The sequence below is a fragment of the Euprymna scolopes genome, chromosome 6 (assembly GCF_053919585.1).
Source record: "Euprymna scolopes isolate OS-2025 chromosome 6, ASM5391958v1, whole genome shotgun sequence".
NCBI lineage: Eukaryota > Metazoa > Mollusca > Cephalopoda > Sepiida > Sepiolidae > Euprymna > Euprymna scolopes.
In genome coordinates, this window is record NC_136487.1 from 100,911,619 (window position 1) to 101,174,817 (window position 263,199).

Here is a 263,199-nt window from a genome sequence, read left to right on the forward strand (position 1 = left end):
CCGCGCGCTTCAAGACTTCTGTGTCAGGAATTCTGTCTTGCCAGCGGATGTTGAGAAGATTACGGAAGCATCTGAGGTGGAAGCCATTCAACTGTTTTTCATGTCTTTTATATGGCGTCCAAGTTTCGCAGGTGTAGAGTAGGGTTGTCAGGACGACCGCTCGGTATACTTTCAGTTTGGTTGCGAGTGTAATGCCTCTCCTCTTCCACACATTGTCTCTAAGTCTTCCAAATGCACTGCTCGCTGTGGAGATCCTATGGTTAACCTCAATGTCAATGTTGGCGGTGCGGGAGAGGGTGCTGCCAAGGTAGGTGAATTGTTCACAGCATGGATCTTCTGTCCTTTGACAGTGATGCATATATATATATATATATACATATATATATATACACGTACATATATATATATATATATATATATATATATATATATATATTCATATATATATATATACATATATATATACTAGCATTTCGGCCCGGCGTTGCCTGAGTGTTTGGATGTGTATGTTGATCAAAAAAAAATGTGGTAGTAGGAAGGCAGGCTTGAACCCGTACCATGAAGGGGGAAAAGTACAGCGAAAAAACGTGACGTCTTTGCTGTTATGACCACCATCAAAGCGGAAGTGACGTCGGTTTAGTCAAGGCTAGACAATCGAAAGGAGTCGATGACTTTGAAAAATATCGGCAAAAAAAGCGACCATCTCCCATAGAAAATTACCTTGTTGCAGGTGAAGCAGGTTTAAGGCTTCTTTTAGCCAATTTTTCGATATTTTTCGTATGAAAGGTCGGACTTCAAAACGACTCTGATCTGGTAAAAATCCGTCGTCTCTATCAAAAGTTTTAGGCAGACATGCAAACATACATACATACGTTTATATATTGGTAACAAAAATTTTCGACCCAAACCGATTAAAAAGTTTGCCCTATCATAAATACCCTTTATGTAAAATTTCAAATGTTTAGACCAGAAATTGTCTGAGTAATTTGGGAGAGACCGCAGCGGTCAATTTTTTAAAAACTTTGACCCTTATTATAACCCCTTAACATCTATTGTTTTTGTCTCAAATCAAGTTATTAAGTTAGATCCATGCCCAAGGAACCTATATCTAAAACTCCAAGTATTTAGATCCAAAATTGTCAGAGGAGTTTGATAGAGTTCTCAAAGGTCAAATTGTTGAACTTTGATCCCTTAACAGCCAAATTTCTGGTCCAAAATCGATCACAAAGATTTTTCCAAATCTCAGTACGCTGTATATCAAATTTTGAGTCAGTAGACCTAAAATTGACAGAGTTATTGCATAGGGAAATGTACACAGACACACACCGACACATACACAGACACATTCACTTTAATATATATACTAGTAGTTTCGCTTGGCTTTGCTCAGGCCCTATGTACTGCTTATAAGGTTATGTGCATATTGTACTGTTCATATGGTACTGTTCATATGGTACTGTTCATATGGTTGTGTGCATAAAAAGTGTGAATATGTAAAGTAATGCCTTTCTATATAATAGTCTTCCTTAACTACCATTGAGAAAAAACAGACAGAAATTTTCACTTTTATAGATATATAAATAGTTAGATAGATAGATAGATAGATAGATAGATAGATAGATTGGATGCAATAAATAGTAATGATTTAAAAAGTATAAAAAAGACTCATGCACCACCACCGAGAATCGAAACCAAAACGTTCAGCTCACGATTTATTTCGCCTCTGCCGTCAATGACTGGGCTATGAAAACATGTTTACTGCAAGGTTAAAAATTAAAACATGAACCAATAGCTACTATTATTATGTATTCGTAATGTCGGCGTTCGACCTTCAACTGGCAAATTTCATTTTTTTTTATTTTCACACTTTTGCACCGATTTTTCCAGGCTAAAACCCAAATATAAAGTTTTGCATGAATTCAAATACCTTATATATGAAGTTTCATGTCTGTAGACCAAAAACTTCCAGGAGGTAGGCAAATTTGTTAAACAAAAATATATACGTATACATAAGTATACATGGAAACAATTTTGTGTTTACTATAAACTTTTTATGCAAATATTATGCAAGTATAAATCATGTAGAATATCTGCATGAATATAATCACACGTAATAGTTAACTAAAGATGATTATCCCATTAGAAAACCGAATTAACTAATAGGGAATTAATTAAAATGAATGTTTAAAAGAATATGCAAATTAGCTAGATCTTTTGCTAGTGAATGCATTTCCACAACCCATATATAAGAACATTGTATTTTCTTTTTAAATAAATAGAAAAGAGGGTTTTTAATATGAATATCAATACACACAAAAGAAAAACGAATTTATAGGATTATATATATATATATATATATATATATATACATACATATATAATGGTTGGAACGATAAAATTGTCGCCATAGAAAAGACAGCATGACCATTTCTGTTTGATGAAAACTGGTTTTCTTTTTATATTGCAGACCATTTACTAATTGATCAGTTGTGTACAAATCCCAAGAGCGATAGGAACCTTCTATGATGTCTGAAAGTGACACAATGTTCAATGAGCAAGATCAGAGATCCACCACTGTACAACTCATACTCTCTATGTTATGACAACAGGACCATTGCCAGCATCCTCAAAATGCATCGCTAGATTGCCACAAATAACAGATATTCTCAGGGTGATGAATACAAAGTTTCTGGCCATGATTATGGCCTTTTATGTGGTTTCAAGTGAGGGTCATATCATGCTACCTCACATCTGTAATCAGGTGGTGGCTGGCTTGACTTTAGAAGGCATGTTACGACTTGGAACCCTTTTATCACTGGCCCTACCTGAACACGTTGGACTACTTCATTTGGTCATATGTCAAGAACATCACCAACAGGACCTCCCACAATACCAAAACCAGCCTAATCGCCACCATCCACTGTGTATTTGCCGAACTCCCGCCAGCACTTATGGAAAAGGCATGTTCTCAGCTCCGGGCCCGTATCGAGGCAGTGATTGAGGCTGAAGGCGGCTACATTGATTAGATGTCAGCTTTATTACATAATCAAGTTACCTGAATTGATTTTTTCAATAAAAGTTTTAAAATAAACTCTAGTGTTGTTTTCTTTAGGGCAATAAGTTTATTGCTCCACCCTGCAGATATATATATATATATATATATATATATATATATATATTTATATATATATATATATATATATATATATTTATATATATATATATATATATATATATTTATATATATATTTATATATATATATATATATATATATTTATATATATATATATATATATATATTTATATATATATATATATATATATATTTATATATATATATATATATATATATATATTTATATATATATATATATATATATATATATATATTTATATATATATATATATATATATATATTTATATATATATATATATATATATATATATATATATATATATTTATATATATATATATATATATATATATATATATATATATATATATATATATATATATATATATATATATATGATGAATTTCGTGTTTAGAAATTAGACAAAGCTTCAGCGGCGTTTGGTTGGCTGGAAGATAGAATCTTATCTAATGGTAATATAACTTTGACAATTAAAATGCTATCTCAAACATGCCTATTGTTATTCCTGTTCTATGCCTATAAAACATAACGGACCATAAAACAGCTTGAAAATGTCCATTAGCATCATCTATATATATTAGTGATGAGACGATTTTAATATTTTTCCTGATTCCGATGCAATTACCGATTCTGTTCGAAATTCCTAATTCTGATACAATTACTAATTCTAAATCTGATTCTTTATAAATTTCTAAGTATAGCTTATTTTTTTTGGGGGGGGGGGTCGGAAGTTGGATTACTGTAAAACGCATGCAACATGTGCATATATTTAAACAAATATAGATTTTAGTTTCACTGATATTTAAAATCAATAAATATTTATCATTTCATCATTAATATTAACCTCAGAAAATTATGTTCTAAACAAAAACAAATGTGAACAATTTAAAGTATTGTTTTTTAATCAGAAAAAAATGCACCGATACCTTTAAAAGTTCCAATTTTTTATTTTATTCTCTATCCTGATTCTGATTAATCGTCCCAACACTAATACACACACACACACACGTGTGTGTGTGTGTGTGTGTGTGTGTGTGTGTGTGTGTGTGTGTGTGTGTGTGTGTGTTGCCTGTCCATGGACGGCAATGGCTCTTTAGTCCCACCAACTAATTTTATAGTTTATATATAATTTTATTTGCACAAACTTAACACACATGTCAATTATTGATTTATAGCAAGCATCATTATGCACTTTCATGTGACGTTTAAGATCACCGGCTGATAAACATTTGTTAAACTAGCGTGTGTTTTTTAACAAAGTCGTCACCACTTATCAAGGTCTAAAAGCCACTCGAGGATAAGAGTTATACACCTCACACATCCACACATCTCCAGAATTGGTTGACAAGGTCTCATGTTTCCTACATGTTTTCTTGAGTTTTGCTTAAAAAATATTTAGCATTTTTATAAATCTGTGCAGTCCACTGCTTACAAGTAGAATTGTCAGCAGGAATACCGAATTATGCTAAACTTTCCTTAACACTATCTGGAATTCTTTTCTTTTTTTGTGGGAGGGGGGGGGCTTGTGTCGGGGTTCTTTGCCATAAAGAAGCTCACCATTAAACAATTGTTTTGGAAGTCTACAGTCATGAAGTCGGACAAGACATAACTGGTTCATAACTGATCACAATCGTAACAATACCGGTGGTTTTAGCTTTTGCTAATACACTGTCCGACTTCAAACAAAGAATATGTCTGAGATGATGCTAATGGACATTTTCAAGCTGTTTTATGGTCCGTTATGTTTTATAGGCATAGAACAGGAATAACAATAGGCATGTTTGAGATAGCATTTTAATTGTCAAAGTTATATTACCATTAGATAAGATTCTATCTTCCAGCCAACCAAACGCCGCTGAAGCTTTGTCTAATTTCTAAACACGAAATTCATCACTGTATAAAGTACTATCAAGTTAGACAAAATCCTTGATGACTTTAAGGCGCTTTCCATAAACACAGACATCAAGTTCAACATACAGATCACAAGAAGTGAGAAAGTACTTTATTTTTCTTAATGCTAACTGCCAGTTCAAAGCATTAGTAAAACCATCCATGATTGATTGCATATCCTCCGTGTGTCACTAGGTCAGCATCATCGGAATATAACGACTCCCTAACCTGTCCATCACTAACAAGGGTTAGTGCAGGTATATCACCCTGCTTCACTCTATCATCAACAAGAAATTCATTTGAGAGCAAGTGAGTCTAACTTTCTAATAAAAGCGGGTGTACAGCCAAATTTTTCAAGCAGTGAAAAATTATTGAACAAAAAGTAATACCTTAATCATTTCTACAAACAACTAACAAAGAGGAACATGCTGTTCAATACATTTTTCTATATTTTATATTTTTAGCAGAAATATCATGTCTTCGGTCCCTTGTCCGTCTCTAAAACCAGAGTGGGACTCAGGAAGGACATCCAGTTTAGCAAGAGTCGTGCAAATATTTTCCCAACTGCGGCAGTGAAATACTACGGTAATTTCCACAATCTGACTTTTTACCCTTTCCTTTGAACAACATCTTGGGGATCTTGTGCAGTCTTGGCCAACTGGGTACCCCTGTTATACTGAGTGCATCAAAAAGTGAACTGCACAATGAGCAATCATACCACCGTGATTCAACAGCATAACAGGAAGCCATCAAATATAGGAGATTTATTTGAGTTGATCGGTTTTATGAACCTGATTGTTTCTTTGAGAGTTTGTTCCATCCCAATTTTAGAACGAATGGTATACCAAAGCATCCATTGCAGCAACAATGCATAAAATGTCTTAACATTTATATGAGCATAAGCAGTCTTTATGTAGCTGAAGAGGTCAGACCACAATTTGTTTTTGTTTTTTTGATTTGTCGCAAACAACACTAAACCCTAACTCTTCACAGATGAAAAAAGCTCACCTGTTCAGAGATGAAGAGTTAAGAAGTTTCAAATGTCAATTTGAGAGTTGATTCCTGATTTCTGAGAACTTTCAACCCAAGAATCCTAACAGTTTTCATACATGGTAGTTCTTATTCTCTCTCAAGTGTAATTAGAAAAATTCACCTGATAAAAGGCAGATTTGAGGGAATCTCTAAGTACTGGACTTTTTAACTTTTGACATCAATACGTTTACGTACTTCGATTTGAAAACTTGTAGTTTGTAGAAAGTCAGTCCAACGCCAACGTGTTCCATGTATGAGTAGTTATTGAAAAGAAATTTATTTAAAATATTAACAACTCCATTTTATTTCAGTATTTAATTTGTGTATTTCTGTTTTATTAAATGCTAGCTTTTTTTCTAGCCCAATACCGGCTTCCATCTTATCTTGAAATTACTTATAACGGCACCAACTTACTTTCGGAAGAACCCCCCCCCATCAGCCTTTTCTTTTATATCGCAAGCTTCTTAAAACGTTACTAGCTTAAGTTCAGAATAAAATCACGATTTTCTTTTAACGGCTAATTTCCCAAAAAAAATGTTTTGAACGCTACTAACTGAATTTCTTTCAATGCAGTTTGCAATTTGGAGACGGAATTGTTTTTGTTGAGATAAGTGATTTCAATCATGCTTTTTATTTTAGATTTAAAATATTAACAACTCCATTTTATTTCAGTATTTAATTTGTGTATTTCTGTTTTATTAAATGCTAGCTTTTTTTCTAGCCCAATACCGGCTTCCATCTTATCTTGAAATTACTTATAACGGCACCAACTTACTTTCGGAAGAACCCCCCCCCCATCAGCCTTTTCTTTTATATCGTAAGCTTCTTAAAACGTTACTAGCTTAAGTTCAGAATAAAATCACGATTTTCTTTTAACGGCTAATTTCCAAAAAAAATGTTTTGAACGCTACTAACTGAATTTCTTTCAATGCAGTTTGCAATTTGGAGACGGAATTGTTTTTGTTGAGATAAGTGATTTCAATCATGCTTTTTATTTTAGATTTAAAATATTAACAACTCCATTTTATTTCAGTATTTAATTTGTGTATTTCTGTTTTATTAAATGCTAGCTTTTTTTCTAGCCCAATACCGGCTTCCATCTTATCTTGAAATTACTTATAACGGCACCAACTTACTTTCGGAAGAACCCCCCCCCATCAGCCTTTTCTTTTATATCGTAAGCTTCTTAAAACGTTACTAGCTTAAGTTCAGAATAAAATCACGATTTTCTTTTAACGGCTAATTTCCAAAAAAAATGTTTTGAACGCTACTAACTGAATTTCTTTCAATGCAGTTTGCAATTTGGAGACGGAATTGTTTTTGTTGAGATAAGTGATTTCAATCATGCTTTTTATTTTAGATTTAAAATATTAACAACTCCATTTTATTTCAGTATTTAATTTGTGTATTTCTGTTTTATTAAATGCTAGCTTTTTTTCTAGCCCAATACCGGCTTCCATCTTATCTTGAAATTACTTATAACGGCACCAACTTACTTTCGGAAGAACCCCCCCCCATCAGCCTTTTCTTTTATATCGTAAGCTTCTTAAAACGTTACTAGCTTAAGTTCAGAATAAAATCACGATTTTCTTTTAACGGCTAATTTCCAAAAAAAATGTTTTGAACGCTACTAACTGAATTTCTTTCAATGCAGTTTGCAATTTGGAGACGGAATTGTTTTTGTTGAGATAAGTGATTTCAATCATGCTTTTTATTTTAGATTTAAAATATTAACAACTCCATTTTATTTCAGTATTTAATTTGTGTATTTCTGTTTTATTAAATGCTAGCTTTTTTTTTTTTCTCGTACATATGTTTATTTATCTACCGAGTTGATAGCAAAAATTACGAATTGTACACATTTTTTTAGTTCGTGTGAGGGGAATCTATCACCATACTTTCCCTTAAACACGTCTGTTGGACTTTTATTAAGTACAATACTTAATAGTTTTTTTTTTTTTTTTTTTTTTTTTTTTTTTAATGGAGAGTAGAAAACGCATTGTGGATGCGTTATCGGCAGCTCCTGTTACTCTCGCTTCTTCTTATTTGTCCCTCAGTCCTCATTTTTTAAATGAGTGATTTTTTGGACAAAGGGAGAAGAAAAAGCTGTTTTCTAGGTTGGCAGTATTTTTGCGAACAGTTGGCTGAGATGGCGGAAATTTTCTGTTTCTATGTCTATCCTTGTAGCCATGTCACTAGTAAGGGTGCTGGAGGTAAACGTTTTGTCTGGGCTGACGTTATCCGCCTGATAGTCAGGGACCCGAACCTTGGATTAACCACTAAGGAGGCTGTCCTATCAGCAGGTGCAAAGTACTGGGGCTGCTGTATTGCCATTTGGTGAATGGATTCTGGACCATGCAGTAGCTTCTGGTGGGGCCTCTCGATGCCATACTAGTGGGTAATTGTTACGGCTTTACCTTATCTTAGCTACAAATAAAAAAAAAATTCTTCGTTTCTTTTTCTCTCTTAATTTCCCCTCTCTGTCCTGCTCTAAGTAAATCTGTCGACCTAGTCCACAAATTCCAAAATTTCATCATGACAAGTTTCAAGAAAAAATACACGATTAAACCCGGTTCTCCAACTTCCAACGTAGACCCCTACTACCATGTCTCCTTCTCCAACATCAGGGGTCTTCGTTCTAACCTTCCAGAGGTTGAAACCCAATTACAGGAGACTAAACCAGACCTTTTATTTTTAAGTGAAACTGGCATTGGACAGGCTATTTCCCTAGATGAGTTTGCAATTTCAGGATACTCTAACTTAACTTCTAAATCTGACCCCCAAGATCGCCATGGGCATGGAATATGTGCCTATATTAAAGATAGCTTTCCATGTGGGAGGGACATCTCCAGGGAAGATCCTAACGTACCCTATATGTGCTTCCGGGTTGCTTTAGCTCACACTACTGCATTTATATTTACTCTCTATCGCCCCCACAACAGCGGAGTTACTATCTTTCAAAGCATATCTGAGAAAATTGACCAAGTCCTTTCTACTTATCCTTCAGCTAACATTCACATATGTGGAGACTTCAATGTTCACAACGTCGAATGGTTGACCCACTCAAACAAGACCGATGATGAGGGGAGGTTCTGTCATGATTTCTCCATTGCCTATGACCTCACTCAGATTGTTCAGGAACCTACCCGTGTGCCCGATAATGACGGCCAGTATGCGAGCCTACTAGACCTTTTTCTCACAACTTGCCCTGAACTATGTTCAGTTTCTGTTCTGTCGCCTCTTGGATCTTCCGACCACTCTGTTGTATCAATTAAGATAAAAATGAAATGTAATAAGTCCCCAGACGTACCTCTTCATCGTACAGTATATCGATACACTAAGGCTGACTGGGATAGCTTCCGTTCATTTATATCTGATCTACCTCTGCATTCCATGTTTAAAAAGGATGTGTCCTCTATAGTATTAGACCTAACTGAATGGTTAATTGTAGGTATTGACCATTTCATACCCTCTAAAAAGTTTCAGCAAAAACCTAACAGCCAGCCATGGTTCTCTCCAGAATGTGCTGCTGCCATTGCACACAGAAATCACTTTTTCCACTGCTTCAAACGTAATAGATGTATGGAAACTAAAGCCGTTTTCAGGACTGCCAGCAACCATTGTAAGAAAGTAATAAGGAACGCAAGAGTGTTGTATGCTCAATCTGTTAAGTCCAAAGTAGCTGAGCAGCGGCTTGGTTCCCACCAGTTTTGGCAAATAGCAAACAGAATCCTGAACAGAAGCGTGTGCTCCATCCCAACTATTATCAATGGACCTGAGGTAATCTCGTCAGCATCAGACAAAGCCAAACTCTTTGTCAAGAACTTTGCAGCTAATTCTACCCTTTGCGACCAAGACCGCCAACCCCCAATATTTCCTCCTGTATCAGAAAACACGCTATGTGATATACGTATATCTGTACGTGATGTTGCGAAGCTAATCAAAAACCTTGATTCGAGTAAAGCAACTGGCCCTGATGGTATTCCAATTATAGTACTCAAAAAACTTCAACCTGAATTAGCGCCCATACTTACAAAACTGTTTAAACGTTGTATTAAGGAGAATAGTTTCCCATCTCCCTGGAAAATCTCATCAGTATGCCCTGTATTTAAGAATTCAGGTGATCGCTCATCCCCCTCTCAGTACAGGCCAATAAGTCTCCTGTGCGTCATGAGTAAGTTGCTAGAATCTGTGTTAAATATAGAAGTAATCAAACATCTCAACAAAAATAACCTTCTTAGTGACACTCAATATGGTTTCCGTTCTGCTAGATCTACAGCAGATGTCCTTACAGTTATATCGCATAGGATTAGCAAATCTCTCGACGGTGGCAATCTTTCTAGGGCAATTGCTCTTGACATATCTAAAGCCTTTGATAGGGTATGGCATAAAGGTTTACTTCATAAGATCGCTAGCTATGGTATAGCTAGAAAAGTCTTCTCAATTATTAAATCATTTCTTTCTGATAGGTTCATAAGAGTAGTAGTTGAGGGGCAAAAATCAGAAGCTCACAGTATTAATGCCGGTGTCCCTCAGGGATCCATCCTGGGCCCAACTCTTTTCCTGATCTACATTAATGATCTTCCAAATCATATCCTTACATCATTTGTAGACATTTATGCTGACGACACTACCATTTATGGTACCACATCTAAGACAGTAAACGACCAAGTTCTCTCCAATTCTCTCTCCTCTGATCTTGAGCACGTAGTACAATGGGGAAAGGAGTGGCTGGTTACTTTTAATGCATCTAAAACCAAGCTTCTCTCTTTACACCATCAACATTCTAATTCACATTTGTCATCAATTGAAATGAATGGCTCTCGTCTTCAGGAGGCCTCAAGTTTTGACAAGCTTCTGGGCTTGACCATTACTCCTGATCTTAAATGGAACACGTATATCAAATCTGTTGCCAAGGCCGCTGGAAAAATGGTGGGATCTTTCTATCGATCCAGTAGATATCTCACTGCTGATGCTATTCTCTACCTATATAAGAGCCAGGTACGTCCAAGGATGGAATACTGTTGCCACATCTGGGCAGGAGCTGCTAGAAAGGACTTGTCCTGCCTTGATAGAGTTCAAAATAGACTTCGTAGCCTCGTAGGAGATGTCCTTTTCTCCTCCTTGCAACCTCTATCTCACAGAAGAGATGTTGCGAGTTTGTCTCTGATGTATCGTTATTTTCATGGAAAGTGTTCGACTGAGCTTCAATCTATGGTCCCCCCTCGCCAAACTTTCACAAGAAACACTCGTCTAGCTGTAAACACTATCAATAATTTCCCCCACTCTTTATCTGTGCCTAAACCTAAACGTAGATTCCATGAACAAAGCTTCTTTCTTAGAACTGCACGCCTATGGAATTGTCTTCCGTTTTCCTGCTTTCCGGATGACTACAATATGGTTGTGTTCAAGTCTAAAGTAAATAAGTTCTTGATGAGCCGTTCCATATAAGTTATTAAATTTACCAAATTTTCATTACTAATGATTACTATATTGACCAATTTCTACTGTACACTCTTTAACCCTTATCCTTGAGTGGCCTCTGGGCCTTGATAATGTGGTGATGCCTTTGTAAAAAAAAAAAAAAAAAAAAATTCTTTTGTGAAAATTCTATTTGATTTCAGTTACATAGAATGTTTTTGCAAAGGTGCGGGACAAGAGATTGGAGCTCAGTCGAGTACCTACCATAGAAGTATCGATAGATTAGGCAAAGACTAGCATGTAATTAAGGAAATTTTCAACGTTTCGATTTTCCACTTTTCCCAATGCTTTCAGCTATTTCATTAGGCATTTTCAAGACTTATTTTGTTGCAGTTTGTTGTCAACAAGATAATTATCACTTGATCATTATTATATTTATATTTATTTATTTTACTTATGGTTTTATTTATTTTCCAGATATCCATGGTTCTGGTGTTTATTTTGTTACTTATGAGTTTTTACAACGATCGATGCTGTCAGAAGGTGACAGGTAAATATAAAAAAAATTGTGAAAAAAAATCTATATATATATTTCAGAATAAAATTATCTAACAATCAATTGGTATGGAAACCTGTGATTATAAGATTTACAAGATATTACTGGCAGTAATATCCTATAAGTACTATCCCACCTAAATAAGAATTGCTCGATATACAAGATAGAGCAAATAAATCAAATTTTAATCATTCAATGAATTTAAAAATTTATGACGTGAAATGTTTGAGTTTCAAATCAAAAGATTTTTATTATTCTATGTAAGACAAAGAATACATTTGAAATATCATAACTCCTTATCCTATAGGATTTCGATGTCTACCATCTCTTCAGAGGAGAAAATATTAGCAAATAGTTATAATGGTTTACACCTTATTTGCTAAAGTCAGCGATACATGAAAAATCACAATTAAAAGTTGTTTAAGTATTTAAATGTTATAGAGTAAGGGAAGTTAATGAAAAGGATATAAAAACTCACATCCAAATTGCATGGTAAAATCCGAGTGAATGTCTTTGATAACAGTGTGGTAAACTGATCCAAACTGTAATCCACATCACAATGTAATGGTCCGAAGTAGGCATTTTCCTGGAGCAATTTTCTTTGTTTATATAATTGGTCTCGTATTTTTTTTTATATATAGGTGCGGTGGATCTGTTTATTAATAAACATATAAATTGATATATTTAATATTTTTATAATTATAGAACATGTGCTTCAAATTCCACTCCAAAATAACTTCAAATTGTTAATAAATTAAAATTAAAAAATCAAATTAAAATTAAAACCGCTTTCAGTAGGCAGGCCATGCAAAATGAGAGAAACTGAACCGATAAGAAAAATGAAAAGAAAAGAAAATGCTTACGCATAATAAAACAGTGTGTATAAGAAAAGATAAAATAAAATAAAATAAAAGGGAAGAGAAGGAAATAAAGGGTGTCCACAAAGTCTGGCTACATTATGTAGCCAGACTTTGTGGAAGCATCCTGTAGATTATGTAGCCAGACTTTGTGGGCACATATGTATATATATATACAGGGTGCCCACGAAGTCTGGCTACATAATCTACAGGATGCTTCCACAAAGTCTGGCTACATAATGTAGCCAGACTTTGTGGACACCCCGTATATTAATGAATAGGGAGAAATAGAAAAAAGAAAAAAGAAAGAAAATAATAATGAAGAAATAGGGGGTAGAAAAAGAGGGAGAGAGAAGAAGATGAACTAAGAAGACGAAGTCAATAAACCTTTATAAAATAAAGTGACAGGTTGCGAAAATAGGTCAGAATGCGAAAGTAAGTCTATACACACGCAGGAAAGAAAAAAGAAGCAAATAAAAAATAACGCATGTCAAATAGAAATTCCTGCTTAAATTAATTTAAATCAATTTAAATCTAGGCAACTCCAAATAATCTTATCTAATACATAAAGTACTGTTCTTGCTAATTTTATATGTATTGATAATATCCTTTAAATGACCATATTAAACTGAAAATGTAGAACTATAATAATCTGTGTAAGTAGTTTGCAAAACTAATACTAATGATGATACAATTTGAAGTTATTTTGGAGTGGAATTTGAAGCACATGTTCTACAATTATAAAAAATATTAAATATATGAATTTATATTATGGATTTCGTTTTTCACTTCCTCATCTTCTGTGTTTTTTCCACTTCGTTTCAGCTGTATCATCCTTCGGCCTTCTTCAGGTGTATCTTGAACTCGGAAACTGTTTTTTTTAATTTCGAACCCAACCGTTTATTGTTACGGGGGTACCATGTTCTCGTTCTATTCAGGCCATCCCTGCTGCTACCGCTTAATGCTGTTGCTGCTGCGTCTATCACTGTCGCTGCCATTATGTTGTCACTGCCACTGCTTTCGCTCAGGATTGAACTCAGCACCTTGGAGAATTGCAATGTCTGTTCCAACATCTTACTCGCCTTGGCCATGTGTCACTAGGACGAAGATGTATCAGTTTTTGGGACTGTTAAACCTAAGTTGTTATTCTAGGTTCTCTCTTATGATTAGAGGTTTCCAAATTGTGTTCCGTTCTATACTCGGTTTGCTCAGAAGGTTGTTATGTCCTAGCATGTGTGCTGTTTCTTTGAGTTTTCGCTCTTTCCAGTGGGGCTCACTATTTATTATTTTAACTTCATCCCAGATGGTCACCTTTTTCCTTCTGTACATGGTAGGCTATACCCGACTTTTCCATCTACCCTCTAGTCACTGCTTTTCAATGTTCCTCCACTCTTCCTTTCAGAGGACGGCATGTTTCGCCCTTGTAAATCTTGCTGCAGTTGCATGGGATGAAATATATGCAGTTCTTTGTCTGGTTCTCCTCCAAAACGTAGTGGAAAAAACACCGAAGATGAGAGTTGCAGGTAGAAGCGGTTTTAGGCGAATTATACAGGGATACTTTAGATATGCCTCCCCCTTCATCCCCTGTATATTTATATGTGGGTTATCATTCCCATTCATGATACGAGGGGCGTGCAATAAGTAATGCCCTTGATCCACTTTCAGTTGTCTGATCTAGCTGAAATTTTGCATGTGCAATGATTTATATCTCTAGGGGTTATGTGGCAAATTACAGCTCTGAACTAATTGTGGTTTCTGTTTTACAGGTGTTTGAACTGAGTCAGGTGTGAAATGGAGCCTGTTGAATGTCGAGCAGTGATCCGGTTTTTGGAATTTGAAAGGACGCACACCACAGGAGACTTTTGATGAAATGAAAGAAACTTATGGTGATAACGCCCCATTATATGACCTTGTAAAACGCTGGCATCGTGAATTCAAACATGGCCGGAAGTCTGTGGAAACAGCTCCCTGACCTGGTCGCCCCCTTCTGCCATTGATGAGGCATCTGCCTGTCAAGTTGAGGCTGCCATTTTGGAAGATCGGCAAATTACTATTCGCCAAATAGCCCAAGATGTTAAGATTAGTACAGAATCTGTGCAAACTATCATTCATGACCATTTGCATATGCATAAGGTGTCTGCCAAATGGATTCTCAGGTTGCTCACACCATTCCAGAAGCAAAAACGCGTCGGTGCTCAAGGATGAATTTGGAGATGTGCCAAGAAGATGAGTCTAAGTTTTTCAAAAGACTGATTACATAGGATGAAACCTGAGTCCATCACTATGATCCAGAGACCAAAGCCCAGTCAATGCAGTGGAAGCACTTGGACTCACCACCTCCAAAGAAGGCAAGGGGGCAGCCCTCCGCTGGCAAGGTCATGCTCACAGTCTTCTGGGACCAGAACGGAGTAGTGATGACAGATTTCCTGTCAAAGGGTACCACAATTACAAGAGCCTATTATGCTTCACTTTTAAGGAAATTAAGGGAAGCTATCAAAATCAAGAGGCGGGGCAAGATCAGCAAAGGTACCCTCCTCCTGCAGGACAACGCTCCGGTCCACAACTGGCACGTCACCAGATCAGAAGCATGGGCGTGTGGTTATGAAATCCATCTCCATCCTTCCTACTCTCCTGATCTTGCACCCTCTGACTTTCACCTCTTCCCAGCCATGAAGTTGTTTTTGAAAGGAAAGCGTTTCCCAGATGATGCAGCCTTGATTTCTGAAGTCACGTCGTGGTTGGAGGACCAACCTGGGGTGTTTGTACAAAAACGGTCTCCAGAGCTGCATCAAACGATGGGAGAAATGCATAACTCTGGGTGGTTCTTATGTACCAAGTTTCGTTCCTCTACTGTTATGGGAAGTGGGTCAGGGACATTACTTATTGCACGCCTCTCGTAGTTTAAACTTTTTTTCTTTGAATAATATTCATTATATTTATATACATATATATACATACATTAATCCATTTTATTTTATCTTTTTCGCTTCCTTCATCCCTGTACATATTTTAATATTTTATATTAATTGTAAATAAATCGTTCTCATTTTCATCATTAATTTTAATTTCTTCCCCAGATTTTCTTTTTTAAAAAAGATAAAAAATGCCATCGTTTGCTCCTGACGAGAATGGCGAAAGACGTCTAGGGTCCAACAGAATTCTTTTTTCTGTCATATATATATATATATATATATATACACACACACACAATGCCACGCAAAAGTATTACATACATTACACTTTTTTTCATAATTCTAATTAGAGTTCAAGATTTTACCAAATATTTCGCCAGTATATTCCTATTACTATTCTAACTTATATTTAGAATAGTAATTACAAAATCATCCATTATCTAGAGCCTATTTTACAGCTATAAAATGCTTCAATTATAGTCATTTGTTTTACTGGTTTTGTATATGAATTACAAAATATCTGATATTTCTGCAAGACCTCTGGCTTTGTTGAAGGGGAGACTTGTTGCTATGTTTTCAAATGATCTTAAAGGAGAGACTTGATTCCAAATATTTCTCATATGTTATATCTCCTCGTCTTGGTTTTCATACATAAAGTAAATTTCACATTGTATAAGGATGATTTGATACTGGAGATATTCATAATCGTACCCTATTTCCAAAAGAGGGGAGATATAACATATAGGAAATATTTGGAATCAAGTCTCCCTTGCTTTTATTTCAGATCATTTGAAACCATAGCAGCAAATTTTGGTCTCCCTTCCATTGAGGCCAGAGGTTTTGGGGAAATATATATATATATTTCCCCAAAACCTCTGGCCTCAATGGAAGGGAGACTAAAATATATATAAGGGAGACTAATATATATATATATATATATATATATATATATATATATATATATATAAGGGAGACTAAAATATATATATATATATATATATATATATATATATATATATAAGGGAGACTAAAAAATATATATATATATATATATATATATATATATATATATATATATATATACACACTAACTAGAAGCTCTAGCGTTGCTCGATCGTACAATCTGATTAAACATGATATTTCAATTTATGCAGGTTACATACGTATTATTAGAGAATTAATCCTCTATTGATTATTATATTGCCCGGTGAACTAGTTTTCAAAAATATATAATTAAATAAATAAATAAAATAATAATGATAACGTCGTTAATCAAATGCCATCTGTGTTTGTTTAAAATATCACGTCAGTTGATATTTGGACTTGATGATGAATACCCTGGAAAAGTCACTTCTGATTAATGTTTAGTTTTAAAATATGCAAACGAAAAAAATGATTTGTGGCGATTTTAAATGGCATCTCTTTTTTATCATAAACTGAACTCATTAATAAAAAAAATAAAAATAAAAAAGTGAAATACAACCAGGCTTGAACAGGGGATCATTCGATCTGTAGTCAAATGCTCAGGCACTAAGCTGTATCTCCAGATTATAATAAATCTGGGGGGGGGGTATAAGAGGGAACGATTTACTGCAATTTTATTATTTTTCTTGGCCGGTTTAACATAAAATATTCCCTTGTAAAAATTATTCTTTTTTATCTATAAGAGAGGAAAGCTATTTTTAAGATTGTACTTTTTCAATTTTCGATAATTATTGGATGAATTTCTGCACAAAACATGTCTAAGAACGCTGCCAGACATATAAATAAGCTTTGTGTGAAATTTATAAAAGATAGATGTTTCGAAACCTGTGCAGAAGGAAACACACACACACACACATACACACACACACACACACAAAATGACTTTTATATAATATCATTGCAGCCGATACAATTTAAGCCCTTTGCGGACATTAGTGGCCGGTGGTTTGGCTGGATTAGCCAACTGGTTAGTGGCGATCCCTGCAGATGTTATCAAGACAAGAATACAAACAGGTAAGTTGAAATAATAATAATAATAACCTCAAAAAGAATATAAGAGTAGATATGAACGTACGGGAAGGCAGTACAATGGGAACTATGCAAACAACTGCATCTTGAACACACAGACTAATGGTACAAGCGCAAACCAACAGCATTTTTATTTTCTAGTAAGAAAACAAAAATTACGAAATCCTATGAAACGCAGGCATACAAACAGATTAACCGATCCAAGCATTACATCCTTGGCGTCATAATAATTAACAAGAAGGAAAAGTCTTGCCAGATCATAATTTTTACCATTCCAGCAGACCACAAGGTGAATATCAAAGAGACAGATTAAATACACAGAACTGACAGTGAGCCAAAAAAAAAAAAAATAGAGAAGATGAAGAAAGTCAAGATAACAGCAATGATAGTAGGAGAACTAGGGACAATATCGACACACTTCGAAAAAAGAATGGGGAAGATTGGAATCAAGAAAACTGAAACCATCTTAAGTTACCCCCCCCCCATATCCCACTAAAAAAAATGTAGTGTCGGCATAAACTGGCACCACATAAAATAGTCATGAGGAGTCACGAAAAATGAAAAGCCTGAGAAAGTATTAGCCAGATCTCCACTAGATGAGAGCGAGTAGGACTGGGACTATGGGGGGGGCTTATTGCCTCTCAAAATCCTAGTGAAAACCACTGGCCACTGCCAACGAAAAATCAATGGTAAACAGCTGTTGCGACATCGCAAATACATTTGCAGAAGTTGTCAAAAGAAGTGGAGAGTACTGGAAATTTGGGGACTCCATGGAAAATCACAGATTGTTGAAAAGTCTTTGACGAAGGCTGCTTAGTGAGTAATTTGTGATTCAATGGATCAATTGAAAGAACTAGCAGAAACAGAACCGAGGACAGGTATTCTGCCAGTTAGTAATAAAATGAAGTCACTGAACAGAGCAGTTGTGCAGCAATTTTATCAACTGATATGAAAAGTAAAATAATATATGTTTCACTTAAGGTCGAAAACCGTTGAAAATCCTTATTCTAATTTTGTTAAAAATTCATTATTTTGATTCTAGAAAAATGTTTATAATCTACAGCTTAAGTTCAAGGAGTCTTTAAAAATTGAAATTCAATAAATCTGGCTTAATTGATGTCTAATAATTGTGGATCACATGTGCTCCTAACAAAACTTGCAACACTTATACAACCTTAGAATACTAACAAATCAACTTTGGAGAACATGAAGAATTGATATCAAATCTATATGGTGAAACCTTCATCAAAATCGAGTGGAACTCAATTTTCAGAGAAACTAATTCTTATTTTTAACTGTTAAGAAAATGGAAATTTATTTCGCAACTAAATAAATGTTGTTGTTTTCTGCTTAACATTATCTGCCGATTTACTAGTGACTATAGAGAATACATAATCAAATATTTCACAGAATTTGATTGATTGATCCATTGTAGATATTTGAGTATTTTTGTTTTTCATTTAAAGTTGATTTTTTTAAAAATAAAGTAAGACATGACTACCAAAGTGACAGAAGTAATGCATTTCAAAAGAAAAATATGTGCAATCGTCTTTCATGTGACTTTTGTTGCTTTGTCCCATCATAATGTCTTCATTTTCTTTATTTAGCTCCTATGGAAGGCGAATCACAAAAAATCGCATCGGTTGTTCTACGTTTATTAAAGAATGAAGGGCACACAGCATTATACATCGGGTCAGCGCCAATTTTGATGAGGGCGTTCATTGGAAACGCGGTAAGTTTAGCATTATTTATTCAGGAAAAGTACTGGGTTGGTGGAATTATGGAAATCATTTCTCTGAATGTCAAACCAAGTCTTTCTGTAAGTTTGATGTGTAAGATATGTGATTGTTTCTTTTTCTATTTTGTTATTTTGTTTCTAAACTTTTTTTAAGGATATTTCAAATAATTAAAAAAAAATGGTAATGTGTATTGGGACTTACGCCTGGTTTTAGGTTTAGCAAAGCCACGTCTTCCCCTTTTGTAGTTTTAAAATATAATTTGTATATGAGAGAAATGGCCGCGATAAGACAAATTGTGAAGGAGTGTTCAGCAATGGAGAGAAGTTAAGAAGTTGTGCTAATCACATGAATATCGTGGGAGTACTGTCACTTTCTCTTTCTCTCTCTCAATTTAGATTACAGAAATTTTTATTTTAGTGTTTTATTTTCATACATATAAGAAGCAATGTTTTATTATCCTGCTATTTTCCCAGATAATTTGCAGGATTCGAATTATTGTTTTGAAGTATTTTCATGTCCTTCATGTAAGGAGATTTGAGCACGGTAATTTATTCAAATATAAGCACTTGCCAATGAAAACAAAGTAATGACTCAAAAACAATGAAGTATACAAACAAAATTTATTGTTTACAGACCCGACTGGTTTACTATGAAATGGTATCCATGAGAATGAATTCATGAGAGTCTGCAAATGGTGTGTGTGTGTGTGTGTGTGTGTGTGTGTGTGTGTGTGTGTGTGTGTGTGTGCGCGTGTGTACAGGAGAAAGTCTTGCATACTGAATAGCATGTATTGTGCAGAATGCACACATGCTGTTGGGAGTGTCTTCAGTGCTACCAGTTTGGATGAGCAAAAGAGAGCCTAGATGAAAAAGAGAAAAGGTGGGGTCTGGCGCAGTGTGATTGTCTTGCCAGATCAAGAAGATGTAAATTTGCGATACAGTACTTTTATACCATAAATGGTGGCACCATCTTGATGTTCAAAGTGGAGATAATACTAATCTAAAAAGGACCTCTGGTGAGTATCTGTGTAAATGCATTGGGAAATGGAGGTAATGCTACACGTTCGTCGTTGCTCTTCTTATAATGTCCCCATGTTTCTCAATATTATGAATCACTCCTGCAACGGTTGATACGAAAGTTTAATAATTTGTATCAAGAAATGTAGTAAAGCTGCATCAGCTAGAATGGAATTGTCAGAAATAAACTGATGCACCAATGACGAAATTGATAAAAATTAGGTATTCTATTATACTTCTCACTACTAAAAGAAGGTAGGCAGATCATGTGTACCTTCAAAAAGAAGAAAATGATTAGAAAATAATGCACCCGCTTTATTCTATCAATTGCAGCCAAGATAAATATCAGTACTTTTGTTTTAGTCTTTGAAAATATGTTCTTGTTTGAAAATATGTTCTTGTTTGAAAATATGTTCTTGTTTGAAAATATGTTCTTGTTTGAAAATATGTTCTTGTTTGAAAAAATGTTCTTGTTTGAAAATATGTTCTTGTTTGAAAATATGTTCTTGTTTGAAAAAATGTTCTTGTTTGAAAAAATGTTCTTGTTTGAAAAAATGTTCTTGTTTGAAAAAATGTTCTTGTTTGAAAATATGTTCTTGTTTGAAAATATGTTCTTGTTTGAAAAAATGTTCTTGTTTTAAAAAATGTTCTTGTTTGAAAATATGTTCTTGTTTGAAAATATGTTCTTGTTTGAAAATATGTTCTTGTTTGAAAATATGTTCTTGTTTGAAAATATGTTCTTGTTTGAAAATATGTTCTTGCTTGAAAATATGTTCTTGTTTGAAAATATGTTCTTGTTTGAAAAAATGTTCTTGTTTGAAAAAATGTTCTTGTTTGAAAATATGTTCTTGTTTGAAAATATGTTCTTGTTTGAAAATATGTTCTTGTTTGAAAATATGTTCTTGTTTGAAAATATGTTCTTGTTTGAAAATATGTTCTTGTTTGAAAATATGTTCTTGTTTGAAAATATGTTCTTGTTTGAAAATATGTTCTTGTTTGAAAATATGTTCTTGTTTGAAAATATGTTCTTGCTTGAAAATATGTTCTTGTTTGAAAAAATGTTCTTGTTTGAAAAAATGTTCTTGTTTGAAAAAATGTTCTTGTTTGAAAATATGTTCTTGTTTGAAAATATGTTCTTGTTTGAAAATATGTTCTTGTTTGAAAATATGTTCTTGTTTGAAAAAATGTTCTTGTTTGAAAATATGTTCTTGTTTGAAAATATGTTCTTGTTTGAAAATATGTTCTTGTTTGAAAAAATGTTCTTGTTTGAAAATATATTCTTGTTTGAAAATATGTTCTTGTTTGAAAATATGTTCTTGTTTGAAAATATGTTCTTGCTTGAAAATATGTTCTTGTTTGAAAAAATATTCTTGTTTGAAAAAATGTTCTTGTTTGAATAAAAACTTTTAAATTAATCGGACAATTGTTCTCATCTGCACGTTTCAGTCGATGTAACCTCCAACCTTTTTCAGGTGTATCCGCAAGAACTCATGGTACAGTGGTAAAAGTACTTGGAAAAATCAATTGTAAAAGTGATATTCTCTTGAAGTTCTCAGTGTGGGCGACGGAAAATACAATTGAAAATTACTTAGGACGTCTGTCCAGCCATAACTGACGGAACGAAAGTATGCTACTCCCATGAAGTAAATAAATGGTTCCATTCAGAATTTTTGTCCAAATTCCCGAAGTTAACAAAATACACCTGAAGAAGGTCGTAGGCTATATCAACCGAAACGCTGTGAAAACGACAACCAAGACGAAAATAGCAGTCCGAAGATCCAAACAATTCAAATAACTAATCCTCATTTCAAAAATTCAGAAACAAATAATAATTTTTTCAGAACATACTTCACACTTCAGTCGAATGAGCGATGGTTACAGAGACAAACTGTATTGTATAAATAGTATTTTCAACTGTTCTCATCCAGAGAGTATTTTTATAGTAAACCAGTCGGTTATATGAGGCACAATGCCTCAATCGATGCACACTCCGACCTTCGTCAGGTGTAAAGTCGCCATGTTTTGGCAGATAAAAAAGTGGTATAGCTCTGCATTCTAAGGTTTTGGATTTTTTGGATCTAGTTGAAAATAAGTTTACACGAATTATAAAGATTATTTAATTGTCAGGGATAATTTCTACCTTTTTAATTAAATCCATAAACCAATTGTAATTTCTTAGAAACATAATATTTACAAAACTAAAAGTTCGCTGGTTTCAGCATGGTTAATCGTGTGTTATCTGTTTTTAAACCAAATGTATTAAAAACAAGGCCAATAGCCATTAGTCACGCGCACACATGCTGAGGATCCGAACCGGGCCATCCGTCCAGCTGAAGGGCGCCAGGAGGTTGACATTGCCTCTCCAGGCGCCTAACCGCAGTCCTACCGACTTGCTGTGGTTTATCATGATCCCTGTAATTCTTTCGTACTGAGCGAGCACCTCCAAAACGATCTCGATATCTCTGAAGCTTGACACAAAGACTGTGCACACTTTGATCTAGGCCAAAAGGCCAAGAAAAGCGGTATTTATTTGCTCCCCCACCGAGCAAATTAGGCACAAGGCCGATTTTTAATGTGAGGAGTGAAGGGGAAAATGGGGACCAACTCCCCGGGGAGTAGGGGAGCTGGATAGTGACAATTTGTATGAAGGGTTGCCCCTACATTGACCAAGGTCTTATATGTGAGGTTTCCTCACATATGGTCTTTTTTGCAGTATCTGCCGGAACAGATGGTATTTATTTGCTCCCCCACCGAGCAAATTAGGCACAAGGCCAATTTTTAATGTGAGGAGTGAAGGGAGGGGGAAGGGAAAAGGGGACCAGCTACCGAGAGGTGGGAAATGGGAGCTGGTTAAAGGTCAGGCATGTGGGGTTGCCCCCACATCTGGTCTTTGCTAGTCATAGCCAGTCATAGCTTGCAGTATCTCCCGGAACAGATGGTATTTATTTGCTCCCCCACCGAGCAAATTAGGCACAAGGCCGATTTTTAATGTGAGGAGTGAAGGGGAAATGGGGACCAACTCCCCGGGGAGTAGGGGAGTTGGATAGTGATAATTGGTATGAAGGGTTGCCCCTACATTGACCAAGGTCTTATATGTGAGGTTGCCCACACATATGGTCTTTGCTTGCAGTATCTGCCGGAACAGATACTACACTTTGAGATATTAAATCTTTTATTCATGTTAAAAATACAGTCAAAATCAACGATGAACAAAAAACTTAGGCACATGGCCAACTCAAAAGGGGGGGATTGTGGGGGTCGTTGGTCATCCTTGTCACTCCAGGACTAAACAAAGTCAAAAGTTTCTCCCAGCTAGTATCTTCTTTCACCATAATACCGCATTCACCCTTTCATATTGGGGTACGTCCTACTTAACTCCCAATTTTTAAAACATTTTTTATTGACGTGTAAAAACAAAAAAGATAACAATAAAATGGTACAATAATTCATTTGTGTTGAGGGCGGGGGAAGAAAAAACAAAAGGTGATTAGTAGGACCCTCCCAACCCCGTCTAGTTGATAGACTGTCCGTTCCACTAGGTTTGTAAAAGGAACCTCACTTCTGCGGGTCAGTCTCTAGGTGGGGATGCCCTCTAGATGGGGGTGAATGGAGAAAAGAAATTTTTGTGGGTAAGGGATGGAGGTTAGTTTGTATTTCTTTTTCTCCAAGATGGGTAAAATTTAGAGGAAGGGGTGAAAACAAAAATTGCAGGTAAGAGGGGATGGGGATCTTGGAGGCTTCCTAATCGGGGAGGGATGGAACACACACTTAGCTAGCTGAGAGGCTACTTGTTTAATTTTACTTTACAGAACTGCGCGTTCCACACCTAGGCAAGGAACACGTATTCAAATTTGGCTCCTCTTCGTACACACAGACTTGCCACATGTATCCATCTTCTGTCAAATGCCGCGCGATGCAGCCTTCTTCTATCACATCTGATCTTCACCCGTAGTTGGTGTTTAAAGAAAGCGATCAGATCTTGATCAGAAAAAGACAACACCCCCCGGCAACCTTGCAGACGCGATGTCCAAATCACCATTCTCGCCACGCCCAGGATCGTAACGTAGACCATTTGTCTTTCCCGGTCCCATGGCGGCCTCACATTGTCCACAACATTGGATACAGTAATTGGGCGAGGATGCTCAGGATCGATGCGAGCCGTCACTCCGCTGACATACGACCAGTACTGGCGGAGTTCGCGGCAATCGAAGAAAGCGTGATCTGTAGTTTCTACGGCCATTGTCCCACAACGGGGACAATCAGGCGACTCCAAAAACCCGGAACTGCATTGTATGTTGTTGAGTGGAAGTGCATTTCGGGCCAATCGCCAGGTCAGAGAGAACTCCGAATTGTTCAGATGACTCGAACCTGGCGCCCAGCTCTACGCGGAGTGGATCTCACTCTGTGCCACCCCAAACGCGTGCATAGCGGGTCGTCAGCGGCCCCCTTCACTAGATCCCTGTGGAGTTCCCTACGGGTAGCAGTCACAAGGTCACTGGACCTTGGTAGTCGTTTTAGCGCGGCTCGGCACTCTTTCATGTAGGCAGATTCTCCCCGCGGCCTGCGACAGTTCTCGATGGAAGGGTCGAGAACGAGGTCGGGGAAGGCGGCAGTAACCACGGGGTGCCACGGTTGGTCATCCTGCATATAGTGGCTCAGGAAGGCCAGCCTCTCAGCATCTCGATGACACTTCAAGTCCGGCATTCCCAAGCCTCCCTCACACGGACGTTGAATACAGACCTGTCTGCTCACCCAGTGTCTTCCTCTGTCCCAAAGGAGCGAGGACAAGAGTTCGACAAGAGCTTTTAGGTGTTGTGCAGGCAGGGGAAGTACGGCCAGTCGGTAAAGGATGAAAGGAAAGACGTAAGTGGCGCACGCCTCAGCTCTACCATTTAAGGAAAGTTTCCTAGGAAGCCACGAATTGACTGCAGCCTCCACCTTTGACCGTACCTCCAACCAATTCTTGTCAAGCTGGAGACCCGGTCCGAACCATACGCCGAGGATCCGGACCGGGCCATCTGTCCAGCTGAAGGGCGCCGGGAGGTTTGCGTTGCCACTCCATGCGCCCAACCGCAGTCCTACCGACTTGTTGCGGTTTATCTTGGCCCCCGTGATTCTTTTGTACTGTGTGAATGCCTCCGACACGACCTCAATGTCTCTGAAACCCGACACGAAGACCGTGACATCATCGGCAAACGCGGATACCTTGGCAGCTGAGCCGCCAGGCAGAGCCATTCCGCGCAGGGCCGAATTTGCCTCCCCATGTCTCAGCTTGCGGAGAAGAGGCTCCAAAGCCAGGACATAAAGCAGGGGCGACAGCGGACAACCCTGACGAACCGACCGAGAGAGAACAAAGGGTTTCGAGCGCTTTCCGTTCACTTGCACGACAGCCATGGGCTGTCGATACATTATGGAGATCCACTTGCAACAGTCCGGTTTAAAACCGGCGGCCTCTAAGACAGATGCCAGGAAACGATGGTCGACCCTATCGAAAGCTTTGGACTGATCTAAGTTGATCAGCGCGGCTTCCGTGTCGTCATCTATTCCCCCCTCTAGGATCGTGCGGATCAGGTGCAAGTTGTTCTGAATCGATCTCCCCTTCACAGCGTAGTTCTGTTTCGGTTCAACCAACTCGTCGATAACAACCTGCAGCCGATTTAACAGGACCTTGGCCAAAATCTTCAACTCTGTGTTTAGCAGAGTTATGGGCCTGTAGTCGTCTAACTCTTCCCCTCCATGCCCGTCACCTTTCTTCAGCAATGTGATCACTCCCTTGGTCACCTGCCCTGGGATGGATCCCTGAGCAAACCATCCGTCAGAAGAGGCAGAAACATGGGCGACAGCCTCAAGTACAGTTCGTATGGCAGACCATCAAGTCCTGGCGATTTGTCACAGCTGACCTGCTTCAGCACAGTAAAGAACTCCCGCTCCGTCACCCGGCCCTCGCAACCAGCTGTTCTAGCTGCCTCGAGGCGGGGAGAGTCGGCCAAATAGTCGCTAAACTCAAGGACCGGAAGATCGGGCTGCTGCGTAAAACGCTCCTCGAAATGTTCTCGAAACCCCTCGCAGATCTCCTGAGTCGATTCCAGGGTGCGTCCATCCGGATGTTTGACTTTCGCAATGTATTTGTCCAAGCCACGCCTAGAAACCTCACGGCGCACGTCTGCATCAGAATTGACTGCTTCGTTGCCTATCTTTCTAAGCCTAGCTCTAACTACTTGGCCTTCGTAACGCTCGCTAGTCCCGCGTAGAAGGTTCTGCTTAGCTAGTTCCTGACTAACCCTATCACCCTCCCCCGTAGCCTGGGCTAGTTTCTGCTCTAGCTTCTTCTTCGTCTTGGCCTTATCTAGTGCGAGGCGCTGGGCATACTTGACGGAGAAGCTTCTGATCTTGGCTTTGAGACCTAACCACCACTTACTCCCGGTAACCGCCCCCACTAGTGCCTTTTTAATCAATTCTCTTAACTGATCTTGGAAGTCTTGTATCTCCAGAAGGGAGGTGTTTAACTTCCAGTACCCCGCTAACTTAGGCCTATTTCCTAGCTTCAGCCGGGCCATAACTAATTTATGGTCCGTCTGGCCTAGCCAAGTGAACGTGGGACAAGATAAGAAGTCTACTTCGCCTTTCCTAACTAACATCCTGTCCAAATAGGTATTTGGATAGGAGGAAACGCTATTGGTCCACGTCCACATCTCCCGCCCCGGATGCTCGAACCGAAACCTGTCGACCAGACCGCATCTAGCCATCAGATCAGCCAGGCTGGACTCGCACCTCTCCGATCCTCTAGCTCCGCCTCCTACCTTATCTATGTCGGGGTCTAAGATGGCATTCCAATCCCCCATTAGCACTATCCGCTTCCGACAATCTACAAACGCGTCAAGCTGACTGAAGAATGAGACCCTCTCACGAGCGGTGCTGGGCGCATGAACTGCAATCACCCGAAACACAGAATCTTTTACGGCAACATCGGCCACAACCAGCCTACCCACCGCATCTCTATGGACAACGTCGACCGTCGCCAACAGGGTACGTTTAACCAGCACGGAAACTCCCTTCCCCCGCAGGCTGCCATATGCTGAGAAAACCTCAAAGTCTCGGGCCAGCACCTGACAGTCCACAGAGGAAACAAAATGCGTCTCCTGAATTGCAGCAACATCCACTCCCAGGGACAAGAGGTCGTGCCGAAGGCGAGCCGCCCGGCCCGATGATCTCAAGCCCCTCGCATTCAGACTAGCCAAATTCAAAGCCATGGTACCTACCTTAAGGTGTGTTACACTCAGCTCCGAAGTGGTCAGGTTTTTCATGTCCCGACCTTCTCTCACAATGCCGCCGACATCCAAAGAGTAAGTCAATTTAAGGGCCCTATAGAGTGACGGATGGACCAACACTGGGACCCTTCCCTTGCATTGTTTTGCGAGTTCCTCAAGGGAAGGGTCATTTTTCCTAATGAGTTCAATTCCCGGACCAGCCCCTTCAGCGGCCTCCAGCATTGTCCACACGTTGGTTTTGCAGGCCTCAGGAAGACTGACGAAAGTTGTTAGCCGTGGGGCGTCCGGGAAATTAGAGGGGACATTAACGTCTTTTCCCCCTATCTGTTGGCAGTCCAGCAGAGGTTTTAAATTTTTTCTCTGCCGGTGTGGTAAGCCCATTGCCACAGACAGGGGGTCTACAAAACAAAGTTCCTCTCTCGTTTTGAGGGCGAGAGTCCCTGTTGGAGTGAGTCCGTAAGTGGGAGAATCTGAAGGGTCTCTCCCCCTCCCAGGTTCATTCTTTTCTTTCTGGGATGGCGGCTCAATTTGCATTGGTGTGGGGACGAGTGTCTGTGTGGTGTCTGGTGTTGGTGTGGTGTCTGGTGTTGGTGCGGTGTCTGGTGTTGGTGTTGGTGTTGGTGCGGTGTCTAGTATTGGTGCAGTATGTGGTATGGGGGTGGAAGTGGGTTGTGTTGTTGTTAGAGGTGGTGTATGCTCACAGGGAGTGGGGGCTGCCTTTTCTTCCCCTTTCCTTTTCTTTTTTATTCTTTTGAATGAACCGGGGAGTGGTGAGGTTGAGTTCCTCTCCCTCTCACTAGCAGATTCATCCTCAGAGGAGCAGTGTTTTCTTCGCTTGATCCCCGTCTCAATTGGTGTGGGGACCGTTGGTTGTTGCTGCTCCTCTAATTGCTGTTCCTCCGGTTGATGCTGTTGCTGTTCTGGTTGCTGCAGCCGTTTTTGTTGCTGCTGCTCCTGTTCTGGCTGTTGCTGCTGCTGCTGTTTTTGTTGTTGCCGCTGTTTTCGTGGCATTGGTTGTGGAATTGGCAGCGGCAGCTGATGTTGTTGCTGCGGCTGGTTCAACGGCTGGTTTGGCTGCTGCTGCTGTGTCTGCTGCCGTGGCTGTTGCTGTGGCTATTGTGGAAGTTGCTGTTGTTGTTGCTGCCTCGGTTGTTGGGTTGGTGGTGGGACGGTGGCAGATGGGATTGTGGGCTTCCGTTTCCGCCTCATTACCGTGATCCATTCCTCCCCCTTGGCCTCCTGCGTAGTTTTGGGTTTCCTCGGTGCTGGGGTTGGTGCTCCGGTTGCGGGAGTTGTGACAGCCTTTTTTTTTTTTTTTTTTTACACAGTGATCACCACTTATCAAGGCCCGGAAGCCACTCAGGGATAAGGGTTATTGCAAGTACATAAAGTTAGTGAGGAGATTTGCTGAAGTGTTTACTTAAGGGGGCGGTTCATTAGGAATTTGTTAACATTGGACTTGAAGACATCCAAATTGTAGTCCGGAGGGAAGCAGGCAGACGGAACAGAGTTCCACAGGCGTGCAGTTCTAAGAAAGAAGCTTTGTTCATGGAATACGCGTTTTGATTTAGGCACAGATATAGAGTGGGGGAAATTTTTCACAGTGGATTCAGCTAGACGGGTGTTTCTCGTGAAAGATTGGCGAGGGGGGACCAGAGATTGGAGTTCAGACGAGCATCTGCCATGGAAATAACGATAAAACAAAGATAGGCTCGCAACGTCTCTTCTGTGGAAGAGAGGTTGCAGGGTAGAGAAAAGGGCATCCCCCACTAAGCCACAAAGTCTATTTTGTACTCTGTCAAGGCAGGATAGGCTGTTTTTAGCCGCTCCTGCCCAGATATGGCAACAGTATTCCATCCTTGGGCGTACTTGGCTTTTATATAGATAGAGAATTGCATCCGTAGTGAGATATCTTCTGGGGCGGTAGAAGGATCCCACCATCTTTCCAGCGACCTTGGCAACAGACTTGATGTACGTGTTCCATTTCAGATCAGGAGTAAAGGTCAAACCCAGAAGCTTGTCAAAACACGGGGCCTCACCCAGACGAGAGCCATCCATCACAATTGATGCCAGATGGGGATCAGAGCATTGATGATGTAAGGATAGCAGTTTGGTTTTGGATGCATTAAAGGTAACCAGCCACATCTTCCCCCATTGAACCATGCGCTCGAGATCAGAGGAGAGAGAATCAGAGAGAACTTTGTCTACAGCCTTTGATGTGTTGCCGTAGATGGTCGTATCATCAGCATAGATGTCAACGAATGATTTAAGTATGTGTTTAGGGAGGTCATTGATGTAGATCAGGAAGAGAGTTGGGCCCAGGATTGACCCCTGAGGGACTCCAGCATTTATATTGCAGGCCTCCGATTTTTGTTCATCTACCACTACTCTTATGAGCCTATTGGAGAGAAATGATTTAATGATTGAGAAAACATTTCCAGTTATACCATAGCTGGAAATCTTGTTTGGATACTGGTGCTGGTGCTGTCTCAGAGGTTGGGACCGCCTTTAGTGTCACTTGAGTAGGAGTTGACCTTTGAGGGCAGCTCTTGGCCATGTGACCCTGCTTTTGGCAGAACCAGCAGTGCGGACGACGCCCCTCCACCACTACTGTCATAGTTGCCTCCTTAAAAGTCAGCTGTGCTGGTATCGCTTGGAAGCCTTCTTTCTTTAGCCTCATGGCCACAGTGTAGCTGCCCAAGTGCATGCCGGTTTTCGAATGCACTGGGGTTATTTTTTCCACTTCGCCAAACTGTGTGAAGAAGGATCCCAGGATTTCTGCTGATATTTGCATAGGTACATTGAATACCTGCACCCGGGTCCTTGTCCTGCCCTGGTATTTGGGCTTTAGTTTTATTCTCCCATACTTAATTTCCTGTAGGGAGAGTCTCTCCGCATCTTCCTTGGTTGGTAGGAGGATGTCCCACATGGCGTAGCTCCTCTGGTACAGGTATAGTACCGGGATGTTTAGCTTGTGTAGGAGCCCCGCCATGTCTTCCTTTTTCATTCCTAGGAGGCGGTTTTCCGGCATATCCGAGATGATGAGGGAGAGGACTCTGTCTTCGATTGCCTCCCAAGCGCCTGGCACTGGTTTAATTTCTGCCCCCTCTATGTATTGTCTGTACTTTGTCAAGTACAAGTCTCTATACTCTTGAGGGGACAGTTGCTTCTCTACAGTCTTCCCCCATGCCAACCCTCTTGTTGGTGTTGGATCTTTGGTGAGGTTGGACTGTTTTTGTTGTTCCTTTGTGGAAGGGTTGCTATTTTGAGGGGCATTTCCCTTTCCGCTTTCCGTTGGGACCGACTCTCCTTGCTCTATACTTCTTCCAGGAAATACCTCCCTTTTTGGGGAGTCGTCCTCCTGGGGAGCATTGTCCTCTTTATTGTCCTTGGGAGCTTTTGCCCCTTTTGTTTTGGGGAGGTCTAGGCTGTATGCCCCCTCGTTTTCTTGATTTGCTCCCCTTTTGGGGCAGTTGCCCTCCTGGGGAGCACTGTCTCCCTTATCGTCCTTTAGGGCTACTGCCTCTTGATTATTGTTGTCAGAGCGGGATGCCCCGTCCAACATTGTTTTTTCTCCCCTTTGTGGGGAGTCGCCCTCTTGGGGAGCACTGTCTCCCTTATCGTCCTTTGGGGCTACTGCCTCTTGATTTTTGTTGTCAGAGCGGGATGCCCCGTCCAACATTGTTTTTTCTCCCCTTTGTGGGGAGTCGCCCTCTTAGGGAGCTGCTGGTGAGTTTTCTCCCTTCTGGGGGGCGTCCTTCGGTTTAGTGTCCGGGCGGTATGCCCCGTTGCTTTTTGCTTCCCCTGTTGGGGAGTCGTCCTCTTGGGGAGCAGTTTTTCTGGTGGTAGCCCCCTGGCTGGGGGTATCTGTATTGGTTGTCCCCGGGCTGGGGGTGTCTATTTTTGAAAAAAGCTCTCTCTTCCCTGTATTAGAATTCACCAAAATGAGTGACGTGGAGTCGGCGTCCAAAGTGGGGAGCCGACTTTGGCGCCAAAGGCGGCAAGAGGGGAGATAGAACTGAGAGAGGGAGTGGGAAGTTAGTGGAGGGAAGAGAGAAAGTGTTTCCGACCCTCCCTCGCGGGAAGGTCGTAAATTATCAGCTCGGATCCCCCCGTGAGGGGGGAGAGCAGAGAAAGACAGACCAAGTGGGGGTGCGGACAGAACGCTACCCAACAAGCTCGTCAGGTGTTCCGGGCACGAGAGTGTGTCGCCAGAACAGCACTGCCTAGCGCTGTGTATGTATCAGAACAGATGGTATTTATTTGCTCCCCCACTGAGCAAATTAGGCACAAGGCCGTTTTTAATGTGAGGTAAAAACCAGCTCCCCTGAAAGGGGTCACTCTGGTTACCAAAAAATAATAATTGTCCCAGTATAGAGGGTTTCCCCTCCATTGACTGGTACAAATTATCTTAAGTGCAGTATCTGCCGGAACAGATACTACACTTTGATCTTGTCCCGAAGGCCAAGAAAAAAAAAACAAAAAAAAAACACTTTGATCTTGGCCAAAAGGCAAAGAAAAGCTTAAAAAGCTAAGAACAGCATCTATTAACAACAGACCTTTGATCTTAACCAAAAAGGCCATGCATAAAAGACAGACCGACCGACAGACGACGGAGTGACTTATAGAGTCGCTTGCATGCAACTAAAAATTGATATGATACTGATAAAAGATAAAAAAGAAGGAAAGCAAAAAAAAGGGGAGGAAAGGAAAGAGGGAAAAAAGGGGAAGAAAGGAAAAGAAAGAACAAAAGTCGAAGTTGTTTATATGTGAGAAGAAAAAAACAGATATAGCAAAGGGGGAACTCTGGAAAAAAAAATGAGGTAACTATTTCGGATTAATTAAGTATTTACGTATTTCTAATAAAAGAAAGGTGAAAAAGAAGACCGAAGTTATTTTTAAAGGTGGGGGGGGGTAAAATCTCTAAATATGTGATTTAGGTTGTTAATGTGATTAACCGTAAATTTATGATAAAGCTCCTATATGTTGTAGATTTTAAACTTTCTTTTTTAATTTATTTTTAATTTTTCTTATTGTACTTAAGTGAATTTGTAATTCACGGTTTTCATATACTATTAAGTTCAATAATAGGGCAACTTGAAAGATTTTAGAGTTTCTAAATTTACACGAAATCTCATACAAGCAGTTTTTTGTCATGCGTCTTTTGGTTGGTGTTTTTGGAGTGTAGTTGCTCCTGAATAATGTTCTGATATCATATGGGCTGCATATTTAAAAAGAAATTGGGATAGGTGTGTGGTGTGCAAACTGTGATGAGTTTTTGCATGGTGTTCTTTAGTGTTTAGTCTAGATTTTCTGGAGATGATGTCATGCTTTCTGGGTAATCATTTTAGTGGAGGGTTGTTCTTAAATTGGCTATCTCCTCTTGATATTTTTTATTATTATTGCATATTGCTTTTGCTTGATGTTGTAGGCATTGGGCGATTTCTTCCTTTATGTTATATGGGTGGTGAGAATTGAAGTTCAGGTATTGTCCCGTGAAGGTTGGTTTTCAATATACAAAATACATTGAACCCTGACTAGTGTGGGTTATTAATACATCTAGCAACGATAGTTTGTTGTTATGTTTCTTTTCCATGATGAACTGAATAGATAGGTGGACAGAGTTCACATGGTCCAGTAAAATTTGAATATCATCTGATGCAGCCAGAGTATGAATGTATCATCCACATATTTCAGCCACATTGTTGGTTTTAAGGGTTTGATCCTGCTACCAATTCCTTGAAATGCTCCATGTTGGCCAGTACTGAGAAAAATGGAGATCCCATTGCTAGACCTTCTTCCTGTTGGTATATGTCAGATCCCATCATAAAGTATGTAGTTTTTATGCAGAGTTAGAATGCAGGTCCTTCAATGTTTTTTTTTTATTATTGAATTTTCACAGAGCCACTTTGAAGTAGGGGACTACTATCGAGGACATAAGTTCCAGGGATATTATGAAGGTAGATGAGTAGCAAGATGTTTGTTCACATTACACTTGAATGCATGTCAGTACAGTTGGGAAAGCAGAATCCCGGAAGAGAGTTCCAAAGTCTAGCAGTTCTGGGGAAGAAACTATTGGAGTAGAAGCACCAGCCCAAATGTAACAACAATACTCCATACATGGGCGAATGGTGGCCTTATAAAGTACAGGATACTTTCACGTGTAAGTAATTTTCTGGCACAGTAGAGAGAGCCCACCTTTTTTGCAGCAGCCTTGGCAATGCTCTCAATGTATATATTCCAGTTCATGTTCCCTGTGAATGTTAGGCCAAGGAGTTTAAAGGAAGTACTTTCAGGTAATGTGTTTTGGCCATTGCTATTGGTGGTAGAAAAGGTTTCTTGTAATTATTGAAGGAAACAAGCTTAGTCTTGGCAGCATTGAATGTGACCATCCATTTTTGTCCCCATTCCACTACAGATTGGAGGTCATCCTCTAGTGTTTCTGCCATTTCCTTAGATATGTGTTCATTTGTTTTCCCCTCATGGTTGTTATAGAGAGTAGTGTCATCAGCAAATATACCCATCTCGGAAACAATTTTATCAGGAAGTCATTTATGAATATCAGGAATAATAAAGGTCCAAGGATAGACCCCTGAGGTACTCCCGAATTTATATCATTTTGTTTAGATGTACAACCACGAGGACAACCTGGATTCTTCTCTTACTTAAGAAGGATTTAATTACATTATGTATTCTTTCAGTGATACCATATAATGTAATTTTCCTTAGCAGACCATCGTGCCATACCCTGTCAAAAGCCTTAGATATATTGAGGGCTACCGCTCTACTCTCCTCTGCCCCCTTTTTTTCTTTTTTACTCATGTTCACCCCTTACAAAGCATATCACCACTTGGACATCAGGGGCTACTATTTGGGGCTACGTCTAGGAAAGATTAACAAGATATTTATGTTACATTTAAAATTCTACATATCAGTAAAGCCAGGGAAGCAGGCAGCAGGAAGAGAATTCCACAGTCTAGCTGTTAAAAGGAAGAAACTATTAGAATAGAAAGCTTTCTGGCATCAACAGTGAAAGAGTGAGATCTTATTGCTAAGCAAGTTTGTCAGGAATATGTACGTTGAAGGGGTACAAGTGCAACGAGTTCATCAGAACACATTCCATTAAAATATTTGTAAAATAGGCACAGAGATGCAACATTGTGGCTGGAGCTTAGTTGATAAAGTGGGACCGATTAGATTGACAACAGAGAGAGACTAGTGGTAGATGCAACAGCCCAGATGTGACAACAATACTCCATGCATGGGCGAATGGTGGCCTTGTAGAGGTACAGGACACTCTCAGGTGTGAGTAGTGTTCTAGCTCGATAGAGGGAACCCACCTTCTTTGCAGCAGTCTTTGCAATGTCCTCTATGTATTTGTTCCAGTTCATACTGCCCGCAAATGTTAAGCCAAGAAGCTTGAAGGTAGAATTCGCAGGTAGGGTGCTATAAGTGGTTGAAGAGGCGTCTTGTAATTGTTAAAGGAGAGCAGCTTAGTTTTACTAGCATTAAATGTTACCATCCATTTGGGGCCGCATTCCACTATAGTCTGGAGGTCATTTTCTAACGATTCTGACATTGTCTTAGATTTATGTACATCTGTTCTTCCCTAATACATGTTATAGAGCATTGTATCAGCAAACATACCCATCTCGGACACAATATTATCAGGGAAGTCGTTTATGAATATCAAGAATAATAATGATCCAAGGATCGGCCCCTGAGGCACTCGCGCATTAACGTTATGCTGCTTGGATATACGTCCGTCAATGACAACCTGTATACTTCTATTATCTAAGAAGGATCTAATTATATTTAGTATACGTTCGGTTATACTGTATAATTTAATTTTCATGAGCAGCTCTTTGTGCTTTTGCAAGGTGGTGAACTAGTGCTTGATTAATTAAGGTCTCAAAGATTTTAGCAAAGAGGGGGAGGAGACTAATGAGATGATAATTGAGAAGGGTTATTCTTTCACCAGAATTCTTGTACACTGGTACCACAGAGCCTGTCTTCCACCTATTAGGGAAGTAAGATTCAGCAAGGCATTTATTGTAGAGCATGGAAAGTATGGGGGCTAACTCGACTGAAAATTTCTTAATTAGTATAGCAGGGATGAGATCAGGTCCACACGCCTTTGAGATGTCCAAGTTTTTTATGATATTGCGGACATGAGAAGAATTGATTTTTACATTATCATGGCTTCAGTCTGCATAGGGAAATTTGGGAAGGAATTTTTTGTTGGTTCTAATGTGTAGTTGAAGGCAAATCGCCAGGCAAGCAGTTTCACCTTCTCCATTGCCGTGCATGCAACCTTCTGGTTGTTGTTTAGTGGAGGAATTACTGATTGCCCTTTATTCACTACATTAGTATAAATTACTGATTGCCTTTTATTATAGATTTTCCAGAAATCACGAGTTCCTATCTTTTGCGATTCAATGCGTTTTCTGATTATTTCAGTATGCTTTCTTTTGGCTGTTGCTATTTCACTCTTACAATGATTTCTAGCATCTATGAATTTTTGCCTATTTGTATTTGACTTATGACGTACGAACCAGTGGAATGCATGCTGTCTTTGTGCAATGGCAGCTGCACAATCTGCAGTGAACCATGGGGTGGGGGGCTTGCTATAATATTTCCGCGTGGGAACATGTGCTTCAATGCCCGCTTTGCACCATTCAGTTTTCTCATTCGCAAACTGTTCAGCAGGAAGAGAGAAGATATCGGTCCATGGGGCATCTCGGATGTGTTCTCTAATAGTTTCTCAGTCAGCCCTGTTGTAGTACCTTGTTGTTTTGAGCAATGGTTCCTCACCTTGAGGTTGGGATTTGAATGTGATGTCAACTGATACCACTACATACAAGTAGACTGTGCTTTGTCCAGTGAATGGTATACACATTCAAAGATTACAGTTAGGATATCTGCTGTAAAACGGGCTTGCCTAAATCCATGTTGATTGTCGGTCAGAAGTTTAGCAGTTGTAAGGTGATAGACTACAGCTTGGTTAATTATGGACTCAAATATTTCGGTGAAAATCAGTAGGAGGCTAATGGGGCAATAATTTGACAGGTCAGTTTTTTGACAGAATCCTTGAAAACTAGTACCACAGAAGCAGTTTTCTGAAGTCAGTTTTTTCCATACTACTGTTAGAGTCACATCAGTGGGAACTTTTGTGAACAGGCTCACTACATCTAAGCTCACCATCCGGTTGGGATGAATGGGAGCATCATTGATTATTTCAATGAATTGAATTCTGGACATATGAGGATTTGCCTATGATTGGGGTTATTATCTTCACTAGAAATCGACTCATGCTGAGTCTCGAGTGCTAATAATGCTATCTTTATGAATTTTAAGAAGACCTTATAGATGTTGCAGTTTGTTGTAGTAGTTTCCCTATAATTTACAGGAAGCAATAGGTGTTTGATCTTGCTGAAGTAATACCTTCCTTTCTGTTTTTAGGTCGTTTACACAGCGTTTTGGTTGATGTAGCGTCCAACCTTCTTCAGGTGTATTTTGTCGAATTCAGAAATATTTCTGTTGAACTTGAGAATTTGGATGGAATTTACTTCATGGTGTAGCATGCTCTCATTCCGTCAGCCATAACTGGATATAAGTCCTAAGTCGTAATTGTATTTTTCAGTCACCCACACTGAGAATCGAACCGTCAACATTCAGGAGAAAGTCATTTTATAATTGATTTTTCCAAGTACTCTAACTAATGCACCACAGGTCCTTGCGGATACATATGTAGAAGGTAGTAGGTTACATCAATCGAAACGTTGTGCAGATGACACTCAAGATGAAAGAAATTTTCTGATTAATCTAAACAATGCAAACATTCATACTCATCTCCAACATTCAGAACTGTACAAACTTTTAATTTTAAATATAAAAAGTTTAGATATTACATTTTTCGTTAATGCAAACAATTGTGTATATTTTTTTATTCTTTTATTCAATCTTCACCCCAAACAAGGCACACTGCCACTTTGAAGTAGGGGACTACTATTAGGGACTTAATTTGCAGGGGCATTATGAAGCGAGATGAGTAGAAAGATGTTTGTTCACATTACACCTGAACTTCTGCATTGTTAGTACAGTTGGGAAAGCAGAATCCCGGAAGGGAGTCCCAAAGACTTGCAGTTCTGGCGAAGAAACTATTGGAGTAAAAGGATTTCTTACACCTAGGGATCTCTACTGTAAAGGGATGAGACTTAGTTGCTTGTCGGGTTTGTCGGGGGTAGTTACATCGAGGAGGTACAAGTGCTTGCAGTTCGCCATAGCATTCACCATTAAAGTATTTGTAGAACAGGCAGAGGGATGCAACATTTCGTCGATGGGACAGAGGCTGCAGGCTAGATGACAGTTCAGGACCTATCAGGTTGGTGACTCTCTTATGAACTCTGTCCAGGTGTGAGAAACTAGTAGCAAATGCACCAGCCCAAATGTGACAGCAGTACTCCATACATAGGGGAATGGTGGCCTTATAGAGGTACAGGATACTTTCAGGCGTATGCAATTTTCTGGCACAGTAGAAAGAGCCCACCTTTTTTGCAGCAGCCTTGGCAATGCTCTTAATGTATATATTCCAGTTCATGTTCCATGTAAACGTTAGACCAAGGAGTTTAAAGGGAGTGCTTTCAGGCAGTGTGTTTTTGGTCATTGCTATTGGTGGTAGAAAAGGTTTCTTGTAGTTATTGAAGGAAACAAGCTTAGTCTTGGCAGCATTGAATGTGACCATCCATTTTTGTCCCCATTCCACTACAGATTGGAGGTCATCCTCTAGTGTTTCTGCCTGTTATAGAGGGTGGTGTCATCGGCAAATATAACAATCTCCGAAACAATTTTATCAGGGAGATCATTTATGAATATCAGGAATAATAAAGGTCCCAGGATAGACCCCTGGAGTATTCCCACATTTATATCATATTGTTTGGATGTACGACCGTCGAGGACAACTTGGATTTTTCTCTTACTTAAGAAGGATTTAATTACATTATGTATTCTTCCAGTGATACTATACGATCTAATTTTCCTTAGAAGACCATCGTGCCATACCCTGTCAAAAGCCTTAGATATATCTTGGGCTACCGCTCTACCCTCCCCTGTTTTGTCCAGTGAACGGTATATACGTTCAGAGACTACAGTTAAGATATCTGCTGTTGAACAGGCTTGACTGAATCCATATATTTTGTAGGTCAGGAGTTTAGCAGCTGGTAGGTGTTGGACTAGGGCTTGATTAACTAAGGACTCAAATATTTTGGCGAAAAGTGGGAGGAGGCTAATGGGGCGATGATTTAGTGGGTCAGTTCTCTCACCAGAATTCTTGAAGACTCGTACCACAGAAGCGGCCTTCCAGCAGTCGGGAAAGCAAGATTCGTTAAGGCATTTATTGTAAAGTTTGGAGAGAATTGGAGCGACCTCAGCAGAGCATTTTTTATTAGCACAGCCGGTATGAGATCTGGTCCACATGCTTTTGAGATGTCTAGTTTTTTTATGATGCCATGCACCTGAGACGGGGCGATTTTCAAATCGTCTAGTGTGGCGTCTGCCCACAAAGGAAAATCGTGGAGGGAATGGTGTGCCGGATCCAGTGTGGAGTTTGAGGCAAAACGACTGGCAAGCAGATTAACCTTGTCAGTTACCGTGCAAGCAACCTCATGATTGTTTGGTAGTGGGGGGGAATCGTTGACTGCTCATTATTTACTAAATTGTTGTAGATTTTCCAAAAATCACGGGTTCCTAATTTCTGTGCTTCAATGCGTTTCCTGGTGTAATCTGTCTTAGCTGTCGCCATTACTCTCTTACAATTATTTCTGGCTTCTATATACTTCTGTCTATTTGAACTGGACTTATTGGAATTGGATTTAAAATATTTTGATATAAACTCAATCATCAATGGCATCATTATAATTTATTTTCAAATTGGCAAAAGGATTAATGATGCTTTCAGCGTTCGCTTAAAATATATAAACATAAATTGTAATAATTTATGTGTGTGTGTGTGTGCATGTGTGTGTGTATATGTGTGTGCGTGTGTGTGCGCGTGTGTGCGCGTGTATGTGTGTGTTGTGACATAATCCTTAAATTGGATTATGTATTTTAAGAAAATTTTGAAATTAAATTTTTAGGCCCGACAAAAAATGTATCGTTTTTTTTTGTTGTTGTTTGATTGTCGCCAAAAGAAAAGAGAGAGAGAAAGAGAGGCTAAACCTATAAAGAGAGAAAGAGTATAGAAGAAAGAAAGAGAGAGGTGAGAAAGACGTTCAGTGGGTGAATAAGCAAGCGAGGTGACCGGGTCACCCAGTCAGCTACACGCTTTCTAAGCCCTGTTAGTTACTAAGCGAACAAGGAAAGAAAGAGAAGAATAAGGAAAGTACGGGAAAGAGAGAGAGAGAGAGAGAGAGAGAGAGAGAGATTTTGGTACAGGACACTCTGCCGAGCCGTTGTGCTGAGCGGACTTGGAAAAATTTCCACCCAACGACATAGAAAGGCGAACGAACCGATGTCGTCGAAACAGATAATGTCAACTCCTCCCCATCAGCAATGAAAGAAAAGATATAATGCCGGGGAGAACTCTATATCAGCAGCGAAAGGAGGTGATGTCGGCGGCGATAAACGGCGAACTTTGCAAATATATATTCGAATTATAGACTAACGAAAAGACGGATATTGAAGACCTTTATTTTAACTACCCGCCCGAAACAAAAGAAAAAAAAAAGAAAAAAGTAAAAACTGTGACTCTCTTCTCTCTACATACCTCTCTTGAACTAATATTTTTTTTTTTTTTGTATCGATATATTTCTTATCGGCATTCTCAGATAGTAGATTAAGATACCCCTTCCACATACTCGTAATTTTTTTATTTTTTTATTTTATTTAATCTCCCCCCCCCCCCATAGTTTAAATTTTCATAATAAAATTAACTTTGAAACGTTATCACTGGTGCCTTCGTTACTTTCACGCGTTGTTCGTTCAAACAAGAATGCATTGTTGGATGCTATTCTTCCAGTGACCTCATCACTTGTGGCGCCTCTACATAGCGGCAATTTGGTTTTCCTCTTTGTAGTTAAAAGAGGTCTTGAGATGAATGCATGAACGTTAAATATTCATAATATTAATTTATTCAATCATACAAATCATTGCCGAGTTAATTTGGTCACATCCTATGCTCCTAAGATCATTCAGGTTGCATTTCCTTCTCTAAGTCACATTGAAGATAAAAGCATCAGATTAGCACCAGCATACCATTGCTGACACCCACTGCCTTGACGTAATTGGTAACTATCTCAAAATGCTCCTCTTTCTCAACATGCGATTCCGCTTTCATCAAATTCCTAGGAGCGTTTATACTAATGCTAAGATATACAATGCAAAATACAAACATTCCTGATTTCAAATATCGAAATAAGATGGAGGGTAGAAAGTGGTCATAGGATTTACTTTCGGATGCTTCGTAACTTTTGCTTATTTTGTCTTGTAGTCTTCACATTTCAATCCTCACATTTCAATCCTCACATTTCAATCCTCACATTTCAAAGACGATGGTCCTGACAGGGGGGGGGGGGACTGCTATTTTATCGATCAGAATCTATGTGTCTAAAACTTATTGCTAGATACGTTTTTACTTTGAAGTAGTACTTTTATTTTTACTCTTTCTTTATTTTACTTTGAGCTCCTTACATTAAGTGGCTTCATACCATGCCTGTATCAATTTAAAGAATCTTCATTGAATTTTATCCATGATCCACCAATAAAGACTTTCTGAATTTTAATTTTTCCTCAAGAGTCCTTTTAATTTTCGTAAGAGGACATAAAAGTGGTGCAGAACTGTTCTATTTGAGGAAATAATTCTTCTAATTCTTTAGAAAAAGAGAAAAGAGATAAATAATTGGATGAAAGTAAATAAAACAATAAAAGACATTCTTGAATGCTTTTTACTACAAAATCGCTAATTTTTTTTATAAGAAAACCACAATTCACTTGCCCTGTATGTATAAACTTGTATCCAAATGAAAGCAGCTCTGCTTACGAGTTAATGTACCTTTTAAAAATAAATATTATTAGTAGTCTAACCAGACAACAGTCTGAAGCCAACCATTAAGAACATTACTTTTGCACATTCATATTTCCTACATCAGATATATGTATAGACCAGAACTTTCACACTAGAGAAGTTTATCATTCACACAGATATAATTCTTTGCTATAAATTATCATTCCTATTAAACTTTTCAATTTGTGTTAATTGTTTCACGTTTGTTTATTATAATGAAATATTTCAACACCCATGTGTTGCATATCTTATCACAACACTCAATCCACAGAAGGGGGAGAGACATACTTAGTCCTTTACAGATTGATGGGTTCACTTGCACAACTCTTCAGCATGGCTAGATGAGCAAGTGTTCCACGTTGGGATTCAAACTCGATTGTTTTGTTGACAATCGGTGATTTGAATTGCATATACAGTTTCTATTTGCAGATATAGTTTTTGTATTGAACTTTCTTTTCTATAATGCTTTATTGATCTCCTCTCTTCAATCATCCAATTAAATGCTTTGGATTCACTTCGTTTTTTATCATTTTTTATCTTTTCAGGCTTGTCTCCTGTGTTATGAAGCTACCATCCGGGTACTGAACTACATTTTGCCTAATCTTTGATGACCCATTAGGGTCTTTAGTTCATGTGAAAACAGAAGATAGAAATCTCAAAAAAGTAGGCGACTATTGCACAACATATTTCGACTGCCGATATTGCTTGTGAGAGCCAAAAGTAGAATTTATAAAGAATATATCATATTATAGATAGATCATCATAGATCTGTGTGTGAGTGTGTGTGTGTGTGTGTGTGTGTGTGTGTGTGTATGTAGGTGTTATTGCATAAAAGAGGAGAGAGTTTTGTGTTGTTGAAGCGTCGATTTGTAATCATTATCCTGATATTATATGCGCTCATCCCATGTCAATACACACCGTAACATGACTGATGGATCCTTTATCTTCAAAACTTTCAAAATGATCAGTAGGAAATGATTTGGTCATATTAACTACATAAATGGTGTATGCACTAAACACTTACTAATATAACAACCTTTGCCTTATGAATCCTTTGAATCTAATTTCTATTAAGAAATATATCTGTGTAAGCATACACTGATAAAGATTTTTTTTATTTGTAATCTTTAAAAAAACAATAAACAATTTTTAAATGATATTGTTTATTTTGGTTATTGTTAGAAATTTTCTTCAGTTAGTTATTTCTAATACTTTAAGGAAAGAAGAAACTTTTGTAACAGCAACCTCCGTTTTTTTTTGTTTTGTTTTGGGGCGAAGGCAATAAAAAATAAACAAGTTATTGCATTCAAAAAACAAATGATATTCAATTATAATTACAAATACAATAAAGAGTAATACTTATGTCAGCTTGAAGTTTAGTCGTTTCCAAAATGGTTGTTCTGAAGAATGTTCTTTTGTTGAAGAAAATTAGGTAGCAGAGGTGAGGAGAAGTGTTTTCATTCATTTCAGTACATTCTTTTTGACCTCTTCTCGTCCAAGCTTCTTTTTTTAGTGTTTATATATAGCCTTTCCTCAAGTAATAGTGGGTAATTTGCATAAAGTCACTTATGCAAATTGCCTTAAAAGGTATTGTTACGAATATTCCCAACAATTTGATACATGACATTATCATTATTATTTTTTTTTCTCCTTTGGGTGAAGAAAATTAGGTAGCAGTGGTGAGGATAAGTGTTTTCATTCACACACACACACACACACACACACATACACACACACATATTGATATATATATATATATATATATCTTTATATAGTCTGGATATATATATATATATATATATATATGTATAAATATGGATATATATATATATATGGATATATATAAACATGGATATATATATATATAGGGATGTTTATATTTATATCTATATATATATGTATATATATGAATATATATGTATATATATATATGTATGCATATATACATATATATGTATCTATATATATATGTGTATATATATACATATATATGTATCTATATATATGTGTATATACATATATATATATATGTATATATGCATATATATATATATACATATATATATATATATATGCATATATATATATACATATATATATATATGCATATATATATATATATATATATATGCATATATATACATATATATATATATATATGCATATATATATACATATATATATATGCATATATATATACATATATATATATATATATATGCATATATATATACATATATATATATATGCATATATATATACATATATATATATATATATATATATATATATATATATATATATATATATATATATGTATGTATATATTCCAAAATGGTTGTTCTGGAGAATGTTCTTCTTTTGTTGAAGAAAATTAGGTAGCAGAGGTTAGGAGAAGTGTTTTCATTCATATATATATATATATATATATATATATATATATATATATATATATATATATATATATATATATATGGATATATATATATATATATATATATATATAAATATGGATATATATATACATATATATGGATATATATAAATATGGATATATATATAAATATGGATATATACATATATAAATATGGATATATATATACATATATATGGATATATATATATAAATATGGATATATATATATATATATATATATATATATATAAAAATATGGATATATACATATATATATATATATATATATATATATATAAATATCGATGTATATATCTGCCTAAAGCCGTTTGGAACGTCCGAATAACATAGGATTGACCATGAAAGTTTATGCCTCGAGGAAAAAATAAGAATCCTGAAGTACGAACACAATAATCTCCTAAACAAACGAGATGAACTGATGGCCAGATGTAGACATAAATGTAAATTTAAAATAACCAATAACTCCAGATCCGACGAACAGATAATTCTATAATGGTAAAGACACCGAATTTAACACCACTAGATTATTTATGATAAACCCTCCCACCCCACCCCACTGGCAATTATAGTGCTGTCCGGTATATACTCGATAATAACTACTTGATGATTTGTTGTCCGAAATCTAAGTTGGGTGTACTTTTTCCCGAAGTACCTGTTTATCCAAATTACTTATAAATAAATGAGATAGCTTTAAGAAAATAATTTTTCTCTGCAGATAATACATTAGTTATTAAACTGAGTTAAGTAAAAAAAGATCAAATACTAAAACTAGACATTATTAGATTTAAGAAAAATCAACACAAAACTGTAAAATAATAATTATTTTATTTATTTCTTTATGCGTGCATGAAAGTACTTTTGTGTACGGAGTGAATAAAAGTATATATTAACCGAAACTAGATACGTCCTATCGAATTGGGGGCGCCTAATATTGCAATTTTCTACTTCTTAATCAATTAGGAAGTGAAATATTAGTGAGCAAAATTACAACGACCGCTATAATCACCAATAAAATTAATTACATGAAAATATAGAAAATATTAACTACATAAGATTCAATTTTTTTTAATTCATAGTAATATATTACAAATACAATATTTAAATAAGATAATATTTAAATGTATTATAAGACAATATTTAAATGTATTATAAGATAATATTTATTTCATACTAATTTTAACATAATAACATACAGATAGTTTTAAAACTTTGTATATAAAATTTTTTTTTATTTTTATTTTTTTATTTATCTTTTAATAGACTTACTTTTCATGACTCAATTAACTATAGGACGCGAGTATAATCTCCATTTCCTTTCCCTTATCTTTCTCAGAGATTCTAGGCTAATGTAACCATATGACAGGCAGCGGTTGATCGCTGTCTCCTCTTTTTTTCTTCCTCTCTTTTTTTCTTCTTTTTTTTCCATTACGCGCTGTTCTATTTCTTTCTCTCTATATCCGTATATTTTCTCCCCCTTCTTCCTAGGTTAGTAAACGCGTGTCAAGGCATTTACGTGTAAGAACGTACATATTTAGGTGTGTGTGTGTATGTGTGTGTGAGTGTGTGTATGTGTGTTGCGTGTGTGTGTGTGTGTGTATCTGTGGTTACATCGAGCTGCCGTTTATAAGTGTCATAATATTTTTTTTCTTTCTTTTTTTCTTTTTTTTTGTTGTTGTTTTCTTTTACAAAATCCCTCCCACCCTCTCTATAAAATGTATTAAGTGGATTGCTACTACCACCCCCTCTGGTTTTTTGAGGGTCGAGGTCCGATTTTTTCTTTCCTTCTTTCAGTATCAAAAATGTAATTGTCTGGTTTAGATGCTTGAAAATACCATAAGGTTGAAATAAATTATTGCATCGACAATTATATAATTTCCGTGTTATATTTTTATGTTATTTCTCTGTTTACCACATTGAGCTCTCATACCCGGATTTCCTCTGGAATTATTCCATTATAACACTATATATATATATATATATATATATATATATATATATATATATATATAAACATATATATATATGCATATATGGATATATACGCATATATATCCATATATATATCCATATATATATGAAAATATATATATATATTCATATATATATCCATATATATATCCATATATATTTATATACACATCTATGTATATATATACCCATTTCTCTCTCTCTCTCTCTCTCTCTCTCTATATATATATATATATATATATATATATATATATATATATATATATATATATATATGTATATCCATATATTTAGCCAGTTGAGTTTAGTTTCCTAGAAGTACATCCAATGAAACAATATGTGTCTACCAAAGAGTGCTCAAAGAGCAGGTATATGAAATTTATTTATACAAACATTGATGGCTACATATGTGCATACATGTTTCTGTAATCACCCAAGAATTATCGTCGAGAACCATGTATATATACATATATATATATATATATATATATATATATATATATATATATATATATATATATATATATATATATATAAAATGGGTTAAGAAATTCCAACGAAAGAAAGATGTATATTTAAATAAGGGAGTAGTCACCAACAATGTGTATTTTTTAACATTATTTTATTATTCCGTGTCTTGGTTTTTCATTGAGAATTATGTTTGGATCATTGTAATAATGTTTTGAAGTCATTGAAATCGTTTACGCGCGTTTCAGACGGTCTGTGATGCGTCCTCGTCAGAAATTATTTTCAAATGTCAAATAATTTCTGACGAGGACGCATCACAGACCGTCCGAAACGCGCGTAAACGATATCAATGACTTAAAAACATTATTACAATGATCCAAACATAATTCTTAATGAAAAACCAAGACACGGAATAATAAAATAATGTTAAAAAATACACATTGTTGGTGACTACTCCCTTATATACACACACATATATATATATATATATATATATATATATATATATATATATATACATATACATACATATATATATATACATATTTATGCATATATATATATATATATATATATATATATACATATACATACATATATATATATACATATTTATGCATATATATATATATATATATATATATATATATATATATATATATATATATATATATATACGACGATAATTCTTGGCCTAAAGACGCAATCCCCCAACACGGGTGATTACAGAAACATATAATTATACATATATATATATATATACATATATATATATATATATATATATGCATATATATCAATATATATATCCATATATATATATATATATATTCATATATATCCATATATATATATTCATATATCCATATATATATCCATATATATCAATATATATATCCATATATATCAATATATATATCCATATATATATATCCATATATATATATATATATCCATATATATATATCCATATATATATATCCATATCCATATAAATATATCCATATATATATACCCATATCCATATAAATATATCCATATATATATACCCATATCCATATAAATATATCCATATATATATATATCCATATCCATATAAATATATCCATATATATATACCCATATCCATATAAATATATCCATATATATATACCCATATCCATATAAATATATCCATATATATATATATCCATATCCATATAAATATATCCATATATATATATATCCATATCCATATAAATATATCCATATATATATATCCATATATATATATATATATATATATATATATATATATATATATATATATTTATCCATATATATATATCCATATATATATATATCCATATATGTATATATATCCATATATATATCCATATCCATATACATATATATATATCCATATATGTATATATATCCATATATATATATCCATATATATATATATATCCATCCATATATATATATCCATATATATATATCCATCCATATATATATATCCATATATATATCCATATATATATCCATCCCTATATATATATATATCCATCCATATATATATATATATCCATCCATATATATATATATATCCATCCATATATATATATATATCCATATATATATATATCCATCCATATATATATCCATATATATATATATCCATATATATATATCCATCCATATATATATATCCATCCATATATATATATATATATATCCATATATATATATCCATCCATATATATATATATATCCATATATATATATCCATCCATATATATATATATCCATCCATATATATATATATATCCATCCATATATATATATATCCATCCATATATATATATCCATCCATATATATATATCCATCCATATATATATATCCATCCATATATATATATCCATCCATATATATATATATATATATATATATATATATATATATATATATATATATATATATATATATATATATACTAGCTATTCCCGGACACGCGTTGCTGTTGCTCAGTTTGTTAAAATGGAACACATGTGAAAGTAGAGAAAAGTTTGATTCTTTTTTTCAAGAGAATGTACAAATTATTTTTTTAACAGATGTTAAGAAAATAAACAGAAAATACTTCCATCATTACTTATGCAAAAAAATAAATAAAATGTTTATTTAGTGTTTCAATATGCTAATAAATTACGATAAAACTTGCTGAGTATGTACTGTTTTACGTGTGTTGTAAAAATGGAAAGGAAACTTAAATTTCGCTTCGTTTTAATCTTTCTTAATTTTTTAATTGTGCCCCCCCCTTCAAACGAATATAATCAAAACAGTAACATTCAACAATTGTACTTTATGTATATAAAACACAAAATATTTATTAAAAAAAAAAATTTTTTTTTAAGTTAATAACGAAAGGGAAATAATTCCATTTTTAAACGAAAAAGGCAGTTTGGTATATCTTTTTGTTATTTTTTACATAAGTCCAGCTTACCATTCACATTGGAAATGTCGCCATTTATAGGTTGTCGGGTACGTTTACAATGAATAAACACTCCAATCTAGTAGATGTATCAGAATTTTTGTAGGAATTTTTTACACCTCCTATCACGAAATTGCGAATAAAATATAAAAATCTCGTAATTTCTCTGTTAAAAGTGGGTTGTTTATTTTCTTTATGGATTATACTTCCAAAATAAACTATTAAAGTCGTTTTAAAAGTAATAGAAATATTTTTTATGTTTTAAAAAACAGTAATGAATTTTACGAACTCAATATTTTTCAATTTTTAAACTTTAAAAATCTATCAAAATTTTTCTATTGATTCTATTTTTACGATATTTTCAGGGTCAATGTGAAATTAATCTCTTTCCAATAAACCGAATATAATATTTTAGACAAACGTTTTTTTTTTTAATTCACGCCCCCCCCCCATTTTCAAGTGTCTAGTAAAAAGTAAATAATTAATTTACACACCAAAGTTTTATATATCACAAATTGAAGAGAAAAGGTCAATAAGTAATATATTCAAATTTAAAACAAAAAAGTAGTGTTTTTTTAGAAATTTACCTGTAAAGTTCGAAGTGTAAAACCTGTTTTATTAAACCACGTTGTTTTTTTTTGTTTTTTTATGAAACCTTGGTCCTTGCTCCTTTAATTGAAAAGAAAATAGGGCTTGAATTACATTTTCCGAGTAGTTATAAGCTTGGAAAGACAGGGGGTAGAATAATTCACGCCTCCCATTTTGAAATGTCTATTAAAAAGTAAATAATTTATTCACCAAAGTGTTATATATCACAAATTGAAGAGAAAAGGTCAATAAATAATATATTCAAATTTAAAACAAAAAAAAGTAGTGTTTTTTAGAAATTTACCTGTAAAGTCCGAAGTTAAAACCTTTTTTTTTTTTTAAACATGTTTTTTTTTTGTTTTTTTTAATGAAACCCTGGTCCTTGCTCCTTTAATTGGAAAAAAAAATTAGGGCTTGAGTTACATTTTTCGAGTAGTTATAAGCTTGGAAAGACGGGGTGGAATTATTCACTATTGTTCACGAAATTTCTTACACACCTACCAATCTACCCATGTTAAGAACGGCTTTCGGAATAGACACCCTTAACCATGCCAGAATACCCGAAAAATTATAAAGTTGACATGTCGAATGTGAACGATGAGTTGGACGTAATGTAAAAATGTACCGAATTTAAAAGGGAACGAAATTCAAATTTCCGTTCCATTTTTACAACCGTAAAGCAGAGCATTCTATGCAAATTTTACCTAACTTACTGTATTAATGCTATTTTTTAAGCAAGAAAAAAAAGGTAAATATCCAGATACGCTACTACAGAACACCGACCACTCTAATTTGTTTTTTTACAGGTAATGAGGTCGCTGACAACGAATCTGATAGTCAAACTTGGGGCAAATTTACCGTTTGCATGGTATTTACCCCTGAACCCACGAACTTCTTTCCACCATTTTGCAGCTTCCGTTTATGCTACGCGCATGCACGCTGTAGCATAAACGACGGCTTCACCAAGCAAACTACGTTGGGGGGAGGGGGATTCTTTTTCCAGGACATAGAATTTTCTAATTTTCAAAAATACATTATAGCGCTTTTTGGGGGGAAAATTTAAAATTAGCTAAAAAAGAAATAAAATAAGAAAAGGAAAGCACACCAAGTTGGAGTAGGGGGGGGGTAATTTATCTGGGGGGTTTTTTGCGTTTTTTTTTTACCTGGAACATAGACTTTTCAAATTTTCCGTAAGTAACGCACCGCCATGTACCAATTAGAACACCATTTAACATTTTCCGAAGATTTTACTTTGTACATTGGGGGCGCGAGCGGGGGGGGGGATGGATGTGATGTTGGGGCGCCCCCCCAACATCACCCCCCCCCAAAAAAAAAACAAATTAGAGTGGTCGGTGTTCTGTATTAGAGTATCTGGATATTTACCAAAAAAATATTTAGGTTTGGCTATAAATTCCTAAACTCATTTCACCCTAAATAATTTAGATGACTGAAATAGGAATCTAATTGAATCTTTAATTTCCTAAATAGTATGCGAGAATTCATTTTTCTTCGAGTTATATCGAATTCATTAATACGGACTTTAGAGGCTTTTTTCGTAATGTTACTGTAAAAATTATTTTTTATTGTTACAAATTACGATGCTTTATTTATATAAAAAAGCAAAAATAAATTCTTGCGTTTTTTTATTTACTACTGAAAACCATAACTTTAGTAAAGGTATTTTTTGTTTAAACAAAATAAAACATTTTCACTAAGAGTTAAGTAAAAATAATTAGTTCATTATATTCTGCGATCATTATTTGAAAAATATTGCAATTTTCATTATAATTGGTTAATTTCCTGATTTTTGGTGAATTTTTAAGTAAAGGGAGGAGTCAAAATGTGTATACACTTTGAGCGTCGGCATTCATTTTGATAGCAAAGCTACCACGTGTGGTTAATTTAAATTAAATTTCAATCACATCGTTACATTATCAATAATCATGTGATTAAACCCATTGAAAATTTACCGATATTGTAAACACATTCTGTTTACCTTAAGCCTGTAGTGTTTTTTTAGTGATGCAATGTTGGCAATTGAGATTTAAAAACAACCGCGAGATCAGGAGAAAGAAATCTCCAGAAAATCGCTAGATTTTTAACTTTTATCGTCTGAAATTTTCAAAAATCGCTAATTCCCCCCCTAACTCCATATTTTAACTTCCTACCATAAAATATTATAAATATAGTATATTCAATTTATAAAATATTCCGTGTTTTCTCACTATATGTTTCTGGAATTATATTGAAGCAGTTAGCTCCCCAGAAGGCTTACATATTTTATCAGCTAGTTTTGCCTGTTTTTTTTTCAGAGAGGGTATTTTTTTTTGCAGGAAACAAATCATAAACTCAAACTTTTTATAATAAAAGTTAAATTGAAATATACTGCAAATTAAACATCACAATAATCGTGCAAAATTGAAATTAGAAAAATAAAAAACAAAAACACTTTGTTTTAGCATATTAAAAGTATTTAGGTTGATAGATAATTAAATTCTACTGTATTGGTATAAGTTTTATTTATTATTTATTTTTTTTTGCTGTTGTTTCTTGCTTTTTACAATTTTCGACTAAATACTTCTAAACAAAACAGAGTTGCTTAGATCGTATTTTAAACTAAACTTCGGAGGTTGGAATGCCCCCCCCACCTTAAATGTACTTGGAAAAATCGATTTTATAGCGAGATTTAAGAATGGTTAGCCGAAAAAAGGTGAAAAACAAAACAAATAATCAATAAATAATTGTTACCAAAGGCAATAAATGCTACTTTTTTTACTTACTTGAATGAGTTTATTTTATGTTTTAAAGTATTTTCAAGCGCTTTTCTTTATTTTTTAATCTAAAATTGCGGGTGTGTGGGTGCCAAATCTATCCAAATTTTCTAGAATTCCCCGCTAGATTACAAACAAAGTCTCCAGATCTAGCAGGAAACCCACTAAATTGTAACACTGGTCACGTGACAGGAAGCGGTAATAAATACTTGTCCCTAAATAAAAAAATGGCGTATCGGTACAACGAAAAACACCTATTTATCATAGAACAATAAAGTATAATGTTATAATTAAAAAGAAATATATAAAAACACACATGATATAGTAAAACTATTATACCAAAACGTGGAAGCCATCCGTCCAGTGGTTTTTTAGACTATTAATTGCGAACGAACAAACAGTTACATTTATATATATATATATATATATATATATATATATATATATATAGTAATTTATAAAATATATATGGTGATAAAGTTACACTGAATATTCTGCGTTTCATCCACTATAGGATTCGTCAGGCTTATGCGCGAATTCTGTGGTTGCTTTTTTTTTTTTTTTTTTTTTTTTTTTTTTACACAGTGATCACCACTTATCAAGGCCCGGAAGCCACTCAGGGATAAGGGTTATTGCAAGTACATCACGTTAGTGAGGAGATTTTATGAAGTGTTTAATTAGGGGGGTGGTTCATTAGGAATTTGTTAACATTAGACTTGAAGACATCCAAGTTGTAGTCCGGAGGGAAGCAGGCAGACGGAACAGAGTTCCACAGGCGTGCAGTTCTAAGAAAGAAGCTTTGCTCATGAAATCCGCGTTTTGATTTAGGCACAGATATAGAGTGGGGGAAATTTTTCACAGTGGATTCAGCTAGACGGGTGTTTTTCGTGAAAGTTTGGCGAGGGGGGACCAGGGATTGGAGTTCAGACGAGCATCTGCCATGAAAATAACGATAAAACAAGGATATGCTCGCAACGTCTCTTCTGTGGGAGAGAGGTTGCAGGGTAGAGAAAAGGGCATCCCCCACTAAACCACGAAATCTATTTTGTACTCTGTCAAGGCATGATAGGCTGTTTTTGGCAGCTCCTGCCCAGATATGGCAACAGTATTCCATCCTTGGCCGTACTTGGCTTTTATATAGATAGAGAATTGCATCAGTAGTGAGATATCTTCTGGAGCGGTAGAAGGATCCCACCATCTTTCCTGCGACCTTGGCAACAGACTTGATGTACGTGTTCCATTTCAGATCAGGAGTAAAGGTCAAACCCAAAAGCTTGTCAAAACACGGGGCCTCACCCAGACGAGAGCCATCCATCACAATTGATGCCAGCTGGGGATCAGAGCGTTGATGATGTAAGGATAGGAGTTTGGTTTTAGATGCATTAAAGGTAACTAGCCACATCTTCCCCCACTGAACCACGCGCTCGAGATCAGAGGAGAGAGAATCAGAGAGAACTTCGTCATTTACAGCCTTTGATGTGTTGCCGTAGATGGTCGTGTCATCAGCATAGATGTCAACGAATGATTTAAGTATGTGTTTAGGGAGGTCATTGATGTAGATCAGGAAGAGAGTTGGGCCGAGGATTGACCCCTGAGGGACTCCAGCATTTATATTGCAGGCCTCCGATTTTTGTCCATCTACCACTACTCTTATGAGCCTATCGGAGAGAAATGATTTAATGATTGAGAAAACATTTCCAGTTATACCGTAGCTGGAAATCTTGTGAAGTAGACCCTTATGCCATACTTTGTCAAAGGCCTTTGATATGTCAAGAGCAATTGCCCTAGAAAGGAAGCCTTTGTCAAGAGATTCACTAATCCTGTGGGATATAACCGTCAGCACATCTGCGGTAGATCTTGCAGAGCGGAAACCATATTGTGTGTCACTAAGAAGGTTGTTTCTGCTGAGGTGGTTGACTATTTCTCTATTTAATATTGATTCCAGTAACTTACTCATAACACAGAGAAGACTTATTGGTCTGTATTGAGAGGGAGATGACTTATCGCCTGAATTCTTAAATACAGGGCAAACTGATGAGGTCTTCCAGGGGGTCGGAAAGCACTTCTCCTTAAGGCAGCGCTTAAATAGTTTCGTAAGTATGGGAGCAAGTTCTGGTTGAAGCTTTTTTAACACTATAATTGGGATGCCATCAGGGCCAGTTGCTTTACTGGAATCTAGGTTTTTTATTAGCTTGGCGACCTCATGCACGGATATTTGTATATTACCTAGCTTGTTCTGTGTTATAGGAGGAAATATGGGGAGTTGATGGCCTTCGTCGCATAGGGTAGAATTAGCTGCAAAGTTCTTTGCAAATAGTTTGGCCTTGTCTGACGCTGACGAGATAACCTCTGGTCCATTGATAATGGTTGGGATAGAACGCACACTTCTGTTCAGGATCCTATTTGTTATTTGCCAAAACTGGTGGGAACCAAGCCGTTGATCAGCTACCTTGGATTTAACAGACTGGGCATATAGCTCTCTTGCATTTTTTATTACTCTTTTACAGTGGTTGCTGGCAGTCCTGAAAGCAGCTTTAGTCTCAGTGCATCTATTACGTTGGTAGTTATGGAAAAAGTGATTTCTGTGCGCGATAGCAGCAGCACATTCTGGGGAGAACCATGGCTGGCTGTTAGGTTTTTGTTGGAATTTTTTAGATGGTATGAATTGGTCTATGCCTACAATTAACCATTCGGTCAGATCTGATACTATAGAGGACACTTCCTTTTTAAACATGGAGTGCAGAGGTAAATCAGATATGAATGTACGGAAGCTATCCCAGTCAGCCATAGAGTATCGGTATACAGTACGGTGGAGGGGTACGTCTGATGGCTTCTTACATTTTGTTTTTATCTTAACTGATACGACGGAGTGGTCGGAGGATCCTAAAGGAGAATGAACGGTACATGAACATAGCTCAGGGGAAGTTGAAAGAAAAAGGTCTAAGAGGCTTGCATATTGATTGGGTGTATCGGGCACACGGGTGGGTTCGCGAACAATCTGAGTGAGGTCATAAGCAATGGCAAAATCATGACAAAACCTCCCCTCATCATCTGTCTTATTTGAATGGGTCAGCCATTCCACGTTATGGACGTTGAAGTCACCACAGATGTGGATGTTAGCCGAGGGATGTGAAGACAGTATGTGGTCTATTTTCTCAGATATGCTCTTAAAGATAGTAACTCCGCTGTTGTGGGGCCTATAGAGGGCAAATATAAATGCAGTGGTGTTAGCAAGTGCAACCCTGAAGCACATATAGGGTAAATTAGGATCTTCTCTAGAGATATCCCTGCCACATGGGAAGCCATCCTTAATGTAGGCACATATTCCATGCCCATGGCGATCTTGGGAGTCAGATTTAGCTGTTAAATTGGAGTATCCATGCATTATGAACTCATCTAGGGAAGTGGTCGGCCCTATTCCAGTTTCACATAGAAATAATATGTCCGGTTTCGTCTCCTGTAATTGGGTTTCAACCTCTGGAAGGTTGGAACGTAGACCCCTGATATTGGAGAAGGAGACCTGGTAGTAGGGGTCTACGCTGGAAGATGGGGTTCTAGGTTTAATCGAGTTAAAGTTATCTTACTGTTTTGTCGAGAATTTGGAGATGATAGTTAAAGCACATAATAACAAAATACTAAATGAAAATAATGTAAACAACAAGAAAATAAACAATAAAAAAACAATAAAAAAATTGTTTTTATATATGTTGAGGATTTTTAGTTAGCCAATCAGCTTTCTAGTATCCACCGCGCCCCTTCCTATCAGCCAATGATCATGCATTTAATCGAACAAAGGATCTGCTTTAGAACGAGGTTAGTGGTTTAAGGTAGACGTTTTCCTTTTTTTATATATATATGTACACACATACATGCACATATATACATATATATACATATATGTGTGATCGTTTATGTATATTCATGTTTATTTAATTTATTTATTTGTTTGTTTTCTATTGTTATTGTTAGTTTTAAAGCTATTTTGTATCGCTATCCTAGAGTAAGTTTTATTTTGTGAACACAGTTGTTTGCTATTTCTCGTCTACAGTTTAATAGATTTTGGGGTTCTTTAAAGTACAGGATAGCAAATTTTTCATGGAGGCATAATTTACATGGGTCGTCTAAATGTCTGCACGTGGTAGCTTGTCTCATTATTTTCCATTCGACTACCGGCGAATGTCTGCTTTCTTTGAGTTCCCAGTATTTATTCGCTAGTGTTTTTTTTATTTTTGAATGTACATTTGTGGTCATAGTATCGGGTTTTGAAATCTAAGGAAGTCATGCCTATGTAATATTTCTTGTTATTCGGGTTTTCTTTCGAAAATATTGTTGCTTGATAAACTACGCTTTTTGTTAGACATTTATTTTGGACTGGGCAAAGTCTGCGGTGTCTACAGTTGCATTTATCTTGTTCGTTATTAGTATTTTTATTTATGGTATGGTTGTTCTTGTCCGGGGTTGGTTTGTTATTATTATTATTATTATTATTATTATTATTATTAATATTATTATTATTATTATTATTTCTACTAGTGTTGGTTTTATTTTTGTCATGGTGTCTACTTTTTTATTGTTTATTTTCTTGTTGTTTACATTATTTTCATTTAGTATTTTGTTATTATGTGCTTTAACTATCATCTCCAAATTCTCGACAAAACAGTAAGATAACTTTAAGGTATTTTTACTGAAGATTTTGTGTAAGGGGTTGGTTGCGGGAAAGTGTTTTTAAATAAGATCTAGTAATTTCTTGCCAAGTTTTGTTTTTAACATTTGATTGTATAGGGTCGTATACCAATATATATATATATATATATATATATATATATATATATATATATATATATATATATGAATATATATATATATATATATATAAATATGAATATATATATATATATATGAAAATATATTTATATATATATGAATATATATTTATATATATATGAATATATATATATATATATATATATAAATATGAATATATATATATATATATGAAAATATATTTATATATATATGAATATATATTTATATATATATGAATATATATTTATATATATATGAATATATATATATATATATGAATATATATTTATAAATATGGATATATATTTATAAATATATGGATATAGATATGAAGATATATATATGTATATATATATGGATATATATATATGGGTATATATAATATATATATGGATATATATATGGATATATATACATATATATGGATATACACATGTATATATATATATATGTATATATACGGTTATACATATATATATGTATATATATGTATTTATATGGATATATATGTATAAATATGTGTATATATATATGGATATAAATATATATATGTATATATATGTATTTATATGGATATATATATATATGTGGATATATATGGATATATATAAATATGGGTATATATATATACATCTGTAAACATATATATATATTGATATATATATATGGATATATATATATTGATATATATATATATGGATAAATATATAGATATATATATATGGATATATATATGGAAATCTGTATATGGATATATATAGATATAGATATAGGTATATACGGATATATATATGGATATATATATATATGGATATATATATATACGACCATATATATGTATACATGGATATATATACATATTGATATATATATATATGGATATGGATATATATATGGATATGTATTTATATATGGATATGAATATATATATATATATATATATATATATATGGATATATGTGCATGAATATATATATATGGATATATATACATATATATATATATGGATATATATGTATCGATATATATATATATATGGATATATATATATGTATATATATATGTATGAATATATATATATATGGATATATATATACATATATATGGATATATATATGGATATATATATATACATATATATGGATATATATATATGTATATAGATATATATATACATATATATGGATATATATATATATATATATATATGGATTCATATATATACATATATATGGATATATATGTATCGATAAATATATATATGGATACATGTATACATATATATGGATATATATATATATACATGGATACATGTATACATATAAAAGGATATATATATATGGATATATATACGGATATACATATATGTATATATGAATATGTATATGGATATATATATATGTATATATACATGGATATATATATGTATGTGTATATGGATATATATATGGATATGTATATATATATATGTGTGGATATATATATGTGTATATATAGATATAAATATATATATCTATGGATATATAAATATGTATGTATATATATATGGATATATTGATATGTATATATATATATGGATATATTGATATGTATATATATATATGGATATATATATATGATATATTGATATATATATATAGATATATATATATGGATATATGCATATATATGGATATATATATATATATGGTAAAAATATATATGGATATATATATATATGGATAAATATATGTATATATATATGTATATATATATATATGGATATATATATATATAGATATATATATATATATATATATATAAATTATTGGATATGTATATATGGATATATATATATGGATATATATATATGGATATATATATATATATGGAGATATATATATATATATATATATATATATATATATGGATATATGGATATATATATGGATATATGGATATATATATGGATATATATATGGATATATACATATATATGGATATATATATATATGGATATATATATATAAATGGATACATATATATGGATATATATGGATATATATATATGGATATATATATATTGATATGTATATATATATATATATTGATATGTATATATATATATATTGATATGTATATATATATATATATATATATTGATATGTATATATATATATATTGATATGTATATATATATATATATATATATATATATATATATATATATAGATACATATATGGATATATATATGGATATATACATATATATACGTATATGGATATATATATATATATGGATATATATATATATGGATATATATATATGGATATATATATATGGATATATACATATATATACATATATGGATATATATATATGGATATATATATGGATATATATATATATGTGTGTGGATATATATATGTATATATATATGGATATATATATGTATATATATATATATGGATATATATATGGATATATACATATATATACATATATGGATATATATAGATGTTTATATATATGGATATATACATATATATGGATATATATATACATCTGTAAATATATATAGACAAAAGATTCTTAGACATCAGTTGGAGATATTCATTGATTTAAAACCACCTGAACAGTGAGATTTTTTTTTTTTTTTTTCTCTCCACTGTTCTTCCAACTGTAACCAAAATTCCCCTCTTCCCTCATTCGTTTTCTTAGTTTTTAATCTATCATTCTGACGTTTCCTCTTAGAGGGTCAGACGATAAGGCCTTAGGGAAAATTTTAATTTCACCTGCCCATTTCTTGTTTTTTTTTGTATTTAAATTAAATTATGTTTCCTCTGAAATTTCTCCTTCCATTCTACTGTACCAAAAATTTACTTGGATATATATATATATATGTGGATATATATATATGGATATATATAGTGATATATATATATATATGTCGATATATATATAGTGATATATATAGTGATATATATATGGATATATATATATATATGGGTATATATATGTATGGACATATATATATATATAGGGATATATATATCGATATATACATATGGATATATATATATATGTATATATATATTGATATATGTATATAAATATATATATATATGGATATATATATATGGATATATATATATATATATGGATATATATATGGATATATATGCATGAATATATATATGGATATATATATATATTGATATATATATGGATATATATATGGATATATATATATGGATATATATATGGAGAGAGATATATGGAGATATATATATGGTGATATATATATATATATATGGAGATATATATATATATTTATATTTATAGGGAGATATATATATATATACATATGGATATATATATGTGATATACATATATGGATATACATATATGGATATATATATATTGATATATATGGATGTATATATATATGTGGATATATATATATGGATATATATATATATATTGATATATATATATGGATATATATGGATATATATATTGATATATATATGGATATATATATGTGGATATGTATATGGATATATATATATATATATATGAATATATATATATGGATATATATATATATATGGATATATATATGGATATATATATATGGATATATATATAGATATATATATATATGGATATATATATGTGGATATATATATAGATATATATATATATGGATATATATATATGTGGATGTATATATATATATGTGGATGTATATATATATATATATATGGATATATATATAGATATATATATATGGATATATATATATATATATATAGATATATATATATGGATATATATATATATATATATATATAGATATATATATATATATATGGATATATATATATATGGATATATATATATATGGATATATATATATATGGATATATATATATATGGATATATATATGGATATATATATATGGATATATATATATGGATATATATATATATATGGATATATATTTATATATTGATATATATATATATATAGATATATATATGGATATATATATATAAATATATATATATATGGATACATGTATAGATATATATATATATGGATATATATATCTGGCTATATATATATATATATATATATATATATATATATGGATATATATACATATGGATATATAAATATATATATATATATATTGAGATATGGATATATATATGGATATATATATGGATATATATATATGGATATATTTGGATATATATATGTTTATTGATATATATATATGGATATATATATGGATATATATCTATGGATATATATATGGACATGTATATATATATATGGATCTATCTATATATATAAAAATGTAAATGTTGGTTCGTTCTAAACGAATAAAACCCTATTCCTACGTTACCAATGTATTTGAAATTTTCAGACAACCCATCTTTAGAGTCGAGGTATGTTTTTATGTTATTGAAATAAATTTACCTCGCGAATTATTAAAATATTAAATAAAATAATATATTTTTTAACCGTTACTGCGAATCTGTTCTGTTGTAAAACTGAACTTTTGGATCGATTCATTTCACAGCCACAAATTGACGAAAGATTTCATTTTCTGTTAACTCGATAAGTAAAAAAAAAACAAACTTAATCATGCAGAGAGTGATCCGTGCTGAAATAATAATGTTATTATTTAAAATGCCATTCTTAACATGGGGAAGGGAGGGTGTTTTATACCTATTCTGTACTTTAACCTTACAATTGAATAAAAACATGTCATAAAACTTTAATTAAACGTGGAAAACGATTTTAAAAAAATAGCGCGGATCACTTTCTGCATTAGCACACACACACACACACACACACACACACACACACACACACAAATAATAATCCCATATTTTAAAAATTTAAATTCATTTATGTACTTACCAATTTTTTAAATTTTATTTATGTTAAGGCTTTTCACTCATGAAACATTACGTTTTAATTGTTTATTTTATTTTCACGGCATTGTTTACATAAAAAAGTTTGTTTTAACTTTTTCTAAACTGTTTCATTTTTACAACATGCCTCAACGTATTATAAACACCCTAACCCCCCCATGTTAAAAAAACAAAAAAAAAAACGCCCTTCCATAAACCTCGAAAGCCGTTCTTAACATGGGAGAGTTAGGGTGTTTATAATATGCTGAGGCGAGTCGTAAAATTAACGAAGTTGCTATCTATTATTTATTGCAAAAATTGCTTGAAATGTATTTATTTGACAAAAAAATACATTTTGGTACTCTTTGGGAGTTGAGTTCCATGGCGACCAGTAGAAAAAAAGTAATAGTCGCTCCCTTAGTCTCCCACCTCACCCCGCACGTAACATATTTTATTTACTGACGTTGCCGTAACTAAACGATTATTTGTCACATTTAAAACATTTATTTATTTATTTATTTATTTTGAAAAAAGTTTTACTTTTTATGAATATTAAAAGAAAAATGGGTACTCATGCAGAGAGTGATCCATGCTGAAATAATAACGTTATTATTTAAAAAGCCATTCTTAACATGCGGAGGGGAGGGTGTTTTGTACCTATTCTGTACTTTAACCTTGCAATTGATTTAAAAAAAAAACACGATTTAAAAAATAGCGCGGGTCACTCTCTGCATTAGCACCGAAAAATGTTACTAAACATTTATTAATAGTTTCTCACTTTTACAAACATTTGATTTTAAATTTCTTTTTAAATGACGACTTTTATCGATTTTTTTTTAAATATCCCCCCCCCCCCAATGGTGTTTATTCCGAAATCCGTTGTTAACATGGAGAGGTTGGGAGTGTTTATTCTGAAAGCCGTTCTTAACATTTGTGGAGGTGGACCTAATGTAAAAAAATAAAAATAAATAAATAAATGTAAAAAAAACAACTAAATCCTTTACTAATAACTTCTCACTTTTACAAATATTTTTTAATTTACATGCGCGGATGAACAAATTGCTGAATAGTGCGAAAACGAAACATTTAGGTCCACCGCCACAATTTTCTTTTTTTAAATGACGACTTTTATTGATAAATAAATTTACTTCTCCGCAACTTTTATTGATAAATAAATCTACTTCTCTGCCACGGGCACTGAACCCCTCCTTTTTTTTTTAATAGTATTTTCGGGTGGGTATGCTGACAACAAATATCAGTTAAATTTTGCAAATAACTAGAGCACAACAAATAGTTCAGTAATAACTAGAGCACAACAAATAGTGCAGTAATAACTAGAGCACAACAAATAGTTCAGTAATAACTAGAGCACAACAAATAGTGCAGTAATAACTAGAGCACAACAAATAGTGCAGTAATAACTAGAGCACAACAAATAGTGCAGTAATAACTAGAGCAAAACAAATAGTGCAGTAATAACTAGAGCACAACGCATAGTGCAGTAATAACTAGAGCACAACAAATAGTGCAGTAATAACTAGAGCACAACAAATAGTGCAGTAATAACTAGAGCACAACGCATAGTGCAGTAATAACTAGAGCACAACAAATAGTTCAGTAATAACTAGAGCACAACAAATAGTTCAGTAATAACTAGAGCACAACAAATAGTGCAGTAATAACTAGAGCACAACGCATAGTGCAGTAATAACTAGAGCACAACGCATAGTGCAGTAATAACTAGAGCACAACAAATAGTGCAGTAATAACTAGAGCACAACGCATAGTGCAGTAATAACTAGAGCACAACAAATAGTGCAGTAATAACTAGAGCACAACAAATAGTGCAGTAATAACTAGAGCACAACAAATAGTGCAGTAATAACTAGAGCACAACAAATAGTGCAGTAATAACTAGAGCACAACAAATAGTGCAGTAATAACTAGAGCACAACAAATAGTGCAGTAATAACTAAAGCACAACAAATAGTGCAGTAATAACTAGAGCACAACAAATAGTGCAGTAATAACTAGAGCACAACAAATAGTGCAGTAATAACTAGAGCACAACAAATAGTGCAGTAATAACTAGAGCACAACAAATAGTGCAGTAATAACTAGAGCACAACAAATAGTTCAGTAATAACTAGAGCACAACAAATAGTGCAGTAATAACTAGAGCACAACAAATAGTGCAGTAATAACTAGAGCACAACGCATAGTGCAGTAATAACTAGAGCACAACAAATAGTGCAGTAATAACTAGAGCACAACAAATAGTGCAGTAATAACTAGAGCACAACGCATAGTGCAGTAATAACTAGAGCACAACAAATAGTGCAATAATAACTAGAGCACAACAAATAGTGCAATAATAACTAGAGCACAACAAATAGTGCAGTAATAACTAGAGCACAACAAATAGTGCAGTAATAACTAGAGCACAACAAATAGTGCAGTAATAACTAGAGCACAACAAATAGTGCAGTAATAACTAGAGCACAACAAATAGTGCAGTAATAACTAGAGCACAACACATAGTGCAGTAATAACTAGAGCACAACAAATAGTGCAGTAATAACTAGAGCACAACAAATAGTGCAGTAATAACTAGAGCACAACAAATAGTGCAGTAATAACTAGAGCACAACAAATAGTGCAGTAATAACTAGAGCACAACAAATAGTGCAGTAATAACTAGAGCACAAGAAATAGTGCAGTAATAACTAGAGCACAAGAAATAGTGCAGTAATAACTAGAGCACAACAAATAGTGCAGTAATAACTAGAGCACAACAAATAGTGCAGTAATAACTAGAGCACAACAAATAGTGCAGTAATAACTAGAGCACAACAAATAGTGCAGTAATAACTAGAGCACAACAAATAGTGCAGTAATAACTAGAGCACAACACATAGTGCAGTAATAACTAGAGCACAACACATAGTGCAGTAATAACTAGAGCACAACACATAGTGCAGTAATAACTAGAGCACAACACATAGTGCAGTAATAACTAGAGCACAACACATAGTGCAGTAATAACTAGAGCACAACAAATAGTGCAGTAATAACTAGAGCACAACGCATAGTGCAGTAATAACTAGAGCACAACAAATAGTACAGTTATAACTAGAACACAACAAATAGTGCAGTAATAACTAGAGCACAACAAATAGTGCAGTAATAACTAGAGCACAACAAATAGTGCAGTAATAACTAGAGCACAACAAATAGTGCAGTAATAACTAGAGCACAACAAATAGTGCAGTAATAACTAGAGCACAACAAATAGTGCAGTAATAACTAGAGCACAACAAATAGTGCAGTAATAACTAGAGCACAACGCATAGTGCAGTAATAACTAGAGCACAACAAATAGTGCAGTAATACCTAGAGCACAACGCATAGTGCAGTAATAACTAGAGCACAACAAATAGTGCAGTAATAACTAGAGCACAACAAATAGTGCAGTAATACCTAGAGAACAACAAATAGTGCAGTAATAACTAGAGCACAACAAATAGTGCAGTAATAACAAGAGCACAACAAATAGTGCAACAACAAATACTGCACAACAAATAGTTCAGTAATAAATAGTGCATAACAAATAGTACAACAACAAATAGTACAGTAATAAATACTGCAGTAACAAATAGTGCAACAACAAATAGTACAGTAATAAATAGTGCAGCAACAAATAGTGCAGCAACAAATAGAACAGTAAAAAATAGTGCAGTTATAATTAGAGCACAACAAATAGTGCAACAACAAATGCTGCAGCAAAAAATAGTGCAGTAATAAATAGTGCAGCAACAAATCGTGCAGTAATAACTAGAGCACAACAAATAGTGCAACAACAAATAGTACAGTAATAAATACTGCAGCAACAAATAGTGCAGTAACAAATAGTACAGTAAAAATAGTGCAGTAATAACTAGAGCACAACAAATAGTGCGACAACAAATGCTGCAGCAGAAATAGTGCAGTAATAAATAGTGCAACAACAAATACTGCAGCAACAAATAGTGCAGTAACAAATAGTGCAGTAATAACTATAGCACAACAAATAGTGCAACAACAAATACTGCAGCAACAAATAGTGCAGTAATAAATAGTGCACAACAAATAGTGCACAACAAAGTGTACAAAAAATAGTGCTGTAATAGTGTAGAAATAGTGCAACAAGATATAGTGCAACAACAAATAGTGCAATAATAAATAATGCAAAACAAATAGTGCACAACAAATAGTGCAGTTATAAATAATGCAGCAACAAATAATACAACAAATAGTGGACAACAAATAGCGCAACAATAGTGCAGTTATAAATAGTGCAGAACAAATAGTGCAGCAACAAATTGTGCAGCAACAAATTGTGCAGCAACAAATAGTGCAGTAACAAATTGTGCAGCAGCAAATAGTGCAGCAGCAAACTGTGCAGCAACAAATAGTGCAGCAACAAATAGTGCAGTAACAAATAGTGCAGCAACAAATTGTGCAGCAACAAATAGTGCCCATCTAGTCAAGTTGTTCACAATTGGTTGTGAAGCAAATATTAAAAAAATAAATAGTTTAGTAAAAATGAAATGAAGTCAACTTTCATTGATATCGAAGGCCAAATTAACGCATTGTGACAGCCTCTAAACCAAATATTTTTCTATAAAATCAGAACACTTCAGGTAAACTTCAACAACTGTTGTGATGTCATAATGCAGAGATGTATATAATCACAGTATACACACTATTTACTTGCCTCCTTATAAAAGGCAAAATAAGACAAAAGGTTCGTTTTGAATGTGGGGAAAATGCAACTCCCCAAAAAGGCACTCTGGATTCAAACAAAAATTAAAATTGCCTTAGTCTAGATATAATTTTTTTACACTGACTAAAGACAGGAAAGATGAAGTGTAGTATCAGAACAGATACTATACTTTTCTTCTAGTCAAAATGCTTGCCGATCGAAAAAATATCGTTTAAATCACATATTGTAATAAAATCTAGTATAACACATACATTTGAAGTTTATGTATTACAATATGTATGGATGTGTATGCATAAATGCGTAGCTCAGTGTGTGTGTGTGTGTGTGTGTGTGTGTGTGTGTGTGTGTGTGTGTGTGTGTGCAAGAACACAGGTGGATGCATTTGTGAATATAAATGCATCATATAGTTTAACCTTCATTTTACATGTTGGTTGGAGAGCTTTAAGAAAGTGAGTTCCAAAAGAATCTATCTCTGATCAGGTCTTTATTTATCCCTCTTCCCCTCAAATCCATTTTTATCACTTCCTATGTTTTCTTTATCAACTGAGCCTGCTACCTCAACTGTTCTACATCATCCATTCTTTTAATGTGGCCATACCATCGAAGTTTACTCTTCTGCATACATCTCCCTATGCTGTCCAGAATAAATTTTCCTCTGAGGTCATCATCGCTAAGCTTGTCATTTCGACTCACATATGCACTCATTGTTCTCATATTATTTAGTTCCATGCAACGCACGTCCTTAATCTTCACTGACCAGGTTTCACTTTCATACATTGTCGCACTGATAGACTCTTACATTATATATATATATATATATATATATATATATATATATATATATATATATATATAGAGAGAGAGAGAGAGAGAGAGAGAGAGAGAGAGAATGTTTTGTACATATGTGTATATGGGTGCATATATATATATATATATATATATATGAGTTAAATCACAGATTAGATACTCAAATGATTTATCGTCTTATTAAATACTAGCCTGGGTGCCCGGCGTTGCCCGAGTGTTTGAGGTGTGTGTTGAGCAAAAAATAAAATGTGGTAGTAGGCGGGCAGGCTCAAACTCATTCCGCGAAGGAGGAAAAGAATGTGAAAAAACGTGACGTCTTTGCTGTTGCGCCCATCGCCAAACCGGAAGTGACGAATGTTTAAATTAAGACTAGTCAATCAAAAAGAGGGGATGACTTTTGAAAATATCGGCGAAAAAAGCAACCCCTCCCTGTAGAAAAGTGATCAGTTGAGGGTTAAGGAATTAATGTTTTTAGTCAATTTTTCGATATTTGTCGTCCGAAGGGTCGAGCTACAAAATGATACCAATCTCGTGAAAATCCGTCGCCTTTGTCGAAAGTTATAGGCTTACATACATACATACATACATACATTTAAACAGACAAGAGAGATTTATATTATAGATTATAGATACAGTGAGATAATATTTTCAAGACGATCCTAGCCAAAAAGGTAAAGTTCATTAAAGTTACATTCTGTAATATATATATAAATATATTTAGAAGAATATGTTTGATGTATGTCTACAGATTTTAACTTTAATTCTTACACACACAAACTATCAATACTCATTCAGCCTTGCCTGTAGGAAAGTTTTTTTTAAGAAAAAAAAATGATTTTGATTATGTTTACAATTTTTGTCTTGAAAATAGGTTAAAAATGCTATTTATAATATGAGGTAAAGTAATAAAAAAAACTCTTAGTATTGTGGATGTTTCTTACAAACAGCAATAAAATTACAAATAGATTTAACGACTCAAAACAAATTCGAATTATTTAAAAGAAAATATTTGAAATCTTAAAAATTCCAATAAAACAATTATTTAAATATTTAAACTTTCTTTTCCTCAATACATTCTTTTATGGGATATTTTTGTTTAATCAAAGTAAATCTATTTTTAAAAATGAATTTCTCTTCTTTACATTCATTTTAACACTTATTTTATGGACCTAACCTTTAGTGAACCCAGATGAAATCGAAGGAAAATTCCAATAGTGTCTTGCAAAATCGAATCGTTTGTGAAAAATGTTTTTGCAATTTTATAACTGCTAACATATTGATTTCTATAACACAGAGACATATTAACACATGTATACATATACATACATGTGTGTGTGTGTGTATATATATATATATATATATATATATATATATATATGATGATGATGATTGCAACGTCTTGTCAGAGGAATGCCACTCCCTCAGACATTTAAAATTCATGAGCCCAAATGTCTGAGGTAGTATCTATACAAATATGATGTTACAGAGTCTTAGCTTTGTACGACAGCTAAGTCTCTCTCTCGGTTCAAAATGTTGAGATCCAGCAACAAGCAAGAGCAAGATAGCCAGCAACAAATTAAACTGCAGACCAGCTTAATGCGGGTACTGGTCTTCCGCTTTATGGTTGTTTAAATCAGAGATTTGCTTCTCCTAGAAAGGTTGCCTTCACCACGGCTTACGGGAGCCCTCTCTACCCCAATACACATATACACAAATATACACGGTGCTAGTTGGCCGTTGACCCAGAAAAAGAGTTCATTCGCCCTTTGGAAGGTCTTGTTTTTAATCCTTCAGGGAGACTAGCCACCCTCCTCACCAAACAAGTCTGGTGGGGGAACCAATTTAGTCGCCGGTGACTCGACCATGAGGCAGGTAGTACTGGGTTACATGGTACCAGTAGAATATGACATACCCTGACATGTATATATATATATATATATATATATATATATATATATATATATACATACAAGTATGAGTGCATGCATCTATAACACTATGCATGCGTTCATTTGACCGTGTTGATATCTTCTTTTGAAGGAAAGCATAAAGAAATTTATTTTTGTAAATCCAGTTTCTCATTGTCAATTTGTTCGGGGTTTTTTTTCTTCATATTTCTTTCCAAAAATTTTTTGGCTATTGCTAAGAAAGAAAAATATGGAAAAAATATAACCGTCTGAATAATTCGTTGTTATAGTTTTGTGTATAACCTTATATTTTCATACCGTGTGTAACATAGAATTTGAATATTAGAAAAATAATAAGAATAAGCAGAAGAGAGTAGAGTGGTAGCCTTAGATATAGCTAAGGCTTTTGACAGGGTATGACACATTGTCTTCTCAGGAATATCAAAGCATACGGTATCACTGGACGAATACTTAACATAATTAAATCTTTCTTAAATAAGAACTTAGATGAATATATTTGCTGATGACACCACGCTCTATAACAAGCACAAGGGGAAAACCAATGAACATATAATAAGGAAATAGCAGAAACACTAGATGAAAACGTCCAATCTGTAGTGGAATGGGGACAAAAATGGATGGTCACATTCAATGCTGCCAAGACTAAGCTTGTTTCCTTCAATAATTACAAGAAACTTTCTTAACCACTAATAGCTATGACTAAAGACACATTAGCTGAAAGTACGTTTTTCAAACTCCTCAGCTTAACGTTCACAAGGAACATGAGTTGGAATAGATACATTGAGAGCATTGCCAGGGCTGCTGTAAGGAAGGTGAGCTAGAAAGTTACTTACGCCTGAAAGTATCCTGTACCTCTATAAGGCTACAATTCATCCATGTATAGAGTATTGTTATCACATTTGGGCTGGTGCATCTGTTACTAGTCTCTTGCTCTTGGACAAGGTTCAAAAGAGAGTTGCCAACCTGATAGGTCCTGAACTGTCATCCAAATTTCAACCTCTGTCCTATCGACAAAAGGTTGCACCCCTCTGCCTGTTCTACAAGTATTTTAATGGTGAATGCTCTGAGGAACTACAAGCTAGGGAAATACATATTAATCGGCAGGTAATCAGTAATCAAACTAATCGCCACCTTTGCTGATTTATCGGTCGATTATTTACTTTTCTTTCCTATTAAATTTTAATCATTTCCATCACCCATCAGATAGCAGTTACTCTGTTAATGTGTCAAAGCTAATTTAACTTCACATTTGTCAAGTGTCTGACCACTATTATGGTTTTTTGTCTTTATTTAATAAAGTTACAAAATACATTTTCTAATTCTTAAATGAATGTAATTAAACAATTAGATAAAACAAAAGAAATTACAAACCAACTACAAATTGTAATTCTTCAAGTGAATAATTATAAGCTGATGTTCTGCACCTGCTGCTGCTGCTCTACTTCCTCTTTTATTTAAGCTACTTGCTTGTTCTGCTCTCATAGTTTTCTCAGTTGAATATTTTTAAGTAGTAATGTAGAAACATTAAACCTTTTCTATTCCTATGACTCAGCCTGTTCCTCAAAGGTTCATGCACATTATCACCTGTACTAAAGAGCCTCACACCCTCCAAGATGAACGAATCTGTTATTAAAAAATTCTGGTGCGTACGAATCATTCTGCTTCACATATATGCCACAAAACAGTCCTTTTTGATTAATGTTTACCAGATATATATACTGTTATTCTGAAAAACAGCCAAGTTCGTTTGCTTATTTTAAAATTGGTAAGCATTGATCAGAAGAGACTATTTCTGGGCATTCAACACAAAGCAGTACAATCTGCACAAATAAATCATTTGCAAACAATCATAGTACTAAATAAATCATTTGCAAACAATCATAGTACTAAATAAATCATTTGCAAACAATCATAGTACTAAATAAATCATTTGCAAACAATCATAGTACTAAATAAATCATTTGCAAACAATCATAGTACTAAATAAATCATTTGCAAACAATCATAGTACTAAATAAATCATTTGCAAACAATCATAGTACTAAATAAATCATTTGCAAACAAAACCAATACAAAAATAAAATAAAAATGTTAAAACAATAAAAAACAATAGTATTTATGCAGAGAACTTTTTGGAAACCCTTTTCTTAACATATGGAGGAGAGGATGTTTTTCTAACTAATCTGTACTTTCACCTAACAATTTAATAAACGATACAAGATAAGTGATTTGTGCCACAAGCATTGAAGAAGAACAACTGATGTTTTTTTTTCTCTATATGTGTTTGACTGGGAATGGGTTGAGGGAACCACCTCAAATGGATCAATGAGATCAGTGTCAAGCGAAGAATTTAACAGAATCGCAAAGAAACACCAATTGTATAAATAACTCTATCGTTGATAACATGCAGCTCTCACTTTTATTAAAATTAAATTGATGTTGAACATGTTCGTTTACTTAATGACATCGCCATGATAAACAAAGTGAAAAACACTACATAAAAGTATTACATTTCTTGAGGATACTATTCAAGAAGTATATAGTGTAAAGAGCTGACATTTGGATATAGCATTCTACGATATGTATTGATTAGGAATGCAACATTCCAGATCTTTTAATAGTTTTTGTGATTTTGAAATTAGTATATGTTTATGACATTTGATACTTTATTTCTGCCACCAAAATTGAACATATCAGCATTTTTATCGACTTATAATAAAGTAAGTTGAAGCGGGAATTGTTTAAAAAATAGGCATAATAATCATTATGAATAGAATTATATTGAAAGTGCATATTTACTGTCATTTTATTCAGTTTTATTTGATGATACTTTAAAAATTGTCCATCAGTGCAATTTTTCTATTATAAATGAAGCAATGTTCACTTTTCACACCTCAAAAATGAAGGGCAAAATTGAATTAGAAATAATTGTACCCTTACTTCCTACTATCTGCTTATATTAGGAGTGACGAAAGCATCTTTTGTGACATTTTTATTGGTTACTTTTTTGTCAGTTGGTTTCAAAGTTGCCATGTAGTAATTTACACATGTTTGTGCTTCTTCATCCTCAACAGGGTAGTGTATACTGCTGATCAGTGAAAAGTAGATGTAGAATCCAATTCTAAATATGTTTTTATGCCAATCTTAAAATTAATATTTGAATCATGAGTCTGGAAAGTAGACATACACAAGTTTTTATCATTTAGATAAGATGAAAATCTTATTTCCAATGGATAACTTGAATTGTTCAACAATGTTTAGAAGGATGCCACTAAAGTCAGAAATACTAGAATTAGATTGGACAACTTTCGACGAAAATAACCTCAGAGCTAAATTTGTATGCATTATCATTGAATCGGTTAATGTTCTGTAACTTGATTCTTTGGTGATTTCTTCAAATGGATTCAGTAACTGGATATTTTTTCAAAAAATCCCCATTGATATGGGGGACTTGTTGTTATGTAGGAATCTTAACAGCACACATTACAAGAGCTTTTCGTTCTTAATTTATTTTCAGCATATAATATGTTGAATTCCACCATGTTATCACATCTTGAATGAGTTTGTTTTTTCAAATTAAGCTGATCCTGTATTTCTGTTAATTTGTTAATTGCTAATAGAAAGCGATTAAAGTGAGAAACTGTATTTCTGTTAAATGATGTAATGGTTGTCTTCACAGCCTGAGTTACAATGTATGATAGTTATTCTAAATCACATTCTCTGACATTAGCAACTATATTTGTTCCTGAATCCCGCAAGAGTAAGAAAATTTTATTGAAGATTTTATACTCATCCAGAATATTGTGCAATTCTTCACTTATTATTGCACTTGTGTGCGCACGAGGGAATGGAACCACTCTAAGAACAGCTTTGCACTGTTGAAACTCATTTGAAAACCAATGACCTGTCAAACTCGAAAAAGGAGGATTATCTGTTGTAGCTGTCCAAATGTCTGTAGTTCATGAAATATTGTTAATTTCATCAAGAAACAGTTGAATTTTTGTTTTAATTTTGTAAATATATCGAAATTATTTTGCAGTGAAGTACGTTTTTGATAGAATGCTATAATTTTACAAAATTTTGCAACAAGCCTATTAAATCCAATGTCAGATGTTACAGAATATGGTTGCATATCAACAGCAATCATTTCTCTTATCAGATAATGAATCTCTTTTGACCAGTGATCATTAATATCCCTAATTTTCTTTTTGGCCAATATTGATTCTATAGTAGTTTGATGTTTCACTGGAGACCGGCAGTTGCTGTCATTTGTTCCTGGAATGTCTGTTCCTGAATATTTATTGTGTTTCCTTTCTTATTTGCAACTTTTGCGTCTTTTGAACGAACTTTTCTTAGAAAGTTTAACATATCAGTCATTGTAAAGGTTTTTGCTGATTTACCACCTTTTGATGTGATGGTTTGACATAAATTGCAAGCAGCTGCATTCTTATTCTTGGGATTGATAGCAGAAACTGCTTGCTATAATGGTTGAAAGTTGTTTATTTATAGAGAGAGAAAACCTTGAATAACAACATAGGTTTAACATTAACACAAAAACCAACTAAGAATTGTCCTAGTGACATATGGCCGAGTGGTCCTAGACATTGTATCAAAGTTTACAGATACCCAAAGGTGCTGAGTTCAAAAAAGAGAATCAGCAACTATGTCCCAGAGCCTAGCTGGAGTCCGAACATGGTACCCCCGTAATAATAATAAAGGGTTGGGTTCGAGACTCCTAACAAACGGTTCCCCAGTTCGATACAAAACACCTGATGAAGGCCGGAGGGCAAAACGGCTGAAACGTTGTGACTATAACAACCAAGATGAGGAAGTCAGTCTAACAATCTCAATAAATGAAAACACCTCATCTCAAAAATACAGACAATTACTATGTTTAAAGTTGTTGTTTTTAATATTTAGTTAATTTTTTACGTATTTAAATTACTCATGTCTAATATCTAATTAGTAATTTATCTTAATAAAATATACATCATCTAAACCACAAAATAAAAAATATGTATGCAATGGAAGCAAGAGTCCAAAAATGAGGAATGACTGATGAAGAATGCTTTATTTTTCTTTGCACATCATTGCAATTTACTGTACAATCCTTAACATGAAAACTGAAAGATGAAGTAATAATTTTCTTTGATAATGATTTGACGTAAAAATAATGTTGATTTGATAGGAAGAGAAAGGAGGGAAATTTTTCACATGCTTACATCGATTTGCCTCAAATTCAGTTGTAAAAGTTTACATGTTAACAGCACATTATTTGATAATATGCTACTCCATGGACCGCCACCTTGACGAGGTGGAGAGCCTTGTGTGTCCCAATGAACCTGAGAGCGATGCCGTCTAGAGCTTAATTCTCCTGGTAGGGCTACTCATGGCGGTAAGGTCGTGGGGGAGATTCCAGCCTAAGAGCGGTCCAAAAGACTTCAACGGCGGAGTGAGTGGATGATGGTAGCAGGTCAAGCTCCACAATAGTCACAAAGACAGAAGGCTGCAGCAAAGATGGGCCCCCAATTGTATTGGTCTCCATGCCATTGGATCCTGGTCTGGTCTTTTGCCAAGGACAGTGTGGTGGCTGTCTATGCACCAGTCATCCCACTCTAAAAGATCCCATGCACAGGCATTCCCCTGAAGGGCCCACTATTACCCCCCCCCCCAAAAAAAGAAAGTCTTATGGCGCCCAGGAGATGGTGATGGAAACAGGGCAGTGAGGCCTGGGAGCTTCAAGCCATGCGCTGGCACATAGGTGGTGAGTGTCAGATTCAGTCGCCCTGCTCTTGGGCCGAGACAGAAAGAGCATCTCAGCAGAAGCACCTACATCTGAGCAGTCCTATTTAGAATCCGCTCTGCTCACCCCACATGGAGAAGGGGCTAGAAAAGGTTCCCTAAAAATAGCCTGCCATATTTCACCCGACTGGAATACTGCACTCAGTGGGTTCACCTCTTAGCAGTCGAAAACGGAAAAAAATTAACTTTGGAGTATGGAATGTAAGGAGACTTAGGAACAGTGCATTCAGCAATTGTCCAGAAAGAAGAACTGTGATCATTGCTAGGGAGCTAAAACAGTTCAAAATCGACATCACCACCTTGTCAGAGAACCGCCTGGCAGAGGAGGGGCAACTAAAAGAAAAAGGTGGATACACTTTCTTCTGGAAAGGAAAAGCAGCTGTTGAACCCAGAACCCATGGTGTGGGGTTTGCCATCAAGAACCAACTCATTTCCCAACTTTCTGAATCTCCAGTAGGTATCAATGATCATCTCATACCTCTATGACTGAGTCTCTCAAACAACCAGATGGCCACAGTTGTGAGTGCCTATTTTTCAACTTTGGACTAATAGGATGAGGAAAAGCAACCCTTTTATGCAACCCTTGACAAGGTGCTATCAAACATTCCAAAGGAAGACAAGAATCTTCTACTCGGGGATTTCAATGCCAGGGTTGGCAGGGATCACAACTTCTGGACAGGCACTCTAGGCAGGGAGGGTGTGGGGAATGTCAATACCAACGGACTCCTCCTACTGTCTAAATGTGCAGAACATGAGCTTGTGATCACAAACACTTTATTCCATCAGAGAAACCGGCACCCCCCGGTCAAAGTGCTGGCATCTCATCGACTATGTGATTGTCAGGGCCCAAGATCGCAGAGATGTCAACATCACAAAGGCCATGTTCAGTGCAGATGAATTCTGGATTGACCACCGCCTCATCCGCTCTACCATGAACATCAAGCTGAGGTGGAGGAGGAGAACACAAAGGAAACAGCTCTGCCCCAAATTCAACATCGACAGTCTGGGAGACACAAACAGGGTGAAACAATTTGAAAACACCCTGCATGAGAAGCTCCCTGAAGAATATCCAGAGGGCATGGAGGAACACTGGAAAGCCCTTAAGACCATATTCTTGAGACCAGCAAAGACACCATTGGTTATAAGATCAGGAAACATCAAGACTGGTTCGATGACAATGACATCGAAATGCAACATCTTATTGACACCAAGAGAAAAGCCTTCTGTATGTGGCAAAATAACATCAACTGTATGGCCAAAAGGCAGGCACACTCCTAAGCAAAGGCACTCATCCAGATTAGAGTAAGAGAGCTGAAGAACAAATGGTAGATGGAGAAGGCCCTGGAAATCCAGAGGCTTGCTGACTCAGGAGACACGAGGGGTTTCTTTAACGCCACTAAAGTTGTGTATGGGCCCAGCCATCGGGCCCTAAACCCTCTCTGATCCAAGGACAGACAAACTTTGCTGAAGGACAGTGTGGGCATCGGTTGCAGATGGTAAGAACACTTTCATGAGCTCCTAAATCGAAACACCACAGTTGAGCTGGAAGCTATCAACCAGATCCCTCAGCGCCCTACCATGGAACACCTGGGTGACCCCCCAATGGAAAGGGAGGTCCAGGATGCCATCAAGAAACTGAGCAACAACAAAGTCTCTAGTCCAGATGAGATTCCTGGAGAAATCCTCAAGCAAGGCGGACCAAAACTCTATTGCCACATCAATAGCGTCCTGCGTAAAATATGGGATAAGGAGGAAATACCGGCAGAACTCAGGGATGCTTTGGTCATCACAATCTTCAAGAGGGGAGATAAAGCGGGCTGTGGAGCTTGCCCTGCTACCATCATCCACCCACTCCGTCTGTCCACAACAGGCAAAGTACTAACCTATATATTGGCCGACCGGTTGCTGTCGCTGTCAGAAAACATCCTACCAGAGTCGCAGTGTAGCTTTTGTCCTACCAGAGAAACCTCTGATATAATTTTTATAGCTCGTCAACTGCAGGAGAAATGTTGGGAGCAATGCCTTCCACTGTACATGGCGTTCATTGACCTCACAAAGGTTTTTGACTCTGTGAACAGAACAGCCCTCTGGTGTGTCCTCTCCAAGATTGGATGTCCAGACAAATACCTAAAAATCTTGACACGTCTTCATGATGACATGATGGCAGTTGTGTGGTCAGCAATGGTTACTTGGAAACATCTCCCTTCAAAGTTGACACCGGTGTCAAGCAGGGTTGCATCATTGCCCCAATCCTATTCGCAATCTACATCTCCACCATCCTTCACCTCACCAGCCAGAACCTACCTGAGGGAATCAAACTCATGTACAGGACAGATGGCGAACTCTTTAACATCAGCAAGTTTAGGGCAAAAAGCAAGGTCCTTACATAGTTCATCATCGAGCTTCAATATGCAGATGACAATGCGCTGGTTGCTCACTCAGAAGCGGACATCCAAAACATCTTGGATGCCTTTGGAAGAGGATACCGGCTCTTGGGACTTGACCGTAACATCATAAAATCCCCGATTCTACACCAACTAGCTTCTGCCACACACCCACATCCGCCCACAATCTTTGTATAAGGCAATACCTTAGAAAATGTGGATAACATTTTTCCTACCTTGGCAGTCTTCTCTCCACACGATGTATCATCGACGCAGAGATTCACCACTGCATCGGATGCACCAGTGCAGACTTTGCCAGGCTACGGAAATGGATGTTTGAGAATCGGGACATACAGAGCAGGGTAAAACTGCTTGTCTCTAAAGGAGTTGTCTTACCCACTCTTCTCTATGGACCCAACAGCTGGACCACTTACAGCAGACATCTGAAGGCTCTGGAGCAGTATCACCAGCGTTATCTCCGCAAGACCCTCAGAATTGGATGGAAGGATCGGCGAACAAACAAACAACATACCTTCCATCACCACAACCATCATCCAAAACCAGTTGCGATGGACAGGCTATGTTATGCGCATGCCTGATAACTGCCTTCCAAAGCAAATGCTCTATGGTCAGCTAAAAGAGGGAAAGCAGTCCCAAGGAGGACAGAAAAAGAGATATGACAACATAAAGACCCACCTGAAACAGTGTCACTTCAGCCTCACCAGTTGGGAGGATGCTGCTGTTCAGAGGAGCATGTGGAGCAAGATGGTCCATGAAGGCAACTCAGAAAAGGAACTCCACAGAGCTGCAGAAAACAAGAGGAAGCAAAGAAAGGAGAGATCTACTACCAACACAGCTCCTTCCACCTCTTCCCCTACCCAGACGACCACCCACACATGCCCCCACTACAATAAAGTCCGTGGGTCAAGGATCGGCCTCCACAGCCATCTGAGGACCCACAAATGACCAGACCCAATCTCACCGATGGGAGAACAATCATACTCATCATGAGTGATTGCCGATGATGATTATTTGATAATATGGTTTAGCGATGCATGTCGCTTTGATATATTTTCACTGGCAAGCAAAAGAGTGAGTTAATTCGTCTTCCTTTCCAATATAATTAATATTAGCATCATTTATGATAACAACATTTATTGATAAATCGGCATTAGAGAATCTATTAATCGACCGGTAATAGGACGATTATGAAATTGGCTGATTAATCAGTAATCAGCCAATTTCATAATTGGTACGTCCCTACTACAAGCCTTTGTACCCTCTTGATGTAAATACCCCCGACAAATCCGACAATCAAAAAAAGTAATGTAAGAAGGCCTTCTACTCTAATAGTTTCTCCCCCAGAACTGCTAAACTCAGGAAATCCCTTCCAGTTTCCTGTTTCCCCAACTGTACTGACATGCGGAAGTTCAAGTGTAATGTAAACAAACATTTTACTGCTAAACTTCCTACATAGTATTCCTGTAACTTATGTCCCCGATAGTAGCCCCTACATCAAAGCGGCACTGTGCCTTGTTTGGGGTGAAAAAAAAAAAAAATACAGTTTGATTCAATTGAATCACATAAACACCGATGGCTCAAAATTGTTTGAAATTTTTTGGTTCAAAATTTTCAAAAATCAATTTTGATCCCAAAATAATTTTAGGCAGTTTCAATCTTTTATTGAAGTTATTTATGATAGAAATTATCGTCTTCAGTTTTTATAGAAAAAATCACTACAATAAATAAATAGTTGCTACAATAAATAAAATCATCAATGAATAAGAACAAACACATAAATATTCAAAGAGTTTGCATATTAATATAATGACTTTTATTCTCAATGACAATCGATTAATTTGTTAATTTTTCTATTTCATCAACTTTAATTTCCAGTTGTTTCAATTGTTCTTTGGTTTATTTTGAACCTGAATTTCATCTTAACAATTGAGTATCGATGTTGGTTATCGCATTAGATATTTTCCTACAAACTTTTACAATTAAATAATGTACATTGTACATGAGAATAAGCACTGTTGTCCTATAGAAGTGCACACTTTATATTGAAATTGTAACTGACACCTTAATACTTCAACAAAGTAGCAATAGTTATTATTGCTATATAAATACTCCATTGACTTATTGCATGTTCTTGATATCTTCTTTTAAGCAGTCACACCTGCATCAATTAAGAACCATCTTTTGACTCATCAAGTAAATCGAGTCTCAACTGATATCCATTCCTTTACTTTAAAAATGGGTGTTTTCATGCATTTCATGATCCAATTTGGATACAAAATTTGCTCTGTTGAAAGAACTTTGCCTTGGACACTATTTTTAAAAAAAAGCATATTTATTACCACTGTCACTTAGCTTTGTAATAATGATAAGCTGAATTTGAATTAGGTGCACTTTCAGAAAATGTATTGTTATCATATGGTTATTTTAAATTTCTGGTCGAAGCTCGAAAATTAGCATTCAGTAAAGCACTTTTAAAGATTCAGTTTTTAACTAAAGAGATCATATATAGTTTTCAAATGTTTTCCATCATGTCAAGTAATACTGTATGAGTAATAATCACTTTGACGTTAAGTAGGAAAGCAAAAATTAAGTGAAAAATGCAAAAAATTGGGAGAGTAAAAATGCAAATCAAATTCACATGTTTGGACAAATTCTTTTCATTTAAATGTCTCTGTAGGAATGAAAGCAAAGTCGATTTAATTTAACCATTTCATAAAACATTGCATTTTGTATAACACTTTTAATTTTGTATGAAAAATTCACTATGGGCTTTAAAAAAATGATTCATTTAAGAAACACAGCTACCAATATCTTCCAAATCATAAAATATATATATCAGTTAAAATTTTATTCAAAATTAAATAGTTCATTTTTTGACAGATTTTTTTTTTTTTACAAGGTGGTCACCACTTATCAAGGCCTAGAAGCCACTCAGGGATAAGGGTTATTGCGTGTACAGTACGTTAGTGTTGAAATTTGATAAAGTGTCTTACTTAAGGGGGCGGTTCATCAGGAATTTGTTTATGTTGGACTTGAGGACATCCAGGTTGTAGTCAGGTGGGAAACTGTCAAACGGAACAGAGTGCCACAGGCGTGCACTTCTAAGAAACAAGCTTTGTTCATAGAATCTACATTTTGGTTTTGGCACAGATAAAGAGTGGGGAAAATTTTTGACAATGGTTTCAGCTAGATGGGTGTTTTTCGTGAAAGATTGGCGAGGGGGGACCAGAGATTGGAGCTCAGACGAGCACTTGCCATGGAAGTAACGATAAAACAAAGATAGGCTTGCAATGTCTCTCTTGTGGGAGAGAAATTGCAGGGAAGAGAAAAAGGCATTCCCCACTAAGCCACAAAGTCTATTTTGTACTCTGTCAAGGCAGGATAGGCTGTTTTTAGCATCTCCTGCCCAGATGTGGCAGCAGTACTCCATCCTTGGATGTACTTGGCTTTTATATAGATAGAGAATTGCATCAGCAGTGAGATATCTTCTGGAGCGGTAGAAGGATCCTACCATTTTTCCAGTGACTTGGCAACAGACTTGATGTACGTGTTCCATTTCAGGTCAGGAGTAAAGGTCAAGCTCAGAAGCTTATCAAAACATGGGGCTTCCCCTAGACGAGAGCCATCCATTTCAATTGATGTCAGATGGGGATCAGAGCGTTGGTGATGTAAAGATAGGAGCTTGGTTTAGATGCATTAAAAGTAACCAGCCACCCCTTCCCCCACTGTACCACGCACTCGAGATCAGAGGAGAGAGAATCAGAGAGAAATGATTTAATGATTGAGAAAACATTTCCAGTTATACTGTAACTAGAAATCTTGTGAAGTAGGCCTTTATACCATACCTTATCGAATGCTTTTGATATGTCAAGATCAATTTCCCTAGAGAGAAAGACTTTGTCAAGAGATTCACTAATCCTATGCTGTAGATCTGGCAGAACGGAAACCATATTGTATGTCACTAAGAAGGTTATTTCTGCTGAGGTGGTTGACTACTTCTCTATTTAATATGGATTCCAGCAACTTACTCATGATACACAGAAGGCTGTCTGTACTGAGAGGGAGACGACTTATCACCTGAATTCTTAAATACAGGGCATACTGATGAGGTTTTCCAGAGTGTTGGGAAGCACCTCTCTTTAAATAATTTTGTAAGTATGGGGGCAAGTTCTGGTTGAAGCTTTTTCAGCACAATGATTGGAATGCCATCAGGGCCAGTTACTTTACTGGAATCAAGATTCTTGATTAGCTGGGTATCCTCACACACAGATATTTGTATGTTGTATAGCGTGTTGTCTGTTATAGGGGGAAATACGAGGAGTTGATGGCCTTCGTCAGATAGGGTAAAATTAGCTGCAAAGTTCTTGGCAAATAGTTTGGCCTTGTCTGATGCTGACGAGATGACCTCAGGTCCATTGATAATGGTTGAGATAGAACGTACGTTTCTGTTCAGGATCCTGTTAGCTATTTGTCAGAACTGGTGGGAACCAAGCCGCTGCTCAGCTACTTTGAATTTAACGGACTGTCCATATAGCTTTCTTGCATGTTTTATTACTCTTTTACAGTGGTCGCTGGCAGTCCTGAAAACAGCTTTAGTCTCAGCACATCTATTACGTTGGTAGCTATGGAAAAAGTAATTTCTGCGCGCGATAGCAGCAGCACATTCTGGGGAGAACCGTGGCTGGCTGTTAGGTTTTTGTTGGAATTTTTTTGATGGAATGAATCAGTCTATGCCTACAATTAACAATTCAGGCAGGTATGATACTATGGAGGACACGTCCTTTTTAAACATGGAATGCAGGGGTAGATCAGATATGAATGTACGGAAGCTATCCTGTTTTGATAAAATTTAAAAAAAAAATGAATTTTTTGGCTGTTGGGTCATAAAAATAAACAAGAATTGCATCTTACATGATTCTATAATGAGAGATATTGATGGCAAAAGGCATATCTACTACAAATTTTATATACATAAATGATTCAGTACATTTGTTACAGTAGATCTTTATGCCTTTTATTGTGGATGATTTCTAAAAGTGATTTGAATGCCTCTTCTGTGGGAAAGAAATTGCGGGGAAGAGAAAAGGGCATCTCCCACTAGGCTAAAAAGTCTAGTTTGAACTCTTTAAAGGTAGGATAAGATACTTCTAGCAGCTCCTTCCCAGATGTGGACGTACTTGCCATTACATACGTAGAAAATTGCATCAGCAGTGAGATATCTACTGAAGCAGTAGAACGATCCCACTATTTTTCCTGTGACCTTGGCAATGGATTTGATGTATGCGTTCCATTTCAGATTAGGAGACCCAGAAGGTTGTCAAAACATGGAGCCTCCCCAAAACGAGAGCATTTATTTCAATTGATTCCTTAAAATTAAGCGCCCACCTCTTTCCCCATTGTACCATGTGCTCAAGATCAGAGGAGAGAAAATCAGAGAGAACTTGGTTGTTTACAGCCTCTGATGTGTTGCCATAGATGGTAATGTCATCAGCATAAATATCTGCAAATGATCTTAGGATTTGATTTGAGAGATCATTGACGTAGATTAGGAAAGAAATTGGGCCCAGGATGGACTCTTGAGGGACTCTAGCATTAATATTGTGAGCTTCTGAGTTTTGCCCATCAAACACTACTCTTATGAACCTATCAGAGAGAAAGGATTTAATAATTGAAAAGACATTTCCAGCTATACCATAGCTGGAGATCTTGTAGAGTAGAACCTATCAAAGGCCTGTGATATATTAAGAGCAATTACTACTCCATCGAGAGATTCACTAATCCTATGAGATATAACTGTTAGCACATCTGTTGTAAATCTAGCAGAACGGAAACCATATTGCATGTAGTGACAGAAGGTTAGTTTTGCTGAAGTGGTTGACTATTTCTCTACACAGATTCCAGCAATTTACTTACAATGCACAGAAGATGACTGATTACCTGAATTCTTAAATACAGGACATACTGATGAGGTTTCCCAGGCAATGCTTAAAGAGCTTTGTAAGTATGGGAGTTAGTTCTGGTTGAAGCTTTTTCAGCACTATAATTGGAATGTTACTGGAATCAAGGTTTTTGATTTGGCAACATCATGAACAGATATTTGTATGTCGCGTGTTTTCAGTTTAAATTCAATAAAGATTTGTCTTTAACTGCTTGAGTTATTAAAATTTATTTAATTTGCATATTATCATTCAAAATAAGAATAGTAGATTGGATAATATCAATAATTCAAATTATTTACTAGCATTTTTATACATTTATTGTGTGTGTGTGTGTGTTTATATATAAATGATTTCTTGAAATAAAAATAAATTTAGAAGTATTTTTTGGGTGCTTAGCAATTTGGATGTGTCTTTAGAGGCTTTATGGTCATATTTCATCATGCCTTCTATTTGTCTTGTCACACTTCCTACTTTGAAGATCACTCTGATTATGTATCATCACATGTTATCCTATGTTATCTTGTCATGTCAATTTTTACTATTCTTATCTAGATCAAACATGTATATACTTTTCTTTAAAATCAAAAACAGTAAAAATCCTTCGTAAAACAGTGTAAATGTTTTTTATATCAACCCCCAAAGTTTGTGCCATAGTTTTTCTCTTCTTATTATTCTGGCTGCATCGAAGTCATTAGCGATCAGCATGTACTGGTTGTATTCATGTGTAAAAGTAAAAAATGTAAACAAGTAAAAAAAAATAAAAAAGTAAAAAAGTAAAAAAAGTAAAAACAGTAAAAGAAAATATAAAAATAAAAAGTACAAAAGTAAAAAATAAAGAACATAAAATAAAGTAAAAAAAAGGAAAACAGTAAAAAAAGAAAAATAAATAAAAGAAAAAAGTAAAACAAGGTAAAAAAGGAATATTTAAAATTTAAAAAATTCAAGTAAAAAGTAGAATAAGCAAAAAAGTTTTAAAAAATAAAAAATAAAACGTGATAAAATAGTAAAAAAGTAAAATAAATTAAAAAAGTAAAATAAAGTATTTAAATGTAAAAAAGCGTAAAAGATTAAAAAAATAATAAGTAAAAAAGTTTTTAAAAAATAAAATAAAGTAAAATATAGTAAAAGTAAAAACATTTTCTATAATATAAAAAGTGAAAATGTGCGTTAGTGTGTGCACAATTTTTGTACGTCCGGCAAAGGTTTTTGGAGTAGGGGCGCTCGGGGGGGGGGGGTCACTAATGCTTACAATTTTTTATATACTACCTAGATTATGATATCTCCGATTTATGAAAGGAGGTCGCGTCTATCTTTTATTTGAGTGACTTTTACAGGCTGTTTTTTACTCTCTACGTGTTTGTTTGGCTTTTCCATATATAAGCAGTACTGAATCTGTGGCAAACGGAGCTCCCTGGCACTCGTGCCAGGGACGTCCAGAAAGCAATGAACTGTGATCAATGCGGGTAAAACCTGTCATATCAGACAATTGCTATTCATTTAGACACTCCCCTTTTTATGGGGAGCTGGTTTTCCCAAACATCTTGGGAGGAAACAAATACGCAGAAACTGGCTTGCAGTCAAAGTTAAGTGCATGATTTCATTCCTCTATCGCGTGATGTTTGACCTCATTAAATATACGCACCTGTCACTTAACTTTTTAATCGTTTAATTTCAACCATTCTCAATTCTGCTGCTTTCATGGCGTTGAGGTAAGTTATCATGATTTTTTCTGCCTTTGCCTCAAGGCTTCAGGTTCGAACTTACCTGCCTACCAAATTTTTTTCTTCTTTTACACCTCCAAACACCTGGGCAACGCCGAACACCCCTGCTAGTAAAAACTAAAACTAAAATGCTCTCACATAAAAACAAATATAGCAATATATTTTGAGTTTTGAGTATTTGACTTGTGTAGTGCTTTACATTTGCTTTCAAATTCTGAATGCTGCCATATCTTCTTGAACAACCCTATCTGCCTACTCGATCTAAACAATCTGCTTATCTCCTAAATATATCAACCGAAACTGGCTACATGTATGATTTTCACAGCTCATTCCATCAGCACCCTCTGGCCACCCTGATCACTATTCAATCTAGGAAAATGAAATCCATTGTCATCAACTTATTTTACTTTCTCCCCACTTTTCCTCTTTGTCAATCATTTCTTTCAGATTCTCTCGAGTCCTGGTTGTGAAAAGGGTACAGTCCATAGTATATTCTCAGTGTATCATGAAAATGTCCAATGATTAAAAATGATTTACAAAATTCAAGTGTGGCGATTTAGAAAATTCCATTCAAATTTGATCTTTTGAAGGTATTAGTCATGACGTGAAAAATTCTCTCGTTATTCTTAAGTTTATGTTAATTAAAAACATATGTATATAAACAAGAAATAAGTCTGAAATCAAATAGACAAATAGATTTAATTGTAATAAAATGAAACAAATAGAAAGGACACAAATACAAAATCCCTAATAAACATTTATTAACTATGTAAATTCAACAAACAAAATTTCAGTTTGAAAAACATTTCGAAATATTTCATCATAAAAAATACTTCATCAACAAAACAGAAAAATAGAACTTACTCTCCGTATTATGTAAGCAATGATCCTTTTTAACTGTCCGTCTGTATTTTCTTTTCAAAACATTTAATACTGACAAACTGTCCAACAGTTTCTGTGATTGTGAAGAAGACAAAACTATTTTTTTCTATTGTTTGTTTTGAAGCTCATTCCTCCTTTTTTTAAATTCTCACTAGTTTCAAAGCTGGTCTGATGAAATTAGTTTTGAAAGAGTTTCACACAACATTTTTTGACAAAACTCCTGGCTATTCTGAAGAGAAACTGTCCTTTCTGTTATCTGCAAACTGGCGATGCAGCAAAACTAAGACACAGAAAACAATCATGGCTGAACTACCATCTGTAGATTAGCTAATTCATAAATTGTTAAAAAAAAAAAAAAAAAAAAAAACGTACTGCTTATTGATAATTGGTGAAAATGATTAGAATTTGATAAATTTGTTTGATTTTCATCCTTCCAAAAGAACTTAAAACTTTCTGATTAATACAATAAAAAAAAAACTGTTACCGGTTTTGTCATCTTTTAAACGATTAAGTTGTAACTAGTGCAGCAGTATTTATAATTTCTTGTTTTTTTTTTATGAACATTAGAAATAGATTTCGATTTGGTTAACGTATTAAGTTGGTAAGAAAATAAAGTTTTGTATTATTCAAATTCCAAGATTTTAAAATAAATGCTGATTTGTTTGGAAATTTTACGAAATTTTTTTTTAATTGATTAACATGATTTGCTCATTACTTGTACTTTCGGTCGATTCATCTTTTTAGCAGTTGGTTGATTCCACTTGAGGTATTTTCTCTGAAAATAAAAAATAAAATAAATTTATATTCTATATAATAATTGCATTTACTTTTTGAACTTTATAATTCATCATTTTACCTTTAAACTTTATTACTGCTATTTACACTTTCTACAATTTTAAGATTTGTGTACTAATCTTAGAGCAAATAATTTTGTAGTTTTGTTCCTCTACATATTTGGACAATGTAGTAGCATTTCTATACTATCACTTTTGAATGTCATCATGTGATAATTATACTTACACTTAATTTTATTTTGGTCGCTCATGTGTATATTTTTCCTTCATTTTTAATATTATACCTTGCTGCTTTATATATATATATATATATATATATATATATATATATATATATATATATATATATATATAAGGGAGTCACCACTTATCAAGACCTATAGGCCACTCGAGGATGAAGGCTAATGAATGTAAGGTGGTAGCATGGTAATCGTTAATGTTATAAGTTGGATACAATTTGATTATTTAAGGGGACGGTTCAACAAGAACTTGTTTACATTAGACTTGAAGGCTACCATACTGTAGTTAGTCGGAAAGCATGTCAATGGAACAGTGTTCCACAAGCAGACAGTTCTAGGAAAGAAGCTGCATTCGTGGAATCTGCATTTAGATTTAGGCACAGTTGTTCATTAATGGCCAATTTTTTTAATTTTACGATTTCATAAATTGGTATTATTCATCTTTATTGTGTCATTTATTGCAAATTTTAAATTCAACAATAACTAAGTTTAATGTGATTTTCATTAATATTTTTAGAAAGAAAATGTTTAGTTAACATTCTAAAGAATACTTTTTGAATCTATATTTTAATTCGCTATTGAAATTCGATTGAATCAAATTATATTTTGTTTTCTGTTATTTTCATTTTATGATTATTCTTATAAAATGTTAATTACCAGAAAAAAAATTACTCTAGCATTATTATGATTATTATGATGAACAGTAATGCTGTGTAACTGCAGAAAAGTTTACAGATAATTACAATTTATTATAAGTATTAGCTTTAGTCATGCTACAGAATTCCAGTGTATATATTAGTTATCATCTATTACATTAAAAAAAAACGAATTTTATGAACTTGTTCGAAAGTGTTCATGAGGATTTATTATTATTTGATTGGATAATGCAATTAAACTAAAGTGTTTTTCTTCCATGAGTCACCATTATTAAGACTGAAAGCTACTTGAGGATAGGGGCTAATCACAGAGATAAATTGTCAGTTGAATGATGAATAATATTATGAGAGGATTAAACATAATGAACAAAAATAAAAACAAGTATCTTTTAATATTGAGTTTGAAAATGAGTATGCAGGGAAGTAATACTTCACTAATGTTTTCCATATATGAGTAATTCTTGGAAAGAAACTCTGTTTATGGAAATTGCATTTGATTTTAGGAGCAAGTACGAAGGTTTTGAAGTTATGGTAGAAAAACTATAAGGTTTAAATAAGTTTCCATATTTTTTTTGTATGGAAACTTTAATTGTTAGTACACATATAAATCTCTTGTACTCTTCAAAGTAATCTTCCCTGGATGCAGTGCACTTGTATTGTTTCAACAACTTTTGGAATGTCCCATGGAAATCCTCTTGAGTGAGCGTGTCACAGCCTCTTCAATCTCCTCAATTGTCTCACAATGGCACCTCTAAGGTTTTCCTTGAGCTTAGGGAATATCCAAAAGTCACAAATACCAAAGTGTAGAGGGTGGGGAACTGTGTTGATATCCATCTTGGTCATGACAACGTCTTTCTGATCCTCTCTGAGCACTCTTGGGACAAACTTCACGCAAATCTTCCGCATCTTTAGTTCCTCACGAATAATTTGTGTGTACACTGACATCAAACTATGCACTCATTGTCTCCATAGACACACAACTGTCCTTATCCATGAAATTCTTTATTTGGCCAATCAACTCTGATGTTCTGCCTTCTTTATTCCTCATACACCTCTCATTATCTCTCACAGACTCCCTGCCTTCCTTGAATATTTTACGCTACTCAGACTGATGCCCGATTCATGCAAGATGGTCCAAAGGCAGTCTGAAGCATTCTATATGTTTTGTGAAATTTCTCCAAGTTCAAAATAGAATTTTATTGCATATCATTCTTCTTAAGTCTCCAGATTGCATTTTTGAAATTCACCAGCTGTGACAATCAGGCTTTATTAGGGTGTATTTCAATTCCTGCTGTAGCTGTTCATTTGAACCTGAAATGATAAGATTGGTCAGTCATCTCATAAGCATTAGCATACTGAATTTTCAAGAGTCTATGGCAATTTTAAATGCCTGTACAAAAAGTCTGGAAACTTGTTGAAGGCTCCTCATAGTTTTGTTGTGAATGATTCACAAAGAACCAAAGATTGAAGTTGAGTTGTGCACCTTCCATGGAAATAATGATGGAGTAGAGAAAGACTAGCAATGTCTCTTTTAAGTAAAAGAGGTATTGCTAAGATAATCTCCTTCAATTTAGTATTTTGTCGAGGCAAGAAAAAGTAGACTGGGCTGCAAAACTCTTCAAATACTGCAACAATATTCTATTTTTGGATGAATTTTAAGGATTGAATCAGAAGTCACCTACTATCTGGAGCCATAGAATGATCCAAACATTTTAGCAAAAACTTCCATGCTATTGAGCAGTTTGCTCTGGAGGAAGTTTCATGGAAATATCGAATTCACAAGTTGATTGTATATCCTCATCATAGGAGAATTAGTGTGCCAACGTGATTATGTCATATATTAGATTTGTATATACACACACGCTAACGTACACACATGTACTCACATACACGTACGCATGGACAACGTCACTTCCCCTTTCAAAGGAAATCCACACATGTGCAAAAGACACACCAGAAACACCTATAAAAGGAAGAGACAAGCTGTTTCCAACCTTTCCTTTTCAGACCAGCTTCCTAGCTGGGCGGTCTACGGACCGACCGTGTGCCTCACACCACTTTCTACTATGTGGGAGAAAAAGCTAACAGACCGCACGTACATTTTATACACTTTCTCTCTCCATGGCCTGGATTGACTTTTTCTCATTCTCACTCTTTCTCTCTCTATTGACTAGTTGTGCCAGAGAACACCACCGCGTAGCTGACAGCTAACATGGCACACAGTTTAACTGATGTCAGCCCTCTATCCTTGGTCTTTGTCTACACGCTGGACTATCATTCTCATTTCTACTATGTTACTCACTTCTCTTCCCACGCATGAACAAACGATAGTGACCCAAACGTGAGATGAACACACATTTCCTTTTTCCTTCTATACTACCAATCCTGCAACAAACGATGGTTACACCCGCGCGGACATGAACACGTGTTATATCTAAAACATTCATTCTTTCAACAGTAAATAAACAACACGTTTATCTTATCCATCAATTGAGTTTTTGTTTCCTTCAATTCCATTCGTTTCATTATTTTTTCTTGTAGCGAGTTAGGGTATTTTATATCCTGGTCCGCAACAGATTTCAGATGAGGACTGAAATCAGTTCTAGCAGCTTAAGTTATCAAAACAAGGCGATTCTACAAAAGAAGAACGATTTATTTTGATTGAACCAAAAATAGGATCTGAGTGTTGAGAAAGGCGACAAGCTTGGTGTTAAAAACTTATTTGGCCAGATGAGATAGAGAATCAGCAAGATTTTGATCACCAATGCTCTTCAAAGTGCTGCTAGAAACAGTTGTGTTGCATATGATCTCAAAATGATTTGGGAGATAATTAATAAAAACAAAATAGGAAAAGAATTAAGCCCAGAATATATCCTTGAGGCATGCCAATATTAATATTATGTGCTTCAGAATTTAGCCCATCAGTAATTACTTTTATAGACCCATTTGAGAAGGGGATTTAATGTTTGAAAAGATATTGTTAGATATTCCATAGCTAACAAGTTTTTGAAGCAAACCTTTATACCAGACTTTTTGATATGTCAAGAATTATAGCCATTAAGATTCACTAATTATATATGATATTACAGGCAGCATATCAGCAGTTGATCTTGCAGGAAGCAATCAATATTTCTTGTCACTAAGTAGATAATTATTGCTGAGGTGACTGATGACTTCTTGTTAAGTTTATTTATCATTTATGAAGATAACTAATCTCATCAAACTGCAGTAAAGTATTAAAGTAGAATTTAAGCTAAATACAATTACTAACTATTTAATAAATGCCAATAGGTAAATATAACTTATGTTCTTCCCAACAATTCTTAATTCTATTGATTTCTGTTTTCTTCTATTTCAAACGGATTATTATTTGAACCAGTATTTAATAAAATTCCTTTCACACTAATCGTTTTGTAACTGCTGCACTTTTAAATACATTTCTTCCAAGTGTATTTTATCTCTTATTAATTTCATATTGGATCATTTTTTTATCATATAAATTTTTTTACTTTGTTTCTTAATATAAGATCCAAAAGCATCCCATCAATTTCTTAGAAGACACATTAGACAAAATGAAAAGAAAACAGACAAGAAAATATTACCTTGGAATTTCAAACACTCCCAATTTACCCTGTGCATTTTCTGTGCAGCTGCAATACATGCAATAGCACTGGAAAGAAAAAATCAAATTAAAATAAAAAATAAAATAGAAATACAAGTTGCATTTTGACATGAAATTGTTGTTCTTTTATGATTGTGAGATTAATCTATTCTGACAAATTTAACTTGAAACTATGCTTTATTCATGTAACTAAATGAAGATCCATTTCCTTAAAGCAGTTGTTGGAATAAGGCGTTTCAGTATCTCTTATTTCTCTACACCTAACATGATATCGAAAATTTTGTTAGCAGCTGAATTTAATAAAATTTTTCAGTTTCTCCTACATTACATAAGATAATCTATCATTCAGTTTTTATATGGGGTTAAAGCTGGCCCTAAGAACCCCCTTCCCCTTATGAATCGTTCTCGGTCTAATAATTGTACATAAAAAGCCATCTCTATATTTCACTTTAGGTATTACCAAGGAATATGCAACAATAAACTCCTGCAATAAAAATATGAAGAGTAATTTCTAGTAATGAAATAAAGAAGAAACTCGTGCATCATCTCAAATAAGTACCAACACATTTTCAATAGGATGAAGTCATGTGATGTATTTCAGGACGAACGACAACTATTTAACAGAATAGGAAACCAGATATATTAAACATTTACCAACTCAGTCTTCACTATGAATACAATTGAAAATTGGAACATGTGAGAAAGGTCAATTAAAGAAAAACGTCCTATGACTTTGAATTAATTGTAGCCTGAAATATAAAATATTGAAAAACTAACCGTGTTAAATTTGTGTTTCACTATTGAACAGGATTAAAACAAATTCCTCCAAAATCTCAGTTTTGTACCAATTTTGAAGATGTCAGAAAATATTTTTCTCTAGATTATTGACATAAGATTAAGACTTAATTTGGCAAAGGAAAATCGCAAAAAGATTTATTCAACTTAATTATTTTAAGTTCGAACGAAGACCACTTTGATTTCGATAAACTGACAAGATATCCTAGTATAAGAAATCACAAAGAAGTGTTTGGGAATATAATTGTGATTACAGACTGTCAGCGAAATTGTTGAGATTGATCTGAAATGGTCAAGTGATTTTTAAAAGAGGTGACACTTCACTGAATGATAAACATGTAGAAAGGAACTCATATGATATTGAACAATCGCCATTTCCCCATCATCAGGTCGCATATATGTCTACTACTACATCTGTGTGTTGTATATAGATAGAAATGCTTGGCACATCACAAGTCATTCCAGTCTGCAGTGTCAAACCAGGCACTGACATACAACAGCACAGCTAACAGGTTACCAGGAAGGACTGCTAACCTCTCACCAAACCGAGAATAAAAATATAAATTTAATCCCTTTCTTTGTATTTTTCTTGTGACCATACACTTATTTATAAGTTTTTAGTGTTTTTACTTATTTTAAAGCGTTTATTTGGTTAAAAAAGAAGTAATGTAGAGCGTTACATGAGAATAAGAAAAAAACTGTGGACATATGACACTCAAATCTTTAAATCGCTCATAAAATTAAAAAATTAAATAAAATACTGGTAGAAGCTTACCCAATAATTCTTGACCATAATTATTTATAAAATTAAAAAACTTGATTTGATTATTTGGTACTAGTGCACTTACTGATCTGTGCTGAAATAATAACGTTATTATTTAAAAAGCCATTCTTAACATGGGGAGGGGAGGGTGTTTTGTACCTATTCTGTACTTTAACCTTACAATTGAATAAAAAACATATAAAACTTTAATTAAACTTGGAAATACGATTTAAAAAATAGCACGGATCAGTAAATGCACGAGCACCGATTATTTGTGAACTGTTATCCTCATCGTCATAGTTGTTGCTGTTTCACAATTACTGATTTGATTAGCAAAATAATGTATTACTATAAAGAATAGGACAAAAATAGAATTTGTCAGCAATCTGAACTGATATAAAATCTCTATACCTGTCTTGTGTTTTACCCAATTTTAACGGTTCTAGAGTTCTGCCAAGTAAAGCAGAGACACCAGATGCAATACGATCATCCCATTTAGCATCAATATTCTTTCCATCCTGGAATACAAACAAAAGAATAAAATTTAGAAAGACTTTGAATTCAAAATTTTTCTTTAAAAAAGTCAGATTTTAATTTTCTTCACAGATATTTTAATGTAGTGACAATTAACACAAGTAAACAATAACAACCATACACAAGTGAGTGAAGGAGACACATAACTGATTCACATTATTTGAATTATTCAAACGACTATTCTTATATCGGTTGTTATTTTAACAATGCCAACTTTTAATTCAAAGAAAAACAATTATACATTAAATCTTGCAACTAAATAAACGGTTTTATTAAATTAAAACTTTAATACACATAAAAATAGATGTAATTTTACTTTTACTAAAGACAGGATTGACAATAGCGAAGTTGAAAGTTGACATTTTTGCCAGTCCTCAGATCTGGTAGCTCATCAGAGACCCAGAGTTTGAAAACTCAATGAACAAAGTGAGACTTAAAGCATGGAAGGCATTTATTCTGGCATTAAAGGACTTACTTGGCAACAATAATGTATTGATATTATTAACAACAATAAGGTATTGATATTATTAACAACAATAAGGTATTGATATTATTAACAACAATAAGGTATTGATATTATTAACAACAATAAGGGCACAAACTATGAAGAATTTGCCAACAACATGTTGACTGCTTTCAAAAAGCTATGCTGCAACACGAGCGTCAACATGTACTATTTTCACATATTGACCAGTTTGCTGAGAACCTGCGTTCGATGAGTGACATGAGCAGGGGGAAAGATTCCATCAAGATCTGAAAGAGATGGAGACCAGGTATCAGGATCTCTGGGACACAGTCATCATGGCTGACTACTGTTGGAATCTGAAGAGAGACCTCCTAGCCACTGAACACTTCGGCAGTTCAAAGAAATTTGACCAATGGTGAAGCAACATGCAATTTAAATGTACTTATCTTTATTAATGCCCACCATTCAGTTGATAGTAATCGATGGTTTTATCAGGTAATTAATATATGATGTTGGCAAAACATTTTTTCTCTTAAAACTATATGTGTTGACAAAAGTCAACTGATAATGCCACAAATATGTAATCGATTTTATCAGAAGATCTGATTCTTTTCAAATCAACTTAGCACAAAAATCTGACCTGATGGAGAGAAATGGATGGCATTTCCTGATTCAGCAAAATGCCCTCAATCAGTTGTAGGAATGTAGACAGCATTCAAAAAGTAAAAAATAATGTTGGCCAGTGTAATATTTTTCTGTTCATACACTTTCTTTTCAGTTTCTCATCAGTTCATCAATTCTCCAAAATGCTTAGTGTTTATATATATATATATATATATATATATATATTAAAATCAGTTGCTTTTAATGTTAATGTCTGCTATTGCACAAATTTTTAATTAAAAAAAAAGACAACGTTCTTCTTTGTCAAACTGTTGCGAGATTTTACGTGAACTATCCCAAACATTATAAAAAAAAGCAAGAAAACAAATCACAACTCAACACATTCACCTGTCTACCTTTATTACACAACATGTACTGCCTTTAGTATAAGCAAAATTACATTTCTTTTTATGTGTATTAAAGTTTTAATTTATTAAAACCGTTTAAGAATTGAAAATGAAAAACAAATGGTTGAATGATCTGAATTCTTCAACCATTTGTTTTTTTTTTGTCTTCAATTTTTCTCACAGTCGAGATTCATAATTTAATTTTTTAAATCTACTCTCATAAAATGTCCAACTGACGTCAACACTGCATGTATCATCAACTGAGATGCCGATATGAAAAGCGAACAATACTTTTCAATCTTAGAATTTTAGATTACTATTTGGAAAGCACATTTGCTGATTCTAACTTTTTGTAATTAAGTTTTGTTTTCACTCTCTAAAATATATATTTTATTGTGTTTTGGTTAATGTAGCCTGTGACTTTCCTAAGTTGTGTCTTGCTGGGCTTGGGAGTTTTTCTGTCGGATTCAAGGTAGGTCTATGAGGGATTTTGGGTGAAACCTTGATTTGATCCCCAGAACATGACATTCTCTTGGCTGGATGGAAGGCTGAAGTAAAATAATTAAGAGTTCCACATCAGAGTCCATATTGGTTCCTAGTTTCTGTGAGGAGTTCCCTAGTTTGGGGTTACATCTGTCAGGAAATTGTGGGAAAAGCGCTCAGAATGAAGACGGTGAATTGAAGAGTTCAAATGATAAAAATTATTACTCCTCAACTGTAAAACTTCTCCTTCTTCTTCTTCTTCTTATTATTATTATTATTCATTCTTAAAGTTAAAGATGTGAAGAAAATGATAATGTATGACAGTTTGCCTGAACAACACTGAGTCTTACAAGATAAACCATAACAGTATAAGAAAAGCCTGCTTAGAAAGCCAACAAATCACTCATAGACTCTTATAAAATAGTAAAAAAAGAAAAAAGAAAAATACATTCACAACTATCAAATTTAAAATTTACCTTAATACAATGATACCTTTATACAATATGGATTATTAATTCAGATGCTGATGTGAAAGCTGGATGAAACTTTTAAAGAACAAAACACATTTCGTTTAGATTGTTCATAATAAAGAAAGGAAAAAGAAAAGAATGAAAATAGTGTGCCTGGTCAGACTGAGTAGATATTTCTTCTGTCAAACTAACAAAGAAAGTAAAAAAAAAAAAAAAAAAAAGATGGAAATTAAATTAACGTTTCTTGCCGGGCTGTGTAGACTAAATCCTAATCAAACTGAATACATATTTAATGCAATGAATTTTAGAAAATCTAACCAGATTTTGACAAAACAAGAGAGTAAATCTTAATTCTTGCCATCGTCAATTTGTGTAAGAAAAGAAATTGAAAGAGGACAGAGGATAATAGACAATAGCACATGTGAATTATTTTTCTGTAGTTGCATATTTATCGACATGATGGCAGTAAAAATGTGTTACAATTATTTTTAAGCAGACATGCTTTGTAGTTGTCTTGCCATGTTTGCATTTTTTATGTTTTTGTACTTTTACTAGAGACAAAAGATTGTAATTATAAAAGAAAAGACTTTTGAAAAATTAACAAGAAATCTTTTTACACACCCACAAAATCAAATAGATTTTGATCATTTAAGATGTAAGTTTACAATTAAATCAAATGCTTCAAAAGAAAGTAATCTAAAGTGAGGTGAAACATAAATCTATTTATGAATGATGAGTGTAGGAAAAATATTTGAATAGTCACTTGCAATTTAAAATATTTGCAACAAACACAATTATTTTATTGGTTAATTGGCTTTTATTAGCTAGATGATGGTCCAATCGAAGTTACTGGTGTACATCTGGATCTGTACTTTACTGAAGACCGGATATATTATGTAATCAATAAAATCAATTGGAATTTCAACTTGCAATAATAAAGAATCGAATTGACATGGTAGTAAGAAACAAAAAATCAATGTGTTAGATGCATTACTATTAAGGAAAATCCAACAACTTTATCTTTTACCTATCCAGAATAAGTAAAATTAATAAACTGAACAGAAAAGTTTTTCTTCACTATTTTTTATGAAGACTAAAATCAAGATATAATGCTACTAAACCTTATGTCTAGAATCCGTATTCCTATTTTGATTAAAAGATATTGCATTCTAGAAAATATCTCAAATTTAAAGCTTAAGAAGTTTTAAGAAAAAAATTATATTCAGATAATTTTACTTAATTGATGTCTAATGACTATGGATCAAATCTGTACATTTATAAAAGTGAAATTGTCTGTGTGTCTGTCTGTATGTGTACATTTCCCTAACAAACTACTTTGTCAATTTTCAGTCTACAGACTTGAGATTTGACATAAGGGATATTGAGATTTGGAAAAATCTTTTTAATCGGTTTTTGGCCAGAAATTTGTCTGTCCAGGGGTCAAAGTTCAACGATTTGACCTTTGGAAACTCGATCAAACCCCTCTGTCAATTTTGGGTCTAAACAATTGAAATTTTAGATGTAGGTTCCTTGGACATAGATCAAACTTTTTAACTTGATTTGAGCTCAAAACATTAAATGCTAAGGGGGTCAAAATTGGGGTCAAAGTTTTTAAAAATCTGATATCTCAGCCAATTTTGGGTCTAAACATTTGAAATTTTACATAAAGTGTATTCAGACATGGGCAAACTTTTTAAATGGTTTTTGGCCGAAAATTTGGCTATCAAGGAGTCAAAGTTTAAAAGATCTGACCTTTGCGGTCTCTTACAAACTATTCAGCAAATTTTGGGTCTAAACATTTGAAATTTTACATAAAGGGTATTCAGACATGCAGCAAGATTTTTAACCAGTTTTTGGCCAAAAAAACGTTGAAAGAGTTGACCTTTGCAGATTCTACCAAATTCCTACGCCAATTTTGGGTCTAAACCAGTGGTGGCTCGTGCATGGAGCTGTGGGACTGCAGCACCCCCAAATTATTTCTACATAATATTAATGATAAAATTAAAAATAATACGTTTATTTTTTTATTATTATTATTTTATTTTTTTCTATATGTACATTATAAAATCATTAAGTTTAATGTCGGTATCTCCAAATTCATATAAAAACAAAAATAAAACTTGCTTAGAGCTGTGAAATTCACAGTTACACTTTCTTAATGAAATTCTCTTGTGCGCATGCGTGCTTTTAGACAACCGATAACGGCCGCTGGGGAACTCTCGCTTCTCGCAGTTCCGCATCTCAGACGCTCGTGAAATTCGGTGTTTGCTTAGAGTGTGCGCCTGTACTTATAAATATGATAACATTTTGTTATTGAAAAAAAAAAAGAAAAAAAAAGTGAGGCTTATTTACATTTTTTTTTTAATTATTAAAATGTGCATATAATGTGTTCTTGTACATAAAATATTGTGCTTTTTTTTTTAAATACGCACACTTTTAGCGTTGCGATTGTATTCAGTAGCAGATGGAAATATATAATATGCAGAACCTGTTTTGCTTTTTCTTTCTTGTTTATTTTTTAAGTATTCGGGGATTTAGCACTGATGCTAACACGCGACTAAGGGTAAAAATCAAATATACAATAAATAAATCTTACCATAAAAATAAAATTACTTTTCGATCTACCTGCCTTTTTGTTTGTTTGTTTTAAGTAGTTTTAAATGCTATTTATTTTGAAACAACTAAACTTTACAAAAAAAATTTAAAAAAAAACTGTTTACATTTTTTCCTAGAAGCAAACAAGCGAAGAAACAGTTTATGTTGAAAATACATTTTAGTTAGAAATCTTTTTAACTTGTATGTTTTAGAAATAAAAAAATTAGCATTTATTTGCCTCCAACGAGGACAATGTTAGAAGTTTTACACTTTGAAAAATGTTTTGTTTTTTTTGCACAAGGCTTTTTTAAATTAAAATGTGTTTTTAAGTAAAGAAACAGTTTTTATAATTATGCATTTTTAAACTTTACATTGAATTTATTAGTAGATGGGGCAGATAATACGCATTAAAAAAAGTAATTAGAAATCCTTCTGGACTGAGACAATTTTAATTTTTTGTTTTCTTTGGGGAGGAAGCTACATTAAAAAATCGATGTTTTATAATGCTTATATATGACACCCTATTTTCTTATAATAAATCTCCACTTTATGTCGATCTTTACCGGCATGGGAAGGTCAGCAAATAGCCAAGTTTGTTTGTTCTTTTTATATAAAAAGCAAGTTGTTAAAAGATTTGTAAAAATTTTGTATCTTTAAATATTTTTGTTTGTTTGCTTACTATATAAAAATGTAAACTTTTTTTATTTTGTATTATATTTACAAATACGTTTTGTTATAAATACATTTTTAAAAATAAATTTTGTAAATAAAACTTATTAAATAAAACGCTATTTTCAAAAAGTAAACTCCTAAATTAACCCTCGTAGGGAGGCAAGTAAATTTCAGTGTTTCTTTTTTGTTTTTATATAAAAAATAAGTTATTAAAAAATTGAAAATAAAATGTATTTTTAAAAATGTTTTTTGTTTGTTTACAAAAAGACAAACAAACAAAAACGCAAACTTTAATTTAATCTGAAAAGTTTAAAAGGAATAAATGTATATATTATTTTTATTATTCTGTAAAGTGTACACAATTTAAAAAATATTTTTAATAAAAAGTTTTTGCGTATTATCCATTTCTGATTGATTTGTTTATTATTTGATTAAATATTTACTTATATATTCGAATTTCTTTTACACGATATTAAAACAATACGTAAAATTTTTGAAGCAGCAGCACCCCCACTAATCTCAGGCACAAGCCGCCACTGGTTTAAACACTTGAAATTTTAGATATAGGTTACCTGGATATGAGTCAAACTTTTTAATATATATATATATATATATATATATATATATGATTGTTAAGCTGGATTAAATCCGACGATATAAAAATAGAATGGATGTGGAAGGACCTGAATACTCAACATTTCGCCCAATTTATGCCCATCCCTCTTGAAAAAGCCTGCATAAATCGGGCGAAAATTTGAATATTCAGGTCCTTCCACCTCCATTCTATTTTCATATATATATATGCACATAAAGTTATAAACAGTACATAGGTCCCCAGCAAAGTTGGGCTTAACTGCTAGTTCAATACAAATATGAAATATTTAAATTTTCAAATATGTTTTGCCCCTATTACACCTCTTAAAACAATTTAAATATTCCAAAGAAACTGAAATTTTGTGAATATTTATTAATTTATGTCTAAAAGTTCATAAAAATCGAAGGTATGTAAATTTTCAAAAAATTCTCGCATCATAAAATTAAATTAAACTAAATATAGGTCATATTTAGACTCCTTACACCTAGGAATTATTTATTAAAAAATTTATAATGATCAGTTATTTTAAGGCTGAATCCTTAGCATATAAATATGTAAATACACAAATATATCTTAATTCATGTGGATAGATATATATAGAACTTTCTGTATACGTTTCAAATATGTAAATACACATTTTTTTTCCTTGGTCTATTTTTGTAGTCCTTTCACCATTCTCTTTATGAGAATTTTAGTTTATCGCATGCTTACTTTCCCTTCATGCATACTACATCTATCTAAGCATTGTAAATAATACAAGCTACCCTCCCCCTTCAATTACTTATTAATATAGAAAAAACTACATAAATGCGTAGGAGGAATTAAAGAGATAAGAAAATTCAGACGGTTTCAGTTATTTTCTGTATCTTCTTATTTTTGCTTATCTCTCATTTACACCTGGGTGGTCAAATCCCTTTTTTTAAGAATATTTATGTTGGAATCTTGATAGCTTATGTTCTTTTCTCAGTTTTCTAAACTATGAAAAGTGAAAAATTCCCAAACCAATGTAAAAATCCAGAATCCATATAAAATAAAAGCAGAAAAGTTAAACATATAAATTGGAAAGTTATGTTTTTTTTATCAAACGAATTTGTGTTTTGAAAGCAAGTCTTCTATCTCTGTCAACATATTGGATAAGATCAACAACAGATGTTTCAGCAGTGAAGAACTGAGATTTCATAGCAGAAAAAGCCGATAACCATTATCTGCCTAAAGTTTTTATGTTTTCATTTTCCTTTTAATAATAATGTTTTTTGATTTTTCCTTTGACTCTCCTTGCTCGTTTCAATCCACACATATGCATGGTGTTATAAGACAAACGATTCCTAAATAAGGGATTTTCATAACTCCCACAAGTTGAGGAAAATATTTTAACAATCATCTAAAAAAGATCTTACATGACTAGAAAACCTCTAACATGTCTGAGAACTTCCAAAGCTTTACCAGCCCCCAAATATAACTCTCCACCCTTCCTCAGCTAGCCTAATTGCAACCTCATGCATAATGTGTGGGGTGCAGTCAAGAAAAACATTAACTTTATCGCCTGTAACACCAAAGATGAACTGATTACCAGAGTCAATTGGTGAGCATCTCTCAAACAACATCATGAAGCCCACATGCTCCAGATTCAGCCGTGATGAAAGCTCAGGCATGCTTCTTCAACTGAATAGTATTTTGATAAGTATTTTCTGAATTGTATTTTGATAAGTATTTTCTGAGATAAATTTTGATAAGTATTTTCTGAGATGAATTTTGATAAGTATTCTCTGAGATGAATTTTGATAAGTATTCTCTGAATTGTATTTTGATAAGTATTCTCTGAATTGTATTTTGATAAGTATTCTCTGAATTGTATTTTGATACGTATTCTCTGAATTGTATTTTGATAAGTATTCTCTGAATTGCATTTTGATAAGTATTCTCTGAATTGTATTTTGATAAGTATTCTCTGAATTAAATTTTGATAAGTACTCTCTGAGATGAATTTTGATAAGTATTCTCTAAATTGTATTTTGATAAGTATTCTCTTAATTGTATTTTGATAAGGATTCTTTGAATTGTATTTTAATAAGTATTCTCTGAATTGTATTTTGATAAGTATTCTCTGAATTGTATTTTAGTAAGTATTCTCTGAATTGTATTTTAGTAAGTATTCTCTGAATTGTATTTTGATAAGTATTCTCTGAATTGTATTTTGATAAGTATTCTCTTAATTGTATTTTGATAAGTATTCTCTTAATTGTATTTTGATAAGTATTCTCTTAATTGTATTTTGATAAGTATTCTCTGAATTGTATTTTGATAAGTATTCTCTGAATTGTATTTTGATAAGTATTCTCTGAATTGTATTTTGATAAGTATTCTCTGAATTGTATTTTGATAAGTATTCTCTGAATTGTATTTTGATAAGTATTCTCTTAATTGTATTTTGATAAGTATTCTCTGAATTGTAGTTTGATAAGTATTCTTTGAATTGTATTTTGATAAGTATTCTCCGAGATGATTTTTAATAAGCATTCTCTGAATTGTATTTTGATAAGTATTCTCTGAATTGTATTTTGATAAGTATTCTCTGAATTGAAATTTGATAAGTATTCTATAATTGTATTTTGATAAGTATTCTCTGAAATGAATTTTAATAAGTATTCTCTGAATTGTATTTTGATAAGTATTCTCTGAATTGTATTTTGATAAGTATTCTCTGAATTGTATTTTGATAAGTATTCTCTGAATTGTATTTTGATAAGTATTCTCTGAATTGTATTTTAATAAGTATTCTCTGAATTGTATTTACATAAGTATTCTCTGAATTGTATTTTGATAAGTATTCTTTGAATTGTATTTTGATAAGTATTCTCTGAGATGATTTCTAATAAGTATTCTCTGAATTGTATTCTGATAAGTATTCTCTTAATTGTATTTTGATAAGTATTCTCTTAATTGTATTTTGATAAGTATTCTCTTAATTGTATTTTGATAAGTATTCTCTTAATTGTATTATGATAAGTATTCTCTTAATTGTATTATGATAAGTATTCTCTGAATTGTATTTTGATAAGTATTCTCTTAATTGTATTTTGATAAGTATTCTCTGAAATGAATTTTGATAAGTATTCTCTGAATTGTATTTTGATAAGTATTCTCTGAATTGTATTTTGATAAGTATTCTCTGAATTGTATTGTGATAAGTATTCTCTGAATTGTATTTTGATAAGTATTCTCTTAATTGTATTTTTATAAGTATTCTCTGAATTGTATTTTGATAAGTATTCTCTGAATTGTATTTTGATAAGTATTCTCTGAATTGTATTTTGATAAGTATTCTCTGAATTGTATTTTGATAAGTATTCTCTGAATTGTATTTTGATAAGTATTCTCTGAAATGAATTTTGATAAGTCTGAATTGTATTTTGATAAGTATTCTCTGAATTGTATTTTGATAAGTATTCTCTGAATTGTATTTTGATAAGTATTCTCTGAATTGTATTTTGATAAGTATTCTCTGAATTGTATTTTGATAAGTATTCTCTTAATTGTATTTTGATAAGTATTCTCTTAATTGTATTTTGATGAGTATTCTCTGAGATGAATTTTAATAAGTATTCTCTGAATTGTATTTTGATAAGTATTCTCTGAATTGTATTTTGATAAGTATTCTCTGAATTGTATTTTGATAAGTATTCTCTGAATTGTATTTTGATAACTATTCTCTGAATTGTATTTTGATAAGTATTCTCTGAATTGTATTGTGATAAGTATTCTCTGAATTGTATTGTGATAAGTATTCTCTTAATTGTATTTTGATAAGTATTATCTTAATTGTATCTTGATAAGTATTCTCTTAATTGTATTTTGATAAGTATTCTCTGAAATGAATTTTGATAAGTATTCTCTTAATTGTATTATGATAAGTATTCTCTGAAACGAATTTTGATAAGTATTCTCTGAATTGTATTTTGATAAGTATTCTCTGAATTGTATTTTGATAAGTATTCTCTGAATTGTATTTTGATAAGTATTCTCTTAATCGTATTTTGATAATTATTCTCTGAATTGTAGTTTGATAAGTATTCTTTGAATTGTATTTTGATAAGTATTCTCCGAGATGATTTTTAATAAGTATTCTCTGAATTGTATTTTGATAAGTATTCTCTGAATTGTATTTTGATAAGTATTCTCTGAATTGAAATTTGATAAGTATTCTATAATTGTATTTTGATAAGTATTCTCTGAGATGATTTTTAATAAGTATTCTCTGAATTGTATTTTGATAAGTATTCTCTGAATTGTATTTTGATAAGTATTCTCTGAATTGTAATTTGATAAGTATTCTATAATTGTATTTTGATAAGTATTCTCTGAGATGATTTTTAATAAGTATTCTCTGAATTGTATTTTGATAAGTATTCTCTTAATTGTATTTTGATAAGTATTCTCTTAATTGTATTTTGATAAGTATTCTCTGAATTGTATTTTGATAAGTATTCTCTTAATTGTATTATGATAAGTATTCTCTTAATTGCATTATGATAAGTATTCTCTGAATTGTATTTTGATAAGTATTCTCTTAATTGTATTTTGATAAGTATTCTCTGAAATGAATTTTGATAAGTATTCTCTGAATTGTATTTTGATAAGTATTCTCTGAATTGTATTTTGATAAGTATTCTCTGAAATGAATTTTGATAAGTATTCTCTGAATTGTATTTTGATAAGTATTCTCTGAATTGTATTTTGATAAGTATTCTCTTAATTGTATTTTGATAAGTATTCTCTTAATTGTATTTTAATAAGTATTCTCTGAATTGTAGTTTGATAAGTATTCTCTGAATTGTAGTTTGATAAGTATTCTTTGAATTGTATTTTGATAAGTATTCTCTGAGATGATTTTTAATAAGTATTCTCTGAATTGTATTTTGATAAGTATTCTCTGAATTGTATTTTGATAAGTATTCTCTTAATTGTATTTTGATAAGTATTCTCTTAATTGTATTTTGATAAGTATTCTCTGAATTGTATATTATAAGTATTCTCTGAATTGTATTTTGATAAGTATTCTCTTAATTGTATTTTGATAAGTATTCTCTGAATTGTATTTTGATAAGTATTCTCTGAATTGTATTTTGATAAGTATTCTCTTAATTGTATTTTGATAAGTATTCTCTTAATTGTATTTTGATAAGTATTCTCTTAATTGTATTTTGATAAGTATTCTCTGAAATGAATTTTGATAAGTATTCTCTTAATTGTATTTTGATAAGTATTCTCTGAAATGAATTTTGATAAGTATTCTCTGAATTGTATTTTGATAAGTATTCTCTGAATTGTATTTTGATAAGTATTCTCTTAATTGTATTTTGATAAGTATTCTCTTAATTGTATTTTGATAAGTATTCTCTGAAATGAATTTTGATAAGTATTCTCTGAATTGTATTTTAATAAGTATTCTCTGAATTGTATTTTAATAAGTATTCTCTGAATTGTATTTTGATAAGTATTCTTTGAATTGTATTTTGATAAGTATTCTCTGAGATGATTTTAAATAAGTATTCTCTGAATTGTATTTTGATAAGCATTCTCTTAATTGTATTTTGATAAGTATTCTCTGAATTGTATTTTGATAAGTATTCTCTTAATTGTATTTTGATAAGTATTCTCTGAATTGTATTTTGATAAGTATTCTCTGAATTGTATTTTGATAAGTATTCTCTTAATTGTATTTTGATAAGTATTCTCTTAATTGTATTTTGATAAGTATTCTCTGAAATGAATTTTGATAAGTATTCTCTTAATTGTATTTTGATAAGTATTCTCTGAAATGAATTTTGATAAGTATTCTCTGAATTGTATTTTAATAAGTATTCTCTGAATTGTATTTTAATAAGTATTCTCTGAATTGTATTTTGATAAGTATTCTTTGAATTGTATTTTGATAAGTATTCTCTGAGATGATTTTAAATAAGTATTCTCTGAATTGTATTTTGATAAGCATTCTCTTAATTGTATTTTGATAAGTATTCTCTGAATTGTATTTTGATAAGTATTCTCTTAATTGTATTATGATAAGTATTCTCTTAATTGTATTTTGATAAGTATTCTCTGAATTGTATTTTGATAAGTATTCTCTGAAATGAATTTTGATAAGTATTCTCTTAATTGTATTTTGATAATTATTCTCTGAAATGAATTTTGATAAGTATTCTCTTAATTGTATTTTGATAAGTATTCTCTGAATTGTATTTTGATAAGTATTCTCTGAATTGTATTTTGATAAGTATTCTCTGAATTGTATTTTGATAAGTATTCTCTTAATCGTATTTTGATAAGTATTCTCTGAATTGTAGTTTGATAAGTATTCTTTGAATTGTATTTTGATAAGTATTCTCCGAGATGATTTTTAATAAGTATTCTCTGAATTGTATTTGGATAAGTATTCTCTGAATTGTATTTTGATAAGTATTCTCTGAATTGAAATTTAATAAGTATTCTATAATTGTATTTTGATAAGTATTCTCTGAGATGATTTTAATAAGTATTCTCTGAATTGTATTTTGATAAGTATTCTCTGAATTGTATTTTGATAAGTATTCTCTGAATTGTAATTTGATAAGTATTCTATAATTGTATTTTGATAGGTATTCTCTGAGATGATATTTAATAAGTATTCTCTGAATTGTATTTTGATAAGTATTCTCTGAATTGTATTTTGATAAGTATTCTCTGAATTGTATTTTGATAAGTATTCTCTGAATTGTATTTACATAAGTATTCTCTGAATTGTATTTTGATAAGTATTCTTTGAATTGTATTTTGATAAGTATTCTCTGAGATGATTTTTAATAAGTATTCTCTGAATTGTATTTTGATAAGTATTCTCTTAATTGTATTTTGATAAGTATTCTCTGAATTGTATTTTGATAAGTATTCTCTTAATTGTATTATGATAAGTATTCTCTTAATTGTATTATGATAAGTATTCTCTGAATTGTATTTTGATAAGTATTCTCTTAATTGTATTTTGATAAGTATTCTCTGAAATGAATTTTGATAAGTATTCTCTGAATTGTATTTTGATAAGTATTCTCTGAATTGTATTTTGATAAGTATTCTCTGAATTGTATTGTGATAAGTATTCTCTGAATTGTATTTTGATAAGTATTCTCTTAATTGTATTTTTATAAGTATTCTCTTAATTGTATTTTGATAAGTATTCTCTGAAATGAATTTTGATAAGTATTCTCTGAATTGTATTTTGATAAGTATTCTCTGAATTGTATTTTGATAAGTATTCTCTTAATTGTATTTTGATAAGTATTCTCTTAATTGTATTTTAATAAGTATTCTCTGAATTGTAGTTTGATAAGTATTCTCTGAATTGTAGTTTGATAAGTATTCTCTGAATTGTATTTTGATAAGTATTCTCTGAGATGATTTTTAATAAGTATTCTCTGAATTGTATTTTGATAAGTATTCTCTGAATAGTATTTTGATAAGTATTCTCTTAATTGTATTTTGATAAGTATTCTCTTAATTGTATTTTGATAAGTATTCTCTTAATTGTATTTTGATAAGTATTCTCTTAATTGTATTTTGATAAGTATTCTCTTAATTGTATTTTGATAAGTATTCTCTTAATTGTATTTTGATAAGTATTCTCTTAATTGTATTTTGATAAGTATTCTCTTAATTGTATTTTGATAAGTATTCTCTGAATTGTATATTATAAGTATTCTCTGAATTGTATTTTGATAAGTATTCTCTGAATTGTATTTTGATAAGTATTCTCTGAATTGTATTTTGATAAGTATTCTCTGAATTGTATTTTGATAAGTATTCTCTGAATTGTATTTTGATAAGTATTCTCTTAATTGTATTTTGATAAGTATTCTCTTAATTGTATTTTGATAAGTATTCTCTGAAATGAATTTTGATAAGTATTCTCTTAATTGTATTTTGATAAGTATTCTCTGAAATGAATTTTGATAAGTATTCTCTGAATTGTATTTTGATAAGTATTCTCTTAATTGTATTTTGATAAGTATTCTCTGAATTGTATTTTGATAAGTATTCTCTGAAATGAATTTTGATAAGTATTCTCTGAATTGTATTTTAATAAGTATTCTCTGAATTGTATTTTAATAAGTATTCTCTGAATTGTATTTTGATAACTATTCTCTGAATTGTATTTTGATAAGTATTCTCTGAGATGATTTTAAATAAGTATTCTCTGAATTGTATTTTGATAAGCATTCTCTTAATTGTATTTTGATAAGTATTCTCTGAATTGTATTTTGATAAGTATTCTCTTAATTGTATTATGATAAGTATTCTCTGAATTGTATTTTGATAAGTATTCTCTGAATTGTATTTTGATAAGTATTCTCTGAATTGTATTTTGATAAGTATTCTCTTAATTGTATTTTGATAAGTATTCTCTTAATTGTATTTTGATAAGTATTCTCTGAATTGTATTTTGATAAGTATTCTCTGAATTGTATTTTGATAAGTATTCTCTGAATTGTATTTTGATAAGTATTCTCTGAATTGTATTTTGATAAGTATTCTCTGAATTGTATTGTGATAAGTATTCTCTGAATTGTATTGTGATAAGTATTCTCTGAATTGTATTTTGATAAGTATTATCTTTATTGTATTTTGATAAGTATTCTCTTAATTGTATTTTGATAAGTATTCTCTGAAATGAATTTTGATAAGTATTCTCTTAATTGTATTTTGATAAGTATTCTCTGAAACGAATTTTGATAAGTATTCTCTGAATTGTATTTTGATAAGTATTCTCTGAATTGTATTTTGATAAGTATTCTCTGAATTGTATTTTGATAAGTATTCTCTTAATCGTATTTTGATAAGTATTCTCTTAATCGTATTTTGATAAGTATTCTCTGAATTGTATTTTGATAAGTATTCTCTGAATTGTATTTTGATAAGTATTCTCTTAATTGTATTTTGATAAGTATTCTCTTAATTGTATTTTGATGAGTATTCTCTGAGATGAATTTTAATAAGTATTCTCTGAATTGTATTTTGATAAGTATTCTCTGAATTGTATTTTGATAAGTATTCTCTGAATTGTATTTTGATAAGTATTCTCTGAATTGTATTTTGATAACTATTCTCTGAATTGTATTTTGATAAGTATTCTCTGAATTGTATTGTGATAAGTATTCTCTGAATTGTATTGTGATAAGTATTCTCTTAATTGTATTTTGATAAGTATTATCTTAATTGTATCTTGATAAGTATTCTCTTAATTGTATTTTGATAAGTATTCTCTGAAATGAATTTTGATAAGTATTCTCTTAATTGTATTATGATAAGTATTCTCTGAAACGAATTTTGATAAGTATTCTCTGAATTGTATTTTGATAAGTATTCTCTGAATTGTATTTTGATAAGTATTCTCTGAATTGTATTGTGATAAGTATTCTCTGAATTGTATTGTGATAAGTATTCTCTTAATTGTATTTTGATAAGTATTATCTTAATTGTATCTTGATAAGTATTCTCTTAATTGTATTTTGATAAGTATTCTCTGAAATGAATTTTGATAAGTATTCTCTTAATTGTATTATGATAAGTATTCTCTGAAACGAATTTTGATAAGTATTCTCTGAATTGTATTTTGATAAGTATTCTCTGAATTGTATTTTGATAAGTATTCTCTGAATTGTATTTTGATAAGTATTCTCTTAATCGTATTTTGATAATTATTCTCTGAATTGTAGTTTGATAAGTATTCTTTGAATTGTATTTTGATAAGTATTCTCCGAGATGATTTTTAATAAGTATTCTCTGAATTGTATTTTGATAAGTATTCTCTGAATTGTATTTTGATAAGTATTCTCTGAATTGAAATTTGATAAGTATTCTATAATTGTATTTTGATAAGTATTCTCTGAGATGATTTTTAATAAGTATTCTCTGAATTGTATTTTGATAAGTATTCTCTGAATTGTATTTTGATAAGTATTCTCTGAATTGTAATTTGATAAGTATTCTATAATTGTATTTTGATAAGTATTCTCTGAGATGATTTTTAATAAGTATTCTCTGAATTGTATTTTGATAAGTATTCTCTTAATTGTATTTTGATAAGTATTCTCTTAATTGTATTTTGATAAGTATTCTCTGAATTGTATTTTGATAAGTATTCTCTTAATTGTATTATGATAAGTATTCTCTTAATTGCATTATGATAAGTATTCTCTGAATTGTATTTTGATAAGTATTCTCTTAATTGTATTTTGATAAGTATTCTCTGAAATGAATTTTGATAAGTATTCTCTGAATTGTATTTTGATAAGTATTCTCTGAATTGTATTTTGATAAGTATTCTCTGAAATGAATTTTGATAAGTATTCTCTGAATTGTATTTTGATAAGTATTCTCTGAATTGTATTTTGATAAGTATTCTCTTAATTGTATTTTGATAAGTATTCTCTTAATTGTATTTTAATAAGTATTCTCTGAATTGTAGTTTGATAAGTATTCTCTGAATTGTAGTTTGATAAGTATTCTTTGAATTGTATTTTGATAAGTATTCTCTGAGATGATTTTTAATAAGTATTCTCTGAATTGTATTTTGATAAGTATTCTCTGAATTGTATTTTGATAAGTATTCTCTTAATTGTATTTTGATAAGTATTCTCTTAATTGTATTTTGATAAGTATTCTCTGAATTGTATATTATAAGTATTCTCTGAATTGTATTTTGATAAGTATTCTCTTAATTGTATTTTGATAAGTATTCTCTGAATTGTATTTTGATAAGTATTCTCTGAATTGTATTTTGATAAGTATTCTCTTAATTGTATTTTGATAAGTATTCTCTTAATTGTATTTTGATAAGTATTCTCTTAATTGTATTTTGATAAGTATTCTCTGAAATGAATTTTGATAAGTATTCTCTTAATTGTATTTTGATAAGTATTCTCTGAAATGAATTTTGATAAGTATTCTCTGAATTGTATTTTGATAAGTATTCTCTGAATTGTATTTTGATAAGTATTCTCTTAATTGTATTTTGATAAGTATTCTCTTAATTGTATTTTGATAAGTATTCTCTGAAATGAATTTTGATAAGTATTCTCTGAATTGTATTTTAATAAGTATTCTCTGAATTGTATTTTAATAAGTATTCTCTGAATTGTATTTTGATAAGTATTCTTTGAATTGTATTTTGATAAGTATTCTCTGAGATGATTTTAAATAAGTATTCTCTGAATTGTATTTTGATAAGCATTCTCTTAATTGTATTTTGATAAGTATTCTCTGAATTGTATTTTGATAAGTATTCTCTTAATTGTATTTTGATAAGTATTCTCTGAATTGTATTTTGATAAGTATTCTCTGAATTGTATTTTGATAAGTATTCTCTTAATTGTATTTTGATAAGTATTCTCTTAATTGTATTTTGATAAGTATTCTCTGAAATGAATTTTGATAAGTATTCTCTTAATTGTATTTTGATAAGTATTCTCTGAAATGAATTTTGATAAGTATTCTCTGAATTGTATTTTAATAAGTATTCTCTGAATTGTATTTTAATAAGTATTCTCTGAATTGTATTTTGATAAGTATTCTTTGAATTGTATTTTGATAAGTATTCTCTGAGATGATTTTAAATAAGTATTCTCTGAATTGTATTTTGATAAGCATTCTCTTAATTGTATTTTGATAAGTATTCTCTGAATTGTATTTTGATAAGTATTCTCTTAATTGTATTATGATAAGTATTCTCTTAATTGTATTTTGATAAGTATTCTCTGAATTGTATTTTGATAAGTATTCTCTGAAATGAATTTTGATAAGTATTCTCTTAATTGTATTTTGATAAGTATTCTCTGAAATGAATTTTGATAAGTATTCTCTTAATTGTATTTTGATAAGTATTCTCTGAATTGTATTTTGATAAGTATTCTCTGAATTGTATTTTGATAAGTATTCTCTGAATTGTATTTTGATAAGTATTCTCTTAATCGTATTTTGATAAGTATTCTCTGAATTGTAGTTTGATAAGTATTCTTTGAATTGTATTTTGATAAGTATTCTCCGAGATGATTTTTAATAAGTATTCTCTGAATTGTATTTGGATAAGTATTCTCTGAATTGTATTTTGATAAGTATTCTCTGAATTGAAATTTAATAAGTATTCTATAATTGTATTTTGATAAGTATTCTCTGAGATGATTTTAATAAGTATTCTCTGAATTGTATTTTGATAAGTATTCTCTGAATTGTATTTTGATAAGTATTCTCTGAATTGTAATTTGATAAGTATTCTATAATTGTATTTTGATAGGTATTCTCTGAGATGATATTTAATAAGTATTCTCTGAATTGTATTTTGATAAGTATTCTCTGAATTGTATTTTGATAAGTATTCTCTGAATTGTATTTTGATAAGTATTCTCTGAATTGTATTTACATAAGTATTCTCTGAATTGTATTTTGATAAGTATTCTTTGAATTGTATTTTGATAAGTATTCTCTGAGATGATTTTTAATAAGTATTCTCTGAATTGTATTTTGATAAGTATTCTCTTAATTGTATTTTGATAAGTATTCTCTGAATTGTATTTTGATAAGTATTCTCTTAATTGTATTATGATAAGTATTCTCTTAATTGTATTATGATAAGTATTCTCTGAATTGTATTTTGATAAGTATTCTCTTAATTGTATTTTGATAAGTATTCTCTGAAATGAATTTTGATAAGTATTCTCTGAATTGTATTTTGATAAGTATTCTCTGAATTGTATTTTGATAAGTATTCTCTGAATTGTATTGTGATAAGTATTCTCTGAATTGTATTTTGATAAGTATTCTCTTAATTGTATTTTTATAAGTATTCTCTTAATTGTATTTTGATAAGTATTCTCTGAAATGAATTTTGATAAGTATTCTCTGAATTGTATTTTGATAAGTATTCTCTGAATTGTATTTTGATAAGTATTCTCTTAATTGTATTTTGATAAGTATTCTCTTAATTGTATTTTAATAAGTATTCTCTGAATTGTAGTTTGATAAGTATTCTCTGAATTGTAGTTTGATAAGTATTCTCTGAATTGTATTTTGATAAGTATTCTCTGAGATGATTTTTAATAAGTATTCTCTGAATTGTATTTTGATAAGTATTCTCTGAATAGTATTTTGATAAGTATTCTCTTAATTGTATTTTGATAAGTATTCTCTTAATTGTATTTTGATAAGTATTCTCTTAATTGTATTTTGATAAGTATTCTCTTAATTGTATTTTGATAAGTATTCTCTTAATTGTATTTTGATAAGTATTCTCTTAATTGTATTTTGATAAGTATTCTCTTAATTGTATTTTGATAAGTATTCTCTGAATTGTATATTATAAGTATTCTCTGAATTGTATTTTGATAAGTATTCTCTGAATTGTATTTTGATAAGTATTCTCTGAATTGTATTTTGATAAGTATTCTCTGAATTGTATTTTGATAAGTATTCTCTGAATTGTATTTTGATAAGTATTCTCTTAATTGTATTTTGATAAGTATTCTCTTAATTGTATTTTGATAAGTATTCTCTGAAATGAATTTTGATAAGTATTCTCTTAATTGTATTTTGATAAGTATTCTCTGAAATGAATTTTGATAAGTATTCTCTGAATTGTATTTTGATAAGTATTCTCTTAATTGTATTTTGATAAGTATTCTCTTAATTGTATTTTGATAAGTATTCTCTGAAATGAATTTTGATAAGTATTCTCTGAATTGTATTTTAATAAGTATTCTCTGAATTGTATTTTAATAAGTATTCTCTGAATTGTATTTTGATAAGTATTCTTTTAATTGTATTTTGATAAGTATTCTCTGAGATGATTTTAAATAAGTATTCTCTGAATTGTATTTTGATAAGCATTCTCTTAATTGTATTTTGATAAGTATTCTCTGAATTGTATTTTGATAAGTATTCTCTTAATTGTATTATGATAAGTATTCTCTGAATTGTATTTTGATAAGTATTCTCTGAATTGTATTTTGATAAGTATTCTCTGAATTGTATTTTGATAAGTATTCTCTTAATTGTATTTTGATAAGTATTCTCTTAATTGTATTTTGATAAGTATTCTCTGAATTGTATTTTGATAAGTATTCTCTGAATTGTATTTTGATAAGTATTCTCTGAATTGTATTTTGATAAGTATTCTCTGAATTGTATTTTGATAAGTATTCTCTGAATTGTATTGTGATAAGTATTCTCTGAATTGTATTGTGATAAGTATTCTCTGAATTGTATTTTGATAAGTATTATCTTTATTGTATTTTGATAAGTATTCTCTTAATTGTATTTTGATAAGTATTCTCTGAAATGAATTTTGATAAGTATTCTCTTAATTGTATTTTGATAAGTATTCTCTGAAACGAATTTTGATAAGTATTCTCTGAATTGTATTTTGATAAGTATTCTCTGAATTGTATTTTGATAAGTATTCTCTGAATTGTATTTTGATAAGTATTCTCTTAATCGTATTTTGATAAGTATTCTCTTAATCGTATTTTGATAAGTATTCTCTTAATTGTATTTTTATAAGTATTCTCTTAATTTTATTTTGATAAGTATTCTCTTAATTGTATTTTGATAAGTATTCTCTTAATTGTATTTTGATAAGTATTCTCTTAATTGTATTTTGAAAAGTATTCTCTGAATTGTATTTTGATACGTATTCTCTGAATTGTATTTTGATAAGTATTCTCTTAATTGTATTTTGATAAGTATTCTTTGAATTGTATTTTGATAAGTATTCTCTGAAATGAATTTTGATAAGTCTGAATTGTATTTTGATAAGTATTCTCTTAATTGTATTTTGATAAGTATTCTCTTAATTGTATTTTGATAAGTATTCTCTTAATTGTATTTTGATAAGTATTCTCTGAAATGAATTTTGATAAGTCTGAATTGTATTTTGATAAGTATTCTCTGAATTGTATTTTGATAAGTATTCTCTGAATTGTATTTTGATAAGTATTCTCTTAATTGTATCATGATAAGTATTCTCTTAATTGTATTATGATAAGTATTCTCTGAATTGTATTTTGATAAGTATTCTCTTAATTGTATTTTGATAAGTATTCTCTTAATTGTATTTTGATAAGTATTCTCTTAATTGTATTTTGATAAGTATTCTCTGAAATGAATTTTGATAAGTATTCTCTGAATTGTATTTTGATAAGTATTCTCTGAATTGTATTTTGATAAGTATTCTCTGAATTGTATTTTGATAAGTATTCTCTGAATTGTATTTTGATAAGTATTCTCTTAATTGTATTTTTATAAGTATTCTCTGAATTGTATTTTGATAAGTATTCTCTGAATTGTATTTTGATAAGTATTCTCTGAATTGTATTTTGATAAGTATTCTCTTAATTGTATTTTGATAAGTATTCTCTTAATTGTATTTTAATAAGTATTCTCTGAATTGTAGTTTTATAAGTATTCTCTGAATTGTAGTTTGATAAGTATTCTTTGAATTGTATTTTGATAAGTATTCTCTGAGATGATTTTTAATAAGTATTCTCTGAATTGTATTTTGATAAGTATTCTCTGAATTGTATTTTGATAAGTATTCTCTTAATTGTATTTTGATAAGTATTCTCTTAATTGTATTTTGATAAGTATTCTCTGAATTGTATTTTGATAAGTATTCTCTTAATTGTATTTTTATAAGTATTCTCTTAATTGTATTTTGATAAGTATTCTCTTAATTGTATTTTGATAAGTATTCTGTGAATTGTATATTATAAGTATTCTCTGAATTGTATTTTGATAAGTATTCTCTGAATTGTATTTTGATAAGTATTCTCTGAATTGTATTTTGATAAGTATTCTCTGAATTGTATTTTGATAAGTATTCTCTGAATTGTATTTTGATAAGTATTCTCTTAATTGTATTTTGATAAGTATTCTCTGAAATGAATTTTGATAAGTATTCTCTTAATTGTATTTTGATAAGTATTCTCTGAAATGAATTTTGATAAGTATTCTCTGAATTGTATTTTGATAAGTATTCTCTGAATTGTATTTTGATAAGTATTCTCTTAATTGTATTTTGATAAGTATTCTCTTAATTGTATTTTGATAAGTATTCTCTTAATTGTATTTTGATAAGTATTCTCTGAATTGTATTTTAATAAGTATTCTCTGAATTGTATTTTGATAAGTATTCTTTGAATTGTATTTTGATAAGTATTCTCTGAATTGTATTGTGATAAGTATTCTCTGAATTGTATTTTGATAAGTATTCTCTGAATTGTATTTTGATAAGTATTCTCTGAATTGTATTGTGATAAGTATTCTCTGAATTGTATTTTGATAAGTATTCTCTTAATTGTATTTTGATAACTATTCTCTGAATTGTATTTTGATAAGTATTCTCTGAAATGAATTTTGATAAGTATTCTCTTAATTGTATTTTGATAAGTATTCTCTGAAATGAATTTTGATAAGTATTCTCTTAATTGTATTTTGATAAGTATTCTCTGAAATGAATTTTGATAAGTATTCTCTTAATTGTATTTTGATAAGTATTCTCTGAATTGTATTTTGATAAGTATTCTCTGAATTGTATTTTGATAAGTATTCTCTGAATTGTATTTTGATAAGTATTCTCTGAATTGTATTTTGATAAGTATTCTCTTAATTGTATTTTAATAAGTATTCTCTTAATTGTATTTTGATAAGTATTCTCTGAGATGAATTTTGATAAGTATTCTCTGAATTGTATTTTTATAAGTATTCTCTGAATTGTATTTTGATAAGTATTCTCTGAATTGTATTTTGATAAGTATTCTCTTAATTGTATTTTGATAAGTATTCTCTTAATTGTATTTTGATAAGTATTCTCTGAATTGTATTTTGATAAGTATTCTCTGAATTGTATTTTGATAAGTATTCTCTGAATTGTATTTTGATAAGTATTCTCTGAATTGTATTTTGATAACTATTCTCTGAATTGTATTGTGATAAGTATTCTCTGAATTGTATTGTGATAAGTATTCTCTGAATTGTATTTTGATAAGTATTATCTTTATTGTATTTTGATAAGTATTCTCTTAATTGTATTTTGATAAGTATTCTCTGAAATGAATTTTGATAAGTATTCTCTTAATTGTATTTTGATAAGTATTCTCTGAAACGAATTTTGATAAGTATTCTCTGAATTGTATTTTGATAAGTATTCTCTGAATTTTATTTTGATAAGTATTCTCTGAATTGTATTTTGATAAGTATTCTCTTAATCGTATTTTGATAAGTATTCTCTTAATTGTATTTTTATAAGTATTCTCTTAATTTTATTTTGATAAGTATTCTCTTAATTGTATTTTGATAAGTATTCTCTTAATTGTATTTTGATAAGTATTCTCTTAATTGTATTTTGATAAGTATTCTCTGAATTGTATTTTGATAAGTATTCTCTGAATTGTATTTTGATAAGTATTCTCTTAATTGTATTTTGATAAGTATTCTTTGAATTGTATTTTGATAAGTATTCTCTGAAATGAATTTTGATAAGTCTGAATTGTATTTTGATAAGTATTCTCTGAATTGTATTTTGATAAGTATTCTCTTAATTGTATTTTGATAAGTATTCTTTGAATTGTATTTTGATAAGTATTCTCTTAATTGTATTTTGATAAGTATTCTCTGAAATGAATTTTGATAAGTCTGAATTGTATTTTGATAAGTATTCTCTGAATTGTATTTTGATAAGTATTCTCTTAATTGTATTTTAATAAGTATTCTCTGAATTGTATTTTAATAAGTATTCTCTGAATTGTATTTTGATAAGTATTCTTTGAATTGTATTTTGATAAGTATTCTCTGAGATGATTTTAAATAAGTATTCTCTGAATTGTATTTTGATAAGCATTCACTTAATTGTATTTTGATAAGTATTCTCTGAATTGTATTTTGATAAGTATTCTCTTAATTGTATTATGATAAGTATTCTCTGAATTGTATTTTGATAAGTATTCTCTGAATTGTATTTTGATAAATATTCTCTGAAATGAATTTTGATAAGTATTCTCTGAATTGTATTTTGATAAGTATTCTCTGAATTGTATTTTGATAAGTATTCTCTGAATTGTATTGTGATAAGTATTCTCTGAATTGTATTTTGATAAGTATTCTCCTAATTGTATTTTGATAACTATTCTCTGAATTGTATTTTGATAAGTATTCTCTGAAATGAATTTTGATAAGTATTCTCTTAATTGTATTTTGATAAGTATTCTCTTAATTGTATTTTGATATGAATTCTCTTAATTGTATTTTGATAAGTATTCTCTTAATTGTATTTTGATAAGTATTCTCTGAATTGTATTTTGATAAGTATTCTCTGAATTGTATTTTGATAAGTATTCTCTGAATTGTATTTTGATAAGTATTCTCTGAATTGTATTTTGATAAGTATTCTCTGAATTGTATTTTGATAAGTATTCTCTTAATTGTATTTTAATAAGTATTCTCTTAATTGTATTTTGATAAGTATTCTCTGAGATGAATTTTGATAAGTATTCTCTGAATTGTATTTTGATAAGTATTCTCTGAATTGTATTTTGATAAGTATTCTCTTAATTGTATTTTGATAAGTATTCTCTTAATTGTATTTTGATAAGTATTCTCTTAATTGTATTTTGATAAGTATTCTCTGAATTGTATTTTGATAAGTATTCTCTGAATTGTATTTTGATAAGTATTCTCTGAATTGTATTTTGATAAGTATTCTCTGAATTGTATTTTGATAAGTATTCTCTGAATTGTATTTTGATAAGTATTCTCTGAATTGTATTGTGATAAGTATTCTCTGAATTGTATTGTGATAAGTATTCTCTGAATTGTATTTTGATAAGTATTATCTTTATTGTTATTTTGATAAGTATTCTCTTAATTGTATTTTGATAAGTATTCTCTGAAATGAATTTTGATAAGTATTCTCTTAATTGTATTTTGATAAGTATTCTCTGAAACGAATTTTGATAAGTATTCTCTTAATTGTATTTTGATAAGTATTCTCTGAATTGTATTTTGATAAGTATTCTCTGAATTGTATTTTGATAAGTATTCTCTTAATTGTATTTTGATAAGTATTCTTTGAATTGTATTTTGATAAGTATTCTCTGAAATGAATTTTAATAAGTCTGAATTGTATTTTGATAAGTATTCTCTGAATTGTATTTTGATAAGTATTCTCTTAATTGTATTTTGATAAGTATTCTTTGAATTGTATTTTGATAAGTATTCTCTTAATTGTATTTTGATAAGTATTCTCTGAAATGAATTTTGATAAGTCTGAATTGTATTTTGATAAGTATTCTCTGAATTGTATTTTGATAAGTATTCTCTTAATTGTATTTTGATAAGTATTCTCTGAAATGAATTTTGATAAGTCTGAATTGTATTTTGATAAGTATTCTCTGAAATGAATTTTGATAAGTATTCTCTTAATTGTATTTTGATAAGTATTCTCTGAAATGAATTTTGATAAGTCTGAATTGTATTTTGATAAGTATTCTCTGAATTGTATTTGGTTAAGTATTCTCTGAATTGTATTTTGATAAGTATTCTCTTAATTGTATTTTGATAAGTATTCTCTGAATTGTATTTTGATAAGTATTCTCTGAAATGAATTTTGATAAGTCTGAATTGTATTTTGATAAGTATTCTCTGAATTGTATTTTGATAAGTATTCTCTGAATTGTATTTTGATAAGTATTCTCTGAATTGTATTTTGATAAGTATTCTCTGAATTGTATTTTGATAAGTATTCTCTGAATTGTATTTTGATAAGTATTCTCTTAATTGTATTTTGATAAGTATTCTCTTAATTGTATTTTGATAAGTATTCTCTTAATTGTATTTTGATAAGTATTCTCTGAGATGAATTTTGATAAGTATTCTCTGAATTGTATTTTGATAAGTATTCTCTGAATTGTATTTTGATAAGTATTCTCTGAATTGTATTTTTATAAGTATTCTCTTAATTGTATTTTGATAAGTATTCTCTTAATTGTATTTTGATAAGTATTCTCTGAATTGTATTTTGATAAGTATTCTCTGAATTGTATTTTGATAAGTATTCTCTGAATTGTATTTTGATAAGTATTCTCTGAATTGTATTGTGATAAGTATTCTCTGAATTGTATTGTGATAAGTATTCTCTGAATTGTATTTTGATAAGTATTATCTTAATTGTATTTTGATAAGTATTCTCTTAATTGTATTTTGATAAGTATTCTCTGAAATGAATTTTGATAAGTATTCTCTTAATTGTATTATGATAAGTATTCTCTGAAACGAATTTTGATAAGTATTCTCTGAATTGTATTTTGATAAGTATTCTCTGAATTGTATTTTGATAAGTATTCTCTTAATTGTATTTTGATAAGTATTCTTTGAATTGTATTTTGATAAGTATTCTCTGAAATGAATTTTGATAAGTCTGAATTGTATTTTGATAAGTATTCTCTGAATTGTATTTTGATAAGTATTCTCTTAATTGTATTTTGATAAGTATTCTCTTAATTGTATTTTGATAAGTATTCTCTTAATTGTATTTTGATAAGTATTCTCTTAATTGTATTTTGATAAGTATTCTCTGAAATGAATTTTGATAAGTCTGAATTGTATTTTGATAAGTATTCTCTGAATTGTATTTTGATAAGTATTCTCTTAATTGTATTTTGATAAGTATTCTCTGAAATGAATTTTGATAAGTCTGAATTGTATTTTGATAAGTATTCTCTGAAATGAATTTTGATAAGTATTCTCTTAATTGTATTTTGATAAGTATTCTCTGAAATGAATTTTGATAAGTCTGAATTGTATTTTGATAAGTATTCTCTGAATTGTATTTGGATAAGTATTCTCTGAATTGTATTTTGATAAGTATTCTCTTAATTGTATTTTGATAAGTATTCTCTGAATTGTATTTTGATAAGTATTCTCTGAAATGAATTTTGATAAGTCTGAATTGTATTTTGATAAGTATTCTCTGAATTGTATTTTGATAAGTATTCTCTGAATTGTATTTTGATAAGTATTCTCTGAATTGTATTTTGATAAGTATTCTCTGAATTGTATTTTGATAAGTATTCTCTTAATTGTATTTTGATAAGTATTCTCTTAATTGTATTTTGATAAGTATTCTCTGAGATGAATTTTGATAAGTATTCTCTGAATTGTATTTTGATAAGTATTCTCTGAATTGTATTTTGATAAGTATCCTCTGAATTGCATTTTGATAAGTATTCTCTTAATTGTATTTTGATAAGTATTCTCTGAATTGTATTTTGATAAGTATTCTCTGAATTGTATTTTGATAAGTATTCTCTGAATTGTATTTTGATAAGTATTCTCTGAATTGTATTGTGATAAGTATTCTCTGAATTGTATTGTTATAAGTATTCTCTGAATTGTATTTTGATAAGTATTATCTTAATTGTATTTTGATAAGTATTCTCTTAATTGTATTATGATAAGTATTCTCTGAAACGAATTTTGATAAGTATTCTCTGAATTGTATTTTGATAAGTATTCTCTGAATTGTATTTTGATAAGTAATCTCTTAATTGTATTTTGATAAGTATTCTCTTAATTGTATTTTTATAAGTATTCTCTGAATTGTATTTTGATAAGTATTCTCTGAATTGTATTTTGATAAGTATTCTCTGAATTGTATTTTGATAAGTATTCTTTGAATTGTATTTTGATTAGTATTCTCTGAAATGAATTTTGATAAGTCTGAATTGTATTTTGATAAGTATTCTCTGAATTGTATTTTGATAAGTATTCTCTTAATTGTATTTTGATAAGTATTCTCTTAATTGTATTTTGATAAGTATTCTCTTAATTGTAATTTGATAAGTATTCTCTGAAATGAATTTTGATAAGTCTGAATTGTATTTTGATAAGTATTCTCTGAATTGTATTTTGATAAGTATTCTCTTAATTGTATTTTGATAAGTATTCTCTCAAATGAATTTTGATAAGTCTGAATTGTATTTTGATAAGTATTCTCTTAATTGTATTTTGATAAGTATTCTCTTAATTGTATTTTGATAAGTATTCTCTGAAATGAATTTTGATAAGTCTGAATTGTATTTTGATAAGTATTCTCTTAATTGTATTTTGATAAGTATTCTCTTAATTGTATTTTGATAAGTATTCTCTGAAATGAATTTTGATAAGTCTGAATTGTATTTTGATAAGTATTCTCTGAAATGAATTTTGATAAGTATTCTCTTAATTGTATTTTGATAAGTATTCTCTGAAATGAATTTTGATAAGTCTGAATTGTATTTTGATAAGTATTCTCTGAATTGTATTTGGATAAGTATTCTCTGAATTGTATTTTGATAAGTATTCTCTTAATTGTATTTTGATAAGTATTCTCTTAAATGAATTTTGATAAGTCTGAATTGTATTTGGATAAGTATTCTCTGAATTGTATTTTGATAATATTCTCTTAATTGTATTTTGATAAGTATTCTCTAAATTGTATTTTGATTAGTATTCTCTGAATTGTATTTTGATAACTATTCTCTTACTTGTATTTTGATAAGTATTCTCTGAAATGAATATCGGTAAGTCTGAATTGTATTTTGATAAGTATTCTCTGAATTGTATTTTGATAAGTATTCTCTTAATTGTATTTTGACAAGTATTCACTTAATTGTATTTTGATAAGTATTCTCTGAAATGAATTTTGATAAGTCTGAATTGTATTTTGATAAGTATTCTCTTAATTGTATTTTGATAAGTATTCTCTGAATTGTATTTTGATAAGTATTCTCTTAATTGTATTTTGATAAGTATTCTCTGAATTGTATTTTGATAAGTATTCTCTGAAATGAATTTTGATAAGTCTGAATTGTATTTTGATAAGTATTCTCTGAATTGTATTTTGATAAGTATTCTCTGAATTGTATTTTGATAAGTATTCTCTGAATTGTATTTTGATAAGTATTCTCTGAATTGTATTTTGATAAGTATTCTCTTAATTGTATTTTGATAAGTATTCTCTTAATTGTATTTTGATAAGTATTCTCTGAGATGAATTTTGATAAGTATTCTCTGAATTGTATTTTGATAAGTATTCTCTGAATTGTATTTTGATAAGTATTCTCTGAATTGCATTTTGATAAGTATTCTCTTAATTGTATTTTGATAAGTATTCTCTGAATTGTATTTTGATAAGTATTCTCTGAATTGTATTTTGATAAGTATTCTCTGAATTGTATTTTGATAAGTATTCTCTGAATTGTATTGTGATAAGTATTCTCTGAATTGTATTGTGATAAGTATTCTCTGAATTGTATTTTGATAAGTATTATCTTAATTGTATTTTGATAAGTATTCTCTTAATTGTATTATGATAAGTATTCTCTGAAATGAATTTTGATAAGTATTCTCTGAATTGTATTTTGATAAGTATTCTCTGAATTGTATTTTGATAAGTAATCTCTTAATTGTATTTTGATAAGTATTCTCTTAATTGTATTTTTATAAGTATTCCCTGAATTGTATTTTGATAAGTATTCTCTGAATTGTATTTTGATAAGTATTCTCTGAATTGTATTTTGATAAGTATTCTTTGAATTGTATTTTGATTAGTATTCTCTGAAATGAATTTTGATAAGTCTGAATTGTATTTTGATAAGTATTCTCTGAATTGTATTTTGATAAGTATTCTCTTAATTGTATTTTGATAAGTATTCTCTTAATTGTATTTTGATAAGTATTCTCTTAATTGTAATTTGATAAGTATTCTCTGAAATGAATTTTGATAAGTCTGAATTGTATTTTTATAAGTATTCTCTGAATTGTATTTTGATAAGTATTCTCTTAATTGTATTTTGATAAGTATTCTCTCAAATGAATTTTGATAAGTCTGAATTGTATTATGATAAGTATTCTCTTAATTGTATTTTGATAAGTATTCTCTTAATTGTATTTTGATAAGTATTCTCTGAAATGAATTTTGATAAGTCTGAATTGTATTTTGATAAGTATTCTCTTAATTGTATTTTGATAAGTATTCTCTTAATTGTATTTTGATAAGTATTCTCTGAAATGAATTTTGATAAGTCTGAATTGTATTTTGATAAGTATTCTCTGAAATGAATTTTGATAAGTATTCTCTTAATTGTATTTTGATAAGTATTCTCTGAAATGAATTTTGATAAGTCTGAATTGTATTTTGATAAGTATTCTCTGAATTGTATTTGGATAAGTATTCTCTGAATTGTATTTTGATAAGTATTCTCTTAATTGTATTTTGATAAGTATTCTCTTAAATGAATTTTGATAAGTCTGAATTGTATTTGGATAAGTATTCTCTGAATTGTATTTTGATAATATTCTCTTAATTGTGTTTTGATAAGTATTCTCTAAATTGTATTTTGATTAGTATTCTCTGAATTGTATTTTGATAACTATTCTCTTAATTGTATTTTGATAAGTATTCTCTGAAATGAATATCGGTAAGTCAGAATTGTATTTTGATAAGTATTCTCTGAATTGTATTTTGATAAGTATTCTCTTAATTGTATTTTGACAAGTATTCACTTAATTGTATTTTGATAAGTATTCTCTGAAATGAATTTTGATAAGTCTGAATTGTATTTTGATAAGTATTCTCTTAATTGTATTTTGATAAGTATTCTCTGAATTGTATTTTGATAAGTATTCTCTTAATTGTATTTTGATAAGTATTCTCTTAATTGTATTTTGATAAGTATTCTCTGAGATGAATTTTGATAAGTATTCTCTGAATTGTATTTTGATAAGTATTCTCTGAATTGTATTTTGATAAGTATTCTCTGAATTGCATTTTGATAAGTATTCTCTTAATTGTATTTTGATAAGTATTCTCTGAATTGTATTTTGATAAGTATTCTCTGAATTGTATTTTGATAAGTATTCTCTGAATTGTATTTTGATAAGTATTCTCTGAATTGTATTGTGATAAGTATTCTCTGAATTGTATTGTGATAAGTATTCTCTGAATTGTATTTTGATAAGTATTATCTTAATTGTATTTTGATAAGTATTCTCTTAATTGTATTATGATAAGTATTCTCTGAAACGAATTTTGATAAGTATTCTCTGAATTGTATTTTGATAAGTATTCTCTGAATTGTATTTTGATAAGTAATCCCTTAATTGTATTTTGATAAGTATTCTCTTAATTGTATTTTTATAAGTATTCCCTGAATTGTATTTTGATAAGTATTCTCTGAATTGTATTTTGCTAAGTATTCTCTGAATTGTATTTTGATAAGTATTCTTTGAATTGTATTTTGATTAGTATTCTCTGAAATGAATTTTGATAAGTCTGAATTGTATTTTGATAAGTATTCTCTGAATTGTATTTTGATAAGTATTCTCTTAATTGTATTTTGATAAGTATTCTCTTAATTGTATTTTGATAAGTATTCTCTTAATTGTAATTTGATAAGTATTCTCTGAAATGAATTTTGATAAGTCTGAATTGTATTTTGATAAGTATTCTCTGAATTGTATTTTGATAAGTATTCTCTTAATTGTATTTTGATAAGTATTCTCTCAAATGAATTTTGATAAGTCTGAATTGTATTTTGATAAGTATTCTCTTAATTGTATTTTGATAAGTATTCTCTTAATTGTATTTTGATAAGTATTCTCTGAAATGAATTTTGATAAGTCTGAATTGTATTTTGATAAGTATTCTCTTAATTGTATTTTGATAAGTATTCTCTTCATTGTATTTTGATAAGTATTCTCTGAAATGAATTTTGATAAGTCTGAATTGTATTTTGATAAGTATTCTCTGAAATGAATTTTGATAAGTATTCTCTTAATTGTATTTTGATAAGTATTCTCTGAAATGAATTTTGATAAGTCTGAATTGTATTTTGATAAGTATTCTCTGAATTGTATTTGGATAAGTATTCTCTGAATTGTATTTTGATAAGTATTCTCTTAATTGTATTTTGATAAGTATTCTCTTAAATGAATTTTGATAAGTCTGAATTGTATTTGGATAAGTATTCTCTGAATTGTATTTTGATAATATTCTCTTAATTGTATTTTGATAAGTATTCTCTAAATTGTATTTTGATTAGTATTCTCTGAATTGTATTTTGATAACTATTCTCTTAATTGTATTTTGATAAGTATTCTCTGAAATGAATATCGGTAAGTCTGAATTGTATTTTGATAAGTATTCTCTGAATTGTATTTTGATAAGTATTCTCTTAATTGTATTTTGACAAGTATTCACTTAATTGTATTTTGATAAGTATTCTCTGAAATGAATTTTGATAAGTCTGAATTGTATTTTGATAAGTATTCTCTTAATTGTATTTTGATAAGTATTCTCTGAATTGTATTTTGATAAGTATTCTCTTAATTGTATTTTGATAAGTATTCTCTTAATTGTATTTTGATAAGTATTCTCTGAAATGAATTTTGATAAGTCTGAATTGTATTCTGATAAGTATTCTCTGAATTGTATTTTGATAAGTATTCTCTGAATTGTATTTTGATAAGTATTCTCTTAATTGTATTTTGATAAGTATTCTCTGAAATGAATTTTGATAAGTCTGAATTGTATTTTGATAAGTATTCTCTTAATTGTATTTTGATAAGTATTCTCTCAATTGTATTTTGATAAGTATTCTCTGAAATGAATTTTGATAAGTATTCTCTGAAAGAAATTTTGATAAGTATTCTCTGAATTGTATTTTATAAGTATTCTCTGAATTGTATTTTGATAAGTATTCTCTTAATTGTATTTTTATAAGTATTCTCTTAATTGTATTTTGATAAGTATTCTCTGAATTGTATTTTGATAAGTATTTTCTTCATTGTATTTTGATAAGTATTCTCTGAAATGAATTTTGATAAGTCTGAATTGTATTTTGATAAGTATTCTCTTAATTGTATTTTGATAAGTATTCTCTTAATTGTATTTTGATAAGTATTCTCTGAAATTAATTTTGATAAGTCTGAATTGTATTTTGATAAGTATTCTCTTAATTGTATTTTGATAAGTATTCTCTTAATTGTATTTTGATAAGTATTCTCTGAAATGAATTTTGATAAGTCTGAATGGTATTTTGATAAGTATTCTCTGAATTGTATTTGGATAAGTATTCTCTGAATTGTATTTTGATAAGTATTCTCTTAATTGTATTTTGATAAGTATTCTCTGAAATGAATTTTGATAAGTCTGAATTGTATTTTGATAAGTATTCTCTGAATTGTATTTTGATAATATTCTCTTAATTGTATTTTGATAAGTATTCTCTAAATTGTATTTTGATTAGTATTCTCTGAATTGTATTTTGATAACTATTCTCTTAATTGTATTTTGATAAGTATTCTCTGAAATGAATTTTGGTAAGTCTGAATTGTATTTTGATAAGTATTCTCTGAATTGTATTTTGATAAGTATTCTCTTAATTGTATTATGATAAGTATTCTCTTAATTGTATTATGATAAGTATTCACTTAATTGTATTTTGATAAGTATTCTCTGAAATGAATTTTGATAAGTCTGAATTGTATTTTGATAAGTATTCTCTTAATTGTATTTTGATAAGTATTCTCTTAATTGTATTTTGATAAGTATTCTCTGAAATGAATTTTGATAAGTATTCTCTGAAAGAAATTTTGATAAGTATTCTCTGAATTGTATTTTGATAAGTATTCTCTGAATTGTATTTTGATAAGTATTCTCTTAATTGTATTTTTATAAGTATTCTCTTAATTGTATTTTGATAAGTATTCTCTGAATTGTATTTTATAAGTATTCTCTGAATTGTATTTTGATAAGTATTCTCTTAATTGTATTTTGATAAGTATTCTCTTAATTGTATTTTGATAAGTATTCTCTGAATTGTATTTTGATAAGTATTTTCTTAATTGTATTTTGATAAGTATTCTCTGAAATGAATTTTGATAAGTCTGAATTGTATTTTGATAAGTATTCTCTTAATTGTATTTTGATAAGTATTCTCTTAATTGTATTTTGATAAGTATTCTCTGAAATGAATTTTGATAAGTCTGAATTGTATTTTGATAAGTATTCTCTTAATTGTATTTTGAAAAGTATTCTCTTAATTGTATTTTGATAAGTATTCTCTGAAATGAATTTTGATAAGTCTGAATTGTATTTTGATAAGTATTCTCTTAATTGTATTTTGATAAGTATTCTCTTAATTGTATTTTGATAAGTATTCTCTGAAATGAATTTTGATAAGTCTGAATTGTATTTTGATAAGTATTCTCTGAAATGAATTTTGATAAGTATTCTCTTAATTGTATTTTGATAAGTATTCTCTGAAATGAATTTTGATAAGTCTGAATTGTATTTTGATAAGTATTCTTTGAATTGTATTTGGATAAGTATTCTCTGAATTGTATTTTGATAAGTATTCTCTTAATTGTATTTTGATAAGTATTCTCTGAAATGAATTTTGATAAGTATTCTCTTAATTGTATTTTGATAAGTATTCTCTGAAATGAATTTTGATAAGTCTGAATTGTATTTTGATAAGTATTCTCTTAATTGTATTTTGATAATATTCTCTTAATTGTATTTTGATAAGTATTCTCTAAATTGTATTTTGATTAGTATTCTCTGAATCGTATTTTGATAACTATTCTCTTAATTTTATTTTGATAAGTATTCTCTGAAATGAATTTTGGTAAGTCTGAATTGTATTTTGATAAGTATTCTCTGAATTGTATTTTGATAAGTATTCTCTTAATTGTATTTTGATAAGTATTCACTTAATTGTATTTTGATAAGTATTCACTTAATTGTATTTTGATAAGTATTCTCTGAAATGAATTTTGATAAGTCTGAATTGTATTTTGATAAGTATTCTCTTAATTGTATTTTGATAAGTATTCTCTGAATTGTATTTTGATAAGTATTCTCTTAATTGTATTTTGATAAGTATTCTCTTAATTGTATTTTGATAAGTATTCTCTGAAATGAATTTTGATAAGTCTGAATTGTATTCTGATAAGTATTCTCTGAATTGTATTTTGATAAGTATTCTCTGAATTGTATTTTGATAAGTATTCTCTTAATTGTATTTTGATAAGTATTCTCTGAAATGAATTTTGATAAGTCTGAATTGTATTTTGATAAGTATTCTCTTAATTTTATTTTGATAAGTATTCTCTTAATTGTATTTTGATAAGTATTCTCTGAAAGAAATTTTGATAAGTATTCTCTGAATTGTATTTTATAAGTATTCTCTGAATTGTATTTTGATAAGTATTCTCTTAATTGTATTTTTATAAGTATTCTCTTAATTGTATTTTGATAAGTATTCTCTGAATTGTATTTTGATAAGTATTTTCTTAATTGTATTTTGATAAGTATTCTCTGAAATGAATTTTGATAAGTCTGAATTGTATTTTGATAAGTATTCTCTTAATTGTATTTTGATAAGTATTCTCTTAATTGTATTTTGATAAGTATTCTCTGAAATGAATTTTGATAAGTCTGAATTGTATTTTGATAAGTATTCTCTGAAATGAATTTTCATAAGTATTCTCTTAATTGTATTTTGATAAGTATTCTCTGAAATGAATTTGGATAAGTCTGAATTGTATTTTGATAAGTATTCTCTGAATTGTATTTGGATAAGTATTCTCTTAATTGTATTTTGATAAGTATTCTCTTAATTGTATTTTGATAAATATTCTCTGAAATGAATTTTGATAAGTCTGAATTGTATTTTGATAAGTATTCTCTGAATTGTATTTTGATAAGTATTCTCTTAATTGTATTTTGATAAGTATTCTCTAAATTGTATTTTGATTAGTATTCTCTGAATTGTATGTTGATAACTATTCTCTTAATTGTATTTTGATAAGTATTCTCTGAAATGAATTTTGATAAGTCTGAATTGTATTTTGATAAGTATTCTCTGAATTGTATTTTGATAAGTATTCTCTTAATTGTATTTTGATAAGTATTCTCTTAATTGTATTTTGATAAGTATTCTCTTAATTGTATTTTGATAAGTATTCTCTGAAATGAATTTTGATAAGTCTGAATTGTATTTTGATAAGTATTCTCTTAATTGTATTTTGATAAGTATTCTCTGAATTGTATTTTGATAAGTATTCTCTTAATTGTATTTTGATAAGTATTCTCTTAATTGTATTTTGATAAGTATTCTCTGAAATGAATTTTGATAAGTCTGAATTGTATTTTGATAAGTATTCTCTTAATTGTATTTTGATAAGTATTCTCTGAATTGTATTTTGATAAGTATTCTCTTAATTATATTTTGATAAGTATTCTCTTAATTGTATTTTGATAAGTATTCTCTGAAATGAATTTTGATAAGTCTGAATTGTATTCTGATAAGTATTCTCTGAATTGTATTTTGATAAGTATTCTCTTAATTGTATTTTGATAAGTATTCTCTTAATTGTATTTTTATAAGTATTCTGTTAATTGTATTTTGATAAGTATTCTCTGAAATGAATTTTAATAAGTCTGAATTGTATTTTGATAAGTATTCTCTTAATTGTATTTTGATAAGTACTCTCTTAATTGTATTTTGATAAGTATTCTCTGAAATGAATTTTGATAAGTATTCTCTGAAATGAATTTTGATAAGTATTCTCTGAATTGTATTTTATAAGTATTCTCTGAATTGTATTTTGATAAGTATTCTCTGAATTGTATTTTGATAAGTATTCTCTGAATTGTATTTTGATAAGTATTCTTTTAATTGTATTTTGATAAGTATTCTCTGAATTGTATTTTGATAAGTATTCTCTTAATTGTATTTTGATAAGTATTCTCTGAAATGAATTTTGATAAGTATTCTCTGAAATGAATTTTGATAAGTATTCTCTAAAATGAATTTTGATAAGTATTCTCTAAAATGAATTTTGATAAGTATTCTCTTAATTGTATTTTGATAAGTATTCTCTTAAATCAATTTTTATAAGTATTCTCTGTAATGAATTTTTATAAGTATTCTCTGAATTGTATTTTGATAAGTATTCTCTGAATTGTATTTTGATAAGTATTCACTGAGATGAATTTTGATAAGTACTCTCTTAATTGTATTTTGATAAGTATTCTCTTAATTGTATTTTTGATAAGTATTCTCTGAATTGTATTTTGATAAGTATTCTCTGAATTGTATTTTGATAAGTATTCACTGAATTGTATTTTGATAAGTATTCACTGAATTGTATTTTGATAAGTATTCACTGAGATGAATTTTGATAAGTATTCTCTGAATGGTATTTTGATAAGTATTCTCTGAATTGTATTTTGATAAGTATTCACTGAGATGAATTTTGATAAGTATTCTCTGAATTATATTTTGATAAGTATCCTCTGAGATGAATTTTGATAAGTATCCTCTGAGATGAATTTTGATAAGTATTCTCTGAGATGAATTTTGTATAAGTATTCTCTGAATTATATTTTGATAAGTATCCTCGGAGATGAATTTTGATAAGTATACTCTGAGATGAATTTTGATAAGTATTCACTGAGATGAATTTTGATAAGTATTCTCTGAATTGTATTTTGATAAGTAGTCTTAGAGATGAATTTTGATAAGTATTCTCTGAAATGAATTTTGATAAGTATTCTCTGAAATGAATTTTGATAAGTATTCTCTGAATTGTATTTTGATAAGTATTCTCTGAATTGTATTTTGATAAGTATTCTCTGAATTGTATTTTGATAAGTATTCTATGAATTGTATTTTGATAAGTATTCTCTGTGAGCAATTTTTATAAGTATTCTCTAAATTGTATTTTGATAAGCATTCTCTAAATTGGATTTTGATAAATATTCTCTGAGATGATATTTGATAAGTATTCTCTGAATTGTATTTTGATAAGTATTCTCTGAATTGTATTTTGATAAGTATTCTCCGAGATGAATTTTGAGAATCGAATATTGCTCAAGATATACTATTTTTTCCTTTGAAAAAAAGTGTCAAATTTTTCCCAAATATCATTTATGTGGAGTTAAGCATTCATTGTGAGATCTAATAATTGTTTAAAGTTAAGTAAAATTTTGAGAACCAGCAAATTTTGATATGATTTACATTCGGAACTCATTAACATATCATAGAAACTAGTGATGAGATAATTTCAATATTTTTCCCTATTCTGATACAATTAACTCAGTATAGCTGTAGCCACAATGTTTACACTTTGGTATCCAAAATTAAAATGCTGGCTTTGCATATGCATCCACCCGAATAAAATAATATTTTGAACCGAATTCTCTTGTAAATCTCAAATTTCAATACAATTACCGATTCTGATACCAATAACAAAAGCACCCCCAAATACAGCATAAAAGTAATATAGACCCCTTGGCATCTATCGAAAAAGTTTATAGATTTAAGTTTTAACCAAACTTAAATGTTTATAATTATAAGTTTTAACCAAACTTAAATGTTTATAATTATATTAATTTTCAGATATTTGGAGCTTTACTTATTGCAAAGTTTTTCATAATAAGAACACACGTTTAAAATGTAAACCAAAGTTATTTTTAAAAGATCAACTAACATTTGACGTTTCTGAATTTTTGAGATGAGGATTCGTTATTTGTATTATTGTTCATCGGACTACTGTTCTCATCTTGAGTGTGATTTTCACAACGTTTCGGTCGATATAACCTCCGACCTTTTTCAGGTGTATCTTGTCGAACTTGGGAATTTGGATGGAATTTTGAGCGGAACCCTTTATTTACTTCACAGGGATAGTGTGCTCTTGTTCCATCAGCCATGACTCAATAGAGATCGTAAGTAATTTGCAAATGTATTTTTCAGTTGCCCACACTGAGGATTGAACCTTCAACTTTCAGGAGAACATCAGTTTTACAATTGATTTTTCCCAGTACTCTAACTACTGCGCCACGGGTTCTTGCGGACAATTCTTGTACGAATTTTAGGAGCCTTAAACCTACTTTTCTATTTCTAGTTTGTAAATATCGCTATTTATTAGTAATTATTACTATATATTTATGTATATCTATCTCTATACTTATTACTTGTATATATTATCTATTGTTTATAATTAATGGTCCCCATATCGTATTAAATTAGTAACCATCCTAATATAGTTATAAAAAAAGCTGATAAATCTAACATCTTTGTCATTCTTAACAAATCCGATTATGATGAAAAACTTAAAAATATTACTAATGATAATACGAAATTTAAAAAGAAATAGTAAAAATCGTACAAATATACTTAAAACGCAAGTTAATAAACTAATTACAGCTAACAATACACAAACTGGTAATTATCAATTCCCTAAAATAATTGGAGACTATAAACCTGGTTACTCATATGGCACAGTGCAGATACATAAACCTGATTTCCCACTCCGACCTATCATATCCCAAATTCCTACTCCCATCTATCATCTAACAAAAACATTAAACGAACCTATTAGCCCATATATTCCTAGCAAATATAGTGTTGTCCACACATGAACTAATACAAATATTTAAATCAATGCGCCCAGAAAACAAAATAATTGCTTTTCTCAATGTAGAAACTTTATTCACAAATGTACCTGCAGTAGAAACTATAGATATAATTATCAAAAAACATTTATAATAATATGTCACTCCCCCTATTTAAAATTAATAAAAGAGTATTATAAAAATTACCATTAATCTGCACTACAGAAGTACCCTTCTATGACCCCAACGGTAACATATATACTCAAATAGACGTAGTGGCAATGGGATCAGTCCTTGAACTGACCCTAAGTTAATTCTACATGGCTGATTTAGAGAACAAAATATTTATAAATAATTTAAAGCCCCCCCCATATATGTATGCTATGTGGACGGCATTCTTATTTTAGCTGAAAATAATGAAAAGATATACCAACTACATCTTTTTCAAAAGCACTCAATCCTTAAATTTACAGTAGAGTTGAATAATAATAATAATAATAATAATAAAAATTTATTTCTTGATGTCCTTATTGATACGTCCAATAATACTTTTAATACCTCTGTATATAAAAAACCACAATCATAAACTCCAGCCTCCTAAACTTAAAAGTGAGTGCCAACAAAGCTACAAATAGCCATAATAAAAAAAATTATTAAATCATGCTAAAATGATATCATCCACAAAAAAGCATTACTAATTGAAATAAAAAACATTAAACAAGTACTCATCAATAATCATTTTCCTAATAACATTGTGGATGAACAAATAAAATGAATGCTATAATCCCTTGAAAACCCTAATATTAGTCAACACTGCAATGCAAACTCTAATAATATATTTTATCAAAATCTTCAGAATCGAAGAAAACGCAATTAAAAATATCATACGTAGATACTTGATGCCTTTAGACAGTAATTCTAAAATTAAATTTATTACAAGAAGTTTAGAACACAAAACCTTGTGGTTAATAACAACTCCTCACCAATGTAGTGTATAAATTCAAATGCTCTATGGGAGAATGTAACTCCGAAAATAATACATACATTGGGCATACAACGACAACATGCATCTAAAAAAATACTAGTGCAAAATGTAAACATTTGATAAAAGAACATAATTGATCTCTCTCCAATCTTAGAAAGGTGCTCATTGACAACATACAAAATTATACAACATGAAAATAATATTTAAAAATTCTTGAACCCTTCAAACCACTATAAATGATATTGCATTTGAGAAAAGCAGCAACATTCTAAAATGTCTTGCATAGTTTGTACTGGACAGAATTTGTTAACTGTGTCCATGAACCTGCTGATTTTAATACTCAAATTTTTAATCGATCTATATTTTTGAACGACTTTCATTGATTCTATATATTTTAACTTATCATCGCCTCACGCCATTTACTGTATATTTCAGTTTTCACTTTTAATTCTCATTTTCGCTCCTTCGCACTTTTATTTCAACATCTGATGATGATTCATGGATAAATCGAAAGCATTCGTGACAGCAACAATTATGGAACTTTTATTAATATTTTTGACTTTTATACAAAAAAGATTGTGGAAAATCGAAAAATTAAAAAAAAAGAATCATAAATACGTTGCATTTAATGTTTGCTTGAATGAAAAAATACTGCCTAAATATACCAATTTTAAATATGTGTACATATATATATATATATATACACACATATATATGTGTGTGTGTGTATATATATATATATATATATATATATCTGTGTATGTATGTATATATATATGTGTGTGTGTATATACACTCTGATCAAAAATTTAAGGCTACTTAAAAATCTTGAAAAAGAAACTTTTTTTAAGGATAGATTTTAAACTCTTCCGACTTAAGGTTACTAATACTACAATCTAAAATGTTATGGAAACAAAAAGGTACATTCCAAAAGTTTTATTTAAAAATTTGCATTTTTATATAAAAATTATAAGACCTAGAGTATAAATTGTTAGATTTATGGTAATTCTAATGTTTTTAGTTCAGTTAGAGATTAGTAATCACTTTGTAAAAGTGTTACCATACCTAAAGCAAGAAAATGAAATCTAACAAGTCCTCAGACGTACTTCTCCATCGTACAGTATATCGATACACTATGGCTGACTGGGATAGTTGCTGTACATTTATATCGGATCTTCCTCTGCGTTCCATGTTTAAAAAGAATGTGTCGTCTATAGTATCAGACCTGACGGAATGGTTAATTGTAGGGTATAGACCATTTCATACCCTCGAAAAAGTTCCAGCAAAAACCTAACAGCCAGCCATGGTTTTCTCCAGAATATGCTGCTGCTATTGCGCACAGAAATCACTTTTTTCACTGCTTCCAACGTAATAGATGTATGGAAACTAAAGCTGCTTTCAGGAATGCCAGCAACCATTGTGAGAAAGTAATAAAGAATGCAAGAGAGTTGTATGCTCAATTCATCAAGTCCAAAGTAGCTGAGCAGCAGCTTGGTTCCCACCAGTTTTGGCAAATAGCAAACAGAATCCTAAACAGAAGCGTGTGCTCTATCCCAACTATCATCAATGGACCTGAGTTAATCTCCTCAGCATCAGACGAAGCAAAACTCTTTGCCAAGAACTTTGCAGCTAATTCTACTCTTTGCGACCAAGGCCGCCAACCCCCAATATTTCCTCCTGTATCAGAAAACCTGCTATGTGATATACAAATATCTGTACATGATGTTGCCAAACTAATCAAAAACCTTGATTCCAGTAAAGCAACCGGCCCTGGCAGTATTCCAATTATAGTACTCAAAAAACTTCAACCAGAACTAGCGCCCATACTTACAAAACTGTTTAAACGTTGTCTTAAGGAGAATTGCTTCCAATCACCCTGGAAAATCTCATCAGTATGCCCTGTATTTAAGAATTCAGGTGATCGCTCATCCCCCTCTCAGTACAGGTCAATAAGTCTCCTGTGCATCATGAGTAAGTTGCTGGAATCTGTGTTAAATAGAGAAGTAATCAAACATCTCAACAAAAACCTTCTTAGTGACACACAATATATGGTTTCCGTTCTGCTAGATCTACAGCAGATGTGCTTACAGTTATATCGCATAGGATTAGCGAATCTCTCGACAGAGGCAACCTTTCTAGGGCAATTGCTCTTGACATATCAAAGGCTTCTGATAGGGTATGGCAAAAGGTTTACTTAACAAGATCTCCAGCTACTGTATAGCTGGAAATGTCTTCTCAATTATTAAATCATTTCTCTCTAATAGGTTCATAAGAGTAGTAGTTGATGGGCAAAAATCAGAAGCTCACAGTATTAATGCTGGAGTCCCTTAGGGGTCCATCCTGGGCCCAACTCTTTTCCTGATCTACATTAATGATCTTCCAAATCACATCCTTACATCATTCGTAGACATTTTTACTGATGACACTACCATCTATGGTAGCACATCTAAGACAGTAAACGACCAAGTTCTCTCCGATTCTCCCTCCTCTGATCTTGATCACATTGTAGAATGGGGAAAGGAGCGGCTGGTTACTTTAAATGCATCTAAAACCAAGCTTCTGCCAATCATCAACGTTCTGATCCCACTCTGGCATCAATTAAAATGAATGGCGCTTATCTTGGGGAGGCCTCAAGTTATGGTTTTTTAAATCAGAGATTTGCTTCTCCTAGAAAGGTTGCCTTCACCACGGCTTACAGGAGTCCTCTCCACCCTAACACACACAAACATACAAGGTGCTAGTTGGCCATTGACCCGGAAAAAGGGTTCATTTGCCCTTTAGAAGGTCTTGTTTTTAATCCTTCAGGGAGACTAGCCACCCTCCTTACCAAACAAGTATGGTGGGGGTACCAGTTTAATCTCTGGTGAGCCGACCATGAGGCAGATGTACTGGGTTACATGGTACCAGTAGCATATGACATGACCTGACAAAAATACATATATACATATACATGTGTATATATACATACATATAGATATACAAACATATATATATATATATATATATATACACACCTGTATATATATATATATATATATATATATATATATACACATACATGTGTATATATGTATATACATACATGTATATATATGTATATACATACATGTACATACATATATGTATATACATACATGTATATATGTACATGTATACATATACATGTACATGTATATATGTATATACATACATGTATATATGTACATACATATATGTATATGCATATATATGTATATACATACATGTATATATGTGCATACATATATATGTATATACATACATATGTATATACATACATGTATATATGTGTATACATATAGATATACATACATATATACAGATATATATATGCATATACATACAGATATATATATGCATATACATACATGTATATATGTACATACATATGCATATACATACATGTATATATATGCATATATATATGTATATATATACATACATATATACATATATGTATATACATACATGTATATATGTACATATATATATGTATATACATATATATGTATATACATACATACATACATATATATATATATATACATATATATATGAATATACATACATGTATATATGTACATATATATGTATGTATATACATATATGTATATATGCATATATATATGTATGTATATATATATGTATGTATGTATATACATATATATATATGCATATATATATATATGCTACTGGTACCATGTAACTCAGTACTACCTGCCTCATGGTCAGGTCACCGGCGACTAAACTGGTTCCCCCACCTGACGTGTTTAGTGAGGAGGGCGGCTAGTCTCCCTGAAGGATTAAAAACAAGACCTTCCAAAGGGCGAATGAACTCTTTTTCTGGGTCAACGGCCAACTAGCACCGTGTATATTTGTGTGTGTGCATATGTGTATTGGGGTAGAGAAGGCTCCCGTAAGTTGTGGTGAAGGCAACCTTTCTAGGAGAAGCAAATCTCTGATTTAAAAAAAACCATAAAGCGGAAAACCAGTACCCGCATTAAGCTGGTCTGCAGTTTAATTTGTTGCTGGCTATCTTGCTCTTGCTTGTTGCTGGATCTCAACATTTTGAACCGAGAGAGAGACTTAGCTGTCGTACAAAGCTAAGACTCTGTAACATCATATTTGTATAGATACTACCTCAGACATTTGGGCTCATGGATTTTAAATGTCTGAGGGAGTGGCACTCGTCTGACAAGACGTTGCAATCATCATATATATATGTACATATATATATATGTATGTATGTACATATATATATATATGTACATATATATATGTACATACATATATGTGTACATACATATATACATATATATGTACATACATATATGTGTACATACATATATACATATATATATATGTACATACATATATGCATATATATATATGTACATACATATATACATATATATATATATGTACATACATATATACATATATATATGTACATACATATATACATATATATATGTACATACATATATACATATATATATGTACATACATATATACATATATATATGTACATAGATATATACATATATATACATATATATATGTACATACATATATATATATGTACACACATATATACATATATATGTACATACATATATACATATATATATGTACATACATATATATATATATACATATATATATGTACATACATATATACATATATATATACATATATATATATGTACATACATATATACATATATATATATGTACATACATATATACATATATATATACATACATATATACATATATATATGTACATACATATATACATATATATGTACACGCATATATATATATGTACATACATATATACATATATATGTACACACATATATATATATGTACATACATATATACATATATATGTACACACATATATATGTACATGCATATATACATATGTATGTACATACATATATACATATATATATATATATATGTACATACATATATACATATATATATGTACATACATATATACATATATATATATGTACATACATATATATATATATGTACATACATATATACATATATATGTACACACATATATATGTACATACATATATACATATGTATGTACATACATATATACATACATATATATACATATATATATGTACATACATATATATATATATGTACATACATATATATATATATGTACATACATATATATATGTACATACATATATATATGTACATACATATATAGAGAGAAAATAAAAAGGAACAAACCGTATTATGTGTTCATCAACGTTTCGTCTTTATTTCGAGAGGAAGTCTCGAAATAAAGACGAAACGTTGATGAACACATAATACGGTTTGTTCCTTTTTATTTTCTCTATTTTGTCGGAATACTATTTCCATTATTTTCACATATATATATGTACATACATATATATATGTACATATATATATATATATATATATATATGTACATACTTACATATATATATATGTATGTATATATATGTACATACTTACATATATATATATGTATGTATATATATGTACATACTTACATATATATATATATATATATATATATATATATATATGTAAAAAAGTTATGATATAATAAAATAAAACCAGTAGATTAAGAATCTGTTTATTGTTTATTCATGGGAAAGTATAATATCAGTGATCCATGATTTTTTTATTTTTTTTTTATTTGTGAGGAGTTCTGATTTTTATTTTTATTAAATAATTTAAATTTTAAATTACAAAGTCAATTTGGTATAGCTTGTTGGTATATCTTTTTACAAAAGTCGAACTCGCCGGTCACATTTGGAATGTTGACGTTTATAGGTTTTCGGGTATGTATATAAGAAATAAACACCCCAACCTCCCCATGTTAAGAACGGCTTTCAGAATAGACACTTCCCACCTTGTCAGCATACCCCAAAACCTATAAAATTGACATGTCGAATATGTAAGAGGAGTTTGATGTAATGTAAAAATGTACCGAATTTAAAATGGAACAAAATTTCATTTGACATATTTATATTCTAAAGGAAAGGTTGAATAATTTTTTCAGTTACGTTTGTGCTGTATTTCTGCAATTGTGAATAATTTCATAATTATGAATGAAGTAAGACACCAGGAAAGTGAACCCTGCACACATGCATGTTTTACATAATGACACTCCCTTGCGATAAAAATGTGCAGTTGTATTAGTCTGTTTTATTTACTCTTTTTTTTTATTTTTATTTTACTTAAATAATTTTTCTTTAACTGAAATAGTCCATGTTTTGGAATTTTTTTCATGTTTTACGATAATTTTTTGTTGAATTGTTAAGTTTGTTTTCTTTCTATTTTTCGTGCACGTTGATTTTTTTTTTTACACACCATTCATCAGTTTTAATTTATTTAATCACAAACTAAACCATTTGGTTTACCTATTATTATTACAATAAATTAAAGTGTTTAAAAAAATTTAGAACAAATTATAAGAAAATATGCAATATTTGTAAAAATAAACTTTAACAAAATTTGTTTTCTTTCAATTTTTTACACACCGTTCACTAGTACTACTCGGAAAGATATCTTAAATTACAAGAAAATAAATTTTTTTAAATACTCAATGAACAAAAAAAATTATTTCAATGAAAATAAAATATGCATGAAAAAAATGAAAGGAAATAAAAATAAAATACGCATGAAAAAAATGAACTAAATTTATTGGTTTGGACCATATGGAAATTAATGAAATTAACATTAAACCCAAAAAAACATGCACATACACACATGTGTATGTGCATAAACAAAAACAATCTCATTCGCACACACGTGTGTGTGTGTGTGTGTGTGTGTGTGTGTGTGTGTGTGTGTGTGTGTGTGTGTGTGTGTGTAAATACAAGCACAAACGTGCGGAATTACTAAATTTATTTAAGTTAAAGAAAATTTAATGGTTTAGACAATTTGGAAATAAATAAAACTAACTTTAAACAAAAATAAAACACACACACACGTACACATGTGTTTATGTTTCTCTTTCGTATGTATGTAATCAGAAGAGGCTATATTGTAGTGCAAGTGACCGTTCAGTTTTGAGGTTGATACCGTAATCTAGAATATAGGAATCAGAAGCCAGTGTATACGTACAGAGAGACATCATTATTTCTGTAGATGAAAAGTGATAAGATATGTGCAAATGAGTAGCCAGTTAATGTCAGTGGAGGCACAGGAAAATAAGAAATAGAATAAATTCAAGCGGTGAAGGATTGGGTCGTAAGAAGACTTATGGATTAGGGAGTGAAATTGCAACTACTTTCTCTGTAAGCTATGACCATGATGATTATGTCGCTCCTAGGAATAAATGTAATATTTTAATATTATGTATTAATCTGTCTAAAATGTCATTCTATAGTTAAATAAGGTAATGTCTAATAGAGTAAAAATAATAAATTTTTGTATGCCATCTGTTGTTATAAACCTACGGTATTTTGGTTCAGAGAGGAAAATCTGTGCCTCTTTTATTATATATATATAATATAAAGCTGAACATCTGTGTGTGTGTGTGTGTGTGCCTGCTGGTCACGAATAAGCTCCTATATGGTTGATTATTTTAAAAAACTGATTACATATAATGATAAAAGATGTATCGAGGACCAGGAATGGGTATGTTTGATCTGGCAGAACGGTGGTTCATAAAAATTGTGGGGTCTGCATTCGCGCCTGACCCCCAAAGTATGGAAATAAAAAATGAAAAAAACGTTTACAAGTGTTTTTGATATAGATGTACATAAGAATACTTTGATAAGTATGTTTCAACTTAAATAGGGATGGTATAATAAAATTGTGGGGTCTGCGTTCGCGCCTGTACTCCATGAAAATATGGCACAAACTTTAACAAAGACTTTTCGTATCTATTTGCGTAAGTATACTTTGATAATTATGTTTCAGTTTGAAGAAATATGGTATAATAAAATTATTTGGTGTTCGTTCGCGCCTGACCTCCATAGAATGTAAATATGTCACAAAGTTTAACAAGGTTTTTTAAAAGGTGTGAGGGTCCACAATAACACCTTTACTTTAATCTTAATTCACGCTTTTATTTATTAATTTGAGTTGAATCATATTGTGTCGAATAAATTCACCTCATAAATTCACGTTCTTATTAAAGTGAACCCCTCCCCCCCAAAAAGAAATCGGAACTTCAGACAATTCTCAACAAAAATTTTGAATAACTCTGTTTTTTTCCTTCTCCACTTGCACGTGGCACTCTTTCGAAAATAGATAAATAGATAAATAATAAAAAATAAGAATGTTACTTGTTATCATGTCAAAAGAAGGAACAAATCCTGCTCACGTGATTACGTGTCTTTTTAAAAACATTTACATAACCTTTTTATTTTTATTTATATATCTGTTTAATCTTTTTTTGTCAGTGTACTGGAAGGAATTCAGTTGATTACAACCCTTTCTGCGTGTTCTTTACATTACACTAGCACAACCCTGAATCTGACGGCGCTACACTACACCGTTCAATACTGTAAAACTGAAATGAAGCTGTTCTGCTTGAAAAGAGCTCTATTTTCTTCTTATTCATATTTATATCGATTCTTTGCTTTAAAAAACTAAAGTAATTACGTGTTTACTTTTTTAACATCCTATTTTGCTGTTTCGGATTATTTTACTAAAGTAAGGCTTCATTATTTTTCAAAACTGTTTTTGTTTCATTGTTTTTTGATATTTCGTCAATATTATTTAGTAAGAGTATTTAGCAGAAAAAAGCTACCAAACGACTACTCAAAAAAATAAATATACAAGAAATAAATGTTACCATAATCAATAAAAGTTCAGTTTATGTTTTTTTTGTTTTGAAATAGTTTTTAATGCTCTTTACCTGAAATAATTTCAGCGAATCGAAATTAAAATGAAATTTGAGGCGATAACTACTTAAATGAATTTTTATATAAACTACACGTGCCATAATCAAATATTCCTCAAGCACAAAATAACGGAAAACATTAAAATATGTTTATAAATATTCCTTACTTTGACGGAACACTCTTAAATTGTTAACACAAAATGCTCAGGTGCCCCTCCTTCAAATTGAAAACGGGGCACTCCATTTCAAAGTCGCTGCCATTTTGATTTTTTTAAACCGGTTCGTGAATCAAAAAAAAAATTTTTTTGTACAAATTACTTAAAACTACAACTACTAACTAAAACTACTTAAAACTACAACTACTATAAAAGTAACTTTTATTGACTATGGTGACATTTATTTCTTGTATATTTATATTATATATATATATATATATAACATTTTCTCTTTGTAAGGAAACATCATTTTGTTCGTCACTCTTGGCTACAAATGGAAATAAAGTTGACATAAAAAAATATATTTTCGCAAAAATCATTTTTACTTTATCATATTTTGCTAAGGGTAAACTTTTTGAGTATCAAAACCCATCCCTTTACAACCCCCTCCTTTTCATAACCTATCATACTTTCATCAATCGCAGTCCATTTCATGTGGGCTGTTTCTGAACCCAGTCAACGACGGGTACTTCTGCTAGTATATATATATATATATATACATATATGTATGCATATGTATGTGACCGGTTGGATTCTGTTTTCGTCTGATTCCTACGTCCATTTATTTGTAAAATGTATATAAAAATGTATATATATATATATATATATATATAGATATATGTATATATCTATATCTATATATATGTAAATATATCTATCTATATATATATATATATATATATATATATATATCTATATCTATGTATATATATCTATATATGTATACATATATATATATATATGTATACATATATATATGTATATATATGTATACATATATATATGTATATATATGTATACATATATATATGTATATATATATATGTATATGTATATATATGTATACATATATATATATGTATATATATATGAATACATATATATACGTATATGTGTATGTATATATGTATATATATATATATGTAGATATTTATATATATGTATATATATTTATATATATATAGATATTTATATATATATTTATATATATATATGTGTGTGTGTGTGTGTGTGTGTAAATATATGTATGTATACATATAAATATATGTATGTATATAAATATATGTATACATATATATTATATATATATTTATATATATTTATATATATTTATATATATATATTATATATTATATATATATTTATATAAATATATGTATACATATAAATATATGTATGTATATAAATATATGTATGTATACAAATATATGTATGTATACAAATATATGTATGTATACATATTTATATGTATAGGTATATATATATATATATTTATGTATATATATATATATGTGTGTGTGTGTGTGTAAATATATGTATATATATATATGTATGTATGTAAATATATATATATGTATATATATATATATATATATATATAATATAAAGCTGAATGTGTGTGTGTGTCTGGTCACGAATAGGCTCCTATATGATTTATTATTTTAAAACCCTGATTACATATAATGATAGATTTATCGAGACACAGGAATGGATATGGTTAGTCTGGCAGAACGGTGGTTCATTAAAATTGTGGGGTCTGCATTCGCGCCTTGTCCACAAATATGGAAATAAATTATTAAAAAAAAACGTTTACAAGGGTTTTTGATATAGATGTACATAAGAATACTTTGATAAGTATGTTTTAACTTAAATAGTGTGGTATAATAAAATTGTGGGGTCTGCGTTCGCGCCTGGCCTCCATAGGAACAAACTTTAATTGAAGATTTTTCATATCTATCTACGCAAGTATACTTTGATAATCATGTTTCAGTTTGAAGAAATATGGTTAATAAAATTATGGGGTGTTCGTTCGCACCTGACCTCCATAGAATGGAAATATGTCCCAAAATATGTTAACAAGGTTTTTTAATATAGATCCACAGAATATTGTGATAAGTGTTTCAGTGTGAACAGGTATGGTATAATAAATTATGGGGTTTATCTATTTTTACTTTCATAATATTTTGCTTTGGTTTTGATACCCCGAAATTCGAAGCTATCTCTTTACAACCTTTCCTTTTCATAGCCTATCATACTTTCATAAATCAGAGTCCATTTTCTGTAGGCTGTTTTTGAACCCAGTCAACGATGGGTACATTTGCTAGTATATATATCAGTGGCGGCTCGTGCCTGAGATAAGTGGGGGTGCTGCTGCTTCAAAAATTTTACGTATTGTTTTAATATCGTGTAAAAGAAATTCGAATATATAAGTAAATATTTAATCAAATAATAAACAAACCAATCAGAAATGGATAATACGCAAAAACTTTTTATTAAAAATATTTTTTAAATTGTGTACACTTTACAGAATAATAAAAATAATATATCCATTTATTCCTTTTAAACTTTTCAGATTAAATTAAAGTTTGCGTTTTTTGGGTTTTTTTTGTAAACAAAGAAAAAAGTTTTTTAAATACATTTTATTTTCAATTTTTAATAACTTATTTTTTTATATAAAAACAAAAAAGAAACACTGAAATTTACTTGCCTCCCTACGAGGGTTAATTTAGGAGTTTACTTTTTGAAAATAGCGTTTTATTTAATAACAATTTTATTTACAAAATTTATTTTTAAAAATGTATTTATAACAAAACGTATTTGTAAATAAAATACAAAATAAAAAAGTTTACATTTTTATATAGTGAGCAAACAAACAAAAATATTTAAAGATACAAAATTTATTTACACATCTTTTAACAACTTGCTTTTTATATAAAAATAACAAACTTGGCTATTTACTGACCTTCCCATGCCGGTAAAGATCGACATAAAGTGGAGATGTATTATAAGAAAATAGGGTGTCATATATAAGCATTATAAAACATCGATTTTTAATGTAGCTTTCTCCCCAATGAAAACAAAAAATTAAAATTGTCTCAGTCCAGAAGGATTTCTAATTACTTTTTTTAATGCGTATTATCTGCCCCATCTACTAATAAATTCAATGTAAAGTTTAAAAAATGCATAATTATAAAACCTGTTTCTTTACTTAGAAACACATTTTAATTTAAAATTTCAAAGTGTAAAACTTCTAACATTGTCCTCGTTGGAGGCAAATAAATGCTAATTTTTTTATTTCTAAAACATACAAGTTAAAAAGATTTCTAACTAAAATGTATTTTCAACACAAAATGTTTCTTCGCTTGTTTGCTTCTAGGAAAAAATGTAAACAGTTTTGTTTTTTTTATTTTGTAAAGTTTAGTTGTTGCAAAATAAATAGCATTTAAAACTACTTAAAACAAACAAACAAAAAGGCAGGTAGATCGAAAAGTAATTTTATTTTTATGGTAAGATTTATTTATTGTATATTTGATTTTTACCCTTAGTCGCGTGTTCATCAGTGCTAAATCCTCGAATACTTAAAAAATAAACAAGAAAGAAAAAACAAAACAGGTTTCTGCATATTATATATTTCCGTCTGCTACCGAATACAATCGCAACGGCAACGCTAAAAGTGTGCGTATTTAAAAAAAAAAAAAAGCACAATATTTTATGTACAAGAACACATTATATGGACATTTTAATAATTAAAAAAAATGTAAATAAGCCTTTCTTTTTCAATAACAAAATGTTATCATATTTATAAGTACAGGCGCACACTCTAAGCAAACACCGAATTTCACAAGCGTCTGAGACGCGTAACTGCGAGAAGCGACAGTTCCCTAGCGGCCGTTATCGGTTGTCTAAAAGCGCGCATGCGCACAACAGAATTTCATTAAGAAAGTGTAACCGTGAATTTCACAGCTCCAAGCAAGTTTTATTTTTGTTTTTATATGAATTTGGAGATACCGACATTAAACTTAATGATTTTATAATGTACACATAGAAAAAAATAAAATAATAATAATAAAAAAATAAACGTATTATTTTTAATTTTATCATTAATGTTATGTAGACATAATTTGGGGGTGCTGCATGCACGAGCCGTCACTGATATATATAAATATATATATCTATTATATATATAAATCCGTAATCCTGTCTGTTTGTTTGTTCACAATTTGATTAATATATACAAAAGTTTCCTTACTTTACTCTTCTTTTGGTCAAGATCAAAGTGTAGTATCTGTTCTTAAGATACTGCACTTCAATTTCTTGTTCTCTTTCGGTGGAGGAGAAATCCTTCACGACTGAGACTATTTTTATTTTTGTACCTTTTCTCCACGTTACAAAAACAACCCTGGTGTCTAACTCTGTCCCGTGGGGAGGCATAGTAAATGGTGCCCGGAAAACTCGTCCCGGGAAAACTCGTCTCGGGAAAACTCGTCTCGGGAAAACTCGTCTCCGGAAAACTGGTCCCCTTTCGCTAGGTAGGAAAACTGGTCCCTTATTGAATAAATACCGATTGAAAACACATTTTATGATCATTCTTGAAGGAGATATTATTTTTTAAAATAGACTATAGCCCCCCCCCTAATATTTTTTAAAAATATTTTTACTTGTTTAATGTTTTCTTTTTTTTTTTTTTTTTTTAATAAAATCGATTTTCTAAGTGTCCGTTTTCTACCTAACTGGCTAAGTTCTTAGTGGTTTCACTTATATTAAAGCGTTTATTATGTTCATACAAAGTTGATTAAAAAATTTTTTTGTTCTTATTTTAACGATGTTTTTTCGAGTCATAAAAACAATAATTAAAAACAAAACCAAAAAATTAAAAAACAGGGAGCGATTCGATTTTTCGTTACTTTTTTGTTTTGGTTTTTAATTATGATAGTTTTTTGTTGTTATGTTTTTGTTTTCTCTCATACCAAATGCACTCATGCGTTATTTAAAATTATATTTTTATCCATTATCAACATTTATTGTCGTCCTGTCAAATTTTGCAAAAATTAACTAATAAATTAAAAGCGAAATATTTTTTTGGCGCGATAGATGCCATGTGCTTACAATCTTTCGTTAACTAATTTTTAATTTTTTAAATTTTTACTTCAAAATTCTAAAATCAATCATTCAGAGAAAAAGTAATCACTAGATAAATTTATTAATCAATTTTATTGAAAACTCCGCTATCGTTTATCAAGAATCTTTTTAATTTCATTTTTGTTGGTTGTTTTTCGGAGGGAGATATAGTTTTAACCCCCCCCCCCTCTCTAAATTATATTTTAAAAAATATTAATTGTAAGCACATGGCATCTATCGGGCCAAAAAAATATTTCGCTTTTAATTTATTAGTTAATTTTTGCAAAATTTGACAGGACGACAATAAATGTTGATAATGGATAAAATTATAATTTTAAATAACGCATGAGTCAGTGCATTTGGTATGAGAGAAAACAAAAACATAACAACAAAAAACTATCATAATTAAAAAACCAAAACAAAAAAGTAACGCTCCCAGTTTTTATTTTTTTGGTTTTGTTTTTAATTATTGTTTTTTATGACTCCAAAAAACATCGTTAAAATAAGAACCAAAAAAATTGTAATTAACTTTGTATGAACATATTAAACGCTTTAAAATAAGTGAAACCACTAAGAACTTAGCCAGTTAGGTAGAAAACGGGCAATCGATTTTATTAAAAAAAAAAAAAACAAAACATTAAACAAATAAAAATATTTTTTTTTTAAATATTATGGGGGGGGGGGGGCTATAGTCTATTTTAAAAAGCAATATCTCCTTCAAGAACGATCATACAATGTGTTTTCAATCGATATTTATTCAATAAGGGACGAGTTTTCCCGAGATGAGTTTTCCGGAGACGAGTTTTCCGGAGACGAGTTTTCCTAAATTCATAGTAAATAAGTACTTTACTCTTTCATTTATTTCTATATATAGCTTCTTTCTTGGAAACTAGATACAATAAAAAGATTGTCATTAGCATATGACATTAAGAAAGATCGATTTTATTAAATAGCGGTATCTTAATTAATGTTTCTAGCGAGAGAATTGTTTTCAGTGTTTTATTTAAAATTGTTTTTAATATATTTTAAACAATAATTATATTGATAACATTTATTTTTGGGGGAATTATTATTTCAACATCGAATTTTTAAAAAAACTTTTAGAGTTATTTGCCCCTTAGAATCTTCCGATCATTTCATTTGCTTGTTGTTATTATTCTTTAAACAGCTATACAGAAATCGCAAATTTCACGATGTGTTTAATACCTAAAAAAAATAGGATCTACTGCCCCCCTCTGAATTCCACAATTTACACTTTTCTTTCTTTTTTTTTTTCACGTTAATCTCATTGATTACAAACTTTAATTTCTAATTAAAAAAAAAAGGTAAATTTTTACGACGTGACTCAGCGTCTTTTAACTCCTAAAAAATTAGGACCTACTTTTTGGGGGCCGTAATACGTTTAAACAATCTTTATAAATAATATGAAAGAATAATTGCGAAAAAAAGAAAATTAACATTTTAAAGTGGGGGATCACTTTTCTATATAAATTTAACGTAAAAATGAACACAGATTTTGGCCACAAGGCATTCAACGAGATATATCATCTCTAGCATTTTTTTTTTTTTCAAATTTAGCGATGGAGATGGATGGGGCAAAACATGACAAATAAAGTTTTTTTGTTTGGTGGGCGTGGGAATTACATTTGAAGCATAAAATAATTATAAATTTAATTAATTTTTATGACACCATTCTGTACTTTCACCTTACACTTTTATAAACAAAATGAACCCCAACATAGGACAAATTCATTTTTGTTATTTTGGAGGGAGATTACATTAGAAGAATAAAATGATGAAAAATTTTGAATTAATTGTTGATAGATCTTCATTTTTTTTTAGGAGTTCTATCTACTTGGTTATTTTTATTTATTTATTTATTTTTTGCCATCACGCAGGCATTCGCTGTTATCTTTAGTGAAACAAAAGTTCTAATGATTTATTTTTAATTATTTATTTTTAGGGTGTGTATTTATAGTACTCAATATCCGGGAAATAGTTTCTTCTATCTGTATCCATTCTGCCGAAATATCTGGTGGAGAGGGTATCAGGTACTTCTTCTTTTAAGGAACGATTAAATTTACATGTTTTTATCCGTTCTTTTATTTATGGAATTGTTGTGAGGGTATCCATGTTACCCATGACGAAAATGATTAGTGTAGCAGGTGTGTTCAAAACGGAACTGTATGTAAACCCAGGCAACGCTGGGTACTCATGCTAGTATATATATATATATATATATATATATATATATATATATATGTTGGAAAACTCGGCTGTTGGAAAACTGCTTCTGCTGTACCAATATTCAAGAATTCTGGCGAAAGGACTGACCCAGCAAATTATCGCCCCATTAGCCTCCTCCCACTTTTTGCCAAAATATTTGAGACCTTAATTAACCATGCTCTAGTCCATCACTTTACAGATGCTAAACTTCTGACTGACAAACAATATGGATTTAGACAAGCCCGTTCCACAGCAGACATCCTAACTGTAATCTCTGAACGTATATACCATTCACTGGACAAAGCGGGGGAGGGCAGAGCCGTAGCTCTAGATATATCTAAGGCTTTTGACAGGGTATGGCATGAGGGTCTCTTCAGGAAAATTAGATCATACGGTATCACTGGTAGAATACTTAACATAATTAAATCCTTCTTAGATAAGAGAAAAATCCAGGTCGTCCTCGACGGTCGTACATCTAAACAATATGATATAAATGCGGGAGTGCCCCAGGGTTCTATCCTTGGACGTCTATTGTTCCTGATATTCATAAATGACCTCCCCAACAAAATTGCCTCTGAGATGGGTATATATGCTGATGACACTACACTCTATGGCAGGCATGACAGGAAGACGAATGAACACATTTCTAAAGAAATGCCAGAAACACTAGAGGAAGACCTCCAATCTGTGGTGGAATGGGGACAAAAGTGGTTGGTCGCGTTCAATGCTGCCAAGACTAAACTAGTTTCATTCAATAATTACAAGAAACCCTCTCTACCACCTTTAGCAATGGCCAACGACTCTTTATCTGAGAGTACATCTTTCAAACTCCTTGGCCTAACGTTCACAGGAAACATGAGTTGGAACAATTACATTGAAGGCATTGCCAGGGCCGCTGCAAGAAAGGTGGGCTCTCTCTACCATGCTAGACAACTACTAACACCCGAAAGTATCCTGTACCTTTATAAGGCCACCATTCGCCCATATATGGAGTATTGCTATCACATCTGGGCTGGTGCATCTGCTACTAGTCTCTCGCGCCTTGACAAGGTTCAAAAGAGAGTCGCAAACGTGATAGGCCCTGAACTGGCATCTAAGCTTCAGCCTCTGTCCCATCGACGAAATGTTGCATCCCTCTGCCTTTTCTACAGGTATTTTAGTGGTGAATGCTCTGACGACCTGCAATCACTTGTGCCCCCACGACGTGAGCACCCTCGACAAATCCGACAGGCTGCTATATCCCACCCCCACACTGTAGAGATCCCTAGATGTAAAAGATCTTTTTACTCCAATAGTTTCTTCCCCAGAACCGCTAGACTCTGGAATTCCATTCCAGGTCCCTGCTTCCCCAACAGTACTGACGTGTAGAAGTTCAAGTGTAACGTGAACCGACATCTTGTTGCCCAAATCCCTACATAGTACCCCAGTAGTTGTTGCCCCTGATAGTAGCCCCCTACACCAAAGTGGCAATTTGCCTTGTTTGGGGTGAAAATGTAATAAAAAAAAAAAATATGTATGTATATATATATCTCTATATATATATATATCTATATCTCTCTATATATATATATATGTATATATATATACACATTTATATATGTGTATATATATCTATATACATATAGATATATATATACATATTTAAATTTGAATCTCGCTAGATACAGCCACTCTGAGGAGTCGTAGACGACGAAACACGTGTCAATGGATAATTACATTTAAAACATAATATATATACATATACATGTATATATATACACACATTTATATGTGTGTGTATATATATATATATACCTATATACATATGTATATATATGTATATATATATATATACACACATTTATATATGTGTATATATATCTATATATATATCTATACACATATATATATATACACATTTATATGTGTGTATGCATATATATATATATGCATATACACATTGTATGTGTGCATATATATCTATATACATATATGTGAACATTACCTTGGTTTTCTCCAAAGAGAAAACCAAGGTAATGTTCACCCCAGCTCCAAACAGCCGCTACGAGGAACCGGTCATCTGTGTAAATGGAACGAAACTAGGCACCGTTGATGACTTTGTATATCTTGGCAGTACTATATCGAACGACGGAACCCTTGATAAGGAAATCTTAGGAAGGATCAATAAAACAAGTAAGGCCTTTAGTAATCTCGAAAAACGAGTGTGGGCAGACAGAGCCCTGACCTTCAAAACAAAGATAAAGGTATACGAGACTTGTGTACTACCTGTCCTCCTATATGCCTCGGAAACATGGACGACATATCGCTGTCATATCAAGGCTCTGGAAAGATTCCACCAGACATGCCTACGCAGGATATTTAATGTCACCAAACAAGCTCTCTTGTCCGATGAAGAGGTGCTCAAGAAGGCGAGCACATTCAGCATAGAGGCTCGAGTCTTTCGAAACCAGACTCGATGGGCGGGTCACGTAGTGAGAATGGAGGATTATAGGATACCTAAGCAATTGTTCTATGGGGAGCTTGAATGTGGCAAACGACCCAATCACAAACCTCGGAAAAGGTACAAAGATGTAGTTAAGGGAAACCTGCGGGCACTTGGCATAGAAATAACAAGGTGGGAAGAGATAGCTGAAGACCGGGAAAGTTGGAGGCGCTACGTCTACGCGGGATGTGAGAATTTTGAGGTTTTGAGAGTTGAGCACGCCACTATAAAGCGAGCCTTACGAAAGCGAGAGGATACAGAGGACTTTGATCTCGACCCCGCGTACTCGTGCGGGATATGCGGCAGGGTGTGCCTGTCAAAGGCAGGCCTCAAGAGTCATAGAACTACGCACGCGGGACATGAACTGGGAGCACGGGAGGGAGGGGGGTGGTCACCAACAAGGTTATCCTGCAGAATATGCGGCAAACTGTGCAGGCCGGGTGGGGCTATGTGGAATCATATGCGGACTCACTCACACGCCATCGTATCGTGAGGGTTGGCCGTCTTCTGTAAAGAAGTGGCAGTCACCATACAGATATGTATATACACACATTTATATGTGTGTATATATATCTATATACATATATGTATATATACACACATTTATATGTGTGTATATATATCTATATACATATATGTATATACACACATTTATATGTGCGTATATATATCTATATACATATATGTATATACACACATTTATATGTGCGTATATATATCTATATACATATATGTATATACACACATTTATATGTGTGTATATATATATCTATATACATGTATATATATATACATATTTATATGTGTGTACATCTATATACATATATATGAATATATATATATATATATATATATATATATATATATATATATATACATTTAATGTCAGGTCATGTCATTTGCTACTGCTACCATGTAACCCAGTACTACCTGCCTCATGGGGTCACCGGCGATTAAACTGGTACCCCCACCAGACTTAATTTGTAAGGAGGGTTGCTAGTCTCCCTGAAGGATTAAAAACAAGACCTTCCAAAGGGCGAATAAACCGTTTTTCGGGGTCAATGGCCAACTAGCTCAAGTAGCTGATCAGCGGCTTGGTTCCCACCAGTTTTGGCAAATAACAAATAGGATCCTGAACAGAAGTGTGCGTTCTATCCCAACCATTATCAATGGACCAGAGGTCATCTCGTCAGCATCAGACAAGGCCAAACTATTTGCAAAGAACTTTGCAGCTAATTCTACCCTATGCGACGAAGGCCATCAACTCGCCATATTTCCTCCTATAACACAAAACACGGTAGATAATATACAAATATCTGTTGCGTGAGGTCGCCAAGCTAATCAAGAACCTTGTAAAGCAACTGGCCCTGACGGCATCCCAATTATAGTGTTAAAAAAGCTTCAACCTGAACTTGCTCCCATACTTACAAAACTGTTTAAGCGCTGCCTTAAGGAGAAGTGCTTTTCAACACCCTGGAAAACCTCATCAGTATGCCCCGTATTTAAGAATTCAGGTGATAAGTCATCTCCCTCTCAGTACAGACCTATAAGTATCCTGTGTGTCATGAGTAAGTTGCTGGAATCCATATTAAATAGAGAAATAGTCAACCACTTCAGCAGAAATAACCTCCTTAGTGACACTCAATATGGTTTCCGTTCTGCAAGATCCACCGCAGATGTGCTAACGGTTATATCTCATAGGATTAGCGAATCTCTTGACAAAGGCTAACTTTCTAGGGCAATTGCTCTTGACATATCAAAGGCCTTCGACAAAGTATGGCATAAAGGCCTACTTCACAAGATTTCCAGCTACGGTATAACTGGAAATGTTTTCTCAATTATTAAATCATTTCTCTCTCATGGGCTCATAAGAGTAGTGGTCGATGCACAAAAATCAGAGGCCTGCAGTATTAATGCTGGAGTCCCTCAGGGGTCCATCCTGGGCCCAACTCTCTTCCTGATCTACATCAATGATCTCCCTAAACACATACTTAAATCATTCGTTGACATCTATGCTGATGACACGACCATCTACTGCAACACATCAAAGGCTGTAAATGACAAAGTTCTCTGTGATTCTGTCTCCTCTGATCTCGAGCGTGTAGTTCAGTGGGGGAAGACGTGGCTGGTTACCTTTAATGCATCTAAAACCAAGCTCCTATCTTTACACCATCAATGCTCTGATCCCCATCTGGCATCAATTGTAATGGATGGCTCTCGCCTAGAAGCTCAATGTTTTGACAAGCTTCTGGGCTTGACCTTTACTCCTGATATGAAATGGAACACATACATCAAGTCTGTTGCCAGGGTTGCTGGAAAGATGGTGGGATCCTTCTACCGCTCCAGAAGATATCTCACTACTGATGCAATTCTCTATCTATATAAAAGCCAAGTACGTCCAAGGATGGAATACTGCTGCCATATCTGGGCAGGAGCTGCTAAAAACAGCCTATCCTGCCTTGACAGAGTACAAAATAGACTTTGTGGCTTAGTGGGGGATGCCCTTTTCTCTACCCTGCAACCTCTCTCCAACAGAAGAGACGTTGCGAGCCTGTCTTTGTTTTATCGTTATTTCTATGGCAAGTGCTCGTCTGAGCTCCAATTTCTGGTCCCCCCTCACCAATCTTTTACGAAAAACACCCGTCTATCTGAAGCCACTGTGAAAGATTTTCTCCACTCTCTATCTGTGCCTAAATCAAAACGTAGATTCCATGAACACAGCTTCTTTCTTAGAACAGCACACCAGTGAAACTCTGTTCCGTCTGCCTGTTTCCAACCTGACTACAACTTGGATGTCTTCAAATCCAACGTAAACAAATTCCTGATGAACCGCCCCCTTAAGTAGACACTTTATGAAATCTCATTATATGCAATAACCCTTATCCCTGATTGGCTTCCGGGCCTTGATAAGTGGTGACCTGCTTGTAAAAAAAAAATATATATGTATATGTATATATGTATATGTGTATATACATATGTATATATAGGTATATGTATATATAGGTATATACCTATATATACATATACCTATATATACATATACCTATATATAGGTATATGTATATATTTTTTCATTTTTCTTATCATTTTGTTTAAGCCAGGGATGGGGCATCCTACCAGATGCCAAACATACACCTGCTATTTTAGACACTCCAACCGAGAGATCTTTTTAAGATTCTAACCGTCCCTTTAAGTGCAATTGTTTGAATCTCCTTTGCACTTGGTTTACCTGGTATATTTGTAAGATAGTTTGTAAAATTCTTTTTCATAAGTCCGGTTGCTCCTATAATTACTGGAATGATAGAGATCTTCTTAAGGTTCCAGTTTCTTTTCATGTCATACATAAGACCCTGGTATTTGGTAATCTTTTCCCTCTCAGCTCTGTTTAACCCAGCATCATTCGGGACACTAACTTCCACCAAGGTTGCTTCCTTCTCCTTCTTGTCCCATATTACAATGTCGGGTTTTATAGCTCCGTTTTCTAGGTACGTGGCTGTAGGGATTGCATAGTCATAGTGGATGGTATATGACTTGTTTCCGACTGTTCTTTCGGGTATATGTTCCCATGACTTCTTGCTGCATTCGATATTTAACTTATTGCAGATCGTCCAGTGGAGATATTTGCATACTTCATTGTGTCGCATTGTATAGTAGCCGTCCCCTAGCAGAACCTTACAGCTAGAAATCAGGTGGCTCACACTCTCTACTTCTTTGTGGCAGAACCTGCATTTGTTGTCTTTGCTGAGACCACTCATCTTTTTAAACGCATTGGTCATCAAGCCTTGATCTTGGGCAGCTATTATAAACTTTTCCTGGTCATAGTGGAGCGATCCATCCTTTAGCCAGCTTATAGACCCTTCCTTATCAATATAGTCTTGGTTATATTCGTCCAGAAAATACTTGGCCCGTTGTTGGTTGGCCCATTCTTCAACTTTCTTGTCATGGAAAGCTTTAGTGTATTTCTGGCGACTTTTTCTGGCTATTTCAGTCGCAGGTACCTTTTCTGTTTCTGTCTCACTTGTAAGACAGTCTTTCCCAAAATGTTTGGCCAGTTTTGTGATGGATGTTGTTCTACTGGCTCTTGATTCCTGATGTTGGTGTACCATCTTGAGAGTTGGGTTTTTAGAGCTCATCAGATATTGTCCGGTGCTCACAATAGTTGCACGATGTTGATGGTCAATCTCCGAGAGCCCCATACCTCCTTTCCATCTGGGCAGATACATTCTAGACAGACACTGGTTTCTGTATATTACTTTATACATTGTCAGCATTTTACGTGTCTTAGTGTCTAGTCTATTTATGTCTTTTTGAGGCCAGTCGACAATACCAAAACTGTATGTTACCACTGGCATGGCTAGTTGGTTAATGGCAGTTATTTTGTTTCTGCCTGTGAGTTCTGTTTTGCATATCTTCTTGACTCGGCTTATGTACTCACTTCCAATTTTGTTTCTCATCTTGGCATGCTGGATGGTATCATTCTCTTCTATGCGAAGGTATTTGTATCCTTCCTGCCGTTCTAGGTCCTTGATGGTGGTATATTCATCAAGCTGTATATTTTCAGTTTCGATCTTCTTCCCAGATTTGATGGAGCACTTGGGACATTTGTTCAGTCCAAATTTCATGCCAATATCTCTGGAGAAGTTATGTACGACTTGTAAGAGTTCATTTAAGTCAGCATCAGAACTGGCATACAGCTTGAGGTCATCCATGAAGAGCAGGTGGTTAATTCGTTTGTTTGGGTCTTGTCGGCGGTCCTGGCTAGACCCAAACAATAGGTATATGTATATATATGTATAGGTATATGTATATATAGGTATATTAATATATATATATAATATATGTATATATAGGTATATGTATATATATATATATATATATAGGTATATGTATATGTATATATATATATATGTATATATATACATATATATTTATATATACATATATATATACATATATATATACATATACATATATATATACATATATACATATACATCTATATATACATATACATCTATATATATATACATATATATACATCTATATATACATATACATCTATATATATATATAAATCTATATATACATATATATACATATAAATATAAATCTATATATATATATATATACATATACATATAATTCTATATATACATATATATATACATATACATATAATTCTATATATACATATATATATATATATATACATCTATATATATACAAATACATATATATATATACCTATATATATACCTATATATATATATACCTATATATATATATACCTATGCCTGTATATATATATACATATACCTATATATACATATACCTGTATATATATATACATATACCTATATATACATATACCTATATGTATATATACATATACCAATATGTATATATACATATACCAATATGTATATATACATATACCAATATATATATATACATATACCAATATATATATATAGATATATATATATATATATATATAAATATACCAATATATATATATACATATACCAATATATATATACATATACCTATATATATACATATACCTATATATATATATATACATATACCTATATATATATATATACATATACCTAAATATATATATATACATATACCTAAATATATATATATACATATACCTAAATATATATATATACATATACCTATATATATATATATACATATACCTATATATATATATATACATATACCTATATATATATACATATACCTATATATATATATATATACATATACCTATATATATATATATATATATATAGGTATATGTATATATATATATAGGTATATGTATATATATATATTTAGGTATATGTATATATATATATTTAGGTATATGTATATATATATATATAGGTACATGTATATATATATATAGGTATATGTATATATATAGGTATATGTATATATATATTGGTATATGTATATATATATATATATTGGTATATTTATATATATATATATATATTGGTATATATATATATATATATATATATTGGTATATGTATATATATATAGGCATATGTCTATATATATATATATATATATATAGACATATACCTATATATATATACATATACCTATATATATATACATATACCTATATATATATATACATATACCTATATATATATATATACATATACCTGTATATATACATATACTTATATATATACATATACCTATATATATACATATACTATATATATATATATACATACCTATATATATATATACCTATATATATATACATATACCTATATATATATATATATACCTATATATATACACATATACCTATATATATACACATATACCTATATATATATATATATACACATATACCTCTATATATATATACACATATACCTATATATATATATATATATATATACACATATACCTATATATATATATACACATATACCTATATATATATATACACATATACCTATATATATATATATATACACATATACCTATATATATATATATATACACATATACCTATATATATATATATATATACACATATACCTATATATATATATATATATACACATATACCTATATATATATATATATATATATATACACATATACCTATATATATATATATATATATATATACCTATATATATATATATATATATATACCTATATATATACATATACCTATATATATACATACATATACCTATATATATACATATATATACGTATTCCTATATACATATATATACATATATATACATATACTTATATAGATATATATACATATATATACATACACCTATATATATATATACATACATATACCTATATATATGTATACATATACCTATATATATGTATACATACATATACCTATATATATATATACATATACCTATTTATACCTATATATATATATACCTATTTATACCTATATATATATATACATATACCTATATATATATATATATACATATACCTATATATATATACATATACCTATATATATATATATATATATATATATATATATATACATATACCTAAATATATATATACATATACCTATACATATATATATATACATATACCTATACATATATACATGTACCTATATATATACATATACCTATATATATATACATATACCTATATATATAAATATATATATATATATATATATATATATACCTATATATATAAATATATATATATATATATATATATATATACCTATATATATATATATAAATACATATACCTATATATATATACATATACCTATATATATACATATATATATACATATACCTATATATATATACATATACCTATATACCTATATACATACATGTATATACATATACCTATATAGATAGATATATATACATTTATATATATATACATATATGTACATATACCTATATAGATATATATACATTTATATATATACATATACCTATATAGATATATATACATATATATACATATACCTATATAGATATATATACATATATATGCATTTACCTATACAGATATATATACATATATATACATATACCTATACAGATATATATACATATACCTATACAGATACATATACATATATATACATATACCTATATAGATATATATAGATATATATACATATATATATACATATACTGATATATATATATGCGTTTATATATATATGCAGATGCATATATATATGCATATATATATATGCATATATATATGCATATATATATTCATATATATATGCATATATATATATATATGCATATATATATGCATATATATATATGCATATATATATGCATATATATATGTGCATATATATATGCACATATATATCATATATATGCACATATATATGCATATATATATATATACTTGTATATTTGTGTATATTTGTAGGTGTATACGTGTATTGGGGTAGAGAGGGCTCCCATAAGCCGTGGTGAAGGCAACCTTTCCAGGAGAAGCAAATCTCTGATTTAAAAAAAAACATAAAGCGGAAGACCAGTACCCGCATTAAGCTGGTCTGCAGTTTAATTTGTTGCTGGCTATCTTGCTCTTGCTTGTTGCTGGATCTCAACATTTTGAACAGAGAGAGAGACTTAGCTGTCGTACAAAGCTAAGACTCTGTAACATCATATTTATATAGATACTCCTTTGGACATTTGGGCTCATGGATTTTAAATGTCTGAGGGAGTGGCACTCGTCTGAGAAGACGTTGCAATCATCATATATATATATGCATACATATATATGCACACATCACGACGGTTCTAGGTTCGATCCTCGACTTTGGATAGGTGATAGTCTAGCGGCACTGATGAGTTGTGACACAACGAAACAGGACTGTATGTCGATGACTAAAATATATTTTATATATTATGCATATATATATGCATATATGTATATGCATATATATATATACATGCATATATATATATATGCATATGTATATATATATATATATATGCATATATATATATATATGCATATGTATATATATATGCATATGTATATATATGTATATGCATATGTATATATATATGCATATGTATATGTATATGTATATGTATATATATATGCATATGTATATATATATATGCATATGTATATATATATGCATATGTATATATATATGCATATGTATATATATATGCATATATATATGCATATATATATGCATGTATATATGCATATATATATGCATATATATATATGCATATATATATGCATATATATATATGCATATATATATGCATATATATATATGCATATATATATATGCATATATATATATGCATATATATATATGCATATATATATATATGCATATATATATGCATATATATATGCATATATATATATGCATATATATATATGCATATATATATGCATATATATATATGCATGTATATATATATGCATATATATATATATATGCATATATATATGCATATATATATGCATATATATATATATATGCATATATATATGCATATATATATGCATATATATATATGCATATATATATATATATGCATGTATATATATATATGCATATATATATATATATATATGCATATATATATATGCATATATATATGCATATATATATATATATGCATATATATATATGCATATATATATATATATGCATATATATATATAGTGTTATAATGGAATAATTCCAGGAGGAAATCCGGGTATGAGAGCTCAATGTGGTAAACAGAGCAATAACATAAAAACATAAAATATGTAAAATATGACAATTATGTAATTTCCTTGTTATATTTATATATATATATATTGTAACTACGTATCCCAGTCCTACTGGGGACGGTAGAGATGAGTGACGTAACGAAATATATAAAAAAAAATAGTTTCCCAGGTTCCTTTATAATGTGTTGTAATGTGAATGGGATACCCGTCTCGAAGGAAACAATAAAATGAAATGTACTGGACAACGGAATCACGTATCGTTGAAAAATTATCAAACTTTTATTTATAAAAAAAATAAAATAAAATTCAAGAAAAGAAAAGAAAATTAAATATGTCTAACTAAATGAAATGATTTAATGATTCAAATTCTAACGAGAGAAAAATATATCAACAGTCAATGTTCACATAAAACAAGATATCGTCTGCTCAATTAGATACAGGTTCTAGGGTAAGAGAGAGATGTTGGAGAAATGAATGTTTTGGTTGAAAAAACTCACTTAATGTCCTTTGAAATGTGACCTTTCTTTTGTCCCTTTTTTATATATATTTCTTTCCTGTAATTTTGTATATTTGATTACGCACGCGCAGGTTAGTTTTCATATTTCTGTCCTTCGGATTGTTTACTTTTCATTACACGCTTGTGTGTTAATTGCTCCAAGTATTTGTTTCTGAAGCTCATCGAAGCCCTTGATTTATAGTAAATATTTCACTGCTCCTTGGATCCTTCCTTCGCTGGGTTCATTCTTTTCTTCAGTCGATATTCTAACTTTGACCGCTGATCAAAACAGATCTTTACCGTCGCCGCCAACATCGGCTTGTGTCGTTGATATTTACCTCCGCGACGCTGCTACCACGCTGCCATCACCTTTCGCTGGTTTCGCCACCCCGACTTTCGCTGACTTACGTCTTGTCGCTTTGAAGCACGAAGCTCCACTGACTGTTGACAACTTGTTTTAGTCCCCTCTCTCTCTATATATGGTCTCTCTCTCTCTTTCTCTATGCAGTTTATCTCTCTCCACTTTTCTCTATATATATATGGTCTCTCTCTCTCGTTCTCTATGCAGTTTATCTCTCTTCACTTTTCTCTCTCTCTCTCTCTCTCGTTCTCTATGCAGTTTATCTCTCTCTATCTTTTCTCTCTCCTCTCTTTCTCGTCCATGAGCTTTCTTTTCTCTTTCCTCTTCCACCCTTCGTTCACAGTATCTCTGTCTCTCCCTTCTCCTCTTGCTCGCAGGCCTCCACCTCCCCTTTTTTCCTGTTTTGTTTACAAAATGTGAACGATCAGACAAGAATGGAGCTTTTTGGCGAAAAAATGATGCAGTAAATAAAATATACTGAAAATATATCTCCTTTCAGCTAAAAAAATCAATAAAATAATAAATTATACATTTTAATAAATGTATCACAATATATATACTAGCATCGTTGCCCGGGTGTTTGGAGGTGTGTGTTTAGCAAAAAAAAAAAAGTGGTAGTAAGAAGGCAGGCTCAAACCCGTACTGCGAAGGAGGAAAAGAATGGGAAAAAAACGTGACGTCTTATCTGTTACGACCACCACCAAACCGGAAGTGATGCAAGTTTAAATTAAGGCTAGACAATCGAAAAAAGGGGATGACTTTCGAAAATATCGGCGAAAAAAGCGACCCCTTCCTGTAGAAAAGTGTCCAATTGAGGGTGAAGAAATTAATGTTTTGAGCCAATTTTTCGGTATTCGTTGTCTGGAGGGTCGAGCTTCAAAACGATACTAACCTAGTAAAAATCCGTCGCCTCTGTCGAAAGTTGTAGGCAGACATGCAAACATACATACATAGATTTATATATTTGTAGCTCAAATTTTTTACCCAAACCGATTAAAAAGCTTGCCCTATCTCTGAATGCCCTTTATGTAAAATTTCAAATGTTTAGACCCGAAATTATCTGAGTAATTTTGTAGAGACGGCAGAGGTCAATTTTTAAAAAACTTTGACCCCTATTATGACCCCTTAACATTTGTTTTGGGCTCAAATCAAGTTATTATCCATGCCCAATGAACCTATATCTAAAATTTCAAGTATTTAGACCCAAAATTAGCGGAGGAGTTTGGCAGAGTTCTCAAAGGTCAAATCGTTGAACTTAACAGCCCCTTTTCGGTATTCGTTGTCTGGACGGTCGAGCTTCAAAACGATACTGACCTAGTAAAAATTAACAGCCAAATTTCTGGCCGAAAACCGATTACAAAGATTTTCCCAAATCTTACTATCCTGTATATCAAATTTCGAGTCTGTATACTGAAAATTGACAGAGTTATTGTGTAGGGAAATGTACACAGGCAGACAAAGAGACAGACAATTTCAGTTTTATAGATATATAGATATAATTACATTTTATAGATATATAGAATTACATTTTATAGATATATAGATATATATAATTACATTTTATAGATATATAGATATATAGAATTACATTATATAGATATATAGAATTACATTTTATAGATATATAGATATATAGAATTGCATTTTATAGATATATAGATATAATTACATTTTATAGATATATAGAATTACATTTTATAGATATATAGATATATATAATTACATTTTCAACATATTGGTAATATTTTAAATCGGATGGCTCTAAAGTAAATGTGGTTTGATGGTGACTGAAATGAATTTAGCTAAGAGTAAGATAGATAGTGTCAAATAAAGACGACCAATGTTTCCCACACTTTTGATGGCCTTGTTCCATGCCATATTTTTGCAGCAAATAAATCAAACTATTGTATCTGTTAGGAAGAAGCACGAATTTAACTGCCAAAACGGTTTCAATAATATTAAAAATCATTTTATTATTCTTTTTTATGGTCCCATCACTTATTAGATATATACACAACTTGTTTTTACAACAAGTAAACACTACTAACCCAACAGAAGACTAAAAATCAAATCAAAGCCAAATCATGTTTTGAATAGAATTGAGAATATCTTTGAGTCTACTAATTCATTGAAAAACTAAGAGTTTTTTCAGACTTTTTAGCAACATCCCTGACAGAAGTCAAATTTTTATTTTTTCTTGTTTGTTTTTTATTTATTTTTTAACACAAGTAAGATTTATTTACATTGTATTTCTATGTTATTAGATTTTAATTTTACTGATCGCTTAAAAACAATAATATTCAGCATTTTATCAATGGAAAATTAAGTTTAAGATTTTTTTCAAGAATCATTTTGGAATCAAAAATTAGGCTAAGATTTTTCTGATTCTGATACACCGAAATGTTCTAATTTTTCCGATTTCTGATTAATCATCACAACCCTAATGGAAACAAACAGATTATTAATATTCTTATGAAAAATACACTTTTCTTACCTCCACAATGAAGAATATTTTCCCACCAGCTAAGCAGGTTAACAAGTGAATCAGATGACTGAAGCCTTTTGCAGTAACAGCGAACTGTGAAAAAAAAATCAACAATGGAAGATAATAAAATGAAAAAATGGCATTTCAAAATTGCTCCTTTTCTTATAATTCAGGAAAAAATAAAATCGATCAAAATACAAGAGAAAAAAAAAACAAGAAAAAAAAATCACTCCTGCAGGCAAGTATATTTTCAGAATTCTCAATAAAGATGAAACAGTTAATGATCAGTTTTTGAAAGGATGCTATTGATATAAACATTGTATTTCATCTGCCTGATTTAACACAATAATAATTATTTACTTCAGAATATATGCAGCTTTTAGTTATACAATGTAAAATGATTTGTTGAGTTTAATACTTGAGGAAAATTATTATTTCCATACTCTTTCATAAAACACATTAAACAAAATGACTAACACCAATACAAGCCCCTTAAGTAGTCTCAGATGGATCAAATATCAAAATCTTTGCTCGAAAACTATTTGATTGAAAACCATGGTTAATGGCCTGATTTTTCTCAAGACTAGTTGCACCATGTGCTGAACAAGCAGCCAGTGAAAAGCTGCATGAAGCTCTGCACATCACAAAAACCAATTCCTCTTAAACTGCAATGATTTTTTAGTATATTTCAAATGAATCTCATATTATGTGGCCTCAAATTTTCTATAAGAGTCTCAGACATGATTCAAATAGCTATTTTAAGGTTACTTTTTAAGGGATTCCAATCTGGAAGGAGATTTTAAAGAGAGCCGGTTTCAAAGAAACATTTTTAATGAAAATTGTTTTTAGGTTTTTACTTAAATATGAGAGACTAAGAGAAGGCCTTCGAGTAAAGATCAAAGTGTAGTATCTGTTCTTCAGATCTACACTTCAATTTCTTGTTCTCTGTCAGTGGAGGAGAAATACTTCACGATTGAGACAATTTTTATTTTTGTTCCTTTTCTCCACATTAAAAAACGACCCTGGTGTCTAACTCTGTCCCGTGGGGAGGCATTGTAAATAGGAACAAATAACAAGTCCAGAAGCATAAATTCACAAACACATTCACATATTACAGTGTGTAATTAAGTGAGTTGAGAATTGTAGCAAGAAATGGGTGACATATAATATTAATGTTAGCACTGTCTGATTTTTTGGTCTCAACTGTTTATTAACGGAAAATTCTGCCCTTAAAATATAGGATCAAGGTGGATCTAAATAGTCAATTTCAAATAAATGCAGACAATCTTCTGATTGGTTCAAAATATCATTTTTTTTTTTTCAGGTGGATACATGCGCAAAACAAGTTGTGCAGAAACTAGTTTAAGCATTTTCATTTTGGACATCGAAGAGTAAACGTTGTGGCTACAGCTATACTGAGTTGATATATTCACTGTTGTCAAGCTTTTAGTAGAGAGGATGGCTCCAGGATGGATATACATGTGCCAGCAAGACTCAGCTCCATGTCATACTTCCAGAAAATCCAGAAGTGTTCGTCTGAAAACTTCCATAACTTCTGATTTGAACTCTATGAACTATTATGTGTGGGGGTGCAGCTGATAAAACAAATCAAATGTATCAAAACTGTATTCAGGGATTTCGTAAAGGACACCAAGAAGACCGCATGCACAAAGTTCAGATACAATGGCACACTCGACAACATTTAGTGCCAAATCGCCCAAAATATGACATTGATTGACTTCATGGCACATGCAGTCTGAGTTGTCAGTGCCAGAGTTTGTGCTACATTTGGTTCACATGGGTAAGCATTTATGTTTGGACAATAAAGTCAACATGCATTCACTATTGAACACTGCATATGATGAGGCATCAAAATATTGGTGGCTCCATCAATCTCGAGAGATCATGAAATTCCGTGTCCTGATTCAGTTGGGGGGCGGGTGCAGCTTGTGGTGTGGTTGTGCAGGCCAATGTGGGAGCCACAGGGCTTGCCACAGTTGCTGCAGATGTAGCTTTTCTGTCTCTCTGCTTGGGCATGGGTGGAAGCTGGATCTGTCCTCTCCTTTCTACAGCCCACTTCTCCCACCAACATATGATTCTCCTTCTCTCAGATATCTCAGCCACACGCTGGATGATGGTCTGCCAGCCCTCATGGTCTGAGGCAACAATTTCAAGCTTCGAAGAGCTGAAATTGCTGGCCCTCAGGTCATGCTTGCAGACATACTTGCAGCGGAGGACCGGTCGGCCGGTAGACCTAGACAGAGGCAAGTTCCTCAAACAAAAGGTCTTTAGGGATTCGTCCATCATCCATCCAGCTTACGTATGGTCATCAAGATGGCATACATGCTGGCCATCCGCGCCTTAGCTAAGATGTCAATGTTAGTGACACAGCAAAATGTACTCAACATAAACACTAGAAATGATATGTTCTGTTCAGCTTCCTGTGGAAAACTTTACCAATTTTCCATCATTACCTCTGTCAAAGCAGAGGTTATGTTTTCAATCAAGTTTGTTTATGTTTCCATTGCTTGACCAATTTTATCAAACCTAATCAAAATCATCATCGTCAAACTTAGAATGATTTAATTTGGGAATATAAAGATCAATGTCAGAGAAATGGTGAAAATGATATGTTTAGTTATAAGTTTGGTTCTGATCATCCTAGAGATGTACTACTTAACCAATATTATAGCCAATGAAGACCTGCATCTTATATGACCTTAACATATGACAAGTTTGGTCAAGGTTGAAATTTGGATGGGATTTAACTTCCAATTTTTCCAAATTTGATGTATGTATTTGAAGCTCTGTTGATAAAATTTCAGTTAATCAAGTAAATAGTTTTCAACATTTCTATGGCATAATTTTAAGAATGCTTCATACAATATGGAAAAGATTTTGTCTTAGATTATCAGGCATTCTTATGATTCATTTATGTTCATGTTCGTAATAGTTTACTTTTGATTGATTGTTTTTAACCAATTGCCTTCAAAAGCAAATACCACTTGACTAATTCAAAATTTTTAGTAATACAAGTTTACATGAAACATGATTATTCTATCTCGTATGAACAGATCATTACTGGCCTACCGATTTGTTGTCACTGAGACTTGTTGTTAACATAACCAATTGTGGGCCAAACTGGAAAAATAGAAAAAAACATTTAGAATTTAGGAAATTGGAAATTAATAACTTTCATTACATTTTACTTGTTTCGTCCTTTTAAATAGTTATTTTTTGCATAAAAACATTATTATACAAAAGAAACAATTATTAAAATAAAAGAAAACAATTATTAAAACAAAAGAAAATGATGATTATTGCAGTAGATCTAAACAACTTTGATTAAATAAAAATTGTTGCTTATTGATGAATTAAATTCAATTTTCAATTCTCATCTGATATGCCGTTTATCAAAGTGAAATGTTTGAAAAGAATTGACATTATTTGCACCTCAAGTGCTTTGATTTATGTTGTTCATTTATCTTAAGCATTTTTTCTATTCAGAGAACCTCTAATATTTCTGCATTTTTATTGTGATCTCGAGAATATTTGATCAATTAAATTATCAAAGGACACAGGACAATCAAATGAGAATCAAGAATTGACAAATCGGATGCATTTTATGTGTTCTTTACATTTTCATTTAATTGAAGATCATTCTTAGCATACTCACTGTGTACATAATTTTCATTCTTGAGTTAAAAAACATTGAAAAAATCTAAATAAATGAAATGGAACATGTATGTTTGTGTGCATGAATGTTAGTACATGTACATAGGCGACCCTTAACTTTCTTAATTGAGTAACTACAAATATGCAAAAATGATATAGGGAGAGACATCAGAATTCATCATAGTGCAGGACAAGAAAGACATACCATGTATTCTGCCCAATTCTATACAAGACTAAATTTTAAAAATTCAAACTTCAAATGTTCTCTATGGTGCTTTCGGGTTTATAACTTTGAATTTTCCATTTTCCATAGAGTATTGTGTTTCATTAGTGATGGAAGTGACAGTTGGTCTTTTAATTCATTTTGAAAAATGTCTTTCAAATTTAAACACCAGATTAAAAAAAACTGTAAGAAAATTGCAATGTGTTATTATAGTATTGTTTCCCCTGTTGCCTTGCCAGGCCACTAATATATATATATATATATATATATATATATATATATATATATATATATATTGTGTTAGAATATTTTCATCCCCCTGTTTGACCCCTATATGTATATATATATATATATATATATATATATATATATATATATTGTGTTAGAATGTTTTAATCCTAAATTCTATGCAATAATACACAATGTAGAAACTATGCATAAATAGAATTGTAATAGTAAAATGAAACGAATCATCTAATAAGAAACCATAAAAAATGAATTAATTAATGGTTGGTTTTCAAAGAAATATGCAAATTAGTTGACCTTCATGTAGTTGCTTGCATATCCATAACTGAGTATATTAAAAAGTTTGTTTTAATAATTTTTAAATAGAAAAACTAGGCCTTTAAAATGCATGAAAAAAAGTCAACTTTATAGATGTATAGATTAGTCAAAAACTAAAACGAAGAAGACTCTTATGTATTAATCCCCAGGTTATGGTGGAGTTGCAATGATGTATTTTTGTCTGTACTTGACGCGATCCAAGGCTTTATGCAAGTAAAGGCTGGTTTTTACAGATATCATCATGGCAGATCATTACCAAGAAAATTTGCAAACGTGTCATCATTGGTCCTGACAACAGGTCTGAACCATCTGAGTCACTAATCCCTCATCTGTGCATGTTCAGTCGTCCTCATTGCAGACATGGTCAGGAAGTGTAATTCCAGACATCCAGCGGAGCATTTTGATTTTCATAATGGTAGATCTTTGCTCAACCTTCCTCAATGCTAGTAAGCACTCTGAGTTTTACAAAGCTACAGGTGTCACAACAGACCGGTAGATCCATCTGGCTGAAACCACTGTCAATAATTTTCCTCACTCTTTATCTGTGCCTAAATCAAAATGTAGATTCCATGAACAAAGCTTCTTTCTTAGAACTGCACGCCTGTGGAACTCTCTCCCCTTTGTCTGCTTTCCAGCTGACTACAACTTGATTGTCTTCAAGTCCAACATTCTTGATGAACCATCCCTTAAGTAATCCAATTTACCAAATTTCCATTACAAATAATTACTACAATATTATCACATTGACTACTGTACACTCTATAACTGTTATCCTTGAGTGGCCTCCAGGCCTTGATAAGTGGTGACTCCTATGTAAAAAAAAAACAAAAAAAACGTATATTTATTCTAGGCGTATATTTGTCTAAAGTGAGATTATATCTCATACGATCTATAATTTAGCTAATCATATTCAAACACTAGATTAATGGCTAATTCACACTAAAAAAATTATAGCAAAATGATATTCAAACATTTTATATTATTATCAAATCACATTTAAACACTGCCTTTAATGGCCAAATCACATTCAAACATTATATATATTGGGCAGATCACATTCAAACATTGGTTCTTGTAGTCAAATTATAGTCAAACATTAGTTCTTATAGCCAAATAACATCCAAACATTGGTTCATATAGCCAAATCACATTCAAATATGGGTTCTTATGGCCAAATCACGTTCAAACATTGTATATTATGGCCAAATATTCAAGCTTTGATTCTTATGGCCAAATCACATTAAAACATCTGTTATTATAGCTAAATCATATTCAAACATTTAATATCATAGCTAAAACATTTAATACTAGCAGTTCAGCCCGGCTTTGCTTGAGCCCTATGTACTGTTCATAACTTTATGTGCATATGCATATATATATTAAAAAGTTTGACATGTCCAGGTAACCTACATCTAAAATTTCAAGTGTTTAGACTCAAAATTGGCGAGAGAGTTTGGTAGAGTCTGCAAAGGTCAACTCTTTCAACTTTGACCTCTTAGCAGCCAAATTTTCGCCCCAAAACGGATTAAAAAGCTTGCTACATGTCTGAACACCCTTTATGTAAAATTTAAAATGTTTAGACCCAAAATTGGCTCAATAGTTTGTCAGGGATGCAAAGGTCAAATCTTTTGAACTTTGACCCCTTCGCAACCAAATTTTCGGACAAAAACCAATTAAAAAGCTTGCCCTATGTCTGAATACACTTTATATAAAATTTCAAATGTTTAAACCAAAAATTGGCTAACTAATTAGAGACTGCAGAGTTCAATTTTTTTAAAAACTTTGACCCCAATTTTGACATCTTAACATTTATTGTTTAGAGCTCAAATCGAATTAAAAAGTCTGATCCATGTCCAAGTAACCTACATCTAAAATTTCAAGTGTTTAGTCCCAAATTTGGCAGAGGAGTTTGGTAAAGTTATCAAAGGTCAAATCGTTGACAGCCAAATTTCTGGACGAAAACCAATTAAAAAGATTTTCCTGAATCTCAATACCCCTTATGTCACATCTCGAATCTGTAAACTGAAACTTGATAGACTATTTTGGTATGGAAATGTACACACACAGATACATAATTTCACTTTTATAGATATATAGATTGCGGCCAAATTATACTCAAACATTCGTTTTTATGACAAAATCACATTCAAACATTGGTTCTAATGGACAAATCACATTAAAATATTAGTTCTTGTGGCGAAATCAAAATCAAATATTGGTTATTGTAACCAAATTATATTAAAAATATTGGTCTCTGTGACAAAATTACATTTAAACATTGGCTCTTGTAGCCAAATCACATTCAAAGATTGGTTCTTATGGTCAAATAACATTCAAGTATTACTTCGTATGGCAAAATCACATCAAAATATTGGTTCTTATGGCCAAGTAACATTCAAATGTTGGTTCTTATGGCCAAGTAACATTCAAATGTTGGTTCTTATGGCCAAGTAACATTCAAATGTTGGTTCTTATGGCCAAGTAACATTCAAATGTTGGTTCTTGTGGCCAAGTAACATTCAAATGTTGGTTCTTATGGCCAAGTAACATTCAAATGTTGGTTCTTGTGGCCAAGTAACATTCAAATGTTGGTTCTTGTGGCCAAATAGCATTGAAATATCGTTTTTTATGGACAAATCACACTCAATTACTAGTTCTTATAGCACAACCACATTCAAATACAGTTCTTATATATAAATAACATTCAAACATTTTTATGAAAAAATCACATTCAAATATTGGTTCTTATGGCAGAATAATATTCAAAAATTAATTTTCATAGCAAAATCACATTAAAACATTGTTTTTTTATGGCAAAACAACATTCAAACATTGGTTCTTATGGGTGAATCACATTCTAATATTGGTCCTTATAATTTAATCACATTAAAATACTGGTTCCTATGGTTAAATCACATTCAAATATTTATTCTAATGATTAAATCACATTCAAATATAGGTTGTTCTGACAAAATCACATACAAATATTGGTTCTAGAGACAAAAACGCATTCAAATTTTGGTTCTTGTGACAAAATGAAATTGAAATATTAGTTCTTATGGTTAAATCACATTCAAATATTGTTTCTCATGGTTAAATCACATTCAAATATTGTTTCTTATGGTTAAATCACATTCAAATATTGGTTCTTATGGTTAAATCACATTCAAATATTGTTTCTTATGGTTAAATCACATTCAAATATTGTTTCTCATGGTTAAATCACATTCAAATATTGTTTCTTATGGTTAAATCACATTCAAATATTGGTTCTTATGGTTAAATCACATTCAAATATTGTTTCTTATGGTTAAATCACATTCAAATATTGTTTCTCATGGTTAAATCACATTCAAATATTGTTTCTTATGGTTAAATCACATTCAAATATTGTTTCTTATGGTTAAATCACATTCAAATATTGTTTCTTATGGTTAAATCACATTCAAATATTGTTTCTCATGGTTAAATCACATTCAAATATTGTTTCTTATGGTTAAATCACATTCAAATATTGGTTCTTATGGTTAAATCACATTCAAATATTGTTTCTTATGGTTAAATCACATTCAAATATTGTTTCTCATGGTTAAATCACATTCAAATATTGTTTCTTATGGTTAAATCATATTAAAATATTGGTTCTTTTTGCTAAATTACATTTAAATAATAGTTCTTGTGAACAAACAAACTTCAAATATTGGACTTCGTAACAAAATCACATTAAAATATTTATTCTAATGGTTAAATCACATTCAAATATAGGTTGTTTTGACAAAATAACATTCAAATATTTGTTCTTATGGTTAAATCACATTCAAATATTGGTTCTTGTGAAAAAAATCACATTCAAATATTGGTTCTTATGGTTAAATCACATTCAAATATTGGTTCTTATGGTTAAATCGCATTCAAATATTGGTTCTTATGGTTAAATCTCATTCAAATATTGGTTCTTGTGAAAAAAATCACATTCAAATATTTGTTTTTATGGTTAAATCACATTCAAATATTGGTTCTTATGGTTAAATCACATTCACATATTTGTTCTTATGCTTAAATCACATTCACATATTTGTTCTTATGGTTAAATCACATTCAAATATTGGTTCTTGTGAAAAAAATCACATTCAAATATGGGTTCTTATGGTTAAATCACATTCAAACATTGGTTCTTATGGTTGAATCACATTCAAATATTGGTTCTTATGGTTAAATCGCATTCAAATATTGGTTCTTATGGTTAAATCGCATTCAAATATTGGTTCTTGTGAAAAAAATCATATTCAAATATTTGTTTTTATGGTTAAATCACATTCAAGTATTGGTTCTGTTGACTAAGTCACATTCAAATATTGGTTCTTGTAACAAAATCACAATCAAATATTGGTTCTTATGGTAAAATCACAATCAAATATTGGATCTTGTGGTTAAATCTGCAGTGGAATTAGCAATGACCAAAATGGGGGAAATAAAGAGCTTACCTCGGATATGTCTGTTGTTGTGTTGCGGGTCGAGTGGAAGAGAGTTTCAAGATGGCGTCCATGCGTTTTTATTGGCTTTGACCCCATGCAATTCTAGCAGAATCGTGCATGCTCTCGCGCAATTATTCAAATATATAAAGGCAGGATGCTGGGAAGCAGTCAGGTGGTGTTTTGCAGATTGTGCAGGTGGTTCTAGCGGTTGGATTGTTCTTTGTGACAAACCATGAATCTGCGAGAATCAAGTTTTCTTCTGTCTCCTTCTTTCTCTACAGTCATTACAGGCAAGAAATCCCTCTCTTCTAGAGGTGGGTGGTGCAGGGCGAAACTGACTATTTCCTATCTTTGTTCCTGCTTTTTGCCTACTACATTTTGCTACATGCTATTTCGGCTCAACTATGCCGAAGGTGCGGATATGCAGTGATATCATCAAGCCGTTCTCTGGTGAGGGAGATGTTGTAGCGTGGCTGAAAAAAGTGAGACTTGTCGCACAACTTCAGCAGGTGGATGATATAGCAAGTCTTCTACCTTTATATCTGAAAGATGATGCACTGGCCCTCTACATGGAAATGGAGGAGGACGATCAAAAGAAGATAGACCAGATTGAGGCCCAATTAAAAGAGGCATTTACCGATGACCCGTTTTCAGCATACAGAAAAATAACTATGGTCAGATGGGCTGGCGAACATGTGGATGTTTACACCAACAAAATCAGGCAGCTACTTGGATTGGCCGGGTTCACAGGAGATGGCCTAGAGAGACTCAAGAAATGGACTTTTGTCACTGGGTTCCCTGATGTTATCTCAATTGCTATTTAACAGGGATCGAACATAAAAGCCCTGACCATGGGGGAGCTAATATCAAGAGCGAGAATTTTGAGGAAGACTGGGGAACAAAATCAGGACGTGGTTGCGGCCACACACTCACCCAAAAACAACAGGGCCAGGAATATTCCTGTTAGTGTGACCTGTTTTAAATGCAATGTTAAAGGCCATCGCGTGAAGGACTGTTGAAAACACGGAACAGTGTTACCAGTGGAGTGAAAGTGGACACTGAGCTCAGAACTGCTTGGGAAACAAGCAAGGGGAGGATTCATAAGCGCTACTCTCCTTCCCCACCAAAATGCGAACATGACGCTCCCGGTGACAGGCATCCATGTTGACGGTACGCAATGTTTGGTGCTTATTGATACAGGATGCTCTAGGGCGATTTTACATACAGACCAATGCCGGTCTTGGAAAAAAACAAACGTGAATGTTGAAACGATTGGTGGAATATCCCATGCGTGCTGCGGTGTTGGAGCGGCCTCTGTATCCACTGATGAAGGTGTGTCTACCAGAATCGATGGGTCGGTGGTGCATGGTAAACCGCTGGGGTTTGACTTACTTCTGGGGATCGATGCCATAAAAGCTCTGGGAGGTGTCGTTGTCGAGCCTACAGGATCAGTGCGGCTTGGCAGCAGGAAAAATATTAAATGCGCAGCCATTTCTATTAATGAACCGGATTTCACTGCCACCTTTGACCATCAAAACCAAATGCGGACCACATCGTTGAAGTGGTCTGAGGACCACCCCCCTGAAAGGCTACAAAATCGAGTGTCAGAATACCCAGTGCCAGCGGAAATTCGTCTGCACTTGGATAGATAATAGTTGGCTCGTATCGTACCCAGAGGATAAATTGGGTTCCTCCAAAGGCTTAATTCCCCTGATGGCTGTGATACAGCAGAACGAACCTCTCTTACCTTTATGAAGGAGTATCCAACAAAGACGGATACTGCCCCCCTGCCCTGATTGTGAAACACTGCCTATGGAACCACGAGAGGGGATGATGGAACAGACTAGTGGCAATTACGGTGGTAATGAGGAAGATGGCAATGAGAAAGTGCTGCCTCCGATTCTTCAAAGAAGTACCTGACAAAGATGACTGCCCTCCTGCCCTGTTTGTGATCATGGGGAAGTGTAGCAGAATTAGCAATAACCGAAATGGAGGGAAATAAAGAGCTTACCTCAGATACGTCTGTTGTTGTGTTGCGGGCCGAGCAGAAGAGAGTTCCAAGATGGCATCCATGGGTTTTTATTGGCTTTGACCCCATGCAATTCTTGCAGAATCGCGTGTGCACTCACGTGATTATGCAGATATATAATTCACAGCCGCTATAAAGGCAGGACGCTGGGAAGCAGTCAGGTGGTGTTTTGCAGATTGTGCGTAGGTAGTTCTGCCGATTGGATTGTTCTTTCTGATGAACCATGAATCTGCAAGAAGTGAGTTTGTTCTTCTGCCTCCTTCTTTTTCTTTCTCTACGGTCATTACAGCCAAGAAATCCCTCTCTTCTAGAGGTAGGCGGTCCAGAGTGAAACTGACTATTTCCTATCTTTGTTCTTGGTTTTTGCCTACTACATTTTGCTACAAAATCACAGTCAAACATTAGTTCCTATGGTTAAATCACATTAAAATATTGGTCCTTCTGAGAAAATCACATTCAAATGTTGGTTATTATGGTAAAATCACATTGAAATATTGGTTCTTATGGTTAAATCACATTGAAATATTAGTTCCTGCGGTTAAATCACATTAAAAAATTCCTCGTTATGACAGAATCACATTCAAATATTGGTTCTGATGGTTAAATCACATTCAAATATTACTGGTTATGGTTACATCACATTCAAATATTGGTTCTTATGGTTAAACCACATTCAAATATTGGTTCTTATAGTTAAATCACATTCAAATATTAGTTCCTATGGTTAAATTATATTAAAAAATGGCTCGCTATGACAGAATCAAATTCAAATATTGGTTCTTATGGTTGAATCACATTCACATATTGGTTCTTATGGTTGAATCACATTCACATATTGGTTCTTATGGTTGAATCACATTCAAATATTGGGTCTTACGGTTGAATCACATTGACATATTGGTTCTTGTGGTTGAATCACATTCACATATTGGTTCTTATGTTTAAATCACATTCAAATATTTGTCCTCATGGTTAAATCATATTCAAATATTGGTTATTACTTTTGACAAAATTTCCCGATTGTTTGTGACAAAATCACATTCAAATATGGGTTCTTATGGTTAAATCACATTAAAATATTGGTTCTTACGGTTTAATCACATTCAAATATGGGTTCTTGTGACAAAATCACATTAAAATATTGGTTCTTATAGTTAAATCACATTCAAATATTGGTTCTTGTGACAAAATCACATTCAAATATTGGTTTTTATAGTTTAATCTTTGTGAGACTAACCGTAGCCCTCGGCGCAAGAGGGTCCGTGTGTGCCTGGCGTGTGGGGTGGTGGCTGATCCTGTGGTCGGGGCAGCGGAAGAAAGAGTTTCAAGATGGCGCCTGCCTGCTTTTATTAGAGACGGAATCTCGCAGGATCGTGCAAGATCTCGCGGGGATGTAAATTAGCTAGGCCATCTTGAGTAATAAAAATCGGTCCATTGGAGGTGCGAGGCAGTCGGGTTCTGACGTTTGTGGCGATCAGTACAGTGACCGTTGGGTTCCGTTTCTATTCGTGCAGTCAGCTGAGCTTTGTTAGTTGCCTTCGCGCCGTGGCTGTCATTGTTTGTTGGTTTGCTGTGTGTTGCCGTGGTTCTTCAGTGAAACGCTTCGTCGCCCACGACGAGTCTCACCGTCTCCTACACAAGATACTCTTACAAGCTATTTCGGCCTCCCCACTCCGAACTTGGTTTTCTTTTCTTCAATGGCGGATAGGTTCGATCTAAAGTTGATACCGGAATTCGACGGATCCGACCCGGTACTCAGCTGGGTTGAGAAGGTCGAGTTACATTGTCAGTTGTCCGGCGTGAAAAATGTCGAGCGCGTGATTCCTCTGCGGCTGACCAGCGGGGCCTTCGCTGTATATCAGCAACTCAGCACTGAGGAAAAGTGAGACTACTCGAGTATCAAGGCGGCGTTGTACAGGGCGTTCGCCACTGACCCCGCCACTGCATGGGAGCAGTTTGAGACGAGGTCTATACGCTTGGGCGAAACTATGGACGTGTATCTCGCCGAACTTAAGAAGCTGACGGTGTTGTTCGGCGGTCTTCCCGAGAGGGCCCTAGCCTACAAATTCCTGTCAGGACTCCCCGCTGGAGCAAAGCAGCTCCTGCGAGCAACCTCTACCATGTCCTCACTACCGCTGAGTGACCTAGTGGACAGAGCCAGGACAATAATGAAGGATGACTCGACGGTGCAGGAACCGGTAGTCGCCGTCGCACAGGCCCCACCAAGTGGCGAAGGACCGTCTCAGGGACCCAGCCCGCAAGGTGATGTCATCTGCTACAGATGCAACGGGCGGGGCCACATGGCAAGAAATTGTAGAAGGCGGTCGACGGCTGTTCGCTGCTACCGCTGTAACCAGACTGGGCACATGGCCCGAGACTGTGCGGGAAACGGGGACGGGGACAAGGTGCCAGTGCCGACCTCTTCCCCGAACAGAAAATAAACAAGGCGCTCCCTGTCATTCAGGTCCGAGTTAATGACACGTTATGTTCAGCCCTCCTTGATTCCGGTTGCTCCCGCACCATAGTGTGTGCGGACTTCTGTCGGGCGTGGAAAAAGAAGAACGTCAGGATAACTACCATCACTGGAAAAATACGAATGTGTTGCGGCGTGGGTGTGGTACACATTCGCACAAGAACTGGGAACTCGGCCAACGTCGAAGCGCTGGTGACACGCGAAAAGCTGCTGAGTTTCGACCTGTTGCTAGGCTACGATGCCATCAAAGCCCTGGGCGGCGTGCGCATAACGCGCGCTGGCGTTGTAGAGTTTCAGGATGGGCCCCCGGTGTGCGCAGCACTAAGAGTCGACCAGCCGGACTTCAGTGCGGAATTCGACGACCAAAAGAAGGCGTGGACCGCCACTTGGAGGTGGTCAGAAGACAAGGAACCGGCCAAACTACAAAACAAAGTGGCAGAGTACTGTATGCCCGACCAGATAACGCCTGCATACGAAAGCGAGCTCCGTGAATGGATTAAGAACGGTTGGCTGATTCCATACCCCTACGACAAACTTGGACCCCCCAAGGGCCTGATACCGCTGATGGCAGTTGCCCAACCTAACAAGTCAAAGGTGAGGCCGGTAATGGACTACCGTGAGTTGAATGCGCACGTTGATGCGTTCACAGCGGACGCCGACGTCTGTGCCAGCAAGCTGCGAGAGTGGCGCCGGCAGGGGTCCAATGTGTCCCTACTGGACTTGAGAAAAGCATACTTGCAGGTCCGGATCAGCGAGGCGATGTGACCTTTCCAGACAGTGATGTTTTCCGGGAAGAGATACTGTCTTACGCGACTCGGATTTGGGCTAAACGTAGCACCCCAGATAATGAAGGCTATCGTCAATGCCGTGTTGTCACAAGAAGAATGGATCAGAAAGGGAACATCGGCGTATATTGACGATATATACGTGAACGAAGATATCGTGTCCTCTTCGCGCGTAAGATCCAAACTTGCCGAGTTTGGTCTAAACTACAAGGACTCTGAGCGGCTTGAGGATGGTGCCCGCGTATTGGGCTTGAGCGTTCAAGAGGAGCGAGGGATCCTGAAGTGGAGGCGTGGAACCGCAGTTTCCGACGTACCCGACGTTTACACAAGACGTGCCGTGTTCTCCCTGTGCGGGAAACTTGTGGGGCACCTTCCAGTATGCGGATGGGTTCGTGCAGCGACAGGCGTCATAAAAAGGAGGGCAAATGCGGTCAGCAAAGGCTGGGACGATGAGATAACCGACGAACTATTGGTTCGAATGTTAAAGGAGACCGTCGCTAGTGTGAAAAAGAATGACCCCGCCACAGGGGACTGGTGCGTGCAGGGAGACGAACTGAGCGTGTGGGTGGACGCAAGTTCTCTAGCGATCGGTGTAGTTTTGGAGAAAGATGGGGCCGTAGTTGAGGATGCATGCTGGCTGCGACCGGCGAATGATGCTGCCCATATCAACCTGGCAGAACTCGACGCTGTAATAAAGGGCATTAACCTGGCACTTCAATGGGAAGTGAAGAAACTGCGTGTGCACACTGACTCACTTTGCGTGCACCACTGGGTGTCGGACACACTCACGAGCAAGGCCAGGGCACGCACCAAGGCAGCCAGCGAAATGCTGATAAGACGGAGGCTCGAGACTGTGAAAAAACTGGTGACGGAGTACAACCTGTCCGTAGACGTAGTGCTCGTCACCTCGGACTACAACCTCGCCGACAAGCTCACTCGGGTACCACGGAGATGGTATGAGGCTATGAAGAAAGAAGCTAAGCCATTGCCTCTGTGTGCTGCCTCCGTCGAGGAGGACGAAGTCAGGAAGATACATCACGACAGTGGGCACCCCGGAGTGCAACGGACCTACTACTTTGTGAAGTTGGCTAGACCATCAATACCAAAAAGCGCAGTAAGAGCAGTGGTCAGGGAGTGCCAAACGTGCCAGTCCATCGACCCCGCCCCAGCCAGATGGCGGAAAGGACAGCTGGGAGTGGACGCGACTTGGAGTCGGTTGGGTATGGATATAACCCACTACGGCAGCCAACACTTCCTCACGCTGATAGACTGCGGGCCAACGAGGTTCGCGATTTGGCGCCAATTGGCAAGGCAGGATTCCACCAGTGTCATCCACGAATTGGAATCCATATTCTACGAAAGGGGGCCGCCTGAGGAGATCCTCACGGATAACGACACGGCGTTCTGCAGCAGGGAATTTAGGCATTTTATGGACAACTGGGGGATCCGCCTTCGACACCGATGCGCGTATGTGCCGAGCGGCAACGGCATAGCGGAGCGATGCCACCGAACCGTGAAGAGGATCGCGGCCAGGAAGAAGTGTACGCCTAAGGACACCGTGACTGGCGGCAGTGCGCCCGCTGATGCGATTCATCACTACCACGTGCGCGTCAAGGACGTTGAAGTGTGTCTACCCGACCAACGAGAACCCCAGGGGACGTACCAAGTGGGAGACACCGTCTGGGTGAAGCCACCCGGCAGCCGGTGCACCAGCAGCTTTTGGAGGGGGCGGGTCACTGGCGTCATCAGTGAACAGGCCATACTAGTCGATGATACTCCGCGCCACATAAGGGATGTCCGGCCCGCTCTAAGCGCTGACCAATCGGCAAGCAGTGGAAGTAGCGAGTCATCCGACGATGAGCGATGGATCCAACCCGTGCCCCACGAACCTGGTGACTCAACTGCGAGCAGTGGAAGGAGCGAGTCATCCGACGATGAGCGATGGATCCAACCTGTGCCCCATGGACCTGATGACTCAACTGCGAGCTCTAATGCTGATGCTGATGCTTTCGATGCCACTTCTGAGAGCTCCGATGAGGAAGTCCCGGCAATACCCCTCCGCAGGAGTGCTCGAATCAAACGGCTACGTCCGCCGTGTCACGTATGTGATCTGGAGACCAGGGGGGAGTGTGAGACTAACCGTAGCCCTCGGCGCAAGAGGGTCCGTGTGTGCCTAGCGTGTGGGGTGGTGGCTGATCCTGTGGTCGGGGCAGCGGAAGAAAGAGTTTCAAGATGGCGCCTGCCTGCTTTTATTAGAGACGGAATCTCGCAGGATCGTGCGAGATCTCGCGGGGATGCAAATTAGCTAGGCCATCTTGAGTAATAAAAATCGGTCCATTGGAGGTGCGAGGCAGTCGGGTTCTGACGTTTGTGGCGATCAGTACAGTGACCGTTGGGTTCCGTTTCTATTCGTGCAGTCAGCTGAGCTTTGTTAGTTGCCTTCGCGCCGTGGCTGTCATTGTTTGTTGGTTTGCTGTGTGTTGCCGTGGTTCTTCAGTGAAACGCTTCGTCGCCCACGACGAGTCTCACCGTCTCCTACACAAGATACTCTTACAATCTTATTCAAATATTGGTTCTTATGGTTATATTACATTCAAATCTTGTGACAAAAATTACATTCAAACATTGGCTCTTGTAGCCAAATCACATTAGTCTGTTTGTCCAAATAAAATTAAAGTATCAGTCTCTATGGCCAAATCACACCAAAATAAGTGTTCTTATAACCAAATAACATTCAAATCTGGACAACTAAAACTCAAACATTGGTTCTTCTAGCACATTCACATTCAAACATTGGTTCTTATAGCTTAATCACATTAAAATATTAGTTCTTGTCGACAAATCACATTCAAACATTGGTTTTTATTAATAATCACATTTAAGCATTAGTCCTATGGCTTCATCATACTCAAACATTGGCTCTTATTGCCAAATAACATGCAAACATTGGTTCTTATGGCAAAATCAAATTCAAAAATTATTTTTTTTTATAATCAAAGCACATTTAAACATTGATTTTTTATAGCGAAATCACATACAAGTATTAGATCTTCTGGTTAAATCACTTTCAAAAATTGGTTCTTGTGGCAAAATAACATACAAACATTGGCTGTTAAAGCCAAATCACATTGAAAGATTCTTATGGTCAAATCACATTTAAATATTGGTTCATATGGCCAAATAACATTAAAAAATTGTTTTTTATAGCAAAATTACATTCAAATATTAGTTCTTATGGGTAAATCACATTCAAACATTGGTTCTTATAGCCAAATCAAATTAAAATATTGCCTTATATGACAAAATTACATTCTAATATTGGTTTTCATGTACAAATAAGCTTCAAACATTGGTTCTTGTGGCCAAATTGCATTAAAATATTGGTTTTCATGGATACATCACATTCAAATATTTGTTTTATGGCCACATCATAATCAAATATTGTTTCTTATGCTTAATCGCATTTAAAAATGGGTGCTTATGGCCAAATACCATTCAAATACTTCTGGCTAAATTGCATTCAAACATCGTTATCATAGCTAAATCACTTTGAAACATTGATTCTTATAACTAAATCACATTCAAAAATGTGTTTTTATGACTAAATCACATTCAAATATTGGCTCTTGTAGCCAAATCACATTTAAACATTGGTTCTTGTAGTCGAATCACATTCAAATATGGTTCTTATGGCCAATTCACTTCCAAACATTGTATACTATTGTTAAATAATATTAAAACATTAATTTTTGTTCCCAAATCACATTAAAACATCTGTTATTATGGCTCAATTACATTCAAACATTTAATTTTATAGCTCAATTATAGTAAAACATTTTATATTGTGGCCAAATTATATTCGAACATTAGTTTTTATGGCTAAATCACATTGAAACATTGGGTTTTATGATTAAATCGTATTCAAACATTAGCTCGTATGGCTAAATCATATTCACTAATTGGTTTTTATGGCCAAATTACATTCTAACATTGGTTCTGATAACCAAATCACATTCTAATATAAGTTCTGATGGCTAAATCATGTTCAAACATTATTTTTATGATCAAACCACATTCCAAGATTGGTTTTTATAGCTAAATCACATTCAGACATCGATTCTTATGGCCACATCACATTCAAATATTCACGTTCTCATATATAAATCACATTCAATTATTAGTTTTATTGCCAAATCGCATTCAAACATCAGTTATTATTGCAAAATCATATTTCAATTTTGGTTTTATGGCTAAATCATATTCAACCATTGGTTCTTATGGCCAAATTACATTAAAATATTGGTTTTCATGGATACATCACATTCAAATATTGGTTTTATTGCCAAATCACATTAAAACAGTGGTTCTTATGGCACAAATCACATTCAAATATTTGTTCTTATTGCTAAATCACATTCAAATAGTTTTTATGGCCAAATCACATTCAAAGTTGGTTCTTGTAGCACAATCATATTAAAACATTGGTTCTTTTGGCCAAATAACTTAAAGATATAGATTCTTATGGATAAATCACATTCCAATATAGGTTTTCATGGCCAAATCACATTCAAACATCGGCTCTTATGACCAAACATTAAAACATTGGTTTTTATAGAAAAATTACATTTAAATATTCGTTTTATAGCCAAATAACATTTAGACATTGCTTCCTATGCATAATCACATTCAAGCATTGATACTTAAGGCAAAATACATCCTAATATTGGTTCTTGTGGCTAAATAACATTGAAACATTGGTTCTTATAGCTAATCCACATTGAAACATTGGTTCTTATAGCTAAACCACCTAAAAATATGGGTTGTTTTAGCCAAATCGCTGTCAAACATTGTATACTATGGCCAAATTATATTAAAACATTGATTTTTGTGGGTAAATCACATTCAAACATTTAATTTTTTGCCTAAATTATATTAAAACATTATATTTTGTCACCAAATATTATATTATATTCAACAGTTCTATTTATTTTCAGTTAGTGAGAGGGGAATCTATCATCATACTTTCCCTTAAACACATTAATTGAACATATATGAAGTACAATATTTAATATTATCATTTTCTTCTTTTTTTCATGGAGAGTAGACAATTGTGGATGCATTATTGGCAGCTCCCTTTACTCTCGCTTCTCTTTATTTGCCCCTCAGTCCTCATTTTTAATGAGTGATTTTTCTGACAAAGGGAGAAGAAAAAGCTGTATGCTAAGTTGGCAGTATTTTGCATGAACAGTCATCAGAGATGTCGGAAATTTTCTGTTTCTATGTTTATTTTTGTGGCCATGTCACTAGTAAGGGTGCTGGAGGTAAACGTTTTATCTGGGCTGACATTATCCACCTGATAGTCAGGGACCCCAACCTTGGATTAACCACTAAGGAGGCTATCCTATCAGCAGGTGCAAAGTACTGGGGCTGCTGTATTGCCATTTGGTGAATGGATTCTGGAACATGCAGTAGCTTCTAGTGGGGCCTCTCGATGTCATATTAGTGGGTAATTGTTACAGCTTTACCTTATCATGTGCTACAAAAATATATTTCTTCGTTTTTTCTTTCTCTCTTAGTTTCCCTCTCTGCCCTGCTCTGAGCAAGTCTGTCAACCTATTACACAAATCCCAAAACTCTATCATGAAAAATTTCAAGAAAAAACACATGATTAAACCCAGATCTTCAACTTCCAATGTAGACCCCCACTATCATGTCCCCGTCTCGAACATCAGGAGTCTACGTTCTAACCTTCCAGTGGTTGAAACCCAATTACAGGAGAATAAACCAGACCTATTATTCCTAAGCAAAACTGGCCTAAGCAAAAATTGGACCAACTATTTCCCTAGAAGAGTTTAGAATTAAAGGATACTCTAAGTTAACATCTAAATCTGATCCCCAAGATTGTCATGGAGATGGAATATGTGCCTGCATTAAAGATGGCTTTCCATGTGATAAGGACATCTCCAGAGAAGATCCTAAATTACCTTATATGCACTTCCAGGTTGCACTTGCTCACATGACTTCATTTATATTTGCCCTCTATCGCCTCCACAATAGCATATATGAGAAAATTTACTACACCCTGTCTACTCATCCTTCGGCTAAGATTCATGTCTGTGGAGACTTCAATGTTCACAATGTGGAATGGTTAACTAACTCAAACAAGACAGATGATGAGGGGAGGTTCTGTTGTGATTTCTCCATTGCTTATGACCTCACTCAGATTGTAATCTGTAATCTCCTGTACGTCATGAGTAAGTTACTGGAATCTGTGTTAAATAGAGAAAAAATAACCTTCTTAGTGACATACAATATGGTCTCAGTTCTGCTAGATCTACAGCAGATATGCTTACGGTTATATCTCATAGGATTAGTGAATCTCTCGATGGAGGCTTCCTTTCTAGGGCAATTGCTCTTGACATGTCAAAGGCCTTTGATAGGGTATGGCATAAAGGTCTACTCTACAAGATCTCCAGCTATGGTATAGCTGAAAATGTCTTTTCAATTATTCATTTGTCTCTGATAGGTTCATAAGAGTAGTGGTTGATGGGCAGAAATCGGAAGCTCACAGTATTAATGCTGGTCCAACTCTTTTCCTAATCTACATCAATGATCTTCCCAATCACATCCTTAGATCATTTGTAGACATTTATGCTGATAACACTACCATCTATCGCAGCAGGTCAAAGTCTGTAAATGACCAAGTTCTCTCTGATTCTCTCCTCTCTGATCTTGAGCATGTGGTGCAATGGGGGAAAAAGTGGCTGGTTAATTTTAATGCATCTAAAACCAAGCTTCTATCTTTACATCATCAACATTCTGATTCCCATTTGGCATCAATTGAAATGGATGGCTCTTGTCTTGGGGAGACTTCATGTTTTGACAAGCTTCTGAGCTTGACTTTTACTCCTAACTTTAAATGGAACATGTTAATCAAATCTGTTGCCAAGGTCGCTGGAAAAATGATGGGATCCTTCTATCGATCCAGTAGATATCTACCTGCTGATGCAATTTTCTACCTATATAAGAGCCAGGTATCTTCAAGGATGGAGTATTGTTGCTACATCTGGGTAGAAGCTGCTAGAAAGACTTATCCTGCCTTGACAGAGTTCAAAATAGACTTCATAGCCTAGTGAGGGATGCCCGTTTCTCTTCCCTTCACCTCTTTCTAACAGAAGAGACATTGCGAGCCTGTCTCTGCTTAATTGCTATTTTCATGGCAAGTGCTCATCTGAGCTTCAGTCTATGGACCCCCTTGTCAAATATTCATGAAAAACACTTGTCTAGTTAAAAACACTATCAATAATTTCCCCCACTCTTAAACGTAAATTCCATAGAACGGCACACCTTCTGTTTGCCTGCTTTCCAACTGACTACAATTTGGTCATTTTCAAGTCCAACATAAAACAAGTTCTTGATGGGCCATTCCCCTTAAGTAATCCAATTTACCAAATTTACACTTCTAACGATTACTATGATATTGTCCCTTTGACTACTGTACACTCTTTAACCCTTATTCTCGAGTGGCTTATGGGCTTTGATAAGTGATAATTCTTTTGTAAAAAAAAAAAAAAATTATATTCAAACATTGGTTTTTATGGCCAAATCGCATTCAAACATTCAGTTTTATGATAAATCACATTCAAACATTGGTTCTTATGGCTACATCCTATTTAATAATTGATTCTTATGGTTAAATCACATCCAAATATTGATTCTTATAGCCAAATCACATCCAAATATTGATTCTTATAGCCAAATCACATCCAAATATTGATTCTTATAGCCAAATTAATTTGAAGGTTTAATTTATAGACATGGGTAATAAGAACAGACCAATCAAATAGAACCAATCAGAAACTGGAATCACTCCATAAAACATACTGGATTTTTTAGAATTTTGTCACATAATTTTTCGTGTCCATACAGGAAATAATCATCAGCAAACTTCTACAGAAAACTGTCTTCACTTCTAAAACCAAACTGGCTCACAACTCCAAAGTTATAGCCAAATCACATTAAAACATTGGTTTTTATTCCCAAATCACATTCAAATATTGATTCATATTTTAAAATTACATTGATTCACTTTATATTATAGCCAAATATTGAAACACTGACTCTTATGAACAAATCATACTAAACAGCAGTTCTTGCTTGATCATTGAAATTAAGCAACAGTGAACTCGATTAGCACTTAATTGCCAATAGCCGATGCCATAAAGAAATAATAAATATCAGCTTAGCAAAGTGTATTTTGTATGGGTGAGTGTCTAAATGATATTGTTATGACCTTACTTTACATGCTATTGATATTATTTGATATCTACATAGTAATAACAATAATAAAGGCAAAGTTCCATGCAGGCAAAGGACAAATATAGTTGGTGTTTAATTATATACACTTGTTTTGGTTGTGTTTCAGAGCTAAATAACTCAAAAATGGTTGGTGCAAACAAAAACAAATCTTTGGGCTTAAAAAAACAGCTCCATTTATTTTCTACTTTTTCAACTGATTAACTGGTTTTGTTTATCAATCAGTTCAAAGTAAACGATTACATACAATGAGTTCAACACAAGTTGCCCAATACAATGTTATATGACAAATGCGATTCAATAATTACATGAAAATATCTAACAGGAGAATCACGTTCATGAGAAGCATAAACAATTCAAAATTTACATTTATTTTCTTTAATAAACTGACCTGATATGCAACAGGAAGGACAATTTCATGAAAGACAGCAAAATATTCCTCATCTCCAACAGGAATTCTAGGGTCCTAAAAAAGAAAATATAAAACTGGTCCAAATATAACAAAGCTATTTGAATTTATGTGTGTGTATTTTGTTTTAAGGAGCACATCAGATTTTCTTGAGAAAACTTGATGACAAGTAGGTGTTTTATAGTTTTGTATATGTATAACTTGATAGGTATGTGAATTATATATTATAAAATGGAAAGGGAACAACAAAAAAAGAAAAAAACTGGCTGTGCCGATACAACACACAAAAGTCTTTTTTCCTTTCTTTCCTTAACTTGCCGTAAATCCTCTTGTCCAGACGTTTCATTTTTATATGCATATATAAAAATGAAACGTCTGGTTTGTTCAACTTAACTAAACTAGAAAACTACAAGTCTGTTTTTCTTAACATTTTGTGACAGCATTTTTAGCTAATTCAAGAGTGTTTTTATATACTTAAAAGAGAAAAATATTAAAATATTTAGAAAACATTGTTTTTGAAATCATGTGAAATCGTTTGTCATCGGCAAAAGACGTACACCTTGTACAGCAGCAAACACTGACATAAGAAGAGCTCCAATTGGTTGAATTCCAAATGCTGAAGACGCAAAATTTATCGCTTCGTGATTGTTTTGTTTTTTTCCGCAAAAGAAGCTTAATGGCCTGACGTATATGAGTCGAACCTCAAATGTCACATACAATGTTGAACGTGGATTTTGCCATACTGTTATTTTTTTTATTTAAGAACATTTCGTTATAGTTTGTTTCTTTGGTTAAAATTTTGTGCTTTTCCAGACGATTTTTTTTTTTCTTAAGCACCTATGTTACCGTACTGAAAAATATAGTTGTTTGTTATATCAAAAAAAAAAAAAAAATTGCTCGCCAGGAGGTGCGTTTTGAGTTGAAACAGTTGTTTCTATATTAGAAAATATTAACTGTTTTTTTTAATTGTTAGGTGAAAGTACAATTTTTTTCAAATTTACAATACATATGCATTTTGGTAACATGCTGAAATAATACCGTTTTTTTTTCAGCCATTGAGAGGGGAGGGTGTTTTGTAACTATTCTGTGCTTTCAACTAGCAATTTATTATATAAAAAAGATATCATAAAATTATAAAAAGATATTGTGAAAAGTTGAATTTAACTTGAAAAAAAAAAAGCATTATTCAACATTGTAGCCGGATCCGATTCATATATGTCAGTCGATTAATGTTTTGTTTTTGCTTTTTTACCATAAATTGTTAGGTTAAAGTTGTTTTTTTCAAGAAAACTTTTTTTAACAAAATTGAAAGTACACGTTTTTTTTTAAGGAATTGTTTTTATATAAGAAAATATGAATGCTTTTCTTTATTAAAACTGTGGTACTCATTAGCGTTGAGTTCCATGGGGGCCAGCATATTTATTTAATAGTCACTTCCTTAGAAAAAACTAACGCATGCGCATGTAACATTTTATTTATTTATTTATTTATCTACTTAGGTTGGCTCAACTTTTTTATGACTATTAAAAAGAAAAGTAACTAACCCATTTATTGACACTTTCTCACTTTTACAAATATTTTTAATGTACATGCGCAGATAACATTTTGGTAAATATTTACATTTAGGTCCACCTCCACAATTTTCTTTAAAATGATGAGTTCTATTGGTTTTCAAAAAATCGCAGTGCGATAAATAAATCTACTTCTCTACAACTGACAACCGTAAGCCAACATAAGTAAATAAATTAATAAAAAATGTAACATGTGCATGCATTAATCTTTTATACGGGAGCGACTATTAAATAAATATGCTGGCCACCATGGAACTCAACGCCCAAGGAGTACCAAAAACATAAATTGCATAGTGGAATACAGAAAAGTTTCTACCAAGAAAAACATTATTTTTTTTCAGCTTTTCTTATAATGGGAAGGGGATGGTGTTTTGTAACTATTCTGTCCTTTCAACTAACAATTTACTAAAAAGAAAAAAAAAAAAAAAAAAAAAAAAAAAAGGTAAATTTTTACATTAGGTCCACTTCCACAATTTTTAACATGGGGTTATTTATTCTGAAAGTCGTTCTTAACATGGGGAGGATGGGGGTATTTATTTCAAAAGCCGTTTTTTACATGGAGAAGTTAGGGGTGTTTATTCTGAAAGCCATTCTTAACATGGGAAGATTGAGGGTGTTTATTCCTAAAGCCGTTCTTAACATGGGGAGATCATCGGTTTTTATTCCAAAAGCCATTCTTAATATGGGGAGGTTGGGGGTGTTTATTCATGCCCGCCAGTAAATTAGACTGCATAGCACAGGTCTTTATATCTCGCCCCTGCAAATTGTAAATAAGATTTTCTTATTCAGCATCGTCGAAAACCTTTAAAAGTAGTAATTTTTATAAAAAATTGTGAAGGTAGACCTAATGTAAAAAAGTACCAAAAAAAAAAAAAACCCCAAAAAACAGATATCATGAAATTTAAGTTTAACTTGGAAAAACTAGTTTAAAATAGCGCAGTACCAAAAATAAAAATAGACAGAAAAATACCCCCTTCGGGTTTGTATCACTATGCAAAAAAAATTCGAAAAAGTTGTCAACAAAAAACAAATATATAACAAGTAAAATTTTTCAAAGGTAAGATAAGTTACTTTTCTACCTAACTGGATAATTTTTAGTGTTTTTATTTGGTTTGTATTATTGTACACAAAAGTTGTCAAAAAACAAATGTATAACAAATATTATCAAAGGCAAGATAAGTTACTTTTCTACCAAACTGGATAATTTTTTAGTGTTTTTATTTAATGTAAAACGTTTATTTGGCTCGAAAAACGGAGCATTTACGGCTATATTTGAAATTACAAATAGCGGCAGATTCTGTGTTAAACACATTAAGTTTGGGAAAATGAGTTAAAACTAAAAATTATACACAATACTGTCAAATAACCACCGAATATATGTCCGCCTATTTCACAGTAACATATATTGAGTGAGTTCCTAATGGTATTTTGTATAGTTTTTAGTTTCAACTAATTTTCCCAAACTTAATGTGTTCAACACAGTTTGTCGCCATTTGCATTTCTCAAATATCCCGATAAACATTGAATGTTTTCGACCTGATTAAACATTTTACATTAAATATAAACACTAAAATCTTATCCAGTTAGGTAAAAAAGTAACTTATCTTGCGTTTGATAACATTGATTTGTTATATATTTATTTTTCGACAACTTCTTTGGGTCTGTGTTTAGTAATACAAACCCATTTTATTTAATGTAACGTTTAGTTGGCTCGAAAAACAGTGTTTATCGGCATAGTTGAAAAATACAAATGGTGGCAGACACTGTTGATTACGTTGTTTTGCAAAATGAGTTAAAACTAAAAAACTGTACAAAATACTATCAGAAACGCACTGAATATGTCAGCCTATGTCACGGTAACATATATTCGATGAGTTTCTGACACTATTTTGTATAGTTTTTTACTTATTTTCCCAAACTTAATGTATTCAACAGAGTCCACAACCATTTGTCTTTTTCAAATATATCGATAAACACTATGTGTTTTTCGAGCTGATTAAACATTTTACATTAAATAAAAACACTAAAAAATTATCCAGTTATATAGAAACGTAACTACCTTACCTTGGCTTTCATTTATTTGTTTTTGGACAACTTTTCGAATCTGTGTATAGTAACCCCCCACCCCCTCACCAAAATATTAATTGAAAAGTCACATTTCTGAATACAAAAAACAAAAAAAACTTGATTAACCATTTCAACATTTTAGCAATGTTCGGCTTAATCCAATGATTGCTGGTCAAGCCCAAGCCATGATTGATGGAAACTCCTAAGGATCCGGGTCAGATTCTGCAAGAGTATTGCTTTTTTTCATTTTCGTCTTTTTTTTTCACTTTTTGAGTGGATTGCTGTAAACATGCATTTTCTCTTTTTATTAGATTTTTTCATTACACCAAATTGAGCCACAGCAATGCGTGGCAGGGTACAGCTAGTATTTAATATTATCTTCCACCGTTCGCTCTCATTCTAAGCTGTCCAACAAAAAACTCAACTCAACCCTCATGCTTTAGAATTCGTCCTTTTAACAGTTACTAATTGTATAGATATGCAAATTAATGGCATATGTTCACCAATGAGGGACTTACAAAATTTTGCTTGTCTTTTTCTATATTTTCTGCTGGCATTTTACAGGCTAAGTAAACACAATATCATTTACAAGATTGATTCCTACTGTAACAACTTCAAACATTTTGATTTACGTCCACTGAGAGAAGATGATATTCTGGTGTAAAATGCCTTTATTTTAATTCATTTTGTTCAATAAGGCATAATCAACTCACCACTTGTGAAGAAAGAGAGACACTGAAATCAACTCCTTGGTTGCTCTTATGCATCTCCGTGCAGACATGGGAATGGATTGATAGATAGACAACACTAAAAATAAACAAATATCAAAATTAAGTAGCATGATAATGTACACTTGCCTGTTTGTGCATTTATATTTTCATGCATTGAGTATGTGTAAATATAAAATAAGGTTTGGTAGATATTCCAAGTTAGACCTAAGTAGTGTTACATGTAACAAATCATTATCTGACTCTGCCTAGCCTGTGAATTATGGAATTTTTCAGTCTGTTCTTTGTATAACAAAAATAAATTCCAATTCAGTACATAGTTTATCTGACCTGTTCTTTGAACAGCAGACACTTTGCAAGAGTCACTGTTGCAATGTGAAAATTGCATATGGCTTCAAAATTTGGTTGGTCATACTTATTTAAAATACTTTATTCTTTATCATTCTCTGTTCAATCATATTCATAGACAACAGAATATTCAGTACATTCTACTGAATAAATATAATAATTAAACTTGAATTTTACTTTTAAAAGTGCTTTATTAATAAGTAGATATTTAGTGCATTGACAGAATTAGCACATTTTATCTTCATCCTTTATTGAGAATGACAAAATAATCATAAAAGAGTGTTTGGTTTATGAAAATGATTGGTTTATGTTGAAGCAGATTATGGAATCTGCTTCAACCAATCATTTTCATAAACCAAACACTTATTTAGTTTTAAACTGTAAATAATTTTTCTTTTTTACTTATTTTTGAGGATCTAAATATTGTTAACAAACATGGAAGGAGCATCTTAAGCTTATCTAAAAATTATTTTAAGAATTATGATGACATGTAGATCATCTAAAAATTATTGAACAAACATGACAGATGAGTTAACAAAACAGTTTCATTTAATAAGAAAAAACTTACCGTTTATCATTCATAAATATCTGATGTCTTTCTTTGTTTGGACTGATTGATAGATCTAGTAATAACAGCCTACAAAAACAATCATATTAAGGAATCAAAGGATTATTTAAATGGAATGAAATTAAGAGGCACTTTTCAAACTTATGTTTTTTTTTGCTGATTTAAAAAATATATACGTTTTCTAAATTATAACATTTTCCTCCAAAGTTATTAGATTAAAAATATTATAGTTGTATTAGAAGTGTCGATTGTTTACAATTTTGAAATTATATCTGACTTTTGTAAGAAAAATTAGTTATTTTTCCTTTGTATTTTTAGTTCGATTTCAAACTGACAATTATATCTGATCACATTCACTCATTTTTATATCACTTTTTAATTTTAGTGATCATTTTAATATGATATTTTTTATTCTAAATAAGATCCTCTTCTAAAATCAATATTTTAAAAATGATACACTGCAGAAGTTTTATTGTGTTAGCTTTTGATTATGAAGTGATTTTATCATTTCTATCTTCATGTGTTTTGTTTTTTTGCAAATTAACACACTTTTCGGTTCTGAATTTTTTAGATGAGTGATTATTAGTATTATTTTGATGAAAGCCCAAATGCTCTTAACCACTTCCTTGAATGTATATCAGTGACTGATGGCAAGACCCACATCAAAGAATACCTGGATATATCATACAAGAAAGAATTTAATCAAATTCAACTCTCGCCGAATAAAGAAATCGGAAAATCTAAAAGATTAGGACGTAAAAATCCAGGTTCCCCATTCACCAACAAACGCCATTGTCAACAAAAGTAAATGTTAGCTAACTCCGTCTGAGGATCAGTGTTCAATAAAGGTCTCAACTTCACCACAACCATCAAGCAGATTCCATACTTAAATATAACTCTGATAGAGGAAGCAACTTTGAATAAACCCAAGGTACAAAGAGATGAGTTAAAGTGGAAGGTAAGACGAATACTCGAGGATATCAAACATCTCAAAGGAAGAAGAAGTGGCTATCAAGCCACAGTGATGAAGATATATACAGTATTCCATTAAGGCCCATAAAACTATCAGCAAACAAACTATAATGTTAATGGTTAGAGCAGGATATTCTGAGAAATTTGCAGATCTAATAGAACCTGGTGACTACTGTAAAGTAAAAACAGAATCTGACTTTGAAAATAGGAAGGAAGCTGTCACAGACCCTCATATCTAATATCTGCAAATTAAGGCAACATTAACAGCTACCACACCTGTACAGCCTTCCTAAGCTTCATAAAGACAGTATTCCATTAAGGTTCATAATCAGTGCTCAAGGTTCATGCCATCCAGTAAGTCAATTCCTGATAAATATAATAAGCCCAATCATAGGCAAATCTCCATCATATGTCAAGAATTCATTGAAATAATCAACAATGTTCCAATTTATTCCAACCAGATGGTGAGTCTAGATATAATGAGTCGGTTTACGAAAGTACCCACTGATGAGATTCTAATTGTGGTATGGAATAAGCTGCCTTCAGATACTTCACTAAAGAAAATCACTTGTATTCCAATTGACAATATAAAAAAGAGGTTGAACTGTGTAGAAACTAGATACTTCATGATAGGGCCTGATCAGGACCTGGCCGACAGGAAGAATATCTGGCAATGGGATCACTATTGTACTGGTCAATGTATACATGAAATACTTTAAGGAAATGGCATTAAGATCAACACCACTAAAGCCAACAATGTAGTCACAATATGTGGTTGACATGTTCATACTCTGGCCTCAACAGGAAAGTGTTCAAACTTTATCCATTCACATATACAGTTCAAAATGAAAAAGGAACAGAACAAATCATCATTTCTGGATGTGCTGATAACTCACACTGATAGGAGGTTTATTTTATCTGTATATCGAAAGTCAACTTTTATTGAATAGTACCTAAACTTCAAATCTCACCATCCATATAATGTAAAGAAAGGAATGATCCATTTCCTACAATATTGAACAAAGCAATATGCAGTAACAGCAATTCATATCAAGAGGAGATGGACGCTTTAGGAGAAAACCTCCACCTGAAACAACTATTCAGAGTGCATGACATCAGCTCTAAGAAATCTAGACCAAACACTAAAGGACACCACCTCTGAAAAATTCAAAAATATATAATCCATATGACATCAGGATAGTATTTAGGATTCTCTGGAAACATATTGTGCACATGAAACTCCTGACAAGAAAAATCAAGAACTGTGTCTGAGATTCCAGATAAATGTGGAAAATTATATAAAAATTGTCGTCAACTAAAAATAAGAACATCGAAAACCTGTAATGAGAACTTGAAAAGTCAAGTATAGCTGACCACATTTCGAGGGAATTATAGAGAACGGTGAAAAGTAAGATGACTGAAAGAAGCAGCACATGATGCAAGACAATCAACTACAAAGTACACCTAGTATAGAATTTAACACGATATAGAAAACATTAATTATAAATAATAGATAATATATCTTTATAAATAGTAATATAGTAGTAAGTAGTGCAGTGGATAAATTACAGGGTGGAACGATAAAATTGTTTCCATAGAAAAGACGACATGATTCCATTTCCGTTCGATAAAAACTAGTTTTCTTTTTTTGTTGCAGACCATTTACTAGTTGACCAGTTGTGTACAAATCCTAAGAGCTATAGGAGCCTTCTATCATGTCTGAAAGTAACACAATGTTCAACGAGCGAGATCAGAGATGCACCGCGGTACAACTCATGCTCTCTACTGATCCAAGTTATAACAACAGGACCATTGCCAGCACCCTTAAAATGCATCGTTGGCTTGCCATGAATAACGGGGACATGCCCAGAGTGATAAAAACAAAGTTTTCGGCCATGGTTATGGTTTTTAGTGTTGTTTCATGTGAAGGCTATATCATGCAACCTCACATCTTCAAAGTCACACCAAAGTGTACCTGCATGTGCCGAAGAGTGTGGTGATCCCTTGGTGCAATCAGGTGGCCGCTGGTAGACCCTGGGTGTGGCAACAAGACTCAGCGCTAGCCCACAAGTCCAAAAAGACCCAAGCTTGGCTTCAAAAGGAGTGCTACAACTTTGTACTCTGCTTTCACTGCCCCCCCTCCTCTCTGGACCTGAATTTGCTGGACTACTTCATTGGTCACACATCGAGAGCATCACTAACATGACCTCTCACAACACCAAAGCCAGCCTGATCACCGTCACCTGCCGAGTATTCACTCAGCTCTTGCCTGTGCTTTGTGAAAAAGGCATGCTCCCAGTTCCGGACCCATATTGAAGCGGTGATTAAGGCTGAAGGCAACTACATTGAATAGATGTTATCTCTACTACATAATCAAGTTACATGAATTGATTTTTTTTCAATAAAAGCTATAAAATAAAGCTGTAGCGTTGTTTTCTTTCGGGCGACAATTTTATTGTTCCATACTGTACTTGGAAAAGTTCAGTTTTATACAATTACAAATTACTTAGGACTCCTACCTAGTCATGGCTGATAGAACAAGAGCATGCTACCCCTGTGGATTAAATAAAAGGTTCTGTTCAAAATTCCATGCAGATTCACAAGTTTGACAAGATATACCTGAAGAAGAGTGAAGGCTACATTGATGGAAACATTGGTGTCTAAAATAGTAGCCACTAGCAGTTAGATACTTTGAAAATAAGCTCTAAAAGAATGTGCCCGTGGTATTGCACCAGCAAAAAATGAAGATAATTTTGAGTGTTCAAAGGTTTTGAGCATTTTCTAACAATGCCTTATTAAAGTAAAGAATTCATTATCATTCATTACCATTAATGTATTTTCATTGGCTTTATATGAACTGATGCTAACTTTCAGATATAGTTTGCATTTCATTATACAAGAAAGATTTGGATTTGTTGATATCTGTTGCAATATTTTGGATGTGTAATGGGGTATGATCCCCACACAGCCGGACGATTCTATTTATAAACGATGCTGCTAGGAACTGACGAATCAAATTAATTCACATTCTGCTACCAACCAATCAGAAACCAGAATTGCTCCATAAATATTAAACCTTTTCTGTAGCAATTTCACATGTTTTTTTTTCCGTCTCGACACAGTAAGAATATTTAGCTCTGTGGAACTGTCTACTGCAAACAAGTCACCTCTCAGAACTTGTGTGTAACAACGAACCATCAGAAACTGTTCCATCTACTGCAAACCAGTCATCTCTTAAGACTTGTTTAGAACAACGAACCATCTGAAACTGTTCTGAAACTAAAAATGGCTTACACTTCTAGAGGTTATGCGCCCAGCATGCGTCTTTATTTCGATGGATCCGAATCAAAATTCGAATTGTGGCAAGTTAAATTTCTAGGATATCTACGAATCCAAAAGCTACACAAAGTACTTCAAACACAACCTGAAAACAGAAACGACCCCGACTTCATTGAAAAGAACGCAACTGTCTTTGTGGAATTAATACAGTGTTTAGATGACCGTAGTTTATCACGTAATGAGAGAAGCCCTTGACGATGGCTGCAAAGCATTAAACATAGTGAGAGAGCACTATTTATCGAAAGGAAAACCCCAAATTATTTCTTTATACACTGAACTGACCTCTCTAAAACGAATGGAAGCCGAAACTATTACTGATTATATTATAAGAGCCGAAACGACTGTAAATTCTTTAAAAATGTCTGGTGAAGTTATAAGTGACAGTCTGTTAATTTCCATGGTCCTTAAGGGATTACCGAGTGATTTCAAGCCATTTACCACCGTGATAACCCAGAAAGAAAAACCCATGACTTTTAGCCAATTCAAGGTAGCACTCAAAAGTTACGAAGAAACTGAAAAAATGATCACAGAAAAAAACGAATCCACAAATATCATGAAATTTAAAAATACACACATAAAAACACCAAAATTAAATTATACCCATGCCAGGAATAAAAACCGCAACTTTGCCAAAAACAATTTTTCTCCTAAGAAAAGTACAAAAATTATTTGCTATAATTGTGGACGACCTAATCACAAGAGTTTCCAATGTAGATACAGGACTCAAAATGGTGACTACATTAAAAATGTAGAGAGCTCTGTTAGTGAACATACATTTTTATTTTCGTGTACGTTTAATCCTTCAACAAACAATAATTTTCTTGTTGATTGTGGGGCCACGGCATATACAAAGGAATCTGATTTTATCAATTTTGATCCCAACTTTAAGCCACAAAATCATTTTGTAGAACTAACTGATGGGAGTCGAGTCAATGATATCGTTTTGAAAAGAGGCAATGCTAAAATCTCGCTAAAGAACAATAAAGGTGAACTGTGTTTCTGTATTCTAGAAAACGCCCTTCTAATCCCAAAATTTAAACAAACTATATTTTCTGTACAAGCTACCACAAAACAAGGTGCAAATATAAACTTTAGCTCCAATAAATCAAAACTAGTATACCCGAATGGAACTGTATTCGACATTAAATAAAATGGAAGACTATATTATTTAAATAGCGTAGTCCCATCGAAAACCGCCTTCCATGATCTACAGACATGACATAAAATTCTTGGACACTGCAATATTCCTGATATCAAAAAGTTGCCAACTGTAGTTGATGGAATGAAAATACTAACATCAAAAAACTTCAACTGCGACGTCTGTACGCAAGGGAAAATGACAAACTATCAAAGCAAGATACCAGACAAAAAGGCCAAAAAAATTCTATCAATGGTGCATTGTGACTTGAACGGTCCCGTAGAACCGATGGCCAGAGAACATTATAGATATGTGTTGAATCTCGTAGATGACCATTCAGGTTTAATAATGGTTTACTTTTTAAAGAACAAATCTGATACCCTGCTAGTAACTAAAAAATATCTAGCCGACATGGCACCCTACGGTGAAGTCAAGTGTATTCGCTCTGACAACGGTACGGAATTCACCAATAAAGACTTTGAACTTTTACTAATTAACCATCATATCAGGCATGAAACAACAGCTCCTAGATCGCCACACCAAAACAGGACTGCTGAACGTGTGTGGCGGACACTTTTTGAAATGGCAAAATGCCTACTCATTCAATCAAAACTCCCTAAAAACCTCTAAACGTACGCACTTATGGCGGCAGCCTATATACGTAACAGGTGCTTTAACAAAACACTATCTAAAACTCCATATGATTCTTTCTGTGGTAAAAAAACAAATTTAAGCAGAATGCATATATTTGGTTCAACTTGCTTTGCATATATAGATAAAAAGAGTAAATTGAATATTAAAGCCGACAGAGGTATATTTCTTGGATACGATAAAAACAGTCCAGCCAATTTAGTATTTTTTCCAGAAAAAAATAAAATAAAAAGAATCCGATGTGTAAAATTCACAGACACATTTAATTTTACAAACAAAAACCCATCATATGAAGAAGATGAAATTATATTCCCTCAAATAATTAAAACAAACGAAGACAATAAAAATGACGGAGACAAGAGTGTCCATGATGATGATGATGATAAAGTCGAAAGATATCCCAAAAGAAATAGAAGGCGACCCGATATTTTGTGGTCGACAATATAAAAGATTATCAAAGCGACTATTCCTATTCAATGGAAAATGCGCCAAAAAGCTTTAACGAAGCAATTAATTCAGAACATTGTGATGAATGGAAAATTGCCATGAAAAAAAGAAATAGATGCCATAAGCGAAAATGATACTTATATGGTAGTGCCTCTCCCAAAAGATAAACATGTTATTTCTACAAGATGGGTCTTTACAAAAAAGACTACAGCATCAGGCGTTGAACAGTACAAAGCTAGATTTGTTGCTAAAGGGTACTCTCAGATTTACGGTATAGAATATTTTTCTACGTTTTCACCGACCACAAACCTAACGACAATCAGAATTTTACTGCAAATCGCATCACAATATGACCTAAACATCCATCAAATGGACGTAAAAAATGCTTATTTGAATGCCCCAATAGACTGTGAAATTTATATTACCCCTCCAGAGGGATTTATAATGAAAAATAAAAATAGTGTGTGTCGACTTAACAAGTCATTATATGGTCTAAAGCAGAATGCTCAGTGTTGGAACACAGTATTTCATGATTATATTATTAAACAACAATTTAGAAAATGCGCTGTAGACCCCTGTTTATATACCCAACACAAAGACGATAAACTACTGATTTTGGTTTCGTGGGTCGATGATATTTTAATCGCATCAAATTGTGACATAATGTTAACCGATGTTAAGAACAAATTAAGTAAAAGATTCAAAATGACCGATCTTGGCAAAATATCCTGGTTTCTGGGGATAGAATTTACTCAAAGCAAAGGACTTGTTACGATGACTCAATCGAGATACATCAACAAAATACTATTAAAATTTGGAATGGGAGAGTGCAAGAAACACTCTACACCGGTCGAAAATGATATTAATAAAAATATACACACAAAATCTGAAATAATAAATGACAAACAATACTGCAAAATTATAGGTAGTCTTATATATTTAATGACTGCAACCAGGCCCGACATATGCTATACAGTAACAAAACTGTCACAAAAATTATCACAACCGACAATGAAGGATTTAAACAGAGTTAAACAAGTCCTGCGTTATTTAAAAGGAACTAAAGAACAGAAGTTAGTATTTAGAAAATCAAGAAATCCCCTAAAATTAGAAGGTTTTTCGGATTCAGACTGGGGAAACGACGAAGATCGCAAGAGTATATCTGGATATTTTTTCAGACTCTCAGAAATGGGCCTATTATTTCATGGAAATCTAAAAAGCAACAGATTGTATCTCTCTCTACGTGTAAAGCAGAATTTATCGCAATCACACACGACCCAGGAAGCACTCTACCTTAAAAATATCCTAAAGACTATTTTAGAGCCAGAATTAACTAAAAGCCCCGTAGTAATTAATTGTGATAGTCAATCCAGTATAGTCTTAGCACAGAACACGATAATCAACCAAAGATCTAAGCATATAGATATAAAATACCATTTCATAAAAAACGAGGTGAAAAAAGAATCCATTATTTTGAATTACATATCATCAGAACCAAATATCGCTGATGTATTCACGAAATCCGCAACAAGAATAAAGTTACAGCGTTTTTTTTCTCAAAACTTGTTGGAGGATTTGACTGAATAATTTTTTTTTTCACGGCCCTGTATGTATATAGATTTCTAATATATCAAAAAAAAATTAAAAATAGTCCTGGACAAGACGTTAAACTGTATCCATTTTATTTGTATTAACACTTTAACCTACTAATGCATAACTAATACTTTTGCTGAAAAAAAACAAACTCTTTGTAATTTTCATTTTCGGCAAAATTTGCATGCTTATTTTAAGGTGCGCAGAAATTACAATTGACTTTTATTTTTTTGTGCACATTAGTTTTCTTTCTTATTTTTCAAAAATGTCCTATGTTTTTGCATTGTTTTTATTAACAAAAAAAAACAAAAAAAAACACTCTTTAAATGGGCACATATTGCATGTCTGTTTATTTTCATGTATATTTATTTATATGTATGCATTTTTCTTTTCTTTTCTTTTTTTTTTACAAAACTGCATAATCAAATTCAAGAAATGGCTTCTTTTTTCACATACCCACCCCTTTTTAAGGTTAAAATACCTTCCATTTCTTTTATTTCTCTTCTCTGTACACATATATCTGTTTTGACATTTGAACACAATTAAAAATGGCGTCTTTTTACATACTAAAATTCTAAGATCCAAATGATTTCTAATTTTTGTTATGTATAATTGAATATAAAAATATATATTTATTTTTTCAGCAGAACAAACACAAGGGACTACCCCATTATAAAAAATAGGGAGGATGTTGCAATATTTTGGATGTGTAATGGGGTATGATCCCACACAGCCAGGCGATTCTATTTATAAACGATGCTGCTAGGAACTGACTAATCGAATTAATTCACGTTCTGCTATCAACCAATCAGAAACCAGAATTGCTCCATAAATATTAAACCTTTTCTGTAGCAATTTCACATGTTTTTTTTTCCGTCTTGACACGGTAAGAATACTTTGCTCTGTGGAACTGTCTACTGCAAACAAGTCACCTCTCAAAACTTGTTTAGAACAACAAACCATTGGAAACTGTTCTGTCTACTGCAAACCAGTCACCTCTCAAGACTTGTTTAGAACAACGAACCATCTGAAACTGTTCTGAAACTAAACATAGCTTACACTTCTAGAATATCAATATTTCTAAAATCTTCTCATCACAATAACTATTGCATTATTCAAACAATTTTGGAACTGCCAGGTCCAGATAATGTCTATGTGGAAGAATTGTTTGATAATTTGCTTCTGATATTTATAATATTTGATAAAACAACATTTTCACGAATTGAAAATTTATCACTTATGCATTTCATTTGAACAAGTTAACCTTTTCTTTGACATTTTACATTTTTGTTCAAAAGTTTTTTCAGTTTTACAATGTACAATGAGATGAATTTGAGATGAAAATCTTAAATGATTCTAAACATTCACCAAATTCTTTTCAAAAAGATAAGCAATATGGAATTATGAAATACAGATATGTTTCCTGAGTATTTTACTTCTTTTTTACAAGTTTCATCGAACAATAGCAATTTGTAGCCAAAATGAAATTTTTTTTCAAGTATAGTAACATTAATATTTCAGTCAATTCTATTCATAGATAAAAAAGTCTTCATTTTTGCAAAGAAAAACACCCAGAGTAAATCCTTTGAATACAAGCTTTTTTTCTGCTCATTATGAGTAAAAAGTCATTGAATTTCTCATTGATACTTTTTATGCCAAAAGTAATGATTTGTTTCAAATGTTTGCCTTAGCATTTTGTTATCACTTTTATTAGTTGATCATTTCTTAATCATGTAGCCACTTTTGTAATACAAGTTGTTTTTTAATCTTCATCATTACTTCTGTAATTCAAAGGTATTTAATACTAACTCAAGCTTACATACAAATATAAAAGGATTTATTACTCTAAGTATAAAGTAGATAGTTACCAGTTGTTTAGCTGGCCTGAATTAATGTATACTGGTAGTAGAGTTGTAGTGGACACACAAAGCATCATCATCATTGATATATTCCTCTGAATCATTGTATTAGCAAAGAAGTGTTAGTATTTTCTCTACAGCAAAATATTTTTCTTAGCTTTCTAACAATTTCCAGAAAACTACAATTATATTTGTTGTTAATTCTCACATGCCATCCTTTTTGTGTATTCAATTTGTAGCAGAATTGGCAATAAATGGGGTGAAATAAACAGCTTATCTCGGATATGTCTGTTGTTGTGATGTGGGTTGAGTGGAAGAGAGTTCCAAGATGGCGTCCATGGGTTTTTATTGGCTTTGACCCGATGCAATTCTCGCAGAATAGCGTGTGCTGTCGCGCGATTATGCAGATATATAATTCACGGACGCTATAAAGGCAGGACGCTGGGAAGCAGTCAGGTGGTGTTTTGCAGATTGTGCGTAGGTGGTTTTGGCGGTTGGATTGTTCTTTGTGATGAACCACGAATCTGCGAGAAGTGAGTTTTCTTCTGCCTTTGTTCTTCTGCCTCCTTCTTTTTCTTTCTCTACGGTCATTACAGCCAAGAAATCCCTCTCTTCTAGAGGTGGGCGGTGCAGGGCGAAACTATTTCCTATCTTTGTTCCTGCCTACTAAATTTTGCTACAAGCTATTTCGGCTTGACTATGCCGAAGATGCAGATAAGCAGTGATATCATCAAGCCGTTCTCTGGCGAGGGAGATGTTGTAGCATGGCTGAAAAAAGTGAGACTTGTCACACAACTTCAGCAGGTGGATGATATAGCGAGTCTTCTACCTTTATATCTGGAAGGTGATGCACTCGCCCTCCACATAGAAATGGAGGAGGACGATCAAAAGAAGATAGACCAGATTGAGGTCTGATTAAAAGAGGCATTTACCGACGATGCGTTTGCAGCATACAGAAAAATAACTATGGTCAGATAGGCTGGCGAACGTGTGGATGTTTATGCCAACAAAATCAGGTAGTTGGTTGGATTGGCCAGGTTCACAGGAGATGGCCTAGAGAAACTCAAGAAATTGACTTTTGTCACTGGGTTCCCTGACGCTATCTCAATTGCTCTTCAACAGGTGCTGAACATCAAAGTCCTGACCATGGGGGAGCTAATGTCAAGAGCGAGAATTTTGAGGACGACTAGGGAACAAAATCAGGACGTGGTTGCGGCCACATGCTCACCTAACAACAACAGGGCCAGGAATATTCCTGTTAGTGTGACCTGTTTTAAATGCAATGTAAATTCCACTTTGCGAAGGACTGTCGAAAACACGGAACACAGTGCAGTGAAAGTGGACACTGGGTTTGGAACTGCTCAGGAAACAAGCAAGGGGAGGACGCATAAGCGCCAGTCTCCTTCCCCACCAAAATGCAAATACAACGCTCCTAGCATTCATGTTGACGGGACGTGATGTTTGGCACTTATTGAATGCTCTAGAGTGATTTTACATGCTGACTGGTGCCAGTCTTGGAGAAAAACAAACGTGAATGTCGAAACAATTAGTGGAATATCCCATGCATGAGCAGTCTCTGTATCCACTGATGAAGGTATGTTTGCCAGAATCAATGTGTTGGTGGTGCATGGCAAACTACTGGGGTTTTACTTACTTCTAGGGATCAATGCCATAAAAGCTCTGGGAGGTGTCGTTGTCGAGCCTACAGGATCAGTGCGGCTGGGCGGCTGGGCAGCAGGAAAAATATTAAATGCGCAGCCATTTCTATTAATGAACCAGATTTAACTGCCACCTTTGACCATCAAAACTGAACGTGAACCGCATCGTGGAAGTGGTCTGAGGACCACCCCGCTGAAAGGCTAAACAATCAAGTGTCAGAATACCCAGTGCCTGCGGACATCCGCAAGAGCTCCGCACCTGGATAGATAATGGTTAGCTCGTGCCATACACAGAGGATAAATTGGCCCCCCCCCAAGGCCTCATTCCCCTGATGGCTGTGATACAACAGAACAAAGTGAAAGTGCACCCGGTGATGGATTACTGGGAGCTAAATCATTATGTAGACGTATTTACAGCCAATGCAGATGTTTTTCTGCTAAGCTGCGCGAATGGAAACAAAAAGGTGCTAATGTGTCTCTACTGGACCTCACAAGATTATACCTACAAGTACGGGTCCATGAGATACTGTGGCCATACCAGACTGTGGAAATCGACAGGAAAAAATACTGTCTGACCCGTTTGGGATTCAGCTTGAATGCGGCTCCCCTGATAATGAGAGCAATTGTCAACAAAGTATTATCCCAGCAAGAAGTTGTAGGCCGTGCAGTATCTGCTTACATTGATGACATTTTTGTCAATGAAGACATGGTGCCCACGACCCATGTATAAGAACACCTAACACAGTTCGGGTTGGAGTGCAAGAACCCGGGGCAGTTGAAGGATGGTGCATGGTGCTGGGATTGGCGGTTGGGATTGAACGCAGTGAACTGCGGTGGAAGTGAGGAAATGCAATTCCAGAGGCTCCCAGTATTGTTACACAACGAAGAATGTTCTCCCTGTGCGGTTGACTTGTCAGGCACTTTCCGGTGTGCGGACTGCTTTGTGTGGTTTATGGAATACTCTGAAGGAGAGTAAGTTCGGTAACAAAGGGCTGGGATGATGAAGCGAGGGATGCCGTACTGCATCGTATGATGTTCAAGATCTTAGAATCTGTGCAGCAGGACGATCTGTCCCGGGGAAATTGGTGTGTAAATGAATGTATGGGTCAATCCTAGCTCCCTAGCAATTGGTGCAGCCTTGGAAATGTGTGAAACTGTGTTGGAAGACGCATGTTGGCTGCGACCTAAAGATGATTCCCAACACATCAACTTAGCTGAACTGCACGCTGTATTGAAAGGCATCAATTTGGCTCTTCAGTGGCAGGGCAAGGTGCTACACATAAAGACAGATCCTGTCTGCATATGCCATTGGGTCTTGGACACGCTAATTGGAAAGGCGCGAGTACGCATTAAAGCAGCAAGCAAGATGCTTATTAGGAGGTAACTAAACACTCTCAAGGAGCTCGTGAAAGAGTACGGGCTAACAGTGGAGGTGGCGCTGGTTCCATCAGCACGATACATTGCTGACCGATTGACACAAGTACCATAGCGGTGGTTTGAGGCAATGAAAAAGAAAAACCGGCTTGACCTGGTGATCAGCGCGGTTCACATAGATGAACTGGATGAAAGTTAAATCATGGTTATTCACGATGCACTACCTGCTTTGTCAAGAAAACTTGCCCAACCATGACAAAAGCAACCGTTAAAACGGTTATACAGAAATGTGAGGAATGTTAGTCCATTGACCCAGCGCCAGTCAGGTGGAAAAAGGGAAAGCTGGAAGTGAACGAGAATTGGCAGAGAATTGGAATGGATATCATGCATTATTGCACCTTCCATTTTTTAACTCTAACAGACTGTGGTTCATCGCGTTTCTCCATTTGGAGGAAATTGGCGAGGCAGGACTTGGCAAGCGTGATTCATTAGTTGGAAACAATGTTCCTCAAATGTGGCTTGCCGCATGAAATCCTTTTAGTCAATGACACAGCTTTCTGCAGCAACATGTTCCAAGCATTTGCACATAAATGGGGAGTTCACTTGCGATTCCGTTGTGCATATGCTCCAGCTGGGAATGGCATAGCGAAGTGATGTCACTGTACAGTGAAACGAATAGCGGCTAGAATGCACTGTCCCATACAGGAGGCTGTCTACTGGTATAAAATCACACCCAGAGATGACGTATCTCCCTTCACTGCGCCTGCCAACAGGATTTATTGACATGAAGTTCGAGTAAAGGAGACCAATCTTGCAACTGCGTTCCCAGGTCCCAAGAACAGCTCTTACAAGGTTGAAGATCACGTGTGGGTCAAAAGACTGCAAAATCGATATACCACGAGGTTTGGCAAGGGTGAGATGACCAAGATACTCAGCTCTCAATCGATTTTTGTGGATGGTGTGCCTCACCATTATGCTGTTACAAAGACAGATACTGCTCCCCTGCCCTGATTGTGAAACACTGCCTATGGAACCACGAGAGGGGATGATGGAACAGACTAGTGGCAATTACGGTGGTAATAAGGAAGATGGCAATGAGGAAGTGCTGCCCCCGATTCTTTGAAGAAGTACCCGACAAAGACGACTGCCCTCCTGCCCTGCTTGTGATCATGAGATCGAGGGGAGTGTAGTGGAATTAACAATAACCGAAATGGGGGAAAATAAAGAGCTTACCTCAGATACATCTGTTGTTGTGTTGCGGGCTGAGCGGAAGAGAGTTCCAAGATGGCGTCCATGGGTTTTTATTGACTTTTACCCCATGCAATTCTTGCAGAATCGCGTGTGCTCTCACGTGATTATGCAAATATATAATTCCCGGCTGCTATAAAGGCAGGACGCTGGGAAGAAGTCAGGTGGTGTTTTGCAGATTGTGTGTAGGTGGTTCTGGCAATTGGATTGTTCTTTGTGACAAACCATGAATCTTCTTTCTCTATGGTCATTACAGCCAAGAAATCCCTCTCTTGTAGAGGTGGGTGGTGCAGGGCAAAACTGACTATTTCCTATCTTTGTTCATGATTTTTACCTACTACATTTTGCTACACAATTACATCACATTTTTGTATAAAAAAGATAAAGACATTTTATTTCTAAAATGGAAATAAAGATTATAGTAAGCTCACCGTTCCATCTGATGTTTGTCAAGAACATAAGTAATAAGACTCTTGATGGTGTTAGCCATGTTGTTAGACGACCTAATAGAAAATAGAGAAGTAAAAAAAATCATGACTACATTATCATATTACAGTGTCTTATTAGATATTACAACTCGATATATGTTTTTTTATGATTATCTTATGAAGGTCACTCTGGGTCACTTAATAATAATCAGTTAAAACTGAACTGGAAACAAATGGTGAGAGGGGCAAAAGATTACTTAAGAGGAATTGATTATCCTAGAAGATGGCTCATCAAATATTTTTTTTTTACATTATGCTTGAAGATAGCCATGCCATAGAAAGCAATCTTGAGATAACTCGTTTCACAAATAAGATGTTCTAGGAAAGAAATTTTGTTTGTTGAGTTTGTTTTTTTGTAGATATTTAGATGAAAGTTTTTACTATAGTTGTAGCTAGGATGAGTTTTTGCTATGATTATCTTAGAGGGTGGGGGCATGGTTTTGAGTGCAGTCGAGCAAATACTATGAACATAACTATAAAGTAGAGAAAGGTTAGCAACATCTGCGAAGAGGAGGCTGCATCACTAGATTGCAGAGTTGATTTTATATTCTGTTGCAAAAGTGTACTTTTAGCAGCACTCCCAGATATAACGGCAGCACTCATCCTTGCACACACGTAAAGTTCAGTTTCACTGTTTTATTGTAGTTCATTTCATAAAAAATTATTGGCTTTGTTTTTACTTAACATTCAATTTATTTTACAACTCAAATTGAAATCTTTACTTCATTTGCAATATACAAATACTAGCAAAGATACCTGTGCTTCGTACGGGACTTTGCTGTACACTCAAGTACCCGATCTTGAGAAATAGTGTACACCATCCCTAGGTCAGAAACTATCATCATGTCAGATTTGGTTATAAGAAGTTCAGTGATAAGGGCTGTAAGAGAGTATATATACATAGGTTATGACTTTGACCTTTAGCTTGGAAAATGGTGCGCACCATCCCTAGGTGGGGGTTCATCAGCATGCTAGGTTTGGTCATGATCGGTCCACTGGTGAGGGCTGTAGGAGAGTTGTACACACAGACACACACGTATGCTACTGCTTTATATATAGTGTGTCATCATTTTTGATTTAATGTCTGTTTTATGTGTTAGAATGTAGTGGACAGCTTTTAGAAATTGATTTATAAGCTCTGGCCAGGCTTTTATTTATCCTTCTTTTCCTTGTTCATTTTTATCACTGCTTCCCATGTTTTCCTTGGCTTTTCTCTGTGCTCTAACCGTGCTATCTCAATTGTCCTACATGTAGTAACCCATTCTTTCAATGTGGTTATACCATCAAAGCCTGTTCTGTCTAATCTTCCTATACTCTTCAAGTTTAATTTTCCTCTGAGCTTGTCTTTAAGTTGCCTTACACATCTATTGTAGCATTACATAAAATGCATACATATGCCTAACAGACTTACTTTAGTCAACAGTCATAATTCCAGTGGTTAGTAAAGGCAGAAGTTTCCTGAACTTACTCCACCCACTCTTAACTGTTGCAACCACATTAGCACCTGCTCCACTCCGTGCTCCAATGTTATCACCAAGGTAACAAGATTTCTGAACAAGTACTAATTATCAGCGTTTTTTGATATATATATATATATATATATTAGTGAAGGGGGGGGGGTCGGTTTTGCCCTGTTGTAAAATACGCTTAAATATAATATTTTAATTTGTCCAGATTGCGTATATATATTATTATAGACTCATGATTTCAAAAGTAAAAAAAACGTATTTGGGTGCCATCAGCTAGAATCAAAACCAAAAGCAAAACTGTAGCATTCAAAGCTGGTGACGTTACCACTGTACCAATGTGACACGCATATGAACTGATTAAAAATAAACAAAGATGAATGTACAAAATGTATAATGATTTTTACAATTTTGGATTGCTTAAAACAAGTTTTTCCTCATTACCATTCATTGTTCAAAATAATGATAATAAACAAAGAATTCTTAGTCATATTATTTGGATTCATCGGACGACTGTTCTCACCTTGAGTGTCATTTTCATAATGTTTTGGTTGATGAGCCTTCAGGTGTATTTTGTTGAACTCAGGAATATTTCTGTTGAACTCAGGAACTTTGAGCGGAACCCCTTATTTACTACATGGGAGTAGCGTGCTCTTGTTTTGTCAGCCATGACTGGATAGAGGTCCACAAGGACCCGTGGCATAGTTGTTAGAGTATTTGAAAAATCAATTGTAAAAAGTGATATCCATGTGAAGGTTTTTATTCGATCCTCAGTGTGGGCGACCGAAAAATACAATTGCGAATTACTTAGGACCTCTGTGTAGTCCCACACACACATACAAATAAATAAACGTTTATTCATTTCATTTTCCCTGCGCATTTTGCACAAAAATAAGTTCTTCCAGCAACTGAACAATTTCAAATACACCCACACACTTTTCTCACAACAACAAAAGTAAAATGAACATATTTCTGGCGGACGTAGTTGGTGATAGTATCAGGTGACACAAGCGACCAATGAGAAAATTCAGAAGATTGTCTTTTTAACGCTTTTCCAAAAATCAAAATATCAGCAGTAGCAATCTTGTTTTTGGAACCGACCCAAAATGTATAAAAACACATCAGTCTTCTAGTAGGAATTCATTTCATTCATTCAGTCACTTCAGTCTTCTTCCTTTCTTCTTGCTTCAACGATACACAAGAACATGACTCGTATTCATAACATCATCGCTGCCAAAGCCGTCAAAACCATGATTACACACGCCACGCGGAAACTCAAAACTCACTTATGCACACACGCATTCATTCCGCACATTTTCTAATTAATAACAACGAATTACTTTCCTCACGAATTACTTTCCTCATGGGACTTTTAAGTAAGGCGAACTTCAATAGATAAAACAAACTTTAAAATAATCTCATCATTTTCACACAGAACTTTAACCTTCTAAACTCATTAATTCCACAAAGAACTTTCATCTAACATTCTAATCATAATGACTTTGAAAGAACTGCACCGATCGGACCTTTGTTTATTCGCCTTGTTTTTGTTAAAAAATAAAATGTGGTGCATTTAAATCGGAAGGAGTCGTTTTGTTTCATTCCTTTTTTATTATTTTGTTTGGGGCAAAGAGATTTAATTTTACTTAAACTTCTGCACCCCTACACCTCTATCAAGTCATGGCTGATGGAACAGCGTGAAGTAAATAAAGGGTTCTGCTCGAAATTCTGTCCAAATTCCCGAGTTGAACAAAAACATTCCCAAGTTCGACAAGATACACCTGAAGAAGGTCGGAGGTTACATCCTAACATTGTGAAAATCACACTCAAGATGAAAACAGTAGTTCGATGAATTCAAATAATATGAATAACTAATCCTCATCTCAAAAATTCAGAAAAATATTCTTACTCTGGGATGAAAACACCATTTCGCATCTGAAAAAAAAAATGATTGCTAAAATTAAATAATGACAAAATAAAATAAAAAATTTCTCATGTGTTTTTGAATATTCACTATTTTGTCTGAAAAAAAAATAACTGTCTATATATTAGATTATTCTATTGTCTTTATCGTTTAACATGAATTCATTAGAGAGATACACAGAGAGAATAAATTGAAGTTAAAGGGAGAGAATTATATAAATCTATATTAAAAATTCTTATCTGTACATTTGTTTGTGTGAATAATTATTTTGCTGAAGATATGCATGCATTTTTTTTTATAAATGAGTTACCACTTATCAAGGCCTAGAGGCCACTCGAGGATAAGTATTAATGAGTGTACAGCAAACTATGGGACAATATTGTAGTAATAATTAGTAGTGAAAATTTGGTAAATTGGATTATTTATCAAGAACTTGTTTATGTTTAACTTGAAGATGACCATATTAGTCAGCTGGAAAGCAAGGCGTTCCACTGGCGTGCATTTCTAGGAAAGAAGCTTTGTTCATGGAATCTACGTTTAGGTTTAGGCACAGATAAAAAGTGGGGGAAATTATTGATAGCGGTTTCAGTTAGAGGAGTGTTTTTCGTGAAAGTTTAGCAGGGCAGGATCATAGATTTGTATAAAATGGAAAGGGAATAAAAAAAATGACAGTGTCAAAGTACGAAAGTCTTTTTTACTTTCTTTCTTTTAACCGATCTGGCGATTCGACCATGGTCCATTTCCACCTCACAGTGGCCGTTTCTTTGTTGTCAAATGTAGTAATAGCTGCACATACTTCTTTCCTTCTATCAAGCGTTATACTTCCTGTTGTTGTAATCATGACACCTCCTAGAGCTCCTATTGCATCAATTCCAAGTAATAAATTGTATCCAAGGGGTTTTTCCTGTATCACCAAGACGTCAACTTTAGCTATGTCACCTTTCTCAATGCAGATTGTGACAGTCCCTATATACAACATGCTTGGGATACGCCATTAATGGTCATGACTTCCACTTGTTGCTTCCTCCATGTCCAACAGCGATTGGCACTAACTATAGACCAGGAATATCCCGTGTCTACAAGTGCTGAACACTGCACATCATTAATTTTGACGCCGACAACAGGCAATGCCGTGTTCATTGTTTGGTAAGGGGCAAGGATGGCAACAATACCTTGTACCCAACTTCGCTTCCCAACCAGTTGTGAGATATGTGACCTACTTCATTGTAGTGATAACATTGTAATGTTCTGTGTGCTCATGGATAAACATTAATTGTACTGCTTTGACTCTGGCACACCTTAGCAAAATGGTTATGACCCCCACATTTATAACAGCCAGAGCTCTCATACTTAGTGTTAGCTGGGAGAGAATCTACATTGTCTCCATAGGGCTTAGATGCTGTACGATTAATGCTAGCTGCTACTTACTGTAATTGATTCTGGTTTCTTAAGGATGTTTTGATCCGTTGTTAATCCGTAAATACATGATGATACTCACAAAAGTCTATTGACATCCTCCTCAAGTAAGCCCACCAAAAAGGCGCAGCTTAACATTTTGTCAGTGACACCATCAAATGGTGCTAATAGCTTCCATAAATCAGTTAAGTAAATGTCCACCGTTTCATCAGGATGTAGTTGCCGGGTAGTGAACTGTTGCCATGTAACAAAAGGATCCGTGCCAAATGGTGTATATAAACTCTGCTTAATTTCTTCCAAGTCAGGTTCATCCCCGAGTTGCTGGTACACTGCATAGGCCCCTCTGGTTAACCTCAACAGCCTTCTCAACTCATTCGACAACAGATGGCCCAACAGTAGATCTATCAAATTCCAGTGAATGTCGAATCTTTTTTTTTTTAATCATTGCTTATCAAAGTCACTTGAAAATAAAATAAAATAAAAATGCCGAAATAGCTTATAAAATGGAAAGGGAACAAAGCAAAAAAAATGGCAGCGTCAAACCGTCCCTTTTTTGATACAACACACGAAAGTCTTTTTTTCCTTTCTTGCTCTTCATCAATGACATTCTTTGTTCATTTGTCAACATCTATGTAGACAATACTACCATTTATGGGAACATGTCAAAGACAAAGAGCATGATCTTGCTGATTCTCTCTCTCCTCTGATGTGGAGCGCATGGTACAATGTGGTAAAAGATGGTTTGTTACCTTTAATTCATTCAAAACCAAAATTCTATCTTTTCACCACCAATACTCATATGCTCACTTAGCCCAAGTTGAAATGAACAGCTCTCACCTTTATGAAGCACCATGCTTCATCAAACTTCTGGAACTGACCTTTAACCCTAACTTGAAATGGAAGATCTACATCAGATCCATTGCCAAAAATCACTCGAAAGATGGTGAGATCATTCTATAGCTCCAGAAAATAATTCTCCTGATACAATCCTCTACCTGTGCAAGAGTCAAATACATCCTAAGATGGAGTAGTGTTGCTATATTTGGAGTAGAGCTCCTAAGAGCCTTGTCAGGGTACAAAACTGTTTTCGAAATCTAGTGGGCAATGATTTTTTCACCCACAGAAGAGACGTTGTGAGTTTGTCTCTGCAAAATCATTACTTTTATGGTAGGTGTTTGACTGAGCTCCAATCTATGGTCTCTCCCCATAAAACATTTACAACAAATATTCACCTAGCTGCAACAACCACCAACAACTTCCCTCACACTATCTGTGCCTAAAGCTAAACAGAAATTCAATGATCAGAATTTATTTCCTGGAACTGTCCGTCTTTGGAATGCAGCTGACTATAACATGGTTGTCTTCAAATCTACTCTGAATAAATTCCTATTAAATAATCATAACCAAATTCCACCATGACTGATCTTGCTGCCTCTACAGCACTATCCAACACTTAACCTTTATCCTAGAGTAACCTCAGGGCCTTGATAAGTGGTGACTTCCTAAATCTATTAATATACTTACAATATAATGAAAATATTTAAATTTCAGTAAAAACTAAAACTATTATTCAAGTTCCATCCAAGAATTTCTTAGATTTTTTTTGTGGAAGGGATATGTATTTAAACTATCCACACACCAATCTTGTAAATATTGTCTAAACTTTACTCACACATGCCAAAATATTATGTCCGTTCCACACAACCAATTTTTAGCTTTTCCTAAGGATTAAACTATTTATTTCAGCTCTCTTGCAATATTGCATTTTGTAAATGTTATTTAAGCTTAAGATAAAACAAAGCAACAATTTTTTGGTGGATGAGTGGAATTGAAACCATTATTTACCTTTCCACACACTAAAAACACTTGCTTTTTGATAAAACTATACATTAAAATATTCATTAGAATTTATAAATTGAATAATCAAACAACAGATTAATCAGATGGAATAATAATTCAATGTATGGATGCATCTTCTCTGTCTTTTTCATCTGCATGCCATAGCCACATTCTAAATGTAGAGGATTGTTATTATTTTAAGTAAAATACCACTGGGAAAAAGTTACAACACAAAATAATTATGCTGGTAAAAAAATAAATTTATTGTCTCCGTTTTTTTTTTTTTTTTGCTTTTTTTTTCAGCTAATTTAGGACGAATCTGAATCTAAATCCAAAAATCACATTGATTTTGCTCAATCAAGTCAAGTTTTTGAAGCACATATTGTTTTGACATTGTTGTTTTTTTACATTTTTGTTCACATGTTCACATGTGTGGAGCATTTTAAAAGTTGGTGGAGGCAAAATGCCATGTTTTCATTGGAAATGCTTATTTTAATGACAAAGTATTGAGGTCCGATATTTTTGGATGATTATGTCGAAAAGGGATCAGTTTGAAGTCACAAAACCTCAAAATCTTCCAAAAATGGGTGCTCAGCATACACAAAGAAAGATTGGCCGGTGGTAGAAGGAATCAGTGCCTTGGAAAATAATGTCATCAACAATCCTTTGGTGACAGACAGAATATTCTTTCCACCACTGCATATCAAGCTTAGCTTAATCAAGCAGTTCAATAAGGCCCTCGACAAGGACCTGACTGCTTCATTTACTTGCTCCAGGCTTTTCCAGGATTGACCATGGAGAAGTTAAAAGCTGACATCTTTGATGGTCCTCAGATCCAGAAGCTCATCAGAAGTTCATTGTTTAAAAACTCAATGAAGTGGAACTGGAAACGTGAAAGGCATCTGTTCTAGTAGTGATGAACTTTCTTGGCAATAATAAGGCCAGAAACTATGCAGAACTTATCATCAACAATATGCTGACTACTTTCGGAAACCTGAGCTGCAACATGAGCATCAAGATGCACTATTTCAACATATGGACTGGTTTCCTGAGAATTTTGGTTCAATGAGTGATGAGTAAAAGGGGGAAGATTCCATCAGAACCTGAAAGAGATGGAGACTAGGTATCAGGGTCGCTGGGATGCAGTCATGATGGCTGACTTACTGTCGGAATCTGAAGAGAGATCTTGTCACTAAGCATTCCAGGAGTATGAAGAAACAGAAGTTCAACTCCTGAAGTTTGAACAATGGTGAAGCAACATGCAATTTACATTTACTTACCTTTCTCAATGGCCACTGTTCGATGTTTCAAGTAATTATTATATGTTGTTGGTGAAACATTTTTTTCTCTTAAAAATATATTTAGGATGATATGTGTTGACAAAAATCAGCTGATAATGCCACAAAAATGTAACCGATTTTGACACAAGATCTTTTTTTGTTTTTAGCACAAAAACCTGACCTGATGGAAAATAAATAGATGCTATTTCCAGATTTGGCAATACAAAAATACCCTAAATCAGTTGAAGAAATTCAAACAACATTCAAAAAGTAAAAAAATTGTTGCCCAGTGTTATTTATCACCCAGATCCTTCCCTTACTCCCATGCTTTTTCCATCCTTTCTAATTTTAAATATTTTAATATCTTCCTCCTACTCTTAAAGAGTAAATTTTTTCTTCTTGGGGAGCTGGTTTACTACACGCACATTAAAAAACGGCCTCCTCATGTCTAATTCTGCACTCGTGGGGAGGCAAGTAAACAAAAATAAAATGATTACATGTGTTTCTTTATATACTTTGAAAGTAACGAACATTGAGCAGTACCAACGAAAAATGTTAAATAAGAACAACATTTACAAGTTATTCACTTTAGAAAGGGGTGGGGGGGGGAAAATAATGCATAGTTCAGTTTGTTTTTTTTTTACTTCTACAACTTTTTACACTTTACCGCTTCTACAAGGTGTTTTTTTTTTATTTTAATTTTAGCAGTGCGGGACAATTTTTAAATTATATCAAAACTCAATTTCCTTGAGAAAGACGAGTTTTAGAAGTAATTCAGTATACTCATTAAGACAAGGTCATTTATATTTGGCATAGATAGGTACTTTTCTAGAAATAAATACCTGCATTCTCCACTCTTGCAGACCACATGAGACTACACCTTATAAATGGCTGCCATCTTTAATCTCTCTCTCAGATCCGATGGATTATTAAATTCAACTTTACACTCCGCCCTGGTCTGGCATGGTGGATGTGGTCGTTTGTTGTGGACACTCCTATGAAGGAGGATTGGCTGGACTACTTCATCTTCATTGGAGCTCTCAGAAGAGGCATTGGAATCATTGGCATCAGCGTTATGGTGTACAGTCATACCATCAGGCTGGACTTCTTCATCTTCATCAGAACTCTCAGAAGGGGTGCTGGAACTATCTGCGTCAGCGTTGGGGTTCGCAGTTGTACCATCATGGGGAATAGGTCGGATTCACAGGTCATTGTTGGATGATTCACAATTACTGCTACTCACCAACTGGTTCATATTTAGGGCAGGCTGGATATCCTGCACATGGCGTGGGGTACCATCGACTAACACGGCTTGCTCACTGATGATGCCAGTGACTCGTCCTCTTTGAAAGCTGTTGGTGCATCGATTATTGGGAGGCTTCACCCAGTGTTCCCTTACTCATACGGCCTTCAGGTTTCCTGCCCATGGGTGTCAATGTCCTTGATGCGCACTCGATAACAATGGATCACATTGGTGGGTGCGCTTGCAGCAGTCATGCCATCCTTTGGTGTTGCATTATATCTATAGACCACCTCTGCGATCATGCATTGTTTTCGTGCCGTGATCCTTTTCTTCACGCTTCGATGGCACTGCTCTGCTATGCCGTTGCCACTCGGCACATATGCACATCTGTGTCTGAGCTGGATTCCCCACTTGTGTAAGAAATGTCTGAACTACTCACTGCAGAAGGCCGTGTTGTTGTCTGTGAGGATCTCTTCAGGCGGCCACCTTTCATAAAATATGGACTCCAATTCACAGATGACACTGGAGGAATCCTGTCTTATTAACAGGCGCCAGATCGCGAACCTTGTCGATCGACAATCGATCAGGGTGAGGAAGTGCTGGCTGCCATAGTGGGTTATGTCCATACCCAGTCAGCTCCAAGTCGTGTCTACTCCCAGCTGACCTCACCGCCATCTGGCCTGGGCGGGGTCGATTGACTGGCATGTTTAGCATTCCCTGACTACCGCTTTCACTGTACTTTTGGACACCGACAAATTGGACAACTGCACAAAATAACATGTCTGTCTCACTCCAGTGTGCCTACTGAGGTGGTGTATTTTCCTGATTTCATCCGCCACCTCAATAGAGGCGGCACATAATAATGGTACTGGCTCGGCTTTCTTCTTCATGGTGTCATACCGTCTCTGTGGCACCCGAGTGAGCCTATCAACAAGGTTGCAATTTGAAGTGACCAGTACTGCATCCACAGACAGGTTGTACACTTATAACGGGACCGATACTGCACCAACCACACCGGGTGTCTCTAACCTTGTCGGACTGCACCCGACATGACAGGTGTTCTTTTGATCGTATGTTGTCCCGTCACAAGTTGGCCTGTTGATTATCATTACCCACTGTGCTTTCATGGTGGGGCACTTTGCCTCTCGACCGAATCATCTCCTATCCTGTGTAGTCTCCTGATACATCAATCACTCCGCTGGTCCTTGCAGCTTGCTGCAAAATGAAGAATCCTCACCACAAACAAACAGAACTCCAGTTTGTAACAATAACAAGCTATTTATTAATTTCAATAATTCATAACAGCTACTGTCTAAATTGAAGTGACTGACTATAGCAGTGAACGATGTAAGACCAAACAAATAAAATCACAGATTTTCCATTAACAAAGGTTAGTTAACCTCACAACATCAGGCCCCGAGGGCCTCCAAATCGGGAGTGCTTGACCAGCTTAGCCATTCAGTTTGCTGGCTATGACTCAACTCTTTTTAGAATTCCTTTTTCTAAATCCAACCCCTTTTTCCCACCTCTCCTTCAGAGAGTGGTTACAAACACCCTTTCTTTCTTCTCAGAGCTTACCCTTCATCTTGTCCACTCAACACCTCTTTCTTTCCCTTTCCTGGGAGGGTGGTGGTTGCTCACACTGATATCTATTGGCAGTCCCCAGGGGGTTGCCTTTGCCCAACACTGTGTGTGTGGTCCGTTATCATCTAATGTCACTTCTAATACGACCATCTCTTTTGACATATTGTAGATAATTCCAAATCTGTCTCCATTTTTGAGACAATATAACATCTGCTTTGCCTTTAACAGGCCCATAATTACATATTGGTGGTTGGTCCTATTTTCCTAGCTAAGGTTTTGTATTTCTCTGCACTCCTCCACTCCGGTCAAACAACCCCTCTCACCGCAATATACACCTCACTGCATGCATTCATGACACCATAGTGCCCTACTGTTACCAGCTTTTTTACGGTCTCCAACCTCCGTCTGATTAGCATCTCGCTTGCTGCCTTAGTGTGCACCCTGGTCTTGCCTGTCAGTATGTCTGATATCCAGTGGTACACGCATAGCAAATCCGTGTGTATACATAATTTCCTGACTTTCCACTGGAGTGCCAGGTTGATACTTTTTATCACCGCATCGAACTCTGCCAGGTTGATATGAGCAGCGCCATTTGTTGGTCGTAACCAGCAAGCGTCCTCAATAAATAAATTGCCCAATATTTTTTCATTATATTTTCTTTGTGACAACAAAAAATATTATTTTCATTTTTTCAATTCATTTTTCATTGAATTTTCTTTATAATAACAAAAGTCATTTATTTTACTTTTTACTAACTTTGCATTAAAAAAATAACAAAACTTTCATTTAGCACCGTTTGATGTTTTACATTAACTGCCCAGAAATTTCCAATGATAGCACTGTCCTTATTCAGAATAAGATTAAGCTCTACTTTGGTCTCTTACATTGTTTTTGTTTGTGTAGGTTTTGCAGATATTTTTATTTGATAAAATAGCAATTAGTTATTATTGATAATTAAAAAAAATGACATCAAAAATATTTTTCGGTCACTGCATTATTTACTTTAGTAAATATTATATTCTTTCATATTACATAGTTTCCTTCAATTCATACAATTAACAATATTCATTCATTATTTTTGTATAAAAATTACAAAAATTAAGTTACTATTTTTTACTTTTTTTTTTTTTTACAGCCCACCAGTTTGTCTTCCTGCATATACCAGTCTCCTTTGGCAGGGTCATCTTGCTTTACCCTTCACCATACAAACCAAGAGATCGTCTGCTGTTTCATCATCCCAGCCTTTGGTGACTGTGCTTGCCCTCCTTTTTATGATGCCTGTTGCCACACAAGTCCATCCACAAACACTGGTAGGTGCCCCACAAGTTTTCCACACAGGGAGAATACTGCTTGCCTCGTGAAGACATCGGGCACTTCAGGAACTACAGTTCTGTGCTTCCATTTCAAAGTCCTTTGCTATTGTCGAACGTTCAGGCCCAAGACATGGATGCCATTCTCCAAACATTCTGGGTCCTTGCAAGTCAAACCAAACTCAGCCAGTTTGGACCTTACACGTGATGACACAATGCCTTCGTTCACATATAGTACGCCGATGTCCCATCTTTTATTGTTTCTTCCTGTGACAACACAGCATTAATGATGGTTTTCATTATTTGGGGTTGCACGTTCTGTCTGAAGCCTAGTCTGAAATGGCCACATTATTTCACTGATTCAAACCTGCAGGTATGCTTTTCTTAGATCCAGTAGGGACACATTGGAACCCTGCTGGCACCACTCTTGTAGCTTGCTGGCACAAACGTCAGCATCTGTTTGCCGTGAATGCATCAACATGCGTGTTTAGTTCACGGTAATCCATCACTGGCCTCACCTTTGCTTTGTTGTGCTAAACGACCACCATCAGCGGAATCAGGCCTCTCGGAGGTCCAAGTTTCTCATAGGAGTAGGGAATTAACCAGACATCCTTGATCCAATCATGAAATTCCTCTTCTTATGGAGGCCTCATTTGGTCGGGCACATGGTACTCTGTTACCTTATTTCACAGTTTGGTTGGTTTCTAGTTTTCTGACCACTTCCATGCAGCTGTCCAAGACTTCTGCTGCTGGTCAAATTCGACAATAAAGTCTGGCTGGTCAATCTTCAAAGCAGCGCACACTGGAACCTTCTGAAACTGTACCACCCCCATCTGCGATATGTGAGCACCACCTAGGACTCTGATGGCATCATAGCCTAGAAGCAGGTCAAAGCTCAGCGGTTTCCCCAAGTACTACCAGCGCTTTGACATTAACCGAATTTCCAGTTCTAGTGTAAATGTTCACAGCGCCCACTTCACAACATGTCCGCATCGCTCCACCAAGGGTGGTTACTCTAGTAGTCTTCGTCTTCCAAGTGCGACAGAGCAGAGATCCATGCACTCACTATGGTGCGAGAGCACCTCGAGTCGAGGAGTGTTGAGCACAATGTCTCATTGATATAGACCTGAATGGTCGGAAGCACCTCATCTAATTTCTGTTTGGGGAGGAGGTCGACGCTGGCACCTTGTCCTCGACCCCATTTCCCGCATAATCCCGGGTCATATGACCAGTCTCATTACATCGGTAGCAGTGAACAGCTGTCAGTCACTGCTGGCAGTTCCTTGCAATGTGGCCCTGGCCATTGCACCTATAACAAATGACTTCACCACGCAGGCCGGGCCCCTGGGACAGTCTATTGATGTGGGCTGTGCAGCAGTGACTACCGGTTCTCTCACCTCATAAGTATTCTTCATCACGGTCCGGTCTACTAGGTCATTAAGGGATAATGAAGCTATGCTTGAGCTAGCTCGCAGGAGTTGCTTTGCTCCGGTTGGGAGACCTGCCAAAAATTTGCATGCCAAGGCCCGCACAAACAACACTGTCAACTTCATCAGTCCACCAAACAACACTGTCAACTTCATCAGTTCAGCCAAATAAACGTGGACAGTTTTGCCAGAATGTAAGGTTCTTGTCTCAAATTGCTCCCAAGCAGTGGTGGGGTCGATAGCGAACACCTTGTATAATGCTGCCTTGATCCTTTCATAAACCAGTTTTTCCTCAGGACTAAGCTGTTGATATACCGCGAAAGCCCTGCCGGAGAGATGTAGAGGAATCATGTGTTCAATGTTCTTCACACTAGACAACAAGCAATGCAGTTCCATCTTCTTCACCCAGTCAAGTACCGAGGTCGAGCTGTCGAATTCTGGTATTAATTCAAGGTCGAACATGTGCCCCATTATGCCATAATAGCTTGCAGTTAAATGGGTTGGTAAACAGAAAAACAAAATAAATAAAATTAGCAAAAGTTCAGCTAGAATTCGTCACTGTCAACTCCCAGCACATGTTCTCTCAACCACCTCTGCCAACAGGCATTTTATTAGAAAACTGACTCCATTCCATTTGCATACGTGTGCAGAGGAAGATGAGATATCATGAGATTCCACGAGACTATACCTTATAAATCCATGGCTGCCATCTTTAATCTTTCTCTCAGATCCCATCCGACGGTAAGTTGTATAACCACACAATGCACACACACGTGGGCGCTTTCTTCTTTGATTGTTACATTGCTAGTATTGATTTATTAGAACAAAAATATAAATATTTCTTGAAAAAACATAAACAAATTAAAAAATAAAGTGAAAATTATTTTTTTTATTGTTTTCTGTTATTCAAAAAATAAATATTTATTCATGATCAATTAGTGTTTTTTATTATTGATTTGCCATTTAAAGTTGCAGTAAAATTGCCCAATATTTTTTCATTATATTTTCTTTGTGACAACAAAAAATATTATTTTCATTTTTTCAATTCATTTTTCATTGAATTTTCTTTATAATAACAAAAGTCATTTATTTTACTTTTTACTAACTGTGCATTAAAAAAATAACAAAACTTTCATTTAGCACCGTTTGATGTTTTACATTAACTGCCCAGAAATTTCCAATGATAGCACTGTCCTTATTCAGAATAAGATTAAGTTCTACTTTGGTCTCTTACATTGTTTTTGTTTGTGTAGGTTTTGCAGATATTTTTATTTGATAAAATAGCAATTAGTTATTATTGATAATTAAAAAAAATAACATCAAAAATATTTTTCGGTCACTGCATTATTTACTTTAGTAAATATTATATTCTTTCATATTACATAGTTTCCTTCAATTCATACAATTAACAATATTCATTCATTATTTTTTATAAAAATTACAAAAATTAAGTTACTATTTTTTACTTTTTTTTTTTTTACAAATTGTGTAGAGGATTTCAATCATACTTTTATTTGTTTTCAGGTGTTCTGGTACAACAATTCTGTCAATTATCTATACTTGACTCAACAAGAAATCCTTCCAGCTGGGGAAGTCATTGACTGTCAGTTTTCAATGTCCTATGAACTTTAATCCCTGATGGACCTTCCTGATACTGAGAATTTAAAAAAAACTTTCTTCTATCATGTTTGCCTTTCTTTCTTTTGATATTTTTCTTGCAGCGATGCTGAGTTATTGTGTTGCATTGTTGAATGTATATGGAATTTTTTAGCTTGCACTTTTCAAATGCTAAAATCATATGAGGTGCCTTAAATAGGTATTCAGACTTATTTTGTACAGACATTTAAAATTGTCATAGACTCTTGAAATCTCAGTATGTTATTCAGTATGCTATACATCTTATGAGATGACTGGCGAATTTTTATGATTTCAGATTCAAATGAAGAGCTACAGCAGAAATTGGAATGCAACCTACTAAAGTCTGATTGTCACAGCTGGTGAATTTCAAAAATGCAATCTCAGATGTGAGGACACTTTAAAAGAACAATATGCAATAAAATTCTGTTTTAAACTTGAAAAAAATGCCACAGAAACATATGGAATGCTTCAAACTGCTTTTTAACCATCTTGCATGAATCGAGCATCAGTTTTTTAGTGGCATAAAATTCAAGGAATGCAGGGAGTCTGTGAGTTCTGGATGAGCCATCTCCTTAAGTAATTCAATTTACCAAATTTCCACTACTAACGAGTATTATGATATTGTCCCATTGACTCCTATCCTCGAATGGCCTCTGGGCCTTGATAAGCGGTGACTCTTTTGTAAAAGAAAAAAAGTAATGTACAGAAGTCTTCAAATATATTTAGTGATATTGTAATATTGAAGTCTGTACTGAATGTGTTGCTTTTCATTTGTGTCTTCGATTCATTAATTTCTTGTTTTAATGGCAAGAATTTGGTTCAGTGATGAGCAATCTTTTTCGTGATTGAATAATTTTCTAAATCATTTTTTCTATTTTGAAAAATATTGGGTTTTCATTAGAGTTGGGAATGCCATTAATGAAATCTTGCTTATAGTTTTGCATCTGATGATAGCCAAAAAAGGTTGAGGATTTCTTTGTTCTCCTGCTGTAACGGGAAGTGTCACGTGCATCACGTTGTGACACAAGAGTCACGGCAACAGATCGTGATAGTCATCGGCACCAGATTATAACAGATATATGTCACTGGCACGTGAATGTGACACTTTCGTGTCCCGGGCATGCGTCGTCTAGTGGTGGACCCCTCCAGCGTGACCAGACTCGCACTGGTCACTGGAAAACATACCTCCGCTGCTCAAGGCACGTTAAACGTGCATGACCCCAAGTCCGTGTGGCAACATTGTCCTCTTCGCCCGTCACTCTGGTTTTGTGTATGTGTCTTCATCGTCTGGCGTCAGGGCATACCTGAAATAAACTGCATCTTCACTTATGCCGGCAATCAAAAAACAAAGAAAAAACTCTGAGGTCATTTTCATTTAAACCAAATAAAATAATTATTTGCAATCATTCTACATTTGTTTAAAGTCGTGTTTTCGTTATCCGCGCTTCGTGATGCAGGTTGTATACTTGAGATATCAGGTTAATTCTCTAGCTAAGAACAAGATCTTTTCAAGTTAGTTCTTATTGAGATTTCTGCCCCTCTCACCCCAGGCGGGGCGAGAGCCGATGTGTACGCCTCGCTCGCTGGTCAAGGACTGCCAAACCCTTCTATCTCTTTTCGAGTAGGCAATCGTTGTTTTTAAAAAGCATCTTCCTTCCTTTTCTCCATTATCTTCTATTCCCCCCTCTTTCTTCTCTTGTGAATTTCTTTCTCTATCCCTCTATTTTCTTATACTTTTCCTTTTCTCTATTGTTTTGTGAACATATCTGTCAAACTAGCTTGGTGGTCTCCGAGTTAAAACACCTTGGGTCTCCGACTCCGAGCAGACATTTGGAACCCAAATTCTCGAGACTGTCCGAATCAATTACGTTAGTTAAAACTCATTCTCACCAGATCCAACCAGAAAAATAATCTCTTTGTCCGAAATTCCCATTTTCAGACTTATCTCTTTTTTTCCGCCATTAAAACAGATACCATTTCTCCCGAAAATCTCATAAATGCCTGTCTTAATCTTTGACACAGTATCAGCACCCCGCCCCCGGGCCATAAGCATTCTTATCTTCACCTAGCTGGCGGTTTTATACCATTTTGTGCTATTTCCAAATTTCTGCTATTTCAGATACAGTTTTAATACAACATCTATTCTACTGATAATGCCATTTTGTTCTGATATTCAAAATATGTGTTTCTTTTAACAGAATGGAATGCTGGTTTATTGTATACAGGCCACGTACAGTTGATAAAGCCTGGTTTGCTACTTATTGTATTAGTCAAACCACATTGTGCATGTGATCAAATCCAGTTTATTAAAACATGAGAAGCTCTGTTTCTTGTGGGGCTCTAGAAAAAGTGACAGATCTGTAAAGTTTGGAATTATAAAAAACAGAAATCATTTCTACATTTCAACTTGCCTTGCAAATGAGAAGAAATTAAAGTATATTTACAAACCTCTCCTGATATGATGTCATCCAATAAAGTTTTACTTGTTTCATTAACTCCCTGCAAAAATAAAATGATAATATACAAGTATGAAAACAAAAACATGTAGCACATAAAAATGATTAAGAAATTGATTTCTTTTATTAACCTGAATTATATTTAATTTATACTGGCTAATTACAAAAGATTCAATGTTGAATAGAGTGAAAGTAAATTTTATAATTTTATATTACTGAGTCTTTAAAATCTCTTTTTTTTTGCTCTGTATTTCGGTGGAGGCAAACATTAAGACATCAAAAAAAGAAAGAAGTGAATTCAATTTTTTTTTTACTTTTTCTCTGCTTGAACTTGCTATTATTTTATCTTTAAATCCTTTACTTGCTTGTGCATTCTCTAACTTTATGCTTGCAATGTGTATAAACGTCAATCTTAAACTGTTCCAGAGCAGCACAAGTCGGGCACAAAACTGCTAGCTCAGAAACTTTTTTTCAGTGCATACTTAAAATATATATCCCTAAAAAATTTACAGCATGCATTTTGAAATATATTAATTTACACATTTAAAACTCTGATTCTTCAAAATATTTCCAAAGATTAAAACCATGCAATATAATTTGAATACAATGATCTAAATTTTTTATAGTCTACAAGAGATCAAATATACGATCAAGGCTAATGCATCAACTCTCTTTTCACTATTTAATATATATTGTGGCATAATTTAAATGATGAATTCTGCCTTTTCTGAATTTGTTATTTTTACACCACATTTTTCATTTGTGGAATAAACCATCGTTAGCGGAGCTCTAATTTGCCTCCCCATAAAAGTTAATGAACTATCCAGTTTTTCGCTATGTGGTATTGTACAATAGTTTAAATGCAGCTTTGTTAAAAAAATTTCTATTTTTATTTTTTTACACTGAGAACGAAGTTAATTACAAACGAGTTGTTATTATATAACTAGATTAGCAGGCCGCCAAGCATTGCCCGATCATAAAATAGGCGCTATTTTACAATTTGTCATTGTTCTGAGGGTGACAACTCTTTTTTACTATGAGATTCATTCATTTTTGTCATCTCATAATTTAGAACGTTGATAATGCTGTCAGTAAACGAGTGGTTTACAAAAACATACTTTTAGGTTTCTTGTTCTTTTTTTTTTTTTGGAAGGGGGTATTAAATTATAGAACTTTTATAGCTTTTTAACGTTTTCTGTAAGTAATGTACTGACATTAACTGAGCAGAAGAACATTCTGTTCACATTAGGAGGGGGAACGGTTAATTAAATTGCAGAAGCATCTGTTTAAAACTATATAAGTTCTATAATTGAATACACCCTTCCAAAAAAAGAACAAAAAACAAAAATGTTTTTATAAATCCCTCCTGTAAACTTACTGACAGCATTATTAGCATCCTAAATTATGAGATGAAAAAAATGAACGAATCTCATAGTAATAGAGATTTGTCTCTCTCAGAACAACAGACAGACAGACAAGGTCATTTATATATATATATATAGAGAGAGAGAGAGAGAGAGAGAGAGGGAGAATTATTTATTGAATAATAAAACACAGTAACAGTCGGTGGGCCCTTGGATTAGATGTGACCCTAGAGAGTATTCCTATATGACGGGTTACATTGGATTTTCATAGAGAAATTCTTATTAGTGGGGTTTATAGTATCACTAGCAGGCCACCGTGCATTTCCATAATCATAAAATATGCATAATATATCTGAATTCATGCAGGTTTCTTATTCATTATTATAGAGCCAATTCTCTATTGATTATAATCCAATATATAGTAACGATTTCCAAAGTCATGAAAAAAAAATATGAATTGGGTAAAATCTGCTAAAATCGAAACCAGAACTTTTAACGTGCCAGTCTTAGTTTTTATTTATCCCTCCAGGTTGTTACTATCTGAGCTTTTTTTATGGAAATCGCTCGAGACAAGGCATGAAGCCATTGATGTAAAGAGCTAACAAGAATGAAATCTGATTATTGCAAAGACAGGAAATGCCAATTACCGTAGTCTTTGAAAAATAGGTAGAAGGAAAACAGTGAGCTGGAAGAGAATTCCACATTCTTGCATGCCCTGGAAAGAAGCTACTGGAATAGGAAACTGTATTACGATGAGGTATTAAAACAGTAAATTGATAGAGACTGTTAGACCAATGAGTCAAACGAGCTGAAACAAAGGAATCAGGGAATAGTTCGGACAATCCTGAGGAACACATGCCATAATAGTATTTGTAGAAAAGACTGAGACTAGTACCATTATATCTGTGAGAGAGGTGGGGGTTAGGGTTAGGGTGGCTGTGAAGAAGAAATTACAATATGTTTCCACAATTTATCAAGAATCGTCAAATAGGATACAGATTCACCCGCCCAAATATAACAGCAGTACTTGATACATGTTTTGATAGTAGATTTATAGAGATAGAGAATAGCTTTGAGTTTGAGAAATGTTTAGAGCAATGGATTTATTATACGGATTTATTATATGAACTTATTATATGGACTCTAAGTAAGATTTAATGAGAAAGAAAGAAAAATAAGTTTTAGAATCGATTCCCCCGTTGAGAGCAGAGCCATCCATAAAAATTTAAGAAAGAAAAAGGTACATGCCTGTAATTGAAGGACAATGGTTGAGTCTTAACAGGATTAAACAAAACAAACCACTTTTTACTCGAATCCATAATAGAATTCAAATCAATTGTATATTTCAACAGATCCGAGAAAAATGAACGTGAAGCAATACCAGAATAGAGGGTGGCGTCATAAGTATAAATGCTAACTTTCTGAATAATATTCTCTGAAAGGTCATTTATATACAGAAGAAACAGGAATTAATAGAAAAAGAAAATGAAGATACTCCATCAAGAACTACTGACAGATGGATACAAAAGGTTAAAAATTAAGCAACTTTGAACGATGAATGTTTAATTTTGTGCATGTACAAAAGTAACAGTAGGAGTAATGTTTTATTTGACTTAATCATGCCAAGGTCAACTGTTTTGTTTTCAATGTTGACCCTTAGTAGCAATTTTTGAAAGTGAGTTATAGGTTCAAATATTTTATATATCAAATTTCAACTCTGTAGACCAAATATTCAGAGAGGAATTTGGCAGAAACTATTTGCACACACACCAACAAGGTCAATTATTTATATATATATATATATATATATATATATATATATATATATATATATATATATATAAATGTAATTCTTGGTTCGTTCAACATCGATAAAACCATATTTCTACATTACCAATTTAATTGAAATTTTCAGAAAATCTATTTTTAAAGTCAAGGAATGTTTGCATGTTATTAAAATAATTTAACATTGCGAATTGTAAAAAATATCAATTAAAATATAAATATTTTTCATAAGTTGTTTCTGTGAGACTGCCCGGTTTTATTCCGGTAACTTCTGTTTCAACTACTCTCGAATTACAAGTAAAAAAAAAAAAAAAAAAAAAAAAAGGTACTCATGCAGAGAGTAATCCGTGCTGAAATAATAACGTTATTATTTAAAAAGCCATTCTTAACATGGGGAAGGGAGGGTGTTTTGTACCTATTCTGTACTTTAACCTTACAATTGAATAAAAAAAACATATCATAAAACTTTAATTAAACGTGGAAATACGATTTAAAAAATAGCGTGGATCACTCTCTGTATTAGCATACACACAAAAAAAAATCCCATATTTTTTAAATTTGAATTCATTTATGTATCTTAAGGCTTTTCACTCATGAAGCATTACGTTTTAATTGTTTAGTTTCTTTCACGGCATTGTTTACATAAAAAGTTTGTTTTAACTTTTTATAAACTGTTTCATTTTTACGACATGCCTCAGTTTATTATAAACACTCTAACCTCCCCATGTTAAAAACGACTTTCAAATTAAACACACCCTTCCACAAACCTCGAAAGCCGTTCTTAACATGGGGAGGGGTGTTCATTCCGAAAGCCGTTTTAACATCAGGAGGTTAGGGTGTTTATAATATGCTGGGGCGAGTCATAAAATTAACGAAGTTGCTATTTATTATTTATTGCAACAATTGCTTGAAATTTATTTATTTGACAAAAAAATCTTGACAATTCAAAAGAATGTTTAAAATTATTTATTTGTTCGAAAAAAAATATTTTATAAAAGTTCAATGATGCTTTCATTTCAAAATTGTTTTCTTAAAATTATACTTTTTTACGCAAATTTTTCAATCAATGTTTTTACAATTATATTTCGATTCCCAGTAAAAAAATAAATAAATAAATAAAAGACAACCCACTTCTCCGTTAAAAAAAACAACAATCATTTAAATTAATTTGTTGTTGGCCTTTCAAAGTTGCTTTAATTAAAAAAAAATGTATAAAATTATTTATTCGTTCGAAAAAAAAAAAATGCACAAACACGCACAAACGAAAAAATAAAGAAACAAAAAAAAAACCCCAAAAAACTAATAAATGTTTTGGTTTTGTTTTGGTTTTCAAATGGCGCTCGCCCAGTTTAAACTATTATGAATATGTCATTTCAATTTTCTGTTTTTAATTTAAAAAAAAAAATGTTCCATGAAAAACTTTCCCATTCTCATTAATTAAATCGAAATATTTCCAATTAAATAATTATGGATATATGTTCTTTTTCACTTTCTTTACTTTTTTTCAGAGTTCTTTCTGGAAGTTTAATTTTTTTGTTTTTTTCGAACAAATAAATAATTTTAAACATTCTTTTGAATTGTCAGGATACATTTTCTCCAGTAATATCGGTTTACCAAGTTTCTGGAAGTAATAAATGATAATTTTAGTTTAATTAACGTTTCCGGAAGTAATAAATGTTAATTTTGGTAAATTTATTTTTTTCCCTTTCTGGAAGCAATCGTTCGACCATATAATGATGTCCTCCTAGATTTGGATAGCAAGTGCGTGAAAAAAAATGGCATCTCCAATTTCGGCAATAAAGGGTAGAAGCACCATTTTATTCATTGTTGATTTATTCAAACAGTCCTTTGGAAAATAAATATTTAAAATAAAGTGGGGTTCTCCTTGGGTGTTGAGTTCCATGGCGACCAGCAGAATTATTTGATGATCGCTCTCTTTGCCCCCCCCCCTTAGTCAAGGCTAACGCATGCGCACGTAACATTTATCATTATTTACTTACGTTGCCTTTTGCACTTTCACAAACATTATTTATTTACGTTTCATGAATAAAAAAAGTAACTAAACCTGAATTTGTCACTTTTACAAACATTTATTTATTTATGTTGGCTTAACTCTTTTCATGAATATTGGAAAAAAAGGTTTTACTCTTTATGAATATTAAAAAAAAAAAGTTACTAAACATTTATTAATGATTTCTCACTTTTACAAACATTTGTAATTCATGTACTTACTTACTTAACTCTTTTAATGAATAAAAATAAAACAAAAAAACTAAACCACGTATTGATAATTTCTCACTTTTACAGACATTTTTAATTTACATGAGTGGATAATTTTTTGGGTAAATATTTACATTTAGGTCCACCTCCACAATTTTCTTTTTTAAACGACGACTTTTATTGATAAATAAATCGATTTCTCTGCAACGGGCACTGAACCCCTCCTTTTTCTGTTTTTTTTTTTAATAGTATTTTCGGGTGGGTATGCTGACAACAAATATCAGTTAAATTTTGCAAATATTTTTTCACCCCCCCCCTCTAAAAATGGTGTTTATTCCGGAAGCTGTTCTTAAGATGAGGAGGTTGGGGGTGATTATAAGGTGGACCTAATCTAAAAATAAAAAAAATAAAAAAATACCAAGTTTTTTAAATGATTAAAATAATTTCTCACTTTTACAAACATTTTTACATGCGCACATAAACAACTACTTTTTTCACTTTTTTATTTAAAAATTAGTAAATTTCAATGAATAGAATAATAAATCATTTATCACTAATATGTGTTTTTGGTTTTGTGTTGAATGAAACTTTTTTTTTTTCATTACAACAATAATGAACCAATTTAAATCTTCCGGCATGCGTTTAAGGGTTACGAAATTATCAATAAATCGTTTAGTTACTAAGCCAACATCAGTAAATAAAAACATGTTATGTGCGTATGCATTAGCCTTGACTATGGGGGGGCTAAGGGAGCGACCACTAAATAATTATGCTGGTCACCATGGAACTCAACGCCCAAGGAGTACATAAAGTGGCACTTATGCACTTATGTTATCGTGCTATTTTTTAAAATAGTATTTTCATGCTAAATTCAAATTTTACAATATCGTTTTCTTTTATCAATTTGCTAGGTGAAAGTACAGATAACCTGATTGGTTTCTAATGTGTGGAAAATCTAGCTGCCGAAAAAAAAAAAGAAGAGTACTCTGGATAGTAATAAAAAAATTAAAATTGCCTCAGTCTAGAAAGATTTCTTCTCTACTGAACGAGGAAAAAAACAGTGAAGTGTAGTTCACCTTCTGTTTCTCTCCCCCTCTCTCTTTCTCTCTTAATATCTCTCTCTATCCATCTCTTCCTTTCCTTCTCTCAATCTTTCTCTCTATATCACCCTCTCCATATCTCTTTGAGCCCTTCTCTCTCTAACTCCGTCTATCTCTCTCCTTTCCTCTGTCTTGCCCTCTCTGTTTCCAACTCTCCCCCTCTCTCTGTCTATCTATCAATCCCTTTATCTCTCTCTATCTCCTTCTCTTTCTCTATTTTCCTCTCACTTTCTCTTTTCTATCTATCTGTCCATCTCTAATCCCTCATCCTATTTTAGTCTCCTAAATTAATTACAGTGAATAAGGCATTGTCAAAACATGTATAAATCCTATTTTAGTCACCTAATTTACTGATTGTGAGAATAGAAGTTATTTGGAAATTACTGCTACCTTGAACAGCACCAGAAGTAACTAGTAAAACCTTTCTAATTAAATTGATTTTGGCAGCCATTTGGTAACAAAATGACATAGCCTTAGCCCTTGCTGCATGAGGAATACCTGCGACCTTGCTGCCAAGTAGAAGAATTATTTATTCTACTTTGAAACATTCAATTTTTCAAAAATCTCATGTTCGACATCTCCAAAACATCCAATATGGGGAAAAATATTGCAGAAATGCAAACTTAGTGTTTAGGATGAATGCACAATGGTACGCAAAAAATCACTTGAGGCTCTTGGTCGATCCTTGCGAGATTTGCGTGGCAATGTCAGACTATTTGGGAATGCAGTAATATTGCTTGCAAAAGATTCCAGACAAATGTTACCTGTTATTCTTCAATCAACACCAGCAGATGAAATAAATACTTACCTCAAATACTCTACTTTTTTATTCCATGTGAAGACATTAAATTTAACTTAAAATATGCATGTCCAGTTGCAAACTGTTCGATCCGCACAAAAATTTTTGCATCACTTGTGGGGAAATTGGGTACGGAAAAGTGCTAGCTGATCAGAGATAAGGGCAAAATTCTTTGACTTTTAACTTCTGTAATTTTATTGCATCAAAAGAAGAGTTATTTCAAAAGGTTTTTGCAGATATTCAAATTATAAGAATTCTACTTGACTGAGTGAACGAGCTATTCTTGCAGGTCAATACAAAGACGTCCATGAACTTAACGCTATTATTCAATGTAAAATTCCAAGTGAGGTAGTCAAATACAAATCCATCGACACTGTTGTGAAAGCAGATAAAGTGGTTAATTATCCAACAGCTATATTTGTCAGGGATGCCACCGCATGTATTGCAACTGAAATTTGGCATACTAATTATCATGTTGTGAAATATAAACCCATCCAAGCTTTGCAAAGGCACAAGGCTTGTAGTAAAAAAAATTAACAAACAATATCATAGAAACAACAATCATAACAGGACTTTTACATGTTTTCATCTTAAATTCTATGCAATTATGCAGAATGTAGAAACTATGCCAAAATAGCATTTAATGTAATAGTGAAATGAAACAAATTATCTAATAAGAAACCATAAAATAAGTAATTAATTAACTCGTCTTTCAAAGGAATATGCAAATTAGTTAACCTTCATGTCACTTGCATGTCCATAACTGAGTATATTAAGAAGTTCATTTTAATAATTTTAAATAGAAAATGTAGGCTTTTAATATCAATGTCACAGTGAAAAAAAACTTAACTTTATATATATATATATATATATATATATATATATATATATATATATATATATATATATATATATATATATATATGATAGATAGATAGATAAGACATAGATGACCATTTTTTTGTGGTCAGTAAATGAATTGACAGCCATAGATACATGTGGAATCTTTGGATTCTGCAGTTTTCTGTTTCAAAAAATGTATAGCATTTTTCTGTAGCTGATATAATAGATCTGATGCATATGCTATTGATTTTTTGTTTTGTATCAGTGAAGCCCAAAGACCTTACATGCTTACATCAATTTGTCGTACTGGCATCTTGGTCATGTCAAAATATGTCCATCTTGAGTTTTAGCTGAGTATTGCTTTAAGTTTCTCAAAACAAAGTGCATCCTCCTTTGACCAGGTTTGGAATAAATAGTGATAAATATGTAATGAGACTGAAGAATTCTTTGGTTTTATTCTTACATGTTGGGTCTGGAATGTTCCATGTGTCATCTATCTTCTCTGAGTCTGCACTAATAATACTATTTTCACTATCATTCCAAAGAAAGATATATTTTTGGATTTGATTAGTTGAGTTGGACATCAAACAATTTAATTATTTGCATGGGTTTGTGTAAGACTGTTCCTCATCTGATTTAGCATCACAAGCAATTTTGATTGCACAATCAAAGAATTCTTTCAGTTTGAATGTTTCAGCCTGATCCTTAATCCTGACATAGCTTCTGTTAGAGTGTGTATGTGGACGCCTATATATATATATATATATATATATATATAAGTCCATCAAAAAATGGCAGCATCTCAACACAAACAACATCACCTATCTCGAAGAAGATGATTGCACTCTCATCCATGACCTAGACAGAATTGTTTCAAGGTGCGAGGAGTTTTATGCTAATTTCTATGTCAGCAGACAACCAGGACATCCTCCGACCCTTCATGTACTGAACAAATCTGAGGAACCTCCTCCACCCATCCTCCCATCGGATGTGAGAGCAGCTATTAAGTGACTGAAGTCAGGCAAGGCTGTAGGAGAGCATGATGTTACTGCAGAAGTACTGCAGAGCTGTGGTTAACCCATTGATGACATGTTTACAAAACTGTTTAATAAGTGCCTCTCCAGAGGAAAAGTTCCAGATAAATGGGAGAATGCATCAGTGGTCATCATTCATAAGAAAGGAGACATTGCAGATATTAAGAACTATCGGCGAATCAGCCTTCTGCCAGTGACATACAATGTATTCTTTCAAGTCTTGCCTTGGATGTATGCTAGGGATGCTACTGCGAGAACAAGCAGGTTTCAGAGCAGGTTACTCCACCATCGACGATATCCAGGCAACTGCAAGAGAAAGCCAATGAATACAAGATTCCACTGTGCTTTGCCTTTGTGAATTATAAAAAGACTTTCGAATCTATAGAGTTTGATCCACTGTTCACTGCCCTTGTAAATCAAGGAGTTGGCTCTATATACATCACCTTGCTGAAAGACCTGTACAGTGGGCCTATTTCTACTTTAAAGCTCCATCGTGACAGCAACAAGATCAAGCTGGAGAGGGGAGCAAGACAAGATGACAACACCTCGTCAAAATTCTTCACAGTCTGTTCCAGGATGTGATAATCAGTTGGATTAAGTGGGAGGGTAGGGGAGTCAACATTAATGGCGAACACCTGTCACATCTCATCTTCGCTGATGATACAGTACTGATGGCACACTCTTCTCAGAAACTAAATGACAATTTAAACGACATCCACTTTAAGAGCAAACTGGTTGGTCTCTGTACCTATTTACTATGCCTCCCCACGGGACAGAGTTAGACACCAGGGTCGTTTTTTAACGTGGAGAAAAGGTACAAAAATAAAAAAAATTGTCTCAGTCGTGAAGGACTGCTCCTCCACCGAAAGAGAACAAGAAATGGAAGTGCAGCATCTGAAGAACAGATACTACACTTTGATCTTGTTTATATATTTTATTGAGAAAGAAAAAATTGAACATAAAAAACGTACAAAAAATTCAATTCAACAAAATTAGGCACAAGGCCCTACAAGAAATTGGGAGGGGGAGGGTACAGGGTCTTTTTGACTATGTAACAGATGAGACTTTGAAGTCTTACTCTTGACTGGCAACATTTACCAAAATACCTCAATCACTCTGTGGATCCTAATCTAACTAATAACCCCAGCGTTCAATGTAAAATTTAACTATGTACAATTTGTATATTCATTTCTGTATGTTGTGTGTGCATTTTTTTTTTTTTTTTTTTTTTTTTTGTGTGTGTGTGTGTGTATGTGTGAGAAAATAAAGTTCGATTTCATTAGAAAGAGTTCTTGAATTAATTGGCATAAAATGTTCGTGGAGTGGGAAAAAACTAATGAAAGTGTTCATTTCAAAAATAAGGAATAAAACTACTAATGTGTTGTTAGTAAGACCCCCCTGAACTATTCTATGTGGCTAGATCCCCCACTGTTTTCCGGGGAACCGAAAACAAGCAGAGCATCCCTAATGGGGTTTGGGGAAGTGGCCTTAATGGAGGTGGGAGAAAATAAAGCAACGGATGGAGGGGGTAGGAAGGTGACCTCTGAGTAGGGGGATGACCGGGGGCATCAGAGAATAAAGATGAGGAGCAGGGGGGTTGGGCAGACTCAGAGGTTCTCTAATACCAAAAAATAAAATCAGGAACAGGATCTCATTTGTACCACCAGTCATGAGTTACTTTACTGAACTTATAATGCTAACCTAGGCGGGATGGGTTCCATAGGACCCAGCACCGCCCATGCCATGCCTAAGGAGGGAACACGTATTGAAACTTGGCTCCTCGACGGATGCACAAACTAGTGCTGTGCACCCACCTCTTGTCAAATTCCACTCTAGGCAACCTCTTCCAATCGCATCTGATCTTTACTTTAACCAAATGTTTAAAGTAAACGATCAGATCCCGATCAGGAACAGATGTCCCTTCGTGGACCAACTTGAGGCGCGCGATCCAAATGGTCATGCGCGCTACTGCTAGGATCGCCAGGAAAACCAAACTTTCCTCCCTGGGGAACGGCGGCTCCATGTTGTACACAAAAGTTCCTACGTCGACACTCGGCATCGAAGCGAGCTGTTACCCCCTCGACGTACCTTAATAGGGGCTGTATCCGGCTGCAACTAAAAAACGCGTGCTCGATTGTTTCGGGCTCGCGTTCGTCACAGCACGGACAGAAGCGACTGGTATGTTCTTTATACCGGAAAAGTACGTCGAAGAGGGGCAGCGCATTTCGGACCAGTCGCCAAGTCAGGGAGAATTCCGAGTTATTCAGAACCTCCCGTCCCGGCGCCCAACACCATTGAGAACAGACAACCTCCATCGACCATCCCATCCGCCTACAAAGTGGATCCTTCGCGGTCCCCTCCACTAAATCCCGATACAGTTTCTTCCTTGGCTGATCGAGGACATTGGTCCCCGGCAAAGCTCTAAGAGCGGTTCGGCATTCGGAGAAGAACTTGGACTCCCCCTTCGGTCTACGACGACCTTCTACCGAAGGGTTGGGTTTGAGATTGGGAAACGAGTTCTCAACCACAGAGACCCAAGGAGCGTCTCCTTCAAGCGAACGACCCAGGAAAGCCAATCTCTCAGCGTTTCTATGACACAAGAGACTGGGCTGACCCAGGCCTCCCTCGCTCGGACTTTGAACACAGACCTCTCTGCAGACATAATGCTTACCCTCGTTCCACAAAAGTGAATCGAGGCGCCCTTGTAAGCGGGTTAGTCGTTCTACAGGGAGAGGAAGTACAGACAAACGGTAAAGGATGAGCGGAAAGACGTATGTAGCACACGCCTCCGCCCGACCCTTCAAGGACAATTTCCTTCCAATCCAAGTCTTTACTGACGATTTGACCTTAGACTGTACTTCCGACCAATTCTTTTCCAGCTGAAGTCCCGGTCCAAACCAGACACCGAGAATGCGGACCGGTCCATCGGTCCAGCTGAAAATACCTGGAAGCGAGTTTACCCCGGTCCAGGCCCCCAACCGCAGGCCAACAGACTTGCTACGGTTGAAGATGGCCCCTGTTACTTCTTCGTATCGAGCGAGCGCCTCGACCACTGCTTGAACGTCCGTGAGGCAAGACATGAATACGGTGACGTCATCGGCGAACGCGGAAACCCTGGCTCGTGTGCCTCCAGGGAGAGCTATTCCGCGCAGGACTGGTGTAGCCGCCTCGTCCCTTAACTTGCGAAGGAGGGGTTCCAACGCCAGGACATATAACAGAGGCGACAGCGGACAACCCTGTCGCACCGACCGAGAGACAGCGAATGACTCCGACAGCTTACCGTTGATCTGCACCGCTACCGTCGGCCTGTCATACAGAACAAAGATCCACTTGCGGAAGTCCGGATTAAATCCGGCGGCCTCTAGCACAGATCCTAGGAACCGATGGTCGACCCTATCGAATGCCTTGGACTGATCCAAACTGTTCAGCGCGGCTTCGGCGTCGTCTTCTGTCCCCTCTATGATCGAGCGTATCAAGTGCAAATTGTCTTGAATCGATCTCCCCTTCACAGCATAAGTCTGGTCCGGTTCGATCAAGTCAGTGATGACAACCTGCAAGCGATTCGCAAGAATCTTTGCCAAAATCTTTAACTCTGTGTTTAGCAGAGTCAAGGGCCTAAAATCATCAAAGTTTTCCCTCCCACCATGCCGTTGACCTTTCCTCAGCAATGTGATCACACCCTTGGTCACCTGTCCAGGGATGGAACCCTGGGCAAACCAATGGTTGAACATATCCTTCAGAAGAGGGACCAACATGGGCGACAGCCTCAAGTAAAACTCGTAGGGTAAACCATCAAGCCCCGGGGATTTGTTATAGCCGACCTGCTTCAACGCAGTAATGACCTCATGTTCAGTAATAAGACCATCACAGCTAGCCGCCCGAGCCGCCGTGAGGCGGGGCGAGTCAGCCAAATAGCTGCCAAACTCATCAACCCTGAGTCCGGGTAGTTGGGTGAAGCGCACCGATAGATGCTCCCGAAACCCCTCGCAGATCTCCCGAGTCGATACTAAGGGGTGTCCTTCCAGGTTATGTACTTTACGAATGTACCCATCCGAACCGCGCCTTAAAGCAGCCTTACGCTCAACAGCGTCAACATTCACAGCCTCGTTAGAAACTTTGTTTAACCTAGCCCTAACTACTTGACCTTCATACCGCTCGCTAGCCAAGTGGTTGAGATCTTGTTTAGCTAGTGCTAACTCTAGGGGGTCCCCCCCCTCCACCGCCCGGGTCAGCTTATCCTCTAAACGCTTCTTTGCCTTAGCCTTATCTATCGCGAGGCGTTGGCTATACTGGACAGAGAAGCGCCTAATTTTGGCCTTGAGACTAACCCACCACTTACTCCCTGTAACCGCCCCCACTAAAGCCCGCTGAATTAGCTCAGTGACCTTCAACCGGTAGTCCTCCAGCTCCAACAAGGTGCTGTTGAACTTCCAGTATCCGGCCAGTTTAGGCCTAGCGCTTAAGCTCAAACGGGCCATAACAAGTTTATGGTCCGAGTGTCCTAGCAAGTGGAACGTGGGGCAAGATAGGAAGTCTACATCGCCTCTTCTAACTAACATCCGATCCAAGTAAGTGCTTGGATGGGAAGGCACTACAGGATGCCACGTCCACATCTCCCGCCCCGGATGATCCAGACGAAATCTGTCGACGAGATCGCACGAGGCCATCAGGTCAGACAGACTGCTGTCACACCACGCCGACCCGCTAGTCCCCCCGACCTTATCTATTTTGGGATCAAGGATTGCATTCCAATCCCCCATTAAAACTAACCGTTCCGGATCCACTAAGAAGCCCTCCAACCGTCGAAAAAAGGTTGCCCTCTCTACAGCAGCATTGGGAGCATAAACAGCAACAATCCGAAAAACACTACAATTAACAGCAACATCAACAACAAGCGCCCGCCCGTCCTCGCCTGCGTGAACAACATTCACCGACGCTGACAGGGTGCGACTCACTAGCAAGGAGATTCCACGACTATAGGTATTGCCATATGCTGAGTAGACATCGTAATCGTTTACCAGCACCTGACAATCCCCGTCACAAACAAAGTGGGTCTCCTGGATAGCGGCAATATCTACCTTGAGGGACACCAAGTCTCTCACAACGCGCGAGGCCTTGCTTCGACACCTGATGCCCCTCACATTCAATGTAGCCAAGTTCAAAGACATGATCACTTACCTCAAGCACTGTCACAGACGGGTCTGAAATCCTGGGCAGTGAGGACATGGCAGGCCTGGCCAAGGCTGCCGGTAAGTAAATCCGATGAAGGGGGAAGGTTAGTTTGAGTGCCCTGTATAGCGATGGGTGTACATACATGGGGATTCTACCCTCACATTTAAAGAAAATGTTGGTCAGTGAAGGATGGTCCCTATCCACCAGCTGCTGGCCTGGGATCGCATTCTTCGCTGCCTTAATCATTGCCCACATTCCTCCAGTCCTAGCGTCCTTGTCGACCCTAACGAAAGTGGTCAACAAGGGAGCGTCCTTGAATTTAGTGGGGTCTGTTACTAGGTCTCCACCGACTTTTTCAAAGTTTTTAAGTTAATTGTACCGGACCTTCTGTTGTCCTTTAAGGTCCGGAGCCGGTTGGAGAGGGTCTGTTTCACAAATCCTGCTTCCTGGCAGGAAGGGGAGCTTTTTGGTCCGTTCAGTGCGGACTTTGGGAGTGGGGGAGGGGACCTCTTTTGGTTGATGGGGAGACTGAGCGCTTGGGGAGGGGGTAGCCTGCTCGTTTTCTTCTTTTTGGCTCCTGTCACGGGATGAGGGGCGGGAAGAGTTTCTTGGGGCCTTTATAGGAGAGGGGGAAGGTTGTTCGGGTTGCTGGGGTGTTGGGATCACAGGGGGCTCATCCTGTGTTGTTGTTGCGAGGGAGTCCTTCTCAGTCTCAGTGGGGGTAGGAGGGTTTGCGCGTGTCTTGCGGCTTTTCCTCCTCCTGGCCCTCCTGATCTCTGTTGCGCTCAGGGCCATAGAGACTGTTGTTGTCTCTTCCTCTGCCTCTGACGCGGCCTCCTCCTCAGATTCTGGTAGTTTCCTCTTGTTTGAGGAGGAGGGTGTCTGTGTGTCCATTTTCTCCGTCTCGCTCTTCGGTTGTTCCTGGTCTTGGGTGACTGTCTGCAAGGATGGCTGTTTGTTGATCTTGCCTTTCTTTACGACCGTCACCCAGCCTGTCGGTGCCTCTGGAGGATTTGCGGCCGGCGCGGGAGCAGCGGCTTGATTTGTTGTCACGCTTGTTCCCGCCGCTTTTGTGGGCTTCTTCCCTCCATTCCTCTTTGGACAGTCCTTCGCCATATGCCCTTGTTGTGTGCACAGCCAGCAATGAGGCCTCCTCCCTTCCACTATAAGGGAGAGTGTCCACTCTCCGAACTTGAGTGTGGCTGGGATGGCGTAGAATCCAGCCTTGTCCAGGACCATCTGTACTTTGTAGTCCTCGGTCATGATGTTTCTTAATCCGCGGACCGGGGTGACTTCCTCTACGTCTCCATACTGGCTTAGGATAGCCCCCAGTTGTTTGGCCTCCATATAGCAGGGGACGTTTAGAGCAGAAACATTTGCTCTCCTCTTGTTCATATAGATGGGTTGGAGCTTTATGTTCCTGCTCTGATGGCAGGTCCTGGACAGCCTGACTGCGTCTTCGGAGGTGGGGAGCAGAACATCCCACTGTGCGTAACTCCTTCTACAGATGTAGTTAGCGGGAATGTTCTGCTCCAGCAACACGTTCATCATGGTGTCCTTGTTGACGCCCGTCAGACCCCTTGTCTTGGTGTCTGAAGTTATCAGCGAGAGCACTCTTTTCTCCAGAATTTCCACTTGACCCGGGAGGGGTTGGATGTTGTTCCCCTGGGTATACTCCTTGTAAGTGGAGTCGAAGAGTGCTCTGTAGTCTTCGGGCGTCAACTTCCCTTGCTGCTCTTTGGGGCCCCATGCCGGTCCTCCATCCTGGTGGGTGTCAGCTGGACTCGGGTTGGGGGGCGTAGCTGGTGTTGTGGGGCTCTCCATTGTTATGGGCATTTTTGGTTTCGGAACGGGGCCGTTACCAGGCAAAGTAGGCCATTGTGTCTTTGGCGTTGTTTCGTCCTGGCTTGGTTTGCTCTCCGGGCCGCTCCCCTTTCTTATTTTCTTCCTTTGCTGGGTGGCTGTCCCCTTGGGGGATGGAGGTGTCTCCCCTTCTGGTGCCGTGTTCCCAGCTGGAGCCTTGGTGGGTACTGTCAAGAGTGTCTCTCCTTCCAGCTTGCTTTTGTTACCACTGGCCGGAGAGTCACCCCTTTTCCGTATTTGGTCCTCTTGGGGAGTGTTGGGGGGCCAATCACTGTCTTCCCCGCCGAATAGTGAGCAGATGGAGGCTATTACGTCTTCATCCAGCGCCTCGGTTTGGTCCGCGGTGCTGTTTTCCTCCTTTTCTGTTGGGGAGTCGCCCTTTGGGGGAGCGGGGGATGGGTTCCCCGGTCTTCCTCCCTTGGTTCTGCCGTCCTGGGGTGCAGCTGGTTGGCTGGGTTCTGCACTTTCCCCAGCTAGTGACTTAACGGCAGCTTTTTCCGCTGGGTTGCCCTCGTGGGGAGTGGTTGCAGGTGCTTTTTGGGGGGTCGCCGCGGGCTGCGGCCCTACCCTCCCGCTTTCTTCCAAGGTCGCCGCGCGCCGGGGCCCTACCTTGTTTCCTGGCGCCGTCTCGCCGGGAGATGCATCGGCTCCCTCACATAGGGAGTCGTTCGCAGTTGAGATGCTGCGCATTTGGGGTGACGTACCCCTCCTGCCTGGCATCGTGGCGGTTGCACTGGCCGCTGGCGCGGACCAAAGTGTAGTGGGGGAAAGGAAAACCCAGGGGAATGGAGGGGGAGGAGGGGGAGGAGCGGACTTTGAAGAAATTAGAGTTTTTGACTTCCCCTCACGGGGATGTCGGGTTAGCAGCTCAGATCCCCCCGCGAGGGGGGAGAGCAGAGAAGAAAGACGCAGTGGGTGCTAGCGGGTCAGAGTGCCGCGTCGCAATTAAGAGAGAGAGGGGATAGGCATCCCTGCCCACAGAGGGGAGCAGAAACGAAGCACCCGCCCTACCCCACGTCACCCTACCCACTAACTTACCCCAACGGAAGCGAGAAAGAGAACCCTGTCTGCTCGATCCACTGGGAGAGCAGCGAAGATAGACAAAGTTTGGGCCTGGCAGGTCAGAGTGCTGCTCAGGCAATTAAGTGTGGAGGAATTAGACCATCCCCTGTCTCTAGAGGGAAGAGACCGGAACGAAGAAAAAACGCATGCAAAAAAAAACAACAAAAGCAGGTCTCAACTACCAGCTAGTGGTGCTGGTCCCGAGATTCCAGTCTCCCAAAAAAGAGGATCGGTTTCCGGGTCCAAGCTCCCACAAATGTGGAGTCGGTCCTTTAGGTCCTGACTCCCCAAAGGAGGGGGTCGGTCCTTGCTAACGAAAGTTAGTATGAAAACACCTTAACCTAGCCCGAAAGCCCGGTGGCGGAAAGTTTAGTAACTGAGAGAACAGATACTACACTTTGATCTTGTTTATATATTTTATTGAGAAAGAAAAAATTGAACATAAAAAACGTACAAAAAATTCAATTCAACAAAGTTAGGCACAAGGCCCTACAAGAAATTGGGAGGGGGAGGGTACAGGGTCTTTTTGACTATGTAACAGATGAGACTTTGAAGTCTTACTCTTGACTGGCAACATTTACCAAAATACCTCAATCACTCTGTGGATCCTAATCTAACTAATAACCCCAGCGTTCAATGTAAAATTTAACTATGTACAATTTGTATATTCATTTCTGTATGTTGTGTGTGCATTTTTTTTTTTTTTTTTTTTTGTGTGTGTGTGTGTATGTGTGAGAAAATAAAGTTCGATTTCATTAGAAAGAGTTCTTGAATTAATTGGCATAAAATGTTCGTGGAGTGGGAAAAAACTAATGAAAGTGTTCATTTCAAAAATAAGGAAAAAAATACTAATGTGTTGTTAGTAAGACCCCCCTGAACTATTCTATGTGGCTAGATCCCCCACTGTTTTCCGGGGAACCGAAAACAAGCAGAGCATCCCTAATGGGGTTTGGGGAAGTGGCCTTAATGGAGGTGGGAGAAAATAAAGCAACGGATGGAGGGAGTAGGAAGGTGACCTCTGAGTAGGGGGATGACCGGGGGCATCAGAAAATAAAGATGAGGAGCAGGGGGGTTGGGCAGACTCAGAGGTTCTCTAATACCAAAAAATAAAATCAGGAACAGGATCTCATTTGTACCACTAGTCAAGAGTTACTTTACTGAACTTATAATGCTAACCTAGGCGGGATGGGTTCCGTAGGACCCAGCACCGCCCATGCCATGCCTAAGGAGGGAACACGTATTGAAACTTGGCTCCTCGACGGATGCACAAACTAGTGCTGTGCACCCACCTCTTGTCAAATTCCACTCTAGGCAACCTCTTCCAATCGCATCTGATCTTTACTTTAACCAAATGTTTAAAGTAAACGATCAGATCCCGATCAGGAACAGATGTCCCTTCGTGGACCAACTTGAGGCGCGCGATCCAAATGGTCATGCGCGCTACTGCTAGGATCGCCAGGAAAACCAAACTTTCCTCCCTGGGGAACGGCGGCTCCATGTTGTACACAAAAGTTCCTACGTCGAGATCGAGCAGACACTCGGCATCGATGCGAGCTGTTACCCCCTCGACGTACTTTAATAGGGGCTGTATCCGGCTGCAACTAAAAAACGCGTGCTCGATTGTTTCGGGCTCGCGTTCGTCACAGCACGGACAGAAGCGGCTGGTATGTTCTTTATACCGGAAAAGTACGTCGAAGAGGGGCAGCGCATTTCGGACCAGTCGCCAAGTCAGGGAGAATTCCGAGTTATTCAGAATCTCCCGTCCCGGCGCCCAACGCCATTGAGAACGGACAACCTCCATCGACCATCCCATCCGCCTACAAAGTGGATCCTTCGCGGTCCCCTCCACTAAATCCCGATACAGTCTCTTCCTTGGCTGATCGAGGACATTGGTCCCCGGCAAAGCTCTAAGAGCGGTTCGGCATTCGGAGAAGAACTTGGACTCCCCCTTCGGTCTACGACGACCTTCTACCGAAGGGTTGGGTTTGAGATTGGGAAACGAGTTCTCAACCACAGGGACCCAAGGAGCGTCTCCTTCAAGCGAACAACCCAGGAAAGCCAATCTCTCGGCATTTCTATGACACAAGAGACTGGGCTGACCCAGGCCTCCCTCGCTCGGATTTTGAACACAGACCTCTCTGCAGACATAATGCTTACCCTCGTTCCACAAAAGTGAATTGAGGCGCCCTTGTAAGCGGGTTAGTCGTTCTGCAGGGAGAGGAAGTACAGACAAACGGTAAAGGATGAGCGGAAAGACGTATGTAGCACACGCCTCCGCCCGACCCTTCAAAGACAATTTCCTTCCAATCCAAGTCTTTACTGACGATTTGACCTTAGACTGTACTTCCGACCAATTCTTTTCCAGCTGAAGTCCCGGTCCAAACCAGACACCGAGAATGCGGACCGGTCCATCGGTCCAGCTGAAAATACCTGGAAGCGAGTTTACCCCGGTCCAGGCCCCCAACCGCAGGCCAACAGACTTGCTACGGTTGAAGATGGCCCCTGTTACTTCTTCGTATCGAGCGAGCGCCTCGACCACCGCTTGAACGTCCGTGAGGCAAGACACGAACACGGTGACGTCATCGGCGAACGCGGAAACCCTGGCTCGTGTGCCTCCAGGGAGAGCTATTCCGCGCAGGACTGGTGTAGCCGCCTCGTCCCTTAACTTGCGAAGGAGGGGTTCCAACGCCAGGACGTACAACAGAGGCGACTGCGGACAACCCTGTCGCACCGACCGAGAGACAGCGAATGACTCCGACAGCTTACCGTTGATCTGCACCGCTACCGTCGGCCTGTCATACAGAACAAAGATCCACTTGCAGAAGTCCGGATTAAATCCGGCGGCCTCTAGCACAGATCCTAGGAACCGATGGTCGACCCTATCGAATGCCTTGGACTGATCCAAACTGATCAGCGCGGCTTCGGCGTCGTCTTCTGTCCCCTCTATGATCGAGCGTATCAAGTGCAAATTGTCTTGAATCGATCTCCCCTTCACAGCATAAGTCTGGTCCGGTTCGATCAAGTCAGTGATGACAACCTGCAAGCGATTCGCAAGAATCTTTGCCAAAATCTTTAACTCTGTGCTTAGCAGAGTCAAGGGCCTAAAATCATCAAAGTTTTCCCTCCCACCATGCCGTTGACCTTTCCTCAGCAATGTGATCACACCCTTGGTCACCTGTCCAGGGATGGAACCCTGGGCAAACCAATGGTTGAACATATCCTTCAGAAGAGGGACCAACATGGGCGACAGCCTCAAGTAAAACTCGTAGGGTAAACCATCAAGCCCCGGGGATTTGTTATAGCCGACCTGCTTCAACGCAGTAATGACCTCATGTTCAGTAATAAGACCATCACAGCTAGCCGCCCGAGCCACCGTGAGGCGGGGCGAGTCAGCCAAATAGCTGCCAAACTCATCAACCCTGAGTCCGGGTAGTTGGGTGAAGCGCACCGATAGATGCTCCCGAAACCCCTCGCAGATCTCCCGAGTCGATACTAAGGGGTGTCCTTCCAGGTTATGTACTTTACGAATGTACCCATCCGAACCGCGCCTTAAAGCAGCCTTACGCTCAACAGCGTCAACATTCACAGCCTCGTTAGAAACTTTGTTTAACCTAGCCCTAACTACTTGACCTTCATACCGCTCGCTAGCCAAGTGGTTGAGATCTTGTTTAGCTAGTGCTAACTCTAGGGGGTCCCCCCCCTCCACCGCCCGGGTCAGCTTATCCTCTAAACGCTTCTTTGCCTTAGCCTTATCTATCGCGAGGCGTTGGCTATACTGGACAGAGAAGCGCCTAATTTTGGCCTTGAGACTAACCCACCACTTACTCCCTGTAACCGCCCCCACTAAAGCCCGCTGAATTAGCTCAGTGACCTTCAACCGGTAGTCCTCCAGCTCCAACAAGGTGCTGTTGAACTTCCAGTATCCGGCCAGTTTAGGCCTAGCGCTTAAGCTCAAACGGGCCATAACAAGTTTATGGTCCGAGTGTCCTAGCAAGTGGAACGTGGGGCAAGATAGGAAGTCTACATCGCCTCTTCTAACTAACATCCGATCCAAGTAAGTGCTTGGATGGGAAGGCACTACAGGATGCCACGTCCACATCTCCCGCCCCGGATGATCCAGACGAAATCTGTCGACGAGATCGCACGAGGCCATCAGGTCAGACAGACTGCTGTCACACCACGCCGACCCGCTAGTCCCCCCGACCTTATCTATTTTGGGATCAAGGATTGCATTCCAATCCCCCATTAAAACTAACCGTTCCGGATCCACTAAGAAGCCCTCCAACCGTCGAAAAAAGGTTGCCCTCTCTACAGCAGCATTGGGAGCATAAACAGCAACAATCCGAAAAACACTACAATTAACAGCAACATCAACAACAAGCGCCCGCCCGTCCTCGCCTGCGTGAACAACATTCACCGACGCTGACAGGGTGCGACTCACTAGCAAGGAGATTCCACGACTATAGGTATTGCCATATGCTGAGTAGACATCGTAATCGTTTACCAGCACCTGACAATCCGCGTCACAAACAAAGTGGGTCTCCTGGATTGTGGCAATATCTACCTTGAGGGACACCAAGTCTCTCACAACGCGCGAGGCCTTGCTTCGACACCTGATGCCCCTCACATTCAATGTAGCCAAGTTCAAAGACATGATCACTTACCTCAAGCACTGTCACAGACGGGTCTGAAATCCTGGGCAGTGAGGACATGGCAGGCCTGGCCAAGGCTGCCGGTAAGTAAATCCGATGAAGGTGATCCATCCTTGGCCACGCCCCCCACGTCCAGGGGGAAGGTTAGTTTGAGTGCCCTGTATAGCGATGGGTGTACATACATGGGGATTCTACCCTCACATTTAAAGAAAATGTTGGTCAGTGAAGGATGGTCCCTATCCACCAGCTGCTGGCCTGGGATCGCATTCTTCGCTGCCTTAATCATTGCCCACATTCCTCCAGTCCTAGCGTCCTTGTCGACCCTAACGAAAGTGGTCAACAAGGGAGCGTCCTTGAATTTAGTGGGGTCTGTTACTAGGTCTCCACCGACTTTTTCAAAGTTTTTGAGTTTATTGTACCGGACCTTCTGTTGTCCTTTAAGGTCCGGAGCCGGTTGGAGAGGGTCTGTTTCACAAATCCTGCTTCCTGGCAGGAAGGGGAGCTTTTTGGTCCGTTCAGTGCGGACTTTGGGAGTGGGGGAGGGGACCTCTTTTGGTTGATGGGGAGGCTGAGCGCTTGGGGAGGGGGTAGCCTGCTCGTTTTCTTCTTTTTGGCTCCTGTCACGGGATGAGGGGCGGGAAGAGTTTCTTGGGGCCTTTATAGGAGAGGGGGAAGGTTGTTCGGGTTGCTGGGGTGTTGGGATCACAGGGGGCTCATCCTGTGTTGTTGTTGCGAGGGAGTCCTTCTCAGTCTCAGTGGGGGTAGGAGGGTTTGCGCGTGTCTTGCGGCTTTTCCTCCTCCTGGCCCTCCTGATCTCTGTTGCGCTCAGGGCCATAGAGACTGTTGTTGTCTCTTCCTCTGCCTCTGACGCGGCCTCCTCCTCAGATTCTGGTAGTTTCCTCTTGTTTGAGGAGGAGGGTGTCTGTGTGTCCATTTTCTCCGTCTCGCTCTTCGGTTGTTCTTGGTCTTGGGTGACTGTCTGCAAGGATGGCTGTTTGTTGATCTTGCCTTTCTTTACGACCGTCACCCAGCCTGTCGGTGCCTCTGGAGGATTTGCGGCCGGCGCGGGAGCAGCGGCTTGATTTGTTGTCACGCTTGTTCCCGCCGCTTTTGTGGGCTTCTTCCCTCCATTCCTCTTTGGACAGTCCTTCGCCATATGCCCTTGTTGTGTGCACAGCCAGCAATGAGGCCTCCTCCCTTCCACTATAAGGGAGAGTGTCCACTCTCCGAACTTGAGTGTGGCTGGGATGGCGTAGAATCCAGCCTTGTCCAGGACCATCTGTACTTTGTAGTCCCCGGTCATGATGTTTCTTAATCCGCGGACCGGGGTGACTTCCTCTACGTCTCCATACTGGCTTAGGATAGCCCCCAGTTGTTTGGCCTCCATATAGCAGGGGACGTTTAGAGCAGAAACATTTGCTCTCCTCTTGTTCATATAGATGGGTTGGAGCTTTATGTTCCTGCTCTGATGGCAGGTCCTGGACAGCCTGACTGCGTCTTCGGAGGTGGGGAGCAGAACATCCCACTGTGCGTAACTCCTTCTACAGATGTAGTTGGCGGGAATGTTCTGTTCCAGCAACACATTCATCATGGTGTCCTTGTTGACGCCCGTCAGACCCCTTGTCTTGGTGTCTGAAGTTATCAGCGAGAGCACTCTTTTCTCCAGAACTTCCACTTGACCCGGGAGGGGTTGGATGTTGTTCCCCTGGGTATACTCCTTGTAAGTGGAGTCGAAGAGTGCTCTGTAGTCTTCGGGCGTCAACTTCCCTTGCTGCTCTTTGGGGCCCCATGCCGGTCCTCCATCCTGGTGGGTGTCAGCTGGACTCGGGTTGGGGGGCGTAGCTGGTGTTGTGGGGCTCTCTCCTGTTATGGGCATTTTTGGCTTCGGAACTGGGCCGTTACCAGGCAAAGTAGGCCATTGTGTCCTTGGCGTTGTTTCGTCCTGGCTTGGTTTGCTCTCCGGGCCGCTCCCCTTTCTTATTTTCTTTCTTTGCTGGGTGGCTGTCCCCTTGGGGGATGGAGGTGTCTCCCCTTCTGGTGCCGTGTTCCCAGCTGGAGCCTTGGTGGGTACTGTCAAGGGTGTCTCTCCTTCCAGCTTGCTTTTGTTACCACTGGCCGGAGAGTCACCCCTTTTCCGTATTTGGTCCTCTTGGGGAGTGTTGGGGGGCCAATCACTGTCTTCCCCGCCGAATAGTGAGCAGATGGAGGCTATTACATCTTCATCCAGCGCCTCAGTTTGGTCCGCGGTGCTGTTTTCCTCCTTTTCTGTTGGGGAGTCGCCCTTAGGGGGAGCGGGGGATGGGTTCCCCGGTCTTCCTCCCTTGGTTCTGCCGTCCTGGGGTGCAGCTGGTTGGCTGGGTTCTGCACTTTCCCCAGCTATTGACTTAACGGCAGCTTTTTCCGCTGGGTTGCCCTCGTGGGGAGCGGTTGCAGGTGCTTTTCGGGGGGTCGCCGCGGGCTGCGGCCCTACCCTCCCGCTTTCTTCCAAGGTCGCCGCGCGCCGGGGCCCTACCTTGTTTCCTGGCGCCGTCTCGCCGGGAGATGCATCAGCTCCCTCACATAGGGAGTCGTTAGCAGTTGAGATGCTGCGCATTTGGGGTGACGTACCCCTCCTGCCTGGCATCGTGGCGGTTGCACTGGCCGCTGGCGCGGACCAAAGTGTAGTGGGGGAAAAGAAAACCCAGGGGAATGGAGGGGGAGGAGGGGGAGGAGAGGAGCGGACTTTGAAGAAATTAGAGTTTTTGACTTCCCCTCATGGGGATGTCGGGTTAGCAGCTCAGATCCCCCCGTGAGGGGGGAGAGCAGAGAAGAAAGACGCAGTGGGTGCTAGCGGGTCAGAGTGCCGCGTCGCAATTAAGAGAGAGAGGGGATAGGCATCCCTGCCCACAGAGGGGAGCAGAAACGAAGCACCCGCCCTACCCCACGTCACCCTACCCACTAACGTACCCCAACGGAAGCGAGAAAGAGAACCCTGTCTGCTCGATCCACTGGGAGAGCAGCGAAGATAGACAAAGTTTGGGCCTGGCAGGTCAGAGTGCTGCTCAGGCAATTAAGTGTGGAGAAATTAGACCATCCCCTGTCTCTAGAGGGAAGAGACCGAAACGAAGAAAAAACGCATGCAAAAAAAAACAACAAAAGCAGGTCTCAACTACCAGCTAGTGGTGCTGGTCCCGAGATTCCAGTCTCCCAAAAAAGGGGATCGGTTTCCGGGTCCAAGCTCCCACAAATGTGGAGTCGGTCCTTTAGGTCCTGACTCCCCAAAGGAGGGGGTCGGTCCTTGCTAACGAAAGTTAGTATGAAAACACCTTAACCTAGCCCGAAAGCCCGGTGGCGGAAAGTTTAGTAACTGAGAGAACAGATGGTATTTATTTGCTTCCCCACTGAGCAAATTAGGCACAAGGCCGTTTTTAATGTGAGGTAAAAACCAGCTCCCCTAAAAGTAGGCAAAAAGGGGGCACTCTGGTTACCAAAAATAATAATTGTTCCAGTATAGAGGGTTTCCCCTCCATTGACCGGTACAAACTATCTTAAGTGCAGCATCTGCCGGAACAGATGGTGTTTATTTGCTCCCCCACTGAGCAAATTAGGCACAAGGCCGTTTTTAATGTGAGGTAAAAACCAGCTCCCCTAAAAGGGGTCACTCTGGTTACCAAAAATAATGATTGTCCCAGTATAGAGGGTTTCCCCTCCATTGACTGGTACAAATTATCTTAAGTGCAGTATCTGCCGGAACAGATGGTATTTATTTGCTCCCCCACCGAGCAAATTAGGCACAAGGCCAATTTTTAATGTGAGGAGTGAAGGGAGGGGGAAGGGAAAAAGGGGACCAGCTCCCGAGAGGTGGGAAATGGGAGCTGGTTAAAGGTCAGGCATGTGGGGTTGCCCCCACATCTGGTCTTTGCTAGTCATATAGATAGCTTGCAGTATCTGCCGGAACAGATGCTACACTTTGATCTTGTCCCGAAGGCCAAGGCCTGGTTGGTCTCTGTAGAGGTGGAATCGAACCCAAGACGCCCAGTGGTCTTGGCATCACACTCCCATAGAAGTAGACTTACCCACTTGCATGAGAGGCGAGAGCAGGCTACTTAAACAAGACATTCATGGCAACGAGTGTGCTTTCAAATATATGTTGTCTTGCCGACACTTTACAGGCTCAACATGCATCTTGGGAAGATCAAGATGATGTTAAACTAGCACTCTGCCATGTCGCCAATAATTGTTGATGGAAAGACCATTGAGTAAGTTGAAAGCTACATCTACTTGGGAAAGAAAATTATGAAAGATGGAGACCTCCTCCCTGAGATATATCAAACTCCTCAATTTCCTTGATATTGACGCGTTTTATAAGTTACTCATTAAGATAAGGTCATTTATATTTGGCATAGACAGATACTTTCCAAGATATAAACACCTGTATTCTGCACTATTATTCACTTGCAGAAGTGGGGAGGGGATCTATTCCGACAGCTGTTCTTAGCATGGGAAGATTGGGTGGGGGGTGGGGGGTCCATTCTGAAAACCGTTCTTAACATGAGGAGGTTGGGGGTGGCCACCACCAACAACTGTACTTTACTTTTTTACACGGAGGGTGTATGCTAGTTTTAAATAAATATGAAAAAAATGGTATTCATGTGGGATAAGGACTGTGCTATCGTCAAAATTTTACAGGGAGTTTACATAAAAGGCCGAAAGTTGCCCAAATGCTAGACTCATGTAATCGCATTAATATTTAGTTGCTAGCATTGATTTATTAGAACAAAAATATAAATATTTCTTGAAAAAACATAAACAAATTAAAAAATAAAATGAAAATTATTTTTTTATTGTTTTCGGTTATTCAAAAAATTATTCCTCGCGCGAAAGAGCAGGACACAAAATGTTTTAAATAACAAAGATTTCGCTGGTGAGAACTACTATTGAACGTAACCAGTTATACAGTCCTTTTGAAATTTTCATCTCTATTTTCATCATTATGTACTGAATATTTGTTAATGAAACCTATATGCAATATGTTCCTTATTACATTTTAAAGATTTTCTATTCTAAAAGACGTTTAAAAAAAATTTAATCTAAAGAAAGTTATTTTAAAGTTTTTGTTAAAAAAATTCAGATTTTCTCATTATTCAGACCATTATTACAAAGAGGGAGTTGCAAAAAATGAGTTATGGTGTGAGGAGAAATACAAACTGAAATAGAGAGAAGCAGAGTTTTAAAATATAATCTTAAAAAGATAAGATACAAGTTAGAAAAGCATTTCATCCAAGGCATGGAAACTGTTAAACAAAATGTTTTTACTATAGGCTTTAAAAATAAAGGTACAAGATTCAATTTGAAATTTATTTATCTTCAAAGCGCACTTTTATAAATTTTACAAAGTAAAGTATAAAAATTTAATTTAAATTGAATCAAAAAATTACCTTGGATTTATTTTATGTAATGTACATTTTGTTACAATTTAAAAACATTATCTTTCATCTAGCAATTAATGATATAGATATAAAATTTTCAATGATTTTTTTAAAAAGTGCAACAGAATGTACATTACATAAAATAAATCCAAGGAAATTTTCGTTGTTCTTGGCAAAGAGTTTGGTTTTGTTACAACAAAAAATTATTATTTGCATTCTTTCAATTCATATTTCATTGAATTTTCTTTATAATAACAAAAGTCATTTATTTTACTTTTTACTAACTTTGCATTAAAAAAATAACAAAACTTTCATTTAGCACCGTTTGATGTTTTACATTAACTGCCCAGAAATTTCCAATGATAGCACTGTCCTTATTCAGAATAAGATTAAGTTCTACTTTGGTCTCTTACATTGTTTTTGTTTGTGTAGGTTTTGCAGATATTTTTATTTGATGAAATAGCAATTAGTTATTATTGATAATTAAAAAAAAATAACATCAAAAATATTTTTCAGTCACTGCATTATTTACTTTAGTAAATATTATATTCTTTCATATTACATAGTTTCCTTCAATTCATACAATTAACAATATTCATTCATTATTTTTTATAAAAATTACAAAAATTAAGTTACTATTTTTTACTTTTTTTTTTTTACAAATTGTGTAGAGGATTTCAATGATATTTTTATTTGTTTTCAGGTGTTCTGGTACAACAATTCTGTCAATTATCTATACTTGGCTCAACAAGAAATCCTTCCAGCTGGGGAAGTCATTGACTGTCAGTTTTCAATGTCCTATGAACTTTAATCCCCGATGGACCTTCCTGATACTGAGAATTTAAAAAAACTTTCTTCTATCATGTTTGCCTTTCTTTCTTTTGATATTTTTCTTAATTTATTGCAGACTATTATTCTCATCTTTTTTATTAGTTGTTGTTTCGCGACGTTTCGGCCAACTATTCCTCTGGCCCTCATCAGGTGGTAACCGCGACGGATAGGAACTTCGAATCTTCTAACTGTATCCTCAGCAATCACTGCCATCCATAGTTTTTGTCGTCTCACCTCGTTTTGGCCAAGTAAGCCTCTGGCCAGCTTTTGGGTAGGATTGAAACCACTATCTTCAGACAATTCTCATCTGGAACCATAGAGATTCAACGTCTCTATCAACTGCGCCACGGACACCCGTGACACACGAGAGGAACCCCTCTAAGGAGGGGTTCCTCATTGAATGATAAAATCCTTATTGATATTGATATGTTGATGAGAGATTAAATTTCTTAAACTCTATAAACTGTAAATCTCCTTAAGTGGATTTTAGTGAATTTATTTATTTTACATGGGAGTTACCACCTATAAAGGTCCGAAGGCCACTCAAGGATAAGGGTTAATGAGTGTATGGTAGTCACTGAGACAATAACATTAATAGTTAGTGGCGAAAATGGGGTAGAAATGAATTATTTATTATTAGCACAGTGGGGGAAATTGTTGATGGTTGTTGTAGTTAGACGAGTGTTTTTGTAAAAGTTTGGCAAGGGAAGGGACAATAGATTGAAGCTCAGACGAGCACTTATGATGAAAATAATGATAGAGCAGAGATAAGCTTGCAACAGCTCTTCTGTGGGAAATAGATTGAACAAAAAAAAAAAAACAGTATCACCTACTAGGTTTCAAAACCAATTTTGAACTTTGTCAAAGCAGGATAGGTTGCTCTGAGCAGCTCCCACCCAGATATGGCAACAGTATTCCATTTTAGGATATATCTGCCTCTTATATTGGTAGAGGATTGTGTCGGGAGTTAGATACCATCTGAAGCAATAAAATGACGCAACTATTTTTCGGGTGACATTGGCAACAAATTTGTGATAATGCTTACATTTTAGATAAGGAGTAAATGTCAGACCCAAAAGTTTGTTAAAACAGGGTGCCTCTTTTAGATGAGAGCCATTCATATCAATTGGGGCCAAGTGAGTATCAGAACATTTACGGTGAAAAGCTTGGTATTGAAGGTGTTAAAATTAACCAGCCACTTTTTACTGCATTGCACCATGTGTTCAAGGTCTGAGAGAGACTCAGAGAGATAATGGTCATTGTTGACCTTTGAAGTGTTGCCATAAATTGTAGTATCATCAGCATATATAGCGGCGAATGTACTTAGAATGCGATTTGGAAGATTATTGATGAAGATAGGGAAAAGAGATAGACCCAGAATGGATCCTTAAGGCATGCCAGCATTGATATTTTGAGTTTCAAGTTTGCATAGATTGCTTTTGCTGAGATGATTGACAATTTCTCTATTTAACATGGACTCAAGCAACTTACTCATGACACATAAAAGATTAGTTGGCCTGTACTGAGATGCAGAAGACCAATCTCCACTATTTTTAAATATTGAGCAATTTAAAAATAGTGGAGATTGGTCTTCTGCATCTCAGTATAGGCCAACTAATGAAGTTTTCCATGGTGTTGGGAAGCATTTCTCCTTCATGCATCAATTGAACTGCTTTTCAAAAATGGGTGCTAGTTAGGGTTGCAACTTTTTGAGTACTATAAGTGGCATATTGTCAGGACTAGTTGCTTTGCTGCATCAAGGTTCTTGGCAATATCATAAAAAGATATGTGGATGTCACTCAGATAATTTTCAATCTTGGGAGGAAATTCCATAGAGTTGAGTTTGATGCAATGTTCTTGGCAAAGAGGTTGGCTTTGTTAGATGCTGATGAAATCATTTCAGGCCTGTCGATGATGGTAAGGATAGAGGACAAGCATCTATTTAGGACCTTGTTTGTTATTTGCCAAAACACATGGGAATCAAACCTCTGTTCTACTTTGGACTTGATAGACTGAGCATACAATACTCTCATGTTTTCTATTGCAGTGATTTCTGGCAGTTCTATAGGCAACTTTAGCTTTAAAATGTCTATTACGTTTAAAGCAACTGAAATAGTGGTTTCTGTGTGCAATGGTGACAGCACATTCAGGAGTGTTTGGTTTCTGTTGGTATTTTTTGAAGGTTATGTAGCTGTGTATGCTGATATTTAACCAATAAGTTAAGTCAGATGCCATATCAGATGCATTCTTTTTAAACATAGTGTATTTTTATTATTATTGAGACAACCTAGTGATCAGAAAATCCTGGCGAAGACAGAACTGAGGATGAGCACAGTTCAGGGCATGTTGTTAGAAATAGATCTAGAAGACTTGTCTGTCAGCATCGGATACCTTTTTTTTTTATTGCATTTTCACCCTAAAAAAGGCATGGTGTCACTTTGATGTAGGGGGCTACTATTTGGGACACAATTGCAGGAATACTATGGGGGGAGTTGAGCAGCAAGATGTCTGTTTACATTACACTTGAACTTCTACATGTTAGTACAGTTGGGGAAGCAGGAACCCGGAAAGGAATTCCAAAGACTAGCAGCTCTAGGGAAGAAACTGTCAGAGTAGAAGGCTTTCTGGCATCTGGGGATCTCTACTGTGTAGGGTGGAATTTTGCTGCTTGTCAGGTTTGTCAATGATATTGATGTCGAGGGGGCTTGTAGTTCGTTGGAGTATATACCATTAAAATACTTTTAAAACAGGTAGAGAGAAGCAACATTTTGTTGATGGGAGAGAAGCTGAAGCCTAACTGACAGTTCGGGACCTATTAAGTTGGCGACTCTTTTGAACCCTGTCCAGGAGTGAAAGACTAATAGCAGACGCACCAGCCCAAATGTGACAACAATACTCCATACATGGGTGAATGGTGGCCTTATAAAGGTACAGGATATTTTCAGGCATAAGTTTCTAGCATGGTAGAAAGAGCCCACCTTCTTAGCAGCAACTATGGCAATGCCTTCAATGTATCTGTTCCAATTAATGTTCCCTGTGAACATTAAGCTAAAGAATTTGAACAAAGTACTTTCAGGTAATTTATCATTAGCCATTCATGGTTGAGAAGGTTTCTTGTAACTATTAAAGGAAAGAAGCTTAGTCTTGGCGGCATTCAATGTTACCATCTATTCTACTACAGACTGGAGGTCTTCCTCTAGGGTTTCCATTATTATCTTAGATATGTGTACATTCATTTTCCCCTCATGCCTGCCATAGAGCGTGATATCATCAGCAAATATACCCATCTCAGAGACAATTTTATCAGGGTGGTCATTTATGAATATCAGGAGTAATAAAGATCCAAGGATCAACCCTGGAGGTGCACCTGCATTTATAGCATATTGTTTTGATGTACGTCCATCAAGGATGATTTGGATTCTTCTCTTATTTGAGACTAGTTGGGGTACCCGGCATTGCCTGGGTGTGGTAAGATGTGTGTGTGTGTGTGGGGGGGGAGTAAATCAAAACAAAATGGAAAATAAAGAATAAGCAAACGTAATAAATGTTTAAATATTATAACTTTTCTTTTAAATCAGAAAAACAAAAAAAAAACACAGCGAGTATGATGCAAAATAAAGAATAAGTGAACAAAAAAGAAATGGCATAAGTAAATGTGTTTAAATGTCAAAACTTCTTGAAAAAACAAAAACAAATATAACAGCGAACGCGATGGAAAAATAAAAAATAAACAAACGTAAAAATGGCATAAATAACCGTTGCAATATTAAAACTTCAAAATCAAAAAAAAAAATATCTGATATTTCAGTTCGAACGTGCAATCTTAAAATAATTACGCTGCCACTATAATGACGGACCTATGATTGCCTGAGCAATGTTAGGTCGTTTTTTATATTTAAACTGTTTGTCATGAAGGAACGATTTTTTGCTACCCCTCCCTGTAGAAAAGTTCCCAGTTGAGGGGGAAGGAATTAATGTTTTTAGCCAATCTTTCGATATTTATCATCCAAAGGATCGAGCTTCAAAATTATACCAATATTGTGAAAATCCGTCGTCTCTGTGGAAAGTTTTAGGCAAACATACATACATACATTTAAATACTGTTGTAGATTTTCTAGAAATCACAAGTTCCTAATTTGTGCGTTTCAATCAGTGGCGGCTCGTGCATGGAGCTGTGGGACTGCAGCACCCCCAAGTTATTTCTACACAATATTAATGATAAAATTAAAAATAATACGTTTATTTTTTTATTATTATTATTTTATTTTTTTCTATGTGTACATTATAAAATCATTAAGTTTAATGTCGGTATCTCCAAATTCATATAAAAACAAAAATAAAACTTTCTTAATGAAATTCTCTTGTGTGCATGTGCGCTTTAGACAGCCAATGAAAGCCGTTTGAGGAACTGTCGCTTGGCGCAGCTCCGCATCGTGAAATTCGTTGTTTGCTTAGAGTGTGCGCCTGTATAGATATGATAACATTGTTATTGAAAAAAAACAACAACAAAAAGGAGGTTTATATACAATTATTTTTAATTATTATTAAAATCTGCATAGAACGTGTTCTTGTACATAAAATATTGTGCTTTTTCTTTTCTTTTCTTTTTTAAATATGCACACTTTTAGCGTTGCGATTTAATTCGGTAGCAGACGGAAATATATAATATGCAGAAACTATTTTTTTTATTAAAAGTATTCGGGATTTAGCAGTGAAGCTAACACACGACCAAGGGTAATAATCAAATATACAATAAATAAATCTTACCATAAAAATAAAGTTACTTTTCCATCTACCTGCCTTTTTGTTTGTTTGTTTTAAGTAGTTTTAAATGTTATTTATTTTGCAACAACTAAACTTTACAAAAAAAAACAAAAAAAAAAACTGTTTACATTTTTTCCTAGAAGCAAACAAGCGAAGAAACAGTTCATGTTGAAAATACATTTTAGTTAGAAATCTTTTTAACTTGTATGTTTTAGATATAAAAAAAATTAGCATTTATTTGCCTCCAACGAGGACTATGTTAGAAGTTTTACAATTTGAAAAATGGATTTTTTACACAAGGTTTTTTTTAATTAAAATGTGTTTGTAAATAAAAAAAAACAACAGTTTTTATAATTATGCATTTTTAAACTTTACATTAAAAAAAGAAATTAGAAATCCTTCTGAACTGAGACAATTTTAATTTTTTGTTTTCTTTGGAGAGAAAGCTACATTAAAATTCGATGTTTTATAATGCTTATATATGACATCCTATTTTCTTATAATACATCTCCACTTTATGTCGATCTTTACCGGCATGGGAAGGTCAGTAAATAGCCAAGTTTGTTTGTTCTTTTTATATAAAATGCAAGTTGTTAAAAGATTTGTAAATAAATTTTGTATCTTTAAATATTTTTGTTTGTTTGCTCACTATATAAAAATGTAAACTTTTTTTTATTTTGTATTTTATTTACAAATACGTTTTGTTATAAATACATTTTTAAAAATAAATTTTGTAAATAAAACTGTTATTAAATAAAACGCTATTTTCAAATAGTAAACTCCTAAATTAACCCTCGTAGGGAAGCAAGTAAATTTCAAAGTTTTTCTTTTTTGTTTTTATAAAAAAATAAGTTATTTTTGAAAATGTTTTTCGTTTGTTTGCAAAAAAAAACAAAAAAAAAACCCAAACTTTTATTTAATCTGAAAAGTTTAAAAGGAATAAATGTATATATTATTTTTATTATTCTGTAGAGTGTACATAATTTAAAAAAATATTTTTAATAAAAAAGTTTTTGCGTATCATCCATTTCTGATTGATTATTTGTCTTTGTTATATATTTGAATATTTATTTGAATGTTTGTTTATTATTTGATTAAATATTTATTTATATATTCGAATTTCTTTTACACGATATTAAAAAAATACGTAAAATTTTTGAAGCAGCACCCCCACTAATCTCAGGCACGAGCCGCCACTGGTTTCAATGCGTTTTCTGGTAGTTTCAGTGTATTCTCACTTAGCTGTCACTATTTCTTTCTTGCAATTACTTTGAGCTTCTATGAACTTTTTTTCCTGTTTGTACTGGACTTATGCCAGATTAATCAGTGGCATGCATGCTGTTTTTGAGCAATGGCAACTGCCCAAGTAGAAGTAAACCATTGCGGAGAGTGGAGTTTGCTATAGAACTTCTGTGTGGGAACATGTGCTTCAGTTACCACTTTGAACCATTCGGTGGTCTCATTTGCATACTGTTCTGCAGGAAGAGAAAAGACATTTCCTCATGGGGCATCTCTGATGAGATTCTTGATGGCTTCTCAGGCAGCTTTCTTATAGTAATTTGTCGTTTTGAGCAATGGCTCTTCAGCTTTGGGTTGAGAGTTTAGGGTGATTTCTACTATTCTACCATAATTAGCTTTCTCGAGTACACAATCATCGAGAACTGTAATCAGAAATAGATCTAGAAGTGAGGCTTGTTGATCGAAAAACGAAACTGTGATAGGGAATGAGAGAGCAATATTAGAAAAGGAGACCTTGTACTGGGAACCTATGTTGGAAGGTGTAATTCTGGGGTTTCTCTTGATTTGTTTGTTGAAATTTTTCATAGTAAAGTTGTGGAGTAAAGAGATCAGCAGAGTTTTTAAAAGCAAGGTAAGAGGGAAGCGAGAGAGAGAATAGCGATGGAAGAATTAGTGAAGAAGGAAGACTTTGTAGACCATTAAAAAGGAAAAGCTGTAGCAGTTCCAACTAATACGACATTGAGAGGCCCTACCAGAACTACTACATGATCCAGACTCCATTCACTAAATGGCAATGCAGCAGCGTCGGTATTTTGCACCTGCTGATAGGAAAGCCTCTTCGAGGCTGACTATCAGGTAGATAAAATCAGCCTAGGAAAAAGTTTATCTCCAGCAACCTTATAAGTGACATGGCAACAAGAGCAATATGGAAAGAGAATTTAGAAATCTCTAGCTACTGCTTACACAAAATTGCAGACTGAGTATACAGCGTTTTATTCCCAGATGTCAGAAACAGCACTCATTTGAGATGAGGACTGAGGGACAAAATAGAAAAAGTGAGATTTTCTAGGCTGTCGAAGCTGCATCCACAAATACATTTTCTACTCTCCTTTAAAAGAATTAATTAATAAATATAATAAAAAATAAAAATAAAAAAATTAAACCAAGTATCACACTTAGTTTAGGTCCATAACTACTATTTTGAAGAAGTTTGAAGATAGGTTCCACTCTCAACATGTCACACAAAATAAAAAAAAAAAGAAAATAGCTTAGCAAAGGAGCTAAAATTGCATAGCTACATGAGAGCAAAGAAAATTCATCTAACCTTGAATAAAAATGATTTTTTTAAGTCATGGAAATATTGTAATAATCAAAAGTATAAATTAATTTGCTATACCTTGCAAAACTATCCATTCTCTCGGAACACATGATATCTCAAGCTAGATTCTAGATATCTGAGTACATATACATCACGACTTATGTGTTGGTAGGAGGAGGAGAAGGAGGGGAGGCTTTGACACTCATCCGATTTTTCTAAATATCTTAAAGCATTTACAAATTTAAAAATATCTATCCATTATTTAGCTCTTTGGCTTTTTCCAAAAAATAATCTGTTTTCAATTTTATTATGTAATGTAATTTTATTATGAGTTCCTGATACTAAAGTTTTTCCTTTGTTTATCTGATGTATACTTGCCTTAAGACAGCTGATAACCTTTATGATTTGCTGTACAAACGTTTGCTATACTCACTTTAGTTTTGATCATATGTTTAAATTTCCTATTTGCTGTCTTATTCCGTTCGCTGATGAAGAGTTTTATTTCAATAAAAATTTGTATCATCATATACAGATTGGTTGTTGATGTTAAATTCTTGGAGCCGACATAATTAATTTTTCCATAGATCATATTACTTCATACCTTTATATATATATATATATATATATATATATATATATATATATATATATATATTATTTCATATGTCCACATAAATGTTATGAGGAGATATAATTTCATGTGTCGATTTTCAGTATTTACTTTAACAGTGCTTTAACATGAGCAGAGCTATTGTTAAATAATAGCATCAGGTGATTGAACAGACAGGTTTCGGAATTGAAGTAAAAAAAAAATTGGTTAATACATTTTTGAAATAAGGGTAAATAAGGAGTGTTAGGACTCCCAGGCAACAGCAGGTTGCCAAAAATAAAGTTGAAAGATAACATTGCGATTGTTCAATGTTTTAGCATATGAAATATTAGCAGGACTTGTCCACCAGTGCTGCCAGGTAGAAGTATAGCACAAAGCTAGAACTTATTCAGTACTCCCCCCACCCCTGAAAACAAATCAAACTATGTTTATCGCCAC

The 263,199-nt window shown here is 33.9% G+C and overlaps 2 protein-coding genes across 3 annotated transcripts in view; one reads left to right on the forward strand and one right to left on the reverse strand.

Moving 5' to 3' along the window:
* The window catches only part of LOC145277823 (mitochondrial carnitine/acylcarnitine carrier protein-like), a 157,538-nt gene extending 114,461 nt beyond the window's left edge, over positions 1–43,077 (forward strand). Inside the window, exons 6-9 of one of the 2 annotated variants that reach the window (XM_080129725.1) lie at positions 11,978–12,050; positions 17,714–17,823; positions 19,446–19,570; positions 42,466–43,077. In XM_080129725.1, the coding sequence (XP_079985851.1) occupies positions 11,978–12,050; positions 17,714–17,823; positions 19,446–19,570; positions 42,466–42,528 (371 nt within the window). In that variant the 3' untranslated portion in view covers positions 42,529–43,077. Of the gene's footprint in view, positions 1–11,977; positions 12,051–17,713; positions 17,824–19,445; positions 19,571–22,065; positions 22,184–42,465 lie in introns of those variants that run through there. The other variant, XM_080129726.1, reaches the window with a different exon arrangement.
* A 43,375-nt stretch (positions 43,078–86,452) lies between these two features.
* On the reverse strand, positions 86,453–226,807 carry LOC145277824 (protein deacetylase HDAC6-like). Its single transcript, XM_080129727.1, has 11 exons — positions 226,690–226,807; positions 212,490–212,515; positions 209,058–209,129; positions 194,348–194,416; positions 193,417–193,510; positions 189,048–189,122; positions 169,207–169,257; positions 166,126–166,209; positions 93,871–93,977; positions 91,882–91,949; positions 86,453–87,365 (listed from the first exon to the last, which is right to left on the reverse strand). Exons 1-11 carry the CDS (start codon positions 226,792–226,794, stop codon positions 87,331–87,333), a joined length of 786 nt encoding a protein of 261 aa, XP_079985853.1. The 5' UTR covers positions 226,795–226,807; the 3' UTR covers positions 86,453–87,330.
* Between the last annotated feature and the right edge of the window lie 36,392 nt (positions 226,808–263,199).

What these genes read in the sequence shown, in the direction of transcription:
- LOC145277824 (XM_080129727.1), bottom strand. Translation starts at nt 226,794, where the DNA reads ATGTGCTACATGTTTTTGTTTTCATACTTGTATATTATCATTTTATTT. An exon ending in ATATTTATGAATGATAAACG is followed by an intron (nt 193,511 to 194,347) that starts GTAAGTTTTTTC and finishes GTTTATTTTTAG; the next exon opens with TGTTGTCTATCTATCAATCC. An exon ending in TCTCTCTTTCTTCACAAGTG is followed by an intron (nt 189,123 to 193,416) that starts GTGAGTTGATTA and finishes TTTCTTTTTTAG; the next exon opens with GACCCTAGAATTCCTGTTGG.